General features: G+C 50.4%; 7 protein-coding genes across 15 annotated transcripts in view; 4 read left to right on the top strand and 3 right to left on the bottom strand.

Annotated features, from left to right (window-relative positions):
* Positions 1 to 3,232: 3,232 nt before the first annotated feature.
* Positions 3,233 to 5,917, top strand: Cox19 (cytochrome c oxidase assembly factor COX19). The gene is made up of 3 exons (XM_090324174.1): positions 3,233 to 3,344; positions 4,265 to 4,380; positions 5,758 to 5,917. The coding sequence occupies exons 1-3, from the start codon at positions 3,263 to 3,265 to the stop codon at positions 5,836 to 5,838; spliced, it is 279 nt and encodes a 92-aa protein (XP_090180300.1). The 5' UTR covers positions 3,233 to 3,262; the 3' UTR covers positions 5,839 to 5,917.
* A 10,674-nt stretch (positions 5,918 to 16,591) lies between these two features.
* Positions 16,592 to 43,522, top strand: Adap1 (ArfGAP with dual PH domains 1). Its single transcript, XM_090324051.1, has 11 exons — positions 16,592 to 16,842; positions 26,148 to 26,278; positions 29,516 to 29,607; positions 31,687 to 31,769; positions 37,425 to 37,537; positions 38,384 to 38,530; positions 41,039 to 41,122; positions 41,367 to 41,429; positions 41,862 to 41,933; positions 42,102 to 42,330; positions 42,449 to 43,522. Exons 1-11 carry the CDS (start codon positions 16,761 to 16,763, stop codon positions 42,475 to 42,477), a joined length of 1,125 nt encoding a protein of 374 aa, XP_090180177.1. The 5' UTR covers positions 16,592 to 16,760; the 3' UTR covers positions 42,478 to 43,522.
* Positions 43,523 to 45,173: 1,651 nt separating this feature from the next.
* Positions 45,174 to 56,612, bottom strand: Get4 (guided entry of tail-anchored proteins factor 4). 2 transcript variants are annotated; one of them, XM_090324059.1, is made up of 9 exons: positions 56,242 to 56,612; positions 50,874 to 50,952; positions 50,442 to 50,523; positions 49,805 to 49,954; positions 48,330 to 48,468; positions 47,354 to 47,494; positions 47,194 to 47,269; positions 47,029 to 47,101; positions 45,174 to 46,198 (listed from the first exon to the last, which is right to left on the bottom strand). In XM_090324059.1, the coding sequence occupies exons 1-9, from the start codon at positions 56,394 to 56,396 to the stop codon at positions 46,110 to 46,112; spliced, it is 984 nt and encodes a 327-aa protein (XP_090180185.1). In that variant the 5' UTR covers positions 56,397 to 56,612; the 3' UTR covers positions 45,174 to 46,109. The 2 variants fall into 2 exon arrangements, with proteins under 2 accessions (XP_090180185.1, XP_090180186.1); XM_090324060.1 differs by lacking the exon at positions 56,242 to 56,612 and adding an exon at positions 55,511 to 55,577.
* Positions 56,613 to 58,778: 2,166 nt separating this feature from the next.
* On the bottom strand, positions 58,779 to 110,614 carry Sun1 (Sad1 and UNC84 domain containing 1). Of its 7 annotated transcripts, none has more exons than XM_090324134.1 (23): positions 110,553 to 110,614; positions 94,056 to 94,152; positions 85,156 to 85,347; positions 83,326 to 83,510; positions 82,338 to 82,364; positions 82,062 to 82,238; positions 78,664 to 78,861; positions 77,345 to 77,428; positions 76,953 to 77,063; positions 75,211 to 75,309; positions 74,709 to 74,802; positions 74,184 to 74,242; positions 73,910 to 74,055; positions 73,347 to 73,586; positions 68,410 to 68,496; positions 67,581 to 67,624; positions 66,640 to 66,751; positions 64,897 to 65,151; positions 64,595 to 64,679; positions 63,043 to 63,158; positions 61,098 to 61,265; positions 59,481 to 59,573; positions 58,779 to 59,281 (listed from the first exon to the last, which is right to left on the bottom strand). In XM_090324134.1, the coding sequence occupies exons 2-23, from the start codon at positions 94,130 to 94,132 to the stop codon at positions 59,168 to 59,170; spliced, it is 2,763 nt and encodes a 920-aa protein (XP_090180260.1). In that variant the 5' UTR covers positions 94,133 to 94,152; positions 110,553 to 110,614; the 3' UTR covers positions 58,779 to 59,167. The 7 variants fall into 7 exon arrangements, with proteins under 7 accessions (XP_090180260.1, XP_090180259.1, XP_090180262.1 ...); XM_090324133.1 differs by lacking the exon at positions 110,553 to 110,614 and adding an exon at positions 96,607 to 96,757; XM_090324136.1 differs by lacking the exons at positions 94,056 to 94,152; positions 110,553 to 110,614 and adding an exon at positions 96,607 to 96,757.
* A 22,550-nt stretch (positions 110,615 to 133,164) lies between these two features.
* Dnaaf5 (dynein axonemal assembly factor 5) lies at positions 133,165 to 171,322 on the bottom strand. Its single transcript, XM_090324121.1, has 13 exons — positions 170,714 to 171,322; positions 169,412 to 169,596; positions 164,935 to 165,059; positions 164,406 to 164,524; positions 154,306 to 154,538; positions 152,435 to 152,647; positions 145,482 to 145,625; positions 143,093 to 143,261; positions 139,469 to 139,616; positions 137,093 to 137,243; positions 135,131 to 135,287; positions 134,459 to 134,650; positions 133,165 to 133,709 (listed from the first exon to the last, which is right to left on the bottom strand). Exons 1-13 carry the CDS (start codon positions 171,294 to 171,296, stop codon positions 133,570 to 133,572), a joined length of 2,559 nt encoding a protein of 852 aa, XP_090180247.1. The 5' UTR covers positions 171,297 to 171,322; the 3' UTR covers positions 133,165 to 133,569.
* Positions 171,323 to 177,590: 6,268 nt separating this feature from the next.
* On the top strand, positions 177,591 to 263,668 carry Prkar1b (protein kinase cAMP-dependent type I regulatory subunit beta). The gene is made up of 11 exons (XM_090324103.1): positions 177,591 to 177,674; positions 179,151 to 179,349; positions 186,191 to 186,361; positions 187,390 to 187,481; positions 233,620 to 233,681; positions 234,990 to 235,036; positions 244,280 to 244,438; positions 249,636 to 249,696; positions 253,082 to 253,203; positions 261,190 to 261,271; positions 262,403 to 263,668. The coding sequence occupies exons 2-11, from the start codon at positions 179,173 to 179,175 to the stop codon at positions 262,573 to 262,575; spliced, it is 1,146 nt and encodes a 381-aa protein (XP_090180229.1). The 5' UTR covers positions 177,591 to 177,674; positions 179,151 to 179,172; the 3' UTR covers positions 262,576 to 263,668.
* Positions 263,669 to 281,537: 17,869 nt separating this feature from the next.
* Pdgfa (platelet derived growth factor subunit A) overlaps positions 281,538 to 282,123 on the top strand; it is a 21,199-nt gene continuing 20,613 nt past the window's right edge. Inside the window, exon 1 of one of the 2 annotated variants that reach the window (XM_090324097.1) lies at positions 281,538 to 281,960. In XM_090324097.1, coding sequence (XP_090180223.1) covers positions 281,898 to 281,960 — 63 coding nt within the window. In that variant the 5' untranslated portion in view covers positions 281,538 to 281,897. The remainder of the gene's footprint in view (positions 281,961 to 282,123) is intronic. The other variant, XM_090324098.1, reaches the window with a different exon arrangement.

Raw genomic sequence — 282,123 nt, 5'->3', positions numbered from 1 at the left:
TAATTTGGGGATAAACATTGGGTGGACTTTCCAGCCCAGCTGATTTCCAACTTCAAACTTCAGATCTCCACCTCCTGAGTAGCTAGGATTTACCAGCATGAGTTAGCAGCATCCGGTTCTTTAAGATGTTTTTGCTCCGTTCCCCACAGCATAATCATTTGGGCCAGTGTTCAAGGTCAGAGGAGAGAGTTGCTCGTTTTTCTATGAGTTGCAGCTCAGGAAAGGAGTATGAAGCTGTATACTACGCTACCAAGGGAGAACTACGTGTGTTACGACACCAGTGCAGTATTGAGCTGTGAATTCTTGGCTCCTAACCTCTCCTTTCCCACTTCTTGTACCTCTGAGCTGTAAATAAAAATCCCCTAACCCAAGCTGTGTGCCGGTGGTTCATATCTGTAATCCCAGCTACTCAAGAGCCTGAGATCTGAGGATCAAGGTTCCAATCTCAACCTGAGCAGGAAAGACCATGAGGCTCTTACCTCCAATTAACCACCAAAAAACCAGAAGTGGGTAGAGTGAGAGAAAAGGCTAAGGACACTTCCAAGCCCTGAGTTCAAGCCCCATTACACATTATACACTCTCTCTCTCTCTCTTTCTCTCTCTCTCTCTCTCTCACACACACACACACACACAAGCACACACACAGAGCTGTAGAGCTCTATAGAGCTAATATAGAACAATAATCATTTGTCAAGCTACAGGCAATTAAAAATGGCTGTCATCTCCCTACGGTTGTCCTCTGCTGCCCTTTGGGTCTCACGGAGCTGTGAGACAAAGACAGAGGCACACAGCAATCTCAGGGGACAAGACTGTGGTTGAATAGCTGATGTGATCAAGTGGAAAGGTTTTTTGTTTGTTTGTTTTTGGCCAGTCCTGGGGCTTGAACTCAGGCCCTGGACACTCTCCCTAAGCTTCCTTTGCTCGAGGCTAGCTTAACTCTACCACTTGAGCCACAGCACCACTTTCAGCTTTTATATATGGTGCCCAGGAATCGAACCCAGGGCTTTCTACATGCTAGGCAACCTCTCTACCCATTAGGCCAGACTCTTGGCCAAGAAAGTGGTTTTTTTGTTTGTTTGCTTGTTTGTTTTGTTTTTGCCAGTTCTGGGGCTTGAACTCAGGGCCTGAGCACTGTCCCTGGGCTTTTCTTCAAGGCTAGTGCTCTACCACTTGAGTCACAGCACTACTTCTTGCTTTTCTATGTATGTGGTACCATATCACATACATAGCAATACCAAGGACTTGAACCCAGGTCTTCGTGCATGCTAGCACTCTACCAGTAGGCCAAACTCCTGGCTCATGAGAACATTCTTTTGCTGGGAAGTAAACGCTTCTACTGCCAGGGGCGGTGGCTCACACCTATAATCCTAAATTCTAAGGATCCCAGTAATCTTAGTTCTAAGGATCGCAGTTCAAAGCCAGCTCGGGCACTAAAGTCTGTGAGACTCTTATCTCCAGTTAACCATTAGGAAAATAAAACGGAAGTTGCACTGTAGCACAAGGAGCAGGGTGGTCGCTTTGAGCTGAAGATCCCAGGGACAATGCCCAGGCCCAGAGTTCAAGCCCTACACCGACCAAAAAAAGGGAAAAGAAAAAAAAGAAAAAAAGCTTCCATAGCCCAGAACACATTAATGAATAACCCAGTGTGTGGCCTCTGCTTCTGTGTGCAAGGTGGTTCTTTATACAGAAAGTGGGCCCAGAGTCCCAGACCAAACACACACACACACCAAAACAAGAATGGACTTCTGGACTTTCCAGTGGGCCCTTCCCATGGGCCTCAGGGGTGGGGTCCTCTCTGATGGGCTGTCCCCAAATATTTGGTACTAGCTTTGGGTACACAGAGCCGAGTTCAGCCTTTGGCCCTGGAATCCAGCTGCAGGGTCTAGCAGAGGGAGTTTGTGGAGGAGGAGCACGCTGCCAAGTTACAAGAGGGGCAGATTCTGGCAAGGGGGACTGACTCCCCTAGACGAACCGGGAAGGGAGTGGGGTTCACAGCAGAATTCCCGTGCTTTTGACTCCTCTGGGGAAGCCAAGGATCTGTCTCCTCTAACTCCAAGCTGAAAGTTAGTGTCTGACGGCACAGAACTTGGCTCTACCTCTGGCCTCTGCTGTTGTTGTCATAGCAACAGTCATGTGAATGCCAGACTTTACAATACAAACTTTACTAAAAAAAAACCCATAGAATATACCCCCCCCCCCAATCCAGTACCTAAGAATATAATCCTTTGAAATCCAGAGCCAGGTGTGACGGGACACAGCTATCATCTCAGCATTTAGGAGGCCGAGAGGCAGGACTGAGAAGTCCAGGCCAGCCAGGAATACAGAGAGAGAACTAATCTAAAAACAACAACAAAAACAAAGCCAGGTGATGGGGGCTCAGTCAGGCTTGCTATCCTATTGACTCAGGAGGGTAAGATCTGAGGATCGCAGTTCAAAGCCAGCCCAGACATTAAAGTCCATGAGACTCATCTCTAATTAACCACTTGTCTCCATGGCAGGGTTTTTTTTTTTAATAAAATAAACACTCAGGGGCCGGAAGTTTGGCCTAGTGGTAGAGTGCTTGCCTAGCATGCATGAAGACCAGGGTTGGATTCCTCCATACCACATATATATAGAAAAAAGCCAGAAGTGGTGCTGAGGCTCAAGTGGTAGAGCTCTAGCCTTGAGAAAGTCCAAGGACAGTGCTCAGGCCCAGAGCTCAAGCCCAGGACTGGCAAAAAAAAATAAAAATTAAATTAAATAAACGCTCAGATATACAGTCCACATGGCAATGGTGTTGGTGTCTTCACTTCTCCCAGCCAAGGAGGGACCAAACCTCAGCGGCCGGGAGACAGGCCTGGGTCAGGCTCCCTGCAGCCACAGCTGAAGCTGAGACTCCTCAACCCCTTTGGTGGTCCTGGGGTTTGAACTCAGCACCTTGTATGGGCCTGGCAGTCCCTCCGTCACTGGGCCCCAGCTCCAGGCCTCGAACTCAAGCTTCTACTGAGCCATGGGAGAATGCATTGCACGTGCGACGGTAGCCCGGGATGCCCTGGCACTGGCACTCAAGAATGGAAGACCCGGCCTTGCATCAGGAACCGGGCGCCCGGATCAGCAGCTTTCCCGACGCGGGGGGGCGGGGCCAGGGCGGGGGGCGGGGCCTGTGGGGCGGACGTACGGCGGCGCCGCTCGACGTGATCGGCACTCCCCAAAGTCGACTCGGCATTCGGCCGACCGCCCTGCGTCCGTAGCTCGTTGAGCTGGCTTCTCAGAAGTCGCAGTCATGTCGACCGCCATGAACTTCGGCACCAAAAGTTTTCAGCCGCGGCCCCCGGATAAGGGCAGCTTCCCGCTGGATCACTTCGGTGAGGACAGGACCCCGGTGGGCAGAGTCGCTTTCTGCGGCTCGCGGGACAGGTGTCTGGGCGAGGCTAGCACTGGGGCGTGGGATGCGGGGTGGGTCTAGCGCGTGGGGGCGTGTCCGGGGCTGGAGGGGCGGGGTTAGCACCTGAGGGGCGTGTCCAGGGCTGGAGGGGCGGGGTTAGCACCTGAGGGGCGTGTCTGGGGTTGGAGGGGTGGGGTTGGCACCTGGGGGCGTGTCCGGGGCTGGAGGGGCGGGGTTAGCACCTGGGGGCGTGTCCAGGGCTGGGGGCGGGGTTATCACCTGAGGGGCGTGTCCGGGGCGGGGGGCGGGGCTAGCACCTGAGGGGCGTGTCCAGGGCTGGAGGGGCGCGGTTAGCACCTGAGGGGCGTGTCCGGGGCTGGGGGCGGGGTTAGCACCTGAGGGGCGTGTCCATGGCTGGGGGCAGGGTTAGCACCTGAGGGGCGTGTCCAGGGCTGGAGGGGCGGGGTTAGCACCTGAGGGGCGTGTCCGGGGCTGGAGGGGTGGGGTTAGCACCTGAGGGGCGTGTCCGGGGCTGGAGGGGCGGGGTTAACACCCGAGGGGCGTGTCCAGGGCTGGGGGCGGGGCTATCACCTGAGGGGCGTGTCCAGGGCTGGAGAGGGGTTCGATTCCTTGGTACCACATACATAGAAAAGCCAAAAATGGTGCTGTGGCTCAGATGGTAGAGCGCCAGCATTGAGAAAGCCCAAGGACAGTGCTCAGTTCCTGAGTTCAAACCCCAGAACTGGCAAAACAAAAACAAAAAAACTAAGAAGCAGTGCCTAGGTCCTAAGTTCAAGCCTCAGTACTGACACCAAAGAGGAACCATGGTGCTATTCTTGGGGCTGCTATGATTATAGGTCCCATTTTCTCCTTAGAAACAAGATTCTGTTCCCATTCTAGGTGAATGTAAACGCTTTAAGGAGAAATTCATGAAGTGTCTCTATGACAATAATTTTGAAAATGCTTCGTGCAGAAATGAATCAAAAGAATACTTAGAGTGCAGAATGGAAAGGCAAGTACAAGCTAACCATTATGACTTCAGCTTTCCAGAGTCTCTTTTTTTTCCCCTCTCCAAAAGAAAAGAAAAAAAAAAGGTCATTATGGCACGTGTTATTCAGCTTTGGGGTTAGCTTGTATTTTTCAGAAACTGTAGATGTTCTGAAATTAGGAAATTTTAGACGTTGATTGTCAGCCTTGGAAACCCTTCTGTTGCACCTGCTTTCCAAACTGGGTGCTGCTAATCTATCATTAAGGTTTCAAAGTCCTAGTCAAAAAACTGCTGAGTGGAGAGATATGGAGACCGGCTGGATTTCTTTCATGTTCTCAAACCATAAAACTATACACTGTGTTGTCTGGTTCTCCTGGGAGCTCCTGGAATGTGGCAGTGATGACAGATGAATGGTTCTGTGTGCCTTGCCCATAGTTTACTGTTAAACGAGAGCCTTTGCTGAAAATAAGAACTATGCTAATCCTCGGCGTAAAGAAGCCCATAACCCGGAAGTGCTTCGTGAGAGAGTTTGCTTTTGATTTCTCTTTTTTTGAGGCTGTGATCGGTTCATGAAGGAATTTAGTCTCCACACAACTGTCTGTTAAGACAGTTTTTTTCTTTTGTGTGTGTGCGTGTGTTCTTTTATGCCAGTATTAGGGCTTGAATTCAGGGATCGGATGCTGTCCCTTAGCTTTTTGCTCAAGACTGGTGCTCTTCCACTTGAACCACACCTCCACTTTTGCCTTGTTGCTGGTTAATTGGCGATTAGAGTAACAGGGCCTTTCTTGCCCTGGCTGGCTTTAAACTGTGGTCCTCAGATGTCAGCCTCCTGAGCAGGATGACAGGTGTGAGCCCCCCAGGTTGCTGCTGTGGGGGTGGACATCTTTGCAGATCATTTTCCTTTTCTTAATCAAACCTAAGGGGCTGATAGGAAGCAGCATTGGCTGGCAGGATTCCAAGCCTCGGGTCCCCATACTCAGCCCCCTTCCCCCTGTGCCTGTCAGCGGGCCAGGTATGGCACCAAACCCGTGCTGGGCTCTCCTGTTTATGGTCTGACCTAAGCCAGGGCAGGGAGGTGGGCACCATGGGGTAGGGAGAGGTTGATTGCCACCTAGGGTGTGATGGGGGGCCAGGAGTGGCCCTGGCGGGTTTGACTAGGCAGGATGGAGCGGGGACCACCCCAGCTCCTCCTCCACAGTTACTAAGGGGACATCTTTGAAAAGGTCTTTTGAGCAGAGGTACGGTTGTGAACTCCTCCTGGGTCTGCCCCAAAATTTAGGGTGCTAGGTGTCCTGGCTCTGTCCCTTTCTCTGTGCAGCTTGGTCCCTCTTGGCCCCAATGTGGCCGGTGCCCCTTGCTCTGCCCTGCCCTCCCTGGTGATGGCTTCCATGTCTCTTTCAGGCAGCTCATGGCGCAGGAACCATTGGAAAAGCTGGGCTTTGGAGACTTGAAGGACAGGAAGACAGAGTCCAAGAGTGAATTTTAATGAGGATGGATTGTGTTGGTGTCCATGGCACCCTAGGAGGAGCACGTGGCTCTGAGGCCTGCCGCCACTCCCTAGGGAGCTAGCCCTATGAACTCCCTATGAACTCTTTCAGATAGCTGTCCCTTCACACCTGCATTGTCCTCCAGTGGCTGCTCTTTGTATCGTGTATATCACAAGATCCTGGGTCTCATGGCGGAGTCAGGAACCCTAGAGGGGTGTCACATTCATCATGGCTGTCACAGCACACAGAGAGTCCCTGTCTCCCTTGTGCTTCCACACTTGCCTGTCACCCTCTCCCTAGCCGGGTGCCCTCTCCTGGGCCAGCCAACTTTATACTACTGGGATTTGAACTCGGCCTCCTGCTTGTTAGGCTGGCATTGAACTATCCCACAGCCCTTCCCCTCCCCTCCCTTCCCCCTCCCAGGCAACTCAGGGCCTGGATACTGTCCTTGGGCTTTCTCAGGGCTAGAGCTCTACCATTTGAGCCACAGCTCCACTTCCAGTTTTCTGATAGTTAATTGGAGGTAAGAGTCTCACAGACTGTCCTGCCTGGGCTAGCTTTGAACAGTGATCTTCAGATCTCAGCCTTGTGAATAGCTAGGATTACAGGGTGTGACCCACCAGCAAGCAGGCTGATGTATGGGTATAATCCAAGGGTCATTTTCTAACCTGTATCAGTCCATTTTTATAAAATGACTACATACATACTTGGTTCCTAAGTTGTTAGTATGTGCAAGTCCCCACATGGGCCTGCGCACCCTCAGACCTACTCCTCCCCTGGCCCTGCAAGGCCCCATCTCGACTTCTGATTGGCTGATGGAGAAGGTAACTGGCCAGGAGGGAGGGAGCAGGCTGGTGGCCTGTCCTGATCTGGGAACTCTCCCTTTCACACAAGCCTGAGAGGCTTAGCAGGCCTCTGCTGCCTGTGGACCCAGGCCCTTTCTGTGATAGGTGGGCTTTGTTAAGCCCCTCAAGTACTTTCTGAAGCTGGATCTGTTTCCTTGTGTCCATTAAGGGTTTACTCAAGTGGCTGGCCCAGTGTCTGATCTGCGCCTCCCAGTGTACTCCAGATTGGGCATGCTATTGATTAATGGTGTCATTAGTTTCCAGCCAACCAACCATTGGTAAGAGCTGGATGTAATCCATAGCCAGCTCTAATCCCAGCTCTCTGGAGGTGACTGCAGATTACCAATTCAAGACTGTAAACAAGACAGTGGTGCAAACAAAAGACCATGGTGCAAGTGGAAACAACTGAATGGCTTGTGTAGAATGGCCTTGTGTAGAAGACCCCTGGGGCAGAATGTCCAGTATGACAGCCACTATAGAGCATCATGTGACCACCGTGGTGGCTGCCGACAGGTCAGATGCACTGAATTGTCACAGAGCCACACAAGGAATGCTGAAGAGCTTCTGACGCGCATGGCCACTGCCAGGAAAGCTTTGCTAAGGTGTGCCCACACCACCTGGCGGACAGGAGCTTTAGTGGGGAAATGGCAGCCTGAGCAATGCACAGCAGACACCTGACTCCTCAGCTGCCAGGCCCCAGGGACCAGGGCCCAGTCTTGGGTGCCTGCAGGTCAGCCTGGTGTGGCCAGAAGCCAGGTGGGCCGCCTCTGCCCTCCATGGGCCAACATTCTGTCCTGCAAAGCTGTTTTGAAATAAAATGTTGCAAGTTTTTTGTACGGAAGGCTGTGTAGTTGAAGGTTGTGCACACACAGACACCTCTCATTTCAGAATAGCTGGCATGGCTCTCAGCAGTCCCAAGATGGAGGCACAGCGCCACTGCCTGGCCATGTGTGTCCCTGCGCTGGAGCACAGCTGGTATGGGCGGAGCCTAGCCTGGACACCCCCCCCCCCAACCTCTGGGAGGCACAGGCAGGAAGCCAGCCTGGGCTGTGGATAAATAAGACATCACAGAGCCCACCTATCTCTGTGTTCTCAGGGTGCACGGGGAGAAGCCATGGTTGCCCACAGTCCCCTTCCCAGAAGGGTGTGAGTGAGCAGAGGTCGCCGTGCCCCTGTCCCAGGCATGTGGATGAGCTGGGGACTGGTGCATGCGAGTAACACTGAGAGAGACGCTGCTCCTCTTGACTCTGTCTGCCATGGCCAGTGGAGGGCAGGCAGCATGGGACCCAGAGACCTTGGTCCCCTCAGGAGCCCCCTCCCACCTTTATCAGCTGCAGAGGCACTGTACCCCAAGTGGCAATTCCATGTTTTCCTCCAAACCAGCAGCAACTTCACACCCTGCTTTGTTCCCCAGTCCCCCTGCCCTGGGCGACCCCGCCCACTCATCTGTAGACACTGAGGGTTGGAGGGTTACAGCCTTGGATACACTGCTCTGCCCTGTGCACCCCCAGATGTGGGGAGCTGCACACATTCTCAAACTCACCTGGGAGGGTACCTGGGGTCTAAGGGCCTTGAGGTCCCCTGCAGGGGTCCCCTTCCTGATCCTGGGCTGCAGGTGGCCTCTTCATTGTCTCCGCCCCACCCCCCAGCAAAGTCACAGGCAGTTTCTCAGGACTGAGCTTTGGTTTTGCCAAACTCACTTTGCAGGCTTGGCAAGTGCTTTGTCACTGGAGCTACAGTCCGGTGGGGGCCCCCCACCCCTTTTGTTTCTAGCTCCGCTCAGGCTGAACTTGATCATCCTACCTTTGCTTCCTATAATTGGGCACCACTACAATTGGCTCAGGGTCAATTGTTGGTTCTGGAGCTTGGGCTCTGGGCCTGGGCATTGTCCCTGAGCTCTTCAGCTCAAAGCTACCACTCTGCCCCTTGAGCCACAGCACCACTTGTGGTTTTCTGGTGGTTAATTGGAGATCAGAGTCTCATGTACTTTAATGCCTGGGCTGGCTTTGAACCAGGATCCTAAGATCTCAGCCTCCTGAGTAGCTAGGATTACAGCTATGAGCCAATGTACGGCTTTCTCAAGGCTAGAGCTCTACCACTTGAGCCACAGCACCACTTCTGGCTTTTTCTATGCATGTGATACCGAGGAATCAAACCTGGGTCTTCATGCATGCCAAACTCCCTGCCCTCTAGTATTTTTAAAATTTTATTTATTTATTTATGGTTGGTTTTCCTTGGGCTTTCTCAAGGCTAGTCTGTACCACTTGAGCCACAGCACCACTTCTGGCTTTTTCTGGGTATGTGGACCAAAGAATTGAACCCAGGGCTAGGCAAGCACTCTACCAGTAGGCCATGCTCCTGGCCCCACTGTTTTCTACTCCTTGGTGCTGCAGCTTGCTAGCAAATGATGAGAGCGAGAGACAGAGACAGACACAGACACAGAGAGAGGTGCTTAGAAGCAGGGGACAGGAAATGTAAGCCATCCACCACAGTGTGCCAATCCCCAAAGCATTCATGTATCTGGTGATCCACGCAGAGGAGAGACGCTGGCTACTGTTCAGCAATTGTTGGTACAGAATAATGTGGCTCCTTCTCCCTTGTAGTTTATGGCTCTCGTTTATAACTAGCATGTATCATTTTTATGGAAACAATAAAGTCCTTCGTTTAAAGAAGCTCATTGTGTTGAGCTGTACTTTTATAACCTTCTGAGTTAGATGCCTGTGGTAATATCATATTGCATCTGAAACCCGTTGCATGTGCTGTTGTGGGCGTAGACAGACATGTGGACACCACTGGTTGGGTCTGGAGTTTGGGACATACACAGTGGTGCCCGGATGTACCACAGTGGTGCTTGGCCCGCCAGGCCTCTGTCCACCACAGGCTTCCTTCTGTCTCCCGTCTTGAAAACAGAATCTTAGCACCAGTTCTCGTATAAAATCTGTTATGGAGATTAATGTCGTTATGGGTGAGAAGACAGAGATTTTATTATTGCCAGACATGACCGCCACCAAGCAAATGTCTGTCACAATCCTGCCAGTCTCATGCCTCTTCTAGGGGGGACCAATCAAATGCCACAGCTCTGGGCTCACAGAGTTATGAAGTTGAGTACCTGGAGGGCAGAGGTGGCTCCCCGGGCAGGAGGGCTGAGCCGGCACTGGCACCCGCAATCTCAATCGGCCTCTTCTACAGGCACCCCTCTTGCTACAGAGCCCGGGCATGTTCCCCACCAAGTTTCATTAGGGAAGAGGGGTGTGAGGGGTATTCCAGACCACCAGCTTTTTTTTTTTTTTTTTGCCAGTCCTGGGGCTCGAACTCAGGTCCTGGGCACTGTTCCTGAGCTTCTCTTTCTCAAAATTAGTGCTCTACCACTTGAGCCACAGCGCCACTTCCAGCCTTTTCTATTTATGTGGTACTGAGGAATTGAACCCAGGACTTCATGCATGCTAAGTGAGTACTCTACCACTAAGCCATTTTCCCAGCCCCATCACCAGCTTTTTGCAGTCTCCCAGATTTCTCTGTCCAGGCTGGCCACAAACTGAAGTTCTCTAGATCTTGGCCTCCTGACCTAGGCATGAGCTCCTGGCTCTGTTTTTTTTTTTTCCTTCCCTTTGTCCCCTCAGGGTTGTTTTTCTGGCCTTTCCCAGGGGCTGTGGCTGCCATATCAGGCCTCCTCCACCTTTCCCTGGCTGGCACACCCCAGATGGGTCCCACCCCAGGACAAAGAACAAAGGGGGGCATTGCATTGCAGCAGGCCAAAGGCTTATGGTGCTGGTGGTTGAGATAAAGAGGTGGTGGGGGTAGCCGGGCTCAGGTACTTTTCCTGCCAGACTCCGTGACAGTGGGAGAGAAACCTCCAAGACCCACCCTAGACAGCCTGCACCAGGCAATGTGGAGACCTGGGCATGCGCAGTGCTGCTGAGCCATGAGGCCCAGCCTGGAGGAGCTGGTACACTGTGCATATCATGGCCCAGGGAAGCCTCAGCTCTACCAGGAACCCCTGAGAACTCCAGCCCCTGGGGTCTGAGTGGGGAGCAGAGGGAGGGGCTAGGCTACCAGTAGCTATGGAGGGGACAAGACGACGTCTCCCCTGACCTGGGCATGGGAAACGCCTAATGCCATCTGTCCCCTTTCCCGCAGCCCCCATGAAAGCCGGTCCAGAGCTTTCTGTCACTCCTGGTCATGGATTTACATGACTAGCAGAAACTGGGTTCCATGGGGCTATTGCCCCAAACAGCCTGGGGTGCAGGTAGTCACAGAGCAGAGTGTCCAGGAGGGGACAAGACATGGTGGAGTGAGGTGTCCCCTCATGCAGCTGGCAACTAGTAAACTTCCCCAAGGGACGGAGGAGCAGTGACAGTTTTGGTACTTAGTGGGGTTCCTTCTGGAGAATTCTGGAAGACAAGTCTGGAGCCCCAAAGGGAATTACAATCAGAATGTGGCCCCCTCACCTGCCTGGCACACCTGGATAAGCAGAGCCGCTGTGTTCTGTTGCCCCCTTCTGGACAGTGGTGGCACTGCAGGTCCCAGGTGCTGCACATATTGGAGGTATGTGTATGGAGGAGTTGTCTTTATTTTTTAAATAATTTAATTTCTTTTGTGCCAGTCTTGGGGTTTAAACATCACAGGCCCTGGGCACTATCCTTTAACTTTTTACTCAAGACAGGTGCTCTACCCCTTAAGCCACAGCTTCACCTTCAGCTGTTTTGGTGTTTAATTGGAGATAAAAGTCTCACTGGTTTTGTTTCTGACTGGCACTCAAGGCTAGCACTCTACCACTTGAGCCACAGCTCCACATCTGGCTTAAGCAGACATACGAGTCTCATTAGGGCCTCCCAGGAGTTTGGTCTAGTGGTAGAGTGCTTGCCTAGATGTACATAGACCCAGGTTCGATTCCTCAGTACCACATATACAGTAGTGTTGTGGCTCAAGTGGTAGAGTGCTGGACTTGAGAAAGCCCAAGGACAGTGCTCAGACCCTGAGTCCAAGCCCCAGGACTGGCAAAAAAAAATAAGAGTCTCACTGATTTGTGGGGGGGTACCTGGGCTGAACAATAAACTGCAATCCTCAGATCACAGCCTCCTGAGTATCTAGGATTACAGGCACCAGCCACCAGTGCCTTGCTCACCCCAGTTTTTTTTTTGATGGTTAGAGAAAGAGTCCTTTAGATTATTCTCCCTGGACTGGCTTTGAACTGTGATCCTCAGATTTTGGACCCCTGAAGAGCTAGGATTACTGGTTTAATAGTTGTTAAAGTGACCCATGTCCCCTGCAGCCAGGGGCCCTCAACCCCACCTGTCACCCCATGTCCCTTGTATGGCTTGAGGAAAAGATGCCCAAGCCATCTTGGCCCCGAGGAGGCAGCTTTGCCCCTCTCCCTGCTCCACACACGTCCTGGGCCTCTGGGCAGCAGACTGTGGCACCAACAGCTGTCCTGGGGACTCTGCCACTCTGCCGGATTTGCACTTCTCCTGAGCAAAACTCCTTGAAAACACTGTGCTACAGATGTATCTTGCCATTCTGTTTTTTTGTCCCTGAGTGAGAAGCAAGTCCTTTGGCTGGGGGCAGGCCAGGGGCCCCACTCAGAGCAGGTAGAGCTTAAACCAGGAGCTGCGGCCCCTCACGAAGGCCCTGCCTTGCATGCTAATGATCATTGTCATCTAAGCCTGACTCTTGCAGGGCAAGACTGACTCTGGCACCTCTGGGAGGGCTTGGATCTGGCCTGAAGATACTTGGCAGAGGGGCGTGGCCATAGTCACAGCAACCCAGTCCTTCTGGCGAGCCCAGGAGAGGGATGGAGGCCCTAGGATGCCAGCATAGCTGGTGTCCTCAGGCCTGGTCCTGGCTCTGTGCTCTTCAGCCCACTGTGGGGAAGACAGAAAAGGTCAGGCAATTCCCTCCCTGCTCCTCCACTCCCTAGGATGGAGCTGGGGCGAGGTCAATTCCTAAGTTAGTGATTTTGTGCTCCCAAGTACCCCAAAGATAGGGCACCTGGGAGCTGGCCTGCCCTATTCCCAGGACCCCAGGACCTAAGTTCAGGAACCCTCCAGCCGCAGAATCCTCCATCTAAGTGAGACCCCATGCCAGTCCAGGATTCCGCCTGCAGGTGGCCTGTGCAGACCTGTCCAATGGCTGGTCCCACTGTGTCTGTCCTGAGTCGTGTCCTGTACTGTCCCCTAGTGGGCAGGCACAGCCCTGTTGGGCTCCCAGTAGCTCTTGGGCAAGCAGCTGGCGTTTGGGTAGATCTGGGATGAGCAGACATGTTTTTGCCCCCACCCTCCCCCCGGTGGGACCGGCAGGAGGATGGTGGGATGGTGAGGCTGGGAAGAGTGGGAGGGAAACTGGAGGCTAGGCCCACAGGCTGGTCTTTGCCTGGCTCTCCTGGGTATCAATGATTCAGACAGCTGAGACACGCCCCCCCCCTTGTAGCAGTAGCTCCAGAAAACCAGCTGTGGACAGGTGTTGCCCTCAGAGCTGCAGGCAGGGCAGAGAGGCACCTTGGACAGTGGCGGTGGCTCCAGGCTCTTTCCATTTCTGATGTTGCCTGCAGTTATGATTCCTAGGTTGCAGACACACCCTGCTCTCTGTCCACCTGCCTGAGGTCCTGCTGGCCTAGGGACACACTAATCAAGTGTCACCTCAACTTAATGACATCCTCAAGATCCCCCACTAAGATCACATCCGTAAGTACCTGAGTGGAGACCACTGAGCCAAGGCTTGAGCTAGCACAAACATGGAGCCCACCCCATGTGCAGTTGCTCCGGGAGGGCTGGGGTCCCTCTGAGTCGTGGGCCATGTCCTCCAGGGCCCCATAACTGACAAAAAAATAAAAAACAAACAATACATTAAAAATTTTAGTCTGTGAACTGTCAGCTCCTGATAACAAGAAAGGGACTGTTTGAAGGAGTCTGTTTTCCACACTGCCCTTCCTGGCACTGGTCACCAACACACTAGACCTTGTCAGCCGAGTTGCTCAGCTGGGTACCTGGTGCTATGAAGCTTTGTGCTTCAGCAGGAGGTCATCTTTCCTCATCTGAGAGGCTCTGCCTTACCTGACAGGGGGTTTCAGGGAGGTGGGCGGCAGGAAGGGGCTTAGGGTTTCCCTCTCATTGACCTTAGAACATGGCTGTTCTGCAGGCCAAGATCCAGGCCCATCTCCAACTGGGCATCTGTAGGAGCTCAGTTTGCAATCAAAGCTGCCTGAAGTCCTACTATGTGCAGCCTCCTATGGACCCACTATGCCCTCTCCTGTTGACGATGTACAGTCCCCTTTGGCCCTACAGTGTGCAGCTTCCTGCTGACCTACTGTGTACAGTCTCCTGTATTTGAGGCCTATGTGAGGCCCCCTTCTGACTTACTGTGGGCAGGCTACTTTCAGCTCTACTTACATGAATTCCTACACACCTACTGTGTGCAGCTCCTGAGCTCAGGGGACAAGCCCTGTCTCCAATGATTCCCCTGCCCACAATCTGCCCAGAGTGGCTAGTCTTGCCAGGCTCCTGCTCAGCTCTGGGAAATTCCTAGGGAACTGGGGGTGGGGGGGCAGGGGGAGATTGTAATTGAGACAGACCTGGGACAACAGATAAGTGAGGCCCCCAGGGAGCAGGACAGGGACCCCTGGCAGGTGAGCTGCAATGGGCATGCTGCCATCCCCAAGATGCTCTTGGCCAGGGCTGGTCTGGGTTTGGCCACCCAGGAAGCCGGCGTGCTCCCTCCCCTGCTCCCCAATCCTCACCCCTCCCTGTCCCAGAGAAGGTTCAGGGCCTGGAATCTTGCCCCTGATGCCCTTTTAGGCTGCAGCCTGGCCCAAGGTCTACCTTCTTGTCACACCCAGCCTCCACCCCTCCACAGGCCTGGGCTCACCGCTCTGCAGGGTGCACATCTCTGTTGTATATTATTCACCCCAGTCCTGCCAGGAATACGTGAGCTGCAAGGGGCCTTGGGCAAGTGCATGAACCTCTCCAGGCCTCTCCTTTTCCTGCCTGTGAGGCTGAACGGAGAAAAACGTATAAGCAGGACGTGGAAGCCAGGCCATGATGAATGTGCCTGTGTGTCATCCTCCGAGCTCATACTGGGTGGCAGGTTCCCAGCCTGGCACGAGGCCCAGAGATGGAAATGCCACCTGTCTGTACTCAAAAAGGCTCCAGTGGGATGCAGGAGGCAGACACAGGACCAGTTAAAGGGAGAGAGCGCCAATTCCACAGGGCTGGAGAATGAGGATATGTATTCTCCCTGTGGTGGGTGGCTGCGTGCTGCCTGCAGCTGGCAGAACCAGCTTCCATTTGGTGTTGGCCAGGGAGTGGGGGACAGAAGCTACCATGGGCACATAGGTGTGGCCTCAGCCAAGGGTCACTGGGTAAGGATTGTGGGTAGCTGTTTCCATATGTAACTCCACCTGAAACACTTGCAAAGACTTTGGTACATTCCGGAAGGTGCTAAGGGGTTGTTAACAGGATGCATTAACATCCAAGCCAGTGGCAGGGTGAGCAAATTACTGTCCACGTGAGTATTTTGTATGTGTGTGTGTGTGTGTGCTGGAACTGGGCCTTGAACTCAGGACCTGGACATTGTCCCCGAAAACCAGTGTTCTGCTCTACTACTTGAGCCACAGTTCCATTTCCAGATTTTGGGCCTGGGCACTGTCTCTGAGCTATTCAGCTCAAGGCTACCACTACTCATCCACAGCACCACTTCTGGTTTTCTGGTGGTTAATTGGAGATAACAGTCTCACAGACTTTAGTGGCTGGGCTGGCTTTGAAACACGATTCTCAAGTCTCAGCCTCCTGAGACATGAAGGATTACAGGCATGAGCCACCTCGCCTGGCCCAGGCTGGGTTTGAACTGCAGTCCTCAGACCACAGCCTTCTGAATAGCTAGGATTATAGGTGTGAGCCACTGGTGCCTAGCCAGATGCAAAAGTCAGGAGCTGCTCACTCCTTCAATCCTAGCTACTCAAGATGCTGAAATCTGAAGAACTGTTTTTCTTTCTTTCTTTTTTTTGCCAGTCCTGGGGTTTGAACTCAGGATCTGAGCACTGTCCTTGCACTTTACTCAAGGCTAGAGCTCTACCACTTGAGCCACAACACCACCTCCAGCTTTTTGCTACTGAGGAATCGAACCCAGGTCTTGGTGCATGCCAGGCAAGCACTCTACCACTAAGTTAAACTCCCGGCCCAGGACTGTTTTTCAAGACAAACCCAGAGAGAAAAGTCTGTGCAATATAACCAGCAAAAAGCTGCACTGGAGGCATGGCTCAGATGGTAGAGCACTAGCCAAGCAGGCAGAGCTGCTTGTGTGAGGCCCCGAGTTCAAGCCCTGGTGCTGTCTGTCACCCCACTCCCCAACAAAAGTGAAGAAAGCAGAGGCCACATGCTGGTGCAGGCATGAAATCCCAGCACTCTGGGGGGGGGGGGGACCATGAATTCGATGCCAGAGAGGGACCTTGTCTCAAAAATTAAACGTTCAAAAAGGAAAGACTTGGAAAGGCTGCTCAGGCTTGCTAAGGAGGGCGGGCACTGCCCCAGCACCTTTCCTCCAGGGCCCCCCAGTCTGCTTTATCAGGAGCGTGAGTTCTGTGGGCATCGCTGCGGGTGCGCGCGCGCGCGCGTGGCGAGGGGGCCGGGGCGTGTGCGCCATCTAGGGTGAGGTCTCCCCCTTCCCCCCCCGCACCGCGTCCCTGACACCCCCCGGCTCAGGGCGGGGACGCTGGCACGGACCGGCGCGGCCCCAGGCGCGGTCCAGGGCGGTGGCCGGGCGCCCCGCGCACGCACGGTGGTGGGGCCGGCGGGGTGCGGCCGGGCGCGGGGGGCGAGGCGGCCGCTCCCAGGCCGCGCCGCTGGGGGCCGCCCGCGGGCCGGGCCGGCGGAGGCTCGGAGCCGGGGCCCGCGCCGCACAGCTCGGCGCGGCGGCGATTCGGACGGCGGCGGCCGCGGGCGGCAGGAATGCGGAACCGGCGCGCGGGCTGAGCCGCTCGGGGATGGCGCAGGGGCGGCGGCGGCGGCGGCGCGCGGCCGGCGCGGGGCCCTAGCGGAGCGGAGCACGTCGCCGCCCGGGCCCGGCGTCGCGGGCTGCGGGGAGCCATGGCCAAGGAGCGGCGCCGCGCGGCGCTGGAGCTGCTGCGGCGGCCGGGGAACGCGCGCTGCGCCGACTGCGGCGCCCCGGGTAGGTGCGCGCGGGGCCGGTGGGGCCGGGCGGGGCCGGGGGTCGGCGGCGGGGGCGCGGGCGGGGGGTGGGAGCCCTCCCTTCTCCTTCCCCTCCCCTCCCCCGTCGAGACGCGCGGCTCGCTGTCACCCGCGTCCCGCCCGCCGCCTTCTCCTTGCGAAACCTCGGGTTCCGCAGAGAAAGAGGAAACCGGGGTGGGGAGGGGGGGGCGCCGGCCGGGGCCGCGGCGCGGGGTCCACCTGGGCGCGGGGTCCACCTGGGCCCCGGCTACCTGGAGGTGACGTCATGGCGTCCCCGCGGCCAGCGGCGAGCTCGGGTCTCCAGCCCTCCACCCAGCTGCCCGGGGCAGGTGGCCCGGCCTCCGGGATGGGGGACAGGTGGAGCCCAGCGTCGGCTCCCGGCGGGCGGGCATCTCCCAGACTGGCGCGGCCTGGGGGATTTCCAGGCGCCTGTGGGTCCCCCCAACGGTGTCCACTGGCCGGCAAGGGCAGGACTCAGAGCTCCCCACCAGCCCCAGCCCCGTGCTTGCTTCCCACTCGCAGAGGGGAGCCCTCCCCCACCAATTCCCAGCAGTCAGCTGCCACCCAGGCACTCCAGAAATCTGGGGGGACACTCATCTGAGCCCCTTAGATTTAAAAAAAAAAACTCTCCATGGGGTGGCACAGCTCCCCCCGGGGGCGGAAATTGGCTCCCACACTTGCTGGCTGGAGACCTACAGCAGACAGTCTGAAAATAGGACGGGAGGGGGGGGCCCCTAGCCTCTCTGATTCCTCTGACAGCACCACAGCCCAGCCCCAGGACCCACAGTGTGGCCTGGAGAAACCCGTCCCTCAGGGAGGCAGTGATCCGTGTGTTTGTATGTGTGTGTGTGGGGGCGGGGGGGGGGGGGGGGGGGGGAGTCCCTGGCCTCCTGGAGCCACTGCATGGCCCCAGTACCCACGTTTGCACTGCTCCTACTTGGGGGTCCCATTGTCCCTTCCATGCCTAGAGACCCACCTGCTCTGGTCCAGGAGCCTCCGAGCTCAGGCCTGTCCGTGGGGAGGCACCCGGGGGAGGCCAGCTGGCCTTTCCCTGTTCCCAGCCTCCCTGGTCACTCTGTCCAGGAGCAGCTTATCTGCACACAGACTCCATCTCCAGCCCTCCACACTGTGGGGCTCCCAGGGGAAAGAGCCAGCGGGAGTTGTCCCTCCCTTACCCCTGCCACCCACCCAACACCCAGCCAGCCCTGGCTGTCTTGATGGCACAAAGCCAGGCCACCAGTTTTCAGAACTGCCTGTGACATCAGCATGTACCTTATGGGACCGGCAGCCCGGTAGGGCCAGCAAGAAGAGGCCTCCACAACTTGGGCTGTCTTAGGGGACATGGTGACCCCACGTGGGGCAGACCCGATGTGTGCACTCATTGCCTGGGTCAAGCTCGTGTCTCTGCCAAGCCCCAGGCTACAGGCACAGCCCTGCTGTCCACCTTGTGACCTGGTGGCATGCCCACACAGGCGCTGCCTATTGGCTGGAGCCAGGACTGCTCTGAGTGCAGTGGGGGTCTCCTGTCCCACTGGGTCTGTGTGCTCCTTGTCATGTGGATAACTACTTCCCGACCACACCGGGGGAGCGAGGCAGCCAGAGGGGAGCCCACCTGCCACGCCAATGTTGTGGAAAGCAGGACAAGCCCAGCTCACCTTGGCCACCAGGCCTGGGTGCTGAGGTGGCCTGGGCGGACCCCACCTGGCTGTGTGGTCAGGGAGGTAGGCTGGAGGTCGCCACAGCACCCACTGGTGCAAACTCCTTCCTAGCCCACCTTTCATCTGCCCTTCAGGGTGGGCTCCCCAATCTTGAACTCGGGGTCCATAGAGCAGCTGCTAGAGATAATCTCCATCCCAGGCTAAGCTGGGAAGGGGGAGATCTCTGTCCTGGCAGGGCTGGGGCCTCCCCAGATCTGTACACTGAATTAGAGCAGCTCAGGCCTGGGATACTGGGAGGCTGGATGGGAGGTGAGTGACCACAACTCTGTCACTCTCAGGGGTCTGGCCTTCCGGCTCTGAGGTGTGGCTCAGAGAGGAAGTCTTTGCCGCTGCAGCTACTGCTGCGGCAACAACTCCTCCTCCTCTTCTCTCCCTCTCCTCCTCCTCCTCCTCCTCTTCCTCCTCCTCTTCTCTCCCTCTCCTTCTCCCTCTCCTTCTCCCTCTCCTCCTCCTCCCTCCTCCTCCTCCTTTTTGGCAGTGCTGGCCTTTGAACTCAAGGCCTCATGATTGCGAGTCAGGCACACTACCACTTTGTGCTATCTCGCAGCTCTTTTTGAGTTATTTTTCAGGTAGGGCCTCACATTTTTTTGCCTAGGGCTACCCTCCTCCCCACAACCTCCCATGTAGCCGGAATTACAGGTGTATCATACCATGCCCTGCTTTAACTGGTTGAGAGAAGGCTTCACTTAGCTTTTTGTCTAGGCTGACATCAAACAGATATTCCCAATCTGCATCCCTCAAGAGGCTGAGATTCCAGCAGGAGCCGCTGCGCTCAGCAGCAGATGTTTGGGACCTTATGTGGAGATGCATTGGGTCAGGGACTGCTTATTCTGCTTCCCCTGGGCCTGGGGCCCCAGCCAGATCTGAATTCCTGGTGTCCTGAGACACAGGGGCTGGGGAAGAACAATTGGACCAGAAGAGCGGACCCAGTACAAGCCCCAGGTTCATCTCCTGAGTTTGGGGCAAGAAGTGATGACTCAGAAATCGCTGGTCATTAGTTGGAATCCCTGGGGGAAAGTTCTAGGAATTCGGCATCCTTTGGGAGAGGAGCTGTGTGTGGGTGTGTGGATGGGAGCTGGGGGCTACTCCCCCAGAGATGGGCCTGGAAGATTCTTCCTCAGGTAGCATTCCACCCGATTTTCTTTTTTGTGAGGGTGTGAGTGCCTCTCTACTGGGGATCAAGCTCAGAGCCTGGCATATGCTTTAGGCTTTTGGGGCATTTGTTTGGTTTGGGTTAGTCATAGACTCTAAACTCAGGGCCTGGGCCCTATCCTTGTGTTTCTGTGTGCAGGACTAGTGCTCTACCACTTGAGCCACAGTACTATTTCTGTGTTTTTGAGTGGAGGTAAGAGTTTCAGGTGAGTTTTCTGCCTGGACTGCCTTCAAATCCAGATCCTCAGGTCTCAGCCCTCTGAGTAGCTAGGTGTGAGCCACTGGTGCCTGGCATGCTTTATTTTTTTTTAATTTTTATTTTTGCTGGTTAACTGGAGATAAGGATCTCTTGGACTTTGCCACCTGGACTGGCTTCAAACCCTGATCCTCAGATCTCAGTCTCTTAAGTAGGATTGCAGGTATGAGCTACCAGCTCAGCAGTGATCAGCCAATCCCTGGGTTAGGGCTCAGGCCAGAGCCCCCACCTCAGCCAGGCTTGGCAGCCAGTTCTGGCCAGCCAGCCCATGCTCAGGGCTGGGGGGGCTACTGTTTGCCTCTGTATGGGACACTGACCAACCAGCTTCCTCCCCCCCCCTTACACAGCACCCCTCTGCCTCATAGCCTCTGTGACCCAGAAGGGGCTCTGGGCTTCGGGGATTGGCTGTGGTGGTCAATGGCATCTCTCAATGGGGTCCAACCATGCCCTCCTCATGCACCGCCCCATCCCAGGCCTCACCCCGTCATAGTCCCACCCCCACCAGGCTCCTCCCTCCCTCCTGAGCTCCACATGCTCCACCATTTACTAAACCCAGTGGAGGTCCAGGTGCCTGCCAGGTACACCTGGTGGGGACTTGTGCTGGGGGTGGGAGGGACAAGGGATCATAGTGCAAAGTCTTCTTCCCTTCTATACCTAGACTGGCAGGCTAGGGCTCCACAGAATGAAGGCAGAAGACGGTGCTTCAGTAGGCAGTAGGACGCTGTGGCCGTGGGGTGTGGTTGGGAACGAGGACACCGGGAATGGCCTGCAAAGGGAGTTGGGAGGAATGACAGTGCTATGGACAGAAGGTCCAGAGCCCCATCTGGCTTGGACAGGTGGAGACACAGGAGGAAGGCGAGATGATTGCAAAAGATTCTGGAATACCAGGGTAGAAGCTTCGTGCCTTGCAATGCAGTCTGGATTGATGGTGGTGGTGGAGGGCCTGATCTCCTAGACTGGGACCACCACAGCTGGTGGCAGCCCCTGGACGTGCATCCTGGGTGTTGCTCATGGCTCAGAGCTTTGCCAGGAAGACACACAACTTCAGTGGCCACTCTGGGGCTTTGCTCTGGGTCAGGTGGGAAGCACCATGAAACTTGGGGTCACTGGGCATGTGGCAGGCTTGGGGGCAGGGAGGTGGGGTGGCAGAGAGGCCATGGTGTGGTCTGGTGGAGGCAGCAGTACACAGTGCTGTCATCAGCCAGTGGGTCACCTGGAAGACAGAGATAGGCAAGGAGCCCTGTGGTCCTGAGGTTCCACTGGGGACGGGGCAAAGGCGTTGGGAGACACGAGGGACCAGCTCTTCTCCTGAGAGGCAGTGAGGAGACCTGAGCCTACAGGCAGACATTTTAATATTTCCATTTTTCTTAAAGCCAGGAGCTAAATGGCTCAGGGCTGTAATTCTAGCTCTCTGTGTCAGAAGCTGAGATCTGAGGTTTGAGGTTCAAAGCCAGGCCAGGAAGGAAAGTCTGTGTGAGACTCTTATCTCCAAGTACCAGAAACCTGGAAGTGGGGCTGTACCTCAAAGGGTAGAACACTAGCCTTGAGCAAAAAAGCTCAGGGACAGCATGGAGGCTCTGAGTTCAAGCCCCAGTACCAACACAAAGTCAGGGGATGGGAAGTATGGGGAGTGTTTGATGGGAAGAAAGGGGACAGGAAAGGCACCCCTGTGCCCGGTGAGGGGACAGCACCAGCGTCCCCTGAGCTGGGTTTCCTAGCCAGCCATCTCCTTAGGTGAGGGGCTGGGGGGCATCTAGAACCCCAGTAACCACTGAGCTCTGATTACATGTGAGGATCTGCCTTGGCCTGGGGGTCACCCCATGTCTCCAATCCATACGGCCCCTATCTTTGTCTCCTAGTACACCTGGGGACAGGCAGAAGCAGAATGACCAGTGGGGTGTGTCAGGGGCAGAGTCAGCATGGCAGACTGGAGGGTGGGGCAGGTGATCTGGAGTTCAGGGCTGTGGGCTCTGGAACCTCACCCCCAAGGGAACTCGTCTTTTCCCTGGGGGACCCCACCCTTCACCAAAGCTACCACCTGCTGTTGGCTGGAATGGCAGACCTGCCATCACGCCAGGATCTCAGCTGTGCACCAACCTTGGGAAGAGTAGAGGTGACTGGTATGGGGCCCAGGACACTGCCTGAGCCACAGAGCCAATCAGGGGCCAGCGAGCCCTCCCCCAGGGGAGACACACCTGCTGGCCTGGCTCTGACCCAGAGTACCTTAGCTGCTCAGGTGCCTCAGAACTACTCCCGGAAGCAGCCAGGGGCTGAGTCACCTTGGAGCTAGCCAGGGCCGGGAGTAGGACAGGGCAGAGCCTGGCAGAGGGAGGGCAGACAGGGAGACATAGGAGAAGCTGGGGCTTGGGAGGGTACTGGACAGCATCCTTCCATGCCCTCCACCATGCCTGCCTCTGTCCCTGGCCACTGCTTAGCTAGGTTTCACACCTTCTCTTGGATGCTGTGGGTCCTGGAGGCTGACCCCAAACTGTTGGGCAGGGAATCCTGAGGTCCTGCATGGCCAAGTGGCCCAAAAGGGTACAGGCAGGTTCTGCACAGGCAGGTCTGCTTGCCCTGTGGGAAGGGTGGCTGGGGTGGGACTGGACTGGACACTTAGAGTTTTGGGGTCCTGGTAGTAGGCCTGGCCAGTGGTGCCTCTGGACCCTGTCTTTCCCCCCCTGGCAGCCTGGGTGTTTGCCAGGTGTAGGATTTCCAGTGACAGTGTACAAGGAACAGGGAGAGACCCGCTTAAAACCATGATTTTAACTTTGTGGGGTGTGTGTGTGTGTGTTTTAATGATGTTTGAACTCAAGGCTTTAGTTAAAGCAGGCACTCTCCTGCCAGTCCCTTTTTTTGCTTTAGTTATTTTTCAGATAAAATCTCATGTCTATTGCTTGAACTGGCCTTGGACTGAGATTCTCCTACTTCTGCCGCCAGCATTGCAGGCGGGTGCTGCCATGCCTGGCTTCTTGGCTAAGATGGAGTCTTGTGGCTCTCAATTTCCTGATCAACTAACAGTCCCAGGCGGGAGCCACTGGCACTTGCTATCCCCATGGTTGTGAAGCAGCTGGTGGGGTGAGGTACGGTGTGTGCACAGCTTTCTGTGGACCTACTGTGGGTCTGGGGCAGGAGCTGGCCGGGGTCCGTGGACCTAGCCAATCCTACAGACGATGAGGTTTCTTCTCAAGGTCAAAGCGGGGTCCCAGGTCTGAGGTTTGGGGAAAAGTGGGGTCTGCCCTTGGCCTAACCAAGGTTCTTTTGTGCTACCACTGCTAGCCCCCCCTGGACTCCAGCTCTCCCTAGCCCTTGTGTCCTGTCCTCGTGGGACGCTGCCCGGCTTCCTGCCCTCTGCGCTTCCTGCTGTTAGGTTCCAGCCACATCTGCCTCTTCTTTGGTGCAAAAAGAAAAAGGAAAAGAAAGCTAGGCACTGGTGGTTCACACCTGTAATCCTAGCTACTCAGAAAGCTGAGATCTGGGGATCATGGTTGGAAGCCAGCTCAGGCATGGAGGTCCGTGAGACTCCGATGTCCAATTAACTACCAGAAAACTGGAAGTGGCACTGTCGCCCAAAGTAGTAGAGCACTAGCCTTGAGCATAAAAACACAAGGACAGGACCCAGGCCCTGAGTTCACGTCCTGTGACCAACAAAAGAAAACAACTGTTCGCAAGACTGGGGTAAAGCCTGTTTGGGCGCCAGTTGTGACCCCACGCTGGAAACAACTGGAACGCTGGATCCGGGAGGCATTGGGGCTCCACTTTGGCTAGATGACCTCCCTCCAGTTCTTTTTGCCTCTTCCTACTTGATGCAAGGGTGCCAGGGAGCCCAAGGAAGGAGGAGCCTGGCACCTCCAAGGGCTGGAAGAGCTGGGGCTCCTGGACCCCAGGCTGGCACACCCATGTGTGGTGCTGGAGCCAGGAATCCCAGGCTGTAGCCTGGAGGCTGTTGCCTCCCTAAGTCTAAAAGCCCTGTGAACATCCCTGGGCCTTGGCCTCCCTCCTCAGGCCTTCCAGGGCAAGGCGAGCCATGAAGGAGACCCTGAAGCCCCAGGGCCCTCACATAAGCACAGGTCTTGCTGGCTGGCCAGGTGGCAGGGCCTGGCTTGGGGCCACCTCCCCCCCCGTCTCTCCCTCCCTCATCTGCCCTGTCTAACTAGGGCCAACACCTCCCAGCACTTGTGTGTGTAGCTCTGGAAGGCGGCTGGGGGCAGGGCGGGCTCCGGGAGGCACAGCTCTGCTGCTGGCACCATACACCTAGAAGGCCTGGGCGCAGTCTTTCAACTTACTTTACTCGAAGCTGGTATCATTTGAGCCATACCTCCATTTCTAGCTTTTTTTTTTTTTTTTGCTAGTTAATTGCACATACAAATCTCATGGGCTTTCTTGCCCAGGCTGGCTTCAAAACTTGATCCTCAGGTCTCAGCCTCTTGAGTAGCAGGGTTTACAAGTGTGAGCCCCTGGCTCCTGGCTTTTTGGGCTTCTTCACCTCATTCTGTAGTGACACACGGGGGTGGGGAGGGGCCTGCAGGCCTGGCTGAGGGTGAGACAGCAGCATCACACTTGTTGGATTGGACAGACCCATCTGGTGGGTTCCTCCCCCAGAGCCTGACCCTGGGCTTTTCCTCAGGGTTCAACACCTGGGTCTGAGAGGACCTGCCATCTGCATTCCATTTTTCCCTGAGAGAATAACTCAGGCAGCTGCATGTACATGCCCCGAGCCGTCTTGGAGGAAATGACCACACACAGCTCATGGTCATCTTAGGGCCCTGAGCCTTCCGCCAAGGAGTATGGGGCTCCACCCACGAAAAGACAGCATCAGGCTGGGAGGTGGCTCACGCCTGTCATCCGAGCAACTCAGGAGGATGAGATCTGAGGGTCACGGGTGAAAGCCAGCCCGGGCACTAAAAAGTCCATGCAACTGTTATCTCCAATTACCCACCAGAAAATTAGAAGTGGTGCTGTGGCTCGAAGTGAAGTGATAGAGTACTATCCTTGAACAAAAGAGCTAGGAGACAGCACCCAGGCCATGAGTTCGAGCCCCATGACTAACAAAAACAATGTCACAAGAAGTGGTACTGTGGCTCAATTGGTAGAGTGCTGGCCTTCAGCTGAAGAGCTCAGGGACAGTGCCCAGGCCCAGAGTTCAAGCCCCACAACTGACCAAAACAAAAATGTCACAGTTGGACTGAGAGCATGGCCTGTTGGTAGAGTGCTTGCCTAGCATGCACGAAGCCCTGGGTTTGATTCCCCAGAACCACATACACAGAAAAAGCTGGGAGTGGCACTGTGGCTCAAGTGGCAAAGCACTAGCCTTGAGCAAAAAGTGTCCAAGGACAGTGCCCAGGCCCTGAGTTCATCCCCTGGAACTGGCAGGAAAAAAACAATGTCACAGCATCCTATCCACTCTGCTGTCACCCATGGAATTTCTCTGAGTATCTGTTCAGATTGTCTGCCTGTTTTGGTTTTTTTTTTTTTTTTTTTGGTGGTACTGGGAATTGAACTCAGGGCCTCATAGTGGCAGACTGACTTTGAATTGCAATCCTCAGATCTTAACCTCTTGAGCAGCTGGGATTACAGGTGTGAGCCAGCAGTGCAATAAAGTACACATCAAGGTTTATAATTCCTAAGCACATCCACATACAAGGGCAGGTGGCAAAGTTGTCATTGTCCCTGACAATATTGGTGCTGGCTGAGATTTGACCCATTGGCGTTCTGCCCCTCTCACCACTGTGTCTAGACCCTGGGACACACACCATCTAGCCAGGAGGTGCCACAGGCTCAGGATCCTCTCAGACATTTCTCTTCCAAATTTGGCCCATTTGTCCTGGGACAGATCCCTCACGATGTCTGGGGCAGCAACCCCTGAAAGCCACATGTCAGCCCTGCTGGGGGTTTCTGGGACACTGGTGACGTGATCCAGATACCCTCAAGGGTTGTCTCCTGGTGTCAGCCGCTGTCTGGAGCTTGCACAGTGTCTGCGTCAGGATGGCTGGCAGCAGGGACTCCTTGGGGGGAGGGGGGCGGTGCAGGGACCCTGGCTGAGGGCCCACACAGCCAGGAGAGCCCTGGGGACCATCCTTGCACCTCTCCTCTGACCTGATGCTGGGTCTACGTCTGGGGTCTCAAGGTGGGTCCCCCTAATGTCCAGCCTTCCCTTTGCAGATCCTCAATGGGCTTCCTACACGCTGGGGGTCTTCATCTGCCTGAGCTGCTCCGGGATTCACCGCAACATCCCCCAGGTCAGCAAGGTGAAGTCCGTGCGCCTCGATGCCTGGGATGATGCCCAAGTGGAGGTACAGCCGGGGACAACAGAGGGCACAGGGGGCCAGGGCGTGCGCGCATGCGCGTGTGTGCGTGTGTGTGTTGTTCTCCCATTATACAAAGTCCGTCTGTGTTATGGATACTGTGCAGTCCCTGCAGCGCAGGGCTGTGGCCTGATGGATTCTTGCGGCTCTCAGAGGCTTGGGCCAGCTTGGGGCTGGTGGCTTAATTACAGACTCTTGAGGAGAGCCATGGGGGATCACGAAAGATAAGCCACTGATCCATCCATGTTCCCACCCACCCACCCACCTGTCTGTCCACTCATCCATCCATTCATCTATCCCTCTACCCATTATCCATCTATCCACCATCCCATCCATCATCCATTCATCTACCCATCTGTCTACCCACCGTCCATCATCCACCCATCCATCCATCTTCCCATCATCCATCTGCCCAGTATCCATTCTTCCATTCATTCATCACCCATATATTTACCCATGTGTGCGCTCATTCTTCCACCCACCCACCCACCCACCTATGCACTCACTCATCTGTCCATCTGGCACAGTCATATGAGCACCCACTGCACCAGAGACCCCCAGCAAGACAGACGAGTGGCCATTCCCTGGAAAGGCCAGGTGGAGGCTGGGAGAAAGCAGAGGGCATAGTTCATGTCAGGTGGTGCTCGCAAGGAACGGACCCCATGTGGGGTGGACAGAGGACATGGCTAGGGCTGGCAGGATGAGGGGCTCTGTGGCAGAGGGGCTGTGAGCCCTGTGGCAGGCTTGTAGGGAGGCAGTAGGTGCCCATGGTTCCAGTTAGAGCAGGTGGCCAGTGGCTCTGTGGGGTGGCACAACTGTGACACAAGGCATGTGTTTGTTGTGGATGTAAGTGCCCGTAGGGGAAATGGGGCCATGGCCACAGCCCGAGGGAGTATGCAAGGTAACCTGGCCGTGCCACAGGGTGTGCCCTCCCTCTCCTCCTCCTCGTCTGTGCCCTCCCCTTCCCCCTCCCCCGTGTCCTCCCCTTCTCCACGTCCTCCCCTTTTGTCAGTCCTGGGCTTGAGCTCAGGGCCTGAGCACTGTCCTTGGGATTTCTCAAGGCTAGAGCTCTACCACTGGAGCCTCAGCACTACTTCCGGCTTTTTTCTATATACGTGGTACCGAGGAATCGAACCCAGGTCTTTGTGCATGCTAGGCAGGCACTCTACCACTAGGCCAAATTCCCGGCCCGATGCCCCACGTCTTTCTAAATTCTTATTTTTTTGTGACTAGGCTTCCCTATGTAGCTCAGGCTGGCCTTCAATTCTGGGTCTTCCTCCCAGGCCTCCAAGTTCTGGGATCACAGGGTCTTCATACCCTGCTTGTCCTGTGTCCTTTTGTGTTCTTGTATGTGCTGGGGTTTGAACTAGGCCCTGGGTCTAAGCTTTTTATTCAAGTCTACTACTTGAGCCACAGCTCTACTTTTGGCCTTTTGGTGGTTAGAGATAAAAGTCCCATAGGCTTTCCTACCCAGACTGGCTTTGAACCAGGATCCTCAGATCTTAGCCTCCTCAGCAGTTAGGATTTCAAGTGTGAGTCACTGGGGTCTGGCTTCTTCCTTCCCTTGACCTTGGCCTCCTGTGTATCCCATTCCCAGGTGGGGGGGTTGTACTGTCCTTTGTCTGAAAAGCTTTAATCTACCCCAAGGACTGCCTTCCCCCGCCTGTGTCATGCCACTGCCTCTTGAGAAAACGGATCACAATGTCTTTGCCCAGTCCCCTCTGGGTGGATGCTTGGGTCACTGCCATTTTGTGTTTTTTGATGGTTCTGGGATTTGAACTCATGTCCTCACACATGCTACTCTGCAGCTAGATCTTCAGCTTTGGCTCAGGGCTTGCCTTAAACCGTGATCTTCCTGTCCCTTCTCCTGAGATTACAAGTATGCACTACCAGATGGGGGCTTGGTTTCTGATCATTTACTGCTGGGCCAGTGAACCACCCTCATTGGGTTCTATTTGTGCATGTGAGAGCTTGGGGCAGCCTGCATTCCTGGAGATGGATGCGGAGGGTCATAGGCTCTGCAGCTTGGCAGCGGCTGGTATAACTGCATACCCCCCCCCACTCTGCCCTTCACCTTTGCAGATCTGATAATAGGGGGTTTTCTTGATCTGAATTTGGAATTTCCTGCTCTCTGGTCTGTGTGTGACAGATATTAGACTCAGAATACCTACTTCTTCCAGACCCTTTGTTGTTTTTCTGTTGAGAGTTCTGGGTTGTCTTTATCTGATTTCTTGTCATGTTGGGGAAATTCACTCTCTGAGAAGTTCCTGGAAAAGGGTTTTTCTAAGCCGACTTTTGGCTTTGCTCATTCATGATGGGTTTTACTATGAAATCTTTTTTTCTTTTACGTTTGACTAGTCAAGCCAATCAAGCCTTTCTTTTGTGGTTTCAGCACTTGTAGAATACTTAGACCAACACAGAAATGGTTTTTTTTTTTTTCTTTTGTCAGTCATGGGACTTGAACCCTGGACTTGGGCACTGTCCCTGAGCTCTTCAGCTCAAGGCTACCACCCTACCCTTGAGCCATAGCCTCACTTCTCATTTGCTAGAGATTCATTGGAGATAAGAGTCTCTCTGCTTTGTGGTTGTGTAGTAACTGGGCTGGCTTTTAACTGCAATCCTCAGATCTCAGCCTCCTGGCATGAGCCACCACCACACCCCGCTGTCTTTGAGACTCTCATCTCCAGTTAACCACCAGAAGACTGGAAGTGATGCGGTGGCCCAAAGTGGTAGAATACTAGCCTTGAACAAAGACATCTTCAGGGACAGAGCCCGTGCCCTGAGTTCAAGACCCACAACCACCACCACCAACATAAAAGGGCAAGTGTTGGGTAGATCTGTATGCCTAGCAGCCAACCTTGCAGGCTCTTTTTCCTTCTTCCTTCCCTCTCTCCCTCCCTCCCTTGCTCCCTTTCCTTTCCTCCTTCCTACCCCCCTCTCTCTCTTGTCTATCTCACTCCTTCCTTTCTGCTTTAGTCTTCCCCTCCCTCCTTCACTCCTTCCTGCCTTACTTCCTAAGTTGCCCAGGTTGGCTTCAAATGCTGGGATTACAAGCAGTGCCACCATGTTTGGATCAGGACTTTCTTTAGTGTGTTTCTGTCCCTTCCCCAATCACTTGGGGCTAGTGTGCTGGGATATGGCGGGGGAGGGCTGGGTCAGCTAGCTCCAGCCCTGACCCTAGACTGGGGCTCCCGGCATTCTCACCCTGTCCCCCCTTCTCTGCAGTTCATGGCCTCCCATGGGAATGAAGCTGCCAAAGCTACGTTCGAGTCCAAAGTGCCGCCCTTCTACTACCGGCCCACGCTGTCCGACTGCCCGTGAGTGGAGGGGCTGTCAGGGGTACTGGGGGGGACAGGGCAGTGGATGGGAGCCTCAGGAGCTTGGGGGCAAGGCCCGTGTGCTGGTGTTGGTCCCTGGAGCCTTCAGGAAGGCCCATGTTGCCTCTGCTGTGTTGTCCCTCTGGTTCCCTGTAGGGTGGGCAGCTGGATGGCCAGAGGGCACGCAGCACTCCAGTGGCATGGCTGTGTGGGGGCAGCACCCATCTTTGGGGGGGTCTTTAATGGCCCTGGGTCCTCCCAGAGGCCTCCAGTGGCCAGGAGAAGCTGCTGGGCTGGGAGGGAAGGTTCCTGAGGGAGCACTGACCACTCAGCTGCCCTCCAAGCCTCAGCTTCTCTCTCTTCCCAGCCCATGGGCTTAGTGAGCTCCTTCTAACTCGGGAGGCTGGACATGGGATGAAGCCCAGTCTTCCCCCAGGACCCCCACACTCAGGGCTGGACCCCAGCCCTGCCTCAGTTCCCATGTCCCTGGGCTCTACCCAGCCTCTTATTTACTTAGCAGTGACTCCTTTTGTGAACCCAAACTCCTCTGGACCCCACCGAGGAGCTCCTGCCACATGTGGCCCAGGTTCTGAGACTCTCTGGAGCCAGGGGCTAGGTTACTGGCCCACGTGACCGGCAAGGCCTGTGCCCCACCAGAGCTAGGGGCGTGGGGTCAAAGTATGTGGATGCTGTGGGGAGGGTGACAGGGAAGGGAGGAGAAAGAGGGAAGAGGTAGGGAGAGGGAAGGGGAGAAGAAAGAAGAAAGGGGGGAGGGAGGAGGGGGAGGAAGAAGAGAGAAGAGGAGGAAGAGGAGAGAGAGAAAGAGACGGGGAGGAGGGGAAGGGGAAAGAAGAGTAGGAGGGGGAGAGGAGAGGAGAAGGAGAAGGGGAGAAGAGGAGAAGAGGAAGAGGAGCAGCAGGAGGAGAGGGTGTGTAGCCTGGGGGCGGGTGGGGTAGGCAGGTGTCATGGTTTCTACTGCTCGTGTGAACCTGCCTCCCTCACTGGTGCCTGGTGCCAGGCTCCCAGCTCCAGGTGGGGGTTTCGGGCCCTCGTTAGAGCCTGGATGAGACCAGAGGCTGCGCCTGCGCTGCTCGATTCTTCAGAGGCCCCCGGCACCCACACTCACCACTCTCACTATGAGTCAGGGCCCAGCACAGCTATTTTGAGGCACACTTGGTCCCTGGCCAGCCCTGCGCTGTGATTGGGCCATTTTGCATAAGAACTATGGCTGCTTCCCCACCTGAGCGGCCACCTTGGAGGGAGGAGCCGGGTCCCCTGGCACTGACACCCCCAGGCAATCCAATGACAGGGGTGTGTGTGTGTGAGTGTGCGCAGTACTGGGGAATGCTTGTGAGGCGACACTAAGACCCTGCAGAGGCAAGTGCAAGGCAAGGAGCCGAGGGGGCTGCTAGCTGCCTGGCAAGTAAATGTCACCCCTTGGGTCCCCCACCATAGCCTGTGGGGCCAGTGTCCAGGGCAGGACAGATATGTCGGGCGTGGCTCTGCTATGTCCAGGGTCTGCATGGAGCAGATGGCACAGGGCAGCTGGGACTGTATGACCCTGGGGTGGGCCCCAGTCAGCGCTGTCCTCTTCTGTGAAGGGCTGTACCACGCAGCTCCCTGGAGGCCCTGGAGGGGAAGCTGAGGCATGAGGAGCCAGTCCAGGTCTCCCATCTGGAAAATCCACTCAGCCCGAGCCAGTGGCTCATTCCTGTAATCCTAGCTATTCAGGAGGCTGCGATCTGAGCATTGCAGTTCCGAAGAAAGATCGTGAAGCTCTCCAGTCAACCACTCAAAAGCCAGAAGTGGAGCTGTAGCTCTAGCCTTGAGTACAAAAACTTCTAGGTCAATGGGCTTGGTGCCCACTCATTCACCTGGCTGCTTCGGGGCTGGGCCTGAGTGAGGGGGTGAAGGGGGCATAGTGGGGTACCTTGATGGGGTAGAGGACAAGGAGCAGAGGGTCATGTGCCTACATGCCAGCTGGGAGCTGGGCAGCCCCCCGTGCTCAGTGACAAGTGTCTGTGCTCCGGGGACGGGGGCTGTGTGGGGGACGCCCTCCTGAGTCTCCCCTTTTCCCAGACTCCTCCGGGAGCAGTGGATCCGCGCCAAGTATGAACGACAGGAGTTCATCCAGCCTGAGAAGCAGGAGCCATACTCTGCAGGTGAGCTGCCCACCCACTGCACACCCAGCCCAACCCAGCCTGGGCCTCTGCCCACTGCTCCAAGCTCTCGGCCATGGCCTCATCTGTGTTCTAAGTTTCTTGGGGGTATTTGGGGTCCCTGGAGACCCCAAGGTGAAGCTAACCCCTAGCTGCAGAAACGTTCCAGGGCCGGGGTCCTGTACCCATGTCGGGGAGAGGGCGGCCAGGCCGTGCCCCACCTCCTCTGGGCCAGTCAGGTGCCATCAAGTGCCCATGGGTGCTGAAGCTTTGTGGATCTGCCTGGGGTCCCAGAAATTCACCCCATCTCAGGGGCGAGATCTAGAGCCTTACGATTGCAGGCCATCCTGGTCAGAAAAGTCTGGGAGACTCTTATCTTCCTGCTAGCCATAAAAGGGAGACTGGCTGGCTTACATGGCAGAGCCAGCCGATCAAGCCAAGTTGAATGAACAAGCATGAGGCTCTGAGTTTGAACTCTGGTATTGGGGAGCGGGGTGGCGTAAGGAGTTAGGGATGGATTGTGTGCTCTCAGCATGTGAGGTCCTGGGTTCACCTGGGACACCACCTGGGTCAGGACCCCAGCTCAGTGCAGGGCCACCCAGCCACCAGGGAGGCAGTATGGTCCCTGATCAGCCAGGGTGCCCTACATCACCATCTCCTTAGCAGTGGGGTCCCGGGTCTCCTGCCTCCTGCAGCCCCCCTCCTATACAGCACCCCAAGGCTAAGTGGGGCCGGGTGTGTGTGTTAGGGAGCCCATTGGGTACCCCCAGAGCGGGGGCTGTCCCTGCTGCCAGTCCTGGAGGGCCTGGGTTGGCTAAGGCACAGCACATCCTATGCCAGCGCTAGGTGGAACCCAGGGCACCCCCAGCCCCTTGAGGACAGACAGAGGGATGAGTGCCCTGGGGGTTCCTGGAACTTCCCGCCACCTTCCTCACCACTTTCTCAGGCGCTCCACCCCTCCTGTCCCTGCAAGCACAGAAATGCAGAAGTCCTGGGCGGGAGAAAGGGGAAATCGGTGGTTTGGGAAAGACCCCACTGCCTGTGCCTGCGCCTGCCTGCGGAAAGGAGGTGTGGCCCCAGCCCTGCAGTACCCCCAACTGAGGCGGAACTGCAGGTCCCCACCCTGGGCTGCCGGGCCCTGGGACTAGAGGAGAGAGCCCTGCCACCCCAGGCTGAGTGCTTAGCTCTGAATCAATGGCTGACGACACCTGCTCGGAGTCAAGCCTGTGGCCTAGTGCAGACATGGGAGCGGGACTCCAGGTAGCCCTGCTGGCCCACCAGGGACACTTGGGGACAGGTTGGGTGGGGCTGTAACCGCAGTGCGGCAAAGCTCCGGGCTGTGAGCTGTAATCCCCGAGGCTCAGGAGGGGAGGTGGCCAGCTGGGGGTAGCTCAATGGCAGGGCCCTGGCCTGGCATGTGTGTGGCCCTGCGTGCCAGCCCCAGAACCGCCAAAACCAAAGCCCCTGAGGAAGGTAGAGAGAGGAGGGCCGTGCCGGAGACACTGGGGCCACACTTCCTGTCAAGGTGGACACCATGGTGGCACACGGAGAGCCACGCTGCATGGCCTCACGGCTGGGTAGTCAGACCCTCGTCCCCACATAGGCTGTGGACATGGCAGGAGGTAACTGATGCAGGCGTAAGGTAGGGCAGGGTGGGGAGACCCTCCTGGAGCATCCGGTCCCCCACAGGGGACCCTGTGGGGGAAATAGGCACAGGACTTGGGGCTGCCATCCCCCACACTGGGGTTGGAGTAGGCTCAGTTTCTGGAGAACCAGCATGGCTGGGGGTGGGGGTGGGGAGCCCTTGGCTCAGGATCAGGTGCTGGGAACCCTGATTCAGAGCTCCCACCACATTGCTGCTCTGCCTGCTGCAAGGAGCTGCTGGGAATAGGACCCCACACCCAGGGCCTGGCCTCCACTCCAGGGTCCCCCCGCCCAGGCTTCCTGAGGGGGACGGGCCTAGGAATCTAGAAGCTTGCAACCTCCCATCCTGGTGCCACATACATCTCCCGGGGCACCCAGCACCCCGTTAACATCTCGATGCCCTGGGGCAGGGCTATATCATGTGGTGACTCGGGACCCCGTATGCCTCATCTCTGCCGTGTCACAGGTAGGCAGGTGGTACCTGGGCCCCTCCCTCAGACTTGAAGATACAGGGTACCGTGGGTGCATCCTTGTACTTGTCCCCTGTGACCTTGCTGTTGGGGTGACCTTGTGAGAGCGGCCCAGGCTCCGCCCCCAGGCACCAGCCTGCCCAGTCAGTGCTCAATAGCTGCCTTTCATGGGGGTCCAGACAATGGTCCCTGTTGTCCAGGGACCCATGGCTCAACACCAGGGTCCCTCTGGAGTGGGCCCCTGTCTCTGCCTCTCCTTCCAGGACAAGGCCCTCCTGGGGTGCCTGGTTGTGCCAGGCAGGGATGTCCAGAGGCTACTGCCTCTCCTGACCTTTGTCCTGGCTGCCACATGGCAGTTAGGGAGGGAGGGCTGGACTCCTTGAGTGGCAGAGCCCTGTCCCCTCCTTAGTTTTCCTGTCTTAGGGGGTGGAGTCAACATGGGGTCTAGCACAGGCACCAACTGGAGAGAATCAAATGATAGGTGCCAATCTCTAGGAGACTGTGGGGCTTGTGGAGGGTGGGTGTGGCTTTGGGGGATGAGTGGTACTCAGTGGGTGTGGCCTGGGAAGGGTGGGGCTTGTTGGGGAAGGGTGGGGCTGGCAGGCTGCCTCCTAAGGTAGGGCCTTACTTTCAGGCTGTGTGAGAGGAGAGGTGGAAGCTGTTTCCACAGTGGCCTGGGAGTGGGCAGGAAAGAGGACTAAAGAGATGAGGTCTCCTCTAAGGAGGGTCTTCCCGTCTGAAGTTTGCCTCTCTCCTCTCTGGCCTATCACTGTGGGACCCTGGCTTCCTATCAACCTCAGACGAGGCCGCAGAGTCACCTGCCCTGATTTTTTTGTTTTTAAAGCACAATTTGCATACATGCTGCAACATTTACATAAACTTTGCATGTCCTATTTTGAGTATAGAGCTATGACAAATGTAGAAACATGATATCACTTGAAGATTCTGCTGTGTGCACTGGGGACCCAGCTTCTCTCTGTCAGCATGTCTGGGGGCCTTGCAGCCTTGTGCTGGGTCCTGAGCTGTCTGCAGGGGCCGAGTGATCTCCTTGGCAAAGGGTGTCATGATTTGTTGCCTGTCCCCAGATGAGGCAGGTCAGATTGTAGACTGTGCACCACTCATGCAAATGGGGGTCCCTTCCAGATCACCCCTCCTTTCTGGTCACAGTAAGTGTGAGTGTAACTTGATAAGAAACCAGCAGTAAAAACACCACCAGTGGCCTCTGCCAGCTCCTCAGGTGGCTGAGATCTGAGGATCAAGGTTCAGAGCCAGCTGGGGTAGGAATGTCCATAAGCCTCTTATCTTCAGTTTGCCAGCAAAAGTGGAGCTTGTGGTTCAAGTGGTAGAGCACTCACCATGCCTAAAGCCCAAACCAACCAAACCAGATAAAACACCAAAAAAACCCAAAAACCACCACCAACAAAAAAAAACACTAAGCATGAGCTCTAGACTCTTGAGTGTAATCCCCAGACCCCCAGTATCACCAGAAGCAAACTGCAATATCAATACCCACCAGCTTGTATTGTGCCCATGCAGCGGCCGGCCCCTCTCTATGTAGCTCTGCAGTTGGTTCTAGGCTGGACTGGGGACCAAAGGACACCCATTTTCCTAAGGATTGTTTTTCAACCTCAGGAAGAGGATACCCCAGGCCTTGCATACCAGAAGTGTTCAATGAGTGCAAAGTCCAACACTGGGGGGATGGGGTGGGGAAGATGGAGGCTCTGTAGGCTGTGCTGCTGGTTGAGCCTCAGGTTATGACAGGTGACCTCCTTCCTGGGTCACCAAATATCGTTTGGGTGGCTGTCATGTGGCTGAAATTAGGCTTGGAGAAGGCCTGGTGCCTGAGAAGCCAGACAGGGGACTGGCATTTGCCCTGTGCCCTGCACCCTCTGCCCGGGGCCTTGCATCTGGCCCGGAGTACCTAGTAACCTGGGCAGAGCCCAGACACCCACAGGGAGCGTCGGGGAGGCAACCACGCCCAAGCAGCCTGGCTCATGAACCTCTGCTGCCCCATGCTGGATGTTGCTGGAACTGCAGAGTGTGAGGTGCTTTTCTGCCTGGGTACCTGCTGGTCCAGCTCTTCCTCCCCGCAGCCCTGCTCCTCTTTCATTTCATCTGTGGGCTGTTTTTCTGTAGGATGTATATTAATCTTTTTTTTTTCTGTCAGCTGTGGGGCTTGAACTCTGGGTCTGGGTGCTAACCCTTGAGAAACAGTGCCACTTCCTGTTTTTCTGTAGTTAACTGGAGATAAGAGTCTCAGGGACTTCTGTGCCCAGGCTGGCTTTGAACTGGGATCCTCAGATCTCGGCCTCCTGAGTAGTTAGGATTACAGGCATGAGCCATCATCTCTTGGCTGGGCTTTTTTTTTTTTTTTTTTTGGTTGGCATTGGAGCTTGAACTCAGGGCCTGAGAACTGTCCATGAGCTCTTTTGCTCAAGGCTAATACTCTACCATTTTGAACCAAAGTATCACTTTTGGTTTTCTGGTGGTTAATTGGAGATGAATCTTATAGGTTTTCCTGCTTAGGCTGGCTTTGAACCGCAATCCTCCAATCTCAGCCTCCTGAGTAGCTAGAGTTACAGGCCTGAGCCACTGCCACCCAGCTGTGTTTTGGGATATTTTGGTCTGGGGCATAAATGAATGTCTGTAATGCATTCACGGGCACTGTGATTGGAAGGATGGTCATTGCCAGGCTGCCACTGGAATGTGATCACTCCCTGGCCTGCTGCTCTGCCCCTGGCATGTCTAGATGTCCACACTTATCTGTCCAAGTACCCAGCCTGGAAAACCTGGGCCATGATCTTGAAAGCAGGAACCAAGAAGACTTGCCAGCTTTGCCAGGCTATATGCTTAGTCAACAAACATCCCCAGTGAAATTGCTTGGGCTGTGTAGCCCCAGTCCTGCCATGTTGGAAACATGGCACCTCATCCACTCCATAGGCCTCATGAAAGGGGCACAGCCTGGCCTGGCTGGCCCTGAGACAGGCTGATGGATGGGCCCCCACGGTGGCAGGCCCCTTTTTGTTTTTTAATGCCCATGTAACTCAGAGAAAGGAGAAAACCGTTTCTTGTCTCTTGCCTCCTGGGACTGCTGTGCATCTGGTGGTGATGGGGAGCTTGGTAGTCAGGGATGGGCAGCAGCAGGTGAAATCTGAGCTAGCTAGACCACAGGTCCCGCCTGGTGCTGCCCTGCCAGCTGTGTTTCCAAATCCCTCCTGACACCCCACGGGCCGCAGGCCTCTGCTCCCCAAAGGAGGAAACTCAACCATGAGACAGATAACCATGTCCACAAGCCACAGCTCTGTCCACCAAAGGGGACCTGGATGTGGGTGACCGCTGGTAGGTCGTGAGGGACCAGCATGCCACTGTACAGAGCTCCCAGCACAGGGGCAGCAGCCTGGCTAGTGAGGACCCACTGTGTGATTCTATAAAGTCCAAAGCCAGGCACCAGAGCACACATCTGTAACCCTAACTACTCAGGATGCTGCGATCCAAGGGTCAAAACCAGCCTGGGCTCAGGCAGACCTGCGCCCTCTCTCCCCAGGGTACCGTGAGGGATTTCTCTGGAAGCGTGGCCGAGACAACGGGCAGTTTTTGAGCCGGAAGTTTGTGCTGACGGAGCGAGAGGGGGCCCTGAAGTATTTCAACAAGAATGATGTAAGCGGGGCAGGGGTGAGGGGGGTGGGGGGAGGAGGGTCAGCTCCTGCCAGCCCTGGTTCCCGGAAGCGTGGTCAATGAGGACGCCAGGCGTGTGGCCGGGTGGGGTAGGTGGACACTGAGGGAGAGTTTGGCTCAGCACCAAGGCCTCCTCTGGCCTGTTATGAGACACAGGCTTGGGGTTCCAGAAGCCTCCTTGGGACCATGCAACTTGGGGGCAGCATTGTTTCCCCCCGGGCTGGAACCCCTGGGAAGTGCTGGCACCGACCAGCCCTTTAGCCTGGTCACTCTTTCCGCTGTATTGTTCTTTTTTTTTTTGTGGGTCGTGGGGCTTGAACTCTGGGCCTGGGTGCTGTCCCTGAGCTCTTCAGCTCAAGGCTACTGCCCTACCCCTTGAGCCACAGCCCCACGTCCAGATTTCTAGTGATTAATTGGACATGACTCTCTCAGACGTTAGCGCCCAGGCTGGCTTTGAACTGTGATCCTCAGGTCTCAGCCTCTTGAGTAGCTAGGAATATAGGCATGAGCCGCTGCACTCAGCTCCTTATTATTATTATTATTATTATTTGATGCTGGTGCTGGGACTTGAAGTCAGGGCCTGGGTGCTATTCCTGAGCATTTTTGCTGAAGACTGGCTCTCTACCACTTGAGCCGTAGCTCCAGTCCTGGTTTTCTGAAGAAAAGTTTCCTGATGGGGCTAACTCCTAGGAAGTGGAAGCTCAGAGAGGTTGAGTCACTTGTTGGAGCCCACACAGCGCAGCAAGTGTGTGTGCCACCAGCCTCTAGAGTGCACAGTAGCCCCTAGGAGTCCCCCCCACGCCACTCCCACCCGGCCTTGCTTCACAGGCCAAGGAGCCTAAGGCCATCATGAAGATTGAGCACTTGAACGCGACCTTCCAGCCGGCCAAGATCGGCCACCCCCATGGCCTGCAGGTCACCTACCTGAAGGACAACAGCACCCGGAACATATTCATTTACCACGAGGATGGGAAGGTGCGTGCTGGGGGGTCACCGCGCGCTCTTGGCAAGAGAGGGGAGGGAGGTCTGGCCTGGCTCAGTCGACAGCACCCGCGCCTGCCCCGCGCACCAAGTTGGTTCCACCCAGAGGCTCAGGGGCAGTGGTGGGCCCAGGGGCGTGAGCAGGTCCATGGCCTCATAGGCCCTGCTTGAGGGCACAGCACTGCCCTTGGTGCCCGCTTCATTATGGGGCTTGAACTTGGGGTTCAACCCTGTTCCCAAGCGCTTTTGCTTGTCTAATACTTTACCACTTGAGCCGCAGCTTCTCTTCCAGTTTACTGGGGGTTAATCGGAGATAAGTCTCAGGAACTTTCCTGCCCAGGCTGGCTTTGAACTGCAAACCTCAGATCTCAGTCTCCTGAATAGCTGGGATGAGCCTATTTCTGCTGTTTCTGCTCTGGATTTCTAACCTCACAGAGCTCCATCTTGGAGCTTTCCAAGTAGGAAATTTTGTTTCAAGACGCATGACGTCGTGTGTGTGTGTGTGTGTGTGTGTGTGAGAATGCACGTGCGTGTGGTGTGTGTGAACAATGGGACTGGATTCAGGACTGCTGTGTGCTGAGCATTCCTGCCCCCCCTGCCCCCCCCCACCATCCTCTGATCATCCCCACTCACCTCTGTGCCCTGGAAGGTGCCTTAGGTAGACTTGCTTTCCTCCTGTCACATCTCTAGCACTCTGCCCAGTACAGATACACCTGCCCAGAGCTGTGGGTGTGGTTCCTCTTGCCCTCCTGGGGAGGGCAGGCCGGACACTGCCACTGGAGCTATGCTTCTCGCTGTGCAGCTCAGCCCTCCCCCTGCCACGGGGTCTCCTGCCCACTTGTGGGTCCACTCATTAGCCACTTTCCCATCCCAGCTCCCTTCACGCCTCCTGGGCCCTCAATGAATCCCTCGGAGGCCAGGACCAGTGGCTCAGGACTGTTGTAGCCACTTGGGAGGCAGAGTGTGGAGACCAGCTAGGCAGAAGGGAGTTCCATGCATACCCTTGGTCTCTGCGGGGGAGGAAGCACAGAGGCTGTGTGTGGTGGCTCGTAATGTCAACCCCAGCGACTGGAAGACTGAAGGTCAGGCCCTCCTGGGCATAAAGGGAGGTCTTACCTTGCAAACAGCTAGCGCCTAGCAAGCATAGCCCCCAAGTTCAAACTCCAGAACTGACCCTCCCTGCAAACCCCAAAACTCTCTGGTCATAGCAATGTGTCCTGGCTTACCCACATTCCTGGAGGGGTGGCTGCAAGCTGGGGACAGAAGGGACTTGCTGAAGTGTGGCACAGCGCTCTTTGGTACACAGTGCTTTTTGGTACCCACGCCCCACTCTCCAAGGCTGTGTTGGGGCCTTGCTTACTTGGGGCAGGGAGTGGGAGGGGAGGCCCCTCTCCTAACTTTGATGAGTCAGAGAGACCACTCGAGAGCCTTGGGGACCATGCAAAGGGCCTGGGCAAGTGGAATGTGTTTGGGAAGCAGAACAAGACTAGAGGGTCAGGCAAGGAAGGGGCATTCCCACCAAGACCCAGGGTGTCCTGGTCGGGGGTGCTGGCTGAGGAGGGGACAGTGAGGGCCTGATGGGGGGAGGGGGAGGAGGAGGGCTGGTAAAAACAGGACTCCCCCCCCCAGGCCTGAATGTCAAGCTCCACCAACAAATATGAACATGGGGTTCCCCTAGAATAAGAAAGGCTGAGCTGGGCACAGTGGCTCACACCTGGCATCTTGGCTACTTAGAAGGCCGAAATCTGAGGACCAGAGTTCAAAGTCAGTCTTGGCAGGAAAGTCTGTGAGACTCTTATGAACAATAACCGCCAATAAATCAGAAGTGGAGCTGGGCATGGTGGCTCTTGCCTGTAATCCTAGCTACTCAGGAAGCTGAGATCCGAGGATTGCAGTTCAAAGCCAGCCCAGGCACTAAAGTCCATGAGACTTTTTTTTTTTTTTGGTCCATCATGGGGCTTGAACTCTGGACCTGGGCACTGTCCCTGAGCTCTTCAGCTCAAGGCTACTGCCCTACCCCTGGAGCCACAGCACCACTTCCGGTTTTCTGGTGGTTAATTGGAGAGAAAAGTCTGATGGTCTTTAGTGTCTGGACTGGCTTTAAACCTTGATCCTTAGATCTCAGCCTCCTGAGTAGCTAGTATTATAGGTATGAGCCACAACCCCCTTCTCTGAGAGGCTGTGGCTCCAGGGATAGGGCAGTAGTAGCCTTGAGCTAAAGAGCTCAGGGATAATGCCCAGGCCCAGAGTTGAAGCCCCATGACAAAATAAATAAATAAAATCAGACATGGAGCTGGGACTCAAGTGGTAGAGTGCCAGGCTTGAGTGAAAGAGCTCCAGCCAGAGGCCCTGGATATCACCCTGCCCTGGCTACAAGGCCACCTCTGGTTTCTGTCCAGCAGCTGGCTCTCTGGGGGGGCCACAGGGGCGAAGAGGGGGATGGGACAGGGACCACCCAGGCTGCCCCACCCCTGGTGGGGCTCATTGAACTTCGGTTTCCAGGAGATCGTGGACTGGTTCAACGCACTTCGGGCGGCCCGCTTCCACTACTTACAGGTGGCCTTTCCAGGGGCCAGCAATGCTGATGTGAGTAGGGCTGGGTGGGCTGCAGGGGACAGCCACGGAAGGGGGTTGCTGCAGTGGGTAGGGACTGACCAGAGTCATACAGGGACCCAGAAGAGACTGTAGCTGGCCAGCCTGAGCCTGAGGCTCCACTACGTCTGGGAGTTTGGGGCCCCACCTGATGGGGGAGCCAGGCCAGGAGGGGGACAGGCCTGAGGGTGGAGGGGCTTGAGGGCAGAGCCAGGCCTAACTCTGCTGTTCTGCTCAGCTGGTGCCCAAACTGTCCCGGAACTACCTGAAGGAAGGCTACATGGAGAAAACGGGGCCCAAGGTGGGTCTGCAGGCATGTGGATGGGCGTCTCCCTTGCCCCCAGCTTAGCTGCCTTCTTGACACCTGGGGCCTAGGGAGGGCCAGGTTGGAGTTGTCAGTCATGGCCCAGGGCAAGCTGGACTCAGGTTGGGCGCTGGCCCCCTTCCCAGTGTGGCCAGAGTGCCATTGGACCTCATATCGTTCTGGTGACCTGGGCCTGGCGCCCCCCTGTCTGTGCTATCCTGAGCTCTGCCTGGGGCCAGGCCAAGGAACTGGGCTCAGGCACAGCCTCTGCCAAGGCCCCTTTTGCAGCTGGTTGGTGGGCAGGGCAGGGCCCAGTGGGGTTGAGGAAAACATGATCAAGTGATGGTGAGGCCCTGCCTTCTTGGGGCTGAGCAGTGGTCATGGGCCACCTGGATGGTCACTGCCACCCCCCCATCCCCCGGCCCATAGCAAACAGAAGGCTTCCGGAAGCGCTGGTTCACCATGGACGATCGGAGGCTCATGTACTTCAAAGACCCGCTGGTAAGAGGGTCTGGCTGGCACCACCGGTGGGGACCATGGCTCAGTAGCTTCTGGCCTCTGCCACCTCTAAGCAGACTGGCTGGTCCTCTTCCTGCAGCGGTGAGGTGGGCTGGATGGCTGGGGAGGGAAAAGGCACCCCTGCCTGGCTGCAGCCTGCCTGTCCTGCAGGATGCCTTCGCCCGTGGGGAGGTCTTCATTGGCAGCAAGGAGAGTGGATACACAGTGCTGGAGGGGCTCCCGCCATCCACGCAGGGCCACCACTGGCCACATGGCATCACCATCGTCACACCTGATCGCAAGTTCCTGTTCACCTGTGAGACTGAGTCAGACCAGAAGGAGTGGGTGGAGGCCTTCCAGAAAGTGGTGGACCGGCCCATGCTGCCCCAGGAGTATGCAGGTGAGCTTGGGAGGGGCCGGACACACATCCAGGCCATGCCCTGTGCTGGCCACACCCTGGGGGGAGGTGTGGCTGCGCAGCCAGCGGGACCAGGCGGAACATTCCTTCCTGTTTCTAGTGGAAGCCCACTTCAAGCATAAACCGTAGCACAAGACAGCTGAGGCCCGAGGGTACTGGACTCACGGTGATGTAGCTGGTGAGGCCGCTCCTGACCGCAGGGGACAGCAGCCCCCCATCTCCTGGCCCCGGCCCCCAGCCTTGCTCCTCCAGGCAGCCTGGGCATGGCCAAAGGTAGCCGGGCTTCAGCCACTGGGACGTGATGCTCTGGAACCTTCCCAGGCAGACCCAGTCCTCAGTCTGGCCTGACTCTACTCCCCTCATGCTGCTGCTGACCACACCCAGCTGTCCCGCACCCTCCCCGCCTGCTCCCACAGCTCAGGGGCAGCTCCATTAACTCTCCATGCCCAGTCCAGCCTGAAGGGACTTCAGGTCTCCAGACAGGACCATGTGCTGGGCCATGGACAGCGGTGGCTATGGGCCAAGGTCTCACCTGGGGCCTGCCGCATGTCTCCCCCCTCCACCCCCCCAGTATTTATTGAGCACCTACTGTATGTTGGTCATGGGTCAGGGGCTGGAAAACAGCCTCGGTTATCCTCTGCCTAACCAGCCAGGACTGCTGGGGCAGGTTCCACAACAATGAACTGCTGGGTCCCGTTGGCCCAGTGCTCCCAAGACACCCGAGGGGAGGCCTGTGCATGGGGACCCGGCTGCCCTGTTCTGGGAGGCTGGTGTGGCCACTCCCTCTGCTGTGGGCATCTGTGTGCCCAGCTTGGTGCTCAGCTGTTCCCGGTGACCTCTGCCCTGGCCCTGCATTTTCACACCCTTTGGGCCAGAGCCCCCAAGAGGTCACCACAGTTAGGGGTGACCCTGCAGCCTAGCCTCCCCTTCTAATTCCCTTCCCTGGGCCCCTGCTTGCTGCTGGCAGGCCAGTAGTGAGAGCCACCTGTATTTATTTCTTACCTGACCTCCTTCCTGGGCCGGGCTTCCCTTTCTTGGGACCCTGCAGGGCAGGTCTCTGGCTGGCTGGACAGGGTGGGGGGTGCACCTGTGATAGTCCAGGGGGCTGGGAGGAGGCCGAGGCCAGGGGTCTTGCTGCCCTGTGTCACGTACTGGAATAAAGTGTGGCTCTGGATTGGCCTGTCTGTGTGGTGCTAGCTGGGGAGGTGGGGCCTGGGCTACCCCATGGCTTCCTTCTGGACAGAAGACACAGGAGCAGCCATGGTGCTTTTCAGGGCAGCCCAGGGTAGCACTGGGCCCTAGCTTTACCCTGCACACTAACCTGACCCTACAGCCTCAGCACCCTTTAGTACCTGTCACCACGGGGCAGGAACTAGAGCCAGGCTTGGGGAGGGTGCATCTTCTAGGGCCCCCATGTCTAATGGGTCCTGTACCTTCCACTTCTGCATGCCAGGCTAGGGCTCCACCACACCACCCCTCCTCTTGCCTCTCAGCCGAAGAAACAGGTGACAACTCCACCCAAGTGTCCCTAAGGTGGGTGGACCTGGGTAGGAGCTGTGCTCCATTTGTCCATAAGAGGACAGATGGGTTATCCTGGGCTGCCTCAGTCCTCCAAGCTGAGAGCCCCAAGCCACAGCCTTCCTGGGCACATCTGGAGCATTTCCCTGGACATGTAACCACACTGCTGTGTTCCAAGTACAGGACATGACGTGCATGTGCTCACACACACACCTATTCTGCTGCCTTGGCCACCTTAAACCTTTAAAAGAATCCAGAGAGCTGGGTGCTGGTGGCTTATGCCTGTAATCATAGCTACTCCAGGAGGCCGAGATCTGAGGATTCAGGTTCAAAGCCAGCCCACAGTAGGAAAGTCCATGAGATTCTTATCTCCAATGAACCACCAGAAACTACAAGTGGTGCTGTGGCTCAAAGTGGTAAAGTGCTAGCTATCCTTGAGCAGAAACTCAGAAACAGTGCTCAGGCCGAGTTCAAGCACGAGTGACCAAAAAGAAAAAAGAATCCATAGAACAATTATTCCACAATTGGAGGCCAGCAGCATGGCCTACTAAAAAAGTGATTGCTTAGCATGCATGAAGCCCTGGGTTCGATTCCCTGGTACCACATAGAAAAAAGCCAGAAGTGGTGCTGTGGCTCAAGTGGTACAGCACTAGCCTTGAGAAAGCCTAAGGACAGTGCTCAGGCCCTGAGTTCAAGCCCCAAGACTGGCAAAACCAAATCAAACCAGACCAAAGAAGTCCACAATTGGGGAGGAATTACACAAGACAAAACTAGGGTGCCATAAAGAGTCCTTGGTGGTACAGGGTGACAGTGCTGTCTGCCCCCTGGTGGCCACACCTGGCACTGCACAGAAGGAACAAGGGCATGGCCTGTACAGGCCAGGTATGTGTGTGGCCCACACAGGTCCCACATGGCTCAACCACCTGTCTTTTCTGTGCCTAGTGTTAATCCTAAGAAAAACCACAAACAAAACTCGTGCCCAGATGTCCTGCAACACATCACATAGACCCAAGTGTAATGTCTGAACAGGTGTTTCCGCAGCCCCAGCACGGACCAGGGCCTCATGTAGGCCTTTCCCACCCAGTGGGCTGGGCTCTGGTAAACTGATAAATCGTGTCTAAAAAGCCTAATGAGGGGGTCTTGACACTCCAACACTGGCCACTGGGTCCACCCAGGAAAACATTCAGGACTCCACCTCCAGAGCCCCCAAGGCTCCACAGGATGGAGCAGGGCCAAATGGCAGACCCCTCTGCCCACAGCTGCCCCCCACCCTGCCTGAGACCCATTGAGAAAGGAGCTGCGCAGAGCCCGGTACAAAGGATTTATTCAGTCACCATCTGACAGCCTTTGTGAGTTGCGTTTACAGTAAAGCACGCACGCCCGCTGGATTCACTCACAACTCTCATTTTAATTGTGAAAAAATAAAGTGTTTCCCTTTATAGTTCTAGTACCATGGGATAGAATTAGTGACAGAGGGCAGATCTGCTCATTCCTGGTTATTTGGTAAAATCTTAAAATATCAGGCCAAAGAAACCCATAACTCAATAAAAATAAATACTGCATCATCAAGGATGGCATCTCCAGTCCCTTGAGAAGTGGCTGCGGGTTAAGGGCGAGGCAGGTGATAGCCAGGGTGGCCCGCAGGGCTTGTGCACATCGAATGGTAGGGCCTGCGTGCATCTAGCCGCCGCCACCACCCCGGGAGCCCACAGACATGGCCTGCGTGCCCAGCAGAGACGGGAAGGAACCATGATTGCAAACAGCCCATGGGTGAACAAGATACACAAAACCCCACTGTGTGCGGGAGCCAGAGGACCCAGCTTGCCAACAGTGGTGGCCACAGCTCCCCTGGTGCACTAAGTTGCACTGGACACCAGTAAGTGGACACCGGGCAAATGGGGTACAACTTGTCCAGTCCCTGGCGCCAGGCTGCCGTGTCACCCCGCAGCCCTCCCCAAGGAACCAGAGACAGGACGGCAGCGGGGTGTCGCAGCAAGCTCTGCGCTTTATTGTGGGTGATCTGAAAGGACACGGGCGGCCCGCAGGAGCCCGGCCCTTGCTCTCGGTCCTGGCCATGGGGCAGCAGGCAGGCCATGCAGCCCTCAGCCACCATACATAAATAGGGACAGGCTCCACACAGTGGCGCCCGCGCATTGCGGGCAGACACAGGGCCTGCGTCTAGGCCTTGCACGGAAACTGTCCCGGCGGTGCCGGCCGTGGGCGTCTCCACGCAGGCCGGCAGCTCAGTCCAGCTCGATGGGGCTGCTGTCATCCTGGCTCTCCTCCCCCTCCTCCTGCTCTGAGGAGCCCATGAGACTGCTGAGCAGGTTGCCTGCAAGGACAAAGGCCATGTAGGAGAGCGGTCAGCATGCAGCAGCTGGCCGGGGACCTCCCTCTCCCCGCACAGGGCCACGCCATGTCCTGGCTCTCCACCACATAAGGCTGCAGCGCTGCTGGGAAGAGTGGCCACAAGCGAGGGGTGTGCAGCCAAAGGACCCCCATAGCACAGGGTGGATGACTGCCCACATGGGTGTCAGAGGCCACCTAACAGTGCACCGCGACTCCTGATATGACCAAGCTCAGAACCACCCCAGGAACACTACCATATATCCGTGCCTGTGTGCGTCACCTGGCTTGTCGAGGACTGCTATAACTAAGAGGCAAACTCCAAGCCTAAGAGTCACACGCAGAGTGGGCACAGACAGTGGGAGCCCACAGGGACCCCACATGCACAGGGCACAGCCCAAGACACAACTGGGAGCCACTCTCACTTGGAAGCAGCCAGACGTGTGTGTCAGGAGCAAGGGGCTCCCCACCCCTCTAGGGTGCAATGTGTGAGCCATTATTCAACATGAAATCAGGAGGCCCAAGGGGTGGGACAGCGAGGAGGAAGAAAGAACATTTAAAGAATTAGTCAGTCTAGAAGGGTAGCTCAAATAGGAGAAGGCCTAGGAAGCACGAAACCCCAATTCCAACTTTAGCCTTGCCCCTTCCCAAACAACTGCAAGCTTCCAAGCCACTTCTACACGGGGATGGCTGAGAGGGCCTGCTGTGTGTGTGTGTGTGGGGGGGACGCCTGGGCTCCCTGCTGTGTGTGTGGGGGGGGACGCCTGGGCTCCCTGCATAGAGTACAGAGGCAGGAGCGGGTGTGCACGAGCTCACCGAGCAAGCCTCCATAGGAAGACGTCTGCTTGGGTGGCACTCCGAAGAAGAGTTGTCCTATCCTGTCGAGGTACTGTAGGAAATAAGAGCCTAGGTCAGAGTTTCCTGCCCCCTTACCCGCCCCCCCCCAGGCCAGGCCCAGATTGTACCACAGTGGGAGCTCACCTCGTTGTACATCGGGTCCCTGCGGAGGGAGGGCTGGTATTGCTCACACAGTACCGTGAACACAGTCAGCTTGCCACTGCAATGACAGGTGGGCACAGTCTCAGAATAGACAGTCCACCAACCCACCTCCTGACAATGGGCGGACAGACGCAAGACTCACCCATCCACAGCCAGCAGCAGAAACCAGATGAAGTTGAGCAGGGGCTGGACAAAGGGTGGCCCATCCTCGATGGATGGGTGCTTCTGTGTGTACGTGGTGAAGACCACCAACGCACTGCTTTTGTTTTTCAAACAGAGAAACCTGTGGGCGAGAAGCCCCCATGGGCAGAGTTGAGCGGGAGAAAGGCTTCCAGGGGACCCCCATACGGCCAGGACTGCTCTATGTAACTCACAGGTGGAGAGTGAATCTTGGGAAGGGGACATGTGTGCTGGCCGCATGGGTGGGCCCGAGGCCTTTGCCTTCTCCACCCGTGTCTGCATCTGTGCCTGAGGCCCTGGCTTCTGCTGGGAGGTTGCTGCCCAGCCAGGATGCTGGGCCACACGGGTTAAACAACTTCTCATATTTAAAATCAGAGGTTAGAGCCGGGCATCAGTGTCTCATACCTGTCATCCTAGCTACTCAGGAGGGTGAGATATGAGGATCACAGTTCAAAGCCAGCTGGGCACGAAAGTCTGTGAGAATTATCTCCTATTAACCACCAGAAAACCAGAAGTGGCTCTGTGACTCAAAGTGGTAGAATTGGCAGTCATGAGCTGAAGGGCTCAGGGACTGTGAACATGCCCAGAGGTCAAGTCCCATGACTAAAAAAGACAAGCAAAAACCACCAAAACACAAAACCAAATCAAAAGTGAAAGTGTGGCTCAAATAGTAGACACCAGGCTTGAGTGAAAAAGCTAAAAGACAGTGCCCAGACCCTGAGCCCAAGCTCTAGTGCTGGCATACAAAATAAATAAAACCTAAAGACCAACAACAAATGCCACTCTAGGTTCACGGTGGAGTGTGAGGGTGCACTTGGGGTCCTGGCGGACACCCCTAAAAGAAGGTGAGGTTCACGCTCTCAGTTCATGAGCCTGAGCTCATCCTTGTGGTGGGCAAGTCGTGGGCACCAGGAGCCCACAGCCTCCCGAGGACCTACTGTAGCACTGCCTGGGCCACGAACATGTCCACCTCACTGCGGAAGCCACGGGCCGTGGAGTACTCCACCAGCATGTTGGCACAGCCCTCGCCGTCCGTGGAGTGCAGGAAGTGGAATCGAGACTCGCAGTAGTTCTGCTCTGGAGAGGCAAAGGGGGGACTGCAGACAATCTCCGGGGCATCCCACTTCCAGCCCCCTCCTATGCCAACCAGGCCCTAGGGTTGAGCTAGCACCTGTTCCCACCGGCCCAGCTCAACACCCAAAAGCTGTGCAGGGAAGGCCACCTAGTCACAAAGGTGTTTGTGTATGCCAGGTACTCACGTGCTTGCACGTATGTACACACACACCCAATGTATGTGTTCACAGTGTAGAAACTCACACCCCACCTTAACACAAACCTTCAACCATAGGCCTTCCTGGACAGTGCCCTGCATCTCAGGTTAGCAGTACAGATCTGCCTGAGCCTCTCTCCAAGACACTGGGGCATGACAGGGATGGTTATCTCCTGGTCCAGGACCCCTCCTCCTACACTGTCCTCCCACCCCAGGTCCCCAGAGATCTTTCCACCCAGGAATTCCTGGGAGAGATCATAGGCAAGATGTGGGCAAGGATGGGGCTGAATCAGAGAGGCTTGAACAGCTCCGGGTCTCAGGGAAGCTGGGGAGGATGTGACGCCCTGCTCCCAGCAGGACAGGGGGTATGGGCCTCCAGAGGAGACAGGCTGAGTGACAGATCCAGCTCAGGGAGAATGGGGTGCAGAGGGAACAGCTACAGTGCTGACTCCAGGCAGGGCCCAGGGAAGGAGCTGGGCCCCTGTCACAGACTGGCCTTTCAATCAGAGACCGACCCACAAGGAGGCTTGGGGTGAAGTCAGAATGTGCCAGGCCCCCGGCCTCCCTCAGCACAGCTGCTACCCATGGCAGCTACTGTCACAGGCTGAGGGAGGGCCGAGTGGACCGGGTAAACTGCCCTGTCAGAGCACAGAGCCTACGGCCTGAAGCCTTGCCATGACACAGGCCTGTGCCCATTCCTACCTACAACTTCCGATTTCTGGGGTGCCCCATGCACCTTGACTCTGCACACTCCTAGCATTGCCTCCTGCAGGTACAGCTGCCCACGCCCACAGCAAACCCACTGGGAGGATACTCAGTACCCTATCTCCACCAGTTCAACCCCAAACTTCTCAAGCACAGGGGACAGAGCCCCAAACCCCAGGTCATCAGGCTGTTCCAGTCAGAATGAACTCAGATGTGTACTCAGATTCAGCAGGAGCACGGAGCGTAGCCACAACCACTTAGAGAGGAGAGGCAAACACAAGGGGCGGGGATGGAGTGACAGCTTTGAGAGGAGGCACCTGAGCTAGGGCCACATGCCAGGGCTGCGGGGCAGTTCAACAGCTCTGTAGAGGTCGGGTAGCCAGTAAGAGCCAGGTGATCATGTCACCTACAGACCCGTGCCCAGGGCCCCAGGCCTACCTTTCCACAGAGTCAGGGCCAGCAGCTGATGGAGCCGGGGGTGGCCCAGTTTTCCGGAACCCCCACTGGACCACTTCAGGGCTCTGGATACAAAGGCTGCTCGCTCTGGGGAATTGGGGTCCATCAAACTGAACACCCTCGCCAGACTTTCTGGAAACATCACAGACACAGCTCATCCAGGGAAGGCTCCCTGTGGCACCCATGCCACAAGCATGAGCCACTCAATCACCATGCAACCACTAAGGAAAACACAAGGCTGCTGGGTGCACCTGTGGCATTACATGTGTCCCAGGGGCTTAGGGCTGTTCAGAGCCCCGCTCTGGCTAGTCTCCCCTCTGCCGATCCAGGGCGGTGTGCCCGAGTGCCCAGGAAACAATGACACCTTTCTGCCCTCCCTGCCAACCCTGGAAAGGGGCCCTGGCATGAGAGTCTGGATGGGCAGCCAGGTACCAGGCAGCCAGAGCCTCATCTACTGTGCAGGACTCTGCCCTGGGCACTCACCCTATAGGCTTGGCCAGCCAGCAGGCATCACCTCTGGTGCCAGTCCCACCACATCCCGAGTGCAACCACCCACTCTCCTAGCTCTGGAGCCCTGGCAGAGGCCCCATGTGGAGCACACACAGCGAGGACTCCTCACCCAGCAACTCGTCAGCTACGTCCACTTCTGCCTTCTCCAGAGACTCCAACACCAGCATGGACAAGTCTGCGGCACTGTTTTGCTACGAAATGTGCACATGGCCTTGGTTAGAAACGAAGCAGCAGCAGCTGAGTGAAAAGAATGCTGGTGGCAACTCCACAGTCAGCGGCCCTGGAGCGCTGTGAGGGACGCCATCTCTGCAGTGCCACTGGCCACAAATAAAATCAACACCATCCATGCAGCACGCAGTCCTACAACCAGCACTGCAGGCCTGGCCACCAAGGGTCTGGGATGAGACCTTGAGGACAAAGCATCCACAGCAGATGCACAAGGACCCTCTGAGCCTTGTGCTTCCACCCGCCACTCCCCAGCCATTCCCATCTCCTTTCCTGCCCAGAACAGTACGGGCGTCAGACGGGCGCAGAGCCTTACCTGGCCATGACTGAAGAACAGCAGCGCTCCTGAGTACATGAGCTCCCGGGCCTCGGCGTGCTTGCTCTGGGACATGTACCTGCAGGGAGGTGCACATGAGGCTGGGCCAGCAGGCCACAACCAGGACTGCAGAAGGCACTCGCAGGCAGGCTCAGCACAGAGATAGACTTTGTATTAACCCTTCAAGAACTGAGGTGAAGGGCCAGGTGTGTGGCCTAGTGGTAGAGTGTTTGCCTAGAATGCATGAAGTCCTGGATTTGATTCTTCTTTTTTTTTGCCCGTCGTGGGGCTTGAACTCAGGGTCTGAGCACTGTCCTTGGGCTTTTTTTTTTGCCAGTCCTGGGCTTGGGCTCAGGGCTTAAGCACTGTCCTTGGACTTTCTCAAGGCTAGCATTCTACCACTTGAGCCTCAGCACCACTTCCGGCTTTTTGCTATGTATGTGCGGTACCGAGGAATCGAACCTAGGTCTTCGTGCATGCCAGGCAAGCACTCTACCACTAGGCCAAACTCCCGGCCCCCTCCTTGGGCTTTCTTAAGGCTAGAGTTCTACCACTTGAGCCACAGCACCAAGTGGTAGTGCGGTGGTAATGAGGAATTGAACCCGGGTCTTTGTGCATGATAGGCAAGCACTCTACCACTAGGCCAAACTCTCAGCCCTGGATTTGTTTCTTTGGTACCATATACACAAAGTGGTGCTGTGGCTCAAGTGGTAGAGTGCTAGCCTTGAGAAAGCTCAAGGACAGTGCTCAGACCCTGAGTTAAAGCCCCAGAACAAGAAAACAAAACCCCCACAAGCCAGACTCCAGTGGCTCATGCCTGTAATCCTAGCTACTCAGGAGGCTGAGATCTGAGGATCGTGGTTCAAAGCCAGGCCAGGAACGAAAGTCTGTGAGACTCTTATCTCCAATGAATCACAAGAAAACCAAAAGTGGCACTCTGACACAAGGGGTAGGACGGTAGCCTTGAGCTGAAGAGCTCAAGGAGAAAGCTCAGGCTCAGAGTTCAAGCCCCACGACTGACAAAAACCAAACCAAACCAAACCAAAATGAACAAACAAAAAAAAACCCCGGTGTAATAGGAGTCACTGGGCCATCCATCTGAGAAGAGCCAGTCTATATGCCATGGACAAGGGATGCAGGTTCCAGGGTAGGGACCTGGGACAAGGATGCCAATATATGTGGCAGGCCAGCACAAGGCCGCCCCAACAAGCTGCACCCTCGCTGCCTCACCTCACCAGGTCAGAAGACACAGTCATCAGTGAACTCAGTCTCCCAGCACGGCCCCCTCAAACAGGCCATGGAGAAAGAAAACCAACCATAGTGAAACTTAGGCAACACATGCTGTCTTCTGCCTCCAGTGTTGGCAGAAGCAGAGCCCACAGGTGCCCAGAAGCACCCACGGCACCCTGGCCCTGTGTGCCTGCTGCATAGCTGGACTCAGGCCTTGGCACCACTTTTTTTTTGTGTGTGTGTGTGTGTGTATGTGGTTGGGTCATGGGCTTGAACTCAGCCTGGGCACTGTCCCTGAGCTCTTCAGTTCAAGGCTACCACCCTACCCTTGAGCCAAGCCCCACTTCCCATTTTCTAGAGGTTAGAAATAAGGGTCTCAGGGCCTCGGCTGGAGCTCAAGACTTGAGCACTGTCCTTGGACTTTCTCAAGGCTAGAGCTCTACCACTTAAGCCTCAGCATCATTTCTGGCTTTTTTCTATGTATGTGGTTCCAAGGAATCAAACCTGGGTCTTTGGGCATGCTAGGCAAGCACTCTACCACTAGGCCAAACTCCCAGCCCACCTCCCCTTTTTTGCTAGTCTTGGGACTTGAAACCTGGGCCAAGGCACTGGTTTTTTTTGGTTTGTTTTTTGCCAGTCCTGGGGCTTGAACTCAGGGCCTGAGCACTGTCCTTGAGCTTTCTCAAGGCTAGAGCTCTACCACTTGAGCCACAGCACCACTTCTGGCTTTTTCTGTATATGTGGTACCAAGGAAATGAACCCAGAGCTTTGTGCATACTAGGCAAGCACTCTACTACTAGGTCAAACTCAAGGTTAACCCTCTACCACTTCAGCCATAGCTCTACTTCCAGCTTTTTTTTTGGCCAGTTCTGGGTCTTGAACTCAGGGCTTGGATCCTGTCCCTAATCTTTCGCTTAAGAGTAACACACTACACTTAAACCACAGCACTACTTCAGTTTTTTTTCTATTTATGTGGCACTGAGGAATCAAACCCAGTGCTTCATGCATGCTAGGCAAGTACCTTATCACTAAGCCACCTTCCCAGCCATCCACTTCCACTTTCTTTGGTAGTTAATTGGAGACAGTCTTACAGACTTTTCTGACCAGGATAGTTCTGAACTGCAATCCTCAGATCTCAGCCTCCTGAGTAGCTAGGATTACAGGTATGAACCAGCTTCTCTGTACTACTCCCGAGAGTGGCCTGCACTGGGGATGCCAGAGGCAGAGCAGCCAGCAACTCTCCTGCACTCAGGCCAGACACTGCTGAGTATTCTGGAATGACACACAGCAAAAAAAAAAAAAAAAAAGAAGCTCCCAGAGAGAACAGCTCCTGACTGTAGAGAAGCACACTTGGGGACCTCACTTCTTGGCTGAACAACTCAGCTCTAAGTGCTCGGAACCTGAAGAGCAGGGGGGATTGCTGTGACTAAGCCCATGGCACATCCAGGAGTACTGGTCATGCAGGCTGAGGACGGCAGGTCCTCCCCACATGGCGAGGCGCGTGGTGAGGGCTCTCATGCACCACACAATCTCAACTGCTGGCCTTGACCACCCAAAGCTGGCCCACCAGGCACCAGAACTCAGCCCTCGGGTGACACCAAGGCTCCTGAGGATGCAAACCCTCCACAGCCACAGAGGCTGTCACAGCCCAGGCACGGACACTTTCTGTCTAAATGTCTTCTTATATGTACATTGAGTAAAGTAAGGCTACAGATCTTATTTAATCACATTAAGTATACCAAAAACAGCTATCCATACAATTGTCAGAAAGAGCCATGCGGGACACCCACTTTGCATGCAGCAGGTGCTCTGGACCACACCAAGCTGCTAAAACCACCCTGCAAATGCTACGGCCAGTATGGCGGCCAGGGTCACTCTGGTGAAGCTGTCCTCAGAACCATGGAATTTTTGACTCATCTAAATGGTCTCCAGACCTGCAGAACAGACTCCCTGTTTGCCCTCTCTGACTGTGGCTGCGACAGAGGCCAGACAGTTCCTAGGTGACCAGTTACACCAGAGCCACACAGCCAACCTGTGTGGGACACACCCCTGGACAGCCCCACTCTAAAACATCATAGTGAGCCATTCAAGGTGGAGTACCACACAGCACTAAAAAATGACCCACAGAGTCAGCATCTCAGAGTAATTATACAGAACAATTAAGTAGTCAACACACAGAGAGAAAAGTACAGCTGCATCCTTCCACAGTCTAGCTCAGAAGACCCTCACTAGGCTGCTCCCAGGGCGGAGGAGCAATTTTCCTCTGGGGAATTTGTGTCCAAGTCCACCAAACAGAGCACCTACGTCAACACTCATGTCTAAGTAGACAAATCAGCACCTTTTGATAGACGTAGAAAAGTGAGTTCTCCCTGAACTGCCTGCAAGGACACATGGGGCCTTGAGGTGACTCTACATTGACTTGGTCTACTTCACTTCCTAGGTTCTGGAAAGTGCCCCAGGAGCTCCATGGTGGGCAGCCTGCTCACACTGAACAACACTGCAGACCGACAGACTTACTGAAGCTTGAAGCTGACGAATAAGCAGTCACAGAAGGACTAGAGTGAAACATTTCCCAGTGATTTTACTGGGCAAATATCTACTGACTCCAGTGCCACATGAGGGGGCAGACAGACACTGGCCAGCAACAGGGACTGCTGCTATGGGTTACAACTGTCCCCGATGCCTTTAGTTTATTTCTTCCAGTCATATCTGTGGGGCTATCATAACTCAGGCCACATGAAGTTCCCGTCTAGTGACAGCTCCACTCGCATTAAACACCAATAATGGTGGTTAGGTACATGTAACCTTAGCTATTCAGGATGTGGACATGGGAAAGGCTGTGGTTTGAGGCTAGCTGGGACAAAGTGTTAGTGAGACTTCCATTTCAACAAACAAACTGGCACACACCTGAAATCCCAACTCCAAGGAAGGACTAAAGCCCAACACCTGTCCTCTACCTCCTCCCCCAAAATCACTAAAGCCAAAAGAGCTGGCTGTGTGGTTCAGATGTCGAGCACCTGCCTGGCACATGAAAAGCTCTGAATTCAAATCCAAGTACTATCTTCCTCTCCCCACCAGTACCGAGGACCGTCTTCTGCTGGAGAGGACATTGAACAATTTGTAACTTAAAAAGGTTAGCCAGCCTCTTCCTACACCAGTCAACCGGGTTTCCAAACAAGAAACTCATTCAGAACGCAATCACAAAACCAGACACAGCCCCAGCTTGTATTTACAGTGTGGAGATTAGAACCCAGAAATTCCGGAACGAGACACTGCCCCATAGGTCACCTAAGAACAAGAACTAATTTCGCCTAAGCCTACATCAGCACCTCTAACCCCAGGGCTCCTGATCTTGGCCAGAGCAGGTCTGCAGAGATAAACAGGAGGGCTCTGAAAACAGGCCTCACCAGCTGGCACCTGCCAAGCTCTTAACAACAGGTCAAGCTTTAAAAAACTTGAGTGTAGCAGCTGTCCTGATGGGGACTTGGTGAATGAGCTGGGCAGCCCATGCAGGGTGCAAACGGCTTCCTCCAAAGACCCTGCCTTGAGCACACAGCCCATTAAGATGGAAGAGGCCTTGGTGGTGCGGTGGCCAGCTCCACGGCCCACGCGGGGATTCAGGGGCACTTAGGAATCAAGGTTGACCTGAGACCTCCCCTTCCAGGCCCAGGGTGCCCGGCCCCTGGGGGCGCAGGCGCAGCGAGCAGGCGGTGGGCGCTACAGACGGGTCGCTGGGCACGGAATCAGCGTGACCCAGAGCCACCCGTCGTAAAGGGAGACCAGGGAAGGCGAGGCTGGGGGAGGCCGGGCGGGGAGACGCCAGGGGGAGGGGAGGCTGGGGAAGGAGGCGTCCAGGCGGGGAGAGGCGGGCTGGGGAGGAGGAGGAGGCTGAGGAAGGAGGGCTGAGAACGGCAGGCCGGCCAAGAGGGACGCCCGGGAAAGCCCTCCTGGGGACAGAGGGGAAGGGGAGCCCGAGGCTGAGGAGAGGTGAGGCGGCCCAGGCTGAGCGGGCCCCCGAGCAGTGCGGAGCCCGCCGCCCGCCGCCCCCGCTCGGGCCTCGCCGACGGACAGCGGCGCGGGCCAATGGGGGCGCGGGGCGCCGCGGCGCGGGCCAATGGGCAGGGCGCCCCGCGCCCACCTGAAGAAGAGGGTCCGGTACATCTGGTGCGCCTCGTAGTAGTCGCCCTTCTCCACGCTGGCGCGCAGCTTGCCCTCCACGCGCTGGACGCCGCCGCGGTTGCGGGCGCCGTTGCGGGCGCCCTCCTGCTCCGCCATCGCCGCCGACGCCGCCATTGGCCGGCGCTCCGCGCAGAGACTGACGCTGTCGCAGGCGCGGTCGACAGCGCCTCCCGGCTTCCGTCCCCGCGGCCGCCCGACGCCCTCTACGGTGGCCCGGAGAGCCCGCGCGCAGGCTGTGGGCGGGCACGCCGCGGGCGGCACGTGACCAGGGGCGGAGCCTTCGCGGAGCCCGCGGGCGGCCGCGTGCGCGGGGCGGGGCCTCTAGCCCTGGGCCGGGCTGCGGGCGGCCCCGTGAGCGCGGATGGAACCCTCGTGCCGAGGGAGCCCGAGGGAGGTCACGTGAGCGGGGCCGGGACGACGTCAGCGAGGGAGGGCACGCCCCGGGGCGGGGCCCTGCTCACTCCACAATGAGGGCGCACGCGATCGCGGGGCTCGCCGGGAGACGGCGCCGCGCCCCGCCCCTCCGCTCCCGGGCACCGCCCTCCCCCGGGAGAACCCCCTCCCCGGAAGCTCCCACCAAACTTCCGGGAAGGGCGGGGCACGGGGCTGGGACCCTGAACCGGTGAGAACGCCCTGGCTTGGCGGCAGCTGGGAATCCCGTGGCAATAGCCGGCGCCGCGGGAACGACTGTCCAGGCCACTGGTAAAGCAGGCGACGGAAGGGACAGGGCCGTCTGGCCGTGGGTCAGAGCGGGAGGCCTAGGGGACTGGAGGCATGGGTGGAGCTGAGCGTGGGCGCCCTGCCGGATGGGGTCTGAGGCTCGGGTTCCGAGTGGCATGGAAGCTCGGGGGGAGGACGGACTGACACACAGGAATCCAGGCTCAGAAAGGGACTCGCGGGTGAGCGATGTCACCGTTAGTTTGAACTGTCACCTTGTGATGGCCTGGCAGGGACAGGCTTCACTACTGAGCAGTGCTATGATGCTAGCTAGCTAGGACAGCCCCCCAATAACCAGCGTGGACACTGGTGGCAGGCGGGCCAGGAGTGCACACAGATTGGGCACTTGCTCAGAGAGCTGGAATGGTAACAGGTGGACTGGGGCAGGGAACAGGGAGGGCCTTGGATAAGGGGTCTCCTGTAGTTACACCAGATTGTGAAACCACTGGAACAGGAACACTTAGGATTGAAGATGTCAACATGGACAAGGAGTTAAACCACCATCACTCAATTTATTTTTTCTTTTTTGATCAGTTGTGGGTCTTGAACTCTGGACCTGGTGCTGTCCCTGAGCTCTGCAGCTCAAGGTTACCGCCATACCCCTTGAGCCACAGCAACACTTCTGGTTTTCTGGTGGTTGGAGATAAAAAGAGTCTCATGGACTCCAGTGCCTGGGCTGCCTTTGAACGTGATCCTCAGATCTCAACCTCCTGAGTAGCTAGGATTATTCCTGGCTTCAATTCTTTAGAGTATTTACAAACATTTAAAAACTGGGCAGCTATGCTGCGTAGAAACCAGAGATTCACAGGAAGCTCAGGAACAGCCAGGGGCATCCCCCACATGAGGACCAGGCCTCTATAAGCCAGGCTCTGGGGACCCTTCCCTTATTCCTAATGGCTCTTCAAGTTAGGTGCTGGGGATGGAACCGCACATGTCTGCAGGATTCGACCCACAGAGACTCATCCCAGCTGGGAGCACCTAGTCAGCTACTCTTAGAAGGGGCAGTGTCTCTGGATGTCAGAGGATGCAAACCCAAGTCCCTCCCCACCCCATGGGCAGAGATAAGACTAAATGAGAAAAGAAATACACTTTATTATTCCTTTGAAATACCACATGCACTTTTAAAAATTAAAACTCTTTATTTAAACATCTCAAATAGCATCAATTTGGTGGCAGTAGAGGCACTACCAAAGACAAATATTCTGAAAAGCATTTACAAAAATACATTGCACAAAGTCCTATCTCGCATCTTTAAAAATAAATATTCAAAATATCTCCACCCCCAACCGCAAAATTGTGTTTTATCTAGGAAATTCTGCCTTATATGCAACCTGCGGCCCATGAAGGTCTGTGAAGGCCAGCATCCCATAGCCTGAACCCCCACAACTGGCAGGCACAGCGAGGTGTCCACTGTGGACCTGCTGCATGAACCAGTGAAGCTTAAGAACTCTTAAGGTAAAACTAAGTGCCTTGCAGGTATCTCAGTTATATAAAGTCTGCTCATAAAATTGCCCAAACATTAAAAATTATAACCACACTGAGTCTCAGTAGTGTTCACCAGGTAACCCAGTGCGCAGGGCTGGTAGAAGGTGGCCACAGAGTGCTGGGCACCTTGGTGTCCAGTGGCCCCTCAGCAAACCTACCAGAGGGTGACATGTCTTGGTTTGTGTTTGAACTGTGCGTGGATGTGGGGGGGGGGGGGAGCCTGATGGTCACTGTCCCCTTTAGGGTCACACTCACTCCAACTTTCACCAAAACCTGCTAGGGGCCCTGTGGTACACCTCAGCCCCTTCCTATCTGGCTTGCTGTGAGGAGGGAAAGCTCTGAAGGAGGGGCTCAGACTAAAGATTTGGTGACAGTTTTCCCTGAAAGAATATGGTTTAGCAGACAGATATCTGCATCCTGAAGTGCTTGGAGCTGGGCAGAGCTAGGGCTCTGCCAGCTTTACCCAGTGCTGCTCCCCGGGGTTGGGAGACAACAGCTCCATGCTCGGAAACAAATCCCCAAAACAGTGAGTGTGAGTGAAAGCCATACATTCAAAAGAGTCTGCAGAGACCTGCACTGGGGCCCTGCAGACACTCGCTACCACCTAGGCATTTATTGACAAGGAGCTGTGTTCCTGTCCCATGAGGCGGCCTGCTATATATACACAGGTATAAAGCAGATCTCTACTTGGCAGGCTCTCCATGGACTCGGAACCGGTACAGGCAGGTATACTCCGGGTGGCCCCAGTTGGACAGGATCCGGAGTTCTACAATCTGGAATGTTCTGTCCAGCCTCTTCTGAAATTGAGGGAGGTCTGTTCACTTCTGCTCACCAGTCCCATGTCTTCTCCCCGCCCTCCCAGGTGTGGTACTTGACAGCCTGGCTACCTCACAGGCAATGAGGGTGTAGAGAACTCAGGGAACCCCAGGCAATCCAGGCAGTCCTGTACCCCATGAGTGTGGTCCTCACCCTTCCTGTTGGTCCATGCCCACTTACCGGTGTATGGAACATCTGCAGCGACTCCCCATCTTGGTCATAGGTGAACTGGCCTAGTAGCTGCCCCTCTTCCTCATACTCACTCTCCAAGCCCTGAGACAACACCAGCCAGTCAGTCTGCAATACTTTCACTACCCACCCCACCCCAAGGACAGCCATGCTACCCAGTACTGCCCAAAGAGTGAGATAAGCAAAGAGGACTAGAGGTATGGCAAAAGTGGAAAAGCACTTCCCTGGCAAACACTAGGCCCTGAATTCTAATCCCAGCACAAAGACAAGACAAGCCACCAAACCAAAATAGCATTATCTCAACTATACTTAAAAACAAAACAAAACAAAACAAAACAAAAAAAAACAAAACAGGGGGCTGGGAGCATAGCCTAGTGGTAAGAATGCATGACTAGCATGCACAAAGCCCTGGGTTCCATTCCTCAGTACCACATACACAGAAAAAGCCAGAAGTAGTGCTGTGGCTCAAGTGGCAGAGTACTAGCCTTGTGCAAAAAGTGTCCGAGGACAGTGCCCATGCCCTGAGTTTAAGCCCCAGGACTGGCAAAAAAAGAAAAAAAAATAGGATCTTGCTATATTGTGGTCCAGGCTGGGCTCAAAATCCTTCGACCTTAACCTTCCCTGAGCTCTTCAGCTCAAGGCTACCACCCTACCCTTGAGCCAAGCCCCACTTCCTGTTTTCTAGTGGTTAACTGGAGATAAGAATTTCAGGTCCTCTTGTGCTGGGGTTGGCTTTGAACCTTGATCCTCAGATCTCAGCCTCCTGAGTACTAAGATTACAGGCGTGAGCCACCGAACCCACCCAGCTTCAATTACTTTTGTAAAGGGAAAAAAAGAGAGACTAAAAACTAAACCTAATGGTGGCTTTCCACAGGTCCTGGGATTATGGGTGATCTATTTCAAATTCTTCTATAAATTTTAAAAGAAAATGGATGAAGCTGGGCACGGTGCTCACGCCTTTAATCCTAGCTACTCAAGAGGCTGAGTTCTGAGGATCATGAGGTTCAAAGCTGGCCTGGGCACTAAAAAGTCCATGAGACTTATCTCTAAGTGGTGCTATGGCTCAAGGGGTAGGGTGGTAGCCTTGAGCTGAAGAGCTCAGAGCCAGTGCCCAGGCCCAGAGTTCAAGTCCCATGACAGAAGAAAAAAAAAAGGCTGAAGATTATCAATTGCCAGATGTGAGGGTCACACCTGCCATCCTAGCTCCTTGAGATGAGCACTGTGGCAGGCACCCATCATCACAAGCTATAGAAGAAGTACAATGGATAAATCAGGAGGCACACCTGTCATCCTGGTGACACAGGGAAGCACAAACAGGAGGATCACAGTCCAAAGCATAAAACAAGGCCCCAAATAGAGCATGTTCAGAAAGCGTGGGGCTCTGATGACTTAAGCCTCAGTACCACCAAGAAAAAAGGATGTAACTTGCAGGCATTCTGTCATTACATGAAGTTCCTGCCTCTTTGCCCAGGTGATCACCATGTACCTGTAGGTGGCTTCATGAGAAAATCGGGTGTCTTCCAATTACCAAGTGGCCAGGGCAGAAGGAAGCAGGGATGCGGGGAAGTTCCCAGAGGAAGAAGAGGATTGAGTGAGGGGTGCACTCACGTAGACCGCGAAGTCCTTGGGGGCACTGGAGATGCTGCCCGTGGGAGACAGTGTCTTGGGTATGTGCTCCACAGTGAACGTAGTTGGGTGAATCAGCATGGAGAGCCGTACTACCAGGAACCCCTGGGAACCTTTGAATGCCCAGCAGTTCCCTGGGTAAATGTCAGGCTAGGGAAAAGAAAAACACAGACCCTCACAACTGGGACAGGCCCGCAGACACTGAATCAACAGAATCGTAACAACCAAGGCCTGGTAATGCTGAAATAAAGACATTTTGAATGGTAAAAGCTCATGAAGCCAGGCAGGGTGGTACACCCCTGTAATCCTAGCACACTTGGCAGGCTGAGGCCAGCCTGGGCTACAAAAAGATTCTCAAAACAGCAAAAGAAACTGAAAACCAAACACGTCATGCAGGCTGGGAAAGACTTTTGCTGTGTGCAGGTCCAAGTCTGTGTTAAGGGTGAAGAAGCGTACTTTAGACACAGGACTCTGTGTACGCAGAAATGGAAAGTAAAATCACTTGGTGTCCACTCCTTCCCCTTGGACCGCCAGCCCAGGAAACTTGTCTTATCTGCTAGCAAGCCAGCTGATGGCTGGGAGCCCCAGGTAGCATCAGAATGAGGCTGATTACCAGGACCTGGGCCTGTGTCATGCTGCCTCCACCAAGCACCAAGGCTCAGAGGATGGAAGAAAGGGAGGAACTCGGGGCAGCTACTGGAGGAGTGGAGGGGGCAGGAATACACGCTGCCTCCTTCAGGTGGATCTGATGCTCCCCTCCCCCGTCAAGTCCAATCTTCCTATATGTGAGCATGAGGTAAGAGCTGAAAATCTGGAGTTTGAAATGTGGCTCATGTGGTAGCCCGCCAGCCAGTGGACAAAAGTGTCAAATGCTGGGTTTGCATCCTGGTCTCAGATTTTTTAAAAAAAAAAGCCTGGGTCGGGAGTTTTAGCTTAGTGGTAGAGTGCTTGCCTAGCATGCACGAAGACCGGGGTTTGATTCCTTGGTACCACATACATAGAAAAAATCCAGAAGTGGTGCTGAGGCTCAAGTGGTAGAGCTCCAGCCTTGAGAAAGTCCAAGGACAGTGCTCAGGCCCTGAGCTCAAGGCCCAGGACTGACAAAAAAGAAAAAAAAAAAAAAGCCTGAAAATCAGCAGTCCCATTTCTCAGGTCTGAGGGGACAAATCTGTATTAAGTCACAATTAGCAGGCAAAAGCCTATTCACTGGTCCACTTTCGAAACCCCAGATTTGATAAAGGAAATTTTCCGACTCAAGTGCAGGACAGACGCTGGAAAAAGCAGCTGTCAAAATAACTACCACTGCCTGCTATACATACTGACATTTGGAAAAGATGGATTTTTTTTCTTTCTTTTTAGTTTTTTCAAAATTACAAATCCTGGGTATAAAGTTCTTTCCTGACAATAACAATAAATCACTTTATGTTGTGGAATCTTCCATGTAACACTTCAAGCATGGATGATCTAGGTAGCCAAGCTGAACAATAGTGTTCCCCTTCTAGAGTTCCCTCAAGTTGGACTGCGTTTACCCACGGACAGCTAGCCTGTGGTGTTCACATGAAAGGGATTCCTGGAAGCTCCTTCAAGACAGCATTTAGCCCTGAAACACAATGCATATGCCCAGTGATTTCAGTTCTTCCTTTTAACTTAAACAGGATGAAGCCACGGTGTGTCTGAGGGCAGATCCCATGAGGCAGACTGTACCACAGAGACCTTTGTGCCAGGGGTCCAGTGCTCTGTGCTACATGCTCTGTGCTGGACCACCTGAGAGTGCCAGGCAGTGGAGGCTCTGCTTCCCATTGTGGGGCTGTCTTCCAGCCTGTTCAGGACTCCTACATGTCCTGGTACATGAAGGGCCGGCACGGAGGTGCATGCAACCTGCATCCCCACCCCCGGGGGACAGGGCAGGAGGGTGAACGTCACCCACCTGGATTACCACGCGGGGTGACTGGGAGAAGTACCACAGCGGGATTCCAAACAGGCTCAGCAGTGCTGTCTTGGTCTCGTAGGTCTCCGAACAGCGGGTGCTCAGGATGCTGCCACCTGGGGCGCAGGGACATGGTCTGTCCATGTGTGGAACTGTGCCAGTGTTCACTGTCACACCAGCCACACTCCCATAAGGGAGAGCCTGGTATGTGTGGTGTGCTGTGGAGGGGCTGCGGGTGAGGTACTCACTGTAGCTGCCTATAAGTGCAAGGCCCTAGGTTCAAATCCTAGTACTGCCTAAAAAAAAAAAAAAAATCTCCTGCCAATAATGTCAACTGCTAGGGACAGCTGCTCCAAATGACTGTTTGCTGCTTTCTCTGAATGAGGATTCCAGTCCCAGAGTGCTGGTGCTAGCTGACAGGCAAGTTTTCCAGGGCCTACCCCAAATGATAAGCCACTCGGACAGCTCCCACAGCAAGGAAAATGCCAGGAGTAGGAATAAGTTGGCAGTGATGGCGCCCCCAGTGTCGCACGCTAGCCACCTCTAAGCTGCATCTAAAGATGGTGACCTTTACAGAAACAAGTCTTGTCCACCCTCCACAGGAGCAGCAAATAACAAGTGGCAGCTCCTCAGAGCCTGTATTTTAAGAAGCAATGGTGGCTGCAGGTGTTGTGTAGAGTGATGCCTCAGCACGCCACCTTCCTCGTCTCTGAGAAGGGGCAGGAGGAGCTTCTTTCTAAAGAAAACAAGGTGGTCTTGATATAGATGACTGGTGTCTGGATTTGTGAACCACTGACTTCCCTCGTGCTCAGAAGCGTCTCTGGCTTTCTTGGACCTGACAGTATTCGGGAACAGCTGTGGGCCAGCCTCATTGGTCACTGGGGTTCTTGAAGAGTGACACAGAAATCTGACAAGACCAACATGTCCTTGGTAGCAAATGACTGTCCCAAACCACTGGGTTCAAATGTTATTAAATGCCTCTAAGCTGAAAACAACTTCCTAAGTTTATGAATTTCAAAATAGGCAGCCAAAAAGACATTTTAGATGAAACATACGCTGGCCCCTATTGGCATTCAGAGGAACACGGCTGATCCCGGTCCCACCCTGGGCAGGGAGGCAGAGGTGGCCCACCCCAACCATGATCTTTGGAGGTAGAAAAGGACTGGGCTCTAATGGGGCCAGACTTCCTGGGACACCACATCAAATAGACTGTCCCTCAATTTTCTGTGCCACCTCTGGTGGCAGTGTCTTCACTGTGCTGGCCTTCCCACATTTCTGTAGAGTGCTCCGGGGGCGGGGGAGGGGGTGCAGCTCTAAACCCACCGTCAGTGTTCAGAACCTCAGGGTGTACCCTGTGAACATAGGGCTGGCACACCCAGGCTACTCAGGCCTCTGTCCAACAGACAACTGGCCAGAAGAGAACATTAGGGACTCACATTATGCAGAACAAATCTGCCCACAGGCTGGTAAACATTCCAGAAGGTTCTTCAGGACTTTGCAGTTCCCCCCTCCTGCCAGCAGGGGATCACCCCCTCTGGTTGTTCTTACTCACCACCAGATTCCAGAGCGAAGTCCACCATCCCGGTCTTATCTTGGGAGTAGAGCTTGAGAGCATTATTCACAATGACACGGGCTTGCTGGACAGGGGACCGGAGGCCCAGCCATCAGGTGGAGAGAGAGATCCCGGGTTAGTGCTGTGAGCAGAGGCCAGGAACCTCACCCACGGAGGGGGCATGCATGGACCACTCTAAACACGCACCCTTCAGCTCAAACATGTCACACCAGGCCTATGGGCCGGAAGCACCTTTGGATGGTGAGTGTGGAAGCTGGCTGGTGTCTTGTGTCTCCACTTACCGCTTCTGTGATGCCTGAAATCCCTGCCTCAATCACGGCTGACACAATGGCTTCAGACGTCGGCGCCTGTCCTGTCACTGTGATGTGGTGGCTGATGTTCCTCAGCACCTGCAACTCCAGGTCTTGTAATAACACCCGCAACTCATCCTTGCTTACGAACTGAGAAGAAAACTTCTGTAGCAGCCACTCGAGGGAGCCACCATGTTGGCTCTCTGAAAACATGAGCTGGATGGTTTCTCTGACCCGGGCATCGACCTGGGGGATGGATGTCAGAGGATGGCAGGTGAGTGACTGCCCCTGGACCACCTCACCACAGCATCTCACTTTTGTGAATAGGTCTGTGCCAGTGCAATACAACTTTTCCTTTGTGTTAAACCTAGGAACACCTTCAAAATGCCAGCACACGAAAGCCATTGCAGAGAAGCTAAAGCAAGAGGGCGAGTGCTCCTTCTAAGCCACTGCTGCTGCTTTGTGCTCCCCACCACACATCCCCACAGGCCAGGCAGAGGGGAGTGGCAGAGGCCCTGCTCTTCAATACACCTGACCTGATAAAAATAACCTGTCAGCTCAGTGCTGGTGGCACTATCCTAGCTACTTAGGAGGCCAAGATCCAGAGAATCAGGGGTTGAATCCAACTCAGGCAGAAAAAAAACCCAAAGATTTCATCTCCAAAATAACCAGCAAAAAGACAGGCTCTAAGTGGCAGTCTACATGCCTGGCTAACAAGCCCAACAAGAGCATGAGGCCCTGAGTTCAAACCTCAGTACTGGCACAAACGAACAAGCTTAAGATGAAACATGGATGCTGACCAGGTCTGCATGCACAATGGTTCAGTGTCAATACTTGTATTGACACTTCTACAGTGCCACCCTGGCCAGCAGCATTCCCCGCGGGCATCATTCCTCCCTCATGTGGACGGGGGTGGGGGGTAGGTGTGCTTAGCAGCTGGAGGTTCTTGCCAGCAAACTGCAGGGCCCAGCTGAGTCTGCTTCAGGAAGAAGAGACCCAAACACCAAACACCCTCTCCTTCCCCGCCCCCCCTCACCCCACCATCCTTTTGTGTCAAGTCTGTGGTTTGGTGCATGGAAGCATGGGAAGATGTGCACCAAGGGTTGCCTGTGGCACACAGTCCAAGTGGGGAAAACTCAAGGAACAAAGAACTGGCTATTTTGAAACTTTAAGAACGTGGTTGTGTGCTTGAAGGATTAAGGATCCAGTACTTGTACTTTGGGGGGGAGGTCAGGCAAGGAGGGATGGGAAGGAGGTGTTCTTGAGGAACCCCACTGGCAGTGTCTGCCTGGCATGTGAAAGGCCATGAGTTTAATCCCTAACACCACAAAAACAAAAAACCAAAAAGGCCTTTCAAATTCAGGTTAAAAAAGTTTTGAGGGGCTGGAAGTTTGGCCTAGTGGTACAGTGCTTACCTAGCATGTATGTTCCATTCCTCCGTACCACATACATAGAAAAAAAAAAAAGCCGGAAGTGGTGCTATGTCTAAAGTGAGAGCTCTAGCCTTGAGAAAGCCCAAGGACAATGCCCAGGCCCTGAGTTCAAGCTCCAGGACTGGCAAGAAAGGAGAAGGGGGGAGGGGGAGAGAGAGAAACAGAGAGAGAGAAAGAAGGGGAGAGACGGGGAGGGAGAGAGAGAGGAGGAGAAAAGAAAACAAATTGAACACCTTGACAGACCCAGGTCAGACACTGAGACAGGTAGCCTGTCACTCAAAGGCTGCCCTCAGGATCCTACCTGCTCACAGCTGGCCTTCAGACTCTGCCAGTCCGACAACTGTGATCTCAACATGCTGAGCTCCAGCTCCAGACGCTGCACACGGGACAGTAAAGGCTGCTCCCCTGCCTCACTGGAAACCAGCATCAGAAAGGGAAAGTGCGTCAGTGCCCAGTATGCTCAAAGGACCCCCAGAAATCAGCACAGCTAATTCCTTTACATTACACTCAAGGCCTCAGAAATGAGACACACTTAGGAGTCACGTGAGCCAATCTAAAAGCCTCTGGGCATGACATAGACAGCTGTGCTGTACACATGGCAGTTTGTTTGCTAATTCTACTTTATGGGACCCCCCCGCCCCCCGCAAACAATGAATGCCCTCCACATCTACACTTGGGGATCCACACACTGGCTCACTGAATCCAGTTTCATGGAGCATGGCTGTGGGAAGTGTGAGCCCACATCACTCTGGCAGACACCCAGGGTGCCAGGTTCCCTTTCGTCACAGCACTGTAGCCAGCCACCAGGATAACAGGAAACTAAGAGGCAGAGGCTGGTACACCCCGGGGGAGCGGGGTTGCGGGGAAGGCAGGCACGGGAAGAGAGGACCTCAGCAAGCAGGCAAGCTGACAGCGAGACATGCGCATAAGGCCTGGTCACAGCTGAGGGCCCAGGGCTATGCAGATGCAGCGATGGGCTCAGTGTGGCTTCTAGTGGAGAGGCTGGCAACAAGAGGAGCCCTGCCCACATGAGGGCCAATGGGCCCTCATACCTAACATGAGCAGCTCCCCAAGGACATGTTGCTTGTGTGTGTGTGGGGGGGGGGGGCTGTCTGGCCTTGCCTGGTCCCAGGGGCCCAAGAAATTCACACAAAGCCAGTGACTTGCATGACTTCAATGCAGTGAGGCAAACACCTTGTCAGAAACAGACACAACAGAGCGCATGACCTGAAGTCATCTTACCCGACTACCGTCAGCTTAGTCTCTTCCAGTTCCTTCTGGAGGGCCTGGGGAGGAAGAAGCAGTTGACACAGCATGTCTGACTATCTTATACTATCTTACACTTCAAATTCTGATCTTCCTAGGGGCAGGCAAATGAGGGAGTTTACTTCAGCTTTGGTCACTGATTCAGAGAGGGACAGAAAGTCACTGACATGGAAGGACAAGGATGTGATTTCTCAACATGTCTGCACTGAAGAGTCAGTACACATGGAACCATGTGCCCACATGAGATGCCTTTGGAATCCCACTGGCTGAAACTGCCTGAGCAGAACAGTGTCAGTGACACAAGAGCCCAGTACCCCCACTCTGCTGGATCCTAGGCAAATCATGTTTAATTCATCTCTGTGAACACATGGGTACCTTCTATGCCTGACTCCATGCTAAGCTCTGACGCCATGTAAACACTCTAGCTTCACCAGTCTCCAAGTGATCCAAATTAATTCTGCCCCAAATATATGCAGTCTTTCATTCCCCTTCGAGACATGATCTGGTGGAGGCTGTGTGATGCTGAGACACAAGGGAGCTCTGGAATGGGACTGGCTGAATTTGAATTCAGAGCTCCTACAAAATGTCTTCTCACCCACAGTCCAGCCCACTGCCCAAGCACAACAAACAGCGTGTACCTCTGGGAAAGGGAACATCAGAAACCACTTCTCTAGTTTTAAGAAACATACCAGCAGATACTACTCTGAAAGATGGCCTGCTGGTGGCTAAGATACTTCCCAAGTCATTAATCACAGTGCATTTTTCTTTTATTGTTTGGGGTTATCATAAGGCCAAGAATGAGTACCTCAGATTTTCCTGTCAGTTTTCTAAGGACATCTTCCAGGTTGGAGAGACGTACTTCATGTTCATGATACAAAGTCATAAAGTCAGTCTGAGGAAGAAAATGAAAGAACAAATGTAGACAAAAGTATGCTACAAAGAGCCCTCAGGCATCAGCACCTATATCTCAAACTCCTGACCCTGAAAATCTTTGTTTTTTCCTACTAACTAGGTTTGCTTGGCTGGTACTCTATCACTTTAGCCATGGTAAGAGTCTCACAGACTTTTTTTTTTTGGTTGTTTGTGGCACTTGAACTCTGAGCCTGGCACAGCACCACTTCCAGTTAAGTCTCACAGAGCCGGGTGTGGTAGGTCACTCCTGTAATCCTAGCTACTTAGCAGGCTGAGATCTGAGGATCCAAGTTCAAAGTCAGCCTGGCACAAAAGGACCCGAGACTCCAGTTAACCACTAGAAAACAGGAAGTGGGGCTTGGCTCAAGGGTAGGATGGTACCCTAAGCTATGACAAAGTCCATGCCTAGGGTAGGGTGGAAGCCTTGAGCTAAAGAGCTCAAGGACAGCGCCCAAGTCAAGTTCAAACCCCATGACCCACAAAAAAAACAAACAAACAAACAAACAAAAATCTCACAGACTTTCATGCCCAGGCTGGCTTTGAATCATGATCCTCAGATCTCAGCCTCCCAAGTAGCTAGAATAGCTAGGATTATAGGCATGACTCCCCAGCACCCAGCATCTCACATACTTTTCTATGAACTGGCTTTGAACAGGATGCTCTAGATCTCACCCTCCTGAGTAGTTACAATTATAGGTGTGAGCCACCAGTATCCAGCAAGCAATTACAAAAAAACTTTCCCCTGCCACAGAACTGGGGTTTGAACTCAGGGCCACTCAATAGACAGGCACCCAACCATTTGAGCTAAATCTTCAAATGGAAGTCTGAAACTCAGGTAAAACTGCATAAATAGCTTTTCTGGTGGCATAGACTATTAATAAATGCCAGGAAGTGGAGCCGGGAGTTTGGCCTAATGGTAGAATGCTTGCCTCGCATGCACAAAGACCAGCGTTCGATTCCTCAATACCATACACATAGAAAAAAGCCGGAAATGTGCGGAGGCTCAAGTGGTACAGCTCGCCTGGAAGAAATGACTTTTTCCCTTGGCTCTCTCCCCCTGTACCCTGGAAATCCCCGCCCAGCACCTGTAACCCTGGCAACTGGCATTCCTGGGGGCACTGGGAGGTCCCCCAGTCTGAGGTATTTCCCCATCCTCTGAGATCACGTCCACTTCCGCTATACCCCTCCTCCTATTTAATCTTTTACTTCCTGCCATTAGCTCTTTTGCTCACTCAACTTGATCTTGGGTGGCAGGAGTCTGCTCTTTCCTCACACAATAAACTCTCTTCTCCTGAACTGCGTGGAATTTCCTTTCGGCAGACCTTACAGTCTTAAGGACAGATGTCAGGCCCTGAGTTCAAGCCCAGAGCTGGCCAAAAAAAACTGCCAGGAAGCCCTAATGGAAAGGTAGTCTGTCAGTACTGCAATCATTAAAGTATAACTACCATGGAGACCCATGACCCAGCTACTCCCCCTCTGTATGACATGGGTATACAAAACGAGACACAGACATGACCAGTCGGGATGGACCATTAGGACACTTCCCCAGAGCACCAGGGAGCATGGCTCAGAGTTGAGCTCTCCTCAGGTAAGTAAGTTGCTCACGAGATGGCCAGGTCTTAGGAGCAGCCACACCAGCCATACCTGCACTTGGGAGGCTAAGGCCGGCCTGGGCTACACAGCAAAATCCTACCTTAAAAAAAAAAAAAAAAAAATCATGGCTGGGAGTTTGGCCTAGTGGTAGAGTGCTTGCCTAGCACACACAAAAACCCGGTTCAATTCCTTGGTATCGCATGCATAGGAAAAAGCTGGAAGTAGTGCTGTGGCTCAAGTGGCAGACTACTAGCCTTGAGAAAAAAAAGCCCAAGGACAGTGCTCAGGCCTTGAGTTCAAGCCCCAGGACTGGCCAAAAAAAAAAAAAAAAATTGCCAGCATGGTGGCTCATGCCTGTAATCCTAGCTACGCAGGAGGTTGAGATCCGAGGTTCGCAGTTCAAAGCCAGCCTGGGCACTAAAGTCCGTGAGACTCTTATCTCCAATTTACCACCAGAGAACTGGGGCTGTGGCTCAAGGGATAGGGTGGTAACTTTGGACTCAAAAGCTCAGGGACAATGCTCAGGCCCAGACTTGAAGTCCCATGACCGACTTAAAAAAAAAAAAAAAGATGATTAGCAAAAGGGGGCGTTTTGTACTCAGTGAGAAATATGATCAATAAAAGCATTAAATGAGCAGAATGAACACAGTGTTTGGAACATTAGCTAAATGAAAAAAAAAAAAAGCAAACTCCTGATTTCCAGGTGGGTGGTTTAAGGCCCCTTTAAAGTGGGGTGGCAGCAGCTACACTGCACGAGGGCACCGTGCACAGCACAGCACAGCACAGCACAACACAGCACAGCACAGCACAGCAGTGGAGGAAGGAAGTGACCTACAAAGTAAGACTGGGAGTAAGCTACAGCAGAGGGAAGGAGGGCAGCTAGAGAGATGACTAGTGCACCAGCACACAGTGACTGGCCCTATGTTTTTCCGGTGGCTTCCCTGCCTGGGCTGTCCAGTACCTAGCTACCAGGCTCATGTGGCTACTGGGCTCTTGAAATGTGCCAAGTGCCCCAAGATATTCAACTGGTAGAAGCCAATTTATTATTTTTGCCAGCCCTGGGGCTTCAACTCAGAATCTGAGCACTGTCCTTGGGCTTTCTTAAGGCTAGTGCTCTACCACTTGAGCCACAGCACCATTTCTGGCTTTTTCTATGTATATGGTAACCAAGGAATCAAACCCAGGGCTTTGTGCATCCTAAGTCAAACCTCTACCAGTAAGCCACACTCCTGGCCCCTATGAACTTAAAATTTATACAGCAATAGCAATGTGCAGCTAGTAAAGTACTTTATTAGTTCTGGTAGACATAGGTGCTTTACCCCTGGGGTAAAGACCACGCACTACCTATGACAGTCATCAGGCCAAAAACTGAGTACCTAGGGGGGCCAGGGATCATCCTCACTATCCAGGCACCAGTGGATGGGCCAATGCTGGAGAAGGCTATGCACAGACTACCTCTGTTGGGCAACAGGACAGGGAAAAGTCCAGGCTGCACAAACCTTAGACAATAAGACACTAGACAAGTCCATTCTTGTCTCCATGCTTTTTGTGCAACCCATGACAGAAAGCCGGCAGATTGCCAGCCAGTGCCATCCCTGCATAGTGGGGACCTTTGAATGCCCTGTAAGCAATGCTGCTGAGAGGTGAACCGTGCAAGCACTGTCCTGTCTACATGAGTGGAGCTCAGTTACAGCCTCCAGAGGTTTCCCCTGCTGCTTGCCACCTTTGCAGAAGCAGCAGAGCGCCAGCAACTGAACTGCACCTTTCATCTTTGAGGCTGACAAACTAAAAACAATCCCCTGATCCCTGGGTCCCCCAGGTGCTCAGCTGTGAAGGAAGCATGGTATGGCACCAAAGGGCTCTGAGGATGGATACCCCAGCATGGTATCCCAAGACACACTGGCTGTCAACTAGTGAGGAATATTCATTTGTTCTCTGGCCTGGTGGGCAACTTTCGACTTAAACAAATACAGTGACCTACTGACACCCATTGAGTGAAGTCTGAGGTGGCAGAGTCCAGGCTGGGGCACCTCCAGGGTGGGTGGTGCCAGTCACAGGCACAGCCCAGGTAGGAAAGTGGCAGAGGATGGGCTGTATTAGGTAGTAGGGCAGCTTGACAATTCAAGAGGGAGCCTGAGGAAAGATGCTCCACCATGCAGGCAATGAGGACCCTAGAAAGGGCCACACCTAGCTGTGTCCAGCCATTGGCTCATACATATGGCACCACCAGAACTCAACCACCTGCCTGAGTGAGGGCACTTACAGATGGGTCTTGACAGTGAGGGAGTAGGGCTTCTCACCACCTCACTGCCCTAGGGGAGGCCTGGTCCTGAGACAAGCTGCAATACATGTAAATGGATTTCCTTGCACAAGATGGAAAGGGAGCCAGGTGTTGGTGGTTCATGCCTGTATTCCTAGCTACTCGGGAAGCTGAGATCTGAGCACTGCTGAGATCTGAGCACTGCGGTTCAGAGCCAACTTGGGCAAGAAAGTCTGTGAGATTCTTGTCTCCAATTAGCCACCAAAAAAACCAGAAGCAGTACTGTGGCTCTAAGCAATAGAGCACTAGCCTTGAGTAAAAAAGCTAAGGTACAGTGCCCAGGCCCAGAGTTCAAGCCCTATGACCAACCCCCCCCCCCCAAAAAAAAAAAAGATGAAAAGGGAGCCATTATTGGGAGCTGAGTGAACATTGTGGAGGGGGAGGCGGGAGGGAAGAGATGCAAACCACATGTGCATATCAGCTGCTCCACTGTGAGACGATTACCAACCAGCCACACATCTACACTTTTCAAGTTAACCTTGCTAGAGAACAAACCAGCACTGCAGCACAAGTAGAGGTACAAGCAAGGTTTGCTTTTGCTAATGGAGTTGCATTATGATTACGGTATGAGTATCTTCCCAAAAGGCTTGTGGGGGAAAGGAAGCCTGGAGGAGGAGTGGCTAGCTGCATGACCCACAGAGAATGGATTCATAATTTGGTGACACTACTGGGAGGTGGTGGGTGGGAACCAGGTGGCAGGTCTAACTGGAGGAAGTGGGCTACTAGAGGGGGTGTCCTTAGAGGGCACAGGTAGTCCCCAGTCCCTCCTTCCCCTCTCTGTCTCCTGTCATGAGAACCTTTGTCACCTAGATGAGATCTGATATGGTATGTTTACAAAAGTTAACATGCAGTCTGGAGGAAATTCACAAGACAGGATGCAGAAAGCAACACCTGTCCTGGGAACCACTGGGACTTACCTTAGTTCCTGGCGGCTCAGCAGCCTCCAAGTTCTGCAGGTGCTGCTTGACCACGTCCTGAACCCAGGACAACAGCTCCTCCCTGCCATCGCCCGTCTGGTCCACCTGCACCTGCAGTTTCTGGAGTAAGACTGTCAGTTCCCTGAGCTTCTCATCATGGCTGTGGCACTGTGCAGACAAAGAGGCCACCTGCTGCCCCATGTCACTCTCCCAACGCCACCGTGCAGCCTGGTCTTCAACCTGAAGAAAAGCAGGAGATCTCAGTGAAAACAAAGGCAACATTATAGCAGGGTGCTGACTGCAGAGACAGATGCTGGACCGAGTGGCACAAAATTTTGCATAGAAGATAGCCTTATTTGACTTCATCTTCATACTTTCTGCATTTTGCAGTCATAAATGCTGTTAAGTTAAAAGTAGCCAAATAATGAGATTATTTACTAATTCCTTATTAGAGCTATTCTAGTCACATGGAGAGCTGCAAACCCTGCTTCATGGCATTCCAGAGAGCTGATGGTTCACACACCCTTAAGGCTACTGAAAGCTTGGGCACCAGTTGGGGTTACCTGCAGGGGCTGGCCTGGAAGAGAAGGCCCAGGCTTAAGCACATCTGTGGGATCATCCACCCTCTGTACTGGGAGCATGGCCGTCCAGTTCAGCACAGGCAAGAGAGAGAGGAAGTCATCTTGGCCCCATAGGAAGAGGCCAGCACCTACACAAAAAAGAACCACTTTTCATGCCGTGTGCCAGGCTCCCCGAAATTCCTGAAACATTTGACAACCCCCAGCCACCAACATGCTCAGTCTGATCATCTAAGTGTCCCAGGCAAATTCTCCTCACCTAGTAGGAGTAATAGTGGGAGGAGCAAGAGGAAAATCTTGCAAATATTTCGAAGGCACCTAGGGACAAAAAGAAAGTTTAATTTGGGAAAAGTGAAAGGCAGGGTTCACCATCCTATTTCCCTTTCTGATAATTTTATGAAAGGTACCAGAATCCCAAATTAGACATGCAGTTATAGTTTGTTTCCAAGGAGGGTCTCACACACACAGAGGACCCTGCCCCAAAAAGTACATGATGCACCAAGCAGGAGCCACGGGACAGCCAGGCCCTGCCCCATGCCCAGGGCTGCTGCCCACTGCCAGGAGTGGTGTCCAGAGAACTGACCAGAGGGAACATAGAACTTCTGTGGACCCGGCAGCTGGGTCCCAGAGACAGCTGTCTTTTCCATTTTGTAAAATATAAAACAGCATGTTAACGAGTATTAATACACCAAATGAAATACTATGAAAATCTAGTAATAACTCCAATGACAGCATAAAATTGGTTCTTTTGAACACCATGCTGACAAGGTATTGGGTTCCTTACCTTGTAAGAAGAAACACATTCAGCCAAGAAATCAAAGTAACGAACTGGTACCATCCAACCCCTAGCCACCAGAATGTTCTGGAGGCTGCCTTCCCTAAGAAAGAGAGAACAGAGTGAGCACTGTGGAGTGTGCCAAGAGAAACACACTCCTTAGGCCACCTGGGTGAAGGCCGCACAAGTAGCACTGAGGAGCTTGAAGTCATAGTTGGGTAAAGGGAGAGAGAGAAGATTCGAGTAACCAGCAAGCCCAATCATACACCTCATCTACGTGAGTCCACCCATCAGACCAGCACCTAACCTGCCCAGACTACATTGGGTGTTCATGCAGCCTGGAGAGAAGTAGATTAGCATTTCTAGTAAAGAACAAAGCATGTTATAGCAAGGTCAAAGTGCAGGAACCTAAAGTGAAAGTTTTATTTGGTTAGGTAAGAGATTTATTGTAGGTGCTTGAGCTGCCAAAAGCATTGAAGCAAATGTTAACACAGAGACCCAAAATATCCACCTGGAGCGGCAATGGCCAGCAATAGGGCTGACCACAGTGTCTGGGACACAAACCAGCCTGCAGCTCTGATCCTTCGCAGCATCTGCATCACGTGGTGACCTGTGGTAAAAAGACGTGTCTAGAGGATGCTCATGCCAAAGCACCAGTGCTAGCAGCCCAGCAGCACATGCCCCCTGCACTGTACCAACTCTCTTTGGCTAAGGTAAGGGGCCGCCTTCAAGACTCAATGAAATTAGCTTCTGAAACCCTTGCTTCTTGAAGAGGTTGCACTCTCCTGCCTATAGACTTCACAGGTACAATCCAGTTACCCCTTAAGAGCCTGGGGGTGCTGGGAGCTGCCCAAAAACATTGGGAGTCGGTGCTGGCAGAATTCATGGTGGAAAGATGATGTGATCTTTTAGGGAAAGCTGAAATTCCATGGGACTCTTCAGTCATGTGCTACGTGAGAAAATGATTAGTAACAAACTTAAGCAAAATTGATTCTAATGTTCTCCACGTGTGGAGAATGATGAGGACTATGGGGTAACAGACCTAGAGCACCCTACAGTCAGTACCCAACATCAGCACATAAAGGGAAAGACTGTTCTGCTTTCCTTTTCATTTCTTCCTTTTTCTGAGCAAGGCCTAACTATATATAGCCCACGCTGGCCTTGAGCTCCAGGACTCAAGTGATCCTGCCCTTAGCCGCTCAAATGCTGGGTCTACAGGCATGCTACCTCTACCTGGCAAACTGCTTTTCAAATGAATTTTGTTTCACGTTGTCAAGAGCAATTGCTGACAGTCTTATCCATGCATAGCTACATGTTGATTCTCAAGTTATGAAGCCATTTCAACATGACAGATATGCATAGAAATACTAGTTGAGAAGATTTTTAACAAATCAATTGCTAGGGGCCGGGAGTTTGGCTTCGTGGTAGAGTGCTTGCCTAGCATGCAAGAAGACCCGGGTTCGATTCCTCGGTACCACATACATAGAAAAAAGCCAAAAATGGTGCTGAGACTCAAGTGGTAGAGCTCTAACTTTGAGAAAGTCCAAGGACAGTGCTCAAGCCCTGAGCTCAAGCCCAGGACTGGCAAAAAAAAAAAAAAAATCAATTGCTAGCTGGGCATGGTGGCTCATGCCTGTAATCCTATCTACTCAAGAGGCTGAGATCTGAGGATTGAGGTTCAAAGCCAGGCTGGCACTAAAGTCCATGAGAGTCTTCTCTCCAACTAACTACTAGAAAACTGAAAGTGGCATTAAGGCTCCAAGGGTAGGGCGGTAGCCTAGAGCTGAAGAGCTCAAGTACAGACCCAGGCCTAGAGTTCAAGCTCCATGACTGACCAAAAAAAAAAAAACCAAAATCAATTGCTTTGTAGTTATGAGACAATTACTTCTGAAGGTTAGCTTGTGTGGGAAGCTGATAAAATAGGTTCCTTCACAAGGAAGGTAACCAGTGGGACCTGGAAAGTGCTACCTCCTTATGCAGCCATCCTGGACCAGTGTTGCCACCACAGAACAAGGATATGAGCAACTCTGTGGAGAGCAGTGAGTGCTGAGCCTTTTCGCAGCCTGTGACCTCATTTACCCCAGAGAAATGGCTTTTCATCCATTCAGTCTAGATCAACTTAAGACCATGGGTATTAAAGCACAGCTGACAGCTCCTGAGTATTTACAACATGAGAACGGCAAACACAAACTAAATGAGGCCAGCAGCGCTGGTAACACAGTAAGAACAAACAAATGAGGAATAAAGCACAACCTGCAGAGGCGCCGAGGCGCCCCCCCAGCCCAGCCATCAGAGGTGGCCTGGCCAGCTGCGAGTAGGCGGCTGCCTGCATCCCAAGGAGCTTCTTCCCTTTACCGTCGCTGCCTGTGGGTGTGGTGACAAGGGGCAGAGTGACAGATCAATATGTAAGCCATATCAATCAGTTGTGCACAAGATGTAGTTATAACAAACTAGCAAACTCTGTTGCCCAGCATCACAGCCAATGCATCGGGTGGTGACTGGCTTCTATGAGGACCAATTAAGGCAAGGCACTGCCAGCCCATGTCAGTTAGTGAAGCCCCTGAGCAAAATGGCCTACCCATTCCCGGTGGTTAGTGGAGCATTTCACAGGTGGGGAAACTCCCAGAGAAACACCAGGTACTCACACAGGGCCACCCTGTCCACATTGGGGTGGCTGTCCTCTCTGGAAAGCTCATTGCCAGACATCCTCCCACAGTAACTGTGATGCACTGTAATACACGGAGAGAGGCTTGGGTAGCACACTGTGGCGAGGTGAGCTCAGTCTCCCCTTAGTCTCATAGGGGCCGGCCAGTGGCTCCCAGACCAGGATGCAGAGCCAGGACTTGGTATGACCAACATCTCAAAGCCTGACCCTGGCTAAGAATGGGCAATGTAAAGAGGAAAAGGGTCTGAGAAACAACAGGATTCTAAATATTCTAATATTCTAAATTGAAAACTGGTTTCATTTTCAAAAGACAATAAACAAAGATCAGAAGTGGAGTTTATCCAAAAAGAAATGTACTTGTTACCTTACATATGTAACTTAACCCCTTTGTGCATCACCTTTATAGCAATAAAAAGTTAACAACAAAAAAGAAATCTTTCCAACTTCCTGCCTGCTATTTTGTATGCCTCAGTCCAGACAACTCAGGCACAAGGAAGTGTGGAGAAATTTTAAAGTGGAGTTCAGAGCCGGGCGCAATGGCTCACACCTGTAATCCTAGCTACTCAGGAGACTGAGATCTGAGGATCAAGTTTCAAAGCCATACCAAGCACAAAACGACCTGAGACTCTTATCTCCAATTAACCTCTAGAAAAGAGGAAGTGGGGCTTGGCTCAAGAGTTCAGGGACAGCACCCAGGCCCGTGGATAGGGTGGTAGCCTTGAGCTGAAGAGCTCAGGGACCACATCCAGGCCAAGTTCAAGCCCCATGACCCCCCCCCCACACACACACACAAAATGTGGAGTTTACCAGGTCACTTGGTGGTCCATGCCTGTAATCCTAGCTGACATCTGAGGATCGTAGTTCAAAACCAACCCAGGCAGGAAAGTCTGTGAGACTCTTAGTTCCAACTAACCACCAAAAAGCCAAAAGTAGAGCTGCAGCTCTACTAGCTTCAGTACAAGAGCTCAGAAACAGTGCTCAGGCCCAGAGTTTAAGCCCCATGACTGATACACCCCAAAAAGTGGGCTTTATTCAATCATCTTTCCAAAACATTCAAAGTGTCTATTGATCCACTTTCTAAGAACTCGAATGCACACACAACAAGCCCACTAACACTTCACAGGCTCCCCTTATAGAAGACCCAAGGAAAGCAGGCAAGAGAGAAGAGTACTGAGTCCCTGGCTGCCCAGCCATGGGAGTGCAGAGCCATGTGAGGAAAAGGAAGCAGCTTTCTCCACCTTGAAAGCATATTTTGGTGGAGAAAGGAAGGAAAAAAAAACAAAAACAAATTTTAAATACCTGTTGATTCATGGCTTTTTGACTCATAGCTTTCTGATTCACAATCTTTTGACTGATAACTTTTCAATTTGTAATTTTCTGGTTCATAACTGAGCTTCAGGAAAATCACATGAAAAAGTTGCACTAAGATTGATGAGAAGGATGATGACGTGTACTTGGCCAGCCACAAAATCCTATCCATGTAGAACAATGTACCGCCTATTAAAAACGGTGGATACACGTTACTCTTCACAAAGCCCACATTTCTCCCAATTACTCATTTCAAGAAAAGCCCAATGGCAAAGCACTTTATGAATGGTTTTGAGAAAGGATCACTGGAGAAGAACATCTTGATGAACAACTAGGCTGGAGCTCAAAGGAAGTCCACACCTCCTTCTCCAAGGTGCTGGACAAAGCCATTCACCTTCACTTTCTAACCACACTTCAAGATATGCAGATGGAGCCAGTGAGCAGACGTGTGGACTGAGGAGGGCTCTGTGACTATCAGTGCCTGTGGGATCTCTGGTGCTTTTTCCTGTTAAGCTAATGTTAAGGATAGGGAATTTATAAACCAGGGTCATCAATATCATTTTTCTTGAAGAAATATTCCTTGCGGAGTGGAGCAGAAAGAAGGGGGCCTGTGTGTTCACTGTGTATCCAGTACTCTGAGAAGTACTGGGAATATAAGGGCCCAAGAGGCACTAGATGGCACCAAAAGGAAGGACCTTAATCTAAATTTGCACTTCAAGGCTGGTAAGCTAAGGAATCACATGTGCACTTAGGTAGCATATAAGGACTTGTTTTTGTTGTCTGTTATTTAGGTGGGGGGAGGAATGGGGACAAAAACATGAGAAGAGGTATCAATGTATGAGAAGTAATGCACCTACTACCTGATGATTGTTAACTGTAATCCCCCTATATATTATCCTGATCAAAAAAAAAAAAGAATAAGTTTTCTAAGTATTCTTCAATGGTCTTCTGGATTATTGGTACTAGTTGTGACGCTGTCTTTTTTTTTATCTCTAATTTTATTCATTGGGTCTTTTTCCTTCTTTTGGTCAGTCTGACTAAAGGTTTGTCAATCCTATATCTTTTTAAAGAATCAGAATCACATTATTTTGTTCATTGATTTTTGTATGGCTTCTGAATTTCCTTCAGTCCTAACTTGTATTATTTCTTTCTAATTTGGGGTTGGCTTGTTCTTATTTTTCTAGGGGTTGGAGGGGGACTATTAGGTACCATTAATTTCCTTCTCAGCACAGCCTTTGCTGGATCCCAGAAGTTCTGGTACCTTGTGCTTTCATTTTCATTAGATTCCTGGAATTTCATTATCCCTTTTATTTTTTTATGACTCACTGGTCACATAGCATAGTCATATGTATAGTCCATTCTCCATGTGTCTGAGTATTTCCTGTTTCTTTTGCTGTTGATGTTTAGTTTCACTGTACTGCAGTCTGAAATACAGGGTTTTCTGTTGTTTTGAGTCTTTCATCCATGTTGGCCTTGAATTTGCAATCCTCCTGCCCAGCCTCCTGTATGCTAGAGTTATAAGTGTGAACCACCAAGCCTGCATCTGATGGTATTTAAGTAAAGCACAAAGGTTGGTTCGTTCGTTCCTTCCTTCCTTCCTGCTGGTCATGGGACTTGAACTCTGAGCCTGGGCGCTGTTCCTGAGCTCTTCAGCTTAAGGCTACCACTCTACCACTTGAGCCACAGCACCACTTCTGGTTTTCTAGTGGTTAACTGGAGATAAGAATCTCAATGGACTCATGGATTTTTCATGCCCAGGCTGGCTTTAAAAGGGGATCCTTAGATCTCTGCCTCCTGAGTAGTTAGGATTACAGGTGTGAGCCATCAGTGCCTGGCAAAAGTACCTTTCTCTACAGGTCAACAGAGGCAGAATTCAGGTGACAGCCACACAACTCTGTGCATACACTAAATCCCACTAGACTATGATCTGAAGACTGATGATGGTTAATTTTATGAATTTTAGCTCATTAAAAAAAAAAGGATGGGGGCCAGAGTTTGGCCTAGTAGTAGAGTGCTTACCTAGCATGCTCAAAGACTGGGGTTCAATTCCTCAGTACCACATACATTTTTTTTTTAAAAGCCAGAAATGGTGCTGTGGCTCAAGTGGTAGAGCTCTAGAATTGAGAAAACCAAGGACAGTGCCCAGGCCCTGAGTTCAAACCCTAGGACCGACCAAAAAACAAAAAAAAGATGAATCCTCTCAGGAAAAGGTATCTTTTCAGTACCATGCCTACCACTGAGGCAACCAACATACACGAAGTACTCCTGTGGCCCTGGGGGGACACCTGGTTCGGGTCCAAGCCCCAGGCTTCCCAGTAGGCTTGTGACACTAACTAAACCTGAGTTTGCTCAACAGTAAAACAGCAAAGGCCTGAGCCCAGAGAGGCACCTGAGTGCTTTGTGGTCCTCCAAGCCTGGGGAGGAAACGCATGCCACCTCTCTTCCCTTGTGCGTCTTAATGCTAATAATAACAATAATGCTAATAATGTCAATAACACCACAGGCAGAAAAAACCAGGAGCTCTGGCCACAAAGGCCATAAAAATACAGTAAAAGCAGTTAAAAATCAGCAATAAAGAAGGACTAGCTGCTCTGCCCTTGTTATGCCCCACAGTTCTTTGACAACTATGAGCCAATTATGGGCTAGGTACAGCCAGGACACAACATGAGTCAGACCCAGCACAGCAGGGGCACAGACTCAGAACAGGCAGAGTGTTGCCTGATGTGTGTGTAGGCAAGCAGCCATGAACAGCAGGTGTCTCCACCCCAAGCCTCCTGGGATGTCACAGCAATGCCTGGCGCAGGAAGTGGGTTAGAACACCTCTCTCTCTAGGAAGCCAGAGAGCCCTGACCATGCCCACTCAGGTCATCTATTAGGATTTCCGTGTCAGCCAACAGGTACCTGGGCACAGAAGGCGCCTCTACTGAGTACAGTGACAGCTGCCAGCCCAGACAGTGCCGGGACTCCACATGTGTTCAAGTGTTCTCCACTCCACCACTAGTAACCTCAGAAAACATTCCTCCCTCGGAGACCAGTCCAGAGGTGGAGGTTCCATTCTGGGGGACTGACAGGTATCTGAGCTGCTTTGTAAAAGCGTGCCTACATCTATCTGAGTGACTGTACTCTCTCCTTACCATTTGGGCCACAATTTGTGTTGCTCACTTTAAAGTCCAAATTGGTAGGATTTCAAATACTTCTAGTTACAACAATGCTAGCTCCAGAAAATGTAAGCTCAAAAAGGTTGAGTAAGGTAAAGCTACTTTGAGATGTATTTCTCTCAGCTTCTACAGACTCATTCTGAGTTTATTTCCATAACAGAAACAGTGCAGATGCTGTGGCTTATCTTTTACACTAGAGTCCTTCTCTAATTGGAAAGGTTGGCAACTTACGTTTCAGGTTCTTTTCCCTGGAGTACACCCTGGAAGTGGGCCCGGGGGTGGCAGCACAGGCGGTGAGCACATCTGTGCGTGCAGAGAGCATGCTGCAGTCTGGGCAGGTATACCCATTGCGGGCTGCCGCATCTATGGCCAGGTCGCCGTTTCCCTGAGTGGCAGCCTTATTTCCACCTGACGTTTTCAAAAGGAAAAAGGAAATCTATTTAGCATCAAGTCCACATACGTAACTACAGCACAAAAGCATGCAGAAAAGAGGTCAAAAACAATTACCTTTAAGATCACCATCATCATCAAGACCTGAAACACAGAAGTTTTGCTGTTGGACAGAGTAAAACCTGGCTGTGTTTGTTGCTAAGATGCCTAAAACTGGTGAGATTTTTTTTTCCAGACATAGGTAGACACTACCTGTGGACTTGAGATGGAGACATGCCAGGGGAGAAGCTCACATAGCACACACAGAGGCAGGCAGGAGGGCAGGGAGAGCCCATAGGTAAATCTGCTCTCCTACGCCAGCCAGCAGGCACAGCTCCTAACTAGCAATGTGTGCATCTGTTGCCTAGCAACCGCTAAGCAAAACAACACTAAGGTTTCCCAAAATGAACACACAGAATTTCTGGAACTAATCTGGGTCTTCTAATTGCTTCAGAAGGGCAAGTAAAACATCAACTGAACTCAACAAGCAGCTGGGTCCCTCATCGAAGAGGCCTTCCCTGTGCTGAACCTTGGGGACATTTTTGGTCAGACCACAGACACTGCTTCTCAGTTAGGTCCACACAAAGCTCTTTAGTGACTCAGAAAAAACACTGGCTGCTATGTTGCTTAGAGCTCTCCAGGAATACACTGGCCAGTTTTTATAATATCTTTAAACATGTCACAAAAAGCCATGCATTTAGGAAACAATCATCACAATCTTTTTTTTTTTTTTTTTTTTTGCCAGTCCTGGGCTTGAGCTCAGGGCCTGAGCACTGTCCTTGGACTTTCTCAAGGCTAGAGCTCTACCACTTGAGCTTCAGCACCACTTCCGGCTTTTTTCTATGTATGTGGTACCGAGGAATCGAACCCGGGTCTTCATGCATGCTAGGCAAACACTTTAACCACTAGGCCAAACTCCCGGCCCCAATCATCACAATCTTTCACATGGAAGTAAGCAATGCAACTTGGCCAGGCAGACAACGCAGCACACGGAGGTAGTACCCACAGTCTTCATGGGAAAGTAACTGTGCTGGAGATGAGGCCATTCACATCATCAATGACTAACCCCAGAAGTGGTCCACTTTGGTTTGCTCACGGATCAGAGACTCGTCTAGCACAGGAGGTCGCAGAACTGAAGTGGCCTGTAGGCTACAAGAGCTGTCCTGGCTGATGCCAGAGGACGCAGACTTCCCGGACAGGTGGTTGATACTGAAAGCAGGCTTGCTTGTGCTTCGGCGCTGCCTCACTGATCTAAGAAGAAAAGGAATAAGAAACAAACTTATAGACTGGGTGCTGGTGGCTCATGCCTACAATCCTAGCTACTCAGGAGGCTGAGATCTGAGGATCTTTTTGTGCCAGCCCAGGCACAAAAAGTCTGAGACTCATCTCCAATTAACCACCAGAAAACCAGACGTGGCACTGTGGCTCAAGTGGTAAAGCACTAGCTTTAAGCTGAAGAACTCAGGGACCTCACCCAGGCTCAGAGTTCAAGTCCCATGACTGACAAAAAAATAAATTACAGACATTTTCTAGTAATTGCAAAACAATTGAGTTTTACCAACACCAACCTGTGGCAGAGAATAATGCACATTTTGCAGCAAACTATCTCTCCTGCTTTCATAAAATAATGCTTTATCTACACAAGGAATGCTTAGGCTGTTGTTGTTTATTTTTATTTTTTTGTGGCTTGAACTCTGGGGGCCTGGGCGTTATCCCTGAACTCTTCAGCTCAAGGCTATTGCCCTACCCCTGGGTGTGCTCTGTGTTCCTGAGCTCTTCAGCTCCAGGCTACCACCCTACCCCCTGAGCCACAGCCCCACTTTCCCTTTTCTAGAAATTAACTAGAGATAAGAGTCTCGTGGTCTTTAGTGCCAGGGCTGGCTTTGAATTGGGATCCTCAGATCTTAGCCTCCTGAGTAGCCACTGTGTCCAGCTTTTTTTTTTTTAAACTAGTCCTGGGGCTTGAACTTAGGGTCTGGGTTCTGTCCCTGAGCCTCTTTGTGCTCAAGGTTAGCACTCTAGGTTTTTTATTTTTTTGTTTTGCTTTTTTTTTTCCTGTTTATGTGGTACTGAGGAATCAAATCCAGTGCTTCATGCATTCTAGGGAAGCACCCTACCATTAAATCACATTCTCAGCCCTTAGGTTTTTAACTCAAGGCTGGCACTCTATCAATAGAGAACCACTGCTCTTAAAAGAGCAACATAATGTTGATCTTTTTTATTTTTAGATTATGCTTTGATTCTCTGTCCAGATTGTGTGAGCTTTGGCTTTTTCTTGGAATAGCAGTGGTAGAGGGACACAGACATTCAGAGATCAAATTCACAGCTCAGTGTTAACATATCCAAAGAATATACTCAAGGGCGGGCTGGGAATGTAGCTTAGGGGCAGAGTGCTGGCCTAGCACGCTGAAGCCCTAGGTTCAATTCCTCAGAAAAAACTGAAAGTGGCTCAAATAGCAGAGTGTTAGCTTTTAGCCAAAAAAAAAAAAAAAAAAGCTCAGGGACTGTGCCTACCTAGGTCCTGAGTTCAAGCCCCAGGACTGTCAAAGAAAAAGAATACATAAAACCACTAAGGTCAGGTCATCTGTGCTACAGGTAGTCAGGACCCTTTCCCCCTCCAGCACTCAGTAGTAGGACTCTTGAGATACAGGCCATCACCAGGGTGAGGTGGCTTTGCCTGTAAGCACGTGGAGCTCAGCACCCCAGCTATACACTGTGACAGTCCCCGGCACCCACGTGTCTCCAGAATTAGTGTCAGTCTTTGCTCGTCATGAAGCCGTGACTCTGGAGGGTGGATGTGTGCACTCACGCATGTACACACACTTACATTCTAGAGTACCAGGAGAGTGTGAAAGATTTCTGGCTTGGCTTCAGCACCAAGTTGTGCAGTGCTCACCTGGTTGATCTCTCCTTGAGTGTCACAGCCCTGCTGCTGCTGCTTGGGTTTGCGTCCACGGCCTGGCCACTGTCAGTACTGTAGGCGGTCGTGACCAGACGAAGACTTCGGCGGGACATTCTTGGAGAATCAAACACAGGATCCAGTTTGTGCTCAGTCTCAAAATCGAGTGCATCAGAAGAATAACTTGAACTGGAAGGAAAAAATGTGGGAGAGAGATAAATGATACTTGCTGCTCCAAGTCTGAACCAAACTGAATAAACCACAAGCAAAGGTAACCTGCTTTTAAAGAGAACCTGAGTTTTAAAACAGAGCTGTTGCTGGATGATGCCTTTACAGTAAAAGTAAGGCAGCACAAAAAATGGGTGAACAGGAGCCTGTAGTGTAAGTCTTGCTACCCCGTCAGTCACACTGGCAGACACCCTTCAGCCCCCAGCTCGCCCTGAGAACAGGAGATGGATCCCCATCTCTGGGCAACTCCGTCAGAGTACACTTGGTTGACACTGTGAGGAGGAGAGAGAAAGTTAAGCTCCAGAGATCCATGTGCTCCAGAGATCCATGTGCTTAACATGTTAAAGCTAGACAGATTCAAATATGAGTCCCTGATTTCTAATACCGTCCATGGAACTAGAAAATCAATACAAAGATACATCACTCCAATATTCCTGGATATAAAAGAAATGCAAATTAAAACAGCTCTGAGAGCCCATCTCACCCAGGTAAGATTGATCAACATGGTAAATATGAATAACTAATGCTGGGGGGGATGTGGGGAAATAAGGACTCTGTAGCACTGTTACAGCACTGCTGGTGGGAATATAAAATAGTACAACTACACTGGGCAGTAAACTCAAAAAACTAAACATAGGCCCAGAGTTTGGCGTAGTGGTAGAGTGCTTGCCTAGCATGCACAGAGACTGGGATTCCACATACATGGAAAAAAGCTGGAAGTGGTGCTGAGACTCAAGTGGTAGAGCTCTAACCTTGAGAAAAACCAAGGACAGTGTTCAGGCCCTGAGCTCAAGCCCAGGACTGGGGGGAAAAAAAAAATCAAAAAACTAAACATAGATCTTCCCTACAACCCAGCCACATCACTCCTGAGCATCTACCATGAACACCACAAGCCAGGTAAAGACACCTGCTATCTCTCTGTTCATTACTGCATTATTCACAATAGCTAAGTTTTGGAAATAGCCCAGATACCCTACAGTAGATGAGTGGGTCCAAAAATATGGTGCCTAAACACAACAGAACTTTACACAGTCGTTAGGAAGAATAACATCATGTCATTTGCAGGGAAATAGACAGACCTAGAAAACTCATGTTAAGTGAGGCAAGCCAAGCTCAGAAACATAGTGTATGTTTTCTCTCTTATGTACCAAGACACGATAAATTACTCTAGGCATTTGCACGCAGTGAGACCAAAGGAAGATACTCTTAAGAAAGGAACACAAAGGCACAATGCCTATATGCTTTTGATCACATAAAATACTGTATATAACTTGTGGATAGGGGATGGGAAGGGAAAGGAAAGGGGTGCCCAAAAAGAAATGTACTCATTCCCAAAAAGAAATGTACTCATTACCTGACTTATGAAGCTGAAACCCCTCTGTACATCCTCTTCATAATAATAATTAAAAATAAACTATAGGGGCTGGGAGAGTGGCCTAGTGGTAGAGTACTTGCCTAGCATGCATGGAGCTCTGGGTTTGATTCCTCTGTACCACATAAACAGAAATGGCTGGAAGTGGTGCTGTGGCTCAAGTGGTAGAGCACTACCCTTGAGAAAGCTCAAGCCCCAGGACTGGCAAAAAAATAAATTAAAAAAAAAAAAAAAAAAAGACTGAAAGCTGGATCCAGTGGCTCACACCTGTAAACCTACTCAGGAGACTGAGGATCGAGGAGGAGATCTGAGGATCGAGGTTCAAAGTCAGCCCAGGCACAAAAGACCCTGAGACTCTTATCTCCAATTAACCACCAGAAAACTGGAAGTGGTGCTGTGGCTCAAGGGGTAGGACGGTAGCCTGAAGCTGAAGAGCTCAGGGACAACACTCAAGTCCAGAGTTTCAAGCCCCATGAAGAAAGAAAGAAAGAAAGAAAGAAAGAAAGAAAGGAAGGAAGGAAGGAAGGAAGGAAGGAAGGAAGGAAGGAAGGAAGGAAGGAAGGAAGGGAGGGCAAAAAAGACAGATGGTTCTGTGTGGCTACCAAGTTTCTTATGGGTCAAAATCCACTGTGCAGCACACAGATGGTGCAGGCAGTGGGCTGCCTGACCACCAAGGCTGTCAACCAACAGCACTTCTTTCAGTCCAGATGTGCTGGGACAGGTGGGGGAGGAAGCTGCAGAAGTCAGGGTGTCAGGGAAGAGGAATGGAGAAAAGAGCTGGGCAGGGATCAGCGGTGGGAACCTACCTTGGGGGCACACATCTGGTGGTAGACACTGAGTGGAAGGAGAGAGCAAAAGCTAGTTGGAGCCTTCACGCCATGCTAGAGCAACTGCACCGTGGGAGCAGCTGGCCATGGGACCAGCTCAAGTTGGGAAATCAGGTTAGGATCTGGAAATCAGCAGTAGCCAGGAACACATTTAGGAAGTAAGGACATAAGAACACATTTGTATCACGTATTTCTCAGAAAGACAGCAGTTCCAGAAAACTGGGTGCTTATGGTTCACACCAGTAATCCTCACTACTCATTAGGCTGAGAACTCAAGATCAGTTTGAAGCCAACCGAAGCAGAATCCATGAGACTTTTACTCCAACTGATGACCAAAAAAGCCAGAAGTAGCACTTTAGCTAAAGTGGTAGGACGCTGGTCTGAGCAGAAAAGCTCAGAGATTGTGCTTAGGCCCAGAGTTCAAACTCCAGTACTGGCACCACAGGCTTAGGAGACGTAAGGCCCGACACTCTTCCACACAGAACCTTGAGTAGGCAAGCCAGGTACTGCCTGACTTGGGCTGGATATGGAGGCAGGTCAGTTTTAATGCAATCTAAAATAGGAAGTCTTTGTCCAGTAAAACATCATGCACAATTACAGTTTTAGCCTGCAGATATTGTGTTATTTCGCATCAGAATTGATTGACATGAACCAGCACAAAGGCAATTTTAGATCACTAAGTCATATGGCCACCCCACCCTCACCATGGACATGCAGGTGCTGGACGGTCCTCCTGACACAGGGCGCCCCAACACTCCGGGTCTGTTTGGAAGTCTGCACTGTGTGTAGATGGGGTTGTCCTGGCCCAGGGATTGGTCATACGGGACACATCCCCACCACAGCATGGGCCATACATCTTCCAAGAAAACAGAAAACACCCACCTCATCCCACGCTCAGGTCTGAGTATGAGGTGCTCTCCTCAGGCTCATGGGTTTCAATGCCTGGTCCCCAGCTGGTGGTGGCATTTGGAAAGTTCTTGCAAGTTGAGGAAGCAGAGCCTGACTGGAGGAAGGGCATGCCTTTGGAGGGTTACCCACCTTTTGGGAGGAACAAATAGCTCTGCTCTGCCTCTGGCCCACCACACACTCCCCACCAGAAACAACAGAGCCACAACTACAGATGGAAGCCTCTGAAGCCAAGAGCCACGCATCCGCACACAATGACAGAAGCCTGACACATTACCTATGCTAAGCAAACCTTGTATCTCTGACCACCAGCTAGGAAGCACTGAGCTCCTAATTAAAGTAACACAGTAGTGTCAGGACTGAGGGACAGGTGGAAAAGGAGGAGTTGATCAGTGATTCCAAGCTGAACACCCCAGCCTCTTGTCCCGGTCCCCCTAGGACCCATCTGACATACCCCCCCACCCCTGCTTCTGCTGGGATGGGAGTTCAGACATGTCACAAGCTACTCTCACATTGCAGGTCCAGCGATCAATCCCTCGCCAGGTGGCTCCCTGAGTGAGGGCACCAGAGGTGGATGCTGGGCACCTGCTTTCAGCACCACCACCCCACCAAGAATTACTCATTTTTCTGTCATGTTGAGGGAGACAAAATTAGGAGATGGTAATCCTCACAATGTGGGCCTCATCTAATCCAGTGAAGGCTGGATAGAACAGAGGCATATCATCCCCTGGAGTTAGGAGGCGTTCCTCCTGCCAGTCAGACTTTACCTGGCACACCTGCAGTCACACACACACACACTTACATGAGAGCTCAGCTCCTAAGGGAGACCTACAGTAGCCAACAAGCAAGCGAGCTTCAAGACTCTTCCAGTTCTCCAGGGACCTTCCCTTCCTCATCACTGCCAGCCTCATCAACTCTCTGTGGCTCTCCTCACCACTGGCAGCCCCATATTCACAGCGGGCCATGTGGCAAAAAAAAAAAAAAAAATTAGCAGCCTCACCTGATGCTTCCCACCTTCCATTTCCACCCATGCTCTGCACAGCTGGCTCCATGGGGCTGGCTCACTGGCAATGTCCAGAGCTCACTGCACTTGGCCTTCCAGTTGGCACCTGATCTGCCTGGGAAGCTTCAAAACAGATTTTCCTCCCACTAGAGGTTGCAAAAGCCAGAGACCGGCTGTTCCAGGGTCATGTGCCCAGAAAATCAGTACCAACAGGCAAGGGCCAGTGGGTTCCTGGGAGAGGCCTCTTCTCCTTCAGCAGTAATGGGTAGGCAGTGGCCATCAAAGACACAGCGGTATGTGAGCACTTACAATGGGCTTACGATGGACGGACTGAGCTGACAGCATGGGGAACCAACACTACAAGACGAGTACAACCAGAACCACAGGCCTCCTGGAGATCATGGCTGGAAGCTACACACCCAGCATTCCACCAGTCATAACCACACCAATACAGAAACAAATGAGCCAGCACAGATGTCTCACACCAGTAATCCTAACTATTCATTGTAAGACGCTGTCTCAAACATAAAAAGTGGTCAAACTTGGCGCCGGTAGTTTGGCCTAGTGGTAAAAGTGCTTGCCTAGCATGCACGAACACCCGGGTTCGATTCCTCGGTACCACATACATAGAAAAAAAAAAAAAAAAAAAGCCAGAAGTGGTGCTGAGGCTCAAATGGTAGAGCTCTAGCCTTGAGAAAGCCCAAGGACAGTGCTCAGGCCCTGAGCTCAAGCCCAGGACTGGCAAAAAAAAAAAAGTGGTCAAACTATTTAACACCACTTCACAGGAAATACGAGTCAAGATTCAAAAAAGAAATTGCACAAATACAAGGCAAGGACACTGATTTAAAAGCTCACTCTAGCTGGGCAAGGTGGCTCATGTCTGTAATCCTAGCCACTCAGGAGGCTCAGATCTGAGGATCTAGGTTCAAACCCAGCTCTGGCACTAAAGAATATGAGAATCTTATCTCCAATTAACCACTAGAAAATGTGAACTGTGGCTATTGGTCAAGGGGTAAGGTGGTAGCCTTGAGCTGAAGAGCTCAGGGACAGTGCCCAGGCTCAGAGTTCAAGCCCCATGATAAAAACAAAACAAAACAAAAAAATTCGGTGTAAAGTGACCTCAAGGATCTGAAAGGCAGGAATGGGCTGGCTAGGACACGATGTGCAGTGTGAGCCATGGGTTTTAGTGAAACACTCACTGTGGTGTGACTGAGATGCTGACAAGAGCAATGCATTGTGGTAAGACCCCCAATGTCATCAGACAGGAGAAGGGACAGAAAAGACTGGAAATACAGACAGCCCAGCACAGGGAAAAGGAGCTCAGTGTCTCAGAAATAACCTCTCCAGTTCACCATGCTACACTACACCCTGGCTTACAACCTCTGGGGCAGCCTCATTCCCACTCAGACTTGTGGATCTCACCACTTTACCAAACTGTCCATTTTCTGTTGTTCAAGTCTCCTAGCCCTGTCTCTGAGCTCAAACCCTGACAGAGTTATCAGGAATGTGAGTAGCACCCTCCCAGCCTCCCCCTCCCAAGCCTCTCCCCAGCACAGCTGTGCAGGCTACCACTTGCTCTCACCTCACAGGGTTGGCCATGCTGTCCAATATTTTTTTTTCTTGGCCAGTACTGGGGCTTGAACTTGGGGCTTGAGTGCTGTCTCTGAGCCTCTTACTTGAGCCATAGTGCCACTTCTGGCCTGCTTGCTTGCTTTTCTTTTTTGGTTGGTTCTAGGGCTTGAACTGTGGGCTTGGGCGCTGTCCCTGAGTTTTTCAGCTCAAGGCTAGAGCTACTTGCCACTTGAGCCACAGGGCCACTTGTCATTTTCTGGTGGTTAATTGGAGATAAGAGTCTCATGGAGGCCTAGGAGTTTGGCCTAGTGGTAGAGTGCTTGCCTAGCATGCACGAAGATGGGGTTCGATTCCTTGGTACCACATGTATAGAAAAGCTGGAAGTGGTACTGTGGCTCAAGTGGTAGAGCACTAGCCTTGAGGAAAGCCCAAGGGCAGTGCTCAGGCCCTGAGTTCAGTCCCCAGAATTGGCAAAAAAAAAAAAAAAAGAGTCTCATGGACTTTCATGCCCAGGCTGGCTTTGAACCTTGATCCTCAGATCTCAGCCTCTTGAGTAGCTAGGACTACAGGCATGAACCACCTCACCTGTGAGCTACCTTGCCTGTCTCCCCAGGAGACTCTTATCTCCAATAAGCTACCATGGCTCACATCTGTAATGCTAGGGATAGGGCCAAACTCCTAGCCCTGTCCCTAGCATTTTTTGTTCAAGGCTAGCATACCATTTAAGCCATGGCTCCACTTCTGGCTTTTTGGTGGTTAATTGGGGATAAAGAGTCTCACAGATTTTCTCAGATCTCCTCCTTCTGAATAGTTAGGATTACAGGCACAAGCCACCAGCTCCCAGCTTCTCCTATACGTTAAACCTAGCTCTATGAATTCAAATTCTTGAATGTTTTCTTTTTTTTTTTGCCAGTCCTGGGCTTGAGCTCAGGGCCTGAGCACTGTCCTTGGACTTTCTCAAGGCTAGAGCTCTACCACTTGAGCCCCAGAACCACTTCTGGCTTTTTTCTATGTATGTGGTACTGAGGAATCGAACCCAGGTCTTCATGCATGCTAGGCAAACACTCAACCACTAGGCCAAACTCCCAGCCCCTCTTGAATGTTTTCTACTTCCCTTAAATAGTGTTCATCCTTAGCCTAGCTTACAAATACCTGGTCATGCTTTTTCCATTCTCACCTTACAAAACAAAACAAAACCATGTCATTTGAAATATGATGTAAAAATCAATGTTAATTAATTCTTTAATAAAAAAAACCCTTACTAAGAGTAACTATGAACAGGGAAGAGTTCTGTTGACCCAGTAAAAGTCTCCTAACATAAAGTACCAGCCAGATGTGAAGCCTAAAATATCAGCACCAAGGAATCTAAAGTCTAAAAGGATTGTAGGTTTGAGGCTAGCCTGGTTATAAAATGAGATCCTGAATCAATCAATCAAACAAACCCCAAACCTGAGTACACTCTTGAACACAGGAAACATATCTGGGTCATACAGAGGCTCAATCATCAAACGTGGAACCTGAGCAATGCATTGAAAAGCATTTTCTTAAAATGCTTCCTACTTTTCTCCAGGTTTCCACTCATTTTCCCCTTTAGAAGCCAAGCAGATGAAAACTGACATGAGTCTCCCTGGTCCTTGTGCATCTTGTTCAAGTTTCCTTCCAACCGTTAAGTCCTGACCAACCTAGCAACTTAATCCTTTTTGGCACCACCTCATAGCTAAGGAAAGTTCAGGTACCCATTGCCTATTGGCAAAGAAGAAAGGCACCAGGTAGTCAGCAATCCCCCCCCCCCCCCCAGTCCTGGGGCTTAAACTCAGGCCCTGGGTTTCTTTTGCTCAAGGTTAGCACTCTATCACTTGAGCCACAGTGCCACGTCCAACTTTTCTGTGTATGTGGTACTGATGAATCCAATCCAGGGCTTCATGCATGTAAGGCAAGCACTCTACTACTAAGCCACATTCCGAGCACTAAGGTCAGAACCTTCTTTTCTTTTTCTTTTTGTGGGTCATGGGGCTTGAACTTTGGGCCTGGGCGCTGTCCCTGAGCTCTTCAGTGCAAGGTTACCACTCTACCCCTTGAGCCTCAACCCCACTTCTCCCTTCTTTCTAGTGGTTAACTGAAGATAAAGAGTCTCTCAGTCTTTAGTGCCCAGGCTGGCTTTGAACCTAGATCCTCAGATCTCAGCCTCCTGAGTAGCTAGCTAGGATTACAGTGAAGTGCCACCACATCACTTTTTTAAAGACTCAAATGTCAAGATTTTGGATCTCAGACCACAAATAAGAACACAACAGCACCCGATCAAACTCAAAATCATGTTCTCAAAACCATGGCCTCCAAAAAGGTAAATACTTTTCCTTTTTACATTATTTCTACCAGCAGAGAAATACCAAGCCAGTCAGGTGCCAATGGTCACACCTATAATTTTACCTACTCAGGAGACAGAGATCTAAAAATCACAGCTCAAAGCCAGCCTAGGCAGGAAAGTCCATCAGACTCTCATCTCTAACTGGCAAAAAACTGGAAGTGGTATTGTGGCTCAAAATGAGAGTGCTAGCCTCAAGCACAAAAGCCCAGGGACAGAGCCTGGGAGCTGAGTTCAAGCCCCAGGACCAGCAAGCACCAAAACAAAATCAAACAAATAAAAACAAAAAAAACCACCAAGCTATCAATAGAAACAACACACTAGCTGACACCCAGAAACAATCACAGGCAGATAACCAGTTCACATCCACTGCAATTGGGTGTGGTCCCAACAGCTAGTCACTTTTGATGACTAACAACAGGAGTCACCGGATAAACTGACTCAGAGGTGCAGGGCTCTAGGGGCCACCTTACCGGCTCCATACCAACTTGCCAGAACTAAATGCAACAGGAAGGTTGCAGGCTGCATGCCCAAACAGCATGCGGCTAGAGGTACCGCAAGGCCCTGGCAGCATCATGCACCGGGAAGGTGCAGGGCATCCATGGGCCAGGCAGCACCGCAGCTCACCTGAGTGCGTAGGTGTAGCCGGTGTTCTCCGGCACACACTGGGGCGGGGTGTACGTGTGCAGCCGAGAAAAGTCCATGTTCACCGTCTCAGACCATGCTGCAGAGGGGAGAGAGAGGACTGCGTTAAGAGTTACCAGAACTCTAGTGACACAGACAGCAGCCACCACGTTTGACTTTTGTTTTTTAAAAAAGGAGGCAAGTTTTCTCAGCCCCCAATCCAGGACTGCTTCTGTATAGTTAATAAGAGAGCGCACACCTATAATCCAAGCACTGGGAAAACTGAAGCACACAGTGAGACCCACCTCAAAAACAAAACACCAAACCAAACAAAAACAAGAGAAACCCTAGCCAAGCCTTGGAATTAGAAAAATGGGGGTGCGGGCCGGGAGTTTGGCCTAGTGGTACAGTGCTTGCCTAGCATGCATGAAGACCCGGGTTTGATTCCTTGGTACCACATACATAGAAAAAAAAGCCGGAAGTGGTGCTGAGGCTCAAGTGGTAGAGCTCTAGCCTTGAGAAAGTCCAAGGACAGTGCTTAGGCCCTGAGCTCAAGCCCAGGACTGGCAAAAAAAAAAAAAAAAAAAAAAGAAAAATGGGGGTGCTTTCAAAGAAATAACAAAAGTAACTGAGAGCCCTTTTGGAAGTATAGTTTTTAAACACATGATGATGTTTATCTTTGGAAATAAGGTTTTTATTGTTAGGATAAAAATAGAAGTTATTCCTATTTTCAGATCAAAAGACAGCAGAGTAGTTCTTTCCTGGCTCGCACCTCAGCCAGAAAACTAGCCAGACATGAACAGATGAATAATGAAAAAGCTCAGAGCACTGTTTACACTTCTCCCCATGCCCAGCCAACACACACTGTTTTTAAATTAAAGAACGGGATGTGAGCACACTGCTTCCCATGCTGTCATCTTAGTTTCTTTGGAATGACTTAACTTTGCTCTGGCTAAAAATACCATACACAGTCTCTCTCTCTCTCTCTCTCTCTCTCTCTCTCTCTCTCTCTCTCTCTCTCTCTCTCTCTCTCTCACACACACACACACACACACAAACTCACACACACACTTTTGACTTTTTTGAAATCCTTATAATAGTAATATGAATCATAACCTATTGTTGAAAATTCCACAGACGATAAACTAATAATAACATCTTAGAATTTATATAAATACATAGATAAAATGTAAATGTATAATACATATATATGATGAGACAGATCTACAATCCCATATACATACATATATATATATATATATATAAATATATTTATTTATTGCCAGTCCTGGGTCTTGGACTGAGAACCTGGGCACTGCCCCTGACCTTTTGCTCAAGACTAGTGCTCTACTACTTGCACCACAGTACCACTTTTGGCTTTTTCTGTGTATATGGTACTGAGGAAACAAACCCAGGGCTTCATGCACACTGGGAAAGCCATATTCCCAGATATATATATATATATATATATATATATGCATACAGATAGATAAATAAAATGGGTAAGTGGCTGAACTCCAGGAACTAAGAAGTACTTGACCTCATTTTCTTGAAAATAGCCCAGGTTGGGCCAGGAGTTTGGCCTAGTGGTAGAGTGCTTGCCTAGAATGCATAAAAATCTAGGCTCAATTCCTTGGTACCACAGACACAGAAAAAAGCCAGAAATGCTGCTGAGGCTCAAATGGTAGAGCACTAACCTTGAGAAAGTCCAAGGACAGTGCTCAGGCCCTGAGTTCAAGCCCAGGACTGGCAAAAAATAAAAAATAAATAAAAATAAAAATAAAATAGCCCAAGTTGTTTTAAAATTAAATACTCATAATGACCACAGTGTATTTCAAAAATTCTTGCCAGGTGTAGTGGTACATACTTGTAATGTCAATACTTGGGATACAGAGGCAGGAGAATTACAAATTTAAAGCCAGTCTTAGAGACCCTGCTTCAGAAAAAAAATTTTTTGAGAGCTAAGAATGTGTGGCTTGGTGGGGGCTGGGAGTTTGGCCTAGTGGTAGAGTGCTTGCCTAGCATGCACGAAGACCAGGGTTCAATTCCTCAAGACTCCACATACATAGAAAAAGCCAGAAGTGGTGCTGTGGCTCAAGTGGTAGAGCTCTAGCCTTGAGAAAGTCCAAGGACAGTGCTCAGGCCCTGAGCTCAAGCCACAGGACTGGCCAAAAAAAAAAAAAAAGAATGTGGCTTAGTGATAGAGTGCCTGCCTAGCATGCATAAAGCCTTGGATTCAATTCCTCTGTACCACATACACAGAAACAGCTGGAAGTGGCACTGTGGCTCAAGTAGTAGAGTGCTAGCCTTGAGACAAAACAGCTCAGGGACAGTGCCCAGGCAAAATTCAAGCCCCAGGACTGGGAAAAAAAAAAAATTTAACCTGCATCTACTGATTTCTCTTATTTCTGAGTAGCCAGGACTACAAGTCTGCAGCATCATACCTAGCAACTTTACTAACAACATGCATCACAGAACCCCACACATGGAGACCACCTGGAAGGCTGTCACCCTTTTGCAGGCCCTCAGCCCACCAGTCTTGCCAACAGCATACCTCCATGGGTACTGTTCATTCCTCTACATGTCCATGTGGTCAGCCATGTGAAATGAACTACGTTCAGATGTGACCTTGGCACTAGCCCCTCCCTCTTTCTACCTGGACACCTAAACCAGCACAGGAGAGAACGCAGGAGCGTTCAGCCTCCACCCAGGTCCTGCGGGCGGGTATCAGTGGAACCAGGCCCCGCCCCAGGTGCACGGTAATAAAGGTTCTGCCTGCCCTGTGTTTGGCAATAATTTACTGAGCAACCTTGAAGTTCTGGGTGTGAGTAACTGTGGCGCTCTCCAGGGATATCCACAGCATTTTCTTGTTCCCATCACTTACTCACAATCCAGAGCAAACTTGCCAGCTTTACTCTCCCATAACTTCCCTTACCACATGACAATACCAGCCCTGTTCACTATGATGGTGCTTGAGCTTGGCAGTTCTGGGACGGGCAGACACCGCCCTGATAGGCAGAACAACATCAAACAAGTGACAGATGCCCCACAAGCCAGGGAAACCATAAGGGGGAGGGTGGCAATGTGGAAAGGGGCTGTCTGTCCCCAAACTGCCTGTCCTGAGATCCATCAGCTCTGGAACAGGCAAAGAAGGCACAAGCCTCTGCCACCTGAAAAGCTGAAGAAGACAGTGGGTAGGAGACCCAGCCTAGGGCTCACACAGCCCAGAGGACAGCAGGGCATGCAACATACAACGTGCTGGCTGTTCCCTCAGCCAACACCAGCACACACACGAGAGATCCAGCATGACAGGGATCCAAGCACCAGAAGCAGACAGTGCAGCTGCCACCATGACTCAGCCTGGCTCCTCCAGAGACCCCCGACCCACCTGTGCTGCCATCCCTGGAGACCCAGGCAGTGTAACAAGAAAGTGAGTAGGATTCTGCCAGAAAACCGACAGCCACCTGTGTCAAATTTCCACTCTCAGCACAGCTGGACTGCAGGAAGGGACCCAGAAAGATCTCCGCTGAATGAGCAGAGGCATGTGCCCCCAGCACCTTGAACAGGCACTGTGGATGTGTGCTGGACCCCAGACAGCCAGGCCGAGGGTGGGAAAATGCCCATGAAGGAGACTTGGCGTCCATGGCAAAGCACCCATTGCTCAGCAGCACAATGGTAAGTCTCACCATGGACATGATCCCAACCTGACTCAGCACAGGTCCCAGTTCTCCAGTGAACTGCAGAACCCACCATTTCCCCAAGTCCCAACATTTCAAACAAGGGCACAGAGAGAACACACACACGCACCACAAGTCTGAACTTGTGTAAAAGCGATGGTGCTGACACAGGGGCCGAGACTGACTTACAGGATGACACAGTCAAGGCTGTCAGAATTTATTTACTCTTGTGGCACATACCTCAAATGCAAGTTACTTCAAAGGTCTTAGCAGCAGGAGCTTGAGGCCAAGAAAGCAATCACATTGTCCCTAAGCCCTTAGCCAGGACCCTTGTCCTTGGCCACTCAGCTCTACCCACCCTTACCCTGTCTTCTTTGCTTTCCTCTCTTTTTTCTCCCTGAATGGGTCTTGATAGGAACTCAGACTATTTTAATTTTTAGTGCTCTACAAAACTGCATATTAAATACAATTATAGGATAAAATTAAATGAAGGTTTTTAGTTTAGGGGTGTGTGTGTGTAAACTCAGTCTAGGAGTCTAAGAGTTGTCCCTTAACTTTTTTGCTCAAGGCTGTTTTTGCTATTTTCCTACTTGAGCCACAGCACCACTTCCAGCTTTTTCTATGTACGTGGTACTGAGGAATTGAATCCAGGTATTCATGCATGATAGGCAAGCACTCTACCACTAGGCCAAACTCCTGGCCCCCAAATGAAATTTTTCAAAAGGAACTAAATGACATAAAGCATGTAAGATGGACAAGATGGCTATGAACAGGCAATTTATGAGCTGTAATTATTTTGTGGAATAAAGTTATAAAATCTAGTCTTTTTTTTTGGGGGGGGGGGGTCTTGGGACTTGAACTCTGGGTCTAGGATATGTCCCTGATCTCTTCAGCTCATGGCTACTGCCCTACTCCTAGAGCAACAGCCCTACTTCCCATTTTCTAGGGGTTAACTGGAGATAAGAGTCTCACATTTTTTAGTGCCCGGCTTGGCTTTGAAATCCGATCCTCAGATCTCAGCCTCCTGAGTAGCTAGGATTACAGGAGTAAGCCACTGTGCCCTGCTAATCTAGCATTTAAATTAAAAAAAAAAAAAAAAAAAAAGGAAAAAGCCAGGTACCATTGGCAGACACCTATAATCCTAGTTACTCAGGAGGCTGAGACCTGAAAAGGTTCAGAGCCAGCTCTGGCAAATATCTGTTCTTCAAATAACTGGTCTAGGACACATGGTCTGCATTTATCAGAACAGGAATAAAAATTATCCACCCGGGGGAAGGGAAAGTGGAAGAAAAGCATGGGAAGGGCTATTAATGTTCAGGAAGTAATAAGGTACCTGACAAATGTACCTGTAACCCCAATAGCAAAATACAATTAAAAAATAAAAAAAAAAATTCAACCCAGGCTGTCCATAGATGTTTTGATACACAGGTGGCATGACTATAAGTCTGTCTTCTACCCTTGCTCTCCAGACTCCACAGCCCCTCCACTGCCTGCCCAGGCCTCACAACTCATATGATCTTGTTTACAACCCACCCCTCCTGAATGTCCTAGGCTCCAGGAAGGTAACTAGCTTGAGCACAACTTGGTGCAGGATACAGAAACCAGAGCTGGCTTGCCTCAACTTGATGCACCCTTGTGGCCCAAGTTCTCAGGTGTCAGCTGAGTGCTTGAGACATGAGCCAAGATAAATGTCTGCAGGTGGAAAAGTAGCTCTGCCTTCCAAGTAAGGGAGATAGCACTGACCACTGGCCAAGAAAACACAGGATTAATGACAGGGACGTAGAGGTAACCTGTTCAGGTACAAACTTTCTTCTAGATATGAGGAGGTATCTTTCAAACTTAGATGTCAAGGGGGCTGGGAAGGTGGCCTAGTGGTAGAATGACTGCCTGTCATACCACATAAACATAAAATTAATAAAATGGAAAATAACTATTCAAAAAAACAAAAGCTTAAATGTCAAGAGTCTTCTTAAAAGATTCTGGGTGTCTCTCGTATTTCTACATTCTAGGGTGGGAGTGAAAACATAAAAACCAGTCCAGCCAAGGTGCTGGAGGCTCAAGCCTGTAATTCTAGCTACTGTGGAGAATAAGGCCTAAAAATCACAGTTCAAAGCCAGCCCAGGTAGAAAGTCCCTATGAGACTTATCACCAATTAACCACTCAAAACATGAAAGTGTACAGGACCAGGAGTTTAGCCTAGTGGTAAAGTTCTTGCTTAGCAGGCACAAAGACCCCGGGTTCTTATATATAGAAAAAGCCAGAAGTGGTACTGTGGTTCAAGTGGTAGAGCTCTAGCCTTGAGAAAGTCCAAGGAGAGTGCTCAGACCTGGAGTTCAAGCCCCATGACTGGCAAAAACAAACAAACATGGAAGTGGCTCTGTGGCTCAAGTGGTAGACCACTAGCCTTGAACACAAAGAAGTTAAGGGACAAGCACCACCCAGTCCTTGAGTTCAAGCCCCATAACCACCACTAACAACAAAAAGTTCAGTCTGTGAAAACTTTGGTCAAAACACCATCTGCAGGGCTGGGAGTTTGGCCTAGTGGTTAAAGTGCTTGCCTAGGATGCATGAAGACCCGGGTTCGATTCCTCGGTACCATATACATAGAAAAAAGCCGGAAGTGGTACTGAGGCTCAAGTGGTAGAGCTCTAGCCTTGAGAAAGCCCAAGGACAGCGCTCAGGCCCTGAGCTCAAGCCCAGGACTGGCAAAAAAAAAAAAAATATATCAACTGCAAAAAGCTGGGCGTGGTGGCTCACATCTATAACCAGAGGCTGATATCTGAGGATCAAGGCCAGCCCAGGCACTCAAGACCATGGGCCTCTCATCTCCAACTAATCACTACAAAAGGGGAAGTGGGGCTGTGGCTCCAGGGGTAGGTCTTGAACTGAAGAGCTCAAGACAGTTCAAGCCCCATGAACCACAAAAAAAAAAAAAGAAAAAGAAAAGAAAAGAAAGAAAAAAGAAAAGGAAAAGCACCATCTGCAGCCAGGTGCCAGTGGCTCACTCCTATAATTTTCACTACACAGGAGGCTAAGATAGGAGAGTACTGGTTCAAAGCCAGCCAGGGCAAAAAAAAAAAGTCCTTTTATCTCCAGTTAGCTCATCTCTAACCACAAAAAGCCAGAAGTGGAGCTATGACTTGAGTGGTAGAGTGCAAGCCTTGAGCACACAAAAAGCTCAGGGACAGCATGAAGGTCCAGAGTTCAAGCCCGAGGACTGGCAAACTCACTGCTCAGAATGTCCCCAGTTGCCTTCTAGCAATCTAGACAATGTTTGGAAAAAAATCTCAATACACATAAGCTATATAAGGTTGAAAATAGCTTCAAGCAAATGGCACAAAGCTAAGGTATAGAATGAGGACTTTGAAATAAAAACATTACACAATCTATTGCCCAGGGAAGGCTGAAAAAGGTAGGCTTTAAAATTGGGGTAGGTAGCACTTAGCTGGGCGGCAGTGGCTCACACCTGTAATCCTACTCAGGAGGCTGAGATCTGAGGATCATGGTTCAAAGCCAGCCCAGGCACAGAACTTCCTGCAATTCTTATCTCCAATTAACCACCAGAAAAATGGAAGTGGTGCTGTGGCTTAAGTGGTAGAGGGACAGCCTTGAGCTGAAGAGTTCAGGGACAGTTCCCGGGCCTAGAGTTCAAGCCCCATGACCAAAAAAATAGAAAAAAGAAGAAAAAATTGGGGTAGCACCCCACTTTCTTTCCATCCCCAGAACAGAGCATGTGGGGCCCTGTGGCTGGTGCAGTCATCAAAGTGGGTGCTGCCATTGCAGGTAGGCCAGGCACCTTTCACAGGGAGAAAACAGTATGCCCCCCCTTAAAACTACTCAGCACAAGACCAAACCCCTGGGATGGTGATGGTCTGAAAGTGGGGTACTCCAGGCTTCCTCTAGCTCTCCAGCAAGCACCTTATCACAGGCCTTATCCCTCAGAGCACGCTGAGCTTTTACTCCACATCAGAACCACACCGGGGAGGTGGGCTCTACCTTCCAGGCAGACACCTAACTAGATCTTGACCTCTGGGGCAGGGACAATGGAACCTCTTCTGTGCCAAGGGCTGCTGCATATCTTGTAACATCATACATATGCCATAGAAATGATTGGTGCCATGGAGGAGCTGCTAGAAGCCATCAACAATGGTCTATCCCAGCTTTGATAGACAGTATTTTTCTTTTTCTTTTTTATTTTTGTTGGGGGGTTGTGGGGCTTGAACTCAGGGTCTAGGCACTGTCCCTGAGCTTTTGCACAAGTTTAGCACTCTACCACTTTTTTTTTTTTTTGGGGGGGGATATGGGCCTTGGACTCTGGGCCTGAGGCTCTTCGGCTCAAGGCTACTGCCCTACTCCTGGGCCTGGGTATTGTCCCTGAAGTCAACAGCTCAAGCTTACCACCCACCACTAGAGCCACAGCCCTATTTCCCATTTTCTAGTGATTAATTGGAGATGAGTCTCTCGTTCTTTAGTGCCCTCTTTAGTGCCCAAGCTGGCTTTGAATCTCAATCCTCAGACCTCAGCCTGAGTAGTTTGTATTATGGGCGTGAGCAACTGCGTCCATCTCACTCTATACTTTGAGTGGCTTGTTGGAAATAAGAGTCTTATGGGGGCCGGGAGTTTGGCCTAGTGGTAGAGTGCTTGCCTAGCATGCACAAAGACCCGGGTTCGATTCCTTGGTACCACATACTTAGAAAAAGCCAGAAGCGGTGCTGAGGCTCAAGTGGTAGAGCTCTAGCCTTAAGAAAAATCCAAGAACAGTGCTCAGGCCCTGAGCTTAAGACCAGGACTGGCAAAAAAAAAAAAAAGCAGGAAGTGGTGCTGTGCCTTAAGTGGTACTACTTTAGCCTTGAGAAAGTCCAAGGACAGTGCTCAGTTCAAGCCCCAGGACAGATGGACAGAGAATGAGAGAGGGGGTGGGTGAGTGGGTGTGTGATGGACAAAGAATGAGAGAGAGAGAGAGAGAGAGAGAGAGAGAGAGAGAGAGAGAGAGAGAGAGAGAGAGTGTGTGTGTGTGTGTGTGTGTGTGTGTGTGTGTGTGTGTGTGTGTGTGTGTCTTACAGACTTTCCTGACTGGACTGGCTTTGAATCATGATCCTCAGGTCCCAGCTTCCTGAGTAGCAAGGTTTACAGGCATGAGCCACTAGTGCCTGGCTTCAGCTTGGTTTTCAACAGCAGCCAGGCTGCTATCAGGCAGTTCCTTAAATATATGCCCAAAATTGCAAAATCAGAGCTATAAAACACTTTGGGCTTGGCACAGTGGCACTGCCTGTAATCCCAGAACTTCGGAATCTGATGTAGGAGAATAGAAAATGAGACCAGCCCAGGCTAGTAATGTTTACATAAGTACTAAGCTTAAGAACTGTTAAAACTTGTGCCAGGAGCGTAGCCTAGTGGTAGAGTGCTTGCCTAATATCCATGAAGCCCTGGGTTCGATTCCTTGGTACCACATACACAGAAAAGGCTGGAAGTTGTGCTGTGTCTCAAGTGGCAGAGCTCTACTAGCCTTGAGCAAAACGTGTCTAAGGACAGTGATTAAAGTCCCAGGACTTGGGGGGAGGAGGGGAAGAACTTTTAAAATTAAATAACCTAGAGACTATTTTTCTTGCAGACTAAAATGAAATAAATAAGCCTGGTACCAGTAGCTCACAACTATAAGTCCTAGCTATTTAGGAGTCTGGGATCTAAGAAACATGGTTTAAAGCCAGCCCAAGTAAACAAATCCATTATCTCTAAACAGCAAATTGCTGGACTTGAATTCAGTTCCAGAAGCTCTTCCTTGGCTTGCTCCCTAATATCTGGCACTGTACCACTTGAGCCACCCCTTCAAATAGCCCAGGCTGCAAGCTTCAAACCAGAATTCTCAGGTCCCAGACTCCTGAGCACTAACATAAACTACTACACCTAGCTGAGAAAAGTCCTGTTGTTGTTTTTTTTTTTCTTTTGATGCCAGGACTTGAACTCAGAGCCTCTCACTCTTGCTCAACTTGTTCCCTTTTGGCTGGCACTTTATTGTTTGAGCCACACCTCCAGTACCATATTATAATTCTTTATGTTTTCAGAGGCTTCATCTCTTCCTGTTGCCCTAAAGAGCCATGTAAAATATTGGCCTGATTCACATTCACCAGGCATACCCTTATTGCTCACATGACCTAGGACAGCTGGCTACCCGAGACTGCAGTTAACAGGCTCATCCTGCTTCTAGAAAAGTACAATTTAACCAAGACCAGGAATTGTCCATACTGGTCCCCTACTTGTTGTTAAGGCTTTTAGATGTCACACCATTTATAACTTAACCCAGCTGCAATTCAAGTGGTTTTACTTTGTAGTGGGCATTTCTGCTACTGATCCACCCACAAACTAGACATTCCCCCATCTAAGTAAACCCAGCAGTCTGTGTCCCCTACATGCCCAGTTCCCAGTGTGTATTCGCCCTCAAGCCAATCCTTCAGAACTGGATCTGAAAGCTCAGCCTGATACATACCCGCTGCCTCACCTCAGACTCCCTCATCACCTTCGTCCTCACCCTGGCCCCCCCTCCTCACATTCTACCCGCCCCTATACATCTCTTCAACTCTAGCCTTGCACTGCATGTCCTCTCATCTGGGCTGTCACCTTCTTCCTGTCCTCTGGCTTCCATTATGTCAAGATCAGCTGCCCCCACCTCCATGTGTCCCCAGCTGGGGAAGGACTCAGCTATTGCTCCTCCTCAGGCATCTTTCTCTGGGTGAATCACCGGGATGGGGGCATGTGCAGTCATGTATGGTGTGCTATGCTGTTATGCTGAAATTACCTGCACCCCCCCCCCCCTCATGTGACGGGAAACACTACATCTAAAGCGCTCTAAGATCAGAGAAAAAAGCAGGGATGGTATACTCAAGTCCTGTTTTCTCTTCTTCCTATTGGTTCAGCTAGCTAGAAGCAGTGGGCCAGCTGCTTTCTTGGAGCTACAACCCCGATGGGAGCAGGGCAACTATACAGCACAACTCACCCACACCTTCTCCAGATTAGCCTTGTACCGCTGTCATTGTCATCCCTCCCAGTTGGCTCCTGGTTAAAGGTGAGCAGTCTAACACTGAAGTGGCATGCTTCAAAGAAATAATTAACTCATGTTTTTTTATATGCTAGGTATAGCCATCTTCCTTTTACAATTAAAAGTCGCAAAATAAGCTGGGTGCTAGTGGCTCATGTGTATAATCCTAGCTAGTCAGGAGACTGAGCTCTTAGAATCAAGGTTCAAAGCTAGCCTGGGCAGGAAAGTCTGAAAGACTCTTATCTCCAATTTAGCACAGCGATTCAAAGTGGTAGAGCCCTAGCCTTGAACACAAAAGCCCAGGGACAGTGCCCAGGCTCTGAGTTCAACCCCAGAATAGCCCCCCCCCCCATTCCCCACCAATCAAAATAAGCCAGGTTCTGGTGGCTCACATCTGTAATGGCAGGTTGAGATCTGGGGATCTCATTTGAAGTTAACCCAGGCAGAAATGTCCATAAGACTCCATCTTCAAACTAACCAGAACAGCACATGGGATACCTGGCTCAATCAGTACAGGGCCACCCAGATGAGCTGAGCACTCAAAGCCAAGTCCTGGTACTGGGGAAAAATAATAAAAATATGCTCAAGGCACTCAGTGCAAACCCCAGCACCTCCAAAATAAATGGCTACACGAAGACTAGGCAGCCAGACAAGGGGCTGTTTTGTCTCTGGGGTCCTCTCACTGCCTGCAGGGAACCACTGGGGTAGTAGGTACACTCTGTCTCTGGCCTGTAGTTTGACTCCGCACAAAGGTCAAAGTGACTGTCACAGAGGTCTTGTCTCCAACACTAAAATTCCAAACAGCAGCCATTCCTTATACAGTGGGTCTCAGAGAGCCCACCAGTCTGCTGACTAAGGGACAAATGCAAGATGGGGAAGCTGGCCAGTTATGCAAGTTGTTTACTGAAGTAGAGCCAATTATAACATTAATTACAAATACAGACTACTATAAGCTGCAACATCAGGTGCTGTAATTTCTCATCTGTAACCTCCTGGTTTAGTTTGGCCCTGTGGGAATGATCTGCTTCAAACACAGAGCCAGCGCACATAGATTCTGGGAAATCATCTAAGCACTCCTCAACTTCGGCAAGGGGAGAAGAGAATGAGGAGGGCACGTGCTCACCATTAACCCAACTCAAGAGGCAGAGGCCAAAGAGCAGGAGGACCTGGGAGTCAGGGGACAGCTCAAGCAGAAAGGGCTAGGGCATGGCTCTGGAGGGAGTCTCTGGGTTCAATGCTCAGCAGGTAAACAAAGGGCAGCAGGTAGCAGAATCATCCTCCCTACTCTGCTCCTTGCTCAGCACTAGGTAGCTTGGAGGGAGCTTCAGCCTAACTCCAGGCTGCGTGATTTGATGCTGCAGTGGCCTAGGACCATGCCCTTCCGCCTTCAGGGCTGGTCAAGGTGTGAGACCAGAGAAACAAGCACCCTTACCATAGTTAGATTGGCTTTGTTTACAGAATCTGAAAATGCTAAGAATGAGTGCCATTACTCAAGAGGTCTTACCATTTTTTTCTTCACACGTGTAAACTCCAGGCCTTTTATCTTTTTCTTGGCATTCCCCTGCCCACCCAAGGCTGGTGCACTAACACTTGAGCCACACTCTTCCAGAGTTTGCTTGTTAATTGAAGTTAAGTCTCTCAGATGCATTGGCTTAGTCTGACTTTAAACCATGTTCCTCAGATCTCAGCCTCCAGATAAGCTAGGATTAACAGACATGAGCCACTGGTGCCTGGCTAGGAAATCCTTTTGATTGTCATAAATTCAGGACTAGGAGACAGCAGTTACGGGATGAAAACATGCTCCATTAAATAATGGCATTCTCTGAAAATAGGTCACCCAGGAATTTCCAGTTTAAAATGCCGTGCTAAACAAGGACCTCAGATTCTAGTATCTTCCAGATGGCCCTTTGAAAAAAATACTTTCTTTAAGGCATAAATCCATGAGAACAAAAAGAAAAGAAAGCCAAAGCAAGAAAATTTTAGAAATTAGTTGAGAGAAAACGGAATGAAAGCCAGAAAATGCTCACAATCAGCTTGCAGCGGGGTATGCTGACAGGCATCTAGTTTTCACCAGAGGATTCCCAAGAGAACTGGTGGTATCTACTGACCCCAGGGAAGGGAGGGTATCAGAGGCTCCTTGAAATACAGGAAGAATCAGGCCTCATTGTTTGGTGAAAATGCATTTAAGCAAAACCACACATGCCTGATTGCCTCCATGGGTGCAAAAAACACACTGGAGAATGTCCACATCCCATTATGACAAAATATTCAACCAAACATCAGTGGGAGGATCCCAAGTTCCAGATCAGCTTGGGCTACTTGGGCTAAGACCTTGCCTCAAACAACAACAAAAATGAACTGGCTTAGTGGTAGAGTGCTTGCCTAGCATGCATCAAGTCCTGGGTTCGAGGCCTCTATACCATATAAACTGAAAGAGCCAAAAGTGGCACCGTGGCTCAAGTGGCAGAGAGCTTAAGACTTGATCAAAGGAAGCTCAGTGACAGTGCCCAGGCCCTGAGTCCAAGACCCAGGACTGGCCAAAATAATAATAATAATAATAATAAATAAAAGAAGGGAGAGAGAGAGGATAGCTAACAAGAACAACAAAAGCCAATAAACAAAACTCCAAGAAGAGAAGGGAACTTTGGCAACATGACAGGGCAACCATGCCAAACCTATGGATAATACCAACCTTGCACTCAAAGAGACTGTAAGTTTCCCCTAAGATCCAAGACAAGACGAGGATGTCCAGTCACCACCGTTCTGAAAGGTTGAGCTATAGCAATTATTTACAAAAAAGGATAAAAAGGCATAGAAATCAGAAAGAAGAAATAGGGGCTGGGATGTATATCTCAGTGGTAAAGCGCTTGGCTAGCAAGTACAATGTCCTGGGTTCACTCCCCAGTACAAAAAAAAAGAAAGAAAGAAAACCACCACCTTGAATGACATGACCACACATGCAGAAAACGTAAAACCCCACAGATACTAAACAAAAGCAGCAAAGTTAGAGCACAAGGCCAACACACAAAAGCCAGTTGTTCCTCTGAACAGGACCCAGTGAATGTGAAAGTGAATTAAGAATTATAATCCCTCATACATTCACATCAAGGAATAAAAAGCCTTAAGAATAAAGCAAGTACACAAAGCTTATACACTGAAAAATCACAAAACTATTGCAAGAAGTTTGAAAAAGGCAAACTTCCATGAATTCCAAGATTAAGTATACCTCAATGGCCAAAATGACCTACAGATTCACCATGCCCTCCCCCTCCCATATCAAAATCCCAATAGCTGTTCTCATAGCTTTGGAATAAAGCCCATCTTCAAATTCATATGCACTGAAAACAATGTGGAAAAACCAAAGTGATGGGAGTCATACCGATTTCAAACCCTAAGGACCAACATGCCAGAGAATGCCCTATAGCATACCCAAGTGAACTCTACAATAAACACTTACTTTTAACGCTATAACCACTTTTGGGCTTTCTATCTGGCTGCCTCTGCTCAGACTAAACCTTAGCTTCTTCTCTGGCCTCCTTCACTGGGAAGTAACAATTACTTCACATCTCTCTGGAGCCTTTATTTCATTTTGACAGGGTCTCACTATGTAACTAAGATTGGCCTTGAACTCATCATGTAGCCAGGCTGGTCTCAAACTTGTGATGTCCCATCTCACCTCCCTAATGTTGGGAATGATGAGTGTCAAGGCTCTTCTTCTATCTATACATAAGAGAAGGTGGAAGAGCCAGCTTGTTTTCCACAGCTTTTCTGAGGCCCTAACACATCCACTGCTCAGCTACCTCATGTCTCAGTACTAGCATGCCGAGTTTGAGAGGTTATTTAGGCCATGACAATGAAATTACAAGACTTTAAAACATATAAATAAGTGCATAACATTGAACTTCGATAAAGATCCTTTTGTGTGGCAACGAAAGCATGAGCTTGTTATTTAATTTGGGGGAGCAGGAGTATGGTCTAGGTGATCAAACACTTGCACCAAAACCCATGGACAGATGTCTGCACCAGCAAAGTCTGGCACATAAACACCACACTAAGGAACAAGTAGAGGCACTATATGTATAGGCTACCACATGAACTAGAGGGCATTGTATTAAATGAAAGCAGCCAGACCCAGAGCTACCTATCTATGAATATGAAATGTCTAGAGAAGGAAAAGCTCAGGGGCAGGAAAAAGATGAGGGGCTAAACCTTTTGTGGGGAAGGAAAACGGGGAGGACCTGATGAGTGGGTGTGGGTTTCTGTTCTGAGTGATGAAGAGTTCTGGAACTAGATCATGATAGTTGCACAACACCACACAAGTCTGAATGCCAACCCAACTCAACAGCTGAAAATGGTCTCAATGGTCAATTTTCTCTATATTTTATCACACGTGCAAAAAAATCCACCATTGCCGGGTGCAGGGCCTGGTGGCTCTTGGTGGCTCTCGTCTGTAATCCTAGCTACTCAGGAGGCTGAGATCTGAGCATCAAGGTTCAAAGCCAGCTCAGGCACAAAAGGACCAGAGACTCTTATCTCCAATTAATTAACGTCTAGAAAACGGGAAGTGGGGCTTGGCTCAAGAGTTGGGTGGTAGCCTTGGGCTGAAGAGCTCAGGGACAACACCCAGGCCCAGGGGTAGGGTTGTAACCTTGCTTGAGCTGAAGAGCTCTGGGATATGGCCCAGGCTGTGTTCAAGCCCCATGACCTACAAAAACCAAAACCAAAAACAACAACAACAACAACAACATCTCAAAAAAGCAACAGTCAGGTGCCTCGCCTCTATCATCCTAAATACTCAGGAGGCCGGGATCTGAGGATGGGAGGTCAATGACAACCTGGTTAGAAAGAGTTCTATCTGATTAACCCCCAAAATGCTGCTGCACGTGGATGCTCAACTGTTAAGAGCATCAGTGTTGATGAAAAAGCCGAGGGGCACGGCACAGATCCTGAGTGCACACGTACACACACACACACCAGTGGCTCTTCAAGACAGGTGGTGTACGTGGGCACCAGGCAGGCAGAGCAGCACCCCAACTCGAGTACCTACATGGCTCGCCCCACGGCAGCCCCAGGTGCTGCAGGACCGACAAGCCACCAGACGGCAGCAACACGTGGAAAAAAATCAGCAAACTGCAGCAAGGACTTGTCGACTAATGTCAAAGAAGGGGCAGTGGGGGGGTGGGGGGGGAAGAACACCTGGGGGGGGGGATTTAAAATACGACGCAACGCTGGCACCCAGGGGGGGGGGGGGAAGAAAAAGCGTGTCACCTCCCTAGCAGAATGCAAATGAGATGGGACCCTGCCCAAATCCTACTGGGGCATTCCAAGACGGCCAGACGCCCCGCGGCCCCGCGCCTGCACCCCGGCCAGTGCCTCCCGCACCTGGGCGCGGGCCGGGAGCGCCCGCGGGGCCGTCTGCGCCTGCGCACTGGGCTCGGGGGGGGGGGTCTGGGACGGGCGTTAGGAGACGTGGGGCACCAGGGGGCGGTACTGGGGGGCGCTGGCGGGGGGGGGGGGTCCTGGACATAGGAGTATTGATTGGGGCACTGGTGGGCGTCGCGGCCTGGCTGCCAAAGGGGTGCCAGGCGTGTCGGGGGGGCGGCGGGGGCCTCGGGCAGCTTGGGCGGCCTCGGAGCGCGGCACGTCCCCGCCACCTCCACTAGGCACGTCGTCCGGGCAGTACCTGGTCCCCAGGGACGACCCCAGTGTTCCCCCCTCCTCCCCACCCCCCCCCCCCCCCCCCCCCGCCCAGCTCCCGTCCCTGGCCACAGTACGCCCGCCGGTGCTCACCTGCCTCGCGCCGCCGCCTCAGGCCTTAACCGCGCTGCCCAGGCCGTGTACGGAGGCCTCAGGCCACCAGCCAATCACAAGCAGCTCCGGAGCCGGGGGCGGAAACGATACAGACGTTCGCCAATACCAAGCGAGATACCGAAAGCTCTCGACCAATAAGGAGGCGGATTTCCTCCGCGGGCGCAAGAGGGAGCGGGGCGCGGAGGAGGGAGAGGGCGGGGCCGGGATTGCGTCACGAGGTGTGGCGGCCGCGCCCAGCGGACGGCGGACATCGCGCCCGGGGCGGCAGGGTCGCCTCCACCGGGCCGCCCTCCGCTCGTCCTGGGAGGTGTCGCGTCTCCCAGTATGATCTCGGCTCTGGGAGGGGTGGCATCTCGGACTGGGGTCCCGTCTGGAGAGGGGCCACGTCCCGGGGAGGGGTCACCCGCGGGAGAGGTCGCGTCTAGGTCGGGTGGCTTTGGGGACTAGGATCAGACCTGGGGAGGGGTGGCATCTCGTTTTGCTAGTTGATTGAAGACTGTCACACACTTCTCTGCCCAGGCTAGCTTCGAACCAAGATCTTCAACCTCCTGACTACGTAGAAGTATATGCATTAGCCGCTGATGGTCTGGCTGGCTGCAACCTTTGGGTTTCATTCTGTTGCTTGTAGTTGCCCCCCCCACCATATGGGGTGAGTGTGTCACAAGCTGTTAATCTGTTCAGCTCACTCATCTGCAAACGTTTTATTTATTTACGTATTTAGTCGGTCATGGGGCTTGAACTCTGGGACTGGGTACTGTCCCTGAGCTGTAGGATTACAGGTGTGAGCCACTGGCACCCGACTTTGTGTTGTTTTTAATAAGGACTGGAGAGTAAGAACTTAAGGCTTCTTAGTCAGTGCGGTCTCTGTGGCAGATGCCCAAGTCCACTGTCAGAGAACGTGGGCGTGTCCGTGTCTGTGAAACCACAGGGCCACTGTCTGGCACTGCAGGCACAAGGGCCCTGGTTTGCTGAGCAGAGGAACAGCTGAAGGACTGCAGGTTGTTTTTATTTGAACTGTTCTGAATGAAGCCTCTTATAAATGGAAAGGCAGATGTCGGATTTTTTTTTTTCCTGAATTGTCATTTGTATACACAAACTTTGGCTTTTTTTTTTTTTTTGTCGGTCCTGGGGCCTGAACTCAGGGCCTGAGCACTGTCCTTAGGCATTTTCAAGGGTAGCACTCTAGGGGCCAGGAACATAGCCTAGTGGTAGAGTAGTCACCTAGTATGCCCGAAGCCCTGGGTTCAATTCCTCAGTACCACATACAAGAGAAAAAAGCCAGAAGTGGCATTGTGGCTCAAGTGGCAGAGTGCTAGCCTTGAGCAAAAATGTGTCCAAGGGCAATGCCCAAGCCCTGAGTTCAAGCCCCAGGACTGGCAAAAAATAAAAAGGTTAGCACTCTACCACTTGAATCATAGCACCATTTCCAGCTTTTTCTGTGTATGTGGTACTGAGGAATCGAACGCAGAACCTCATGCATGCTAGGCAAAAATTCTACCACTAGGGCCATACCCCCAGCCCCAACTTTGGCTTTTTTTTTTTTTTTAATGCGAGTTCTGGAGCTTGAAAGTCAGGGCCTGAGCACTGTCTTTGAGGCTTTCTTAAGGCCAGAGCTCTATTACTTGAGCCACAGCACCACTTCTGGCTTTTTGTATGTATGTGGTACCGAGGAATGGAACCTGGGTCTGTATACATGCTAGGCAAACACTCTACGACTAGGCCAAACTCCCCATCCCTCCAACTTTGGCTTTTTAAAATAATGCACTTGTGGGGCCGGGAGTTTGGCCTAATGGTAAGAGTGCTTGCCTAGTATGCATGAAGACCCAGGTTTGATTCCTTGGTACCACATACATAGCAAAAAGCCGGAAGTGGTGTGGCTCAAGTGGTAGAGTTCTAGCCTTGAGAAAGCCCAAGAACAGTGCTCAGGCCCTGAGTTCTGTCCCCACAACTGGCAAAAAAAAAAAAAGTGCATTTGCTTAGCGTTTCCATCTATTGCAGACCATTAGCAGGAGATATGGAGATTTTTGTTGTTTGTTTAAAGCCATGTGCTATCTCAAAGCAGATCCTTGAGAAAAACGTATTTTATTTCCATAAGTGTATGACAGCAGTTTTTATCATTTAATAAAATGAGTACATTGCATTAAAAAAATGAGAACAAGAAGCAAATAGAGGTTGGATGCAGTGGCTTACACCTGTAAGTCCTAACTACTCAGAAAGCTGAGATTTAAGGATCATGGTGTAAAGGAAGAAAAGCTCTTGAGAGTCTTATCTCCAATTAACCAGCAAAATGCTGGACTGGAGGCACAAGTGGTGGAGCACCTGCCTTAACCAACAGAGCTGAGTAGGAGCATGAGGCTTTGAATTCAAGTCCTAGTACTGGCACTAAAAAGCTACGTAATGTATACCAAGTCCCTGAGCCCTTTCCACCTTCCCTACACGGCTAACAATCCAGGCAGCCTTGCCACTGCTGACTCTTCAACAAGGGAAACTGAGGGGGTCAGGCTGGAATCCTGGCTAGAGTAAGATAAGGCATGTGGCCTGGGATTGGAGACAGCTGGACACTGTTCTAGCTCCCAGGAGAGAGGCCTAAGTGGGATTCTCTGGGAACTCACACCTCAAATTAGGCAGCAGGTTTGGTCTTTCAGTTGTAAACTCCAGCCAGGGGTTGGAGGACTGGCTAAGAAACCTGAGTCAAATTGAAGGCTTGTAGTGCAGCGGATATGTCAGGACAATCAAAAGGCAGGGAAGGCAGAAAGCTATGGAAGGAAAATATCTATGGAAAATTCCTGGGGGCCATCTCCAACCTCAGGAAATCCCTTTCTCTTAAGGAAATGATTTGACTTCTTCATGGGCAGGGTTTAAGTCTCCAACTGGCTGGCTTCTGGGTCCTGTTGTGGGCAGGGAAAGTACTAGAAGGAAAGTGGTTTCCACCCAGCCTGTGGCAATGCCTTGAAGGAAGAGGGGGATGGTGGTAGAAACAAATCACAGAGCTGAGCCAAGCTCTACCTTATCTGCCTTCCCAACAACCCATACCATACTCCCCACTTTGTCACGGCTGGTTGCTAAGTCTTTCTTCCTCTTCCTCTTCCTGTCTTTCTTCCTTCTTCCTTTTCCTAGCTTTCCTTATTTTTTTCTTTTATTCTCCTCCTCCTTTTTTTTTTTTTTTTTTTGTCTTGTCAGTCATGGGTTTTGAACTCTGGGCCTGGGCGCTGTCCCTGAGCTCTTCAGTTCAAGGTACTGCCCTACCCCTGGGCTTGGGCACTGACCCCGAGCTCTTCGACTCTAGGCTACCTCCCACCTTACTCCTTGAGCACAATACCACTTCCGGTTTTCTAATGATTAATTGGAAATAAGAGCCTCTGAGATGTTAGTGCTGGAGATGGCTTTGAGCCATCATGCCAAGCTCTGTGTTTTTGTGGTTGTGGGGCTTGAACTGTGGGCCTGGACACTGTCCTGAGCTATTGAGCACAAAACTAGTGCTCTACCACTGAGCCACAGTACCACTTCTGGTTTTCTGGTGTTTAATTGGAGATAAAAGTCTCACACTCTTTTGTGCCCAGGCTGGCTTTGAACTATGATCCTCAGATCTCAGCCTCCTGAGTAGCTAGGATTACAGGTGTGAGCCACTGCCACCCAGCTTCTCCTTTCTTCTTCCCTTTCCTCTTCCTCCTCCTCCTTTAGTGCCAGTACTGGGGCTTGAACTCCGGTCCTGGGCACTGTCCCTTTAGCTTTTTAAATCAAGGCTGACACTCTACCACTTGGCCCACAGTTCCATCTGTGGCTTTTTACTGGTTAATCAGAGATAAGAATGTCCAGGACATTCTTCCTCAGGCTAGATTCAAACCAAGATACTGTGGCTTCAGCCTCTAGAATATCTAGCTATTGGTGTGAGCCACCAATGCCCAGATACCTTATTTTTAAAATAAGTTTTTGCCTGGGGCTAGCCTCAAACCACAGCCTTTCTCCTGTGACCACCTGCGGAGCAGGGACTACAGGTAAAGATCACCTTGCTAGATCACCGAGTTAGTTGTCAGGGCCTGGGCACTGTCTTTCTTAGCTTTTTCCACTCAAGGATGGTGTTCTACCACTTGAGCCAGAGCTCCATTTTTAGTTTTTTGCTGGTTAATTGGAGATAAGAGTCTCCCAAGCTTTCCTGCCTGGCTGGCTTCCAACTGCAATCCTCAAATCTCAGCCTCCTGAGTAATTAGGATTACAAGTGTGAGCCATTGCTTATGTTCAGGCTGGCACTGGACCTCAGTTTTGACCTAGTAGCTGAGATTAGATTACAAGCCTGTACTACCTCATTAAAGTGGATCTCTCATTTGACAAGATTTCTTGCAAATGCTTCCAATATGCTGGTTAATAGCTGAGTCATTTTCTAATGGAAGAGACTTAACAAGGAGAATAATGCAATGGGTTCTATTCAACAACATGGCTTATATTTCATTTTTAAAAGCCACAGCAATTAGAAGGCTAGGGATTAGTGTTCACAGCTCATACATGTAATCCTAATGGTTCAAAAAACTGAGTTCTAGAGGGAAAGTGGGAGAAAAACATGGGAAGGGGTATCAGTGCGCAAGATGTACCCCCGCCGGGTGCAGTGGCTCACGCCTATAATCCTAGCTACTCAGGAGGCTGAGATCTGAGGAACAGGGTTCAAAGCCAGCCCAGGCACAAAAGGACCTAAGACTCTTCAATTAACCTCTAGAAAACAGGAAGTGGGAATTGGCTCAAGGGTAGGGTGGTAGCCTTGAGCTGAAGAGCTCAGGGACAGCACCCAGGCCTACATAAAGTCCCATGACCCACATTAAAAAAAAAAAAAGCTCAGTTCTGAAGATTGCCCCAGGTTTTTTTTGTTGTTTTTTGTGGGACTTTAACTCTGGGCCTGGGCATTGTTCCTGAGCTTTTCAGCTCAAGGCTACTGCCCTACCCCTTGAGCTACAGTGCCACTTCCAGTTTTCTGATGGTTAACTGGAGACAAGAGTCTTCCATACTTTTTAGTGCCTGGCCTGACTTTGAAATGAAATCCTCAGTCCTCAGCCCCCTGAGTAGCTAGGATTGCAGGCATGAGCCATCCCAGCCAGCAGGATTGTCCTTTTTTTTTTTTTTTTTTTTTTGCCAGTCCTGGTATTGAGCTCAGGGCCTGAGCACTGTCCTTACACTTTCTCAAGGCTAGAGCTCTACCACTTGAGCCTCAGCACCACTTCCGGCTTTTTTCTATGTATGTGGTACCAAGGAATTGAATCCGGGTCTTCGTGCATGCTAGGCAAGCACTCTACTACTAGGCTGACTCCCAGCCCCACCAATAAAGTCTGAGAGACTCTTATCTCCAATTAACCTCAAAAAGCTGGAAGAACTGTAACTTGAAGCGGTAAAGCACTAGCCTTGAACAGAGAAGCCAAGGGAGTATGACAGGCCCTGAGTTCAAGTACTTGCACCTGCATACACATAAAATTAAAACCAAAAAACGCACAATGACATGCTTCTTTCTGGCTAACAATGTAGCAGGACATTTTCACACTGTTGCTGTTGGGAGCCAAGTGCAGGGTCAGGCTGGCCCATGCATCTGCATCATTGAATAAGATAACCACACAAAGAAATGAGCTGTCATGTATGAATGCCATGCCTAACTTTGAGCTACATCATCAGTATTGTGAATCACTTTCTGCTGAGACGTGATTACCATTGGGTACGAATGCGTTATTGCTTTATCACTCTCTGCTGAGACCTATAGTGAGAGTAAACACGTGGACCTCCTCCGCCCTGCCCACCTTTGTGTTGATTGGCTCCTGCATCCTATATTAGCTAAATGTACTTCCTCAATAAACAAGTTCCTGCCTTGACGGGTCTCCCTGACACGTCTGATTGTCCTCCAGCGAGGGAGGGCTGGGTGCGGGCGGTCAGTCGGCCCTCTTCTTTCTCGACTCGTCCTGGCCGGGGCATCTTCTCTCTATCCCTCCTGTGGGACGGGAGGGACCAAGGACTAAACACCCTGACATGTTGCCTTTGAAAACTGTCCCTGGCCTTTTGCATATGGTCTTCCTCATATAGAGTAAGGCGACACAGCCAAATGTGCCACCCACTCTTGGTGACCCAGCTTCACTCCTGCAAGGCACCCACGCTTACTAGCAGCTCTGGGCTTTTAGACGTGGGAATAAGTTTCCGGCTCTCAAAAAATGTCCGACCACTTGTGTCTACAGCTTATTTTGGCTGACCAACTGTTTGATAATCAGGCCCTTTGCATCTATAAATGCATCCTGTGGGCTATCCTTGTCCAGAATGGCTGGCTTTAAACATTCAGAAGCATATTGGAGGTCATCCTGCGCTAAATGTTCATGGAAATCTATTAAAGCACAGAGAAAATGGGAAGTTTGAATCACTTGCTGTGGCTCAGGAAGGCTGAGATTAGAGGAGCCAGCTAGGCAGGAAAAACTGTGAGATTCCTATTACCAATTAACCAGCAAAAGAGCCAGAAGTGGCCATGAGAAAAGCCAAGAAAGAGTGAAGCCATGTCTCGTGTGTGTGTGTGTGTGTGTGTGTGTGTGTGTGTGTGTACATGTGTGTAACAGTCCTGTAGCTTGAACTCAGAGCCTGGCACTATCCCTGAGCCTGCTTACTCTAGGCTGGTGGCCCCATCACTTGAGCCATTTCTCTACTTCTGATTTTTTTTTTTTTGCCAGTCCAGGGCTTCAGCTCAGGGCCTGGGCACTGTCCTTGGGTTTTCTTGTGACTCTACCACTTGAGCCACAGCACCATTTCTGGCTTTTTTCTATGTATGTGATACATACATAGAAGCATACATACAAGCACTCTACCACTAGGCCAAACTCCCGGCCCCCTACTTCTGATTTTTTTGATGGTTCATTGAACATCAGAATGTCATGGCCTTTTCCTACACAGGCAGGCTTCAAATCACAATCTTCAGATCTCAACCTCCTGAGTAGCCAGGATTACAGGCATGAGTCACCAGTGTCTGGCTTTATTTTATTATTTTTATTTTTTATTTTTTATTTTTTTGGCTTGAGCTCAGGGCCTGAGCACTGTCCTTGGACTTTTGCAAGGTTAGAGCTCTAGCACTTGAGCCTCAACACCACTTCCGGCTTTTTTCTACGTATGTGGTACCGAGGAATCGAACCCAGGTCTTCGTGCATGCTAGGCAAGCACTCTACCACTAGGCCAAACTCCCGGCCTCTCTGGCTTTTTTTAAAAAAAAATTTTTAGTGATCATCCTACTGCTTTTACAAGAACACAAGTGTATGTGTCTTTTATTCCAGTGCATACTGTAGACATGACTGTTAGAACCTGCTTTTCTTTCTGTGGGTCATGGGGCTTGAACTCTAGGCCTGGGCATTGTCCCTGAGCTCTTCAGCTCAAGACTACCACCCTACCCCTTGAGCTATAGCCCCACTTCCCCTTTTCTAGTGATTAATTGGAGATAAGAGTCTCATGGTCTTTAATGCCAGGGCTGGCTTTGAACCTCAATCCTCAGATCTCAGCCTCCTGAGTAGCTAGGATTACAGGCATGAGCCACCATGCCCAGGTAGAATCTGCTTTTCTTCCTTACAGCATCTGAACAACCTCACCTTTCTATAGACCAAAGTCAGAGCTCAGCCCAAGAGTAGCCCAGGTTCCAGGGTCTGAGGCCCAGGATGGATATAGAAGACCAGAAATTCAGTGAGCCAAGGCTGGAGCAACTGCACTGTCCCATACACCCCCAGGAAAGCAACTGGCAGCTGGCATGTCGCCTTGGCCTAAGAGCCAGAACCTTGTACTCCAGAAAAAAAGGCCTTTGCCAGAGGCTATTCAATCCCTTCTGGGTCTGATGCAAAATGTTTTCTTCCCCAGCACCCTACCTGGTCCACAGCTTTCAAATCTGGAAGCCTGGGAGACTGCTGGGACCTGGAGCTAGCTCCCTGTCAGCCTCTGCTCGTAACAGGCTGTGCAAGAATCAGAGTCACCTAGAAGATCCAAGCAAATCTCTTGTCCCTAAGTAAGGAGACACATTAGGTGTTAGAAGTGGTTTGGAACATTAGGGTGTCCCGTAGGAATATGGAATCCAATTTAATAGGATAGGAACTTGACAAGGCAAAATTTACTTCTGCGGAAAGGTGCCCACAAAAATCTGGCAAGCAAGCACATATGCAGTAGTCCCCACCCCTCTGCTTGGATTGGCCCTTTTCAGGTTCACCATCTGTTTAAGACTGGCTAGTTTGGCAGGATGTGTTTATATAAAGTGTCCATTAAAAGATTTTGAGAGCTCACAACTGTAACCCTACCTACTCAGGAGGCTACAATCTGAGGATCATGATTCAAAGCATGGAAGTCCACAAGACTATCTCCAATTAACTGGAAATGGAGCTGCGGCGGGAAGTGGTAGAAGGCTAGCCTTGAGCAAAAGAGCTCAGGGGCAGTACTTAGGCCCAGAATTCAAGCCCTATAACAACAAAAAAAAAGTAAAAAGAAAAAAACTTTTTTTTTTGCCTGGGTACTGTCTCTGAGCTTTTTGTCCTCAAGACTAGAGCTCTACCACTTGAGCCACAACTTCATTTCTGGCTTTTTTGGGTGATTAACTGGAGATAGGAGTCTTGTGGATTTTCCTGCCCCGGCTGGCTTTGAACCACAACCCTCAGATCTCAGCTGAGTAGCTAGGATTATGTCTGAGCCGCAGACACTTGACTAAAGCAGGAACTTCACCCACTAGGCTTGTTTCTAGGGAACACTGTCATTGAGATATAAAGGGAGCTTTTAAATATTCCTATTGGCCAGGCCAAGTGAGTATTCCTATAACCTCAGCACTGAGGTGGACCACTGCCCATGGCCAGATTGGGGAAAGTTAGCTAAGAACATATCTGAAAAACAAACTAAAATTAAATGGACTAGGAATGTGGCTCAGGTCATAAGAGTATCTGCCTCACAAGTGCAAAACCTTGAGTACAGAATCAATTGTTAGACACATACCCATTAAAAGTTGAAGACCGGGGCCGGGAGTTTGGCCTAGTGGTAGAGTGCTTGCCTAGCATGCACGAAGACCCGGGTTCAATTCCTTGGTACCACATACTTAGAAAAAGCTGGAAGTGGTGCTGAGGCTCAAGTGGTAGAGCTCTAGCCTTGAGAAAAATCCAAGGACAGTGCTCAGGCCCTGAGCTTAAGCCCAGGACTGGCAAAAAAAAAAAAAAAAAAAAAAAAAACCATTATACCCATCAAAATGGCTGAAGTTTAAAACTTCATTGTTAGAAATAGCTCCGGATGTTGGATGTCACATAAGAAAAAGGACACCAACTCAAAAGGAGTAAGACAAGGCAGAGTTTACTTATGTAGAAGGATGATCCATGGGACAAAACTGGCAAGAAAGCATAAGACAATAAGTTGCTCCCTTTTTATCCCTAACCCAGCAGGCCCCATCCCTCTGCTCATATTGGCTGAGCTTAAGTTCACAATCTGCAAAAGGGACTTAACAGGATGTAATTCAAATTCACAGAGCTCAACAGGATGTTTTAAAGTGCTCAGAAAAAGGATATAAGCAAGTAAGTTGTAATTAACCAGGGTCAAGCTACTTAGCCAAAGCAGGAACCCTTCAGAAAACAGTTCTCTCAAGATTAACAGAAAGGAAGCAGACTACTTCAACAGAAAAGTAATAAAAATGTAGCAGTCTAGAAAAAGCAGGAAACAATGGTTGGTAAGACTCAGGAAGAAGAAAGGTTTCTATGAAAGGCAGGCTAAATATGAGGACATGAAAAAGTTACAAGGTTGGTGTGTGTGTGTGTGTGTGTGTGTGTGTGTGTGTGTGTGTCCTTTTAGCATAGAAGTATCCATCACACAAGCTCATCACAGCTAATAGAAGGGAACTGTAATCATGTAATACAGCCTTATTAATCACAATTCTTCTTGGAGTTTACTTCACAATTTTACCAACTTCAGGTCTGCCTGAAAGAAATGACTTCTTCCCTTGGCTCTTTTCCCCTACACCCTGGACATCCCTGCCCAGCACCCTGGCACCTGGCATGCCTGGGGGCAGTGAAAGGTCCCCTAGTCTAAGGTATTTCCGCATCCTCTGAGATCACATCCACTTCTGCTGTGGCCACACCCTCCTCCTATTTAATCTCTCACTTGCTGCTAGAAGCTCTCTTGCTCTGCCCCACTCCATCTTGGGCGGCTGGAGTCTGCTCTCTCCTCTCCCAATAAACCCTCTTCTCCAGAACTGTATGGAGTTTCCATTTGGCAGACCTTACATTTGGTGCTATGACTCAGATAGGGGAAAGGGTCAGGAGTCGCTGGATCCCTTCCGTTTCTCCGAGGGTCCAATCCATCTTCTGCCCTGGCCTTGAACCAGAGAAAGGAAACTCCATCTCCAGACTTCTGCCTTTCCTATTGCTGGCCATGCATTCACTACAATGTTTCCTGTGTGCACCTGGTGAGTGACTCCTGTCTGCGGTCCCTACTAGGGCTCTCTTGGAGTGTCGAGTTTAAGACATATACCAGGGTTAAGACACACCAATCTGCTCTGGTGAGACTGGATTCTCCCACCGCCACACATTCTACTTTCCTGCTCTACATCCTTACTGACTCCACCCCCTGCCCTCACTGATTCCACCCCCCCATGTCTTCACTAATTCCTCCCCTACCTCCTCACTGTCCACCCCCCACCCTCACAGACTTCACTTTCTCTTAGTGTTTCTTACTACAATGGGGTTTCATCAGTCTCACCCAAGCCAGGACACCCCCTTGGGATATCTTTTTCATTCTTTAGATGTTCTTTGACTCAGGGATTCCATAAAGCCAAACTGGCTCATCTTTTATTGCAATTGAGTCTGGCCAAAGTATAGGCTAGACAATTGGTCTCAATGGCCCCAAAATTGGACTTTCAATTATAATATACTCAAGAATTTAGACAGTTTCTGCTGATGCAATGGTAAATGGCCAGTTTCTTAGGTTCAGGCTTTCTTTGTTCTCCATTCTTGCTCTTCTCCCTACTAATCCTCCTCAACTTTCCCTATCCTCCTGACACAGGGGCATCCTGTCCCTGCCATATCACCTAAGAGCCTGGAGCCTCTTCCTAAACCTAAAGTGCCTGATCCCCTATTCAACATTAAAGATTCCTCTCTTCCTCCCCAAGCTGAATCTTCTGTGCCTTCTCCTCCCCCTTCATATCCTTTTTCCTCACCTCCCAAAGCTCACACCTAATTCTGCACTGGTGGCTCACAGTCTCTAGCAGCCCCCTATTTCCTCTGCGAGAGGTGGCAGGGGTGGACGGAGTTTTTCTTGCGCAGGCCCCCTTTTCAATGACCCATCTTTCCCAGATAGAGAAGCGCCTGGGATCTTACTCCCAAGACCCTAGAAATTATACCAAAGAGATTAAATACCTGTTCAGACCTATGACCTCACCTGGCATGACTTATATACAGTCCTGTCCTCTACCCTTATCTCTGAGGAAAAGGAAAGGGTTTGGGTTGCAGCCCAGGCACATGCTGATGAAACCCACCGCCTAGACAATACTTTCTCCATTGGGGCAATGGCTGTGCCCAGGGAAGAGCCCAAATGGGATTATGAAAATAATGCTGTGGAAGGGTTATCAGAAATAGGATGGTAACCTGCCTGGTAGCTGGTCTCCAGAAGGCAGCCTACCATGCAGTCAACTATGCTAAAATAAAGAAGGTTACACAGAGACCCATTGAAAACCCAGCCGAATTTCTCAGTTGCCTCACAGTGGCACTCCAGTGTTTTACTAAGCTGGACCCAGAGTCAAAGGGAGGTATACCCATTTTATCTCCCAATCAGCTCCCGATATTAAAAAAAAAAAATTGAAAAAAGACTGAAGATGGCCCTCAAACAACCTTCACAACCGGGAGGAACAGAAAAATGCTGATAAGGCTGCCTGTAATAGGGAAAATTGCAAGCTCCTGGCTGCTGCCCTTTGGGCTCCTCAAAGAAGAGGCACCCGATGTACGCCACCCAGACCATGCTTTAAGTGTGGCAAGGAAGGCCACAGTTGCTTTACTCTGCAACCACCGTCTAGACTCTGCTGGTGTGGACAGCCGGGACGCTGGGGAGCAGAGTTGGCTCCCCAGTGTCCCGGCTATCCCTCCTGTCTCTACAAGGTGGGCCAGTCCCTCCCATGTCCCCCACACAGGGGGAGGAGCCAAACTTATCCAAGATACTTAGCTTGCCAACAAAGTCTGATAGTGCCCAGGGCCGCTGGATCCCACAAACCTCACAATGGAGGCGCCCAGGGTATGTCTCCAGGTTTCAGATACGCTACTTGTATCTTTCTTTTGGATATGGAAGCCAGTTATTGGGTGTTGCCTGAGTATTCCAGCCTGTCTTTTCCCTCCCAGATCTGTGGTTGGTGTAGATGGCCTTCTTACTTGCTCTGCCACTACTCATGTAGAATAACTTTCCTTTTTCACATTCCTTTCTAATCTTATCCCATATCTAAGGCTCCCTCAGCCCCTCAAGGCCCCTTTCCTTCTCCACCAATTTTGCCTGAGGATCAAATCTTTCTCAAGACCTTTAATCTGTCTGGTTTACATCCTAAGTGGACAGGCCCTCAGGTCCTGCTGACCAGTCCCACTGCAGTTTAGCTCACTGGACAGCCAGTGGTTTCTTCTGTCAAGAGTGAAAAAGGCTCCTGCTCTTGCCCCTTCTATACCAATGATGACTACAAGGTATGTCTGCTCTTCTCTTGGACCTATCAAGGTAACGCTGTGTCACGTCCCTGAAGATGAGACCCCTGCCTCTTAAGACTTCTTTTAGATTTCCTCCAAGGATGCATATGCATGCTCACTACCATGGAACTGTGACTGCTGCCTTCTTCTGGACAGACAGCATTCCTGCCTCCTACCCCCAATGTTGATGCCCCTTGTCAACAGGAAATAGCCAGAAAAAAATCAGTGCCCCTTTACAACTATCAGAAGTTGGGATTGTTAGGTCTACCTGGAAACAATGACTTCTTCCCTTGGCTCTCTCCCCATGTACCCTGGAAATCCCTGATCAGCATCTGTAACCCTGGCAACTGGCATGCCTGGGGGCAGTGGAAGGTCCCCCAGCCTGAGGTATTTCCTCGTCCTCTGAGATCACATCTGCTTCTGCTGTGGCCACACCCTCCATAAGCTCTCTTGTTCCACCTGACTCCATCTTGGGCGGCAGGAGACTGCTCTCTCCTCACACAGTAAACGCTCTTCTCTTGAACTGCATGGGGTTTTCCTTTCGGCAGAACTTACAATAGAAACACCATTCTGGGGCTTGAACTTGGGGTCTGGGTGCTGTACCTGAGCCTCTTTTGCTTAAAACTAGTGCTCTACCACTGGAGCCAGGGCTCCACATCCAGATTTTTATTTTTATTTATATTATTATTATTATTATTTTGTGGGTTGTGGGGCTTGAACTCTGGGCCTGGGAGCTGTCCCTGAGCTCTTCAGCTTAAGGCTACCACCCTACCCTTGAGCCAAACCCCACTTCCCATTTTTCTTAGAGATAAGAGTCTCAGGTCCTTTTGTGTCGGGCTGGCTTTGAACCTTGATCCTCAGATCTCAGCCTCCTGAGTAAATCATAGTGGATTACAGGTGTGAGCCACTGCAGTTGGCCAGACTTTTTTTTTTTTTTTTTTTTTTTGCCAGTCCTAGGGCTTAAACACAGGGCTTGAGCATTGTCCTTAGGCACTTTTTGCTCAAATCTAACACTCTGCCACTTGAGCCACAACACCACTTTCAGCTTCTTCTATGTATATAGTACTGAGGAATTGAACCCAGGTCTTTGTGCATCCGAGGCAAGCACTGTACCACTAGGTCATGCTCCTAGCCCCCACATCCAGATTTTTATGGTAGTTAATTGGAGGTAAGAGTCTTATGGACTTTTCTGCCCTGCAGGCCTCAAATACAAACCACCATCCTCAGATCCCAGCCTCTAGAGTAGCTAAGATGACAGGTTTAAGCTACTGCTTTATGGTTTGCCCTGAGGTAGGGCTGAGGGTAGGAAGAGATAAAACCAAAAAACCTTCCAGGTTGATTGTATAACTATATGTATTTCCCCAAAATAAGCAAAATGTATATTTAAAGTGAATCTATTTCATTGTATGGGAATTAAAATCTGAATAGAGGGATCTAAAGAAAGAGATTTGCCAGACACTGGTGGCTTACACTTGTAATCCTAGCTACTCAGGAGGCTGTGATCTAAGGATCACCATTCCAAGACAGCTCAGGAAGACAAACCCCAAAGATCCAGTGAACCAGCAAAAAGCTGAAAAGTGTGACTCCACTGGTAGCATTGAGCACAAAAGCTAAGAAGCAGCACTAAGGTCATACACATTTTTTTTTCCCAGTCCTGGGGCTGAACTCAGGGCCTACGCACTGTCCTTGGGCTTTCCCAAGATTGGAGCTCTACCACTTGAGCCACAGTACCACTTCCGGCTTTTTCTACGTATATGGTACTGAGGAATCGAACCGGGGTCTTCGTGCAAGCACTGTCTACCACTAGGCCAAATTCCCATGTGCTTCCCTCCCCTCCCCCCTGCCATTTTAAAAGCTAAAATTAGGCAAGCTGGCACATACCTGTAACCCAGCTATTTAAGAGGCAAAGTCAGAAGGACTGCAAATTCAAAGCCAGCTGAATAAGACCACATCTTACAGGTGTGAGCCTAGGTACTCAGGAAGCTGAGATATGAGGATCACGATTGGGAGACAGGCCAAGCAGGGAAGTCTGGATAACTTCTATCTTTAATAAACTGCTAAAAAAGCTGCAAGTGTTATTAGATCCAAACAGTACAGGAGCAATGATTCAATACTCAGGTACTCAAGTCACTGACATGAACTTGGAGATATAACTTACATAGACATGTAAATCTATGATGGGATATATATTCTACAGACATAATGGCATATTATATAGATCAATATGTATCTATGACATATAAACTCTCAGCTTAATTTTAATTTTGTTCTTAAATTTATGTACCAGTGATTGCATAGAGATTCTATTCTTGAATACTTATTTGTTAAAGTTAGTATTTGAAATATGGTGTAAAAAAATCAGTATTAATAAAATATTTTAATAAAAAAAGCAAAAAAAAAAAAAAAGAAAAAGCTGAAAGTGAAGGCATTTACCCAAACAAGGCCACACTAAAGCTACCAGCACAACTATGTTTATTACAGCATTATTTATCATAGCTAAGATATGGAATCAACGCAGATGTCCTTCAGTAGATGAATGGATCAAGAAAATGTGGTATATATATACACAATGAAATTCTATGCTTCCATAGAATATTGCATATTTGTAAGGTAATAGAAAGACTTGGAAAAAAATGTATTAAGTAAGCCAGATCTAAAGAAAGGTAAAGTTGGTGGTTCCCACATTTGTAATAATTAGTACATGTCTAGGGTAGTCCTAGCAGAGGATCACAATAACTCAATAGCTATGTACATATGACCATATAAAATGATGTTAGTTTGTGAAGTAATGCACCTTCTATCTGGCAAATATAACCCTTCTATTAATTACAATAAAACTATTGTAATTGGCAGGGCATGGTGGCTCACGCCTGGAATCCTGCTACTCAGGAGGCTGAGATCTGAGGATCGCAGTTCAAGGGAGCCAGGGCATGAGGCTCTTATCTCCAATTGACCATTAGAAAACCAGAAGTGGTGCTGTAGCTCAAGAGGTAGGGAGGTAGCCTTGAGCTTAAGAGCTCAGTGGCAATGCCCAGGTCCAGGGGTAGCAGGGGTAGGGAGTAAAAGGGGTAGGGCAGTAGCCTTGAGCTGAAGAGCTCAGGGACAGAGCCCAGGCCCAGAGTTCAAGCCCCTTGATGATGCTAATTGAAATGAACTCCAAGATACAGAAATGAGGATTTTTGTTTTTTTTTGGTACTGTCTTAAGTTCTTTTTTTCTTTTCTTTGGTTTATCCCACTGTCAGTGCTTTGGTTTTTGCAACCTATATCTTCTATATTCATTTATCTGATTTGAGGAAGGGAGAGGGCGTAACAAAATGGTGAGACAAAGAACCAAGGATGAACCAATACAACAGCAATACTCACAAGGCACTGTGTTGGAAATGAACTTTACAATTTGGGTGGGGAGGGAAGGGGGAGAAAACAAAGGAGGGGATAACAATGTTCAACAAGAAATGTAATCACCAGGCCGGAAACTGGCCTAGTGGTAGTGTGCTCGCATAGCATGCACGAAGCCCTGGGTTTGATTCCCTGGAACGACCTACCCAGAAAAAGCCAGAAGTGGTTCTATGGCTCAAGTGACAGAGTGCTAGTAGCATTGAGCAAAGAGTATCCAAGGACAGTACCTAGGCCCTGAGTTCAGGCCCCAGGACCGGGGGGGGGGGGGGGGGGAATGTATTCATAGCCAGATGCTGGTGGTTCACGCTGGTAATCCTAGCTACGCAGGAGGCTGAGATAGGAGGATCATGGTTCAAAGCCATCCCAGGCATGAAAGTTCATGAGACTCATCTCCAATTAACCACCAGAAAACTGGAAGTGGTGCTGTGGCTCAAAGTGGTAGAGCTCTAAGAGCTCAGGGACAGGGCCCAGGCAAGAGTTGATGGACCACGACTCAAAACAAAACAAACTGGAAGTGGAGCTGTGGTTCAAGTGGGAGTGCTAGCTTTGAGCAAAAAAGCGCAAGGACTGTGCTCAAACCCTGATTTCAAGTCCCCAGGACTAAAACAAAAATTAATGGGCTATGAAGGGTATTAAAAGTCATAATTCTAGCTATTAAGAAAACAGTAAGAATGCTTGCCTAGCATGCATGCAGACTTGGGTTTGATTCCTTGGTACCACATACATAGAAAAAAGCTGGAAGTGGTGCTGTGGTTCAAGTGGTAGATCTCTAGCCTTGAGGAAAAAAAGTCCAAGGACAGTGCTCAGGCTCAGGGCTGGCCAAAAAAAAAAGAAAACATGGTGTGTGTGTGTGGGGGGGGAGGTGGAAGTTTGGCCTAGTAGTAGAGCGCTTGCCTAGCATGCACGAAGGCCCAGGTTAGATTCTTTGATGCCATATACATAGAAAAGCCAGAAGTGGTGCTGTGGCTCAAGTGGTAGGGCACTAGTCTTGAGAAAAAAGGCTCCAGGAATGGCCAAACAAAAAAACATTGGGGGGCGGGGAGGCGTGGGAGTTTGACCTAGTGGTAGAGTGCTTGCCTAGCATGCATGAAGACCAGGGTTCTATTCCTTGATACCGCATACATAGAAAAAGCTGGAAGTGACACTGTGGCTCAAGTAGTAGAGCTCTAGCCTTGGCAGTGTTCAGGCCCTGAGTTCAAGTTCCAGAACTGGGAAAAAAACATAGTGGGGCTGGGAGCGTAGCCTAGTGGTAGAGTGCTCCCCTAGCATGCCCTGGCTTCAATTTCTTGGTATCACATACTCAGGAAAAAGCTAGAAGTGATGCTGAGGCACAAGTGGTAGAGTGTTGGCCTTGAGCGAAGAGTCCAAGGACAGTACTCCAGGCCCCGAGTTCGAACCCCAGGATTGGCAAAAAAGAAAAAAGATGTAAAGATCAGCCTAGATCTTTAATCTAAAGATCAAGATTAGAAATGAAGAGACTTCAGAACAGAGAAATAGAGAGATAACCCTGAAATATTGGAACTAATCTTTCCAATCGAAAGGCAGAGCCCACCGAGATTCACTTGAGAAATTTTAGCAGCGTTGATAGCTCACGCTTATAATTCTAGCTACCCAAGAGGGCTAAGTTCTAAGGATGGTGGCTCAAAGCCATCCTGGTCAGGAAAAAAACGTAAAAAAAAAAATCTATCACCAATTAATCAGCAAAAAGCTGGGATTGGCTGGGAATGTGGCTTAGTGGCTAAATGCTCGCCTAGCATGCATGAAGCCCCAGGTTCAATTCCTCAGTACCATATACACAGAAAAAGCGGGAAGTGGCACTGTGGCTCAAGTGGTAGAGTGCTAGCCTTGAGCAAAATAAACTCAGAGGCCAGGAGTGTAGCCTAGGGGTAGAGTGCATACTTAGTATGTACAAAGCCCTGGGTTTGATTCCTTGGTACCACATACACAGAAAAGGCCAAAAGTGGTGCTGTGGATCAAATGGCAGAGCACCAGTGTCTAAAGATAATACCCAGGCTCTGAGTTCAAGCCCCAGGACTGGGAAGAGAAAAAAAGAGGAAAAATAAATAAATAAAAAGCTGGGCTCAAGTAGCAGAGCATCATATCTGAGTGAACAAGTCAAACAAGGGCTTTACGATTCGAGTTCAAGTTTCAAAGAAAAGAGTGAAAGCACAGAGACTCCTATGAAACTACAACTATTAAACTTCCTAAAGCAGTACAACACAGCTGTGTGTCTTCATAATTCCAAGGGAAATTTCTGCGTTGAAGAATATCTAGTTATGACACATTAAAAATAAAAATAAGCCAGGTGAGATGGCTCATGCCTGTAATCCTAGCTACTCAGGAGGCTGAGATCCAAGAATGAAGGTTCAAAGCCAGCCAGAACAAAAGGACCAGAGACTGTTAGCTCAAATTAACCTCTAGAAAACAGGAAGTGGGGCTTGGCTCAAGGGTAGGGTGGTAGCTTTGAGCTGAAGAACTCAAGGATTCAAGGACAGGGCCCAGGCCAAGTTCAAGTTCCAGGACCCACTAAAATAAATAAATAAATAAAAATAAAAGCACTTGGGCCAAAAGTGGAGTCTCATTCCTATTACTCCTGGCTACTTGGGTGCTATAAATTGGAAAGACTGAGATTCTCAGCCCAAGGCAAAAATGTTATCAAATTCCCATCTCAACTAATGTTTTGTGTGAGCTAGCAATCCCTCTTAAGAAGCCCATAAAAGGATTTGGCTTCAAGAATGGCCTTGGGCAAAAATCAAGTTATCTACAAAATAACCTATCTATAAGACCTAACTGAAAAAGTTAAAAGGCTGGAGGCATGGCTCAAGTAGTGAAGCATTGGCCTAACAAGCACAATGTCCAGTACTGAGAGTCCAGTAATGCCAAAAATAAAAAAAATTATGAGTATTTTTAGCCAGGCACTGGTAGCTCATTCTGGCTTTTGAGAACACCCCCGGAAGCTGCACTGACACTGCACCACAGCTGAAGGGTTACAGACATGTCCCAGCTACAGACATGTTCCCCTCCCCCCACTCTGTAGCCATTTCCAGCCAGGCCAGAGGGGGTGTACTTTGCCTATTAGCCTAGAAGTTCTGTGACTGATGCAAATGCAGTACTTCATTTGCATGAGGGGTTTGCTATCATGATTGCAAATGTTTTCTTTACATGAAGTGTTATACTGTATAAAAACACAATTCTTCACACCATGCTCACAATTTCTTTTTTTGTGGGTTGTAGGGCTTGAACTCCGCCTGGACGCTGTCTCTGAGCTCTTCAGCTTAAGGCTACCACCCTACCCTTGAGCCAAGCCCCACTTCCAATTTTCTAGAGGTTAATTGAAGAGTCTCAGGTCCTTTTGTTCTGGGCTGGCTTTGAACCTTGATCCTCAGATCTCAGCCTCCTGAGTAGCTAGGATTACAGGCATGAGCCACTGTACCCAGCTAATGTTTACAATGTCTAACTAGAGCAAAAGCCCACAGCCCACTGCGGGGTAACAATAAACAGTATCTTCATGTAAGCTGGGCATCTGTGGCTCATGCCATGCTCCCCAGGAGGCTGAGATCTGAGGATCTCAGTTCAAAGCCAGCTTGGGCACATAAGTCTGTGAGACTCTTATCTCCAGTTAATCACCAGAAAACTAGAAGTGGTGCTGTGGCTCAAATGGTAGAGTACTAGCCTTGAGCTGAAGAACTACGGGGCAACATCCAGAGTTCAAGCCCCAGGACCAACCCAAAAAGAAAAAAAGTCTTGTGTGGCAGCTGTCCATAGTGAGCAGGCAGATCTGAAGCACACTGTTCCAGTGTTGTCCCCTATCCTTGTTAAGGGCGGCTGCTCCAGTGGAGGGACAGCTGGGCAAGCTCGGTCAGTGTCGCTGTGACTCACACACTGATTTGTTTGTGGTCTGTGGAGAGGCCAGAGAAGTCACTGTTATGCAGTCCCCCACAGAATGGGGAGTCGCCATACCCCTAGTGAAGGTCATCCAGATTCCAGGTGAGGACCAATGTGTGGGAAGCATGAATTGAAGGGAGATGCCAACCTGATGTTCTTCAATTCCCTTTTCTTTTTCTCAGTCTCCTGAGTAGCTAGGTTTACAGGCAGGAACAACTCCCTTTCCTATTTTTTTTTTTTTTTTTTGCCTGTCTTTGGGCTTGAACACAGGACCTGGGCAATCTCCATAAGCACTTTTGCTCATAGCTAGAGCTCTGCCACTTGAGCCACAGCATCACTCCTAGCTTTTTCTGGGTATGTGGTACCAAGGAATTGAACCCAAGGCTTCATGCTAGGCAAACACTCAATCACTAAGCTACATTCATAGCCCCTCTTGATGACTGGCTTCAACTAAGGATCTCATGCATTTTTTTTTTGTCATGCCTGGGGCTTGAACTCAGGGATTGGGCACTTGGACATTTTTTTTTTTTTTTTTTTTGGTTCAAGGCTGGCACTCTTCTATCTGAGCCTCAGCACCACTTCTGGCTTTTTCTGTGTACGTGGTTCCAAGGAATTGAACCCAGGGCTTTGTGCATATGAGGCGAGCACTCTACCACTAGGCTTCGCTCCCAGCCCAGGGATCTCATACTTTTTCAGTCAAGGATGGCACACTATCACTTAAGCCATGCCTCTACTTCCAGCTTTTTGGTTGCTAACTGGAGAAAAGAGTCTCACATTTTTTTTTTTTTTTTTTTTTGCCAGTCCTGGGCTTGAGCTCAGGGTCTGAGCACTGTCCTTGGACTTTCTCAAGGCTAGAGCTCTACCACTTGAGCCTCAGCACCACTTCCGGCTTTTTGATATGTATGTGGTACCGAGGAATCGAACCCGGGTCTTCATGCATGCTAGGCAAGCACTTTAACCACTAGGCCAAACTCCCGGCCCGAGTCTCACATTTTTTTTTTTCCTGCTAATGCTGATTTCCAACTGTGATCCTCAGATCTCACTTAGTCTCCTGAGTAGCTAGGGTTACAGGCATGAGCCATCAGTACCTGGCCATTCGTTTACTTTTTTGCATCAGAATTTGGACACAGAACCTCAACCTCACAGACAAGTACTCTTCCATTTAGCCACACCCCCAGCTCTTTGGGGCTTTACTTTTTAGATGGTGTCTTGTTTTTTCACCCCCCAGGGCTAGCCTCAGACCACAATGCTCTTATGTCTGGCTCTAGTTGTGCTAGGATCACAAGCATGCAGAACCAAATCTGGCCTAACAGGTATCAGGTCCTGAATGTAAATTCAGCAACAATCAAAGAGGTGAATGGTTGGAGGTGAATATACCTGACAGATGGTATGATTCACTGGGCTGTGTAGAAAGACCACTGACACTGGGCCAATGGATGGACTGACTCTATGCTAATTAAGAAGTCAGACAGGGGCTGGAAGTTTGGCCTAGTGATAAGAGTGCTTGCCTAGCATGCATGAAGACCTGGGTTCGATTCCCTAGTACCACATACATAGAAAAGCCAGTAGTGCTGTGGCTCAAGTGGTAAAGTGAGAAAACCCAAGAACAGTGCTCAGACTCTGAGTTCAGTCCCCAGAATTGGAGAAAAAAAACCAAAAGAAGTCAAGATGCATGAGGCCACAGGTGGCACCACTCCAGTTGGACAAGACACATGTGGAAAGTGACCTAGATGGGGTGACTTAGAAGGGAATGGGTACCTGGGGCTGGAGCTGGAGAGGGGTTGAATGGGTTTAAGTGGACTATGTGTGGGTGATGGGTGGGTAAAGCCATTACAACTCATCCACGTGTATGCTTGGGACAGCCTGGAGCCACCATTCATGTGGGCTTCAGGAGCAGTGTTTACAGGTTTTCTCCTCACACCTGGCACCAGGCACAGAAGGCTCCATCAACATTTGCTAATGATTCCACGGATTCCAAAGAATCTGCAGAGATCCCTAGTGTGTGGACTGACCCTGTGCAGGCTAAGTGAGGTTTTCCTTGGCACAGTGCAAAGCCAGGCCAGTACCTCTCAGCAAGACCTGGATGAAACAGGACATCCCTCTTCCCAGGTTGCCCCCTGCACATGGCTAGACAGCCAAAATGCCTCTGGGTCCCTTGGCGTGGGTCATTCTCTCAGCCAACAGGTCCGTTTGTTGAGGGGGTAAGGTGCCCACTCCAGCCCTCTGCAGGCCTTGGAAACACTGGTCACTGACTGCCCTTGGGTGCAGGCAGATGACCTACTATTCATATTGCCACCAAGTTTCTTGGTGGTACTGCTGCTGCTGGCTGTGTCATGGCGCTGGGGCATCTCTGAAGAGCTGCAGGAGGGGGGAAGGCACTCATGCAGGTGTTCTGAATCCCTGCAGAGCTTTAGGCATTTGGGCAAAGGCAGAGGAAAGGAGACTTCAGAAAGCAGGGGCTATGTTCATTTTTCCCTACCCAGTGACCCTACAAGCCATGGGGCCAGGCTGTGTGATAGGCCGCTCCTGCCACCTGGTGTCCAGTGAGAACACTACAGCAAGCAGTGATGCAGAGAGCACAGCCTGGCGTCCCAGGGGTGGACACTGTGAAGCTAATTCACAATGCCCATTCATGAGTAAGGTCTGTATCAAGTAACTATAATAAATAGTTTAATTCTGTAAAGACAAAAAAATACATGTTAGTATCTGCTGGCAATTCAGCTTTTCCCATGGTGATGGCATCGACAGTGGCTCAGTGTCACTCTCACTCCACTTAGAGATGTCTTAGGCACTTAGGTGTGGAAGAGAGCGGGGCCAAACATCTACTGTCACTTGTGCATCGCTCCGATGATGGCACATGTGCCCAGCTTTGTTGTCCTGAGCTGGGAACATTTCACCTTCCATGTGGGTGGCAGCCAGCAGCAAGATGCAGACGCTTACCCCCTGGCACCATCTGCGAGGGGCACAGATTTTGTCCCACGATGTGCTTCCGCAGCTTTGGTGAAGCAGGGCTCACAGGCTCCCCACAGATGGCCAGTGCACCTCGAGTGTGATCACAGGGCCACTGCAGCTGTGGCCTGCACATGCTGTAGGAGCTGCTCGCAGTAAGCTGCCGAGCGGTGCTTGTGGACCACAGCTTCTGTCTCCCGCACCAGGAGTTCCGGGAACAGGACGCTGCCCTCTTTGAGGACCTCTACAAAACAGGAAAGCCTGGAAGTGGCAGGAGCCAATGGCAGCCCCATGAGTAGCTGGCATCATGGGGAGAAACCCTCAGGGCTGAGGACGGGGCAGTTGAAGATTTGTCTGGGAATCAGTTTTACTATAGATTGTTTGCTTGAGAACAAGCCATGTCACACTCCTCTACTCCAGCAGAGCTGGAGCAACGATGCACCCAGGCAGACGTCTTCACCTCACGACCTCCGGTGACCGCCTCTGACCACGCCACATTCTTGGAGTCCTCCCCCCTTGCTCAGGTCCTGCCACACTGCACTAACACAGGTACAGTGGCTCACACTTGTCATCTCAGCACTTGGGAAGTAGAAATCAATCAGGAGGATCGCGGTTTGAAGCCAGTGAGGCAAACACTTAGCACGATGCCCATCTTAATCACTGAAGTGCATGTAGTACTGCACACCTGGCACCCCAGCTACTAGGGAATGTGGGGACAAGATGGGAGGTCTGAGGTCAGCCCTGGCATTACCAGGAGAACCAAAGTGGGGGGGGAGGAACTAAGCAAAAAGGGCTAGAGAGGTAGCTCAAGTGGCAGAATGCCTGCCTAGCAAACACGAGGCCTTGAATTCAAGTCCAACATTGTTAACTATTCCTCCCACCCCGAGAAATTTCATTTTAATTTTTGCTACAGTAAAATTCAGCAGAAGTACCCAAGCAGATCCTCCCCAGGCAATCTCCCAGGCTGGTGAGCTTTAGTGTTATGAGACTCACCTAGAATGGCATCCTGGATGGCACTCTCAGGGTCGTCCAGGTGCACGAGCAGCTCCCGGTACAGGTACTGGATGTTGCTCTGATAGTAGGCCTTCCCTTCAGAGTTCTGCACACACTTCAGCCAGGTGAGCAAGGTGGAAGCGGCTGCTATCCTCACATCATTGGAGACATCGTCCAGGCGCTTTAGGAGCTCTGGACGATGAGGCCAGGCCAGGGGTGAGAAGCAGGACAAGTATCTCACACGTAAGCATTCACTAGTGGGATGGAGCCCACACATGGGAGAGTTCTTGCCCTGGGGCCCCAGGGGCCACTAAGGGCTCAGCAGCTGTCCCTGTGGGCTGGATGGCCTGCCATCTCCAAGTAGAGCTGTGGTCAAGTGGTAGAGGGTGGGGCTTGGAGCGTGGCATAGTGGTAAGTGCTCATCTAGCATGCACGAAGCCCTGGGTTCAATTCCCTGGAACCACATACACAGAAAAAGCTGGAAGTGGCAGCTTCCAAGTGGCAGAGCACTGGCCTTAAGCAAAAGTGTCTAAGGACAATGCCCAGGCCCTGAGTTTAAACCCCCAGGACTGGCAAAAAACAAAACAAAAACAAGCTTTGAGCAAAAGAGCTCAGGAACAGCACCCAGGACACATGCACACGAGAGCACACACATACCCACAAGTGTCCTACCAGGATAGACCTTGAGGGATTTATCCGGATCCATGGCATCCCCAGAGGTCTCTAGAAAGGTGTTAATGATGCGGCAGGACATCAGCCGGGTCACCGTGGAGTCTTCCTCCAGTGTGCTCAGCACGTGTGCCATCAGAGCCTCCTGTGCCTCCTGCACCTGCAATCGGCAAGCTTGCATGAGACTGGCATGGCTGGGTCCACACTGGTCATCCCAGCCACGACAACACTGATAGTGATTCCATCTCAGTCAACCAACAGGGCATGGTGGTTCACGTTGCCATCCCAGCTTCATGGGATGCACTAAAATGGTTCATAGTCCAGACTAGCCATGGGGAAAAACACTGGGCCCTACTATGTCATAAGGCTAGGGTGTGTGTGGCTTAGGGGTAGAAAGCTCTCCTAGCAATTGCAAGGCTCTACAGTAATGCAAAAAACAGAAGAATAGAAAGAAAGAAAAAAAAAAGAGGTTAACAGCACACTACAGCCTACAAATCCAAAACAGCATTTTATGTCTTGGACTTGCATTCCTCAGAGCCCAAGCTTCTTTTGGTCAAAGGTAGTGTTCCTCCACTTGGGCCAGTGTCGCTTCCAGCTTTTTTGATAGGTTAATTGGAAACAAGAGTCTCAGACTTTCTTACACAGGCTGGCTTTGGATTGTGATCTAGCGCTCAGCCTTCTCAGTAGCTAGGATTACAGGCATGGGCCACTAGTGCCCAGATGAATCTTTTTTTTTTTTTGGCCAGTCCTGGGGCTTAAACTCAGGGCCTGGGCACTGTCCTTCAGCTTTCTCAAGGCTAGCACTTTACCACTGAGTCACAGCATCACTTTCAGCTTTTTCTGTGTATGTGTTACCAAAGAATCAAACCCAGGGCTTCATGTATGTTAGGCAAGCACTCTATCATTAGGTTACACTCCAGGCTCCCAGCCTTTTCTATTTGTGTGGTACTGAGGAATTGAACCGGGCTTCCTTCATGCTAGACAAACACTCTACCACTAAGCCATATTCCCAGGCCTGAATTCTCTCTCTCTCTCTCTCTCTCTCTCTCTCTCTTTTTTTTTTTTTTTTGCCAGCCCCGGCCTTGAGCTCAGGGCCTGAGTCTCAAAAGTCCTTGGACTTTCTCAAGGCTAGCGTTCTACCACTTGAGCCTCTGCACCACTTCCGGCTTTTTCCTATGTATAAGGGACTGAGGAATCAAACCCGGGTCTTCGTGCATGATAGGCAAGCACTCTACCACTAGGCCAAATTCCCAGCCCCCTGAATTCTCTTTTAAAGTCTAATAATTCGAACAATTTGCACTTCCAACTCAAAAAATCCTTTATTTAGGCTAGGGATCTGGCTCAGTAGTATATTATTTAAGGCCCTGAATTACATCCCCAAAACACCACAAACATACACATATAAATACTCTATCTCTCAGTCTCCTTTCTTGCTCTCTCTTTCCCTCTTTTTCCCTCCTCCAGCTTCTTAGCAAGGCCCAAATGCTACCTACCCAAAGTGCACTTTATATGTCCTGCAGCATTTGGTTTCAGTTGGAGTAACAACCATCGCTGCCAACAGGGGGCGCTTACACCCCCAGGGTCCTCACTGAAAAGCTGATTTGTGTGTGGGAGGGGGGACTCTCATGTAAGGTGCACGGGAGACAGAAGTACAAAGTCTGCCTTATAGCAACCTGTGCTACATGATCCATTACTACCAGCAGTGAACCACCTAGGCTAGGCCTCTGTGGACTTGGTGACTTAAGGTTTTTAGCAGACAATGAACACAAATGTCCTAGACCCAGGGCCTGAGTCCTGCCAGATACTCTCCAGACCCCAGTCATCTCAGGGCCAAACCGGAGATCACAGAGGGGCAGTCAGGTCCTGTCTACCCCACAGGCTGTGGTGCCCTCAGTTCTCTCCCCATGCGGCCACCTGTGCAGTTATGAGCAGGTGACATCCAGGGTGAGCAAGGTCTGTCCCTACCTGCGTGGCTGACAGGACACTGCTGTTGACGAGTGCCCACAGGCAGGACACGGCGGCTGTGCGGATGGCTGCAGCTGTCCTCCCTGCTTGCCACTGCAGATTGGGGACCAAGATATCCTTCAGCACCGTCTCAAGGTGGCCGTGGAACTGCCTGGAGCGAGGGCACAGGGCAGGTGAGAAGGATATGGGGCAGACTCTCGCACAGAAAATGGGCTGGAAGAAGATGGGTAAGTTCCCCTGCATGGCTTTCACTGTCCATCAAAACCTTTCTTCTGTACCATAAAAGCCAGGAGGCTGGGCAGGGCATGGTGGTTCCGCCTGTAATCTGAGCTACTCAGAATGCCAAGATAAGGAAGGTGGTTTGAGAGCAAATTGGGTAAAAGGCTAACCAGACCCCATCCTAACAAAAATTTAGGAGCAGTGGCTCACACCTATAATTATAGATACACAGGAGGCACAGGTAGGAGAATGTGGTCCAAGGTCCACCTAGGCAAAAATGTGAAACAATCTGAAAGGCACTAGGGGCATGGCGGAGCATCTGTCTAGAAAGGGGGAGGCTCTGGGTTCAAACCACAGTGCCACAAGAGTTACGTCCAGGACAAGATTCTCCCTGTACAGAAAGTGCACAGCAGGCCCTGTAATGAGAGGAAAGTCAAGGACTTGCCCTAGACCCTCCACGTAGGTGGCGGAGTCCTGGCCCCTTCCTCATTAAGTGCACCTCAACAGCAGAGAGCTGAGAGCTAAGTGCTCCATCTGCTGTCCTCTCTACCTCTAGACTACAGCCGTCAGTCACTGCTTGCACAGTGAGGGCGTGTAGGCAGAAAGCAGCCAGCAATGGCCCTCGCCCTGTAGGGTCAATTCGGTACCTTACGATTCTACTAAACGATGTTATTTTCTAAAACTCTTCCTACTATAAACTTACTAATTATTTCTCAGAGCACGGACTACAACAACCTATTTTTAAATCCACTTCCTTCAACAGAAGCTTTTAAGGGTGCTCTTCACAAATCTGACTCAAACACAACAGTGATGTTGGTAGTCAGCTGTTGGTAAGATTGGCTGAGCCTAAGAAGATGGTCACACCACACAGCAGACCAGTGGAGTGTGTGTGTACAGAAGGCCATGTAACCATACTGCCCTGGGAAGCTTCTCCTCAGGTAAATGGCTGCCCCACGGCACTGACAGCTCTGGAGTTAATACTTCCTCACAGTGTCTCCTAAGCCTAAGGATCAGCTACTCGAGGAGCAGGAAACATTTTGTGGGACCAACGAGGCTGCAGTCAAAAGGAAAAGCCTAAGCTGGACACGATGGCTCCCAGTTGAAATCCTAGCTACTCAGGAGGCTGAGGTTCTGAGGATCATAGTTTAAACCCAGCCTGGGCAGGGAAGTCTGAGACTCTCATCTCCAATTAATTACCAAAAGCCACAAGTGGAGCTGTGGCTCAAAGTGGTAGGGTGCTAGATTTGATCATAAAAGCTAGGGACAGGGCCCAGGCACTGAGTTCAGGCCCCAGTAGTGGCATGCACATGGATGGGTAAGCACATACACACAAAAATAAAAGTCTGACAACTGAGTTATCGACTGAAGAAACATAACAGCTGTCTATTACATGTGTTTCCATAGACTTGCTCCCGGGGAGGAAAGTAAGAGCAGGGGGTCCTGGGAGCTGACAGCCAAACCACCTAAGTTCCCAACCAGGGCACCCAGGTCTACGGCCCAGGCATGCTCTGGTGTGCCCTGGCAGGCTGGGACTCAGTGCCATTGATAGTTTGCAAGCTTTCACAAAGAAAACAGTGGCCTAAGGGCCAGGCTCATCCTTCTAGGAGTTTTGGATTTTTCTGCATTCTCTAAATCCAGACATAGCTTATAAACCACTCCATGCCCTCTGTCTGTTCTTTTCTTTCACTACAGTAACAATAGAGGCCCTGAGTGCGTTAATGCTGCTACAAGTTCCTTTAGCTTCCAGAAGCTTGACTAGCTTTCACCATCAATGCAATTCACTCAGTTCATTGTGAGCTCTGAAAAGCCAAAAGGCTTTTAAACTGAGAACACACAGTAGATAGCCATTAATAGTTAATGTGCCCTAAAACTCTTTTGCTTGGTGGAATTTTAATGACCCTACTAAAACGACTTTGATTTATGGTTTAGAGTCTCTCTGAGGTGCACCCACCTTCCCGATCTTGCTGTTACCCAGAAAGGGGGGGGGGGGAGTGGGGAGGAATGTCCAGTCCAGACATGAAGGGCAATGGGGTCTTCCTGTGGTGTGGGGTCTGTCCCCCAGTATGTGGGGAACAGGTGGTGGCCAGCACTGCCATGCAGAAGGTAGAATCTAGCCCAGCACCTGGGAGCTCTGCCCAGCCCTGAGGACCCACCTACCCCTGGGAGTTGACGGTGTCATCTGGTCTCAGCAGCACTGTGGACAAGACTGAGAAGAGCTTCAGGCGCATGTGTGGGTCTGTGGTGGGCTGGAGGCAGGTTCTGAGGGTGGGGATCACGTACTGCAGGTTTTCTCCTATGACTGAGCCTGGAAAAAGAGGGTCAGGTCTGCAGAGGACCACCCCCTACCCAGAATTCCCTTGGCAGGAGGAGGAAGCAGGAGCACGTCCTTGGGAATGGGCTTTGTGATGGGCCTGTTCTATCACACCAACTTTCTGATCCCTGCCTGGGGTCATAAAAAGGATGGGACAGAGGGACAGGAGTGTGGCCTAGTGGTAGAATGCTCACCTAGCATACATGAAGCCCTGGGTTTGATACCTCAGTGCCACATACACAGAAGAAAAAAAAAAGAAAGTCAAGCAGCATTTTAAAGATCAACAAAAATCAATCATTCAGAATATGTACATTGAAGCTGGGCATGGTGGCTCACACCTATAATCCTAGTTACTCAGTAGGCTGACTCCCGAGGATTGCAGTTCAAAGCCAGCTCCGCACTAAAGTTCGTGAGACTCTCATCTCCAACTAGCCACCAGAAAACTGGAAGTGGAGCTGTGGCTCAAGGAGTAGGGTGGTAGCCTCAAGAGACAATGCCCGGGCCCAAAGTTCAAGTCCCATGACTGACCAAAATAAATAAATAAATAAATAAATAAATAAATAAATAAATAAATAAAAGAAAGTACATTGATAGCCAGGAGGTAAACTCAAGTGACAGGGAGGCAACCTAGCAACCTCAGAGCTCTAAGTTCAAACCCTAGTATACTACTCCCCTTCCCCAATTGAAAACAAAAACAAAACAAAAAAAACTTTGGCCAGTGCCACTGGCTCATGCCTGTAATCCTAGCTACTCAGGATGCTAAGATCTGACAGACTACGGCTTGAAGCCAGCCAAAATAAGCATCAAAAAGCTGGGCTGAGGGCTGGGAATATGGCTTAGCGGTGGAGTGCTTGCCTAGCATGCACAAAGCCCTGGATTCAATTTTTTTTTCTTTTTCGCCAGTCCTAAGACTTGAACTCGGGGCCTAGGCACTGTCCTTCAGCTTTCTCAAGGCTAGCACTCTACCACTTGAGTCACAGCACCACTTTCAGCTTTTTCTTTTTCTGTGTATGTGTTACCAAGGAATCAAACCCAGGGCTTTGTGCATGCTAAGGCAAGCACTGTACCACTAGGCACCCTGGGTTCGATTTCTAAGTACCACATAAACAGAAAAGCCAGAATTAGGGTTATGGCTCAAGTGGTAGAGTGCCAGCAAGCCAAGTGAGTGGTCCTGAGCTGGATCTTAGCTACTGACAACAATGTACATTGTTGCTGTCCAGTATTTACCTTTAGCTCTGCAACCACCATTTTTTTTTTTTTTTTTTGCCAGTCCTGGGCTTGAGCTCAGGGCCTGAGCACTGTCCTTGGACTTTCTCAAGGCTAGAGCTCTTCCACTTGAGCCTCAGCACCACTTCTGGCATTTTTCTAAGTATGTGGTACCAAGGAATCGAACCCGGGTCTTCGTGCATGCTAGGCAAGCACTCTACCACTAGGCCAAACTCCTGGTCCCCCACCATCTCTTTTAAGTGGCAGAAGGGGAGAAATGGACAATGCTTCCTTTACCAAGACTACGGAGCCAAGCAGTACTTGGTCTGTTATGAACACATGGCAGGGGCTGTGGCAGCCTGTGGTATCTGCAGTGTCTACATAGGCACAGGGGTCATAGGAACACAGTTCCAAACATGGCTATACTTAACTCTGGGCCAACAAACAGAGACTTCTACCTCAGCATGTGGCCAGGATATCAAGCCAGGCAACTCTGCAACATGTTTGCTAATTTTGTAGAAGTTGAGAATAAGCCCACAATTCGAACCCTCTGGCTCACCTTTTGGTACCTGATAGTTTCTCACTGGTTGGTACTCTAGCAACTGAGCCACACCTCCAACATTTTCTTTTAAGATCCAGCATCTCACTGGAAATGTGGCTTAGTGGTACAGTGCTTGCCTAGCATGCATAAAGCCCTGGGTTCAATTCCTCAGTACTATATACATAGAAAAAGCCAGAAGTGGCACTGTGGCTCAAGTGGTAGCATGCTAGCCTTAAGCAAAATAAGCTCAGGGACAGTGCACAGCCCCAGGACTGGCAGAAAAAAAAAAAAAGACCCAGCATTTCAAATGCCATTGTCCAATGCCTGCAAAATGCCAACAGAAGGCCACAGGACGAGGGGCACCTTTTTTCTACATATACTGACAAGTGGGGGACTCTCCCCAGCATGGAACAGGTAAGCCTCAGGGGTATGCTCAGACTATCAACACAGAACCAGCAGAGGCCTGGACAGGCCTGGATGAGAGCAGAGAGAACATTCGGATAGCAATGGAGTTGGGGGGGGGGCAATGTTGGGGTTTGAGCTCAAGGCTTTTACTTGCCAAGCAGGCACTCTACATCCTGAGCTCTGCACCCAAAGTACTTCATTTACAGAGGGAAAAAGCTGCCTGCTGGCTTCCTTCTCTTTGCTTTCCTTGCAGTAGTTTTAATGTGGGCACTTTACTGACTATACCTCATAAGCTGAGATTAAATCAATAATTTTTTTTTTTTTTTGGTAATACTTAAAGCTTTGTCAATAATCTCGAATAAGAAAATGTCTGTGAGACTCTTATCTCCAATTAACCATCAAACAGCCAGAAGTGGAGCTGTGGTTCAAATAGTAGAGCACCAACCAGCACAAAAGTTCAGGGGTGTTCAGGCCTGTGTTCAGGCCTGAGTTCAAGCCTGCAAGCAGACACAGAAAATTGCAGGGAAATGGCCTCAGGCACCATGAACACAAATCCAGGTTTTATTGCTGTTTGGAAATCAAGCCTCCCAGGTTTTCTGATCTGTGGAGATAAGAATTCTTTGATTCATGAGATTGTTGTGCTAACATTCAGTAAAGGTGGAAAACAAATAAGCCAGGCCCTCCCCAGGCCTGGGCTGGAGGGATGGAGGCCCTACTAGGCTGTTTTAGCTCCCTGTGCCCTCTGTCTTCCCAGCTGGGACAATGGCTCCTGCCCACAGGACAGCATGAGAGCTCAACACAGCTCACAGTCCTCACCCTGAGTCTGGTACTCTGCAAACAGTTCTGCAGATGCCAGTGATTGCCTATCATCCTGGTGACTCCTTGTTATATTGTCCAGAAGTGACACAGGAGAGGGCCTGTTGCCACGATCTTGGGTACAGCAGTAGGGAAACGCTGAGAGTTGGGGGATGGAAAGAGAAAGGCCCGTTGAGGCTTCAGGTTCACTGGTGGGTCTACAGTCACTTGGGAAAGGTATAAATTACTGTCAGGGGTTATAAAGCAACACCTCATGCCAAGGAAGGGCCTGAATTTCTCGACTCCAGGAGAATGGACAGAAATGCATTTCCATACATCTGAAGAACATGGGCCACCCCATTCCCACAGCTCACAGAGCGATGTGGCTTCACATCACAAGCCTCCACAGAGCACCCTCGGCATTTCTAACCATGAAGAGTGCCAGTCCTCGGGCCTAAAGACCTTCACCATGCTAAAGTGGATCTTGGTGCACACGCGATGAGGCTGGGCAAGGAATCCTCACCTGACTGCGTAAGGAGGACGATGAACTGCAGCAGCTCAGTGGAGTGGATGGTCCAGTCACCCTGCAAGGCAGTCAGCTGCTCTAGGAGAGCGCCCATGTGCTTACGGTACAGGTCCTGGCTGCTGGGGACATTCTCTACCACAGCCAGAGCATCCAAGGTCTTCTGAGCCTGAAAGACACAAGACTAAGGTCAGGACCATTCCAGGTTTTTTGTTTTGTTTTTGCCAGTCCTGAGCTTGGGCTCAGGGCGTGAGCACTGTCCTTGGGCTTTCTCAAGGCTAGAGCTCTACTTGAGCCACAGCACTAATTCTGGCTTTTTTTCTATGTATGTGGTACCGAGGAATCGAACCTGGGTCTTTGTGCATGCTAGGCAAGCACTCTACCACTAGGCCAAACTCCCTGCTCACCATTCCAGGTTTTCAGGCTGGGAACCCTAGAGGCTGCCTTATTGCGTGGGGGTCACACCCACAGGTAAGGCTGAGTTAAATGGAATCGGTCAGGAGGGAAGCACTGCAAGAATGGATGCCAGCCAGGTGTGAACTGGCCCATGCTAACCACAGCAAACAATGATAGACATGAACACCTCTGCTCCACAACTCTGCCCCTGCAGTTCCTGAGTTCTGCAAGATCTGGGGACAACCCACAGAAAAGCGAGGGGACCTTGGCCATGTGTAGAATTAAAGGATTAGTTGGGCAGGCCTATAATCACAGCTATTCAGGAGGCTCAGTCTGAGGGTTGTGGTTTGAAGCCAACTGGGGCAGGAAAGTCTGAGAGATTCTTTTTTTTTTTTATTTTTGCCAGTCCTGGGCTTGAGCTCAGGGCCTGAGCACTGTCCTTAGACTTTCTGAAGGCTAGAACTCTACCACTTGAGCCTCAGCACCACCACTTCTGGCCTTTTTTTTTTTTTAACCGAGGAATCGAACCCGGGTCTTCGTGCATGCTAGGCAAGCACTCTACCACTAGGCCAAACTCCTGGCCAGGTCTGAGAGATTCTTATCTCCAGTTAACCACCAGAAATCTAGAAGTGGCACTATGGCTCGAAGTGGTAGAGCACTAGCCCTGAGTGAAAGAGCTCAGGAATAGCGCCCAGGCTCTGAGTTCAAGCCCCATGACTGACAAAAAGAAAAAAAAAAAAGAATTAAATGAGACTGGACTGGTAAAAAAAAAGAATTAAATGAGACTGGATTGGTGGGGTATGCATCTGAGGTAGACTGCTTGGTGTGTAATATGTACAAGATCCTGGGTTTCATGATGGGAAGTACAAATGTACCATGCCAAACCAAACCAAACCAAATCCAAACCCATGTTTCCCTAAGACCATCCTTGCCCATCTTTTTCTTCCTTTAATAGTACCGGACGTTGAACATATTGCTGTGCTTACTAGACAGTGCTCTACCACTTGAACCACATCCCCAGCCCCATCAGCTCCTGGGTAAACACTCCCTGGACAGCTCTGGAGGGAAGCCAGGAAGCGGGGAGGGGGGAGGTCCGGGGGGGGGGGGGGCGGCAGGCTGGCCAGCTGCCTCTCCACCTGTGCCTTCCTTTTGGTTAATCACAGCCACACCCACTAGTTGGTGTTGAGCAGTGTGTGAAGGAACAAGCCCCCTTGCAAAGATGGTTTTCTAAGAGGAAGGCCAGAGCCTCTTGCAGGCCAGGATTCCTTGGATGGAACCCCACAGGGCACTAAGTCCCAAAGCTGCCCAAGAACAGGAAGGGAGGAGATCCAGGTTCCTGAACCAGTGACACACAGAGGGTCCTCGAAGCCCATGGAGCCTGATGTTAGGAGATTTGTGTGTATGTGTGTGTGTCGGTCCTGGAGCTTGAACTCAGGCCCTGGGCACTGTCCCTTAGCTTTTTCCCTCAAGGCTGGGACTATTCCACTAGAGCCATAGCTCACTGATGTTACTGCCTGGGCTGGCTTTAAACTTTGAGCCTCAAATCTCAGGCTCTTGAGTAGGCAAGGCAGGATTACAGGTATGAGCCACTGATGCCAAGGAGAGGCTAAGATTTTAAAGAAGAAGAAGAAAAAAGAACCGGAATAGGACAGAAATAACTGGGGGAAGCTGGAACTCAATGGACGCAGGACAGCCTGCGGCAGAGAGGGCAGAGCAGGCTGGGAGAACGCCAGGGGTCAGGCTCAAGGGTCATGAAGATCTGGTTTCTTTGCTGGAGGCACCAAGATTAAGCAGTCCTCACTTGTAGACACTAAGGCGCATCTGCAGGTGGAGGGCAACTCCCCCAAGGCCCCTCATGACTGACTCGTCTCAAGTGTCCTAAATTCTTTCATCAGTGCTAGCAAGGCATGCCTCAGGCCTGAAATCCAAGTGCAGAGGAGATTTATAGCCATACTTCCTGCAGAGAAAGGCAGGAAGCTCTCCTTCTCCTTACCTTGTCCCCAAGGCCCGTGCCACCTGACACAGCCATGACCGTAACCAGCACCTCCAGGAGCTTCAGGCTCGCAGCACCACAGTCCTCCTGACACACGGACACCAGAGCCTGGACACAGAGCAGCAGGTTCTCCAGGTAGAGGTCCTGGAAAAGAGCAGCACAGGCAGTCAGCAGTGATCACCCCAGCGCCCTTCAATATGTCGTCCATGTGCGCCATGAGACACTGAGGAGCCATGACAGTGTCAGGCCAGGCTTCCACCATGAAAACTGAACACCAACCGGGAGTTAAGGGCTCACACTTGACTGAAATCCTGGATAGTGTATTCAAAGTTCTGCTTGCAGAGTTCCTATAAGCCATGCTTCTTCACAAGTGACATAACATGGACTTTAGATTTACTTTGAAATACCTGGGGCGGGGAGTTTGGCCTAGTGGTTAAAGTGCTTGCCTAGCACGCACAAAGACCCGGGTTCGATTCCTTGGTACCATATACATAGAAAAAAAAAGCCAGAAGTGGTGCTGAGGCTCAAGTGGTAGAGCTCTAGCCTTGAGAGAGTCCAAGGACAGTGCTCAGGCCCTGAGCCCAAGCCCAGGACGGGCACAAAAACAAACAAACAAAAACAACCTACACTCTCTGCATGCCTCCCAAATTAAAAGGGGGAAAAAAGTGACGGTAAGATCAAGTTTGAAAGTAAATTTCTATGGTTCAAAGAATACACTGAAGAGACAGCTTGTGGAGAGGCGGTTGGCCCAGCCCATGGCAGAACTTATATTCAGCCCTAGTACTACAGACAAAATGAAAACAAAACAAATCCCCACCCCCACCCCCAGAAGCTTCCTGGCTGATGTGGGTGCCAAAAGACTGGTCAAGCACCTTCCTTCTTGGCTTAGGCAGGGGTTTAGCAGTACACCTGTGAAGCAGCCACATGCTGTCAAGGATCCAAGAATTTCTATTTGGGGTGGGGAGGGGAGGGCAAAAGTAGGGTTTGAAACCAGGGCCTTGTACTTGACTGAACCACATCTCCAGCCCTATTTTGTTTTTCTTGTCAGTTGTGGGGCTTGGATTCAGTTCATGGGAACCGTTCCTAATCTCTTTTGCTCAAGGCTAGCCCTCCACCACTTTGTGACATAGGTCACTTTCAGCTTTTGGGTGGTTTATTGGAGATAAAAGTCTCACAGGGACTTGTCTTCCCAGGCTGGCTTTGAACTGCAGTCCTCAGATCTCAGCCCTCTTGAGTAGCTAGGATTAGAGGCCTGAGCCACCAGCACCCCTGGCTCTCAAGCCTTACTTTGTTCTGGTTATTATTTTTTTATTAACACAGATTTTTTTACATCATATTTCAATTGTCAAGTTTAACAGACAAGCATTCAAGAATGGAATCTCTATATGCAATCACTGGCACATAAATTTAAGAACAAAACTAAAATTAAGCTGAGTCTTTTTGTGTCATAGATACATATCGATCTATGTCTATAGATCTATCAATGTCTATAGAATACATATCCCATCATAAAGTCATAAGTCTATATAGTTATATTTACTCTACATCCATCCACTTCTCTGTGAATGCCATTATTTTATCTTGTCTGGTGGCTAAGTAGAATTACATTGTATTACATTTTTTTGTTGTTGTTGTGGGTCATAGGGCTTAAAGTCTGGGTCGGGGTGCTGTCCCTGAGCTCGCCAAGACATGTGAAGGGGTATCAATGTATGTGAATTAATGTACCTTCTATCTGGCAAATATCATGTAACCCTTTTATTAATTACAATAAAAAAATATATATATATAAAAAAGCTCTGGCCCTACCCCTTGAGCCACAGCCCTACTTCCTATTTTCTAGTGGTTATTTGGAAATAATAATCTCATATTCTTTATTATTATTTTGTGTGTGGGGGGGGAGGTTATGAGGCTTGAACTCAGCCTGGGCACTGTCCCTGAATTCTTCTGCTCAAGGCTACTGCCCTACCCTTGAGCCAAGCTCTACTTCCTATTTTCTAGAGGTTAACTGGAGATAAGAGTCTCAGGGGTCAGGAGTTTTGACCTAGTGGTAAAGTGCTCGCCTAGCATGCTCAAAGACCTGAGTTCAATTCCTTGGTAAAACATACATAGAAAAAAGCTGGAAGTGGTGCTGAGGCTCAATTGGTAGAACTCTAGCCTTGAGAAAGTCTAAGGACAGTGCTCAGACCCTGAGCTCAAGCCCAGGACTGGCAAAAAAAAAAAAAAAAAAAAGGACAATCCTGCTGGCCAGGGTGGCTCATGCCTGCAATCCTAGCTACTCAGGGGGCTGAGGACTGAGGATTTCAGTTCAAAGTCAGCCCAGGCACTAAAAAGTATGGAAGACTCTTATTTGAACCGCAACCCTCAGATCTCAGCCTCCTGAGTAGCTAAGATTACAGGTATAAGCTATCACTCTCGGCAAGATTCTCACATTCTTTAGTGCCTGGGCTAGCTATGATTTGCAGATCTCACTCAGCCACTGTGTCCGGGCATTTTTTTTTCTAGTCCTGGGCCTTGAAGTCAGCACTGTCTTTGGGCTTTCCCAAGGCTGGCTGGAGCTCTACCACTTGAGCCACAGCACCATTTTTGTTGGTTTTTTTTTTTTTTTTTTCTATGTCTGTGGTTCTGAGGAATTGAATCCGGGTCTTCTTGCATGCTAAGCAAGAACTCTACCGCTAGGCCAAACTCCCACCATGTACCACATTTTTTGTATCCATCACTTAGCTATTATGAATACTACAGCAATAAACATGGCTGTGCAAGTGTCCTTTTGATGCTCAAGGTAGATGTCTAGGAGTGATATGGCTAGGTTGTAGGGAAGGTCTATTTTTTGCACTGGTTATTTTTATGGTAGTACATACCTGGGCCTCTACTTTAGACTATTATAGCTGGGACAACAGGTATGTATCATGATGCCCAGCTTCTTCTGTTGAGATGGGCGTCTCATAGACTTCTAAAATTGACCAGGTTGGTCTTGAACTAAGATCTGTTTGTGCTTGATCTCCCACACAGCTAGCATAACTAGCACATGCCACCACATCCAGCTATAGTGGCAGGTTTCTCTGTGTGAGCCTACACTGGCCTTGAACAGAAATCTTCTCTCTTAGCTTCCTGTGTGGTTAGGACGACAGGTCTAAGCCACCAGAGCCAGGTGTGCTTCTTACAGTTTCCTTCCACACGACCACTCCATGTAGGTTTTATAAAGTATAGAAGGAATCAGGGTCGTGGGCTGGTGTAATTTACAGCTTTAATTTATTTAAAAAAACAACAAACCCAGACCGAAGGGACATGCTGTAACTCTTTCTTTCTTTTTTTTTTTTTTAAACTAATGGGGGTCTAGTTCAAACAAGTCCTGTAACTGCATAGCCAGACAACAGAAGGTTCTCAACTTCTAAACTAGGTCTAAAGTTCATAAATCATGTCTCAAACAAAGGCCCCATTGCATCAGATCTGAGTTTACTTCCGATTCCAGACCCCTCCAGGCCAGCCACCCCGGTCTGCCAGCATTTGCAGGTGCTTTTACTCCTGGCCTCACTTTCCCCCGTCAGTCTTTTCTGACCAGAATCTCTGCTGACTTGAGGAAATGGTCTTGGCTGACATTAGAATGACCAAGAATGTAAATCTAAGGAGCTGCAATCTCAGTAAGAAGAGATAGACTTTTTTTTTGGTGGTACTAGAGTTTGAACTCAAGGCCTATGGCTTGCTATGCAGACTTTCTACCACTGAGTCATATCCTCAGCCATTTCTTTTTTTTTTGTCAGTTGTGGGTCTTGAACTCTGGGCCCGGGTGTCGCCCTACCTCTTGAGCCACAGCACCACTTCCTGTTTTCTAGTGGTTAACTGGAGATAAGAGTCTTGGCCTGGGCTGGCTTTCAGCCTGATCCTTAAGTGTCAGCCTCCTGAGTAGCTAGGATTACAGGCGAGAGCCACCATGCCCGGCTATTACTATTATTTTTTTTGTGCTGTTACTAGATAGAGCTTGAGCTCAGGGTCTAGCATTTTACTTTGGCCCACTCCCAGCCCCCATTTTGCTTCTAGCTTTTTGCTGGCTAACTGGAGATTAAATGTCTCAAATCTATCTGCTCAGCCTCTTGACTGACTAGGAATCCTAGGGGTAGCCAACAGTGCCCATCATTTTAGCTGCTCTTTGAATAGGGCCTCCCATTTTTGCCCAGGTTGGCCAGGACAGTAATCCTTCTACCCATACTTCCCAGGTAGAGGTGACAGCTGTGACCATCACAGCTGGATCACGGCCCAGACTGGCCTCCAATCAGGAACCTGACCTCTGAGGAAAGAACACCATGGCTTCCTACACTGACCAGAGCTGTCCAGTGGTCCCACACAGAGCAAAAAGAGATGGAGGGTAATGGCCAGTAGAAGGTCTAATTCATTTAAGCAAATGTTCCCAACTTTTCTATTTTGGTAAAGGCCAATGGCAACTCTGACTATCTCAGGTTCTCTTCAGACAGGCATGAATGAGTTGTTGAGTTCTCATTCTACTTACCTGTCACTACACACATCCCCAAACTGAGGATCAAGTTCTCTCCAGCTAAGCTCCAGGTGTAGCGCCTGGCCGCCCCCCACATCTGGGGAACTCCCTTCCTTACTAAGCAACCCTGACAACCATGGGACAGTGCCAGACACAGATCTGCACTGACTCTGGCTTTAGTCCAGGAGTAAAACAAAATGTTGAGCTCATTCTAGAAGGATGTTTTGAATCTGTTCTTAGGGCTACTGAGCAGCAGACCCAGGAAACAAAGGTGCTTCCCAAGTGATAGCACACAAAGGGTGTCCCCTCCCTCTCACATAGGGAACACTGAGACAACAGCCATAACTGACAGGGCAGTGTCAAGCTTGTCCTTACTTGCCAAACACTCAAGTCTATCAACAAAGAAGCATGAAGAAGCATGTCAGCCCAAAGATTTTACAGTGCCTGGTTCCTTGGCCTGAGGCTCTAGGCAGTGGAAGAGGACGGCAGGCAGGGAAAGGGTTATGCACCTCAGGCTCTGTCTGAATGATCCAGAAGGAACCAAACACAGACTGATCTCCCAGTCAGTAATTGATTACGAAATGGTTTCCTCTGATTTTAAGTTTGTAAGCTACATATTTAAACACCTGTACATACACACCTGCAAGTTGTACCCTTTTAGCAGGAGAATGTTCTGGTCTACAAGTCTATTCACTGTATCAAAATGTTATCAGAACTACCCACGATCAAAAGTACAGCTGGGGCCAGGAGTTTGGCCTAGTGTTAAGAGTGCTCACCTAGCACGCATGAAGACCTGGGTTCCACGCCTTGGAACCACATACATAGAAAACGCCACAAGTGGTGCTGTGTTGCAAGTGATACAGCTTTCAAGTGATAGAGTGCCAGCCTTGAGAAAGCCCAAGGACAATGCTCGGGCCCTGAGGTTAAGCCCCAGGACTGGCAAAAAAAGAAAAGAAAAAAAAAAAGTACAGAACTTTTGCAGAATGGATAGCATGTTCTGGGGAAGGTATGCAAGTATATGTGTCTAATCCCAGCTACTTTGGAAGTAGAGATCAGAAAGACCGAGGTTCAAGGCCAGTCTGGACAGTCTATGAGACTTCATCTTTTTTTCTTTTTTTGTGCCAGTCCTGGGCTTGAGCTCAGGGCTTGAGCACTGTCCTTGGTCTTTCTCAAGGCTAGAGCTCTACCACTTGAGCCTCAGCACCACTTCCGGCTTTTTTCTATGTATGTGGTACCAAGGAATCGAACCCGGGTCTTCGTGCATGCTAGGCAAGCACTTTAACCTCTAGGCCAAACGCCTGGCCCCGAGACTTCATCTTAATCAATAAAATGAAAGGTGCAGGGTGCCTGTTATCCCACCTCCTTGAGTAAGAGGATTGTAATCTAGGCAGGCCCATGCATAACTGTGAGACCCAATTCAAAAAATAAAGCAAAAGAGGACTGAGAGATGTTGCTCAAGTAGCTGAGTGCCTGCCTAGCAAGCAGAAGGCAGAGTTCAAACTCTAGTATCACCAAGGGGAAAACAAATCTAAAAACAAGTTCTGGGAAAAGCAAGGATTTCGCTGTAAATACAGTGATGAACTTTATGCCTCTCACTCTGAAGCAGAAGAAGGGCAGACAGAGATCCCAAAGTAGGCCCTCTCCCTTTCTCCCACCCAGCATGGCACCGGAGTAACTGCTGCTGAATATCAGAGGCTGTGCAGCTGTTGAACTCATGGAGACACTGGCCACTGAGGCAGAGTCATTTCCCCAGGTGCTGTCTGATGTATATGTGCAGAGGCAAGCCTAACACACCCTGACAGAACAGCCATAGGAGGCTGTGGTGAGTTATTGCATGAGACTAAGGCTAGATCTGCTACTCAATTTCAAACGAAGCCAGCCTGGTCAGTTGGTGGGTAGGCCGGGTTTTTTTTTTGTTTGTTTGCTTGTTTTTCCCCAGTCCTGGGCTTGAACTCAGAGCCTGAACACTGTCCTTGGACTTTCTCGAGGCTAGAGCTCTACCACTTGAGCCTCAGCACCACTTCTGGCTTTTTTCTATGTATGTGGTACCGAGGAATCAAACCCGGGTCTTTGTGCATGCTAGGCAAGCACTCTACCATTAGGGTAAACTCCCAGCCAGGACACTGTTTAGCACAGTCCAGCTGGACCTCCCTTAGCATCAGACATGTGTGCCACTGACCAGATAGCCACTGGATACACAGTGACTTGTGGCCAGTCCCAGTTACAGTAACATTCATTAATTGAAGTAGTCACCCAAGGCCAGTGGCTGCAGCACTGGCAGGGCACACAGAGGCCCCAAGATGCCAGAAGTTCTGAGTGTCGCTAATGAGACCCATGAGACATGCTGCTCTGTCACTATATTGTTGGCAGTTATACCACAGAGCTGGCAGGGACAGATACTCCACCAGTCTCTGACCCCAGGATACCCTCTACATGTCGTTATGGCCCTGTGACAGTACCAGCTTACATTTTCAGACCCCTGGCAGATGTGCGGCTGGGCCAGTTCCAAGGCGATGACCTTCACATGTGGCTGGAGGGCATCTCGTGGGCATCCTCGAATGACTGAAGCCAGGACTAGGAGGCCAGAGGAGGAAGGCGCCTTCTTCAGCATAGCCAAGATCAGCTTCAGAAACACTTCCGGGCTGACAAATGTCCCCACCAGCTCTGCGGACCTTGTACACTAAGAGACACATGAGAGCAAGAGGTTTGGGAACCACCTGACAGGTCTGTGAGTTCCTGTAGGCTTTTGTAGTCTTCCAGGCTTCATGGCAGAAGATTTAAGGCAAGTGAGAAGCAAGATTGAGGCATGTGTCCAGCTTGTGGGGGGTTGTAGCCCCATGGCTTTACACGACATCTGAGACCTAGATTTCCTTTTGTGACATGGTTAGACTCAGCTTCTCTAAACACGACTCCTGACTAACTCCTACCCAGCACTGAGGATGATGCAGAGATAGCAGCAGAGCTGCTCTGGGCAGTGTGATGGATGAAGACAGGCAATCCCAGAGGGCACTACTGCTCCCCAAATTGTGGACCACAAAGGGGAAGGGAGAGGTGAGCTCTGTGGAGGGGGTGGTCCCACAATGACGCTGAGACCTAAAGTCAACTTACTTTTTCCTGTGGGGAATACACCAGTTCAAAACATTTATAAGAAAATATCTAATGGGCCAGGAGCGTGGCCTAGTAGTAAGTGCTCACCTAGTATGCACAAAGCCCTGGGTTCGATTCCCTGGACCCATGTACACAGAAAAAGCCAGAAGTGGTGCTGTGGCTCAAGTGGTAGAGTGTTAGCCTTGAGCAAAAAGTTTCCAAGGGCAGTGCCCAGGCCCTGAGTTCAAGCCCCAGGACTTGCAAAAAAAAAAAAATTAACCACTAGAAAACCAGAAATGGTACTGTGGCTCAAGGGGTGGAGCAGTAGCTTAGAGCTGAAGAGCTCAGGGACAATGCCCAGGCTGAGTTCAAGCCTCATGACAAAATAAATAAATGAATGAATGAATGAATGAATGATCAAAGCCAGGTCCCGTACAAAAGGGTTCTAGACAAGCTGACCACTGGTGGAGCATATCTGTAATCCTAGATACTCAGGAGACAGATCTGAGAATCCAGGTTCAAAGCCAGCACAGGCAGAAAATTTTCACGAAGACTCTTGTCTCCAATTAATCACCAAAAATCTGGAAGTGGAGCAGATGCTTAAGTGGTAACCTTGAGCAAAAAGGCCAAGCAAGAGCTTGACAGCCCTGTTGTCAATTCCCAGAACTAGCACACATACAAAAGAGTCTAAACAACTGCAAATGGCAACGAGGACACAAGTGGGAAGTATCTGTTCTCCCAAGTGCAGGCTATGTCCCAGAGTGGGGTGGACCTGGTAGTGCTGTCGCTAGAAGAGTATGGTTTAACACCAAGACCCTGCTCCCATCCACTTGCATGTGGTGTGCTGATCACCTGCTGATAGCTAGAGTGGGGGAAAAGGTTAAGGACCCTGGACTCCAATGTACTCAAGCCACTCCCGAGCAGCCACCTTGGTCACACCCATCAGCCTATGTGGCAGGGAAGGATCCCAAGTGTCTGTGCTGGGGAAGCTAGGTTCTTAGGTCAGTTCTGCACTTCTGCAGACACAGGGGCACGGCTAGTAGTCCATGCCTGACCTGGGTACCCAAGTGCACTCAGGGACACAGGGATGGTTCTCCCTGAATATGCTGCAAGTCAGTGGTCACCAGGAACATTAGACAATAGTACTGACATCCTCACTGCAGTGGTCATGACCTACACTGCCCACCCAGAAAGCTCAACTCCTGTACCTGAACCAGTTCAGAACTCCTGAACCAGGGGTAGGACACTCACGCTGCTGACCACAGCCTTTTCCTCATCGGCAGAGGCCCGCTGCAGGGTTCGAAGGATGATCTCCAAGTGCTGAGTGATGTGGTCTTCCGCATGCAGCAGCAGCACGGGCAGGAGTTGTGCAGCCTTCACCCTAGTCCCTACCACCCAGTCAGTGATGTCATGACAGATGGCAGGAAGGATCTTGGAGAGGTTCCTGAAGACCAGCTCCCGACAGCCCAGCCCAGGGCGGCTCTCTAGGAGGGAAGAGAGACCCATAGACTTAGCCTCAGGAGCCTAAGATCTGAGGACTGAGGTTCAAAGCCAGCTGGGGCACTAAAGTCCATGAGACTCTTATCTCGAATTAACCACCAGAAAACTGGAAGTGGCCCTGTGGCCTAAGGGGTAGGGCAGTAGCCTTGAGCTGAAGAGTTCAGGGACAACGCTCAAGCCCCATGATCCACAAAAAAAGAAAAAGAAAAAGCAAGCAAGCAAGCAAGCTGAGATCTGATGATCACAATTCGAAGCCAGCCTTGGCAAAAAAAAAAGTCCGTGAGACTCCAAATCTTTAATTCACCAGCAAATGCCAGGGGCATAGCTCAAGTGGTAGAGCGCCAAAGCTATGAGCAAGAAAACTCCACTGATCCAAGTTCAAGCCCAATACCACCAAGACAACAGTCCTGCTGGAATGGGCTGAGCCAACTGCAGGACCCACCTATCTGTAGCTCGAGGTGGCTGTGTCTCACTTTCTAGCCAGAAGAGGGCGATCCTGCTCTGCTCAGTTTATCCAACAAGGTTGAGTCCCACAAGTGTGTACCAGTGGCTTCCTACCTTCATTTCCCTAATATTAACACTATTCTGAACATATTTGCTGTTCTCATTACCTTACTCAGTGACATGTCTATTCAAATAGATTTTCCCGATTAAAAAACCACATTCTTATTCTTGAGTCCTAAGAGATCTTTGTGAACTCTGGATACAAGTACCAGCATAAATAACTTTCCGTTATTTTCTCAATCTTTAGCCCATTCATTCTCTTACAATGTCTTTGTAAGGGCAGAGGGGTTTTTTTTGGTAAATTTTGGTGAAGCTCCACTTCTGACGATGTAAGATTTAGGTCAAGTCACAGTTAAGCCTATACGTCGTGGGTGCATATACTGACGTGTGGATCACAAATATGATACACAGACGCTGAAATCCTATCCCTTCCTCCCTCTTATTGGAACCAAGTGTGTGTCTGTAGTGAATCTCAAGGACAGGCAGAGAGTTCAGGCAGCACTGGGATTTATTTGATCACTTCTAAGGTTTGGCTGTCACAGAGCCTTTTCATTTTCACCCCTACTTTAGGACCAGTTTTTGAATTTCTGCCCAAAAGGCTTTGAGGACTGTTTAAAAATTCATAATGAGTCAAATTTTGATTGTGTGTGTGTGTGTGTGTCCCTGGGGTTTTCAACTCAGAGTCTCTCCTGCTCACTATGTAGAGCTCTACTTGAAGCCTTGCCCCCAGCTCTTTTTTGCTTTATTTTACAAGTAGGGTCTTAGGGTTTTTTTGGCTTTTTTTTTTCTTGCTAGTTCTGGGACTTGAACTCAGGGCTTGGGCACTGTCCTTGGGCTTTCCCAAAGCTAGAGCTCTACCACTTTGAGCCATAGCACCACTTCTGGCTTTTTCTATGTATGTGGTACTGAGGACTGGAGCCCAGGCCTTCATACATGCTAGGCGAGCACTGTACCACTAGGCCAAATCCCGGCCCGGGCTTAAGTTTTTACCTGAGACTGGCTTCAGACTGCAATCCTCCTACATATAACTTTCCTTCTAACTGACGTGGTCATTACCATGCCCAACCATATCTGTAAAGAATGGTCTTGCTAACTTTTGAGCTGGCCTTGAACCATGATTTTTCCAATCATCTCTCCCTATCAGATTACAGGCATGTGCAACCTGCTGGCTTAACTAGCTTCTCAAAATTTAAAAACAAAACAAAAATATTCCTGACATACCTATCATACATGTTTGTGCAATGAAGAACAGTAGCGCCTACAGAGGCATTTTCTAAAGAAATAATGAACTAACCAGTGGCTCATGCCTGTAATCCTACTTAGGAGGCTTAGACGGTTTGAAGCCAGCCCAGACCGTAAAAAGTCTGTGACAATTTTAGCTTCAATTACTGGACCAAAAGCCAGAAGTGATGCTGAGGCTCAAGTGGTAGTGCGCTATCCTTGAGGGAAATGTTAGGGGAGAGTAACCAAGTCTCCTTCAACCCATAATACCAGAAACAAAACAACAAACAAAAGACCCCAAATTGTGCTATGTATTTGGGTCCAGTGCCTGTTTTTCTGTAACCACAGCAGGTTGTCGTAACATTCCTGTGGACCAGGTAGCAGTACAGTGGCTCAGGAGACCAATCTGTCCCACTGACCGTTTATAAATAATATTTTATTAGGACCCAGCCAATGCCCACCCACTCACTACTGTCTAGGCTGCTTTCATGCTGCAAGGGAGGACCCTGCTGGGACCACAAAATGGAAACATTCTTCAGTGCCTGTCAGCTCCCTCTTTGCTCTTGGCCTGAGCTTTCTAGCACAGCAACTGCCAGTGCATACGGCAGTCCAAACTTCAGTTCATCACACTTAAGATACGATAAACAATCCGGTGCTCAGCCATGCTGACTGCATGGTCCCCTGGTGGCCAATGACCTCCTTCTAGTACCTGTGGATTTTTCTAAAAACATCTACAGAGTGGGCTTCCTGCACAGCCCTTACAAGGTATTGGCACATGCTGGTCTCCTTTCTCGTTCTGCCTGTGCACCCCTCACCCACTGGAACACACACAATGTCTGAATTCAGATGCTCCAATGAGGGCTTAGCAAAATGTCCGGTTTCCACTGCTGGGGAAGAGGGGGTGGAGGTCATGATAGTGCAGATATGGGTGCTTCTGTGCAGACAACTCCCTCGCCAGAGCTGACCGGAAGGGCCACGAGGAACCCACGCTACAGTTGACTTCCAGGAGACAGGGGTCAGGATTAACTGGCCCAGTTGTTTCCAACTTTTAAAGTAACTATCACTATGATGGACATCTTGTCACATAAACTTTTTATACGTCTGATTGCTTAGTTTGGATAAATGCTAACAATGGAATCTTTTGGTTCACGGGCTATGACCATTACCATCCTTGAGTGCAGCGCTGAGTAGTACCAACCTATTCTCCTACAAACAAAGGATGAGGTCAGGAGTTGGAGAGGGCTTTATATGTGGGGTGACACATACCTGAAATTCCAGTACTCCAAATGCTGAACCAGGAAGATTGTAGCCTGGGCTACACAGAAGGACACTTGTCTCATTGAAAACAAACACACACATCAACAAAAACAGCCATAACCACTAGCCATTGGTGGTTCACATCTAGAATCCTAGCTACTCAGGAAACTGAGACCTGAGGATGGCAGTTCAAAGTTAGCAAGTTCATGAGATTTTCACCTCTAATTGTGACTACTGTAATAAAGCACTAAGTGGCCTTGAGAAAGCTCAGGGATGGTGGAATCCAGGACCCAAGTTCAAGCCTCAGGACCAGCACACAAAAAAAGGCAATTCGGATAGAACAAGAGACAGGAGAATTTCTGGGTCAAAGGGCAGATTCCATTTTCTATCTATACTCTACTGACTCCAAGCAAAGGGTGTGCTGTACTCCACACTGAATTCAATGCTTGGCTTCTAAGGGTGAATTTAAACAATGGACACCGGAAAGTTCCAAAGTGGTAATTTCCAAAATTACCAGTTTGACAATGAAACCTTAGCAGTCCCCTCCATGTCTCCAAGTGGCTTCCAGGTGAAGCTATATACAAAGGAGACAGAACAGAAGACTCAGTCAGGCTGTGGAGAGGCAGGACCTGGCAATGGTGTGGCTCTGCAAAGGACACTCCAGATTCCCCCCCCACACTCATCTCAGGCTCCACACTGCAGTTTTCTGGCCATCTGCTCCTTGTGTGACTTCCAGTGACAGTCGGCCTCACTGCACCTGCACCCCTGTGCAGGGCGGGGGGGGGGGGGGGGGGCGCAGCTCCTGGTAAGCCATCACAGGAATCAAGGCAACAGGGCAGATAAGAGTCTAGCCTCTTGGTAGGGAGTCCCCCACACAGACTTTGAGCATAAGCAGATTGGGAATGAACCCCAGCTTCAGTGGTGCTTCCAAGCCTACTATACCGTTGGCCCTTTTTGTTACTAGATGCACTTATCTTCAGCTGGGAGAGCAGGGCACACAGTTGTGCAGCCATAGCCCCACTGAAAAGCCTTTCGGATGACTACATGGTCCCCTGGTGGCCAATGACCTCCTTCTAGTACCTGTGGATTTTTCTAAAAACATCTACAGAGTGGGCTTCCTGCACAGCCTTACAAGGTATTGGCACATGCTGGTCTCCTTTCTCGTTCTGCCTGTGCACCCCTCACCCACTGGAACACACACAATGTCTGAATTCAGATGCTCCAATGAGGGCTTAGCAAAATGTCCGGTTTCCACTGCTGGGGAAGAGGTGTGGACGGCACCATAAGAAACTGCCACTGTTGTGCAAGGCGGCCCACCATTTGCCCTCAACCAGCGGTGCATGAGGACTTCAGATCCTTCACATCCAAATTCCTTCCTAGATTTGATTATTTGTGTTTTGATTTATGAGCTTGCTGGAGGCTGCAGCTCTATCAGGCTGCAAGTCTGCACAGGTAAACAGTACAGTCTGAACAAATCATTAACCAAAGTCCAGAGTCCAGAGCTGCCAGGTCAGGGGCCCGGGAAGCTCGGCCATCTATTCATCTTCTCTTTGAAAACATAATTGCAGCACTTCAGCCAGCAAAAACCTTGAAGAGACAACTTAAATGACAGGCACCCCGCCCAGGACTGACCGAGGCATATGGGTCCAGCTTCCAGCAGAACACAAACCGACAACCGCCAATTAAAAGACTTATTTATTAACCTCAAAAAGGGATGCAAATATTTGCAAAGCAACCTTATCTTCATAGTTGAAACATAATTGAAGGCAATTATCTAACTCTGCCAAAAGCCACCAGCAGAGGGGAGGAGTGCAAGGATTCCACTGTTAAGCAGAAGGGAATGCAGACAGCAGGACAGCTGAGAGAAGGAGGTGGGGGTGGGAGAGTTTAGGTTTAAAGTTTGTAGTTTCTAGGCTGAGGGCCAAAGTGTGACGCTCTGGGGCTCGGTCTCAGGTGGGGTCCCTTCTCTGCTGATGGCATGCTCTAGACTCTAAAGCCCTCGTTGGCCAGCAGGATGGCATCATAAGATCTGAGGGTACTTGGTGAGTGCTCCGCTCACAACAATCAGAGTCAATATATGGTCCAGCAAACAGCCATGGGATGCATGCATGGCCTCTGCTCTGGATCAGTGACTACCCTGGCTTTTTCTTCCCCCGTTTGGACATAACTTTTCCCAGGAGATGAGACTGGAGAGTTAAAAAAAAAAAAAAGAACGGGTATGCAGTTGAGATGGGCACAGCCATACAGAGCGACCGCAGGACATGCTCATGGCATGTGCTACAGGGCTGCAACACGCCTGCCTGTTACAGGTGAAGAGCCTGTCAGTATGTACAGAGTCCTATCAGCACGGGTGATGGAAAGAATGCAGGCAGAGGGCGGAGAAGCCCTGGAGCACTGCATGCCTTCCACTGCAGTGACCAACCCATGTGAGGACATGTAGCCTGAACTTTTCCTACCACCTGATTCCTTTCTATACCAAGGCAATTTTGTGGCAAGCTGAGCCACAGCTCTATTACAGATCCCTGTGAGCCCCTGGTAGGCTAGAAGCAGGCACTCCAAACACATTCAGTTCCCGGTAGCAACCAACATCTTGGGGACCTGCCAAGATCTGCCCTGTGCCTCCAGAGGCCATCAGTGCAAAGTCTTGAGGAACTGGGTGGGAGCATATGGGACATCATTTTCTTGTGCAATTATACAAAGCATAAGTTAACTGCAGACAGCCAGACAGGTCATGAGTTTCTTAGCTTGTTTATCCAAGACTGGTGGCAGGCCTGACCCACCATCTCCTAAAAACTATTGCAAGGGGCCAGGAGTTTGGCCTAGTGGTAGAGTGCTCGCCTAGCGTGCACGAAGACCCAGGTTCAATTCCTTGTTACCACATACATAGAAAAGCCACAAGTGGTGCTATGGCTCAAATAGTAGAGCTCTAGCCTTGAGAAAAACCCAAGGATAGTGCTCAGGCCCTGAATCAAAGCCCAGGACTGGAAAAAATAAATAAATAATAATAATAAAATAAAAACTACTGTAAACACACAGGAAGGACTCAGGTGTGGGGAATGTGTTAGCTGACTGCCAGAGAACACAAGAGGTAACTGCAGACTGTTCTTCCAGAAGCAGTGGAGACATTTCAGTGTAGAGTGTGGTATGGCATGGATGCTAACCCTCAGATCACTCCACTCTCAGGCCACTCCTCCTCCAGAGCTGGTGTTCTGCATGCAAACCCATGTATAGCCATTTCTCCTCTGCACAATGCAACCAGACCAGGTTTACCAGGTTGAACTGGAGGGCAAGTATGCAGAGTGGGCAGGACCAATCACATAGAGGCAGGCCAAGCATGCTCCATCATGGAGAGGCATTTCAGAGAAAATCCTGCTTACTTCTAAGAACAGATTTTTATTTTATTTTATTTATTTTTTGCCAGTCCTGGGCCCTATCTCTGAGCTTCTCTGGCTCAAGGCTGGCGTGCTACTACCTGAGCCACAGTGCCACTTCCAGCTTTTACCGTTTATGTGGTGCTGACGAATCGAACCCAGGGCTTCATGCATGATAGGAAAGCACTCTACCCCAAAGTCATATCCCAAACCCTAGAACACAATCCTTTTTTGATTAAAAAGACCTGGCAGGGGGCCGGGAGTTTGGTCTAGTGGTAGAGTGCTTGCCTAGCATGCACGAAGACCTGGGTTCGATTCCTCAGCATCACATACATAGAAAAAAAAGCCGGAAGTGGTGCTGAAGCTCAAGTGGTAGAGCTCTGTCCTTCAGAAAGTCCAAGGATAGTGCTCAAGCAAAAAAAAAAAAAGGCCTGGCAGCCATTCGTCAGGCAGAAGACACTCCTCCTCTGACATCCAGGCCTCAGAAGGAAACATGCAACAGATGGCGCAAAGGAAGAAGCTCATAGAAGACAGTCTGCAATGATGACCCTCCTGAGGACTTCAGGCTGCACAATGAGCAAACGAGTCCAGTATGAACCCGAGGCTGTCATGAAGGTGGTACTGTTCTGGGGAAAATGACAATAAAAGATGTCCTTCCTGTCACCCCATCTGTTACATTGTTTTAAAGAGGGACGTTGGTAACAGGGAACTGACATTGTGACTCCTTCATGCTAAGGACAGGCTGGGGCGGGGGGGGGGGGTCAGGGAAGAGCTCTGCCTCTACCTCTTTTATTTTGGTAGCATTAGAGGCTGAACCAGAGCCCCACACTCTAAGGTCTTTCTTACTTCCTTGGGCAGGGAAGTCTGAGCTGGAGAACCCATACTAGGCCCACCCTTTGTGCATGGTGGGCCTGGGGGGGTGTGGGACCAGTTGTGATCAGTTATGTGACTCCATGTCACACATGTCATCTGTCCATCCTTTCAGGCTAAAAACCCACCACAGTCCAAGGGTCTGCTCCCACAGGAGGAGGACACAGCAGCCTCAGGACGGGCTGTAGGTGTGGGACACCCAGGTGACAGGCCTGCTTCAGGAGATCTGCACAGGGTCAGCTCAGTGGGAAAGGAGGTGGGTGTCAGGAGGGTGGCAGCAAGGAAAAGCTCTCTGCGAGGGACACAAAAGTAGAGACCTGAGAAGAAGTGTGGGTGCCAGGGCCTAAGGGAGGAGTAGGGTGCTCTAAGGCAGGTGTCCAGAGAAGAGATGCAGAACACTGATCTAAGATGTCCTCAAAACTCCACAATAAGAAAACATCGTCAATCCAACAGGTTACAAATACCTGAACCATTACATAACCAAAGATGATGAAGCAAGCATCAAAGAGCACTTGTCACATGTCATCAGGAACCACAAAGTGTCTGCGTGACCACTGCACCCCAGCACCTCCAAGATATCAAGCACAGGGCACCTGACACCCTCAGCTGAGGGCAGACATGAAACAATGCAGACAAGCAGTGTGGTCAGCTTAGAAAGTGACATGTATAGTTCTACAACATTTACCCAAAGGCTAGGACACTCCCACACCTGCCCTACTGCAATCACCTAGAAAGAGTCAAGGGTCTCTGGCTGGCTACCAGAGCACTGCTTCTCCCAAACACCTGAAAACTGGGATAGGTGGATGCCAGGAAACTCAGATGTCAGGAACAGCATGACCCCCAACCCACGTCCATCTTAGTTTCAGGGGTGGCGCTGGTTGAAGTCACAGGCCACAGAGCAAGCTTCAGGGACGTAAAGTATGCCATTACAGAAAGGAAGCTGTGACATGGCCACCTGGGGAAGACAGGGTAGAGCCCGGGGCTGCAGGCAGCAAGAGGAAGCTGGTGTGCCGGGGACATGGCTTGACATTTGAGATAGTATCAAAGTCAATGTGAAAAATCACATTTAAAATTCCCTACACATTGAAGTAATTTCAGAGGAAAAATGCCAAAAATCTAATGAAATCTAGTGCCTATGTCACCAACTACTGAAATTAAATTCTAAATTATTCTGTTCTAGTTCAAACAAAAATACTGTGAATAATTACACCGCGTAAACCCCAGAATGTAGAAGAAACCAGACTTCAGTGAAAAGTCAGAAATACCCCACAGCCTTAGCCTCACTTAAAAACAGACAACCCGAAACCTCTGTCCCAAGAAAGGGGATGAGGGCCCTCAACAGGGGCGGATGTACAAAGAAGGTGTGTGTATGTGTATGCACTCACAGGTGCCATGTATATGCACACACATACACACACCGTGTGCTGTGTAAGCGCATTCACATGTGCTGAGATGACCTAGTGTCTACCAGCAAGGACAACAACTCCCTGTCCCATAAGACTAGACTGTTCCAATAGGCATGACTGGACTCCCGGTGGACTGAGAAACCTCTCAGTAAGTAGATGGCTAGTCTCACACCTGTGAAGGACTGCATGGATCGATGCCTAGAGCCCAGCTGAGATGTGCAGTGAAGACAGGAGGTGTCAACAGAGAGAGATGAGAAAAATCTCAGCATCCTACTGCATCCTTGGTCCTTTCAAAACAGATCTTGATTCTGAAACTAAATCAGTATCGGCTGCCAACATGGGTTTATACCTAGGCCCAAACAGAAGGGCTTCCTTTCACACCAGCTTCACAGCGTGGGCAAAGCTGCCTGAGCAAAATGACACTGGTCAGAGGAAAGGGCAGTGTGGACTGCAGAGGCCAGCACCTTCATGGCCCCAAATTTAGTATCACAGCAAACACAGAACAAAACAAGTAATTTCACCATGTGCAATGCCATCCCAGGCCAGGAGGAGGGTGCATGGGGGTGCACCCCTGCCTGACTTCCATTACTGTTGTTACTTTCTGTCCCTGCAGTATAAAATGTACAGTTACCAGACATGCTATATGAGAATGAGAGAGCAAGCCAGAGGGGGGCCAGGCCATGGTGGCAGAGAAGTGGGCCTTGCTCGGGGACACAGGGTTGACCCAGCCCAGGAGGCTGGGAATACCAGTCCACACATGACTCAGGTTGTGACTGGGACAAGGCCAGGCCCTGGCAGGTGGGATGCTGGATGTGGGAAGTGCAGGGAAAGGCAATGACTTCACTTTGTCTGGAACCTACATGCTCTTGGCTCAGCTCCCTTTTGCTGAGCGGATAGAATTCTATCCCTCCATGTCCCAAACTTCTGCCAATACTTCCCAGGAACTAGCTTAACACATCCCTGAACTTACTCTAAGGGGGCTTCCCAGAGCCCCAGGAGACAATGGGGACAGTGCCTGTCGAGGAAGCAGGTGGCACTATCAATCCCAGGCGGGGGGGAAGGCACCCTCTCTCTGGGACCTGCACACTAGGTTCCTGCCACCTTCAGGATGCAGGAGCTGGCCTGATCTGGGCAGGGACCCAGAGTCAGAGGTTTCCCTGTGAATACAAACCAGAAGGTCTGGGAGGAATCTCAGCCCTTTCCAATACCACCCAGCACTCACCTTGCGGAGGGTAGTGGGGTGGGGGTGGCGAGGCGAAGTCCAGCTTGTCCTTCAGGTCCTCCTCATTCTCCTTTTGCCACTGCAGCCCAACCTTCTCCCATAGGCTGGCAGCCGACTGCCTTTTAGCAACAGCAGGAAAGGGCCGGCAGTAAGACTGGTGCACTGGGTGGAAATCCATTACCAACACCAAGCCCGCTGTGTGGAGGCCTCAGGACAGCACCTGCTAAGCTAGGGGCAATGGGGTGTGGGGGAGAGTATGTAAGTTCCACCCCCATGTTCTGACCATAAACTGACCACACAGATGTCCAACCAAGGGCCCAAGAATATAAGAAATGCACACTGTCTTAGAGATCAGAGCCCATCTGTGTGCCCTGGTCTTTACTTCTACAAGAGATCCTGAAGCTAAGACACAGCTGCTATAAATGGCAACATTGGTCAGGTACCTGCCTCCCAGCGAAGCAGAAAGCCAAGGTGTACCTCCTGGGTCCCCAAGGGAAGACCTGTCCATCTGGCCTCCAACACCACCTACCGGATTTCAGGCATCTCGTCACTAAAGCTGCTCAGCAGTAGAGGGATAAGCTTGTGGAAGAAGGAGTAGCGGTCCCGCAGACTCAGGAGCCAACCCCCGACCACAGACGTCACTGCCTGCCGGACCTGAGGCAAAGAGAAGGAGCTGTGTATAAATGGCCAGAGAGGAGATGGTAGCCCCCGAACAAATGAATGCTCAGGGGTCATCAAGCCCAAGGTCCCAGGGTACCGCAGCTCCTTCACCCATATGGATCCCACAGGGGCTTTGGCCATGTGGCCTGTGTGCTGACTGCCCTGTCAACATCTCCAAGTGAGGCTGGGCCCTGTTCCACCCTGGGCTTTTTAGAGGCTTCAGTGACAATCAAAGGGTAAAGCTACTGGTCCCTAAGCTCCAAGGGGAAGCCACAGGGCCCCCAGTGTTGCAGCCAGCTGGCCAAGGGAAGAGCTTGTGTATAGGCCTCACCTAACAAGGGGAAAAGCCCACATCCACACCAGGTGCCTCACACTCTGGGAGCAGAGTCTAGAGAGGGAATTATGGTGAGACCAGGAAGAAGCCAATACAGAATGGCTTGGAAAATGCTATTCCAGGAGGGCGCCGACACGCCTGTAATCGTAGTTACCCAGGAGGCTGAGATCTGAGAATCAAGGTTCAAAGCCAGCCCCGGCACAAAAGGACCTGAGACTCTTATCTCCAATGAACCTTTAGAAAATGGGAAGTGAGGCTTGGCTCAAGGGTAGGGCCAAGGCAGCCTTGAGCTGAAGAGCTCAGGGACAGCACCCAGGCTGAGTTCAAGCCCCATGACCCACAAAAAAGAAAGAAAGAAAAAAAAAAAGAAAATGTCATCCCAGCCTGATCCTGGGGAGCTCTATAATGAGGAAGCCCACGCTGACCAGGCAGGGACCACCCTGTACAATGCCCTTGCTGGAGTATATTGGGGGTGTGCATTATTCATGAATAATACTTGGGCATCAGCAGCATCCACTCAACATCTTTCCTTTCTCTCCTCCCCACTTCTTGTGACAGTACTAGGCCTTGAACACTGCTTGATTATTCTCCCTTGGCTATTTTGCTCAAGGTTGGCATTCTACCACTTGAGCCACAGCTCCATTTCCAGCTTTTTGCTAGTTAACTGGAGCTAAGAGTCTCACAGACTTTTCTACTAGGGTTGATTTCAAACCTTGATCCTCAGATCTCAGCCTTCTGAGTAGTTTAGGACAACACTACCCTTCCTCCTTCCCCTAGTTTCAAGAGGACCAATTGGGGACCAATCATTCCCCAGTCCCACTCTGCTAGCCTCGGGCTAAGGCCAGTGCTTTGACCCACCTGAAGCTCAAGTCGTCTGCAACATGAGAAAGAGGGCAGGTCCCTGGGCTCTTGAGGAGGATATGTGCTAGGGAACCAGAGCCTAGAGCCCTTGACCCTGTCTTTGCCCATGTACTGGAACCCAGGGCAAACAGCCACGGACACAGGGCCCAGGAACCTCCCGTGAGTCTTAAACTATTACAAATGCTTTTTGTTATCATCACTTATCACCTGCTAACACCAGGGCATTATTAATGATAACATACAAAGATCTGAAAGAGTAGGTAACCTCTCCCAATAAATGGTCAGGATAACAGCCACCAGCCTAAGAGTCACACCAACCTTGCCTCTGGTGGACATGGAGCTGGGGCTTACACTGTCTGAACAAACTTTTACTGCTCATGAAACAAAGTAAACTATGGACGCACAGTGTAACTTTCAGACAGCTACTGATAGAGGTGCTCTAGATACAATTATGGTAATTACAGTTAGCTAGCTACAGCCAGCTACAGTGTTTACAGTCACACCATTTACACAGCTCACCATACACAGTTATGGCATATTGTGAGCAATGACTTAGCTTTAACACAGGAAACTCACTTCCTTGTTGTTCCTCACTGTCCCCTTGCTTCCAGGACTGCACTCTGCAGTCCCGGTCTTCTTTTACTAGAGGTGCTGACCAATACCTCTGCCCCCCGTGCCACTGTAGAGGACCCACGGAGAGACTGAAAGGCCCCTGGAGCAAAGCTTCACTTGGATGAAGTGGAGCTCCCTCTCTTGGAGGTACAGCCTGCACAAGCCTCCTCCTTCCAGCTGCCCTCAGGACAGAAGCTCAGAGCTAGTGCTCCCAGCCCTCAGGTCCCCGGAGTTGCCTGTGCACCTCAATGGAACACAAGCTTCCTGGGAATCACACACTAGATGCTACAGTATGCAAATTCTGAGGCAAACGGAGGGGAAAAGGCCAATGTTACACATGGTAAGCAGTGTGGCATCGAGCACGCCATTTATCATAAGGGAAATAGAAGCCACGCCCCCTCAGATGACTGTCATCTTAGCAGCAGTACGAGTATGGAAGGGCTGGTGGAAACAGGAAAGGGCCAGCCTTTACGGGCAATCATGTGGTGATTGACTGGGAATCTATGGCCTGACCCAGCAATTGCTCTCCTAAGCGTTACCCCAAAGAATAGAAAGTAAGACACACACGCATGAGCATGGCTTTACTTACACAGCATTACAACAGCCCTAAAGGTGGAAACAAGTGGCCATCTACAAGTGAGAACAATGTGGCCGATACAGCAAAATACTACTCAGACATAAAAAGAAGCAAAAAATTGACACACACCACAATGTGGATAAATATGGAAAGCACACAAATGACACAAGGCTATAAGATCCCGGGTCAGGAGAAAGATGCAAGTAAGTAGTTACGATAGAGATCCTAACAGTCTCACTCATAAGGTGGCCAAGTTTACAGCCAGCTAGCAGGAGCTTCAGGACATAAACAATATATGACCAGTGTTTAAAAAGTCCTGGGGCTTGAACTCAAGGCATGAGCACTGTCCTTTGGGCTTTCCTCAAGGTTAGCACTTTACTTTAAGCCACAGCACTAATTTTTCTATGTATGTGGTACCAAGGAATTGAACCCAGGTCTTCATGCATTCTAGGCAACCACTAGGCCAAACTCCCAGCCATGACCAGTATTTTTGTTTTTTGTTAAATTGTGGGTCATGGGGCTTGAACTCAGCCTGGGCACTGTCCCTGAGCTCCTCGGCTCCAGGCTACCGCTCTACCCTAGAGCCAAACCCCACTTTCCTTTTTAGAAGTAAATTGGAGATAAGAGTCTCGGGTCTTTTCGTGTCTGGGCTGGCTTTGAACCTTGACCCTCAGATCTCAGCCTCCTGAGTAGTTAGGATTACAGACATGACGAGTGTTTTGATGTGGTAAAAATATACATTTCTTAAGCCAACAGGGGTTTAAGGACAGTATAAAGTGAGGGAAGTTGATGATGGCTCCCCACACGGATAGATGCACAGATACCTACACTTGGTATATGACACAGACAGATGCCAACCTTGTCCTACTGGGAACTGACCAATCATCAAAAAGTGCAAGAAGCTGGGAGCATTAGCCTGCCTGTAATCCTAGCTATTCAGGAGGCTGAGATCTGAGGATCTCAGTTTGAAGCCAGCCCAGGAAAGTCTATAAGACTCTTTAAGTACCTAAAACATCGAAGTGAAGCTGTGGCTCAAGGGATAAGGCAGTAGCCTTGAGCTGAAGAGCCCAGGGACAGTGCCCAGGCCCAGAGTTCTAGTCCCACGACAGACCAAAAAAAAGGTTCAGGAATAGGCTATTGCCCAGGCCCTGGGTTTAAGCCCTGATCACCCCCATCCTCTCCATCCCCCTCCCTAAGAAAAATCCCTTTGAAAAGACAATAATTATAGGAAGAATCCTGCTCTGGGAATCTTCCCTGGGAAGATGACTGACAGATTTGCTAAAGCTAAAACAACTCATTTTGAAGGGTGCTGGAATCATGCCTGGAATCCTAGTTACTCCTAGAATTGTGGCTCAAGCCAACCCATGCAATAAATTCTGTAAGACTTTTTTGGGAGGTAGGTTGTGAGACTTGTAAACTTGGCCTGGGCACTGTCCCTGAGCTCTTCAGCTCAAGGCTACTATCCTATCCTTGAGCCAAGCCCCACTTCCTGTTTTCTAGAGGTTAACTGGAGATAAGAGTCTCAGGTCCTTTTGTGCCTGGGCTGGCTTTGAACCTTGATTCTCAGATCTCAGCCTCCTGAGTAGCTAGGATTACAGACGAGAGCCCACCTTGCCACCTTAAATTCTATATAAGACTCTTATCTCCAATTACCCAGCAAAATGCTAGACTGAAGGCATGGCTCAAGTGGTCGAATGAAAAAGCCAAGTGAGAGTACATGGCCCTGAGTTTAAGCACTAGTATCACCCCCTATTACAGCCAATCCAATTTCTCAAGATATGAGACAAAGAAAGAAGGGAAAAGAGGGGGGGGGGGAGAAGAAGAAGAAGAAGGGGGGGGAAAGGGAGTGTGATACCCATGATATCTTTGAGAAGAAGAGACAAGTGACTCAGGTTACAACTAGACAATCAACAGGTTCCTGGTGGAAATGGGATCTACTGTCTGGCAGGGAAAGCCTGTTACCTGGGTGACGTCATCAAAGAGTCGCTGAGCAAAATGGGAAAGAATGTCGTCTACAGACTTCGCGTTGCCAAACTGGATCACAGTCCCTGTGGCTTCAATAACAGCCACCCTGACCTTCCAGTGCTGGTGGGAGATGGTCTGCATCAGGGGGCCAATCAGAGATTCCGACTGCATGTGGAAGTGGTCTGCAGGATAGGAAGGCTACTGGTTACCAGGGTATCCCCCCATGAGCCTCGCCACAGCCCAGCTCTGCAGCCACCACCACAGGGCTGTCTTCCTCTGACCATTCAACATAAACAAACAAACAAACCCAACTGGGCACTGTAATTCTTACTCATGAGGCTGAGATCTGAGGATTGCAGTTTGAAGCCCGTTAGGGTAGAAGAGGCAGTGAGGGATTCTTATCTTCAATTAACCAGCAAAAGGGTTAAAAGTGGAGGACTAGCTCAAGTGGCAGTGTGTCATTCTTGAGTGGAAAAAGCCAAGTAAGAGTATAAAGCCCAGTTCAAGTCCCAGAACTGACACAAAACAAAACAAAACAACCCACTCATGATCAAGAGGCCTTTCTGCTGGTTGACTTTCACATTTTTCAAGGCTGGCTTTCCTTTGGCCATCGATTTTCAGCTTTAATGGGGGGTTCATTCCACACTAGTCAAGGTCCTACATCTCTGCAATCCTAGACTCAGACAAAGGGGCTGTCCTCATCAGATGGAGCTTTTGGAAACATGGAGTTTGGACTAAAACGGAAGAGAAAGGCTGCCTCCTTCCACTTAAGGACGACAGTGGCCCAAGCCACATGTGGATGAAATAGAGGGCTGGGGACAAAGCGGAGGGTCTTCAAGCCAGTTCCATAATCTTTTCCAACAAAGTCACAGAATTGGGCTGGGAGTTTGGCCTAGTGGTTAAAGTGCTTGCCTAGCATGCACGAAGACCCGGGTTCGATTCCTCGGTACCACATACATAGAAAAAAGCCGGAAGTGGTGCTGAGGCTCAAGTGGTAGAGTTCTAGCTTTGAGAAACCTCAAGGATAAGTGGTCAGGCCCTGGGCCCAAGCCCGAATAAATCCCATTAAAAAGTATGTCTTCACTTCCTGGGAATCGGGGCGGGACCTACAGGTGAGAGCGCTCAGGAGAAGAACTCCTCCTGCAGGTCATGAACATGGGCAGGGAGCCAAGGTCCCCCGGGATTTCATCTGGCCTGGGTTGGAGTTTGCCAGGAGAGGTCGCCAGAGTGGATTGAACGGACTGAACCGGAGCAGGCTCATCAGGTAGGGAGCTCACCGGCGTGGATCGCGGGGCTTACCCGGCGTGGCGCGCGCCAGGGCGGCCGCACACTCGCAGCTCTCCCGGCGGACGGCGGCGAAGGGGTCCAGCAGCGTGCTGCGCAGCGCCCGCACCGTGTCCTCCAGGTAGGGCGCGAGCGCGGCGCCGCCCAGGCTCACCGCCAGGCCGAGGAGCTGCACGAGAGCCAGGCGCAGCTCCTCGCAGCCCTCGGGAGGCGGCCGCGTGGGCTCCAGCCGGACCAGGCGCGCGGCCAGCGCCGGCAGCAGGCGCGGCAGGGCGTCGTGAGGCCGCGCGGCGCGGCGCAAGCCCAGGTCCAACAGGTGCACGGCCAGCGCGCGGCAGCCCTCGGCGGGGTCGGCCAGGAGGCGCAGCAGACGCGGAAGCAGCAGGCCGGCCCAGGGGCCCTGAAAGGTGACGGGGTCGGAGCCGGGCCCCGCCGCAGTGTCCAGCGCGCGTTCTAGGGCCTCTAGCGCGCGCCGCCGCCCCATCTTGCTGTCAGCTTCCAGCCCTGGCAGCAGGCGGCCCAGGGCGCGGCTTAGTTCGCTCGCTGCGGTCGCCTCCGCGGGGCCCGCAGCCATCCCTACGTCCGCCGGCGCCGCCATCTTCCCGCGCGTGGCGTTGTCACCAAGGGAACCAGCGCACTTCACGACTGCTGCGGCCGCGGATTACGGCAGGATTTCCGGCAGGCGTGACTGGATCGGTCGCTCGCGACAGCGCACGGGCCTCGGCCCGGGAGCCGGTGAGAGGGAGGGCAAAGGGCCTGGGAGCTTGGGGCGTGGCTGTGGGCGGGGCGTGGGCGGGGCGCTGAGTCCGCGCTCGGCGGAGGGGCGGGGCGAGCTGGCTCCCTGGACGGGTCTGGGGCTCTTTTGGAGGCGCCCTCTGGTCCTTCCACTCCAGCCCCGCCTCCCAGTCCCGCAAGCTGTGGCTCACCAGTCCTCAGGGGGCTAAGGAGGCTGTAGCTACAGCGTTTAAGTTCAGCTTCTCCAGGGACAGACGGTTCACTTCAAGATCAGCCCAGGCAGAGGTGACCAGACCCTGACTTTTTTCTTTTCTTTTCTTTTTTGGTGGGTCTTGGGGCTTGAACTCTGGGCCTGGGCGCTGTCCCTGAGCTCTTCAGCTCCAGGTTACCGCCCTACCCTTGAGCCAGGCCCTATTTCCTGTTTTGTAGAGGTGAATTGGAGATAAGAGTCTCAGGTCCTTTTGTGCCAGGGCTGGCTTTGAACCTTGATGCTCAGATCTCAGCCTCCTGAGTAGCTAAGATTACAGGCGTGAGCCACCGAGCTCAGCTGACCCCGTCTTATAAACAAACTAAAGACAACAGTACAGGACACTGATGGCTGTAGCCTATAATCCTACTCACACAGGCCAGGGGACCATAGAGAGTACTAATGCTAAGGGATCATGAGCCTTCTGAGCCAGACTGGGGCTGGGATGACCCCAGTAATTGGCTGGATCCCCAAATATGGGCAACCCAAGCAGCTCCCAATCCTATACTTGATTTTAGGGACTGGACTTCACTTTGAATGACACCCTTCTCTTTTAGTGGTTGATATTTGTTTTGCCAAATGCTGCTGTTAAGAGGTGATGGCTGTGTTTTAAAATATGAGTAGGAAGCCCTCCAAAGCCTTGGTTCTTTCTTTCCTCAATTTCCTCAAGTACTGGTTTGGAGGGATCCCAGTAGCAGATCAATCCTCGCAGTTTCCCTGGAGATGTATCAGCAGCTAACCAGATAACATGGACTATAGGTAACCAAGAAGCTGCTGAGAGAAGAAATTGCCTGGGCAAAGGCCCTATGGTAGGTGTCAAGGACACACAAATTGATAATCCCAGTGTTTTAGAATGTGAGCTTCTTTGGATCTTGTTTGGAGGATTGTGGGGCACGTCACATCAGGGAAATGGGCTCATTTCCTGTTTTGGTACTCAACCTGCCTGTTCACCTGGTTGGAAGGCTTGGCTGTGGTTTGTGATGTAAAGTAAGGCTACCTCTGGGATTGGCCCCAACGGATCTCGGACAGCACCTACCTCCCCCTGCCCTGCCCACCTTTATGCTGATAGGCTCCTGCTTCCTATACTAACCCATTGTATTTTCCCAATAAATGAGTCTTTGCCTTGACGAGTCTCCCTGGAGCATCTGATTGTCCTCCCTCCCGTGAGGGAGTGCTGGGTGCAGGCGACCAGTCTGCCCTTTCCTTTCTCAGCCTCATCTTAGTCAGGGCGTGTTCTCTCTATCCCTCTTGCCAGTCAGGTGGCAAGAAGGACTAAAAACCCCGACAGAGGATCTTTGTGTTGAGGTCATAAGAGAGGTCCCTAATCCAGGAAGACTCCCACTCTCAGGAGAAGAGGAATGGGTGACCGATGTGCACACTGGGAGAAGGTCTTGTGAATATGAACACAGCCATTAACAGGCCCAGGAGGGAGGCTGATATTGTCCCTTGAAGGAAAGAGAAGTCTCTTGTGAGCAGCAAGGGGTTGCAGGGCCTTTGTCTCATAGCAGTAGGGCTGAGGAAGGGTCTAGGTGGTTTAAGGGATCAGGTTTTACATCAGGTATTTTTTTTTTCTTAGTATTTTTTGGGGGAGGTAGTGGGGATCGAATCAGGGACATTGCACTTGCTAAGCAAGTGCTTTGCCACTGAGCTCCATCCAGCCCCAGGTTTTTATTGTCAAAGGCCCTCATAGCGCCTATCAAGGGACAGATTGAGATGGGCCAGAGAAGATGGCCAGGGAGGCTCCTAGAAAGTTCAAGTGGTAGAATGCATGCCTGACAACTACAAGCCTCTGATTTTAAACCCCAGGAAGAGAGGGAGAGGGAGAGAGGGAGAAGAATGGCAAGGGAGAGAAAGAAAGGGAAGGGGAGGAAGAGTGCAGGAATAGGAGCAAGGAACATGAGTGTGGTAGGTGCCAACTTTTCCCAGCCTTTCCCAAATAAAAACCCCAAAGGTAGCTCCATAACTAATAAGGAGAGGAGCTATACCCACACTCCACCATTTCCCCCCTGTGACGCCATCTTCCCTTCTCCCCCCACAGGCTCACCTGACCTTGTCACACACTGGAATTCCTGTAAGCTGTCCAGCCTACAAAGCCGATGTCCTGAGCCTCCTGACCCCAGTGGTGTCACCCATTGGCAGCAGCAGCAGGGATTGAGTGCCCCCCAGCTCCAGAGAACAAAGCCTACCAGGAAGGCACAGCAAGGTCCCCAAAGACAAGTCCAGCTTTAGAAAGCCAGACCCCAAAAGTAGACCAGAATCTAAATGTCATAGCTGAATAGAGCAGCTGCCCCATAGTGCAAAGGGTTTTTAAGAATTGGGACTCTTCAAGTATAGGAACCCAGAAATTCAGAGGACATTTGAAAATCCCTGTTGTATCAAGAACAGGCGAATTTGAAGACCAACAACTGACATAAAAGACAAGATGACTCTGTCATTGGTATTAGTGTTAGAAGTGGGAGACTTGGGAGAGGCCAAGATTGTCAGGTAGAGCCCCCATGGCTGAGCCCTGTGGCTTTACAAGAAGAGGAAAACCAGCAGACACAGTGCGCACGTGCAGATGCACATATAAGCACACGTATGCACACACACATTCCCAGTTTCACCATGTGATTTCCTGTGCTTATAGGAAGATAATCACCACAAGTCACTGCTGTATCTTAGATCTCCAGATCTAAAACAGAAATGATTCTCTTTTCAAGGGGTGTGTGTGTGTGTGTGTAGCTGCATGTGCACAACACTTGTAACACTAGATCGTGACCTCCAGGCCTGGGCACTGTCCCTTAGCATTCTCACTCAAGGCTGGCATTTGACAGCTTGGAGATGGAATCTCACAGATTTTTCTGTCCTAGTTGTCTTCAAACCTCAATCCCACTGAATCTCAGCCTTTTGAATAGCTAGGATTACAGGTGTGAGACACTGGTACCTCACCAGTCTTCCTTAACTGTGGAACTTTAAATATATATATATTTTTTGGGGGGGGGCGGGAGTTTGGCCTAGTGGTAGAGTGCTTGCCTAGCATGCACGAAGACCTGGGTTCGATTCCTCAGTACCCCACATACATAGCAAAAAGCCAGAAGTGGTGCTGAGGCTGAAGTGGTGGAGTGCTAGCCTTGAGAAAGTCCAAGGACAGTGTTCAAGCCCTGAGCTCAAGCCCAGGACTGGCAAAAAAAAAAAAAAAAAAATATATATATATATATATATATATATGTATATATATATATATTGGGCTGAGAGTTTGCCCTAGTGGTAGAGTGCTTGCCTAGCATGCACAAAGACCTGGGTTTGATTCCTGCCGGGGCCTACCGGCAGCAAATTGGGGTTCCTGAAATAGGGGGCAGGGACTGGAAAAATTAGAAGACAGACAAACACATCGGGTCCGGGAGGTCTGCAGCCCAGGCAAAAACTGCAGCGCCCCGTTTATTCTCAACTCAAAGTTTTTATCCCTTCTCGAGACCAGGGCACTGCCAGGTGTTACATCCAGATGGTTAATCAGGGAACTGTTGGGGGTTACATTCATATGGTAAATCTCAGATCAATTGAACAGGAGAAGGCCAAAAAACAATGAGACAATCAAGCAATTATCTGATGCAAATCAAAGTACAGTTTGATTCCACTCTTGCTCCCGACAGATTCCTCAGTACCACATACATAGAAAAAACTGGAAGTAGTGCTATGGCTCAAGTGGCAGAGCTTTAGCCTTGAGAAAGCCCAAGGACATTGTTCAGGTGTTGAGTTCAAGCCCCAGGACTAGCAAAAAATAAAGAATAAAAAATAAATTGTGTTTAGGCTGGCACCAGTGGCTCACGCCTGTAATCCTAGCTACTCAGGAGGCTGAGATCTGAGGATCACAGTTCAAACCCAGTCTGGGCAAAAAAGTCCATGAGACTCTTATCTCAAGTTAACCATCAGAAAATGAGAAGTGGTGCTGTGGTTCAAGTGGTAGAAAGCTAACCTTGAACTGAAGAGCTCAGGGAGAATGCCCAGGCCCAGAGTTCAAGCCCTACAACCGACCCTCCAAAAAATTATGTTTAGGGCCTGGAATGGGACCTAGTGGTCGAGTGCTTACTTAGCAAGAATGAAGTATTTCTTGGTACCACATACACAGAAACACCTGGAAGTGGAGCTATGGCTCAACTGGGCAGAGCACTAACCTGGAGCAAAAACTGCTCAAGATCAAGCCCCAGGACTGGCAAAAAAAAAAAAATGTTTAGCCAGGCACTGAAGACTCATGTCTATAATCCTACCTACTCAGGAGGCTGAGATGTGATGACTGTGGTTCAAAGCCACCCTGGGCAGGAAAGTCTATGAGACTCTTGTTTCCAGTTAACCACCAGAAAACCGGAAGAGGTGCTATGGCTCAAAGTGATAGAGCACTAGCCTTGAGTAAAAGAGCTCAGAGACTGCGCCAGGCCTTCAGTTCAAGCCCTACAATTAAAAAAATCTATGTTTGAACTAAAAATATGACCAAACCTGTCTAAATTTCTATGTGTTTAATTTCCTTCACTATATATGTCTTAAAGGAAATGAGTGGCCAGTCTCCATAGATACTGTATATTTTAATATGTCACCAGTGTAAAGAAACTGATTTTAACAATGCTTGGTTTGCACGTTCATTCTTCCAACTTGACAAATATTTATCTGATGTGTGACATTTCCAGGTGTTGGGCAAGGCCCCAGGAGAGTAGAAAGATGAGCCCAGAGGGCCAGGAATGTGACCTAGCAGTTCCTCTTTCTTGGGAGCAGGGAATTGGTTGGTGGTCAGTGATACCTACAGGAATACCTGTGAGCTGGGAGCAGGTGACTGCCAGAGGTTTGCCTTGGGATGCAAGTTGAAACGGGATTTCCTTTAAAAGGATCTTATTCAATGGGTGTGCCCGTGGTGTGGCCCAGGGCAAGGGAGCCACATGGAAGGAAGGCTTCTGTAATCCTGAGCACAGCCTCCACTTGTAAGCATAGGCCAGGAAGTGGCCAGCACTGCTGGGGCTCATAGGCAAGGCTGGTGCCCTGTGGCAGGAACTGGTAATGTGGACAGGTGAGTATGACATGTGAGTTGGAGGATAGCTTTGGGGACAGGTGTGTGAAGACTTAGGGTGGATGTTTTTCCTCTATACCTGGGCCCCACACCCTCTTTTCTGGTATGGAGACACTTCCAGGAAAGAAAGAGCAAGCCTATGTCCCCACACTGGCAAATGGAGACAAAATAAGGTTCTGGGCAATAGAAAATGAAGGGGGGAAAGGCTCACACCAGCACACCTGTAATCCTAGCTACTCTAGAGGCTGAGATCTGAGAATTGTGGTTTGAAGCCAGCTGGGGCAGGAAAGGCCATGCGACTCTTACCTCCAATTAACCACCAAAAAGCTGGAAGTGGAATTGTGGTTTAAGTGGTAGCGCGCCAAACCTGGAGTGAAACAAAAAACATCAGGAAAACAAACAACAACAACAACAACAAAACTACAGGATAAGCATTCAGGCTCCAAGTTCAAGCCCTTAGTTCTGGCACAAACAAAAACAAATAAAAACAGAAACTTAAGAACATTCCTTTTCCTATTGCTACTGGTCTTGTGGATGTCCAAGCTACTGGGGGCCACACCTCCAAGTGACCACAGCCCAGACCAGCAAGGAGGAGGAGGGTGTTCCCTTGGGGGGCAGGATGGGGGTCCCCTGGAGCCTCCCCCGGCCCCAACAATGCTGGGTTCACCCGTGGTGACTCCTTCACCCCCAATCCACGGCAGAAGTGGAGGGGGTGGGGGGCCGGGTGCGGTGGAAGGCCAAGCGGAAGGGTGACAAGGGGGAGAGGAAGGCCAGCCAAGAGCAAGGGGACCTGGGGGTCGGAGGGGAGACGCGGGCGGAGGGGGGGGGGACAGGCGGGGCGGGGCGGGCGCAGGGCGGCGCCGCGTGGTTGCGGGGGGGACCCGCGGCCGCCGCCTTCGCCATCCCAGCGTCCCTGCGCCCCGCCGTCCCTGCGCAGCCGCCTCGGACCCCGGAGTCTCCAGGTACTGGGGTGGGGCGTCCGGGTTGGGGGGTCTGCGTGTGGATCCCCCCCCCTCCCGTCCTGCCTGGAGCTGGAGGAGGTCCCCGGCGGGCCGCGGCACACCTGGGGAGGAGGGAGGCCCGCAGCCTGGGCGCAGAGCGCGGGCCTGGCAGGACACCCGCTCGCCCAGCGCCCCCGACTCGGGCTGGGGGCGGCGCCATCGGCTCCTCTCTTGGGCCTGGGGCTCTGGGGCTCCCGGGAGCGCTGTCTTGGGAGGGTCCCCACCACACAGAGGCCAGGCCGAGCTGGGGGACTGGGGAAGGTGGGGTTGGGCATCTTGTGAAAGCTCCGGAGCTTCTGGGCCTTCGGGGTCCCAGCCCCCTGCACACACACACACACACACACACACACACACACATGCACACACACACGCACGCACACACACACACACATGCACACACACACACATGCAGGGACACACGCGCGCGCGCACACACACAGGGACATACGCGCACACACACGCGCGCACACAGGCGGTGACCAGGGCCATTGTGACTGGACCTGCTATTCCAGGTCCACCCCCAGCTGCTTTCCATTCTTTTTTTTTTTTTCCTGCCAGGCAGGCCTTCCTAACCTTTGACAACATCTCAAGCACCCCCATCTCTGGCCCCTCCCCTCCCTAGGTCGTGACAACATTTTCATTTCACATCTGTGTTTAGGAGGCGTGTGTGGGGTGTGTGTGTGTGTGTGTGTGTGTAAGAAAATGAAATCATATAAAGGCCAGAGAAACCAATATGACACCTTGGGGTGCAGTGTCCCACACTCCTCTCATCACAGACTCCTCAGAAGCAGAATAAGGGTTCCAGATCAGATCACCAAGAATGTCCATTTGAACATTTTACATCCCCACAAATGTCTATTCCATGGTTAAGGTGTTTGGGCGTTGTTTATTAAACTAGAGATTTAGCTCCCTCAAATACAAGCTCTTAAATAACTGTGTGTGTGTGTGTGTGTGTGTGTGTGTGTGTGTGTGTGTGTGTGTGCGCGCGCGCTTACTGGGGTTTGGGCTTGAACTCAGGGCCTTATATTCTTTTTTTTTTTTTTTTGCCAGTCCTGGGCTTGAGCTCAGGGCCTGAGCACTGTCCTTGGACTTTCTCAAGGCTAGAGCTCTACCACTTGAGCCTCAGCACCACTTCTGGCTTTTTTCTATGCATGTGGTGCCGAGGAATCGAACCCGGGTCTTCATGCATGCTAGGCAAGCGCTCTACCACTAAGCCAAACTCCCGGCCCCAGGGCCTTGTATTCTTGCTTAGCCTTTTCACCCAAGGCTGCCTTTGAACAGAGATCCTCCGTTCTTAGCCTCCTGAGTAGCTAAGATCACAGGTATGATCTACCAGCACCTCCCTTATACCCGCTTAATACCACATATTTCTCAGCCCCAACAGTGCACTCCCCAGGTTCCTACTAAGGCCTATGTGGTTTTCCTTTCTCTCCACAGGAAGGAAGATTTCCTATTCATCATGGCCTCTCCCTCCTCTTTCCACTTGGAGGAGGAGGACAGTCTGAAGGGATGCGAGCTCTACGTTCAGAAGCACAGTATTCAGCAGGTGCTCAAAGATTGCATTGTGCACTTATGCATCGCCAAGCCAGACCGCCCCATGAGGTTCCTCCGGGAGCACTTTGAGACGCTTGAAAAGGTCAGTAGCTCTCTCCACCTCCTGATGTTGTCTTGTTATTGCTGTTCTACTACTGGGTTTGAATTCAGTGTCTCTCCACCTCCCTTGGCTTTTCCATTCAAGGCTAATACTCTAACCACTTGGGCCACAACTCCACTTCCTGCCTTTTGCTGGTTATGAATTTTTCTGCCTGGGCTGGCTACAAACTGTGATCCTCAAAGCCTCCTGGGTGCTAGGATTACAGATGTGAGCCACCAGCACCTGGCCCCCTGTATTATTTTGCAAGTCCTGGGGCAGTGGTTGCCAGCTTCCCTTCTTAGATACCCTCTGACAGTGGAAAATCTTTTTAGAAGATGAAATCAAAGCATACTTGGAGCTGGCACTGCTTTGTGTAGCCTTGGGTTCCTTGGGTCTCTCTTGGGGTATGGGCGTCTCAGCCATCAAGGAAGCCCTGCCTCTGCTTCAGGGGTTCAGGACCTTACCAGCTCTCATGGGAGGTGATCCACCTGTTTGGGTAGCTTGTGAGTCTTGCTGGCAGTTTTCAACCTGATGGGACACCCGCTTAGACCTATTAGGTATGTGTGGGTATCCTGGGGAGGAGCTCACATATTCATTCTAGTTCTTAAGAGAAAACCTCCTATAACTCATTCCTCCTTAAATGAAGCCCGACCCACTCCATCTGCCCTGACTCCTGTATCTGGGGCCCCAAGCTGCTTCCCTCTTCCAGGTTGACTCTGCAGTTTCTCCCTATACAGATGATTTTTTTTTTTTTTTTTTTTTTTTTTTTTGCCATTCCTGGGGTTGAGCTCAGGGTCTGAGCATTGTACTATCCTTGGGTTTTCTCAATATCAGAGCTCTACCACTTGAGCCGCAGCACCACTTCCAGCTTTTTCTATGTATGTGGTACCGAGGAATCGAACCCAGGTCTTTATGCATGCTAGGCAAGCACTCTATCACTAGGCCAAACTCCCAGTCCTTTTCTTCTTTTGTTTTTTGCTCTCCCTTAGCTTTTTCACTCAAGCTGATGCTCTAGCATTTGGTTCACAGCTCAACTTCCATTGTTTTGCTGGTTAACTGACAGTAAGAATCTCACAGACATTTCTGCCAAGGCTGGCTTAAAACCAAGACTCTCAGATATCAGCTTCCTGAGAAGCTGGGATTATAGGTGTAAGCCGTCAATATCTAACTTAAAAAAGAAAAAATTGGGGCCGGGAGTTTGGCCTAGTGGTTAAAGTGCTTGCCTAGCATGCATGAAGACCCGGGTTCGATTCCTCAGTACCACATACATAGAAAAAAGCCGGAAGTGGTGCTAAGGCTCAAGCGGTAGAGCTCTAGCCTTGAGAAAGTCAAGGACAGTGCTCAGGCCCTGAGCTCAAGCCCAGGACTGGCAAAAAAAAAAAAAAAAAAAAAAATTGCCAGGCATGTGTGGTGGCTCGCATCTGTAATCCTAGCTACTCAGGAGGTTGACATCTGAATGATTACAGTTTAAAGCCAGTCCAGGCACTAAAACCTATGAGACTCTCATCTCCCATTAACCACTAGAAAATAGGAAGTGATGCTGTGGCTCAAGGGGTAGAGTGGTAGCCTTGAGCTGAAGAGCTCAGGGACAACACCCAGGCCCAGGGGTAGGGTGGTAGTCTTGAACTGAAGAGCTCAAGGACAGTACCCAGGCCCAGAGTTCAAGCCCCATGATCCACGACGAAGAAGAAGAAGAAGAAGAAGAAGGAGGAGGAGGAGGAGGAGGAGGAGGAGGAGGAAGAATAGTGCTGTGGCTCAAATGGCAGAGCGTTAGCCTTGAGCAAAAAGTATCCAAGGACAGTGCCCAGGCCCTGAGTTCAAACCCCAGGACTGGCAAAAAAAAAAAAAAAAAAAGAAATCTCCTTAGACTCCAGCCCTGCCTGAATGTTTTCTCCTTCCTTGGGTAGATAACAACAACAATAACATCAACAACATTGTCAGGGGAGGGTGTGCATACCATTCATAGGCAGGAAGTTGACAGCCTCCTGCTCAGTTTGGCACTTGCCAAAGCTGGAAAAACCATTCTTGTGCCAGGGCAGGTAAAGCCCAGATCACCTCAAAGAGTGAGGCTCCATCTGCAGGTGGCATCTTTGGTTCCCACAGAGAGCTGTCCTCACCAGCCTGAGGCAGTCAGACCTGACTCCTGTCAACTTAACATGAGTCCCTTATGGGAACAGACCATCACAGCTTAGGACATTTTAAAGTGGTTGCAGGGGTGACGGGAGGTGTCTGTGACATTCCAAGCCACATTGTCCCAAGCCACATTGTTAGCAGAATCACATGATCTCATTATAGTCTTTGGCTTACTAACCTAATAGTTCACATTGGCCATATGGAAAACAAAACAGAAGTCGGGTACAGTGACTCATGCCTGTAATACTAGCTACTTGGGAGTTGGATATTAAGAGGATTTGAGGTCTGGGCAAAAAAAGTTTACCAAATCCTACCTCAACAGTAAAAGCTGTGGGGGCCAGGAGTTTGGCCTAGCATGCACGAAGACCTGGGTTCGATTCCTCGGTACCACATACATAGAAAAAAGTCGGAAGTGGTGCTGAGGCTCAAGTGGTAGAGCTCTAGCCTTGAGAAAGTCCAAGGACAGTGCTCAGGCCCTGATCCCAAGCCCAGGAATGGCAAAATAAAAAAAAAAGCTGTGTGTGGCTGTCATCTGAGCTACCATGGGGAAGTAGACATAGGAGGGTCCTGTGTGAGCATTGATGGCTCATTCCTATCATCCTAGCTCCTCCTAAGTTTTCCCCCTTGGGGTGCACACCCAGTTATGTGTCTCTTATGCAGCCTGCCGATCTATCGATCGATCGATCGATCTATCTATCTATCTATCTATCTATCTGCCTGGTTATCTGTCTATCTGGCTATCTGTGTATATTTATTTTTGTATGTGTTTATGTATCCATCCATCCATCCCTCCACCCAGGCTGGCCCTCTATTACTTAAAACATTGAAACGTATCTCCAGCCTTGCTGTTTATTGCCAGTCCTAGGGCTTAAACTAGGCCTGGGTCTCATCCTTGAACTCTTTTGCTCAAGGCTGGTACTCAACTACTTGAGCCACAGCTCCACTTCCAGCTATTTTTAGTAGTTAACTGGAGATAACAGTCTCGAAGACTTCCCTACCTATGCTGGTTCTGAATCTCCACTCTCAGATCTCAGCCTCCTGAGTAGCTAGGATTATAGGTGTGAGCCACCAGCACCTATTCATTTGCTTGCATTGTTAGTGTGTTTTCTGTCTTTTTTTTTTGCCAGTCCTGGGCTTGAGCTCAGGGCCTGAGCATCGTCCTTAGACTTTCTCAGGGCTAGAGCTCTACCACTTGAGCCTCAGCACTACTTCTGGCTTTTTTTTCTATGTATGTGGTGCTGAGGAATCGAACCCAGGTCTTCGTGCATGCTAGGCAAGCACTCTACCACTAGGCCAAACTCCCGGCCCTGTGTTTTCTGTCTTTAGGTCCCTGGTTGACTATGAAGACTGTGAGTTCATGGTGTCTTTTGTTAGTTCAGGGAAAAAAATTTTATCATCTCAGTAAACATAGCTGTAACCCTATTTCTCTCTCTCCATCTGGAACTCTAATTTCATGTATATTTGAGCTTCTTATCCAGATTTCAGATCCTCTTCTGTGCTTTCCTCCTTTGTCTTTCCTGTTGTATCTTTGTACTTCAGCCCAGATGTTTTCTTTTGACTTGCATTCCAAGTTATTCGTTTTCTCAGCTGTACTTCTCATCTGCTATTAAGTCCATCACCGAGTTATGAGTTCCTGTTATTGTGGGTTTTTTTAAATACTTGATCTAGAATTTCCATTTAGCTTTCACTAATTTTTTCTTGTTTCTGTGCCAGCATTTACAACCTCACCTTTTATTTCCTCAAATATTTGAGCAAAGCTATTTGCAAGTCTGTATCTACTAGTGATATGATGTTTATTCACTGTAGGGTCTGTTTATATTGTCTGTTGTTTCTCTGAGTTTCTAGTCATATGACCTTGTTTCATTACATGTGAGGTTGTGTGTGTACATAGTGGGATCTGAACCGAGGGTTTCACATTCATTCAGCTTATTTGCCTGGATGGTTCTTTACCATTTGAACCACAGTTCTACTCCAAGATTTTTATTACTTAATCGGACCTGAGAGTCTCAGAGACTTTCTTGCTTGAGCTGGTTCTGAACTATGATTCTCAGATCTCAGTCTCCTGAGTAACTAGGATTACAGGTATGAGCTACCAGCGCTTGGCTATGGCTGGTGTATTTTGTCTGCCTTCCCACCTTCCTGCCTGCCTGTCTGCCTCCCTCCCTCCCTCCCTTCCTCTCCCCTCACTCTCTCCTTCTTTCTTCCTTCCTTCCTTTGTTTCTTTGTTTGTTTTTTTGTTTCTTTTGCCAGTCCTGGGGCTTGAACTCAGGGCATGGTCACTGTCCTTGAGCTTTCTCAAGGCTACCACTTGAGCCACAGCACCATTCTCAGCCTTTATTGTGTGTTCAGGGAATTGAACCCAGGGCTTTGTGCATGCTAGGTGAGCACTCTACCACTAGGCCGCACTCTCAGCCCCCCCCTTCCTTCCTCCTTCCTTTTTTCCCCCTCTGTCTTTCTTACTTTCTCCCTCTCTCCCTCCCTCCCTCCTTCCTTCTTTCCTTCCTTCCTCTCTCTCGCTCTCACTCTCCTTTCTGTCTGTCTGTCTGTCTCGGTACTTGAATTCAGGGCCTGAGTGCTGAGGTCTTAAGCTCAAGGCTAGCACTCTACCATTTTGAGTCTCAGCACCACTTCCGATTTTCTGGTGGCTAATTGGAGATAAGAGTCCCTCTTCTGCTATATTTTGTGTAGGATTTCACTTTTTCTCTAGGTCATTCTGGATGATGAGCCTCCTATTTGCACTTCCCAGGTAGCTGGAGTGACAGACCCAGCTTGTTTAAAAAGGAAACTCTCCGAAATTTTTATCTTTTGTATCTTTTTTTTTCTTCCCCATCATAGGGCTTCAACTCTGGGCCTGGGCATTGTCTCTGGGCTCTTCTGCTTAAGGCTAATCCTCTACCACTTTGAGCTACAACACCACTTCTTGTTTTCTGGTGGTTAATTGGAGATCAAAGTCTCATGGATTTTTGTAACCAGGCTGACTGCACCACGATCCTCAGCTCTCAGCCTCCTGAGTAGCTAGGATTACAGGTGTGAGCTACTTTTTTTTCTTAGGCTGGCTTCTATCTTTGATCCTTCCCATTTCTCCCTCCAAAGTAGCTAGGATTCAAGGCATGAGCCACCTCTCCCAGATTCATACTGAAATGTTTAGAACGCAGTTATATGACATCTGAGGTTTGCTGGATGCAGGCACCCAGCTAGGGTCCTGTTCTTAGTCACCTCTGATACCTTAGCCGATGGCTTCTGCAGGGCAAGTTGGTTGGTTCCTGGAGCCAAGAGCATACTCCATCTGCCCTAGGATGTCTGTTTTCTAGGAATCTTTTGCTTTCTTTCCTTGACATCTCTAACCTTATCCTCCCTGTCATTGTAGAGTTACATACGCACATATTTTAATGTTACTCTCATTTTAGTGGCGCGTCTGGGTGGAAGTCATATGCCACCTACCTGCTATCTTCTCTCTTGAAATCCCATCAAAGATTTTTTTTTTTAAAACAACTGTCTAGAACCTCATGGAACAGTTGCGGGTTTGGTTTTGCTGAGTATCCTATGACATATGAAGACACAGTTAAATGGAATGAGCCAGGGTACATGCAAAGCAGGTGCCACATGGGGTGAGTGAGCTCTGTTCCCAGCAACCCACAGGACCAAGATTGGCTGCTTATGAGCAGAATCTGTCACCTTGTATTGTCAGTTTGGATGGGGACAGGGGACAGACTGCCCCTTAGGTACCTGGATAGGTGCCAGCTGCCAGGCTAACGGGGAGCGAGGCTGTGGTGGGATCTCAAGCCCTTGCTCAACTTCTTCTGCCTTGATGGGACACCAAGTGATGCTTGTAGCAGAGAAGGCTGTTATCTGTGGGACTCTGGTATCTGTGGCTGCCTCTTCTCTGGCCACTGCAGGTGTCTGCAAAATTGAGGCTCAGGACAAGTAACACCCACAGCTAAGACCCCTCTCTGGAAGTGCAGGGGAAGGTACTCATCACCAATGGCGGAAACTCACATGGACAGAGGACAGATCTATATGACCTAAAGTATGAACCAGTCTCTCAGGTCCCATTGTTCTTCCAGAAACTGTATGGTAACATTTGCCCTCCGAATATAGCCCTTCATTTACTTGGATTGTGCTTGCACCAGCCATGGAACAGTCCTTTCCTTATGTATATAAAAGATTATGTTTGCACATCCATTTGTGCAAATAAAGAATTGCATTTGCACCAATCATAGTACAGCCCTCGGCAAATAAAGATTATGTATATATCAATCAGGACCCAGTTCTTTGTGCAAATGAAGGATTGTACTTGCACCAATTTTGGCACAGTCAGGAAAATGAGTAACTTTGTACCAATCAACTACATAGCTCTTCATGCAAATAAAGGGTTATAGTAGCACCAATCATGGTGTAGCCTCTATGCAAATGAAGGATTATGTATGCACCAACCATGACATAGTCCTTCAGGAGACACAGTCTTTCAGGTAAATAAAGGACTAAGTGTACACCAATCACAGCACAGACTTTCATGCAAATGAAGGATTGTGCTTTGACCAATCATAGACCTTCTGCTGGGCCACAGGGGAAGTGCTGGTCCACCAATGAGTCCTCCAGCTCCACCACACCTGTTGTGTAGGTTTTCTGCTTTCCTGGAAGAGTCACTGTGTGTTTGGCATCACCCTGACAGCTGTTTCTCTCCTTTCCATTCTTCCTTTGCTCCACCCAGGAAGAAAACCGGGAGATCTTGGCCCGGCAGAAGTCGAACTCCCAGTCAGACTCACATGATGAGGAAGTGTCCCCAACACCCCCAAATCCTGTGGTGAAAGCACGCCACAGGCGGGGAGGAGTGAGTGCCGAAGTCTACACAGAGGAGGATGCTGTCTCTTATGTCAGGAAGGTGAGCCCCTTCCCAACCCCTCCCTTAGTCCTGACAGTCCTGGGAACCTCAGTTTTCTTTCGATCCAGAGGTCAGAGCCACATGGCATAGGAGATGTGATTGTGACTAGGGTAGAATTCACTATCGTCTCTGCCAGTGAGAGTTTAACATGCCTTTGGGGTAGTCTTTGTGAGTTTAGGAATAGGGGTATATGCCTGTCATCCTGCCTCTTGAGAGGCTGGGGCAGGAGGATCATGAGCTTAAGGCCCAGCTATTTATTAAGGCCCAACTTAAGGCACGTTGCCTAGCTGTTATTGGTTGAGAAGGGGGTCTTAGTAACATTTGCTGGTGTAGACCTAAAACAGAAATTCTCTTGATTTCCATCTTCCAAGTAGCCAGAATTACAGGCAATGTGAGAATGGTTTTGATGCCCTGAGTTGAAACACCAGTACTTAAGATAAAAGCAAAACATAGCCCCAGGGACTGGCTGTCTTCTGGTACCTTCTAGGTGGTTGGGAATCCTAGCAGAGCCAGTTAACAATGATCCCAAATTTTAGATAATGTCCAGGCTGCCTCTTGAGCCAGGTTTCTCATCTTTTATTTATTAAGAAATATATATATATCATTTATATATATGTATATATACTATATATAGTATAGATACTATCTATATAGTATATGTAGATATCTATGTAGTATATTACCATATATGCCATATATACACTATATACTATATATTCTATATAGTATATATATGCTATATATACTATCTATAAAGTATATGTATATAATATATAGTATACAATATGTGTACACACATATACATATATATATATATGTATATATATAGTGAAATGTCTCTCACACTGGGTCTTTTTAGCATCACCTGAGCTCAGCACAACACCAAGGACAGAATCATTAGATTTCAAGTCATGGCGGGGGTTCCCAGGGCCAAACGGAATCTAGGAAGTGAACACTGGCCCAAGCCTTTTCCTTCTATGATGGACCAGGATTCTGACCCCATCCTGACCTCACTGGCTTCCCCACAGGTCATTCCCAAGGACTATAAGACCATGACTGCGCTGGCTAAAGCCATCTCCAGAAACGTGCTCTTTGCCCACCTTGATGACAATGAAAGAAGGTAGGTCACTGGTTGTCACTGGTTGACATTGGCCTCCCCTCTAAGCCTCCAGTGGAAGTCACCAGGCAAGTCATAGAGGTTTTTGGCTCCTGGAGAAGAGGGTCACCACTTTCTGGAACTAAAGCAGGTATGAAACACAATGCCTCCTGTATCCCTGACCCAGTTCAGGAGACACATTTGGACCCTGGCCAGGGTCAGAGTTCTTGAATCTCAGGTCTGGACCTCTCCTCTCTGATACTGAATCTGTCATATGAAGACATGGTCACTGGGCTGCATATTCCAGCATCTTCCATATGCCAGTCATGCCTGGCCTTTACTGAGACTACAGGATGCTGGGTCCCCTTCCTGTCCTCGGGGCCACCAAGTCTCAGCAATGGGCAGAAGCTATATTATTCGAGAGCAAGAGACGCTACAAGTCATGAAGTGTTCAAAGGTCATGCTCAGGAAGTAGAGCCAATAAATAATTAGAAACATTAAGCATGAACTCAGTCAAATGTGCTTCTTTAGTGTCACCTGGGGTGGCTTTTACACACGCCGAAGTCCCTGGGGTATATTGTATGATTGCTTGGTGTCATGTCTCTGGTTCCTGGGTATTTGGGGCCCACTCCCCCCTTTTTTTGTCAGGGACTTGAACTCAGGGACTGGGTGCTGTCCTTGAGCTCTTTTGTTGAAGGCTAGCTCTCTACCACTTTGAGCCACAGGGCCACTTCCAGTTTGCTGGTGGTTAGTTAGAGATAAAATTCTCACAGAGGGCCGGGAGTTTGGCCTAGTGGTTAAAGTGCTTGCCTAGCATGCACGAAGACCTGGGTTTGATTCCTTGGTACCACATATATAGAAAAAGCCTGAAGTGGTGCTGAGGCTCAAGTGGTAGAGCTCTAGTGTTGAGAAAGTCCAAGGATAGGGCTCAGGCCCTGAGCTCAAGCCCAGGACTGGCAAAAAAAAAAAAAAAAATTCTCACAGACTTTACTGCCCAGACTGGCTCTGAACTGCAATCTCAGATCACAGCCTCCTGAGTTTCTAGGATTACAGGCATGAGCCACCACACCCAGTTAGGACACTTTTTCCCAGTCATTTTCTTTTGGAAAGCTCTTCAGTCACCACTGATTTGAACTCAGATTTAAAATCAGTTTTTCAGCCAGACACTGTAGCTCATGCCTATCAACCTAACCACTCAAGAGGCTAGGATCTGAGGATCATGGTTCAAAGCCAGCTCAGGCAGGAAAGTTGATGAGACTCTTGTCTCAAGTTAACTAACAAAAAAGCTAGAAGTGGAGCTGTGACTGAACTAATAGATCATTAGCCTTGAAAAAAAAAAGCCAAGTGAGATTAGGAGGCCCTGAGTTCAAAGCCCCAGGGCTGATAAAAACAAATAAATAAAAAGTAAAATAGATTTTTCAGCTGGTGGCTCTGTAAATCCTAGCTACTCAGGAGGCTGAGATCTGATCATCAAGGTTCAAAGCTAGCCCTGAAACAAAAGGACCCGAGGCTTATTGTCAGTTAACCTCTAGAAAACTGAAAGTAGGGCTTGGCTCAAGGGTAGGGTGGTATCCTTGAGCTGAAGAGCTGAGGGACAGCGCCCAGGCTGAGTTCAAGCCCCATGACCCACCAAAAAAAATTTTTTTAAAAAGGGCTTTTCAGCCAGGGCCACCCAACACCCAACACCACTAGACATCAGGTGTTGACGAGGTGACTGCCAGTCTGGAGGGCATCTAAGTCCTATTGGGAGCAGTTGGTAGTAAACCTGCCCCCCCCCCCATATTCAGCCCAGCCCTCTTGAGCCATTTAGTACAGTTTTGACAATTCAAAGTAGAGGTAGGGAGCTCTGGGCCTGTAGGAGGAGGTGACCAGGGATAGACAAAACACAATGGCATCTGGCTGGGTCTCCCTGGCCCTGTCTGTCTGAGTGGGCATTTATGGCTAAGGCAGGTTCCCTGTAATACTCTAGAATTGTGTGACCGGGGAGGCAGGTGGACAGGCAGGAGAGGAAGCCAGGCCGGTGCGTCTGCTTCCTTGAATCTGTTGTTTTTAGCTTTCCATGGCCACATGATGGGCTCCTCCTCCTGGCTATAGTCTCTAAAGGAACTGGCAGAGGACTCAGGAAAGTTCCAGAAGGGAGTGGGCCAGGAGGCACTGTCTGCTGACCTTTCCCCCAATGTCTCCTCTGTGTGTCTTCTAGACACTCCTGTTTCCAGCTTTCTAGACACTAATTTCCAGCTTTCTGGAGGCTGTGGTTAGGGAAGGATGGCAAGATCCCTTCTCAGTCTGGGGGCACATGGGAATATTGCCCTCAGCTGCTCTTCCCTGCCCCCAGTCCTCTGAGTCCCCACAGGCAGATGGGACAAAGCAGAAAGATTCCTTGGCTAAGGACCCACTTGTGAGATGGGGGTGCTTTCTTGATAATGGACCCTTTTTCTATATTCTGGCTCAAGACTGACTGAAAAATATTTATTTTTGCCAGTACTGGGCTTGAACTCAGGGCCTGGGCACTGTCCCTGAGCTTCTTTTGCTCAAGGCTTCTACTTTTTCTGTTTATGTGGTACTTAGGAATCAAACCTGGGCTTCATGCATGCTGGCAATACTCTACCACTAAGCCACATTTTCAGCCCCACAAATCATATTTAATCCAACACTTTTATTCAAAGATAATGGTGCAGCCTCCATTTCCTCCTAGGTCCCTGGCACCATAAGCTGAACCAGTGTTCCAGCCTGGGGTCTCCCCTGGAGGTACCAGGTTTCTGGTATCTTGCCTATCCTTACCCACATAGAAACTAGGCATTCTGGGTATCGTCAGTGTGTGTGGTTGAGGGGAGGTTTTGGGGTGAACTGTAATGCTGGAAGCCAGCTGTGGCCTGGAAGATGTTAGGGGTAAAAGAGGATGTGGAGAGTCCTGTAGCAGAGTGCTGGGCTGGAATGGCCCTTGTGCATGCAGACACACACACACACACGCACACACGCACACGCATACACGCATACACGCATGCATGCATGTATACTCACTCTCACATACTACAATCTGAGGGGTTAAGATGTCCTTGAAAGGAGAGAGTTGGGTACTGGTACATACATATTGGGTCTCCATGGCCTCAGGGGTCAAGTAATGGTAATAAAATGGTCTTTGAGGGGTGTTATGAAGATGTAGTGCAGCAATGTCACGTGTGTCTTGTCTCTCACTGCTATCACTGCCACAATTGTTTCCACCATTGTCATCCTCATCTCATTATGGTCATCTGCTGGCTGTCCTTCACCTGTGAGGTCAGGTGACCTTTACCACTATGTGGCTTCTTCCTGGATGGCCCAACCACCACCTCTGCAACCAGTCCCCTGTATGCCTGGGTGTTGGTGTGACCTTGAGGCTGCTCCCTGGGGTCATTCTGAGGCCACTGCACTGGGTGGTTCCCTGCTCTGTCCTGTATCTGAGTTAGCAGGTGGGCTTGCTCCTGGTCTAGGACTCCTCCAAGTTGGAAGGATGGTCCGGGGCGGGGGGCACCTTGCCCCAGATGTGGGCTTGTACACATGAGAGCTCCGAGGCCCAGAGAGGGAAGATGGAGGCCCTGCAGGTTCCAGGCCAGGTAGCACATGTTTAAGTTGGGCTTGGAACAGGGCTTCCTCACCCCCAGAATCCCCCCCTCAGGTCCCTTCTACAGGATTCAGTTGTCCCTGGTGAGGGCTAGGGTGACAGCAGGGGCAGCATATTCTCACATCCACCCAGTGAGGTCCAGGAGCCACAGATTGGCCAGTACCCTGAGAAGCTTCAAGACCTAGGGCTCCTGAGCCCTAGGGTGTCCCAAGGAAAGCAGGGCCTGGCCTTGGGGAGGAAAGCAGAGGCTCCATCTGGTCCTTTTTTTTTTTTTTTTGCCAGTCCTGGGCTGGAGCTCAGGGCCTGAGCACTGTCCTTGGACTTTCTCAAGGCTAGAGCTCTACCATTTGAGCCTCAGCACCACTTCCGGCTTTTTTCTATGTATGTGGTACCGAGGAATCGAACCCGGGTCTTCATGCATGCTAGGCAAGCACTTTAACCACTAGGCCAAACTCCCGGCCCCTCATCTGGTCCTTTCTGACTTCCCGGTTAGGGTGCCTGGAGAGGGAGTATGGCAGAGCCCCCTGGGAGCTGAAACACAAGATAATTAGGAAACAGTGCCTGTTGGTGGCATATGCTGGCCCTGGCTGGGGCCTTGTTCTCTCTGCGGCTCTAATTAAAACTGAGGCTCCTGGCCTGGGCCAGGCCCCACTAGCTATCTGTGCCGTCTTTTCCTCCCACTCCACTGTCTCTGCAGTTTGTTTTTCCACGGTTTGGCTTTGGGCCTCAGGTGATGGGGAAAACATGCTGTCTGCCCAGTCACATGCAGAAGCCACTGGCTGCTAAGAGAATTTTCATCCCTGATTCTCTCTAGCTTGGCTCAGGCTTGGGACTTTCTGCTTCCCTTTGGGCAATACGGCGAAACAAAATTAACATTTTGGAAAAGTGCAAGGCCTCAATCTGAAGAGATATTTAAAGGCCTGAACATGAAGAGGATTTGTGTTTTTGTTTTTTTTTTTTTCTCTTGCACAAATGCCAGGCTTACTCTAGGGCAGAGACTAGAAGGACTGACAAGAACATTGTCATATTAGACCTTGCAAATAGCACTTTGAGGCTGGCATTACTACAAAGGCAATTGGGCAGATTAGGCTTCGAAAAGTTTTTGTTGGGGCCAGGAGTTTGGCTGAGTGGTAGAGTGCTTGCCTAGCATGCACCAAGACCCAGGTTTGATTTCTTGGTACCACATACATTCATAGAAAAGCCAGAAGTGGTGCTGTGATTCAAGTGGTAGAGCACTAGCCTTGAGGAAAGCCCAAGTACAGAGCTTAGGCCCTGAGCTCAAGTCATGGGATTGGCACACAAAAAAAGAAAAGTTGTTGATGTTGTTGTGATGGTGGTGGTGGTGGTGACATCAGGATTTGAACTTAGGGCCTTGCTTTGGCTTCCTTTACTTAGCTGTATTCTACTGTTTGAACTATGTTGCCAGACTAACTTTGCTAGAGATGGAGTCTCGAAGACTTTTCTTTCTGGGCTGTGATCCTCTGGATCTCAGCTTCCTGAGTAGCTAGGATTAGAGGCATGAGATACTGCTGCCTGGTTAAACTAGCTGTCTCCCAAGCTTGATGGGAGCAGAAGAGGCTAAATATTTGAACCCTGGCTGATCTTGGTTGACTTTTCTGACCACTATGATTGCATATGTACCTCATTACCTGGAGAGGTAATAACAATGTCAATAACCTTTTTCAGCAAGCAGTAGTTTTCCATAAGCCCAGAATTTTCCAGTACATTGGAAGAACTACAGTATGTTGACAGTTGCAATTGAGCTGTCTTCAGAGTCTTTGTCAGTAAGGGTCACCAGGGCTGCATTACCACAGAGTGTGAAAAATGACAACACATCTTAGCTGCTGGGCTCAGCTCCCAGAGTTTTGGGGGAGGGGTGAGCCTTGGGTTTGGGGGCATATAACCATCTCTGCCCAGAGTGGATTTGTTTCTTTGTGCTTTTTGTTTTACAGCTCTAGGATCTGGTGTGTGCGTGTATGCGTGTGTGTGTGTGTGTGTGTGTGTGTGTGTGTATGCGTGTGTGTGTGTGTGTGTGTGTGCGCGTGTGTGTGTGTGTGTGTGTGTGTGTGTGTATTGTTTCAGATCCCTCCCAAGCTTTTCACCTCACCAACAAGCCCCTTGTGGGCACATGGGTTAGGTGACAGAGGACCTTTCCTCCCAGCAAGCACCTGGTGTGAGGATGGGTCTACTGTGCCCAGAGAAAATGTGGGCCTGGCCGCCACTGCTCTGGTGCTCACCTGCCAGGGAGCAGAAAAGACTTCAGAGGGCCCATCCAGGTCTTTGGCTTCTGGGCCTGAACCCAGGGCCAGGTAGACCTCGGCAGGCGCCCCCTGGTGGCAAGCTAGGCCTCTGCCCTCTTCCAGCCTTTGGGAGATCTGATCCCAGGAGAGGGGTCATCAGGCATTTTTACCCATCTCTGGGCAACTTGGGTCTTGTCTCCAGGCTACAGAACCCTAATCCCTAAAAATAGTTGTTCCCAGTGGGGTACAAGGAATGGATTAGCTGTCTGGGGATAGAGAGGGCAGGGTAGTTGTGGGTGTGCCAGTTGTGGGGAGGGCCAGACATGTCCTATCTCCTTGGAAACCCCATGCTCTACATGACATCTCACCATCCTCTTGGATGACCCTCCTGCCACTTGTCTGATGGGGAAACCAAGGCTTAGGGAAGGCAGATGAGCGGTGTTCCCTGCACTCTGCATCTATATTGCAATGCTGAGCGGTAAAGTGGTATTCCCCTTGCTCCACATCTATACTGCGATGCTGGGCAGTGCTCCCTGTGCTCGGAGTCCATAATGCAATGGTGTGAGGTGCTCCCCATGCTTCGTGTCTGTGATGCAAGGCTGGGTGGTACTCCTTGTGCTGCCATCCATGTCACGGGTAAGTATCTCAGCATTATGTGCTCGTTTTCAGTCCAGGTTCTTGTCCTCACAATCACACTGCATTTGACACACCTGCATGGGCAGTGCAGCCAGCATGGGCACACTGCTAGGCTACGTGGAGAGTGCTGTGGTTCTGAACGACCTTTTCACTGTTTTAGAAGGGGGGGCTCCTCCTGTCCTCAGCCCTTTGAGCTGCTTTGCAGGAGTGGGTTTCTGGGGTCTCAGCCCCAGAGCAGGTAGTGACACAGAAAGACTGAAGGACCCCCCTGGAATCTAGACTTGGCTTCTGGGTCACCACTGCTCACTGAAGGCCAGCCTTCCCTGCTTTTCTTTTTGTGGGCTGACAGCTGGCTCCTGCTTGTCCTTCAGAAAAAGCAACAGTTGCTAAGAGTCAGGCAAACAAAGATGTGCTTTGACTCCCAGGACAGTGTAGGAGGTGCAGCCAAAGCCCTGGCAGCTGAATGTGAGTATTTGGGTGCCTGGGGTGCAGATTTAACCCTTCATTGTACTGGAGACTTCCTTGATAACTTCTTATTTTCTAGTGGTGAGGAAGGCTTCCTTACTTCTTAACAGCAGACACAGAGTCCTCTGACTTAAGCTTAACTCTGGATTATTGAGGGAAAGGTGGTTGGGAAGGACCAGTTACGTTCCTACCACTCATCTGTCCATCCATCCATCCATCCATCCATCCATCTACCCATCCATCCATCCATCCATCCGTCTGTCCATCCACCCATCTGTCTGTCTGTCCCTCATACATTTACTCATGTATTCATCCATACATTTACCCATCTATCTATTCCTTCTCCCATCCATCTATCCACTCATCCATCATCTACCCATCAATTCTGCAATCTATCTATCCACATCCCTCCACATTTATCCATGTACCCATCCATCTATCCATTTATCTACACGTTCATCTACCAAACCATCCATTTACCCACCCACCCATGCATTCTCCCATCCATCTGTCCATTCACCCATCCATTCTGCCGTCTATCTATCTGTCCCCTATACATTTACCCATGTATTTATGTATTTATTTATCCATCCAGTCTACCATCTATCCATTCATCCATCCACCCATGCTTTCTTTTTTTCTTTTTGTTGGTTATGGGGCTTGAAAGCTGGGTCCAAGTACTGCCCCTAAGCTCTTCAGCTCAAGGCTAGTGCTCTACCCCATAAGCCATAGTGCCACTTCTGGTTTTCTGGTGGTTAAACTTTCATGCCCAGGCTTTGAACCACAATCCTCAGATCTCAGTCCCCTGACTATCTAGGATTACAAATGTGAACCACTGGCACCCGGCCACCCACACTTTTTGCCACCCATTCTTCTATCCATCTACCCCCCCTCCCCAATCCATTTACTCATGTATCCATCCACTTTAGGTTTTCTATCCATCCACTCATCCATTCTCTCATCCATCCATCCATCCATCCATCCATCCATCCATCCATCCATCCAGTAAGTACTGGCTATGAGTTGTCTGGGCCATGCAGGCACTGAGTGGAAGGGGCAGGAAAAATGTTGCTTCTTATTGCCCTCCATGCAAGGATGTGGGGTATGCAGAAAGCATTGGGCTGACAGTGGGGTTCCACACAGAGCTTCCCTGATGGTGATAAGCTGAGCTTCTCATACTACAGCAGGCCATGTCATCCCATAGCCTTGTACACTTTTGTGTACTCCCAAGTTAGGAACAAAAGTAAGAGCGACATCCCTGGGGCTTGCTGTCCTCTTCCACTGTGCATCAACTCTGAACCACTGGTGGGGGAAGTGAACTAGTGAATCAGGAAGAGGGAAAGCAGTGAGTGTGTAAATGTAGTAGGACTGGGGCTTAAAATCAGGGCCTAATTTTCTTGCCTTTTCTTGGCTTTTTCTCTCAAGGCTGGTGTTCTGTCCCTTGAGTCATATTTCCACTTCTGACATTTTACTGGTTGATTGGAAATAAGAGCTTCTCAAGATTTGTCTTCTCAGGCTAGCTTCAAACCATAATCCTCCAATCTCAGCCTCCTGAGCAACTAGAGAGTTACCAGTGCCTGGCTTACATAAAAAAAATTATCAAAATGTTAACATATTTACATTTAGTGAACTGTATGCAATTACCAAAAAGACTCAGTCTTGAAAAAACTTAGAAGTTTCTGTTTACAGGGAAAAAAAAATCCAAAAATTCAGTATAATTTGTTTTTACAGTGAGGTGAAGTAGAGTGATCAATAAAATGCTTTAAAGCATAAATGTTTTTAACATTAGGATAAATTCCATGGGAAGATGGGTTTAAAATATCCACCCAAGGAAGAAGGAACACTGTCAAAAGTCCAAGTGTCAGGAGATTTCCTGTGCAGTGTCTGCTTGTAAATGGCTGTAAACTCATGTCTTCTTACCTGCATTTAAAAGAGGAGGCTGGCCGGGAGTTTGGCCTAGTGGTTAAAGTGCTTGCCTAGCATGCATGAAGACCTGGGTTCCATTCCTTGGTACCACATACATAGAAAAAAGCCAGAAGTGGTGCTGAGGCTCAAGTGGTAGAGCTCTAGCCTTGAGAAAGTCCAAGGTCAGTGCTCAGGCCCTGAGCTCAAGCCCACGACTGGCAAAAAAAAAAAAAAAGAGGAGGCTACAAGTCGGTGGTACACACCTGTAATCCTAGTTACAGACAAAGCTGAGAGCTGAGGATCACAGCTAGAAGCTAGCCTGGGCCGCAAAGTCTACGAAAACTCTTTCATCTCCAATTAAGCAACAAAAAGCTGGACGTAGGACGGTGGCTCAAGTGGTAGAGCACCAGCCTAGAGCAAAAATGCTCAGAGACAGCACTTAGGCCTTGGGTTCAAGCCCCAGACCTGACACATAAAACAAATAAAACAAAGGAAGAGCCACAGTACATGGAAAAGGATTTTTCCTATCAAGAAACCTGAAGGTCACAGTTTATAAAAATTCTAACATTTTCAGTTCATCTAATATTTTATATATAGATAAGCATGGTTTTGGTTGTTTTTGTTTTGTTTTTTTTTTGGGGGGGGGTTGTGGGTCATGGGGCTTGAACTCAGCCTGGGCACTGTCTCTGAGCTCTTCAGCTCAAGGCTAGCACCCTACCCTTGAGCCAAGCTCTATTTCCCATTTTCTAGAGGTTAATTAGAGATGAGAGACTTAGGTTCTTTTGTGCTGGGACTGGCTTTGAACCTTGATCCTCAGATCTCAGCCTCCTGAGTAGCTAGGATTACAGGCGTGAGCCACCAGTACTGGCTTTCCCCTTCCTGCCCCCCTCCCAGTCTTGGGGCTTGCTTGAACTCAGACTAGCATTCTGCCACTTGAGCCACAGTACCACTTCCACCTTTTCTATGTATGTGGTACCGAGTAATCAAACCGAGGTATTTGTGCATTCTAGGCGAGCACTCTACCACTAGGCCAAACTTCTGGCCCTGGCCCCTAGATAAGTATGTATACAGTCTTTCTTTTTGTTTTTGTTTTTTTCTTTCTTTCTTTCTTTCTTTCTTCCTTTCTTTTTTTCTTTCTTTCTTTCTTTCTTTCTTTCTTTCCTTCTTTCTTTTTTTTTTTTGGTTGGTCATGGGTCTTGGACTCTGGGCCTGGGTGTTGTCCCTGAGCTTCTCAGCTCAAGGCTAGTACACTACCACTTGAACCACAGTACTACTTTCTGCCTTTTTCTGGTTCATTGGAGGTAAGAATCTCATGGATTTTCCTGTCCAGGCCGACTTTGAACTGCAATCCTCAGACCTCAGCCTCTTGAGTAGTTAGGATTGACTATAGCGGCAAACTCCTGGTGCCTGGCTATTCCTGTTTCTGATCCAAAATTGTAAGGAAATAATTTGAAGGTGGCAATACACAAGGACAGAATATAGACCAGGAAGGTAAAGATAATAAACTGTTCCCTCCTCCTCCTGGGCCATAGAGTAGTGACCCCTCTGCTCCTGTGTGGTTAGTGAATTTGGTTAATGGATGCTTTGGAGTTGAACCCTCTACCTGTGGCCAACATCAGGATTTAAATTTTGCTTCTAGTCTAGCTTGTTTAATGTGGCTTATTCTTAATTGCCTCTGTTCTAATGACCTGGTGGTAGGAGGTACCTCTCAGAGCCATTTCCTAGCAATGCAGTTTTTTGAGTTGAGGAGGTGTGAGTGGGGTGGGGGAGGAGGTAGTGGCATTTCCAAGATGCTTGCATGAGAAGCAAGGTTTAATTTTGTGGAAAAAGTGAGCAGTTCCATGGACTTTTTGCAGTAATTTTTCTTTTTGTGTGTGCACAGGTCCTGGGGCTTGAACTCAAGGGCATGGATGCTTTCCCTGAGCTTTTATTTTGTTCAAGGCTGGCACTCTACCATTTGAAGCACACTTTTACGTCCAGCTTTTTACCAGAGACAAGAGTCTGGATTTTCCGCTCAGGTTGACTCCTAACTGAGACCTTCAAACTTCAGCCTCCTGAGTAGCTAGTATTGTAGATGTTATCTACTGACACCTAGATGTCTTCATTTTTTTTTTTTTTCTCACACCACTATTGTGGTTTGAGCTTAAGGCTTGGTGATTGCTAAGTGGATGCTCTACACTTGAGCCATGCCTCTAGCTCTTTTTTGCTTCAGGGCCTCACATTTTTGCCTGGAGCCAGCCTCAGATCACAATCCTTCTACCTATGCTTCCCATGTAGCTGGAAACACAAGTGTGTGCCACCACGCCCAATTTGTTAGTTGAGATAGAATCCCACTGAGTTTTTACCCAAGCTGACCTTGAACCTTGATCCTCCCTCCTCAGGAGTAACAGGGATTATAGGCATGAGCCAGCGCACTGGACTGAAATAATTCTCTCAAAAGGAACATGAGGTTGAGGCTGGAGGAAGCCAGGTTTCCAGGCCTCGTCTATGTCCCTCGGTGTGTCATGGCCTCTGACAGCTGTTCCGTCTCCAAACCTCACGCACACTCTGCTCTAAATCCTGTCAGGCATCTGATTCACAGAGGTGTTTACCTTGCACTATGTGGGATGCCCTTGAGAAGGCGGTGTGTCTGCTCCCCATCCTTTAAAGGAAACTGGTGGGAAACTCTCTGTCTCTGTCTCTGTCTCTGTCTCTGTCTCTCTCTCTCCCTTTCTCTCTCTCTCTCTCTCTCCTCTTCCTCCCCCCTTCCTTCCTTCCTTCCTTCCTTCCTTCCTTCCTTCCTTCCTTCCTTCCTCTCTTCCTCTCTTCCTTCTTTCATTCCTTCCTTCCTTCTCAGTACTGGGATTTTGAACTCGGCTTCACACGTTAGTCCAAGTGCTCTGCTGCTGAGTCACACTCCTAGTCCAGCTTTGCGTTTCAAAGGAGGAATTGGACAGAGGTGGCTGCATGAGTGAGACCCCAGAGGTACCCATGGCTTTTGCTCTGGCTCGGAAACTTCTGACCTCACCTGTCCTTGCTGTCCATGGCCTATATACCTGCCCTGTGGGTCTTTGGTTTGTGTTTGGTTTTTGGTTCCTCTGGGGTAGGGTAGCCTGAGGCCGGGACTGCAGGCCTGGCTCCTCCTGCTCACTCTGCTGCTTGCCAATGACCTTGTGCCAGCCTCCCTGGCCCCCTGAGGCACGTGCAGGGATGATTGGAGTGGAGGAGGAGCTGCCCAGATGAGATCCCTGCCAGATTCCTTATCTGCATTTCCAAATTAGGTCTCTGTGGCACCAGCCCTCCGGCCTCCTCACGCACGCTCTTATTTATAGACTGCTCTAAAGGCTCCTGTCCTTAGCCACCTCCATGGGGTCACAGGACCTCCCCGGTCCTCCCCTCGCCCTCTCCACAGCAGGCTCAGGCAGTTCATCAGCGCTCTTCAACTGGCTACATGGCCCATCCACCTGTTTGGAGATGGAGGCCCCAAAGGCTGCCCCCATGTTTGGAGACAGGGGCTGGCTCTGAAGGAGAATGGGGTTAGACCCTGGTCTCTGAGCCACACAGATCTAAGGGGTAGAGGTGAGGGTTGAAAAATCTCCGGAAGAACCCTTCTTTCTCCAATCTCCCCTCCAAATGCTCCAAATCTCTGCCTCCATAGCCTGGACCCCTGGGTATCAGTGCTGAGGGTGTAGTGAGGCCTGTATGCTGGGTGGGGCCTTGGCTTGCCCTGGTGCAAAGGGGGGCTCCTAGAAAGTTGGGGGAGCCATTTATAAGGAAATGGAAAGACTTGGAAAAAATCATATTAAGTGAAGTAAACCAGACCCAAAGGAACATAGGCTCAATGGTTTCCCTCATTTATAACAATTAGTACACATCTAGGACTCTCCTAGCAGAGGATTACAACAGCACAAAACGTAGATACATAAGGCCATATAGGATGAGGCTAAATGAAAGGATCTCTTGTGTGATTGTTGTTTTTAATGTACTTATGTTATTTCTCTTCTCTTTTGTTGCCCTTTGGTTAATCTCATATTGTTACAGTATCTGACATTGTTACCTGGCATATTGTATATATGTTTATATGTTTATTTGAAATAGGAAAGGGAAGAGGGGAAAACAAGATGATTGGGAGGGGTGGGAGAGGGAAATGGGGAAAAAACATGAGAAGGGGTATCAGTGTGTGAAAAGTAATGCACCTACTATCTGGCAAGTATAACTGTAACCCCTCTATATATTGCAATTAAAAAAAGAAAGTTGAGGGGGCCAGGAGTTTGGCCTAGTGGTAGAGTGCTTGCCTAGCATGCACAAAGACCCAGGTTCAATTCCTTGGTACCCCACATACATAGCAAAAAGCCGGAAGTGGTGCTGAGGCTCAAGTGGTAGAGCTCTAGCCTTGAGAAAGTCCAAGGACAGTGCTCAAGCCCTGAGCTCAAGCCCAGGACTGGCAAAAAAAAAAAAAAAAGAAAGTTGGGGGAGCTTCCTGTGGAACCCACTGGGCCTGGGAGATGGTGGTCTATATACCTCAGAATGTGTGCATCTTGATTTCCAGCCCCCAGTGTATACAGCAGTGGAGGAGGGGAGGAACCAATCCTGGGGCTTGAACTCAGGACCTGGGCAACCTTCCCTGAGCTTTTTTTTTTTTTTTTTTTTTGGTGGGTCATGGAGCTTGAACTCCTGGGCGCTGTCCCTGAGCTCTTCAGCTCTAGGCTACCGCCCTACCCTTGAGCCAAACCCCATTTGCCATTTTCTAGAGGTTGGAGATCAGAGTCTCAGGTTTTTTTGTGCCAGGGCTGGCTTTGAACTTTGATCCTCAGATCTCAGCCTCCTGAGTAGCTAGGATTACAGGACCTTCCCTGCTAGCCTTTTGTGCTCAAGGCTAGCACTCTACCAACTTGAGCCACAGTGCCACTTCCTGCTTTTTGCTGGCTCATTGGAGATAAGAGTCTCATGGAATTTCCTGTCCAGACTGACTTTGAACTGCAATCTTCAGACCTCAGCCTCCTGAGAAGCTAAGATAATAGGTGAACCCCTGATGCCTGGCTACGCCTGTTTTCTTCCTTTCTTAATTCTTCCTTTCTTTCTTCCTTTCTTTCTTCCTTCCTTCCTTCCTTCCTTTCTTTCTTTCTTTCTTTCTTTCTTTCTTTCTTTCTTTCTTTCTTTCTTTCTTTCTTTCTCTTTCCTTCTTTCGTGGGTCATAGGGCTTGAACTCGGCCAGGGCACTGTCCCTGAGCTCTTTAGCTCAAGGCTACTGCTCTACTCTAGAGCCAAGCCTCACTTCCCATTTTCTAGGGGTTAATTGGAGATAAGAGTCTTAGGTTTTTTTGTGCTGGGGCTGGCTTTGAACCTTGATTCTCAGATCGCAGCCTCCTGAATAGCTAGGATTACAGGCGTGAGCCACAACCAGCTGCTGCTACTGCTGCTGCCGCCACCTCTTCCCCCCCTCCTCTTCCCCCTCCTCCTCCTCCTCCTCTTCTTCTTCTTCTTAAACAACAACTTCTTCTTCTTCTTCTTCTTCTTCTTCTTCTTCTTCTTCTTCTTCTTCTTCTTCTTCTTCTTCTTCTTCTTCTTCTTCTTGTGGGTCATGGAGCTTGAACTTGGCCTGGGTGTTGTCCCTAAGCTCTTCAGCTCAAGGCTACAGCCCTACCTCCAAGACAGAGCCCCATTTCCCATTTTCTAGTGATTAATTGGAGTCTCATGTTCTTTAGTGCCTGGGATGGCTTTGAACCTGGACTTTCTCAGATCTCAGCCTCCTGAGTAGCTAGAATTACACTGCCCCAGGCTTGGCTATTCCTGTTTCTGATCCAAAGTTGTAAGCATATAATTTGAAGGTGACAGTAGACAAGGACAGAATATAGACCAGGAAGGTAAAGATAATAAACTGTTTCCTTCTTTCTGGTTTGCAACAGAGTGGTGCTATCGTTTCAAACTAATTATAATATTCCCACTAAGAGCCAAAGTAGTTTATGATGGGTGGTGTGCCCCACCCCCGAGCACCTGTGTACACATTACCTCATATAGCCCATTCCATGCTAAGGCTCTCAGCCTTCACCCTGTGCAAGAAGGGAAACTGAGGCTCAAGGTGGCCAAGTAACTGTTTCGAACTGAAGGCAACAGGAGTGGGATTTGAACTCAGAATTGCATAACTCATAAGGCATAGCCTTGTCATCTGTTGATGGGTCTCGGAGGCTTTGCTATTGGATGAACCATCTGGGGTTCAGCCCTTCACCAGATGGACAATTTGCTTCTTCACCTGAGTCACTGAGGTTTACTTCGTGTGTGACGTGCTCACCACCACACCTGAGTCAGTGATTTTTTATTTGTATTACTGGGGTTAGAGCTGAGGACCTCACAACTTGCTTGTCTGACACTCTACCACTTGAGCCATATCTCTAATTCAGCTTCTTGCTGACTATTTTGGAGATAGACTGTCAAAGACTTTTTTTTTGCCAAGGCTATTTGTGCACTGTGATCCATCCAAGTACCCAGGACTACAGGTGTGAGCCACTTGGCCTAGTGCCTTCAGGTGAATTTATAAAATTGTGACACTTTTACTATGATCTAATTTTAAGGTATATCCACAGCCTCAGAATGGCCCCTGGTCCTGTCCGTAGAAATCCTCACTCCTGCCCACTTCAGGGACATTTGAAATTCCTGGACAGTACAATGCACAGTCCTTTGTGTCTGGTTTGGTTCTCTGTCTGTGGTACTTGTGCTGAGTATCATACTTGCACATGCCTTTGCCCTTCATTGCTTTTTTTTTCTTTTTTTTTTTTGTTTTTAATTGACAAATAGTGCTCCGTTGGCTGAGTCTACATACTTGTTTATCTTTGCATCTGATAAACAGCTGGCTTATTCTTTGGGGGTCTTGTGGGTAATATTGCTGAAAACTAGTTTTCTTTTGGTAGTTTGAACCCAGAGCCTTGACCTTGCTGGGCAGACGCTCTACCACTTAAGCCATGCTACCAACATACTTTATCTAGCTTAGGTAGGACAGATGTGTGCCGCGATGTATGGCTTGTTGGTCTTACCTGGGCTGGCCTCCAACTGTGATCTAGATTTCTGCCTCTAGAGTGCTAGGCACAAACATGCTTGGCTCTGGGTTCATTTTCTTTTTTCTTTTTTTTTTTTTTTTTGCCAGTCCTGGGCTTGAGCTCAGGGCCTGAGCACTGTCCTTGGACTTTCTCAAGGCTAGAGCTCTACCACTTGAGCCTCAGCACCACTTCTGGCTTTTTTCTATGTATGTGGTACCGAGGAATTGAACCCGGGTCTTCATGCATGCTAGGCAAGCACTTTAACCACTAGGCCAAACTCCTGGCCCTGGGTTCATTTTCTTATATGAATCTCCAGCAGCTTTCAGCACCATTGTTGAAACCCTATTCTCTATTAATTGTCTATTAATTGAGTGTCCATGTAAGGGTTTCTTTCTGGACCCTTAGTTCAGTTCTTTTTTTTTTTTTTTTACAGGGATCTCATTGAACCCCCATATTGTCTTGATTACCATGGCTCTCTGTAGAATGAGTTTTGAGAAACTGGATGGTGAAAGCCCTCTGCTTCGTTCTTTTTCAAAAAGTTACCTTTCCATTTCTCTGTGGCTGCTAGCAGCTGCTGGGCAGTTTCTATTTTAAGCACCGGTGTGGAACTGTAGGTCAGTTAGGTGAGAAACCGCCACCTCCGTGCTGTCTAGACTTGTGAGTCATAAACGTGAAATTTCTCTCCACTTGATCAGGTCCTTCGTTGCTCCCTGTGGTGTTCTTGCATTTCATTTTTTCATATGTTCTGGTATGGACTTGAAATCAAATGGCTGTGTGTGTAGGAAAGGACTCTGGTGGGTCAGAGCTCTGGATGTGGCAAGGAGGGAACGCCTCTCCTGCCCTCCCCTCCCCATCTCAGAGCCCAGCCTGCTAGGCAGGTGGGCTACATGTAGACGAGCCAGCTTTGGCTGTTTCTCTTCTCCTACCCTTAGGGCAGACAATATGGGTCACCCTGAACAGACCATCTACTACTGGGGAGGACTATAAGCTCCATTTGAATGCCCTGAGGTATTTTTGGACTGCAGTAGCTGCCTCTGGGACCTGGGTAGGTGGGGAGAAGGGACTCCATCTAGCCACAGCTAAACCTTAGTCTCTGAGCTGCTCAGCTGAGGGCTGGGGAGGGGGGAGAGGAGAGAGGGGTTACAGAAGATATTTTAGGCTTTTATTCACAGGTTCATTCCATGGCGTTGATTAAGTGCCTGCTAGGTGCCAGAGCTATCCTGGCCCTGCCAAACAGCCAGTGTCCAGTGACTGGGAGAGACCCAGAGCAGAGGAGACTGGTAGAAACTGAATTTTAGAGATTTGCAGGAAACAGACCTTGAGTGTACTTCCTAACTTTACATACCTCTGCCCATAACTTATTCTTTATTTTTGGCAGTATTGGGGATTGAACACAGACAGAGCTTACAACATGCCATTCAGGCCCTCTACTGCTTGAGTGGTGCTCCCAGACCAGAATTGCCAGACCACGCCCAGATCCTATGACTGATGGCTGCTTGGGCCACACCCATGGCCATTAATTGAGGCGACATCCCCTCCCACACCATGATTACTGAGTCCTGCCAGGCCCCATCCTGTTCTGATTGGTTGAGCCAGGCCCCCATCTCACAACTGACTACTACCTGAACCTGTCCCAAACCCAGGAGTGCCAGGTCAGTCCCCCATCCTAGGACTGATGGCTGCTTGGGCCACATCCCATGATTAAGGAGACATCCCCCCCACCCCCAGATTACTGAGTTCCACCCCACCCCATCCTGTGCTATGGTTGGTTGAGCTATGCCCCATCTCACAACTCTCCAGGTCTTGAACCATGCCCCCAGCCCTCCATTGGATCTGTATAATTATTATTATTTTTTTTTGCCAGTCCTGGGCCTTGAGCTCAGGGCCTGAGCACTGTCCTTGGGCTTTCTCAAGGCTAGAGCTCTACCACTTGAGCCACAGCACCACTTCTGGCTTTTTTCTATGTATGTGGTACTGAGGAATCGAACCCGGGTCTTCCTGCATGCTAGGCAAGCACTTTAACCACTAGGCCAAACTCCTGGCCCCTATCATTATGTTTCCATCTCAGAGTAATCCTAACTTTGCATTTGGACTAGCTATGATGGTGTCATTTTGCAGGCCATGTGCATGTGGCCACAGACATGCACCCCCAAAACTTCACACATTAGCTATCTGGTCTTTCAGTAATCTGGGAAGCCTGGTACTTGTTACCTCATGGTACAGATCAGGAAGCTGACACCCACAGCCCTGAGGCAGCTCAGGGTGGGGATAACTCACACCTCTCCTCTGTGTGTGTGTGTGTGTGTGTGTGTGTGTGTGTGTGTGTGTGTGTGTGTGTTCCAAAATGGAGGAAGTGCTTGACAGCATGAAGGCCACCTTGTGGGGTAAGAGTGGAAGAGACATAGTTGGGCAGGGGTGGCAGAGTTGCCACCTGACTAGCAGGAAAGTAGAGTCTGGAGAGCAGAATCGGCAGGAACTCAGGGTTTAAAGCCTTGACCTTGGCAACACCTGTCAGGCCCTAGCTCACCTTCTGTAGGCCATGGGCTAGAAGGGTCTTGGCATGGCTAGGGATCAGACCTCCCTGCTTCTGATCTGTGGGTAATGGCACAGCCCTGGGGGTGAGTGAGCTCCCTCAGCGCTGGGACAGAAGTCCTGTGCTGCCTACCACACTTGGCTGAACCTGAGGAACTTTGTGCAAAATGAACAGATAAAATTTTCTTGGGTTTAGTAGTAAGAATGCTTGCCTAGCATGCACGAAGACCCGGGTTTGATTCCTTGGTATGCCATGTATATAAAAAAGCTGGAAGTGGTGCTGTGGCTTAAGTGGTAGAGCTGTAGCCTTGAGAAAGCCCAAGAACAGTGCTTGGGCCCTGAGTTCAAGACCTGGGACTGGCAAATAAAAAAAAAAATTTTTTTTCTTGGAGCACAGTGACTCATGCTTGTAATCCTAGCTACTCAGGAAGCTGAGATCTGAGGATTGAGGTTCATAGCCAGCCCGGACACTAAAGTTCATGAGACTCTTATCTCCAATTAACCACTAGAAAACCAGAAGTGGTACTGTGACTCCAGGGGGTGGGTGACAGCCTTGAGATAAAGAGCTCAGGGACAGCACCCTGGCCCAGAGGTCAAGCCCCACGACCACCCCCCCCAATTTGGGGGGGAGCACCTGGGGGAGGGAGCACCCTACCAAAGCATTAGAGTAGACCAGAGAGGTTGAGCTGAGGAGTAGTGTTGGTCTTACTGTCCTGGCTCTTTCCAGAACCCTCCTCCCAACAGCTGACTCCTCCCTCCTACTGCTGTCTGCACCCACTTGTCCCTCTGATATCACAGTTGCAGGGGGGAACCAGAGACTTGAGAGCTGCTCTGCTCTGTGTACTGGGAACTGAAGTTCAGGGCCTCTAGACCCCAATACCACTGATGGGTCTAAAGCCTGTCCACCCTCAGACCCCAGAACCCTAGAGGAGGGGCAGTGCCAGCCACCCAGGGTCACTGTGCCCGTTATTAAGGCTTCTCTGCCTGGGGCAGAAGGCCCCTGTGGGGGGTAGTAGGGGATGCTGTGTCCCTGTGGGTCAGGATGTGGTCAGGTTCACTAAGAAGGAAACTAAGGCTCAGACCTTGAGTAGAAATTGAACATTTGGGGCCGGGAGTCTGGCCTAGTGGTTAAAGTGCTTACCTACCATGCACAAAGACCCGGGTTCGATTCCTGGGTACCACATACATAGAAAAAAGCTGGAAGTGGTGCTGAGGCTCAAATGGTAGAGCTCTAGCCTTGAGAAAGTCCAAGGACAGTACTCAAGCCCTGAGTTCAAGCCCAGGACTGGCAAAAAAAAAAAAAGAATTGAACATTTGTGTGTGGGTGGGGGGGTGGGGGTGGAGGTGACCCTGACAACCCTAGCCTTCTCTCCCTGGGCTCAGAGCTGGCTTGGGTGAAGCAGATTCAGAGTGGGAATAGGGATACAGCTTCCTGGGACCAGAGTAGTGGCTGAAGAAAGGAAACACAGGAGCTTACAAGAATCTAAGTGCAGCCGGGTACTGGTGGCTCAGGACACTGAGATCTGAGGACTGAGATTTTTCTTTGCCAGAACTCAGGGCCTTGGCACTGTCCTTGGACAGTTTTTGCTCAAGTCTAGAGCTCTACCACTTGAGCCACAGCACCACTTCTGGCTTTTTCTCTATATGTGGTACTGAGGAATCGAACTCAGGGCTTCATGTATGCTAGGCAAGCTACTCTACTGCTAGGCTACGCTCTGGGCCCCTGAGGGCTGAGGTTTGAGGCCAGCCCAGGTGGAAAAGCAGTAGAGCACTAGCCTTGAGCAAAAGAACTCAGGATGGTACCCAGGCTCTGAGCCCAAGCCCCAGGGCCAAAAAAGAAAAACCTAAGTGCTGCTCGGGAAACTGGGGAAAGGAGGAGAATCCACCCCAAGTGGATGGAAGACTTCGGGGCCAGGACTGAAAATGTAGCTATCATAGAAGAAAATAGACAATGGCGCCTCCAAGCTGCTCTTGGCGGCCATCGTTGGCCATTGTGACCTGGAGAATCAGTTTCCACTGATGAATGCTCAAAATGTCCGGTTGATAAGGAAAACAGGTGCCACTTACAGACCTGGAAGTCAGCTGTCATCCAGTGTTCTGCACCCTTCCAGTGGAAGATGGTTTCTAGGCCAATTTGGGGCAAAGGGTACATGTCATTTGCATACAGAACTGGGGTCCCACCTCTCACTTTTTATTGACAATATTGCCTTACTCTTTTTTTTTTTTTTTTGCCAGTCCTGGGCTTGAGCTCAGGGCCTGAGCACTGTCCTTGGACTTTCTCAAGGCTAGAACTCTACTACTTGAGCCTCAGCACCATTTCTGGCTTTCTTTTTTCTTTCCATGTATGTGGTACTGAGGAATTGAATCCAGGTCTTCATGTATGTTAGGCATACATGTCTACCACTAGGCCACATTTCCAGCCCACACACTCCTGGCTTTTGGGAAGTTTATTGGATCCAAGAGTTTCATATGCCTTGCTTGCCTGGACTGGCTTTGAACTGTAGGATTATAGGCATGAGCTACAGGTGTTCAGTTCTTCAGGTCTTTAGGAGTTTTACTGAGTGGTCTTCTAGGCTACTAGAATTCTGAATCTGAATTCAGACACAGCTTAGGAAATGGACCCCAAGGCTGGGCATGCAGAACACAACATTCCACTTTTTTAAATTTTTGTTTTTTGGACAGACTTGGGATTTGAACTCGGGGTCTGTGGGCTGTCACATTTTTTTGTTGTTGTTGGTCATGGGGCTTAAACTCTGGGCCTGGGTATTGTCCCTGAGCTCTTCAGCTTAAGGCTACTGCCCTACACTTGAGACACAGCTCCACTTTCCATTTTCTAGTGGTTAACTAGAGATAAGAGTCTTATATTCGGGGCTGGGAGTTTGGCCTAGTGGTTAAAGTGCTTGCCTAGCATGCATGAAGGCCCGGGTTTGATTCCTTGGTACCACATACATAGAAAAAAGCTGGAAGTGGTGCTGAGGCTCAAGTGGTAGAGCTCTAGCCTTGAGAAAGTCCAAGGACAGTGCTCAGGCCCTGAGCTCAAGCCCATGACTGGCAAAAAAAAAAAAAAAAAAAAAGAGTCTTATATTCTTTATGTAATAGAAGTAGCATGCTGCTGCCAGATTACAAGCATTGCTTTTGGCAAATTAAAGTGCATGTCATTTCTTAATACACTAGAAAGGCAAAATAAAGTACACAAGTCCAAGTTTAAAACTTTAGTACTTTTCCATGCAGATTTGTGCACATATAAGAGGGTGCCAAGTTTGTCTTAGTGATTGTTCTTTAGAGAGTTGGACCACTATTGTGTGTTGCTAATCATTGACTGTAGTCCCAAGAAAGCCTTGTGAAAATGTTATGCTCTATGTAACAGCAGAGTAATATAAAAATAAAATTACATTTTATAAAACCATTTACTATGGCTTTGTAACAATTGCATACCCATATTTTAAGGGACAGGTGAATTTACTACTTTGTGAAGTTTATTGATACTTTTATGTAAAATGTAGTGACATATTTCTGCATTGTGGTCTGAGGATGCCTGGAAATGTGTAGAATCGGATTATGTTTCTTAGAGTATCTCCCTGTAGGTCAGTCTCATGGACCCTCCCTTGCTCAGATGTAAATGATAATCTGGCGAAGTGTCATATGGAATAAAGTGGACATTTTAAAACTAGAAAAAAAAAAGAGTCTTATATTCTTTAGTGCCTGGCTTTGAACCTCAATCCTCATATTGCAGCCTCTTGCGTAGCTAGGATTACAAACTTGAGCCACTTGCTCCCAGCTTTTGTTCCTAAGCTTTCACCCTCAAAGTTAATGCTCTACCACCCCAGTCACTGCTCCACCTCTGACTTTTAGAGCACTCATTGGAGAGAAGTGGCCGTAAACTCTCCTGCCCAGGCTGGCTTTGAACTACCACCTTCTGATCTGAGCCTCCCAAGAAGCTGACAGGTGTGAGCCATGGGCACCTGGTCAGCTTAGGTTTTCTGCTGGGAGGGTCTGCCTCTGTGAGGGTGGGTGGCCCCCACAGGGCAAGAACCACCCTGTCCTTTTAGCTAGGTTAGATCAGACTGGCCTAGCCTGGAGCCCAGGGCTCACAACTGTCATCCTAGGGCCCAGGACCTGAGTTCAAACCCCATGACAGACAAAAATAAAGAAACACAAACTGAGACTGACCTAGGTGTTGTGCAGGATGGCCCCTGTGATGGCCTTGGTGGCCATTCCTCTGCCCCTTTTCTGCAGGCTTGAGAAGCCAGTTTGGCTTTGGTTGGTTGTGGGGCTTGAACTCTGGGTCTGGGTACTGTCCCTGAGCTCTTCAGCTCGAGGCTACTGCCCTACTCCAGTTTTCTAGTGGTTAACTGGAGATAAGAGTCTCACAGTCTTCAGCGCCCTGGACTGGCTTTGAACTTCAATCCTCAGATCTTGGCCTCCTGAGTAGCTAGGATTACAGGTGTGAGCCGCCTCGCCCTGCCAACAGTGTAATTTAGATTTAATGTATTCAATAGTTCTGTTCAGATAAGGCCTCTCCCCTTCCTTCTATCCATCCATCCTTCTCTCCTTCCTTCCTTCCTTCCTTCCTTCCTTCCTTCCTTCCTTCCTTCCTTCCTTCCTGTCTTCTTTCCTCCCTCCCTCCCTTCCTTCTTCTTTCCTTTGATTTTTATTGTGCCACTCCTGGGGCTTTGGACTCAGTGCCTGAGCATTGTCCCTTTGCTTTGTTTGTTCAAGGCTAACACTCTACCACTTGAGCCACAGCACCACTTCTCCTTTTTTCTGCTTATGTGGTACTTAGGAATCAAACCCAGAGATTCATAAATGCTAGGCAAGCAGTCTACCACTAAGCCACATTCCCACACCAGTGTGTATGTTTATACATGTGTATCTACATTTGTGTGTGTGCACACATGTGTAGGCATGTGGTTTCCCAAGATATCCTGGGTATGCATGTGATTTCCTGAATATCAAAACAGGTATCTTTCCCCATTGTAGGTGTTTTTGAAAAAGCTAGGCTGTATGAAAGCAATTTAATTTTTTTTTTTTTTTTGCTAGTCCTGGGCTTGAGCTCAGGGCCTGAACACTGTCTTTGGACTTTCTCAAGGCTAGAACTCTACTATTGAGCCACAGCACCACTTCTGGCTTTTTTTTTTTCTGTGTATATGGTACCGAGGAATTGATCCCAGGTCTTGGTGCATGTTAGGCAAGCACTCTACCACTAGGCCAAACTCCCAGCCCGCAACTTAAAATTGTTTGTATAACAGTCCTGAGGCTTGAACTCATGCCTTAAATCCTCTCATCTAGCATTTTTGCTCCAGGCTAGTACTCTACCATTTGAGCTACAGGTCTACTTTGGATTTTTTGGTGACTAATTCGAGGTAAGACTCTTAGGGCCTTTTTTGCTTGAGCTGGCTTTGAACCACAGCCCTAAGGTCTCAACCTCCTCAGGAGCTAGGATGATTGGTCTGAGCCACCAGCTGTTGGCTAAAGGCACAATTTTTTTTATTAAAGAATTTATTAACATTGATTTTTACATTATATTTCAAATGACATGTTTAACAAGTATTCAAGAAGGGAATCGCTATATACAATCACTGGCACTTAGATTTTAGAACATAATTAAAATTAAGCTGAGAGTTTGTCGTAGATACATATTAATCTTGTAATAAAACATTATGTCTATAGAGTCATAAATTTTTATGTCTATGTAGTTATGTTTATATTTCCAATACCATGTCCATAGCTTTGGGTATGCAAATATTGAGTCATCGCTTTTGTACTGTTTGGATCTAATAGCCACATATTAAGGATACCATGCGCCTTTTGTTCCTTTAGCCTTGACTTATCTCACTCAACATGATTCTCTCTAATTTTATCCACTTCCCAGAGATTGCCATTATTTTATCTTGTCTGTTGGCTATGTAGAATTCCATTGTATGTATGTATGTATGTATATATATATGTATATATATATGTATATATATATCACATGTTTTGTATCCGTTCATCTGCAATAGGGCATCTGGATTGTTCCCATCTCCTGGCTGTTGTGAATAGTGCAGAGATGAACATAGCTGAGCAGGTGTCCTTATCATATCCTGGGTTATGATGTTCAGGATAGATGCCCAAAAGTGGTATGGCGGAATCATAGGGAAGGTCTAGTTTCAATTCTTTAAGAAACCTCCACACTGCTTTCCAGAGTGGCTGAACTAGTTTACATTCCCGCCAGCAGTGCAGTAGGGTTCCTTTTTCTCCACAACCCTGCCAGCATCTGTCATTGTCTGAGTGCAGAATCTTGGCCATTCTAATAGGGGTAAGGAGGTATTTTAGAGTTGTTTTTATTTTCATTTCCTTTATGACCATGGATAATGAGCATTTTCTCATGTGCTTTTCTGCCATTTTAACCTCTTCTTTTGGTAAGTCTCTCTGTAGTTCCCTTGCCCATTTAGTGATTCGTTTGTTGGGTTTGTGGGGGATTAGTTTCTTGAGTTCCCTGTAGATACTGGATATTAAGTATTTGTCTGATGTATTATTGGTAAATATCTTTTCCCAGTTGGTTGGCTGTCTTTCCACTTTAGTAGCTATGCTTTTATCTGTGCAGAAACTTTTTATTTTTAGGTAGTCCCATTTGGGGTCTCTCTCCAATCTATTATGACCCTGGGACTCTGTTCAGGAAGTTTTTGCCTGTGCCTGTGAATTCCAGTGTCTCTCCTACTCTATCATGTAGCAGTTTCAAGGTTTCAGCTCTGATATTGAGGTCTTTGATCCATTTTGAGTTAATGCTTGTGCATGGTGAAAGGCTAGGATCAATTTTTAGTTTTCTGCATATGGTTGCCCAGTTTTGCCAGCACCAATAATTGAATAGGTGGTGTTTGTTTCACTGTATATCTTTGGCTCCTTTGTCAAATATAAGTTGACTATAGATATGTGGTTTTATTTCTGGATCTTTTATTCTGTTCCACTGATCTTCTGTGTCTGTTTTTGTTATTATGGCTCTATAGTAGAGTTTGAAGTCTGGTATTGTAATACCACCTGCATTGCTCTTTTTGCCTAGAATTGTTTTGGCTATTTTAGGTCTTTTGTTGTTCCACACGAACCTTTGGGTTACACCTTCTATTTCAGTAAATAATGTCTTTGGGATTTTGATGGGGATTGCATTGAATTTTTTTTTTATCAATTTTGGCAGTGTGGCCATTTTCACTATATATATATGGGATGTCTTTCCATTTTCTGGTATCCTCTTTAATTTTGGATCCTGCCACTTTGCTAAAGTGGTTTGTAAGAGTTTGGGAATGGAGTTTATTGGGTCATTCGGGTATAGGATCATGTCATCTGCAAATAGGAATAGTTTAATTTCTTCTTTCCCTATGTGGATCCCTTTGATGTCTAATGGCACAATTTTTAACTTTATTCTTTTTTTTTTTTTTTTTTTTGCCAGTCTGGGGTTTGACTCAGGGCCTGGGCACTGTCCTTGGAAACTTTTTGCTCAAGGCTAGAGCTCTGCCACTTGATCCACAGTGTCATTTCCAACTTTTTCTGTGCATGTGGTACTGAGGAATTGAACCCAGGGCTTCACGCATGCTAGGCGACCACTCTACCACTAGGCCATGCTCCTGGCTAAAGCCTCAATTTTTAATTGGGCAGCTGGTCATACACTGCACTGATGCACATAACTTGGTAACACTGCTGCAGCCTTGGGCTCTGTCACCAGTGTGGGAAGAGGCACAGAAAATCTTTCCGAGTGGGGTTGCTTGCTCAGTGCCAGGGTACCTTCCTGCTTGAGTGGTCCCCATGGGATGGGGGTGCTGCAGGTGGTGGTGTGGCTCTTCTAGACTAAGCTGTATTCGTCTTCCTCCCTTGGCACCCGTGCCAGCTGTGTTTCCTCCCCCTGTTGGGTTGGGAACTTCACTACCCTGCAGGGCTGTGGTTTGGCATCAGTTCCAACAGCTGCTAATCCTGGCATTGGCCTGCTAGGATGGCTTGGGGCCAGTGGGTTGCCTGATGTGGGCCTCAGGCTCCATACCTGCAAGGTGAGCCATGTAACAAAAGGTTCTGGGTTTTGTCCACAAAGCTGGTCCCTTTAGTTTGACCAGCCAGCAGTCCTAACAAGTCCTATCAGTAGAATGTAATCTCTCTCCCCACCCCACCTCCAGTCCTGGGTATTGATCTCAGGGCCTGGGTGCTGCTGTCCCTTAGCTTTCGTGCTCAAGGTTAGCATTTTTCTTCTTCTTCTTCTTCTTCTTCTTCTTCTTCTTCTTCTTCTTCTTCTTCTTCTTCTCCTTCTCCTTCTCCTTCTCCTTCTCCTCCTCCTCCTCCTCTTCCTCCTCCTCCTCCTCCTCCTCCTCCTCCTCCTCCTCTTCTTCTTCTTCTTCTTCTTCTTCTTCTTCTTCTTCTTCTTCTTCTTCTTCTTCTTCTTCTCCTTCTCCTTCTCCTCCTCCTCCTCCTTCTCCTCCTCCTTCTCCTTCCTCTTCCTCCTCCTCCTTCTTCTCCTTCTTCTCCTTCTTCTTCCTCTTCTTCCTCTTCTTCCTCCTCCTCCTCCTCCTCCTCCTCCTCCTCCTCCTCCTCCTCCTCCTCCTCCTCCTCCTCCTCCTCCTTCTTCTTCTGCTTGGCTAATTAGAGTTAAGGGTTTCATGGACTTTCCTGTCTGGATTGGCGTTGAACCTCAATGCCCAGATCTTAGCCTCCTAAGTTGCAGGGATTATTACACGAGCTACCATTTTCTAGGCTGGCACTCTACCACTTGAGTCAAGCCTCTAGTCCTTTTTGCTTTAGATATTTTTGCCCCCAGGCTTGCTTCAGACTATGATCCTCCTTCCACCTCCCACAAGAGCTAGGACTGTAGGTGCTCACCAACACACCCAGCAAATGGAGATGGGGGTCTCAGGACCTTTTTGTCCAGATTGGTCTTAAAACTGTGATTCTCTTAACCTCTACCTCCTTCATAGCTGGGGTTACAGACATGAGTCACTGTTCTCAGCCTACACTCTAGCCTTTTAACAGCTGTGTGTGCCTATTTAGGACAAAGTTTCAGACCAAATGTAGTAGTCATAAGGTTTAAGTGAATCTGAGTTTGCCATGTTTCATAGAGAACCACAGAACCCTGCCTGCGTGCCCATGAGCCTTAATTACATACTTGCTAAACATCCCCTGCAAGGAGCTTGACAGTCTGTCGGTCCCCTGTCTACCTGTTACCAGGGCCCTTTGTGTCTCTCTTCTGTGGCCAGCGTGGCCACATGACTAAGGCCTCCCTGCAACCTGACCTTCTCAGCAGTGAGGTGGCCTGACAGTAGTGGGGAGATGGAGGGACTGTCTAGCTCATGTCCCCTTCTCCAAAGATGCCTGGGGGAGCCACTGATTGGTTTTGCAGGTGTGGAAAGAACGCACACATGAGCAGCCCACAGAACCAGGCAGTTTGTTCCAGGGCAGCTGTGGTTGCCATCTCCTAGCCCACGCGCTTGGAACTCAGTGGTCACCTTGGCTGCAGGAGTCTTCACAGTGTTTTCAACCTTCCTGAGCAGCCAGGGAATAGCAGAGGAGGCCTGGGGATGTTTCAGGATCTCTGATGTCCTCTGGCCTTGCAGGATTCCTGCCAGTGAGGGCTAGAGAGAGGGACTTCCTTTTGCCCCTGGCGACATTTTCAGTCAGTGCCGTACCTATTGCTTGTGTTGGGGTAGCGGCTGAGGGTGTCTCAGGATATTGAATCCCTTCTGGGTTGTCAAGATGGGGACCTGTCCTGGCTGGGACAGGCTCAAAGCTGGCATGTTGGGATGTTCCCACATCAGGTTTATACCTGTGGACAGCCTGCCAATGGAGAGACTGAACTCTCCCATGCCTAACTCCAGACCAGCCTTTGCTCTTCCTCATGTACCCAGTATGACTTCCAACACTCCTGTGGGAGCTGCAATGACATTTTGGAAGGGAAATCCTTGCCAAGTGACCCCATCTGATCCCTACTCAACCCTGGAGATGGCTGTTGGCGGCCTCCCACCTTGCTGGCCATGTGAGGCCTTTTCCCTTGGCTCTAAGCCCTGCTTCTCAGTCCTTCATGAGAAGAAATGATGAGAATGTCCAGCCCCATTTTCAGCTCCAGTGTGGGGGGTGCTGAGGCTCAGTTAGGTGCCTTCAGTTCCCTCCTCACCTCCGGAAGCCCAAGTGCTGAAATCAGGGGCACCCACAACTCCACTGTTAGGGTTGGGCATGGTCAACTACACCTGTAATCCCAGCTACTCAAGAGGCAGGAGGTAGAGAGGTTGGAGTTGGACCTAAAAAAGAAGGTAGAATACTAGCCCTGACTAGCAAGTAGAAAGCCCTGAGATCAAAACCCACCACTGAAAAAGTTCTTTTTCTCAAGACCGTGAAAACAGTAAATGTTACTTATAAGGGGGAAATAATGGGAATATGTCATTATCAGTCCATGAACACTAAAGGTATAAATCATTTCCATGGCTTTAATAGCCCTTGCCTGTCTCCACTACAAGCCACACCTGGCCCATGTCCTGGGTACAACCCTTGTGTATTTAGAAAGGAAAAAATTACACATGTTGATCAGCAAACTGTGCTTTCTTATGAATGTTGTATGTGTGCTGCAGAGTCTTGCACTTAACTTACACTTTCATGGCTGGCACTCTACCACTTAAGCCGTGTCTCCAGCTTAGCCTTTTCCTGGTTATTTTGGTGATGAAGTTTCAAGGACTTTTCTATCTGGCTGACTTTTGAACCATGATCTTCTAGATCACAGCCTAGGTTTGTGAGCCAGAATATCTGGCTTGACTTTCTTTGTTAGACCCAGGGTTTCGAACCAGTAAAGTGCTTGCTCACTAGGTGAGTGTTCTACCTCTTGGGCCACACACTAGCCTTTGATTTCTTTTTTTTTTTTTTTGCCAGTCCAGGGGCTGAGCACTGTCCTTGGACTTTCTCAAGGCTAGAGCTCTACCACTTGAGCCTCAGCACCACTTCCGGCTTTTTTCTATGTATGTGGTACCGAGGAATCGAACCCGGGTCTTCATGCATGCTAGGCAAGCACTTTAACCACTAGGCCAAACTCCCGGCCCCCTAGCCTTTGATTTCTTCTTCTTCTTGTGTTTGCCCACCGTGTAGATATATGATACTGCTCTGAGATCTTCTTTTATACTGTACATTTCCCTCTATGCAGAAAACCTGCCTTTTGATGAAGCTGTATTTTCATTTAGTTATAATTATTTTTCATTTTTTCTGGAACCTTCTTCTCTGACCTCTATGCTATCTAGAAACGTTATTGTTCAATGTCAAAATACTGTGGGGGTTTTCCTAAGCTGTCTTCCTGTTCCTGATTTAATCCTCCGGTGATCTGACAGCCCTGTTTGTGAGATCTCAGTGTGTCCTTTTAATTTGCTCAGGTGTGTTTTATGGCCTGGGATGTGGTCTTTCTTGGTGAAAGTTTCCTGGGACTTTGAGAAGGAGTATTTGCTATTGCTTGGTGAAGTCTCTTGTAAATGCCGACACAGCTCTGGGAGAGAGAGAGATTCAGCCCCTAGTGTCCTAACTGGCTTCCCGACTCTGCAACCTACGGCAGTCTAAGTCTTTAAAGGTGCACTTGTCAGGCTTACCTGAAGTCCTGTTATCTTTAATTAGTGGCCTTCATCCGCCTCCACAGACATCCCTGCAGCAGAACTTTATAAATGACCTTGCATTCTGTCTTGTATTCTGTATTTGGCTTGGCTCATGGTTTTAGAGGTTTGTGTCCATAGCTAGCCGGCACCATGGCTTTCAGGCCTGTGGTGAGGCAGAAGCATCATGGCAGCCAGGAAGCAGAGAAGGAAGGAGCTGGAATCCAGGTGTGTCTTTCCAGTACTTCTCCTCCTATCCCCTGTAATACATTCTTCCTCTAGTCCTCACCTCGCTATTTCCACTGTCTCTCAAAAATGCCCATCATATTTTACGCCCTTCAGTGGATAGATCCATTGATGGTGTCAAAGCCCTCAGGATCCAATCACCTCCCAAGGCTTCACCTTGAACCACTTTATTGGGAACCAAAGCGTCAATTCTTATTTTCTGTTGGTCGTGGGGCTTGAATTTAGGGCCTATCTAGGAACATTTCCTTCCTTCCTTCCTTCCTTCCCTCCCTCCTTCCCTCCTTCCTTTCCTCCTCCTCCTCCTCCTCTTTTTCCTCCTCCTCCTCCTCCTCCTTCTTTTTCTTCTTCTTTTTCTGTCAGTTGTGGGCTTTAAACGCAGGGCCTGGGCATTGCCCTGAGCCTCTTTGTTCTCAAATCTAATGTTCTACCACTTGAGCCACAGCACCACTTCTAGTTTTTGAGTGGTAAATTGGACATTTCTGCCTGGACTGGCTTTGAACCGTGATTCTCAGATCTCAGCCTCCTATAAGGGTGAGCCTTCTAGTGCCTGGTCTTCAACACTCTTATAGGGGAAAATGTCACTAAGACCATGATAGGGTTTTTGTTGTGCTGTGTTGTTTTGGTTTAAATTTCTATGAGTGTAGCAGCTCTGATCTAATGGACTTCAAAGGGCATCTATAGATGCTGAACCTCCAAGGTGAGCCTCTTCCTATGGGAAGCTGAGGAATGTACAAGAAGCATACCTGATCCTCCAGCCACTCCCTAGATTGACTGAGTGGCATAGACCCATATCTGGAACTGTGTAAGAGAAATAGATTCCTTTTCTCTACCCAGTAAAGAGTGAACAGACAGAGAAATGTTTAAGGTAAGCAGAGTACATTTATTTGAAAATAAATAATAACACATAATAGTGTTATATCAGGAGAGGGGCCCAAAGAGGAGTCCAGTGGAATTTCCTCTGGATGGAAATTTTCCTCCCCTGGGCTTTGTGCTGATTTTTGGATGGCTTGTGCATGCACGGCCCTGCCTCTTTTCACTGGTGAGTTCCAGTGGCCACCCAGAGTGCTATGGGATGAGGAAACATTTGAGCAGGAGCCTGAGGCGCTATGGGAATAAGAAATGCCATGATAGCTGGGCGCCAGTGGCTCCTACCTGTAGTCCTAGCTATTTAGGAGGTTGAGATCTAAGGATCATAGTTCAGAGCTAGCCTGGGCATGAAAGCTCATGAGCCTGTTATCTCCAATTAACCACCAGAAAAGCGGAACTGGCGCTGTGGCTCAAAATTCTTCAGCCTTGAGCTGGTTTGGAGTTGGGGCGGGGATGGAGGGTGGGGAGGGGTCGGTCTGATCCAGGATGCTCTCTGATTGGCTTCTGAGGTTCTCTGAGACACGCTCTAATTGGCTGGTGCCATCTCTGCAGCCTGGGGCACCTGGGTGTGCTAGGAACTGGCCAGACTTGTTTTCCCCACCCCCACCCAGCAGGGGTGAGTGTGCTGGGTGGGGTGGGGGTGGGACATTTACCATGTGGGCCCCTCCAGGAGCAATTCCGAGGGGGTATAAGGAATGTGAGTGATAAGAAGGAATAAAACAGCCAACTAGACTTGCTGGGGCTGGAGTGCTTTCTGCAGCATGCATTCTGGGCATTTTGGCAGGGTTGGGGTTCATGACTTTGCCTTCTGGCCTTGGCATCTCTGGTGATCTTCCCCTCGGATCCCCAGGAAGGCCTGTTATCAGCCTCTCTTGCAGAGAGGTGAACACTATGGAGATTTGCTTCCCTGGGGTTCCCAAAAGGAAGCATATGCCACAGGCCTGGCCACCCCTGGTGAACGACAACCCCAAGAAGTCACTTCTGGCCTTAGAATTCTAGCAGAGGCTGCAAACCCAGAGGGAGGGAGGGATGCTGGAGGGGGACCCCAGTCCCTGCAGACAAAGGGCACGTATACAGGGTGGAAGAGGGCTCAGTTCTTGCTTTGTGAACAATAAGATTCCACATTTCCAGCCCTTCCATTTTGTTTCAAAGAAAAGGGGCTGAGAATGTGGCTTAGTGGTAGAGAGCTTACCTAGTATGCATGGAGCAGTGGATTTGATTCCTCAGTACCACACACACAGAGAAAGTTAGAGGTGGCTCTGTGGCTCGAGTGGTAGAGTGCTAGCTAGCCTTGAGCAAAAGAAGCTCAGGGACAGTGCCCAGTCCGGAGTTCAAGCAAAAAAAGAAAGAGAGAAAGAGAGTCGGGGCGGGGGGGGGGGGCAGGCTGGGGGTTTACTTCCAGTTTTTCACTGGAGAAATGTGTGTGTGTGTTTGTGTGTGTGTAAATATTGAAGCTTGAACTCAGGGCCTCATGCTCTCGCTTAGCTTTTCTGTTCAAGATCAATGTTCTACCACTTGAGCTACTGTCCCACTTCCAGATTTTTGCTAGTTAATTGGAGTCTCACTGACCATTCTGGTCAGACTGGCTTCCAATTTTGGTCCTCAGAGCTCAACCTCCTGAGAGCTAGGATTACAGGCATGGGTCACAGTACCCACCCGGGAGCAAACTTGGAAAGCGGTGCCTTTGAAGGAAAGAAAACTTGTCACTGTGGATGGCACTATGTTGATACAAGGTGGAACCAGGTTTGAGGCCCCAGACCCTGACTCCTAGAGTAAAGAGATGGCCAAGATGAAAGCAGACAGGGGAGCTTATCTGTGTCCCGGAACACACAGGAACAAGAAGCAGAGTGATGTCCAGTCCATCTTCTCTTCTGTTTGTTTTTATTCTATTACGAAGGTGATCTACAGAGAGGTTACTATTACGTAAGTCTGGTAATGAGTGTGGTTGTTTTTTATTTTTATTTATTTATTTATTTATTTTGCCAGTCCTGGGCTTGAGCTCAGGGCCTGAGCACTGTCCTTGGACTTTCTCAAGGCTAGAGCTCTACAACTTGAGCCTCAGCACCACTTCCGGCTTTTTACTATGTATGTGGGGTACCGAGGAATCGAACCCGGGTCTTCATGCATGCTAGGCAAGCACTTTAACCACTAGGCCAAACTCCCGGCCCCATGAGTGTGTTTCTTTTTGGACAAGGTCACCTCTCCCTTGCTCTCTCCTAGTTATTCCCTTCTGTCCGCATCCACAGTTGTACAGTTCATTTTTAACATAGTGTCTAGTGAGTGCCACTGCTGAATTTGCCCATTGTCCCTCCATTTCTGTGCCCTGCCTTACAGATAAATGAATAAACAAGACAAAAAGAAAACAACAGCAAAGAAAAAAAAACCCTCTTGTTTCCATTTCCTGGTGTTCATTTCAATAAATATTCTTTTAGATGATCAGAGGCACAGAGGCATTGCACCTTTATGTTTCTCCTTTGGTCTCACTGCATGTGAATACCTAGAGTCCTGTATCATTTATCATGTCCTAGTGTAGTTTAGATCTAGCTTTCTCATATGACATAAAAGGCTGGCTTACCTGACTTGATATGATTCATTCTGGATCCAGCCATTTCCCTGCAAATTATATAATATTATTCTTCCAAATGGCTGTGTAAACGTCCATTGGGTTTGGGTATCACATTTTGGGGATCCAGTTCTCTATTGTAGACCCTAACCCATTTTTTTTTTATTTTTATTTTTTGCCAGTCCTGGGCTTGAGCTCAGGGCCTGAGCACTGTCCTTGGACTTTCTCAAGGCTAGAGCTCTACCACTTGAGCCTCAGCACCACTTCCAGCTTTTTTCTATGTATGTGGTACCGAGGAATTGAACCCGGGTCTTCATGCATGCTAGGCAAGCACTTTAACCACTAGGCCAAACTCCCGGCCCAGACCCTAACCCATTTTTAGGGATGTACATTCATGAATGCATTTTAGGTTTAAATAGAGGAAGTCTCCATAATTGAACTGTTCCTGGACAAAGCTGATCTGGTTGATAACTATCCATCTTATTGTGGTTCTGGTAGAGGTTTTGGAGAACAGCCTGGCTCCTGTGAGAAGATTCCACTTGCTCAGGGGTTCTGCTTCTTCATTAGAGGAAACTCTTTTCATCTGGGGGGTGATCTGGTCTGCCAGGCTCTGCCACCTCCTGAGGGTAGTTTCAGTCCCTTTGTCATAAAGATGTTATCCATCACTCCAGTCCTTCCTGGAGCCCAAGGTGACTGCAGAGAGAATGGCTTAGAGCAAAGCCTTATACAGAATAGAAGCAGAGCAGCCTGGCTTTTCTCCTGTTTTTAGCAAATTCATGTGTGAGCACAAGCTAGGAACTTTAAAACAAAAGCAGTTTAGGTGCCTGCTGCAGGGAAGGCCTGAAGCCAGGTCGTGGAGACTGCTTTAGAGGGTTGTCAGACAGCTTTAACAACTTGTTCCCCCACCCCCCCCCAGTCTGTTCAGAAAACAGAAACTAGAGAAAATTGACAGCTCACAATAGGAGACCCATAGGATCCTGACTGCAGAGCTCTGTAAGGCCAGAACAAACAAAGAAAATAAATGATAGGCCCAGTTTGCTACAAATGTCAATGCAAAAATTCTAAAGAATTAAGAAAATACAACAGATGAGAGACAGAGAGACAGAGACAGAGACACAGAGAGAGAGAGAGACAGACAGACAGAGAGAGAGACAGACAGAGAGAGACAGACTCACTCACTGGGGGGGTAGGGGGGTGTTCACTAGCTATCTCAACCTTCCCTCTCCTTTGAAATGGTAAAAACTGTGGCAAGGACAGAGTTTGGCCTAGTGGTACAGTGCTTGTCTAGCATGCACGAAGACCCAGGTTTGATTCCTCGGTACCACATACATAGAAAAAAGCCAAAAGTGCTGCTGTGACTCAAGTAGTAGAGCTCTATCCTTGAGAAAGCCCAAGGGCAGTGCTCAGGCCCTGAGTTCAAGACACAAGACTGGCCGAACAAAACAAAATAAAACAAAAAACTGCAGCAACTTGGGGCCCGGAGTTTGGCCTAGTGGTAGAGTGCTTGCCTAGCATGCACGAAGACCCGGGTTCGATTCCTTGGTACCACATACTTAGAAAAAAAAAAGCCAGACGTGGTGCTGAGGCTCAAGTGGTAGAGCTCTAGACTTGAGAAAAATCCAAGGACAGTGCTCAGGCCCTGAGCTTAAGCCCAGGACTGGCAAAAAAAAAAAAAAAAAGAAAAGAGAGAGAGAGAGAAGAGTAAATTACAAAAATTATAATTTAAAAAAATGGAAAAGGAAAAACAATGTCACATACTGTGATCAAGTAATATTATCTAGAATTCAAGGATGGTTTCACAACCTTAAATCTATAGAAAAATGATCATGTAACACCCTGTAACATGATAGGGGGAAAATCATATGATGTGTTATATAGATTTTTAAAAATTGTATTCTTTCAGTGTGTGTGTGTGTGTGTGTGTGTGTGTGTGTGTGTGTGTGTGTGTGTGTGTGTGTGCTGGTCCTGGAGCTTTGAGCTTTTGTGCTGGAAGCTAACACTCTCCTACTTGAGCTACAGATCCACTTCTGGCTTTTTGCAGGTTATTTGGAGAGCAGAGTCTCATAGACTTTTTCCTGCCCAGGCTGGCTTTGAACCACAACCCTCAACTCTCAGCCTCCTCAGGAGTTAAGATGACAGGCAGGAGCCACTGAGCCCAGCTTTCAGGCGGCCCTTCTCCCCCCCACCCCTCCTCCTCCTCCTCCTCCTCCTCTTCCTCCTCCTCCTCCTCCTCCTCCTCCTCCTTGTCCTGGGGCTTGAACTCAGGGCCTGAGCACTGTCCTTGGGCTTTCTCAAGGCTAGAGCTCTACCACTTGAGCCATAGGATCATTTCTAGCCTTTTTCTATGTATGTGGTACTGAGGAATCGAACCATAGTCTTTGTGCGTGCTAGGCAGGCACTCTACCACTAGGCCAAACTCCCTGCTGTGATTCTTAGACCCCCCCCCCCCCCCCCGCCCCCAGGGACCTTATCCAGTTTTGTGCTATCTATGCCTGTGCTGAGCTGTATGGCAGGATGAGCTGAATTCAAGAGCAAGGCCTATCTGCTCCCTGCGCCTTTCCTTTGAGGATGTTTTGGAGTTCTATGCCCTTGTCTGTGCAGAGAGGCAGGGCCCATTCCCCAACTACGCAGCCCTGACCCCAGTCTGACACAATGGTGTTCTTGGGCATGTGTTACTACTGTCCTTGGCTGCATGCTCACGTGGCTAGTCCCCTTCTCACACCCCATAAGGAGTTATTTCCCTGATATTCCCATCACAGAGCTTGGGAAGGTCATTGATGGCACAGGTAGAGAAGGGAGGGAGCTTTAGGCTTTGGGAACATTCTCATCCTGTGCCCATTCCTGGCCAGTAACTATGGCAGGGCCCTGCGTGTGAAGGAATGGAAATGTGGATTTATGAGAAGGCAGATCCTGGCCTTGAGAACCATGTTGATGGTGGCCCCTAATTTGGTGAACCTGCACCACCTCTGAACATAGTAAGAGCATTTTGATCTGTTGAAGATACAAGAGTTTCACTGAGAACTGTGACTCATGCCTACAAGTCTGGCTATTCAGGAAGCTGAGATCTGGAGGATTAAGGTTCTAAGCCATCCAAGAAGAAAAGTTTATCAAACTCCATCTCAACCAAAGGCTGGATTGTTATTATATTCCTGCTATCCCAGCAATATAGGGACGCTCAGTGGCTGTGCAGTGTCACATACCCAGTGACTCAGAAGTAAAAGGAGGATGGCTGTCCAGCCAGGCCAGAAGTGAGACATTACCTTGAAAATAACCATTGTAAAAAGGGACAAGTACATAGCTTAAGTGGTAGAGGCTAGCCTAACCAATGTGAAGCCCTGAGTTTAATCCCCAGTACTCCCTAGAAAAACAAATATAAAAATAAAAGAAATGGGACCATTTTGCCAAGTTGTTCATAAGAGCAGTTGGAACAGCAGCAACCTGGCTGTGTGCGTGTAGTTGTAAAGGAAGAGTTTGCAAGTGTGTTTGGCTGTGACAGAGCTGAAGCTTTCCACACAGGGAAGCAAAGGGTTTGGAGCCAGGCCCCCGCGCTAAAACAAGCAGGTTTTACCATTCGAAAGTCTAGATTTGGCCTTTTTTTGGGGGCTGTAGAAATGTTAAGACTCTCAAGTAAGCCCCCTAAAACGTGAGGGGTGGTATTTCCCCCAATGAGGAGCTGCCAGCATTTAGAAACTATGGAATATGTAAATTAAATGTACAGTGTAGAGAATGCAAGCATTTTCACATCACCCAACTGCAGGAGAAACAGCATGCCATGAGCGACGTAGGCTCCTCTCCCCACTCATGTTAGAATAGTGGCAAGCCACCTCCAGGTGAATTATGTTATTCTTTCTTCAGGGGTGTGTGTGTGTGTGTGTGTGTATGTATGTTTGTATATGTTAGTACTGGAGCTTGAACTCAGGGCCTGGGTGCAATCCCCGTGTTTTTTTGCTCAAGGCTAGCACTCTAAAATGTTTTTCCAGTCACAGCTCCACGTCTAAGCTTTTGGGTGGTTAATTGCAAATATGAGTCTCCCAGACATTTCTGCCCAGGCTGGCTTCAAACTTCAACTTTCAGATCCCAGCCCAGACTCCTGAGTAGCTAGGATAACAAACCTGAGCCACCATGTCCTTCTCTCCTCTTTCCTTCTCATCCATCTCTCTTCCTACCTATTAATCCATCATCCATTCACCTATCTATCCACCCATACTTTTGTATATTATTCATCTATCCATCATCCACCATCCACCCATCTATCTTTCCTGTGCATTTATCCATCCATCCAAATTCATCCATTTATGCAGCATCTATTCATCTATCCATTTATCCATCCACTCATCCACTTATCCATCCTCATCTTCCATCCCTCAACCCATCTATCATCCATCCATCCACTCATCCATCCATCTACCCATGTACCTGTCCATCCACTCCCCAATTCTTCTTCACTTCATCCATGCTGTAAATGAGGCCCTCTCTGGACACAGCAGATGGCAGTGGCATGTGGTCTCTATTCTCAGAAGACAGCCAGCTGGAGAGGGAAGGAGGGAAATGAGAGACCCACTGTCCTCAGGTGAGAAGTAACAGGAAGGAAGAATGCATCTAGAGCATGGCTGGGCATCCACCTGCCCACAGAGCTTTCATTTCTGGCCAGAACAGAGAATGGCAGAACCCATGGTGGTCCCTCAAGTTATCTTGACCCAGCACTGTTTTCTGGAGAAAATATCCATCCTAGGACTGGGAGTTTGGCCTAGTGGTTAAAGTGCTTGCCTAGCATGCACGAAGACCTGGGTTCGATTCCTCGGTACCACATACATAGAAAAAAGCCGGAAATGGTGCTGAGGCTCAAGTGGTAGAGCTCTAGCCTTGAGAAAGTCCAAGGACAGTGCTCAGGCCCTGAGCTCAAGCACAGGACTGGCAAAAAAAAAAGAAAAGAAAAAGAAAAAGAAAGAAAAAGAAAATATCCATCCTATTACCCAGCAAAGAGGCCAGTACCTGGACAGGGAGAAGTGGGGGTGGGGATACTGAACACTGCTTGGGAAGATCCTTGGGAAACCCAGACCATAAGGGGTCAGTACTGCTGGCCTACCTCATCTCTTCCCAGCTGCTCAATCTCGGGAAAAACTTACCATGGGTCCCCTGGGAAATGGAGGTGACCGCAAGGGTCACCTGCAGGTTACTACAGGAATGGGTGAGCATTGAACAAGGTCTCAGGACAGTGTCCAGTCTTGGATGCGCCCAGTGAGTGACTGTGATCTTTGCATTCTGCTTCCCCTACAGTGAGCAAATGCTAGGCCGGCTTTGTTGATGGACAGCCCGGGGAGGGCTGGGGGCAAACATGAGAGGGGTTATGGTCTGAGCCAGGGACTCCAGTTAAGCCTTCCAAGGTTGGCTTCCAGATGGGGATTAGAAAACTGTTTTTCTTTTTAAGGATGACGGAGCTGGGTGCCTTTTAATGCCATTAGGTGTGGGAGGGCGGGGAGGGGGGAGTGGGGGGGCGCTGAGTTTGTCTGAAAGGGTAAGGAAGGCCAGCCTTGGGCAGGGGGAGGAGACGGAGACGACAGAGCTGCAGAGCCCAGGCCTGAAGACCCCAGGGCCTCTGGATTGGGAACTCTGGTGTCAAGTTTCTATCTGGAGCAAACAGAGCCCCCCCACCCCGGGGTAAACAAGCCTCAGCTTTCCTGGTCTCCCTGCACCAGCCAGCTTCTGACTCTTCTCTGTGGTCACACACCTGGGGCTGAGGGGAGGTGACCCCCGCTGTGGTCATTTGTGAGCTCCCCAGGACACCAGAGGGGCCATGCAGAGGGCTAATCTGGGCAGGTCCAAGGCAAACCCACCTGGGGGTGGTTGAGGCCAAGGGCCTAAACTCTCTTTTTTTTGGGGGGGGGGACTCTAAGCCCCCACCAAAAGCTTTCAGCCACAAAGTGGACATATGACTCAAGTGGTAGAGTGTGCTAGCCTTGAGTAGAAAAGTAAGGGAGAGCCGGAGGTCCTAGGTTCAAGTACCAGTGTGTGTGCACGCACGTGTGCCCATGCGTACACATGCACACACACCCAGCCCCTGAGAATGCACAAGTGGTCCTGGTGTGGTGGCTCACGCCTCTTACGTCCCATCTAATGTGGAAGTAGAGGTAGAATCATGGTCCGAGGTTGGTCCCAGGTCACAAACAGAAGACCCTATCCACAAAATAAGTAAAAGCAAAAAGGGCTGGGTCTGGTGCCCAAGTGCTAGAGTACCTGCCTAGTAAATAGGAGGCCCCAAGTTCAAATCCTACTTCCCAAAAAAAAAAAAAAAGGAAGAAAGTAAAGAAAGCAGATGTTGATTAAACAACATCTTGCCCCCAAGATGGGGGCACAGTTGTACCTAACACCTTCCCTCTGGGTTGGGAAGATCTGGGATGTTTGGTGTGTTTGAGTTTGTGACTGCAGAAACTTTGTGACATCCTTCGGGCAGGGGACAGGTGGATGACCAAGGCTGGGTAGGGGTGTGTTCCTATGCCAGGTAGGAGAATAGAATTACCAAAACTACCTAGATATAAAATGCTAAAGGTCAAATGGTAAAGGTCAAAGAATCCTGCTTCACTGTGGTGCATTTGAGAGGTAACAACCCCAGACTGGAGCCAGGGCCCCTGTGTCTGGAAGGTGGAGAAGCCCTGTTGGAAGCCCAAGAGCATCCAATTACTTACAGCATTTTGGGAAATATTCTACTATTATGAGTTGAGCCTATTATTATTTTTCAAAGGAGGAATTGTGAATTTTTTTAAGGGCTAAAAAATTACTGGGATTTGAACTCAGCACCTTTTATTTGGTAGGTGTTCTACCATTTGAACCACACCTCCAAACCCTTTTTTTGTTGGTTGTTTCCTTATTGCTTTTTTCCTAAGGTATGTGCCTGGACTGTGATCCTCCTTATTTGTTTTTAACTCCCTGGTATAGCTGAGATGACAGAGAGATGAGCTACAATGTCTATCTTCTATCTATTGAGATGCGATCTCTCTACTTTTCTGCTGGCCTGGGACCACAATCCTCCCATGTAGTTAGGATGATAGGCAATAATCCACCAGGCCTGGCTAAATAATTTCTTACAGATATGTTCCTTCTAAGGGATCTTATTTTCTGGTTTTGAGGAAAATTAGGTTGGATGGTTCCTACAGATGGACCAAGGATATAGTGGCCAAAGATAACCTTGCCAGGGATTGGCCCACAGCCCCCTCCTGGGGGCCTGCCTTTCTTCTCCCGGAGAAGAACCAAAACCAAGATTTTAGTGGAGTTAGAAAGCAGAACTTAAGAGGCATTTCCTTACACAGAAGAAAAACAGGCAGCATTGGTGATTTATTATTTTTTTTCAGTCATGGGGCTTGAACTCTGGGCTTGGGCATTGTTCCTAAGCTCTTTAGCTCAAGGCTTCCGCCCTATCCCTTGAGGCACAGTGCCACTTCTGGTTTTCTGATTAATTGGAGATAACAGTCTCACAGTCTTCAATTCCCTGGCTGGCTTTGAACCATAATCCTCATATCTTAGCCTCCTGACTAGCTAAGATTACAGTCATGAGCCACTGTGTCCGGCTGGCATTGATGATTTTTAAATGTTACTTCACTTTTATTTTATTGTGGCTGCTTTGGGGTTGGAACTCAAGGCTTCATGTTTGCTCAGCAGGCACTCTGTCACTTGAACCTCATCCTTAGCTCTTTATGCTTTAGTTATTTTTCACGTAAGATCTGTTTTGCCCAGGACTGGCCTTTGACCATAATCCTCCTTATCTCTATCTTGGGCATAGCTGGGGTTATGGGTGTGTACCACTGTGTCCAGACAAGAAACATTTTATTTTTTCTTTTTTTGTTGGTGGTGGGGCTTTGGACTCTGGGCCTGGGCATTGTCCCTGAGCTCTTCAGCTCAAGGCTACCACCCTAACCCTTGAGTCTCAGCACCACTTCTGGTTTTCTAGTGATTAATTGGAGATAAAGAGTCTCATGGACTTTAGTGCCCAGGTTGCTTTGAACCACAATCCTCAGATCTCAGCCTCCTGAGTTGCTAGGATTACAGGCCACACCCAGTGGCCAAGAAACATTTCTTTTTCTTTTTTTTTCTTTCTTTCTTCCTTTTTCTTTTTCTTTCTTTTTTACTTTGTGGGTCCTGGGGTTTGAATTTGGCCTAGTCGCTGCCCCTGAGCTCTTCAGCTCAAGGCTACCACCCTACCCTTGAGCCAAGCCCTACTTCCCATTTTCTAGAGGTTAATTGGAGATAAAAGTCTCAGGCCCTTTTGTGCCTGGGCTGTCTTTGAACCTTGATCCTCAGATCTCAGCCTCCTGAGTAGCTAGGCCACTGCTCTGGCTCCAAGAAACATTTCTTATCAGAAAAGCAATCACCAATATTTTAAGAATTACTTATTTGGGGGGCTGGGAGTTTGGCCTAGTGGTAGAGTGTTTGCCTAGCATGCACAAAGACCCGGGTTCGATTCCTCGGTACCACATATATAGAAAAAAGCTGGAAGTGGTGCTGAGGCTCAAGTGGTAGAGCTCTAGCCTTGAGAAAGTCCAAGGACAGTGCTCAGGGCCCGAGCTTAAGCCCATGACTGGCCAAAAAAAAAAAAAAAAAGAATTACCTATTTGGGCCAGGAGTATGGCCTAGTGGTAGAGTGCTTGCCTCCTATGCATAAAACCCTGGGTTTGATTTCTCAGTACCATATACACAGAAAAAGCCGGAAGTGGTGCTATGGTAGACTTGAGAAAGTTCAAGGAAGTGCCCAGGCCCTGAGTTCAAGCCCTAGGACTAGAGGAAAAAAAATTATTATTTATGTTTTGTGGACTCTGGAACCAGAGGCTATCTGGATCTTTGACTTTATGTTCATTTAGTGTGGCTCAGACCATTCAAGCACCAACGAGGATTTTTCAAGTTCCTCTGAGACTCAGTTTTCAACTTACCCCCTCCTACACATTTTTCTGTTTTGCGGTCATTACTGGGATTTGAAGTCAAGGCCTGGGTTTGGCAGGGCAAGTGCTTTACCACCTGAGTCAAGCCCCCAGACCTTAAAGGTCTGTGTTTGAGATAGCATCTTTTTTTTTTTTTTTTTTTTTTTGCCAGTCCTGGGCTTGAGCTCAGGGCCTGAGCACTGTCCTTGGACTTTCTCAAGGCTAGAGCTCTACCACTTGAGCCTCAGCACCACTTCTGGCTTTTTTCTATATATATGTGGTACCGAGGAATCGAACCCGGGTCTTCGTGCATGCTAGGCAAGCACTTTAACCACTAGGCCAAACTCCCGGCCCTGAGATAGCATCTTCTACTAAGTTTTGCCTGGCTGGCTTGGCATTTCAATACTCCGTACCTCCTGATTAGCTGAGATTAAAGGTGCATAAAGTCATTCTGGGCCCTGGCTTATCTTTCTCTATATTCAAGGCATCCTCGCAGTTCCCAGTGTAGTACACTGAGTGGGGCCTCCTGCATTCCCACCCTTTGCGTCCAGTTCTTCACATCTTCTCACGTGCCCAGCTCTTTTTTGTTTTAAACTTGAGGGTCTTTGTTGTTGTTGTTTATTTTGTTGGTTTGGGGCTTAAACTCATGGCCTGGCCACTGTCCCTGAGCTCTTTTGCTCAAGTCTAGCGCTCTACCACTTTGATCCACAGCTCCTTCTGGTGGTTCATTGGGGATAAGAATCTTACACGGGGGTGAGGGGAGGGAAATAGGGACGGACACATGAGAAAGGGTATCAATGTTTGTGAAGTAATGCACCTTCTATCTGGTGAATATAATATAACCCTTCTATTAATTACAATAAAAAATTTAAAAAAAGAATCTCACAGAGGACATGGTGCTGTGGCTCAAGTGGCAGAGGACTAGCCTTGAGCAAAAGTAATCAAGAGCAGCACCCAGGCCTTGATTTCAAGCCCCAGGACTGGCAAAAGAAAAATAGGCTGGGAATATGGCTTAGTGGTGGAGTGCTTGCCTAGCAATCATGAAGCCCTGGGTTCGATTCCTCAGTGCCACATAAACAGAAAAAGCCAGTAGTGCTGTCGCTCGAATGGTAGAATGCTAGCTTTGAAGCTCAGGGACAGTGCCTAGGCCCTGCATTCAAGCCCCATGACTGCCCCCCCCCCAAAAAAAAAAAGAGTCTCATAGATCTTTCTGCCTGGGCAGGCTTTGAACTGCCATCCTCAGATCTCATCAGCCTTCTGAGTAGCTAGGATGGCAGGTTGGGCCACTGTTACCGGGCTTCAAGCTATTTTTGAGATAGGGTCTTTCCCAGGGCTAGGCTAAACAGTGCTCCTCTTACTCGTGCCCCCTATGTACTGAGAAGGGTACGTGTGAATCTACATGCCCAGCTTTTATTGGTTGAAATGGGGGAAATCTCACTGCCTTTCGTTCTGCTGGCACCGAATCAAATTCCTTTTAATCTCTCCCTCGTGCAGTAGCTGGGAGTAGAGAAGTTAGCCACCTTGCCCAACCCACTGTAACACTGATGTATCCCACCATGTTTTACTTACAGTCCTGGTAAGATGAGGGTTCTGAGAACAGGAGTGACAGTCCTCTCAAGGTTGCCCTGGTTCCCCCCATGGGATGCCCTGCTGTCTCTGCCAACAGACCCCTTCCTCAGGCCCTGGGCATCTGTTTGCAAGGTCCATTTCACACACGTTTAGAAAAATTAAATGGCCAGGCTGCTGAGTTGGCACAGATCCTGCACCAGCCTGGATGGCTTGGTGGATGTGTATATTTTAGGGGTTCCTGTGCGTAGAGAACCCCCCCCACACACACCACATTCCTGCACCCTAAACCTAGAGTACTCCTATAACAGGAAATGATTTTTCTTGAAGGAAAAATAACATAAAACTCATCATTAAGAAGGAGGATGGGGGCCGGGAGTTTGGCCTAGTGGTTAAAATGCTTGCCTAGCATGCACGAAGACCCGGGTTCGATTCCTCTGTACCACATACATAGAAAAAAGCCGGAAGTGGTGCTGAGGCTCAAGTGGTAGAGCTCTAGCCTTAAGAAAGTCCAAGGACAGTGCTCAGGCCCAAGACTGGCAAAAAAAAAATTAAAAAAAAATAAAGAAGGAGGATGGGGGCCAGGAGTTTGGTCTAGTGGTAGGCAAGCACTGCGTAGCATGCATGAAGACCCAGGTTCGATTCCTTTGGTACCACATAATTAAAAAAAAAACTGGAAGTGGTGCTGTGGCTCAAGTGGTAGAGTATGCTGGCCTTGAGAAAGCCCAAGGATAGTGCCCAAGCCCTGAGATCAAGGCCCAGGACTGGCAAAAAAAAAAGGGCTTGAACTCAGGGTCTAGGTTCTGTACCTGAGCTTTTTTGCTCAAGTCTAGCACTCTACCACTTGAGCCATAGCTCCACTTCCAGCTTTTAGTGGTTAATTGGAAATAAGAGTTTCACAGATTTTCCTGCCCAGATTGGCTTTGAACTGTGAATTTCAGATTTCAGCCTCCTGAATAGTGAGGATTACAGGCATGGGCCATCAATGTTAGTGGCTCTGGCATTTTGAAGTGGAGGCCAAAACAGTGCATAGAATATGATCCTGCTTTTCTAACAAACTGACCCTGACTGGTCAGAGATGGACAGGGAAGCTCATAACCTTGGTCTCTGGAGAGCAGGGAGTGAGTACATTATCTCCTTTGCCTGAAGACTTCAGTTTAACAAGACCTGGACTTGGCAGAGCACGGTGGCTCATGACTATAATCCCAGCTACTCAAGAGACACAGACTGACAGGATGGCAGTTGAATTCTAACCCCAGGCAAAGCATTATTGAATCCCCATCTCAGCAACAAAAAGTTGGGTGTAATGGTGCCTCCTTGTCTTTTCAGCTACTTTGGAAGCATAAATAGCTCAGACAAAACCAGGAGACCCTTTTTTAGCCAACAGCTGGCTGTAGTGGCACTTGTCTGTCCTAGCTACTTGGGGAGCGTGAATAGGATTTCAGTCCAGGATAGCCTGAACATAAATGTAAAACTCAATCTCAAAAATACTAAAAAGAGGCCTGGGAATGTGGCTTTGTGGTAGAGTGCTTGCCTACCATGCATGGATCCCTGGGTTCAATTCCTCAGTACCACATACACAGAAAAATCCAGAAGTGGCATTGTGGCTCAAGTGGTAAAGCACTAGCCTTGAGCAAAAGAAGCTCAGAGACAGTGCCTGAGTTCAAGCCCCAGGCCTGGCCAAACAAACAAACAAAAAAAGCAAAACAAAACCTGCTGAAGGCATATCTCAAGTGTTTTTATGTCTGCAAGTGTGAGGCCCTGATTTCAAACCCAGTATTGCCCCAGACAAACAAACAGACAAACAAAAAGATGAAATGTCAATTATTTGGCAAGATCCATGACTCCAGATCAGCATTGTGCTGGCTAATTGGAGATAGACTTTTGTGGATTGTTCTGCCTAAGCTGGCCTTGCACCGTGATCCTCCAGCTTAGCCTCTTGAGTGACTGAGTTGTGGCATGAGCCACTGGCATTGTGCTGAGTGCCAAAGCGAGCAGGATTTATGCCACCCACTGTTGCCTGCAGCTGTCAATGTAGTGCGTTTTGTTTTTCAGTGACATATTTGATGCCATGTTTCCGGTCACGCACATTGCGGGGGAGACGGTCATACAGCAAGGTATGTTCAGAGCCAATGCCTTAGAAATACATCTCACCAGGCCAGGCACCCAGTGGCTCACGCCTGTAACCCCAGCTACTCAGGAAGCTGAGTTCGGAGGATCACATTTCAAAGCCAGCCCGAGCACGAATGAGACTCATCTCCAAATAACCACCAGAAAACCAGAAGTGGTTCTGTGTGGCTCAGGTGGTAGCGCCTTAGCCATGAGCTGAAGAGCTTAAGGACAATGCCTGTGCCCAGAATTCAACCCCCATGACTGCCAACAACAAAACAAAACAAAAATAATAAAGAAAGAAATATATCTCACCAGCTAGGCAGCAGTGGTTCATAACTGTAATCCTAGCTACTCAGGAGGCTAGGGTCCAAGGACTGAAGTTTGAAGCAAGCTTAGGCAGGAAAGCCTATGAGATTCTTTATTTTTGCCAGTCCTGGGGCTTGAACTCAGGGCTTTGGCACTGCCCTTGGGCTTTCTGAAGTTAGCACTCACCACTTGAGCCACAGTGCCACTTCTGGCTTTTTCTGTGTATGTGGTTGCTGGGAATTGAATCCAAGGCTTTGTGCATGCTAGGCAAATATGCTACCACTAGGTGAAGTTCTGACCCTCCATAAATTTCCTTATCATGAAAAAGAAATTTTTAAAAAAAAAGTGAAATTTGCAAGATTCCTATCCCAAAAAGCAAGCGAGGAGAGGTGACTCATGCCTGTAATCTTAGCTACTGATATCTGAGAATCAAGATTCATAGCCAGCCTGGACAGAGACTCTTACCTCCAATTAACTACCAAAAAAGCTTGAAGAAGCAGGACTGGGAGTTTGGCCTAGTGGTTAAAGTGCTTGCCTAGCAGGCACAAAAACCCGGGTTCGATTCCTTGGTACCACATATATAAAAAAAAAGCTGGAGGCTCAAGTGGTAGAGCTGTAGCCTTGAGAAAGTCCAAGGACAGTGCTCAGGCCCTGAGCTCAAGCCCAGGACTGGCAAAAAAAAAAAGCTTGAAGCAGAACTGTGGCTCAGATGGTAGAGCACCTGTCTTGAGCACAAAAGTCAAACAAGAGCATGAGGCCCTGAGTTCAAGCCCCAGTCCATAAAAATGAAAGAGGTAGGAAGTGGCACTGTGGCTCAAGGAGTAGGGCCGTAGCCTTGGGCTGAAGAGCTCAGGGACAACGCCCAGGCCTGGAGTTCAAGTCTCAGGCTGACAAAAAAAAAAAAAGAAAAGAAAGAAAGAAAGAAGTAGTTGAGAGGAAAAAACAAGAATTGTGTAACTCAGAGCATCTTAATACGTCTGCCCTCTTTTCTTTGGTTTTGGTTCCAGGGAATGAAGGAGATAATTTCTATGTCATCGACCAGGGAGAAGCAGATGTGAGTATTGAAATGGGGAAATGGTTTCTCTCCCACACCCAAAGGCTTCTCACTGTTCAGGACGTGGTTTTCACAGAGAGACTTATGTTCCTAGTTCTATGTCTACTGGGGTAGAGCCACACCCTTGAGCACAGGAGGTGGTCTCTCTCCTGCTGAGCCTGTGCCCCAGACCTCATCAGCAAAAGCACACCTAGGGTGACACCTATGTCATTGCCAGCTGTGACCAGGTTCTTTGTTGCCTCTAGATTTGAAGGGTTAGACACCCTATCTTATGATTAACCTGGGTGTGTGTGTGCATGTGCCCGGGAACTTGCCAATACTAGGGCTTGAACTCAAGGACTGGTACTCTATTACTTGAGTCACAGATCTGCTTCTGGATTTTGGCTGGTTAACTGGAGACAGGAGTCTCATAGACTTTACGTCCCCAGGCTGGCTTTGAACCTGAATCCTCAGATGTCAGTAGCTAGGATTAGTAGATCCTGCTAGCAGGTGTGAGGCAGTAGTGCCTGGCCTGGGAACATTTCTTTAAAGTCTGTGGCAGACTGGAAGCCACCTGGAGTCAAGGGCCAAGTTTCTGCTAAGCCCTGAGATTCCAGACACTGGCCCATTGCCCCTTAGCTCTGTTGTGCTCTCCTTTGCCCCACAGACTTGGTGCCATTTGCCCAGGGGCCCCACCCTGCTCTAGGTGGCCCCTGTGGTGTCCAGGCCATGCCGTGCCTAGCTGCCCTGTGTGGCTATTTCAAGCTTGGCATTGGCCCCTGCGCCTCCGTCCAGCCGGGTTGTGTCTGGACAGGGAGTTTTGTCATTTCCTCAGTGGCAGGGCTGTGTCCCTTGCCTGCCTGGGTTTTCTGGGAATCTCACAGAGCCATCTCCTTCCGGAGCTGTGGCACAGGAAGTGAGTCACCCTACCATCCTGCCGGGAGCTCCCACTTTGTCACAACCCTGGCTCCCTGGCTCAGCTACAGCTCAGCTCCTCTACCCAACAGTGGGGATCTAGGTCGTCTTCTTTCCCCAAACAGGGAAACTGAGGCAGGAGCTAAATGCCCCCTGGGTTAAGGGCTGCCATGAGGGGAAAGTGTATGGAGGACTGTGACACTGGGTTGAGTTTGGTTTGAACACCAGTGGCTCATACCTGTAAGACAAGCTAATCTGGAGCCTGAGATCTGAGGATAAAAACTTGAGGCCAGCTTGCACAAAAAAAGTTAATGAGACTCTTATCTCCAATTAGGCACCAAAAAGCCAGGGTAGCTGGAGGTGTAGCTCAGATAGTAGAGTGCTGTTTCGGCAAGCTCAAGGTTCTGAGTTCAAACTATGGTACTGGCAAAAAATAAAAAAAGAAGAAAGGGAGGGAGGGAGGGTGGAAGGAAGGAAGGAGGGAAGGAGAGAAAAAAGTGTTATCACAGAGGCAGGAAGTTTTGACCACATGTCCATCTACAGCCTCTCCGGGTACAGGGGTCAAAACTCTGATGTGGCCTTTCTAGACTTGTCCACCCTCCTTAGAACTGCCTCCTGTCCTCTTGGACATGCCCCCAAACCTTCCACTTGCAAGGTTTCCCCTCAAGGGCAAACCTCTACCTCTGCTCTTACTTGTGGGGGGGGGCACCCCCATCAGACCCAGCCAACACCTGGGCTGCAGAGATAACAGGAAGTGAGCTAGTCTTGTCCCTATGTTGCCCTGGGCTGAGGACAACTGGGAGGAGGGGGACCGGATTTTTCTAGACTCCTCCCAGCAGGCGCCCCTTCCCTCCCCCTCCCTTGCCCAGGGGCAGCATCCAGCATGCTCTGTCTACCTGACTCTGTCATTCTTACTATCTCTGTCTCTCTGACTTTGTCTCTGTCTCTCTGCCTCTGTCTCTCTGACTTTGTCTCTGTGACTCTCTGTCTCTGTCTCTCTCTGTGTCTCTGTCTCTGTCTCTCTGACTTTGTCTCTCCCTGTCTCTCTCTGAGCTGACTTCCTGCAGGTCCAGAGGCCCAGAAACACAGAAGAGACCTTTCCCCACCCCCCACCCCCCCAGTCCTGGAGCTGGAAGTCAGGGACTGGGAGCTATCTCTGAGCCTCTTCATGCTCAAGGCTAGCACTCTATCTCTTGAGCCATAGCACCACTACCAGCATTTTCTGAGTAATTTACTGGAAATAAGAGTCTCATGGAGTGGGCCGGGAGTTTGGCCTAGTGGTTAAAGTGCTTGCCTAGCATGCACGAAGACCCGGGTTCGATTCCTCAGTACCACATATATAGAAAAAGCCAGAAGTGGTGCTGAGGCTCAAGTGGTAGAGCTCTAGCCTTGAGAAAGTCCAAGGACAGCGCTCAGGCCCTGAGCTCAAGCCCAGGACTGTTAGGGCTGGCTTCTAACCATGATCCACAGACCTAAGCTTTCTGAGTAGGTAGGATTATAGGCGCTCAGAAGACAATGAGCTTACTTGCCCCTGATTCGAGTAGCCCCAAGCCCTCTTTTCCTTCCTCTAGCAGGTGCCCCTCTCAGGGTCAAAGACAGCTTCAAGGATCTCTCTGGACCCACCTGGCCCAAGCATGGATGTGGGGGCACCATGAGTAGATGCCTGGTTTGTGGCATCTGGCACTGGAATCACCCAGGGACCACATGGCACAAGGCTGTGATTGATGGGTTAGCCCATGAGTAGGCTAATCTGCCCATCACTTTGATGGCTGTGGCCAGACTTTCCAGTGGGACGGGATGGGACAGGACAGGATAGGACAGGACAGGGAGTGCCTGTGGGACAGTCAGGCTGTGCTGGAGGGGGCATCTGGTGTGCAGAAAACCACGCAGGGCCCTGGAAAGGTGCCTGTGAGGAGTCGGTGAGGGGTTGGCCTGATGGGGAGCTGGGCTGAGTTATGGGGCTGAAATGACCATAATTACTGTCTTTACAGCTTTGAGGCGCCGCAGGGTCCAGCCTGCAGCCCTGCTCGGGCTATGTTTTGTTTATGCAGCCCCTTAAATAACTGCCCCGGGGCTGGGACCCAGGCTGGCCTGGCCCCTGCACTGCCTAGAGATGCTCTGCAGGGATAGGCTGGGTCCTGCTTGTGCCCCACCCCGCCCCAGCATGGACAGGATCTTCCATCCCTACTCTAGCAACACCCCAAATGGACCAGCTGACCAAGTGTTGGTTTGGTTTAAATTATATATATATATATATATATATATATATATATATATATATATGTATATTTTTTTTTTACAGAGATGGGGTTGGGAGGGGATGCTAACATGGTGTGTGTGTGTGTGTGTGTGTGTGTGTGTGTGTGTGTGTGTGTGTGTGTGTTGCCAAGAGCTCTAATCCATTTCTAAGTTTAAAAATACCTTCCAATTTATTTTATTCATGGAACAGAGCATTTCTACTTAAAAGGATATGCCACTGCTTTTTAAACTTTTTATTCTTTTTTTGTGTGGTAATGTGGTGTGTGTGTGTGTGTGTGTGTGTGTGTGTGTGTGTGTCATGGGGCTTAAACTCAAGGTTTGAGTGCTATCTCTGAAATTTTTTGTTCAAGGTCAGTGTTCTATCAGTTGAACCACAGCTCTACTTCTGGCTTTTTTTTTTTTTTTTTTTTTGCCAGTCCTGGGCTTGAGCTCAGGGCCTGAGCACTGTCCTTGGACTTTCTCAAAGCTAGAGCTCTACCACTTGAGCCTCAGTACCACTTCCAGCTTTTTTCTATGTAAGTGGTACCGAGGAATCGAACCCGGGTCTTCGTGCATGCTAGGCAAGCACTCTACCACTAGGCCAAACTCCCGGCTTTTTAAGTAATGAATTAGAGCTAAGAATCTCATGGACTTTACTGCCCAGGCTGGCTTTGAACTGTGATTCTTAGATCTCAGCCTCCTCAGTAATGAGGATAAAAGATGTAAGCCACTGGTCCCCTGTGGTACTGTAATTTTGAAGCTTCCTACTTGTTAGGCAGGCTCTCTTCCACTTGAGCCATGCTCCCTAGCCCCCCTTTACTTTTGCTTTATTTATTTTTTTCAAATAGGTCCTTACCTTTGCCTAGGGCCAGCCTGAACTTTGATTTGTTCCTCCTAATCTCCCTCTGAGCTGACATTACAGATGTCCACCTTGGATCTGAGTTATTTGTTGGGATAGGGAAGTCTTGTTCATTTTCTGCCTAGACTGACTTTGAATTTTCATCCTCTTGAGTAGGTAGGATTACGGGTATGAGCTGCTGATAGAAGCCCTGCTGCTGGTTTTACAGGTTTATGGTTGTATAGTTCCATCTTGTGTCTCCCTGAGCTCTGACCCTTTCCTAATAGTTATGGGCCTCTTGTTAGGTTAGGACTCCTGGCTCTATGTTTCTTTCCAGGTTTCCAATGTCCTTGTGGTTTGTAGGGCTCCAGGCTTTTCTCTAGCTTTGGAAGAAAAGTGGGTTCTACCCCTCAAAGGCAGAGAGAGAGTCCTTCCCCTGACAGCTCTGTGCCTCACCCTTCCTCATCAGGAGAGGGGTGGGGGAAGGAGAGAGAGAGAGAGAGAGCAAGAGAGACAGAGACAGAGACAGAGAATATGTTTAAATTGGTAAAACACAGAAACATGATTTTTTTTTTTTGGTTGGTTGTGGGGCTTGAATTCTAGGTCTGGTCACTGTCCCTGAGCTCTTCAGCTCAAGGCTAGCACTCTACCACTTTGAGTCACAGAGCCACTTCTAATTTTCTGGCAGTTCATTGGAGATAAAAGTCTCAAAGAAAGCCAGGCGCAATGGCTCACGCCTATAATCCTAGCTATTCAGGAGGCTGAGATCTGAGGATCATGGTTCAAAGCCAGCCCGGCCACTAAAGTCCGTGAGATTCTTATCTCCAATGAACCACCAGAAAACTGGAAGTGGCTTGTGGCTTAAGGGGTAGGGGGGTAGCCTTGAGCTGAAGAGCTCAGAAACAGTGCCCAGGCCCAGAATTCAAGTCCCGTGACCAACCAAAACAAAACAAAAAGTCTCAAAGACTTTTGTGCCCAGGAGAAACACGAATTTTTATCACGGTTAGGGGCATAGTTCAGTGTTGTATAACTAGCTGTCCACAAAATTTTCTCACTGTCCCAGATTAAAACTCTGTCCCCATTAAATACTGAATCTGATTTGCAGGTAGGGGTGGGGGGGGGCTCTCACAGAAGTGTCTGTCTGCATCCAGTTTATGTCACCCAGTATGACACCCTCAAGTTCCATGCCTCAGGTGACAGAATGTCCTTCTGGTTCAAGGCTGAGTAATAAATACTCTGCTGTGTGTCTTGACCACATTTTGCTTGTCCCTCATCTGTCCATTGGCAGTCACACGGTCAGCTTCTGCCTTTAAATTGGCTGTGATTGTGGGGTGTTAGTTTTTAATTGGTCATTTATTGAACTGGGCATCGGTGGCTCACACCTGTAATTCTAGCTACTCACGAGGCTGAGATCTGAGGATGATGGTTCAAAGCCAGCCTAGGCATGGAAATCTGTGAGTCCACAGGTGTTGTGGCCAGGGCCTCTTTCTTGTCCCTCTTCTGGCTGTCTCTGCCTGCTCTGTGGAGGTAGAGCCCACCGTTTCCTCTGGGAACCCAGAACCGGGGGGCTTCCTGTGGCTTCTGGAATTCACAGCCAACCTTTCCTCTTCTCCATCATACCCTAATACCTCTTCGGCCCTTCCTGATCCAATTAGGCCTCAGGACCTTGGCATGGCTGGTCTTCCCCCTTGAGCACTCTCTCTCTCTTCCTGTCTGTCTGTCTGTCTATCTCTGTCTATCTCCATCTGTTTCTCTCTCTCTCTCCCTCCCCTCCTCCCACAGGGCTGGTATTCTCTGCTCATGACTGGCTCAAGGTCATGTCCATGGAACAGTCCTCCATGTAGCTCCCCTCCTCCAAATATCACCTTCCATCTTCTCTGTGGCCTTGGAGGAATGGGTTTGTCTATTTGCCTGTAGCCCCATCTCAGTGCTGGTTGGAAAGTAGTTGAGAGGCACAGGGAGCCAGGGGTGCCTGTGACAGGGTGGGAGTTAGGGTAGGTGACCAAAAAAATGGAATCCGGCATTGTGGCTCATGCCTGTCAGCTACTCAGGAGGCTGAGATCTGAGGATGGTGGTTCAAAGCCGACCTGGGTAGAAAAGTTCCTGAGACTCTTTATCTCTAGTCAGCCAGCAAAAAGTTGAAAGTGGAACTGTGGCTCAAGTGCTAGAACACCAGCTTAGAGCAAAAACAACCTCAAGGACAGCATCCAGGACAGAGGTGGAGTCCTAGCATTGGCATGCACATGCATGTGCACACACACATGCACACAGAAAGGCAGGTGGGCTTGCACGGCTCACAGATCTGTGTCCACCAGGAGACACTGCTGCTCTTTGTGGAGAATACATAATTGCAGTCCAGTGGGGCTTCCCACTATTTTTCTTTCTAAAGAAGCAGCAGCGGGGCGGGGCAGGGCGGGGGTGGGGTGGGGTGGGGCAGTACCAACACAAGAGTAGTCCCTTTGCGTACCAGCTGGGTGGGGTCCTCGCTGTGCCGGGAGCGAGACAGAGAGCAGTGTCCTGAGAAAGATGGCCCCTTTGTCCTCCGAGGCGGCGCTGGCCGGTCCCTGGATGCACAATGCTTTCCTCTAATGCCTTTGGGGGGCTGCGGGGCTTCCTGATGAGGAGGGGGCTTCCTGTAGCAGGTCCTGGCTGCCCCCGCTCATATCCCAAGACAGTGTATGGATGGGCCTCAGGAAAGATGAGGGTGTGGCTGCCACCCTAGCTGGACAGGGCATATCCAGGGGCCCTGGGTTTTGTCCTGGGAGACCCCATGTCCTGTGCTGAGGCAGGCTGCTGCAGGGCCTTTCTTGTCCTACACCTTGCAAAGGGAGACTGGCTCAGCCACCCTGGGTTCCCACTGCTTCCCCCTGGCAGGACTCTGGTACTGAGGCAATGCCACCCTCAGATTCATGAGCGCCCAAACTACTCCACACTCCTAATTTGGCACCTGGTACAGGGCCACCCACAAGGGCCAAAGCTTGGTGGGTAGTGGGGGAGAGCGATGTCTGGAGACTGGCATTCAGCCACAGCTGGTGAAGCCAAACAAAGGTGGCCCTGGGCTGCACAGCGAATGGTACCCCACAAACCAGGGCAGAGCAGCCTATTCCAGCCCAGCAAGTGGCAGAGGGAGGGTAGCATGGGAAGGGGCGCCCATGAGCTGTGCCAGGCATGCCAGAGCAGTGCACTTCACTGAGCTGTACACATGGGCACACACACACATGCTCAGATTCACACAGCCATGTTTGTGCTTGCGTGACACATTTGCACACTCACGCACACAACTGTCTTTGCACAATACCGACATGCTCACTTCTGTTTCACACCCACATGTACACAGTCGTACACAGCCACGTGTCATATTCATTTTCCAGTTATACACGCACACACATTTGCAAAAAACACATCTGCATGCTCATACTCACACACACCTTGAACCTTCATTCACACACATGCTCGTACTTTGTACTTATATATTTATGTACATTTCTACCCACACGTGAACACCCATCTCCACTTGTTTGCTTTGGCAGTCACGCTTGTGCATATCCACACATTTCTAGCACATGTCTTTGCATACGCCTGCGTCATGGGGCTTGATCTCGGGGCCTGGGCATTGTCTCTGAGCTCTGTTTGTTCAAGGCTAGTGCTCTACCACTTGGAGTCACAGCTCCTCTTCCAGTTGTCTAGTGGTTAATTGGAGAGAAGACTCTCATGGACTTTCCTGGTTTTGAACCGTGATCCCCAGATCACAGCCTCCTGAGTAGCTAGGATTCCAGACACCTGGTTTACAAGTTAGATTTCTTTGAGGACAATTGTGCTGGCTCAGAGGGACAGGGAGCTGCAGGCACTCTGTGATTGCTGCCCCGCCCCAAGCTCCGAGTCCCCTTTGTGGAAACAAGATGCAGAGGCCCTAGGGCTGTCTGTGAGCCCCCCCCAGATTCACCCCTAGAATGCTGGCCTTGCCAGTCCCCCCTCCACAGCCCCTCCTGTCCAGCTCACTCCCCTGCGTGTCTATCAGGAGAAATCTGTCTTGAGATTTCTCCAGGGCCTACTGTGGGTCCCCCCCTATACTCTGAACCCCCCTTAGGAAGTGGGGCACCGCAAAGCCAGGATGGGCACAGCCCGAGCCAGGGCCACCCCCCACCCCGCTCCCTAGCCTCTGGGAACGGCCATCTCCTGATTAACCATGGGATTGCCCATGGCCGCCTGAGAGGAGCTGCAGACAGAAAATTCTGTGGTCCGGTTACTGTCAGCTCATAATGAGTCATTGATTTCCAGAAGAATCCCTCGGTGATTCAGCGCCATCCATTCTCCCCGCGCACACCCATTCCTGCTTAGGGAAGTCTTGTGTGCGCTCATTGACACGCGGTTGGAGAAGGGAGACATTGTGGCACTGGGTCTGTGTTGGGCTGCACAGTGCTGAGCAGAATGAACAGTCCAGACCATTCTTGCCGGGCGTGGACTGCGCCATCAGTGCTTATCATGCGTGGAGGGCTGAAAAAGAACCTTGTCCCGGCCCCTTCTTGGCACAGCTCGGCAGCCGTGCTAGGCCCAGGGGTTGCATTCAGGCTCTAATAAGCCAGAGGGCTTTGGTGGGGTCCATGATGGAGATGGCGTGGGCACTGGTGCCCCTGGGGGGAGGGCTGGCAATGTGGACAGTCGGTGGGGGGGGACACACTGGGGACCCTTGAATGGAAAGGGCAAGGGCAGCATGTCTGCCTGGCCTGTCAGTCCTTGCATGGTGGCAGGTTAGTATTCAGCTGGGGAAACTGAGGCCCAGGGAGTGTCGATGAGCAGTGTACTGAATCAGAGATCGGAGATGACTGGGCTTCTGGTCAGACCCCAGGGCATTCCTGTCTAGCTTTGATCCATCCTTTGGGGGTTTGATGTCTCTGACCAGGTTGGTAGCTGGCCCACCACAGTCCCCCCACCAGCCTGAGGCCACCTCCCAGCTTATGTGGGGTTGGGGAGCATAGTCTATTGACATCTCAATCAAGAGAGCACCCGTGGCTCACGTCTGTAACCCTGGCTACTTGGGGGCTGAGCTGGAAGATTACAATTTGGAGTCAGTCTGGGCAGAAGGGGCTGCAGAGACTCCCATCTCTAATACACTAGCAAAAAGCCAGGCTAGAGGCATGTTGAGGGCCAGCCTTGAGTAAGAAAGCCGAGTGACAGTGTGAGAATCTGAATTCAAGACCCAGCATGGGGGGCAGGGGGAGAGAGAGAGAGCACACACCTATCAATTCCTCTTCTCGTCCCTCATGTCCCCGCAGGTGTATGTGAACGGGGAGTGGGTGACTAACATCAGCGAAGGCGGCAGTTTCGGAGAGCTCGCACTCATCTATGGCACCCCCAGAGCTGCCACGGTGAAAGCCAAGACTGACCTCAAGCTTTGGGGCATTGACCGAGACAGCTACCGGCGCATTCTCATGGTGAGTGGCACTCTGACCAGAGAGACTGAGCCAGGGAAGAAACAGCAGTAGATGAGTCTGCTGTCTCCTCCCCTCTTGGCCAAGCACCCCATAGGAACCCTGGCACAAGGTAGAGACATTTTCTACCCTCCCTGATGCAGACAATGAGAAGAATGGTAACACATTGGGAGGGAAGAAAGAAAACAGTCAGATGGTCTGGGAGGGCCTTTTTGCCTTTCTTTCCTCTCTCCTGTGCTGACTGTTTGGAACATGGTTGTAATGGCTGGAGCTCCAGCTGCCATCTTTGATCATGAGGTAGATTTGGGAATGAAAATCAATTCACCAAAGCCTTGGGGTGGAACTGTGTGGAGGATCCTGTGCAGCCTGTTTAGGGTAGATATGGTTGCTCAGCTGGTGTTCACCTTCCTTACCCTTCATAAAGCTCATACGGTGTTGATGTAGGAAATCCGAGGTGGTTAATAAATAGATCTCCCATCAGACAGGGACTGGTCCCTGCTGAGGACAGGAAAGGGGACTGAGTGAGGAAAGGGGCTGCTGGCTTTATTATTACAGGTACACGCCTGTCATCCTAACTACTCAGGAGGCTGAGATTTGAGGATCAGGGTGCAAAGCCGGCTTGGGCAAGAAAGTCCATGAGACTCTCGGTCATGGGACTTGAACTCTGGGCCTGGGTGTTGTCCCTGAGCTCTTGGAAGCTCAAGGTTACTGCCCTAACCCCTTGAACCACAGCCCCACTTCCGGTTTTCTGGTGATTAATTGGAGATAAGGATCTCTTGGACCTTTTTAGTGCCCGAGCTGGCTTTGAACCTTGATCCTCAGATCTCAGCCTCCTGAGTAGCTAAGCTTACAGGTATGAGCCACTGTACCTGGCTAAGTCCATGAGACTAAGTCCATGAGATTCTTATTTCCAATTAGCCACCAGTAAACCAGAAGTGAGTTGTGGCTCAAAGTGTCAGAATGCTAGCCTTGAGCATAAAGAGCCTTAGGGGCAATGCCCAGGCCCTGAGTTCAAGCCCCATGACCGAAGAAAAGAAAAAAGAAAGAAAGAGAAAAGGTAGGTTTCCTCCCTACCCCTTAGGCAACATAGGGACAGAGTCCTGGGATAGGAACTCTGGGGCAAAAGACTGCAAAAGACTGTTCTACAGAAGCCAGTGCAAAGGCCCGGGGGTGGGAGCTGTCTGGAGTGCTGTGGGCCAGTAAGGAAGCCTGGAGAGGGGTATAAAGGACTCTGTTCCAAGGATGGCAGCCTCCATCAGGGCCTGTCTGCCTAGACTCTGACCCAGAGCCATACTGGAGTATTTGAGCTGACTTGAGTCAAGACATCTCTGAGCTAGACCAAGCCATACCTGGGGATCAGTGCCATCTCAGACCCTGGATCCCCTTATATCCATCCAACTGCTTCCTCTGGCCCTCGGTCTCCCGAAGGCCAGCTTGTGCTGTGACTTTCAGGGGAGGGAAGGCTGAGGTGAACCCTGGGGTGGAGGGAGACCCTGAGATGGTCCAGGGTGGGGGGGCAGAAGCCTCCAGATGCTCAGGATCATTCAGCCCTGGGGCTGAGACACAGAGGCCAAGAACGGACTCCTGGCCTATCCCTCCCTCCCCCACCATGGTGCCAACTCCTTTGTGTGGCACTCACACATTCTTCTGGCTGGTACCAGGCAGGGCTCCTGGGGCACTGTGGGTTCAAGGCCAGAGGGCATAAGCATGGTCCTGCAGCGGGTTCTGCTCAGCTCTGCCCTGTGCCTCACATGTCTGATGGGAGGCCACGGGCTTCCTCCCTCTGAGGGCACCCCCCCCCCAGTGCCTGCCCTGCACACCTGGCCAAGGCCTCTCCCCCGCCATGATGCTGTGTATTCCTGGCTAGGTTTGGGAAATTGCTGAACCACAGGCGGCCGGCGCCTCCGCTCTGCTCAATTTGGATCCCTGAGCCCTAAGAATAGTGCATGGGCCTGGAGGCCAGCTCATGTCCCCGGGAAGAAAATGACAGGGCCTGGCACCCTGGCCGTACGCCTGTTATACTGCAGGAGGAAGAGAATCCGGGCAGGAGAGGAGGGGGCACCTCTCCAGCCAGCAGTGGGGATTCCACGCCTGGCCTGGAAATTCCTCATTATGCCAAGGACACCAGTGCTCCTCTTTCCCTTCTGTTATGTTAGGGACTGGGGCTTAAACTCACAGCCACATGCCCGCTAGACTTGCTTGCTCAAAGGCTGCTCTACTACTTGAGCCACACTTCTACTGCTTTTTGCTGGTGCGTTGGAATTGCAGTCTTTTTTGCTGGGACGGGTTTCAAACCATAATCCTCAGATCGCAGCCCACGGGACAGGGTTACACTTAGATCTGTCAGTGCTTGGCTTTCTTCCTGTCTTCCCTCTCTCTCCCTCTCCCTCTCCTTTCTTCTCCCATCCCCTCCCCTACTCTCCTCTCCTCCTCTTCTTTCCTGTCCTCCCCTCCTCTCTTCCTCTTCTTCTTCTTCTTCTTCTTCTCCTCCTCCTCCTCCTCCTCCTCCTCCTCCTCCTCCTCGTCTTCTTCTTCTTCTTCTTCTTCTTCTTCTTCTTCTTCTTCTTCTTCTTCTTCTTCTTCTTCCTCTCCTCCTCCTCCTCCTCCTCCTCCTCCTCCTCCTCCTCCTCCTCCTCCTCCTCCTCCTCTTCTTCTTCTTCTTCATCCTGGGCTTGAGCTCAGGGCCTGAGCACTGTCCTTGGACTTTCTCAAGGCTAGAGCTCTACCACTTGAGCCTCAGCACCACTTCCGGCTTTTTTCTATGTCTCTAGTACCGAGGAATCGAACCCGGGTCTTTGTGCTGCTAGGCAAGCACTCTACCATTATGCCAAACTCCCGGCCCCCTGTCTTTTAGCTTTTCACTTCAGTCTGGTGCTCTATCATTTGAGCCGCAGCTCCATTTCTGGCTTTTTGCTGGTTTGTTGGAGGTGATAAGAGTCACATGAACTTTTCTGCCCCAGCTCAGCTGGCTCTGACTAGTGACCCTAGATCTCAGCCTCATGAGTAGCTAGGATTATACAGGCCTGAGCCACCAGCGCCTGGTAGCAATGGCTTTCTTGTGGCTGGTGGAGATCTGCCGTGGCTTGGGCTGAGTTCCTGGACCCATGTCTGCCACCTCGGCCATCCTGACCTGCTCTAATGGGCCTGAAGCTCACTCTACCTCCTGAGAGCCTAGAGACACATTTCTAGTTGCCATGGAAACCCATGGGTTCCTTCCCCATCAACACATTCGAGTGCCAGCTTGGCACTGGAATGTGGTATGGTCTCTGGAACCTGCCAGGCTATGAATCCTCTTGCCCTGTTGGGCCTTTTGCTGGGAAGAAGGGAGGCTGGGGAGGGGTTGTGTTGGAGCTACATAAGTCGGAAGTGACAACCTTTTGAGCCATGGGGGCCCAGAGCCAGAAATTGCTAGGAAACTGAGGAGCTGGGATGCAGCTGGAGTCCTGTCATTGTATCCCATGCCACGTGCTCCAAGGCCTCCACAGGAATGCTTGGGGCAGGTATTAATATTCTCACTGGTCAGGTGCAGTGCACTGAACTGTTCACTTGGTCTCCTTCCACCATCACCACCAACACCGTCACCATCACCACCACCGTCCACAGCAGCAGCAATGTGACCATGAGTTGAGACGCGGTCGTACAGCACCCCAAAGAGTCAGTAATCTTAAGTCTCATTCCACCAAGGCTCAGGGGTGTGGATGACCCCTCCTCTTGTCCTTGTCCAGTGGGGTGGAACGGTTGCCCTCAGGTCTGCAGGTAGTTGTTGCTACACAAGCACAAGGCCCAGGGAAAATGGGGAGGCTGGGTGTGGGCTGAGGGGTGCGGCCCCTCCCCTGGGCCGGGTGTCCTGGCTGGGAGTGTGCAAGCTTGGCTGTGTTTCAGGACGCTGAGGGGTTCAGGTGGCCGGTGGTGGCCAAGGTTGGCAGGAATGACAAACACTGGCCACCATCAGCTGTGGAGAAGGCCCTGGGCCGGCAAGGGAAGCCCTGCCATCGTCACTTTATTGCCATTTGGACCTTTGTTTTTGCTTTCCAGAACAGGCATCCGTGTCACATGCCCCTTGTGGTCCTGAGAGCCCTTCCCTTCCACTACAGCCCACCTCCCTCCCCTGACCTGCAACGGCCCTTTAGGGGACTCCCAGTGTGCCCTCCATTTTTTTTCTTCCTTTTTCTTTGGGTGGTACTGGGGCTTGAACTCAGAGCCCCAGTGCTGTCCTTAGCATTTTTATTTAAGGCTGGTGCTTTACCACTGAGCCACACCTTCTCTTCTGGTTTTTTTTGGGGGGTGGTGGTGGTAATTTATTAGCGATAAGAGGCCCACTGACTTTCCTGACCAGGCTGGTTTTGAAACCAGATCCTCAGATCTCAGCCTCCTGAATAGTTTGGATTTCAGGTGTGAGCCATCCCTGGCTTCCATTTCCCCATTGCCTTCTGATGTGGTCTTAGCAAGCTGGCAGCCAGAAGCCACAGGGCCCTGACTGCTTTGTTATGTAGGGACCAGGAATGCCCAGCTCCATGAAAGTACACAGTACAGGTCCTTGGGGATGTTCAGGGCATCCCATAATTGGCAGCTATCAGAAGCAGATAGAAAGCCTCTAGCATGTATTCTCCCAGTCTATGAACCTTAGAAGAGTGAATGTCAAGCCAGACTGGGTGTGGTGAGGCATACCTCTAATCCCAGCTATCTGGGAGAGGCAGGCAAACAAAAGGATGGGAGGTGTGAGGCCAGTCTGAGCTAAGAGTAAAATCTACCAAAAATGGCTGGAGTGGGGTTTGGTACATTGCTTACATGATCAAGCATCTGTGTAGAAGCTCAAGGCACTGGGTTCAATCAAGATCCAGTAACAGAACGAAGAAGAGGAGGAGGAAGAGGAGGAGGAGGAGATTGATTTACAGTAGTAGGTAAGATCAAAGTTAGCTAGATACATTAGCTCTTGCTATAGCAAACTTGCCCTAAATTTAGTGGCATGAGGTGACAATGTAACAGTGGTTAAGAGTTTCTGTGGGAGCCAGGCACTAGCAGCTCACACCTGAGGAGGCTGAGTTCTGAGGATTGCAGGCTGGTCCTGTTTAGATGGGAGGTGGGTATGCATACGGTCCTCACTGAGGGTGGTGGAGGAAGCAGAGGGCTGGGTGTGGATGTGGTGGGCCCAGGGCCTTGTGGGAATCTGATGCCTCTCTTCTGTTCTTCTTACCAACAGGGCAGCACATTGAGAAAGCGCAAGATGTACGAGGAATTCCTCAGCAAGGTGTCCATCCTAGGTCAGTGCACTGTGTGTCCTGTGGTCTCCGTGGCCCCCTCATGGCTTCCTCTGTAGCCTTATTTGCATGCCTGCCCACCAGCCCCATACATGTACCTTGCCTCTCCTCTGTACCAGTCACCTGTTCTGGAAACTTGTGTGGAACGTGCATGCTCAGCACAGACGCAGGTCCACAGAGGCCTGCGTTGATGCATGGTTGCGTACAAGCACACACATATGTAATACAGTCACCCCCACACAGGCACCAGTCGCATGCATGTGGCATGCACACACATGTGCAATGCACAACACACATGTACACAGAGCACACACACACATGTATGTGTGTGCACACTTGAATCTTGCATGCACGTGGATGCACACGGGTGATGCAAACACTCATGCATGTGCACATGCTCTGTGCCCGAGGGTCCTCTCAGTGCACCTTCCCCATCCCCCACGTGCTGCTGGTTCAAATCTCCCCCTTTCCTCAGTGTCTCCCAGCCTCTGGCCTGCTCTCCTGGGCCTTAGCCCTGCCGTGGTGGCTCATCAGAAGAATGGCTCTCCTAGTGACATATCATCCTCCAGATGGTACCTTCATACGCTGTCCCTCTGGGGTGCTAGGGGTCAGCTGGGGGCCATGGGCGCACCTGGTTTCTTGCACATGGGTCAGATGTGGGAGGATGATGGGAAATTCATTCTGGATGTGAGGGGCCCCACCCCACTCTATGCCTGTCATACTCTGCTCCACCTGCGTCACACGTAGAGAGCCAGAGAGGGGTGTGTGTGTGTGTGTGTGTGTGTGTGTGTGTGTGTGTGTGTCCATATCCGCTTTGAATCCTGTTGTGAAATGTAGAAGTAAAAATGTAAGCTTTTTTTTTTCCCCTATATGATGAGACAACTCATAATGTGAATCTGGCCCTACAACCACGGTTTAGAGCTTGCCATAGTGGTGTACACCTGTAGTTCCAGCATTGGGGAGGCTGAGACAGGAGGACCTGGGAGGAGACCTGCTGGCTACAAGTAAGACTCTGACTGGTCCCACCTGCAATCCTAGCTTTCCAGCAGGCTGAGAGCTGAGCACTGAACTTCAAAGCCAGCCCAGTCAAGAAAGTCGGTGAGACTCTTTTTTTTTTTTTTTTTCCAGTCCTGGGCTTGAGCTCAGGGCCTGAGCACTGTCCTTGGACTTTCTCAAGGCTAGAGCTCTACCCCTTGAGCCTCAGCACCACTTCCGGCTTTTTCCTATGTATGTGGTACCAAGGAATCGAACCCTGGTCTTCATGCATGCTAGGCAAGCACTTTAACCACTAGGCCAAACTCCCGGCCCATCGGTGAGACTCTTATCTCCAATTAACTGTCAAACTCCAAGTGGAGCCGCAGCCCAAATAGTAGAGTGCCAGCCTTGATCAAAGAAGCAAGGACAGCACTAAGTCTCAGGACTGGCCCAAAACAACAGCCAAAACAAAACAACAGCAGGGAACTGGTCCCCAGGTGTAGCTGGAGCAGCATGCTGTCTGCTGACATCTGGGGTCAACAGGAAGTGTGAAATTTTTTTTCCCAGATTTTAGGGACAGACCCCCCCCCACCGCCCCCCTGCTAACCTAGATCTAAAATAGATGACTTTTCTATTTTTAGCAACTGGCCTACTTAGGTAGTATCCTAAACATAGGCTAGAAAGGTTTCTCTGAGAAAAAAAAAAAAGGAAAGAAAGAAAGAATAAAAGAAAGAATGAGTGAATGAATTAGGCAGGGGACTGGGAGTTTGGTCCAGTAGTAGAGTGCTTGCCTAGCATGCATGAAGACCTGGGTTCGATTCCTCAGTACCTCCAGTGGTAAGGAAAGCCCAAAGACAGTGCTCAGGGCCGAGGAAAGAGTCGCATTCTGGTTTTGTCCTTGACTTTCTTCCAGAGGGCTAGGGGTAGAAAATGTTGGGGGGGGGGGGGAGTTTTGAAAGGCTGCAAATAATTGGTGCATTTGCAAGCAGTTCAAGACCAACTTGGCATCAGAAAGAAGCTCAAGACAATCATTACAATCATTACCCTGGCAGCACATCTCCCTGGTGTTTTTGTTTTTGTTTTTGTCTATCATGGGGCTTGAACTCTGGGCCTGGGTATTGTCCCTGAGCTCTTCAGCTCAAGGTTACCAACCTACCCTTGAGCCAAGCCTCAATTCCCCTTTTCTAGAGTTTAATTGGAGATAAGAGTCTCAGGTCCTTTGTGTCCAGGCTGGCTTTGAACCTTGATCCTCAGATCTCAGCCTCCTGAGTAGCTAGGATTACAGATGTGAGCCACTGGGCTTTGCCTCCCTGTTTTTTTGTTTTTGCTTTTGTTTTTGTTTTTTTGCCAGTCCTGGGCTTGAGCTCAGGGCCTGAGTACTGTCCTGGGACTTTCTCAAGGCTAGGGCTCTACCACTTGAGCCTCAGCACCACTTCTGGCTTTTTTCTATATATGTGGTACCAAGGAATCGAACCCGGGTCTTCGTGCATGCTAGGTAAGCACTTTAACCACTAGGCCAAACTCCCGGCCCTGCCTCCCTGGTTTTTGATTGGTGCATGAGGAGCCACTTCTGAATGCATGGGTCATTCTGAATTGTGTGTGTGTACACATGTGTGCATACATGTATTATATGTGTGTGCCCATACTGGGATTTGAACTCAGATCCTGGTAGCTGTCCTTTGGCTTTTTTGCTCAAGGCTGTCATTTTACCACTAGAGCCACAGCTCTTTGTCTCAATTGTGCAAGTGTGTGTGTGTGTGTGTGTGTGTGTGTGTGTGTGTGTGTGTGTGTGTGCCATTCCTGGGGCTTGAACTCAGGACCTGCGTGCTATCTCTGAGCTTCTTTTGCACAAGGCTAGTGCTTTACCACTTGAGCCCCAGCTTCATTTCTTTTTAGTGGTTAATTGGACAGAAGACTCTCATAAAACTCCTCTGCTCAGGCTGGCTTTGAACCACAATCCTCAGATCCTAGACTCCTGAGTAGCTAGAATTACAGGCCTGAGCCACTAGTGCCTGGCTTACTTCCCAATTTTTGTTGGTTAAGTGGAGATAAGAAAATCTTGGGCTTTCCTGCCTGGACTGGCTTTGAATGAAGATCTTCATATCTCTGCCTCCTGATGACATTTACAGTCTTTCTTTCCTCTTTCGTCCTCCCTCTCTCCCTCGTTCTCTTTTTTTTCCTTCTCTCCCTTTCTCCCTCCTTCCATCCCTCCCTCCCTGTTCTAGCCTCTTCCTTTCTTTGGATGGGACCTAACGTGTGCTAGTCAAGGCCTCTACCTCTGAGCTACATTCCTAGCCCAGGACTGAGGGTTTTCTGAGGCTGCCTTGGAGCAGCGTGGAGTGGCAGACTCTCTCCCTAACTGTGTCTTACAACAGTGACGCATTGTCCCATGAACCCCTGTCCTCTTCCGCAGAGTCCCTGGAGAAGTGGGAGCGGCTGACGGTGGCCGATGCCCTGGAGCCTGTGCAGTTTGAAGATGGTGAGAAGATCGTGGTCCAGGGGGAGGCAGGTGACGATTTCTATATCATCACGGAGGTGAGTCCAGACCAGAACGAGGTACTCGGGGCTCTCCAGAGCCCATGGGGGCAGTGCCACAGAGGTCCTCTTCCCTGACCCCCTGCCTGGCACCTCCATCTCACCTCCAGGGGGTGGGCAGGATGAGAGCCTCACACCTCTGATGTAACACCTCCCCCCTCCTTGAGATCAAACATAATGACAGGAGCACAGATCTGCTGTGTGACAGCCTACACACACACACACACATACACACACACACACACACACACACACACACACACACACACACGGAAATGGTGTGGACCTGGGGTGCCACACACTGGGCTATGACAACCCCCCCTCCCCCAAGCCAGACAGCTTAAGAGGAGGAATGGTTACCTTGGCTCCCGATTGTAGTCATGTGCAGTTGCTAGGCTGGGTGCTCATAGCTGGCACCTATAAATCCCAGCTAATGAGGGTGCTGAGATCTGAGGATCACGGTTTAAAGCCAGTCCCAGCAGGAAAGTCCATGAGACGCTTACCTCCAATTAACTCCTCTCCCTCCTCCTCCCTCTGCCTCCCCCAAAAGCTGGAAATGGAGTTGTGGCTCAAGTGATAGAATTTAAGTGAAAATAAAACACACAAAAAAACTAAGGCTGAGGCTCTCAGTTCAAGTCCCAGTACCCTCCCACCATACACACACAAGAATGCAGAAACCAAGGAAAGACCCTCACAACCCCCTGCAGAACTCAGCCCAGGCTAATCGCTCAGGTCTCCCAGGTCTCTGGATTTGACCTGCTGTGCCACATGCTGCAGCCACACTGCCGGGAGAGCAGCATTGGCTGATGTATGCCCCAGGCCACAGGACAGATTCCAGTGCAGCCTTTGGGGCAAGGGCATCTGTGAGTATGAGGGACTCCTCCCACCCTAGCTCCCATCTGAGACCACCCCTTCCTGTGTTTCTCCCTGGCCCTTCTTGTCTCCCCCTGAGTGAGGTGTGAGAGCTGACCTCATGCGCTCCGTGACCTCTGGAGCCCAAGGGACTGACCAACGCTTCCCACCCTCCCCTTCATGATGGGTGGTTGCCCTCACCTCTGTGGGACTCCCAGGAGCTGGGGCGAGGCTGGAACCATCCCCTCCGGAGCTTAGGCTGCATAGAGACATTTCTAAAAGGTCATGAATGATGGGGTTCATTTAGCTTTGGAGCATGACGTCAGCATTGTCAGGATTGTACCCTCCTTGTCCCTTGTGGTGGGGTGAAGGGACAAGGTTTTCAAGGTTGGGACTTGATCTCATAAATTACCTACTGTCCAGGCCTGTGGCATGTAACGTAATTCTAGAATAAATATGGGCTTGTTTTTTAGACTTAAGATGCGTTTGTCTGTCCTGGGGATTTGAACTCAGAGCTTCACACTTGCCAGGCAGGGAGTACTACCCCTTATGCCACGCCTCAGTCCTGCAAGTCCTGTGTTTGAAGCTGTCCCCTTAACAATGTGAATTCTAGGGGCTGGGAGTTTGGCCTAGTGGTAGAGTGCTTGCCTAGCGTGCACAAAGACCTGGGTTTGATTCCTTGGTATCATGTACATAGAAAAAAACCAAAAGTGGTGCTTGTAGGTCAAATGGTAGAGCTCTAGCCTTGAGAAAGCCCAAGGACAGTGCCTAGGCCCTGAGTTCAAGCCTCAGGACTAGCAAAAAACAACATCTCACACACACACACACACACACACACACACACACACACACACACACACACATTCTCCCCATGTTCAGCCAAACCTAAGTCACCAGTGTCCGGGCACTGTAGGCTGCATGGCCTGTGAGCCAACCAGGCCATAGCTCAGGTGCGGGTGGAAGTACCCAGCGCCCACCCCCAGTGCCCAGCTGAGCTCTCTGAGCCCGTCTCACGCCTGCCTCCTTCCAGCCTGCCCTTGAAGCCTGTTTGTTTTCTCACTGTTGAGCCACCCTATCCCCCTCTGTCTGGCAACCCTGCCTCACACTTGTTTAGTTGTGACATTTCCCCCCTGGTGTGGATTTCTTTAGATGTTTTGTACCCTTAACAGGTTGCAAACACTTAACCTAGAGATCCAAAATGCACAGCTAGGACCTCTCACGTCCTCTGCACGGGTCTCTCCGGCCCCCACTCCTTCCCCAACGCCACAGGATTTGGGGGTGATCTCATGCTTAGGTTTTACTGGAAATTTTTTTTCAGAGCTGATTTCCAGCACATGTGAAAAAATCCACCAAAACTTCACACTATAGGCCCAGGAGCCAAACCCCGAGGCATTCCAGAAGGCAGACCAGCAACTCTTATTTAAGTGTCACCCCAGGAGACCTCTGCAGGCTGGACCCTCCTGCCCCGGACACCAGCCTGGCTCCCCTCTCCAGGGGAGGTACAGGGGCCCTAGTAGGGACAAGGCAGCCCCTGTGCTGGGCTGTTCAGGACCCAGAAGCTGGGGCTGCCAGCTGTTCCAAGACCTCACCAGCCTTAACATCTCCTGATGCAGGCTCTGTCTAGGAAAATGGAGAAGGGTTTGGGCAGGGGCTGGGTGGGGAGTTGGGGGCTGAGGACTCGTGTTCCACTGCACATTCCTCCATTCGAGTCGGCACATGCACATTTCCAGGCCTTGCCTGAGCCCTCCAGGCAGCCTGCAGGCAGCTGGACCCCTGAGAACCAGTTCCCCATAAAATCCCCGGCTCAGCCAGGAGGCCTGGGAGGCGTTGCCATGGGAACATGGGAGTGGATTATCTCCTTGCTTAGGAAATTAATTTTATGAATGTCCGCAACATCCATAGCCACCCTGGGGCCTGAGAATGCTCTCGCCCACTCTCAGAAATCACTCAAAGCCAGAGAGAGGGATGGTACTACATACACAGAAAACTCCGGAGGTGGTGCTGTGGTTCAAGTGGTAGAATGTTAGCCTTGAGAAAGCTCAGGGACAGTGCCCAGGTCCTGAGTTCAAGTCCCAAGACTGGCAGAAAAAAAAAGCAAGCAAGCAAGCAAGCCAGGCATGGTGGCTCAGGCCTGTAATCCTAGCTATTCAGGAGGCTGAGGTCTGAGGGTCGAGGTTCAAAGCCAGCCTAGGCTCAGTCCATGAGACTTGTATCTCCAATTAACAACTAGAAAACTGGAAGTGGCGCTGTGGCTCAAGGGGTAGGGTGGTAGTCTTGAGCTGAAGAGCTCAGGGACAACACCCAGGCCCAGAGTTCAAGCCCTATGACGGAAGGAAGGAAGGGTTGGAGGGAGGGAGGGAGAAAAGCAAAAAGAAACCCCCCAAAACAAAACAACAGTGTTACAGTCTCCCACAAACAAGTATGGAAATCACAGTCTTCCTCATTCCCTGACTCTTCAGGACCCTTTGGCCTGGGATCCTGTTTCTCACCCATCTTGCCATGCTGTGCACACGTTCCAGAGGAGACATGTGGAAAGTGTTTGCTGTATTCCAGGAGCCCAGATTCCCCAGCAGTGACTCCTGGCTCTGCAGAGAGGAACTTTAAATACCGTGCAGGGGCCATTGCCCTTGGGACAGATGTGGAGGGAACACCCTGACAGATGCACAGTTCCGGGCAAATCAATTTGCAGGACTGCTAATCTTGCTGACCCCCGCGCTGGGCTGTCCAAGGGGACCATGGGCGCAGGCAATGGGTTAAGGGCTTCATGTTGGTGTGCAGCCCCTCTATGGCTCTCTCTACAGGGGTTCTGGGGAGGGAGTCTATTCAAGGTCAGCAGAGTGCTTGCTGTTGGCTCTGTCTACAATCCTATTTACACGGGAGGCTGAAACTTGAGGACTAGTTTGAAGCCAGCCTGGGCAAGAAAGTTTGTGACACTGAAGGCAGAAGTGGTGGTATGGCACTAGCCTTAAGCAAAAGAGCTCAAGGTCCTGAGTTCAAACCCTAGTACCAGTACAAAAAAGAGAGGAAAAAGTAAAAGAAAAAGCCAAGCTGGAGGTAAGGCAGCCAGGTCAAGTTCAAACTCATAAAACAAAACAAAAACAAAAAAACCTTCAAGGCACTGGGCTAGATAGTAAGACATCACTTTAACATATTTTTTTTCCTTTTTGGAAGTGCTGGTATTTGAACTCAGGGCTTTGTGCTTCCTAGACAGGTGCTCTAGCATTGGTCTTTAGTTACTTTTTGGACCAAGTCTTGTGTGTTTGCCTGGATCTGGACCTCATTCTTCTGTGGATGTCCCCAAGTAGCTGGGATGACAGGTCATCATAAGCTGTGCCCAGCTTATTAGTAGGGATGGAGTCTTGCTTTTTGCCTAGGCTGGCCTGGAACTCTGAGTTTTCCAGTCTGCACCTCCTGGCCATGATTGGGCTCCAGGGGACGTGGGTATGAGGGCTGTGGAGCTGGTTTTAAGCTGTGTTTCCTGAGATACTTAGATGGAGGGGACATATACCCATGGGCTCCTCCTGATAATTTTGTGTGTTAATTCTGGAAGCTTCTGACCGTGTCTGGCAGAGCCACTCACCCTGGCCCCTGTGCTGGCACTGAGGACTTTGGGTTGAGAGTGTGTGCAGGCAGAGACCCAGGCATGGCCCTGCAAGCCGGAGAGAGTGTGTGGCCAGAAGGGGCTTTGTCAGTGGAGGAGCTCTCATCTAATGGGGGTCCATCTTTGGGGTACAGGGGACCCTTGGTAGGACATCATCAGCCAGGATGGGGTTCTCACTGACAGTCTGTCAATCAGTCAACGATTGAGTTTTGATGTCTGTCCAGTTGCTAGAGCCCCACTCCAGACCTGAGGCCCCGGGGACATGGGGAGCCAACGATAAGCAGGCAGCTGAGATGAGTCCCCAACCCACCTGTAGAGCAGAGCCACAGGGCTGACGTCCTGTCTGGGCTCCAGGGGCTCTGCCTGGGGTTCCTAGGTGGCCAGCTTGCCCCAGCAAATGACAGGAAAAGAACTGAACCTCGGGGAGGAACAGTGACCATAGCAGGGTGTGGCCTTCAGGCTCTCTACACTCCTTCCCTCAATGGCATGTGCCAGGTTCCTGAGGGCTGGATCCCCTCACTCCCAGCTGCTGTATGTCCACTGAGGGCAGGCTGGTCTGAGGGAGCTCCTGTTGCAGGGGTTGTCCCTGGCGTCTTAGGCAGGGACTGACAGCTCTAGACTGGCACCGTAGGCCTCCTGGGAGCCCTGGCAGGGAGGGGAATCCATAGGAATGCCCTACTTTCTCACAAAGCCACTGGGCCATGCCTCCCCCAGGGCCCAGAACTCACGGACTAGCCATTAAAATTGACCTTGGCCAACCTGGGGTGGGGGGGCTGTGCAGGTGTAGTGAGGACTCTGCAGCCAGGCTGTGAGCAGCTGGGAAGAGCTGGGCACCATGGCAGACAGGAACTCCTCCCCCTTCAACAAAAAGGAGAAGCCATTTCTCTACCCCACCCAAGACATTTCCAGTATGTCCTTAGTTAGGAAGCTCAGGGAAGAGGTGCCAACCTAGGGGGTGGAAATGGAATTTACATGGATGAAACTAGAGTTGAAATTGCCTTGCGTGTACAGATTAGTTTTAGTTGTAATGATGGCTTTCTTCAAAGCTTCAGAAAGAGTCAACAAGCAAGGCTAGACATGTGGCTTAAAGGTCAAACTCCTTTATTTATTCCTGGGGTTTAAACTCAGGATGTCATGCCTGCTCAGCTGGCACTTTACCATCTGAGCCATATCTTCAGCCTGGCTTTTAGCTGGTTATTTTAGAAATGGAATCTCTCAGACATTTTGGCTCCGGTTGGCTTTGAATGGCAGGCCTTTGGAGCTTAGCATTCTGAGTTAGCTAGGATTCAGGTTTGACCCACTGGTGCTTGACTCACGTAGAAAAAAAATTTTTTAAATCATAACAAATGAGAGGCAATGGTCACCTGGGGGTGACATGTGCCAGGCATCTTCTGGGCTGTCTCAGTGAGCTGTGGCCTGCTTTACTTGAGACTCAAGTTTGGGCTTGGTGGTGAGAAATGTGGAGAACAGGAACCAGATCTTTTTATTTATTTATTTATTTATTTTTGCCAGTCCTGGGCTTGAGCTCAGGGCCTGAGCACTATCCTTGGACTTTCTCAAGGCTAGAGCTCTACCACTTGAGCCTCAGCACCACTTCCAGCTTTTTTTTCTATGCATGTGGTACCGAGGAATCGAACCCGGGTCTTCATGCATGCGAGGCAAGCACTTTAACCACTAGGCCAAACTCCCGGCCCCAACCAGATCTTTTGCAAGTGTGTTTTACTAGTCCTGAGCATGAGCTCCACAATTCCCTGGGTTCTGGCTGTTTCCTTGGCACTGGAGATAGGAAGCTTGGACAGGAGCATTTTCCCAGCTCGCTTGCAGTGGGAGGCACTGGCCAGTCTTTAGTTGGGGCTTCCTGGGGGTTGGGACCACATGGTGGGGGTCCCGGAAATGGAAATGCCAACTCTGGATGGTCTGATCCAGGATGGGGACAGCCACTGTCTGCCTTTACAGCCTGGCGTTCGAGTGGACGGCTGAGCCCAGTTCTAGTGGCTTATGCCGGACATCCTAACTACTCAGAAGGCTGAGATCCAAGGATCGTGGCTCCAAACCAGTCTGGGTAGGAAAAATACTTAGAAGTGCAGCCGTGCCTCAAGTGGTAGAGTGTTAGCTCTGAGTAATAAAACTCAGAGCCAGAGCCCAGACCAAAGTTCAAGTCCCGGGACCAACACCACAAATCAATCCAAGTTCACAACATCTCCTGGAGCCTCTTGTCAGGGAGCACCGAGGTCAGCCCTCCCCAAAGGCCAGAGAGCTCAGGGCTGTACACAGGACCCGCCTCAACCCAAGATGTGTTGGAGAGGGAGCCGTGGGGGGGGCATTCCCCCCCCTCTCCTGGTGCTCTGGGGGTGAAGGCCCCCCTTGTCTCCCTCCCTGCTACCCTTGGCGACATGGTGGAGTGCCCGATGTTTACACACTTCCTGGTCCATCTATCAGCTGAATTCATAAACACGCAAAGGCCTGGGAGCCTTGTAGCCTGAGGGGACCTGGGTGAGGGCTGCACCCCAAGATCAACCCATCTCTTCCAGACTGTGAAGAGACGAGAGTTACTCATTAAGCTGGGCACAGCCTGGCATGGTGCTGACGAGGCTGGTCTGGGAGCAGGGTGAAGAACCCACCTTGTAATGAATTACTGCTCACGCCCTGCTAGTGGGGCTCAAGTGGTGTCTGGGCATGTGCAGATGACTGGGGAACTGAGCTCTTGGGGGCGGGGGGGGGGGGGGCTCGACGTCTCCTGCTTCCCAGGCTGTGTGATGGGACAGATGATTCTCTGGATGGGCCTTGTCTTGGGGACTGGAAACTTGGCAGACCTTGAGGGGGGCCCCCCTAAGATTGACCTCATACACTGGTGGGGTTCCATGTCAAAAGCACCATAGAAAGTCAATCTCTCAATTTTCCCTAGCCTGAAGCTGACATGTAGGCAGAACTCTGGATCAGACAGGAAGGCAGTGATCTGGGGGGAACCCTGTGGGCTGGAACCCAAACTCTCCTCAGAGCAATGGAGAGGTGAGCGTGAGAGGCATTTAGCCTCCCAGACAGCCCCAAGTGTCTGTAATATTTGTCCATTCGCGGCAGCCTGTGATATTCTGCCCAGGGCCTCTCTGCTAATCATTGACTCAAGCGTCGTCTGCAGACCCTGCACCCCTGTTGGGGAGTCAGGAGGGGCCACGGCTGAGCAGGTGTGTGACCCTGAGACTGAGCTCCTCTCCCTCCCCCACTCCCTGACCTTGAGCCTTATTCAAGGTCAACCAAAAGCACTGTGACCATTTGTGGCATTCCCCCCCCCACACATCCTGAGTTCAGACTGCCACCTCAGCACATGTGCCGAGTGAACCCTGTTACTGGGGCTGCTCTGTGTGTGGAAATGGGGTGCTTGGCAGGTTGGGGTCTCTGGGAGAGCTTGTTGGTCAGGTGGTTAGACTTGGAGGCCCAGGGCAGCTTAGGGGAAAGAAGCCTCTCCCCATGCAGAGCGCCCCCCCCCACCCCGACCTCTGCCCTGCCACACTGATTCTCGTGTCCCCACCCCGCAGGGCACTGCCTCCGTCCTCCAGCGCCGGTCCCCCAGCGAGGAGTATGTGGAGGTAGGCCGCCTCGGGCCATCCGATTACTTCGGTAAGTCGGCCTTCTTTGGCTGCTTCTCTTTCAGGCTCTGGGTGGTTAACTATGGGGGTTCCTTAGGCCTTGGGGCGAGCCCCCGGGTCAGATGAGCCAAGGGGAAGACTTTCCATGAGGCCACCTCCAATTGAGATCCAGGACAGGGCCACTGTCCCTTGCAGGACATGCCTGGCTGTCATTTTAGCTACTCAGGAGGCAGAGATCTGAGGATCGTGGGTCAAAGCTGGCCCAGGCATGAAAGTCCATGAGACTTCATTTTCTTTTGGTTGTGGGACTTGAACTCAGGGCTTGGGCGCTGTCCCCTGAGCTCTTCAGCTCAAGGCTAGCACTCTATTACATTGAGCTACAGCACCACTTCTGGTTTTCTAGTGGTTATCTGGAGGTAAGAGTCTCATGGACTTTCTTGCTGGGCTGGCTTTGATGCTCGATCCTCAGATCTCAGCCTCCTGAGTAGCCAGGATTGCAGGTATAAGCCACTGGTGCCTGTCTGTCTGTGAGACTTTTTTTTTTTTGCCAGTCCTGGGCTTGAGCTCAGGGCCTGAGCACTGTCCTTGGACTTTCTCAAGGCTAGAGCTCTACCACTTGAGCCTCAGCACCACTTCCAGCTTTTTGCTATGCATGTGGTACCGAGGAATCGAACCCGGGTCTTCGTGCATGCTAGGCAAGCATTCTACCACTAGGCCAAACTCCCGGCCCAGGAAGACTCTTTAAATGTATATAAATATTGCACAGAATGTACTTGTATTAATTTTGGGTGGGGAGCTTTTTTAAATGTATGTACCAATTCCAGGGCTTGAACCTAGGGCCTCTCATTCTCACTGGGCTTTTTCATTCAAGGCTGGTGCTTTACCATTTGAACCATGCTTCCAGCTAGACTTTTCTGCTGGTTAATTGGATAGGTAAGAGCCTGGGGAATTTTCCTGTAAAGGCTGGCTTTGAATCGTGATTCTGAGATCTTGGCCTGTTGAGTAGGTGGGGTTACAGGGCCTCAGCCGCCAGCATCCCGTTTTCTTGTGTGTGTGGATTTGAAATCTAGATTTCCCTGGTACCCTTCCGTGGTGAATTTTGTCCATCCTGAGCACCCGGCCTCTCCAGCTGGCCCCTGACCCATTTTGGCTTTTCTTGCAGGCGAGATTGCTCTGCTGCTGAATCGGCCACGTGCAGCCACTGTGGTGGCCCGAGGACCCCTGAAGTGTGTAAAGCTGGACAGACCACGCTTCGAGCGTGTACTGGGCCCCTGCTCAGAGATTCTCAAAAGAAATATTCAACGCTACAACAGCTTCATCTCCCTCACTGTCTGAGCTGTACTGGCACCTGAACGCCCTCCCTGCATCCCTGGGCCTAGCAGTTGCTCTGGGAGGCCATTGGGTGGGGCTGGCACCCTGGCATGGACCCTTTCCTTCCTTGGGACTCAGCCATTACCTGCGCATTGCAAAAACAAGCAGCAGATGTACCCCCAAACTGAGAGGGGCCAGCTTCCCCTCCCTCATGTCCTTCTGCCCCATCCCTTCCTCTTTCCCTCCCTCCCTTCTCCCTTCCCTCCCTTTTAGCTGAGCCCTGGAGCTATTCTTGAGGCTGTGTGGGATGGTTGTGGAATGGGAGTGTCCCCAAAAGGACATTCAAGAAGAGAGGGGCTTCCCCTTCCATCCCCCAGGGGTCCCCAAAGAAGCCAGATGGGTTCTAACTCCCAACTTCAAGACTGGTGTCATGTGTGCAGGGTGAAGGATGGGGGAGGCAGCGAGTTAATATGGCGGCTGGTCCTTACCTCTGGTGGAAAGTGGGTCCCCAGCCTGGTTGAGACAGTTGTTGGGGTCCCCCCTGGTCCCCTCAAAGATGGGGTTGGGACCTGCTGAGATCTGGCTTGCACAGAGCTGGGTTCCCTGTTCTTGGAACTTGAGGGCAAGGGACAATGTCAGGTTCCATTTCTCTGCCAGTGGCCTGTAGGAGCCCTTGAAGGGAAAAGAGGGATTTTGAGAAGGTCCTGGATAAAGATGGAGAACCCATAGGCCCTTATGCCGCTCCTCATAGTAAGCTGTGCAAACCCCAGATCCTAGCCCCAGTGAAGCCTGATGGGAAGAGAATCCATCTTTGCGCCCCACATGGCTTGGCACCTATGCACCAGCTAGAACCTCAAGTGTGCCCCCAGTTTTGTGCAGAGAGGAGTGGCCTAGACCTGAGAGGCCTTGTGGGTATTCGGAGCTGCCCAGCGCTGCCTCTGGGTAATAGACACACAATGAAACAACTTAACCCATGCACCCTCATCCCCGACACATGCCTGTCCAGAAAGGTGTCTGTCCCTCCATGTCTTGCCTGCACCTGTGGACTCCAGGGCCTGTGGATCTGCTCGCCTTACTCTTATTTATGTGCTGCATGAACCATAAAATGTGCAACGAAGAGCTCTTTGCCATTATCTTTTATTGGGGGTGGGGTGGGGGGAGCGTGTCTTGGTCTGAAATCTGTTGTGAATTGGGTTTTCTTTTTCTTTTGGGCTGGTATTAGAACCCAAATTCAGAGCCTCATGCTCTTTTTACTCATGCATCACACTCCATGACTTGAGTTATGTCTCCAGTCCAGAGTTTTGACGGTTAACAGGAGATTGGAATCTTCAGGAATTGTCTTCATGATCTGGCTTCCAACCCAGATTGTCAGATCTCAACCTCCTGAATAGCTGACAAGTGTGAGCCATGGGTGCCACCTATTATCTAGGTTCTGTGTGATGCAGCCATGGTTTCTTCCACCTGAGGATGACCCCCTTGCTCCCACTGGAGGGAACACAGATATCCAAAACCTTATTTCAATTTCTTTGTGTGTGCCAGGACTGGGACTTGAACTCAGGGCCTAGGGGCTCTGACCCTTCACTTTTTCATTCAAGGCTGGTCCGCTACCAATTGAGCACAGCTTCACTTGTAGCTAGCTTTTTGCTGGTTAATTTGGAGATAAGAATCTCCTGGACTTTCCTGTCCAGGCTGAACCTTGCTCCTCAGATCTCAGCCTTCTGTGTGGGTAAGATTATAGGCTTGAGCTACTGGCACCTGGCTTCATCTTTGATTGCCTTTTTCAAGTTTTTATAGTCTTCACTGCAGGATCCTGTGGGCTTCTCGGGGCACAAGGGCTTTCCCTGGGGCTGTGTCATGGGCCGTGGTTGGAGTGTGCTCAGTCTGCCTCCCAGGTCAACCATGAATGTAAGGACCCTAGCAAAATGAGGTCATCCTTGGCAAGTGCCTGGGCTGGACCCCACCCACAAGCCCGGCTGGCACGATGGCTTTGGCTGCCTCTCTAGACGGTGGACAGTCCTTGCCTCCCCCTCCTCCTGGCTCTGCTGAATCAGCCTTGTGAGTCACTTTGAGGTCAGGCAATTCCCTGCTTTGCTGGGGAGACAGGAAGCCCCCCAATTGCGTAGGCCCAGATCCCCCACTCCGGAGAGGATGATTTCATGTCTGGTACCCAGAGGGTACCATGAGGAGTCCTAGGGCCATCGAGGTACCTAGACATCGGATCCAGACAGTGGTCCTACATTCTAAGGCTGATGGTTCTCAGTGCTCCTGATTCTTGTAATCAGAGACAGCCCTCACCCCAGTGTCTGACTCTTCGAGCAGCTCTAGCCCCAGCTTGATCTACAGGTTTTCTTCAAGAATCTGACCTGTAGCCGGGTGCCAGTGGTTCATGCTTGTAATCCTAGCAACTCAGGAGGCTGAGATCTGAGGATTGAGGTTCAAAGTCAGCCTGGACAGGAAAGTCCAGGAGATTCTTATCTCCAGTTAATCATCAGAAAACCAGAGATGGAACTGTGGCTCAGAGTAGTAGAGTGCTAGCCTTGAGTGAAAGAGCTCAAGGACAGCACCCAGGCCCTGAGTTCAAGCCCCATAACTGAGCCCTGAGCCCCGCCTCCCTCCACAACAGAGCATGGGTTCTTGCTCTGTAGACTTCCCCTTAGACCCACAGCCTCCCTGTCAGCCCCCACAAACCAACCTCCTTTCTACTCCTGCAGTTGGACAAATTAGGTTGGTGCCTTTCAGGAAATCTTCTTTTTAGATCCTAGGCTGGGACTCAAGGTCAGTACCTGCCACTTTTGCTCATTGGCTTTTGTTCAACCAACGGAACCATGTATCCAACCCCTCAGGAATTCTCTTTTTTTTTTCTTCTTCTTCTTTTTAAATGCCAGTCCTGGGGCTTGAACTCAGGGCCTGGGAGCACTGTCCTGGAGCACTTTTGCTCAAGGCTAATGTTCAGCCACTTGAGCCATAGCACCACTTCCAATGTTTCTGTGTATGTGGTTCTGAGTAATCAAACTGCCACCATGCCTTGTTTCTGATCTTAGTTCTTTTTAGCTGTGTGGCATCAGACAAGTTCACTAACTTTTCTGAGCCCCACCAGCCTTATCTATGAAGCACAATTGAGATTGTACAAAGTAGAAGTCAAAGTGAAATATATATCCTACTTACAGCTAAGCCCTCCTGCTTTACCCAAATATGTGAATTAAGCCAAGTGCCTATGGCTCATTCCTGTAATGGTAGCTACTCAGAACGCTAAAATCTGAGGACCGCAGTAGAAAGCCAACCTGGGCAGGAAAGTTCTTGAGACTTCTATTGCCAATTACCCACCAAGAAGCTGGAAGTAGAGCTGAGGCACAAAAATGAATGACAGCCTTGAGAAAAAAAAAAATCCCATGAACAGTACTCAGGCCCTGAGTTCAAGTTCCAGTCCTAGCACAAAACAAAACGAAAACATGTAAAGATGGGCCCAGGCTGCCACCATCCTTGGGCTCAAAGTGTTGTCTTCTTCCAGGCTTGTGGCCTTCACTGCACAGCCTGGATACTGCTCTGTGGCCCCAATCAAGGCCACTGTCTGGCACATCCAGCCTGGGAGGAGCCATGCAGCTCCCCACCTCTGCCTGGAGCCCTGGCCTGGTTTGTGATTGCATGATGTCATTGCACCACCTCATGGCACAAACACCCAGATCACATGACCATATGGCCTTTGCAATGAAGACTTCCCGCTGTGCTGTAAGGCGCGAGGGTCAGGGGACCCCTGAAGTCTGCCTCACTGGGCTCTCTGAACGGCCTACTCTAGGCCCTTGGGGCACAGGCTGACCACAGAGTGGCAACTGCGGTGGTCACACATTTCAGTGGCTCTGGTAACCAGGGGTGGACTGTGAGCCTTTTGTGATGGAATTTCAATGAGCTATGGAGAATCACTCGTAGGGCTGACCTGGGATCTAGAAAGGGCAGATACGAGGGCCTGCCATGGAGAGAGGGCTCACCTAGGGCCGCCAGGCTTTTGAGGGACCTGAGATCTACCAAGGTCTCTTCCTTCATTCAGCAATAATGCCACCAGGAACCCCAGCCCTCGGCTTGAACTCAGGACCTTGTGCTCTTGCTTAGCTTTTTCCACTCAAGGCTGGTGCTCTACCACTTGAGCCACAGCTCCACTTGCAGCTTTTTGGCGGAGGAGGCTATGATGTATCCCAAGGAATTGATATCGGTCTCTCTCCCTTTCTGCCCACCTGCCTACCTGTTTGCCTGGCTGGCTGGCTGGCTGTGGTACTCTTTTGAGCTCTAACATTCACACATAGCAATAGCTGGAGGACATGCCAGCCCCTATTGAATACCAATTTTTCCCTGTGGCTTTTTGGGGTGCATTTTTATACCCAGAGATGCTGAGCTGGGAGCTGGAAGGGAAATCAGCTAACTGGGCCTCCCAGTCTAGCCTGAGCCTGCCCTGCCCCGCCCTGCCAGCTCTGCCTGCCTGTGGGCTATAAAACTGTTTATGGGCCTGGCACTGCCCTCTGGGCCTTGGCCAGGGCTCTCCCCGTCCCAGATGGCCACACCTCCGTGGGAGCCTCTGGGAAGTAGAGGCCCAGGAAGACACCCCATTGGGTACCACCAGGGAGGGGGAGATGATGCACTGATCACGTGGGCTGGACAGTGGCTTGGATCCCCACCCCCACCCCGCTCTCTGCATGAGCTGGGCATGGGAAGGGGCTGTCCCTCTGCAGCCCCTTAACCTCCTGGTTGTATTTCCTGAGGCGTGGCAGTGGCATGACACTTCCTCTTGTCATCTAGGGTCTGAACAGCGGAGGAAGAGAGCCCTGCTGTGGGGACCCCCATTTTGGGGATACAGGGGGGCTCAAGGAAACAGCCTAGATGTCACCTGCGCCCCACCCCCAGCTCATAAATCAAGAAGGGGGCTGGGACTGCACTTGGAGGGTCAGAAGGCTAGGTAAATGCGTGACCAGGATGGTGGGCACTCAGTGTCCTTTGGAGGGGGGTCCTGAACCACTGTCATCCCCACCCTCTGGGACCCCTGCTGGCACGGTCAGGGACAATGGAGTCTGGCTTCTCTGGGGCCATCCTGAGCAATTTTCTGGCTGGCTACTTCTGGGAAACCATCTGAGCTGTTGGAAGGAAGAGGGTGATGGGGCTGCTGAACCCCCACAACTCTGGTAGATTGTCTCTTGCCACACCCATTCCTCCAGCCCAGGAATGGGAGGTGGGCAACTGTCAACTGTCCCCCCCCCTCCCGCCTCCCTCGTGTGGCCCAGGTGACAGTGGCAGGAATGTCAGCAGCAAGGATCTGAAGACCTCAGCACTCTCTCCTGCAGGAAGGCCACTGGCACAGCAAGGACACAAATCATACCCTTGAGGATGCCTGGACCTGTTGCCTGTCTGTCCCTGTCCCCTGGTCACGTCCCTCCTGTCCCTGACTGTCTCTAGCAGAGGTCACCCTTTCTGGAATCCAGGCCCATTAAGGAAGGTGCCCCTTCGGTGGGCACAGCCCATCTGGAGTCTCATACCCCCATTCCCGGGCCTGGCCTCCCCACTCAGGAAGTGATGGGCGGGCTGGCAGGGGAAGAAGGGGGAGGGGCGGCCAGGGGAATTGAAAGTGCATTCCAGACTGGTGACATAGCCCTGCGGCCAGAGGGCAGGGAGGGTTCAGCGGGTGGCAAAGTTGCCTGTCCGGAAGGTCCCCAGGGGGAAGGTGGGATGGGTGGGGCCTAGCTAAGAAGGAAGAGAAGAGTCTGCCCTGGGGAGAGCTCCGGGCTGCATTTCTGTAAGATTGGGCTCCAAGCCACCTCTGCCAGGAAGCCCTCTCAGATTTTTTTTTTTTCCTGGCTCTGGACCAGGCTCTGTTTAGGCCTGAGCAGAGCTGGTTGGTACACTTGAGTCTCATGGTTCCACTTCAGAAGATTTCCTGTGCTGTGCACGGATCTCCAGGCAAGATGGGGGGCTTGGTTGGCCACATTGGCTGCTTGGATTTTCTAAAGCCCTTCCTCCCCTGGCAGGTAGAGGTGTGCATTGGGTTCTTGGGCTCGGGATGAGAGGTATGGAATCGATTGATGTGCAGGTGGTTTGACCTACGGTGAAGAGGAGGTCCAAGAGAGTAAGACCCCGAAAAAGAGTGGTGAGGGAGGACCCAACGAGAAGAAAGTGGTTGTTTGGGGAGCTACCGAGCAGTTGCGGAGAAGGAGGCTTTCCCCAACTTTGTGCTCAACATGAATGAGGGGACTACCATGAAGGAATCAGAGAACACAGCTGGACCCTTGATCTGACCTTTCCTGAAACCTGTCCTCTGGGTTCCTAAGTGAGGAGCGTGGTTGGGTATCTCAGTGTGGGTTGAGCTTTCCTTGCATGAAGGTGAAAGCATTCAGTGGAGGTAAGTCCTGGAGCTTGATTACAGGGCCCTGAGCAATTCGGCTCAAGGCCGGTGCTCTATCACTTGAGCCACAGCTCCATGTCTGACTTTTTGCTGGTTAATGGGAGATAAGAGTCTCTAGGACTTTCTTGCCTGAGCTGACTTGGAACTGTGGTCCTCAGCTCTCAGCCTCCATGAGCTACCAGTTGTGAGTTCTGCTCTAGGCTGGTAGAAGAAGGGTAGAGATGCTTGGCATTCAGATCTGGGTCCTTAAGTGCTACTGTACTGCCCTGTAATTGGAGAAATCATTTCTCCAAGGTGAGCTAGCAGACCAGAGTCTTTGGACTAGGTCTGGGCAATGGTGCATTATGTCCCTAATTCCTGGCAGTAGAGCTTGGGTGCACTGTAGTCCAAATGGAGCTGGTAAGGTGTGGCTTTGGGTTTGGCTGTGGTGGGGAAGGATTCTGATGAAGCCAGAGGTGGATTCTGTAGTCTTCGCTGGAATGCCTTGATCAAGCCATCCCTGAACTCCACATTATGTGGATCCAGTACGCTCTTCTGCTGTCTTTGGCTGTTTTGAATTGGGCTCCAGTGTCCCAATGCCCATAGACCCCACGAACCCTGTGCCCACCTAGTCTATAGACACCAGGATTCTGGAACCCACCTAGTGGGCTGTGGCTTTTTCCTCTTACAGCTGAAAAGAGGAGGAATGACAAGATGTGGGGTGCTAGGTTTCTTTTTGTCCTTTATTCTACGCTGCTCTCTCATTTCTGCTCTCCTGTGTCCTCTTCCCATCCCATGAAAGGGTCTCAAGACACCCCACTTCCACCTTTCCATTTGAAGCCTAGGCCCTCTGGCCTTAGGGAAGTCCCCCCTGTCCACATACGCCGTGTGTGGATGCCAGCTCGGCTCCAGGCACAGCCACAGATAGCTGGCCCCTTTCCCTGTCCTTTGGTGTCACACCGGTCTGGATGCAGCAGGGCAGTGGCAGACGACTGGAGTGGAAGAATCACCACTTCCTAGATGGGGACACTGAGGCACTGAGGCCCAGCATGCATTGCTCAAGGCCTCAGGGTCAGCAAGGGCTGGCTCTCTGGGAAGCCACAGCGTGGAGCTGTCCTTGGTGAGCAGAAAGTCTGTATGAAAGGCACCCTGTGCCTACACCTTCACTTTGAATGGCAGAAACGTGAGGAAAACAGGCCCCAAACGCGCCCTGAAGCAAGGCTGTCTCACTCGTTGCTATTAAATGAATGACGTGAAGTTGGAGTTGCTGGGATCTGAATTCAGAGTCTTTCTTCTGCTTGCTAGGTAGGCACGATCCATTTTTCTTTTTTTTTTTTTTGTCAGTCCTGGGCTTGAGCTCAGGGCCTGAGCACTGTCCTTGGACTTTCTCAAGGCTAGAGCTCTACCACTTGAGCCTCAGCACCACTTCCGGCTTCTTTTTTTCTATGTATGTGGTACCGAGGAATCGAACCCGGGTCTTCATGCATGCTAGGCATGCACTTTAACCGCTAGGCCAAACTCCCGGCCCTATTTTTTTTTTTTTTTAAATAAGGGCTCGACTGTGTTTTGTTTTGATTTTCTTTTTGGTGTGGAGCCAGCCTGGGACTTCAGTATTCCTACCTACACGTCTGGAGTAGTTAGGATCACAGACATGAACCATCACACTTGGCATGTATGTAGAGAGGGGAGAATACCTAACGTTTTGTTCAGGCTGATCTTGAACAGAGATCCTTTTGCTCTTTACCTCGTAAGTATCTGTGATTATAGGCAAAACTCACTAGGCCTGGCTCCTTGCTGTCTTTGGCTCACTTTCCTAGACTGGTGCCCAGATACAGGATGGCAGGGTCAGGGCCCGTGGGACTGATGGTCCCACTGAGTCATGGTGGTGGGTTCTCACTGCCTGCTGCTTCCCACAGCTTCCTCTCGGCTCTGTGGCCATGGGGGTGATATGTCCCCCACCTGCTGTCCCCCAGCTGTGACTGTCCTTCCATATGAGTTCCTGGACAAGGGTATTTTCAAATATTATGCAATACTGTGCTCCTGAGATCAAGGGAATGTCCAGCTTTGACAAGCGGAACTACTGCCCACAGATGTTTCCAGTTCATCAATGCCTTAGCTTCTGCTCTGTGGAGTCATCTTTAAACTTAAACAATGTAGGCCGGGAGTTTGGCCTAGTGGTTAAAGTGCGTGCCTAGCATGCATGAAGACCCGGGTTCGATTCCTCAGTACCACATACATAGAAAAAAGCCGGAAGTGGTGCTGAGGCTCAAGTGGTAGAGCTCTAGCCTTGAGAAAGTCCAAGGACAGTGCTCAGGCCCTGAGCTCAAGCCCAGGACTGGCAAAAAAACAAAACAAAACAACAAAAAAAAAAAACTTAAACAGTGTGAACTGGGAGCTCCCATTTAATCTCTCATTGGTGGCTTGCTCCGTGTCTCCTACTTTCTTGTCATTTATTAGTCTGGAAAGGGAAAGAAAATTAGGAAGTGGGAAGCATTATTTGATCCGTTTTTTTTTTATTATTTGAAAAAATGTGCAACTTTACAGAAGGCAATAATGGCTATTCATTCACGGGTGTCCCTCCCTCCCTTCCTCCCTCCCTCCCTTCCTCCCTCCCTCCCTCCCTCCCCCCATCCAATTCATCATCTAGTTATCATGCATTGAAATCTACCTGCCATCATCTATCAATTTTTTTTTTTTGCCAGTCCTGGGGCTTGAATTCAGGACCTGGACACTGTCCTTGAGCTTTTCTAAGGCTAGCACTCTACCACTTGAGCCACAGTACCACTTCTAGCTTTTTCAGTGTATTGTGGTACTGAGGGCTTTGTGCATGCTAGGTGAGCACTCTACCACTAGCCCATACTCCTGGCTTCATTTTTCAATTTTTGTTTTGTGGGCATGTATTGCAACTAGAACTTGAACTCAGGGCCTCATGCTCTTGCTTGGCGTTTTCCCCCCTCAGGGCTAGCACTCTGCCATTTGAGTCACAAGCTCCATTTCTGGCTTTTTGCTGCTTAGAAATAAAAGTCTTCCAGTTTCCTGTCTAGGCTGGCTTTGAATTGTGCTTCTCAGACTTCTGAGTAGTAAGGACTACTTCACTATAATCCATTTATCTCTAAAACTATCAACTGAAACATCTGTGGGTTTCATCCATCTCTGTATTTGCCTTCTGCATGATCTATGTCCATATTTATGTAATGTTACCTGTTTATGTGAATGTATGCATTATGTGTCTATTACTCATCTATCTACCTATCTCCCTGTGTGTCTGTCTGTCTAGGAATCCATCATTGGTATGTCATCCATCTGTCCCTCTCTTACAATGCAGGCTCTGAATATCATGCCCACCTTTCCAGGTCCCCAAGACCATTTTTCTTTTTTTTTTTTTTGCCAGTCCTGGGCTTGAGCTCAGGGCCTGAGCACTGTCCTTGGACTTTCTCAAGGCTAGAGCTCTACCACTTGAGCCTCAGCACCACTTCCGGCTTTTTTCTACGTATGTGGTACCCAGGAATCGAACCCGCGTCTTCGTGCATGCTAGGCAAGCACTTTAACCACTAAGCCAAACTCCTGGCCCGCAATGAAACTTTCTGGCATCCCTCCAGTCCTGCAAGCCGCTGTCATCTGCTCGTGTGGATAAGGGTCTCATGCCTGAATCACACCAGAATCATACCTGTGGCCTGACGTGACTCTGAGTTGCTCTCATTACTTTAAGGGTCAGACCCTGCTGGGTACCTAAAGCTCAGGCCTGTCTTTCTAGCTACTCCGAAGGCTGACATCTGAGGACAGCAGTTCAAAGCTAGCACCTGCAGGAAAATTCATGAGACTCTTAGCTCTAATTAACTAGCAATAAGCTGGAAGTGGAGCTGTGGTTCAAGGGGTAGATGATAGCTTTCAGTGAAAAAGCGAAAAGACAGTGCCCAGGCGCTGATTTTAAGCCCTAGTCCTGGTACCAATAAATAAATAAAATAAAAATGGGCCAGGCCCTGAGGTGGCTTGGAGATTCTTCCCATTGCAAATCTCATCCTGACATATTTCCCTGCCATAGGCACATGCTTATGACCAGGAGTGTGGCCTAGTTGTACGCTGCTTGCTTAGCAATGCATGAAGCCCTGGGTTCCATTGCTCAGTATCACATACACAGAAAAGGCCAGAAGTGGTGCTGTGGCTCAGGTGGTAGAGTGCTAGCCTTGAGCAAGAGAAATAAGGGACAGTGACCAGGCCCTGAATTCAAGTCCCAAGATTGGGGAGGGGTTGAGGAGGTGCTAAGAGCATGGAACTCTGTGGTACCCCAGGGGTTCAGGGCACTTTTTAGTTCTTTCGTTCTTCCTATGTCTCTAGTGGTCTCCTACGGCAGCTATGCCTGCTCTTTTGTGGTCTGTTCCCCCATACTAAGCACTGAGACACCAGTGAAACTTCTGTCCCCTCCTCTGAAGTCTAGGTAGGCTGGAGTCAGCTTAGAGGAGGGGAGAGGCTGGGGCTTCTGTTTTGCACTCTGGGGGTACACAGGAAGCCGTCAGCTATGCAGATTTTGCTAGCAGAGGAGACAGTGTGCAAGAAAGCCCACACAGGCCATGGGCAGAGCTGTTGTCTGCTAGAGGATCGTGATACCCAGCTCTTCCAGGCTGGGACCGTGAGTCCCACCCCGCTCCCTGAGCCCTTCCTCATACGTGGTGTGCAGGAATCAGAGCTGTCCAATGGCTTCAAAGTAGAATAAAATACAAAGCAGCTGGGGCAAGACCTGTAATCTCAACACTTAGGAAGCTGGGTAGGGGGTTGAGAGTTTGAGGCTGGCCTGGGAGTCACGTAGTCAGATCCTGTTTCCACAAAACAAAACACAATTCCCAATTCCTTCCTTCATTTTTAGGCCCCCGTGGTCAGCCTGGCAGCCTACTACCCCTGAGTCTCTGTACCCTTCTCCCTGTGTCCTTAAACACACCAGGCCAGTTCTTGCCCCAGGGCCTTCTCACCTGCTCTTTATCTCCACCTGGAATGCTCAGGTCTAGGGCCTTGCTCTTCTCCAGATTGCCTCAGTCTCCAGTCAGCTCCCACCATCCATTCCCAGCCACATTCAAAATGGACCAAAATGAGCTGTTAGGAAGGCTTGTCACCTGTTTATTGTCTCCTGGAGATATTGCAGGCACCACACAGTTCTTGTATCTGTGTTACTTGTCTGGTGCTTTAAGCACAGTAGGTTAACTCAGGGCCACATGCTCTTGCTTGGAGTTTTTACTCAAGGTTGGTGCTCTACTACTTGGGCTCTACTACAGCTCCATTTCCAGCTTTTTGCTGTTTAATTGGAATTTAGAGTCTCTTGGATTTTTCTGCCTGGCTGGTTTTGAACTGAGATCCTCTAGGTCTCAGTTTCCTGAGTAATGAGGCTTGAGCCCCTGTGCTTGGCCTGGTGCTGTCCTGGAAATCAAGGCTCCACCACCTTGAGCCATAGATTGACTTCTGTTTTTTTTGTTTGTTTGTTTGTTTGTTTTGAGATAAGAACCTTTGGAGATAAGAACCTTATGGGGGCTTTTCTGCCCTGGCTGGCTTCAAACCATGATCCTCGGATCTCAGCTTTCTGAACAGGTAGGTGTATAGGCAGGAGCCTCTGGTGCCCAGCTTATTTTATTTTTTGAGATAGTGTCTTCACGATGTAGCCCAGGTTGTTATCAAACTCACCATCCTTTTATTTCTGCCTCCCTAAATACTCATTTTATTTTTATTATATTTTTAGTTGATTGTGGGGCTTGAACTCAGGACCTGGGTACTATCCCTGAACTCTTTTGCTCAAGGCTAGCATTCTACTACTTTTGAGCTACAGCTCCACTTCTGATTTTTGAGTGAGTAATTGGAGATAAAAGTGTCAGTTTCACTGACTTTTCTTGCCTGGCTGAATTTGAACCATGACCTTCAGATTTCAGCCTCTTGAGTAGGATTACAGGCATGAGCCACAGTGTTTGGCTTTCAATATTCTTTTTTAAAAATGTGTTAGTAGAGGCCTGGAGTTTAGCCTAGTGGTAGAGTGCTTGCCTAGCATGCACGAGGACCCTGGTTCAATTCCTTGGTACTACATACATAGAAAAAAGCCAGAAGTGGTGCTGAGGCTCAAGTGGTAGAGCCTTGAGAATTTCCAAGGGCTGTGCTCAGGCCCTGAGTTCATGGCCCAGGACTGGCAAAATAAATAAATAAATAAATAAAACAAAAAATAAAAATAAAAATGTGTTAGTAGCTCTGTTAAAGGGGGAAAAAAATCCAAAAAAAAAAAATCCAAAACAAAAGATCAACAAAACATTTACTTATATAACCTCATGCTTCCAAAATGTTACCATTTAAATCTATAAATCAGTATAAAAGCTACTAGTGATTCAGAAGTGGTATTCACTGGACACTAGGTTGAAAATGAAGTGTATAAAGTGTGGGTGGGGATAAGTGGGAAAAACTGGGAATGAGGGAAGTGGTGCTTTGGTCCAAAAAGAAGTGTACTCATTATCTGTAACCCCTCTGACATGACCTTTATAATACTGTATATGTATATGTATATATATATGTATATGTATATATAGCCAGTCCTAGGGCACTATCCTTGGACTTTCTCAAGGCTAGCACTCTACCACTTGAGCCACAACACGACTTCCAGTTTTTTCTGTGTATGTGGTAACAAGGAATCAAACCCAGGGCTTCATGCATGCTAGGCAAGCACTCTACCACTAGGCCACACTCCCTGCCCAGCAATATTTTTTTTTTTTTTTTTTGCCAGTCCTGGGCTTGAGCTCAGGGCCTGAGCACTGTCCTTGGGCTTTCTCAAGGCTAGAGCTCTACCACTTGAGCCTCAGCACCATTTCTGGCTTTTTTCTATGTATGTGGTACCGAGGAATCGAACCCGGGTCTTCATGCATGCTAGGCAAGCACTTTAACCACTAGGCCAAACTCCCGGCCCCCCCAGCAATATTTTTTTTTAAGCTACTAGTGAGAAATTCTGTCTCCCTTCTCTTTCCCTCACCTCCCCCCCACCCCCCGCCCTGCCCCGTCTCTCTCCTGTGGGTGTTCTAGGGACGGGGTACTCAACTGGAAGAGCCCCTGTCTAGCAAGCACAAGGCCCTGAATTCACATCTCAGGACCAGTAGGTTGCGAGTGATTCAGGCTTGTAATCCTGGCTTGTAATCCTCGTTATTCAAGAAGTAGAGATCTGAGGATCAAGGCTTTGGAGCCAGTTGGGGCAGACAAACCCGAGAGACTTATCTCCAAGAAATCAACAAAAAGCCAGAAGTAGAGCTGTGGTTCAAGGGATAGAACACTAGCCTTACTGGAAAAAACTGAGGCCTTGAATTCAAGCCCCAGGACCAGCACAAACCAAACCAAAAACTTGACCCAAATCCACTAAAGCCAATGCCTTTTTTTTTTTTTTTTTTTTTGCATTGTATTAACCCAGCTCTTACTAGCCATGTTTAAATGTTCCATGGCTCATGGAACATGGGCTCTGGCCCTGGGCAGAGTCTAGATTTTAATCTGTTACTTCCTGAAGCCACCAAATATTTGGAATATCTTATTCATCAAATACAATTGTGGGCCCATAGTGGATTTCAAACCTCATTTCTGCTTGTGTATTTAAAAGTGAAAATGATATTTACCAGGGGGTTAGAGGTCTATTTTCTACCTGGCCCGACCTCTTATCTCCCTTTCTGGGAAGCCCCAAACTGGAAGGGCCTGATACTTAGCCTAGGGGCCTTGAATAATGACTTAATTAACGCCTGCACTCAGCACTTTTGATCTTCAAGGGGCCACGCCCACATGGCTGAAGCTACTTCTGGTTAATTGCCCCAAACCAAGAAAGCTTTGCCCAGAGATAAAGGGAGGCTGGTGTTTCTCCTTATGACAAATTGTTCTGGGATCAGCTCTGGAACGGAGGCAGGGAGCCCAGCTGTGCTACCTGCCTGGATTGGCAGCCTCTTGCCCTCTTTTTATAGGGATTGATGGAATCCCTATTAGGCTAGAGACCATTGGGGATGAGGTGGGCTACTGGCTCAGTTTCTAGATGGGGAACTGAATTTCACACAGACAAATCACACCAACAAGGTAGATGTATGGTAGAGCGGTTGAGGCCTGTAATTGTAGCTAGCTACCCCGGAGGCTGAGATCTGAGGATCACTGTTAAAGCCTTGCCAAGTCTGTGGGGCTCTTATTTCCAATTAATCACAAAAATGCTGGAAGTGGAGGTGTGGTTTAAGCACCAGTTTGGATTTAAAAAAGAGGGTGGGCAGGAGTGTGGCCTAGTGGTAGAGTGCTTGCCTAGCATGCACAAAGCCTTGGGTTTGATTCCTTGGAACCACATACCTAGAAAAATCCAGAAGTGGTGCTGAGGCTCAAGTGGTCGCCTTGAGCTGTCAAGAACAGTACCCAGGTGCTAAGATCAAGCCCCAGGACTGGCAAAGAAAAAAAAAAAAAAGCTAAGGGACAGTGCTCAAGCACTGAGTTCAAGCCCTACTACTAGGTACAAAACAAAAGATATAAAACCAAACTGACCCAACAGAATAAACAAAGGGGGAGTAAGAGACAGACAACAAGGGGTGTTCACATCAACAGGTACTTTCTTAGGAAAAACGTCACAGAGCCATCATGGAGATCTCACGGGCAGGGAAAAGATCTTGGCATCAGGCAAAAATTATCCTTACCAATAATTATCAATTAAGGCAGCAATAATCGAGCACCTGAGGGCCAGGCAGGGAAGGGAGCTGATTGGTTGTGTAGCTGAGTGGGTGGGGCAGGTCTTCTCTGAAACTGGAGGGTTCTAGGGACTGAATTCCAGTCTTGGCTCTCTGCACTGGAGCTGTACTTCCAGTCCCCCTTTTGCCTTGGTTATTTTCCACACAGGGTCTTGCTTTTTGCCCAGGAGGCCTCTTTGTATTCCCCACTTTCCACCCATGGTGCTTCTCCAGATCCCAACATTCTGAGCAGCTAGGATTACAGGTGTGGCTAACCCCCAAGCAGTATCCTGGCTAACAACTTCTTAATATAGGTTGTGTGGGCGCCCTCCGGTCCCACCTTGCTCAGGGCCCTCACCCCTCCCTGGCTACTCTGGATCTTGGGTGGTGTCAGGAGTAAGCCAGCCAGGGGCAGATCAGCCAGTCACCTCCCTTGGGTCTATTTGGAGCATCTGACACCTTAATTATGGGCCCTGGAGTTCCTTGGGGATGTGTGCCAGGGAGGCTCAAAACCCTGCCGGAAACTCCGGGGGCGACCGGACATCCAGGACCGCCCCCCTGGTGCACCTGGTCGCCAAGGCATTTTCGCCCCTTGTCCCCCCCCCCCCCCCCCCCCCCCGACCTCCGCAATGCTCTGGCTTCTTCCTTCGAGGGATGGGGGACAGACGCGTCGTCCTCCGGCTGGCCTGGCTGGCCCACAGGCTCCCAGGCAGGCCGGATGGTTTGGGGGGCGGCTGCCTGGGTCTCCCAGGCCCGGCGAGGGCGGGGATGCCCCGGGGAGCCCGCAGCGCCGCGCCCACGCGCTCGGGCAGAGGCCGCCCACGCCTCCTCTGTCTCCTAAGTATATTTAGACTCATTATGAAATGTTTGCAGTGAACCGTGTGAACCGCCTAATAGCGGCTGGATGTGAAACTCGATTCCCAGCCAGGAAAAAAAAAAAAGAAAGCAAGCATGTGACACTCTCAGCAGCCTGGGCATCGCCGCCGCCGGACGCTCGGGCAGGGGGCGGGATGCGCGGGGAACAGGTGCCCCGGGGCTCGCGCTGCCCCTCCACCACGCGCTCCTGGGCGCGGCGGGGCAGAGTCTGGTCTCTGAACCTCATCTCCTCCCGTATTCTCCTCCTCTCAAGGGATTGAAATAAGCACTAAGATATTAAGCGGCTGATCCGTGTCCAAACCAGTGGCCGCTGGGCTAAGTCTGTCCTGCTGAGGTCTCAGTTTCCAGTTCTCAGAAAGGTGGAGTCCTGGGGGCGCCTCTCTCTCTCTTTTCCCCCCTCCCCCCAGGACCTGAGAATATGCTCAGGGAGAGGGGAGGTGGTGGTCTTTGTCCCAAGCCAGGGCTCCTGGGAACCCCAGGCTGCTGGCACTCCGTGGCAGAAGTTACCACTGCTGCTCGGCTGTTGTTGTGGTCGCTATGACGACAGATCGTGGTTTTATTTTTAATAGCGGCCGGTGGTGAGGTGAGGGGTAGAGGGAGAATAAGGGAGGGAGGGAGAAGGAGGGAGAGGGAGAGCGAACGAGGGAGCGCCAGGCCTGCGCCCCGCGGCTGCGTTTGGGAGGACGCGGCCAGGCCCCGCCTCGCAGGCACCTCCCCCCCCACCAATCCATCCGGGCACCTCCTCCCGTGTGGTCCCCAGATAACCTCTAACTCTGCCCTGCACTCCTGTAGTCCCGGATCAGGAAGGGGAGCGGAAAGAAGCATCCATGGGGTCCCCAGGAACCAGCGGCCTCTGTGGGTGGGGTGGGTGGAGGGCGCGGATCCCCTCAACAACGCTGGGCCACCACTCACTCCGGGTCCTCGAGCCTCCTCCTCCTTTCTGCCCGCGAGGTGCCCCAGGGCTCAGCGGGACCAGATGCACCCAACTCACGACTGAAGGTGAGGGTTGAACCCGGGTCCGGCTGGATGTGACCTGGCTGTGTGCGCCAGGCCACCTTCCAGAAACCATCCTGTGTTTCTCCCTCCGCCTCTGAACAGACACGGCGGGGCTTCCAGGTGTTTCTTAACATTTCCCAAGTTTTCCCTTTACGGTTTTGGTCCCATTGACCACCCGGAGGGAGGGAGGCAGGGATGTGGGGGTGGGGCGCCGAGGGTAGGAAGCCCCGCCCTAGAAGTTGGGGGTGGGGCGGTCCCCCCAGCATCCCCTCAACCCAGCCTTTGAAATGCAGAACCCGCCCAGCAGGGGATGAAAAGTCCCCTCCAGGTTGCAGTTCGGTTTGCGGATGGGGGTGGGGACAGGACAGGGTTAAACCACTGGGGGTGGTGGCTGGGATGGGTGATATTTTCCTTGGAGGTCTACTCACCATTGAGTGTCCCTTGTCTCCAAGAGCCCAGGCTTTTCTAGCTTTGAGGTCCGCAAGGCCCGAATCCCCAGCGGTGTTCCCGTCGAGGGGGAGGCACTGGCAGGCATCCGTCCGTTAATCAGGGTCCAATCTTCCAGCGTCTTGGCTCACGCACTCGGTGGCTGCGTAGGAGCCGTCCAGCCCGGCCCAGCCCACGGTCGGCGAGCGTCGCTCCCCCGCAGAGCGCCCGGTGCAGCACCTCGGCCAGAGGTGGCGCTCTGTGCGCCCCCGATCCTGACGGAACTCAGGGGTTCACCACTGGCTCATTTCTCTTCCTTCCCTTCCACCTTCTCAATCCCGATCTTAGGGTGCTGCCCTCTTTCAGAAAGGGAGTGGGAGATTGGGGGAGGAAGGGGGGGGCACCTTAGAGGGTCAAGGTCAAGGATAAAACAGGTTGCTGCAATATCTTTCCCAACTTTGTTCCCACCTCGAAATATGGGTGGAGGTTCCTCATTCAGGTGCCCCAGGCATCGGACCCTGGGCAGGGGCACGTGGCAGCCGCCAGGTGAGTGCCCCAGACGCGCCCCTAACCCGCCCCACCTTTCTCCAGAGACTCACTCCCCCTCCTTTTATGGAGAAGGGAAAGCCCTAGCCTGGGATCCAAACTGTGGAAAGGAGCCCGAGCTCCCGGGCGGGGGCCGGTGGCGGCTCTAATGCCCTTTTTGGCGCAGTAGCTCTGGGCGCTGCCCTCGGCTGCCGCTGGGGCCCGACAGAAGCGAGCCAGCGACGGCGCAGCTCGTGCGGCGGCGGCCTCCTCCCCTCCCCGCCCGGTGCCGCAGGATTGCAGCTGGCACCGGAGGGTGGGCAAGCTCGAGGGAGGGGCGCACGGGAAGCCCCTGCATCTGGGAGATTGGAGCCAGGCGCGAGGTTTTGATGGATGTAGCTGCCTGCGTGAGCGCGTGTGTCCTCACTGCAGTGGCAGTGGTCGCCTGGCCCTGCCCGGCTCGCACGATTCCCGCGCGCTTCCGAGGTGCGGGTCCGGGCCCCGGAATCCGAGGGAGGCGGGAGGGGCGGGGGCGGGGGAGGGGCGCGGCGGCGGCGGCGGCGGCGCTATAACCCCCTCCCTCCCGCCGGCCGGCTTCACACGCGCGCCCCGCGGAGCCCGCTCAACTCCTGCGAGCCAGGCCTGCCTGCACCACCTCCTCCTTCTCCTCCTCTCTCCCTGCGGCTGCTGCTGTAGAGGCGGCGGCGGCTCGGCCCTGCGCCCGCGCGGGCGGAGCAACGAGGCCCCGGGGCAGGAGGTGGCTGCCAGGCGGCGCGGCCGCGGGCGCTGCCCGGCCCCGGCCGGCGGAGGGCGGAGCGCGCGGCGCCGTAGCCGAGGGCGCGCCGCGGAGGGGCGCACGCAGGCCGCCGGGCCTCCGGCGTGCTGGGCCGCGCTGGTGCCCGATCGGACATCGGCGGCGAGAGGAGGCCGGAGACGAACGCTGGGCGGCGGCGATAGGCGCGTAGGGTTTCTCGCAGCCCCCGCAGGGAGAACGAACGGCGAGCTGGCAGCCGGGGCTCGGCTGGGTGTCCAGACAGGTGATCGTTGGTGCAGCAGCGGCTCCAGACTCGCTCTGGGGTCCCTCCCGAGGCTGATACCCACAAATATGCGGAATTACCGGCCGGGTCGCTCCTAAAGCCAGCTCCGGGGAGCGAGCGCGGCAGCGGCCAGCACGGGGAACGCACCAAGGAAGCCCAGCCCCCGCCCTCCGCCCCTTCCGTCCCCACCCCCTACCCGGCGGCCCAGGAGGCTCCCGGCGCGGCGGGCGCGCACTCCCTGTTCCTCCTCGCCGTCGTCGCCGGCGCTGCACTCTCAGCTCGCGCCTGGCGCGCTCCGCCGGCTCCCTGCTCTCCGCGCCACCCTCCTCCGGGCCGCGTTCCCTGAGGGATGGTACTGAATTTCGCCGCCACAGGAGCCCGGCTGGAGCGCCCGCCCCGCGGCCTCGCCTCCCTGCCGAGCCGACAGCGCCTCGGGACGCGATGAGGACCTGGGCTTGCCTGCTGCTCCTCGGCTGCGGATACCTCGCCCATGCCCTGGCCGAGGTGGGTGCCACCCCCGCGCCTCGTCGTCCCCTCTGATCACCCCCTAGCCCGCCCCCTCCCCGCGCACGCCCCCCTCGACCACCCGCGGGGCCGGAGCGCTCCTGGCTCTGCGGAGAGCGTTTTGATTTTGTTGAGGGGGGCTGATTTTTTTTTTCCCCCAAAA

The sequence above is a fragment of the Megascapheus bottae genome, chromosome 34 (genome assembly GCF_031878675.1).
Source record: "Megascapheus bottae isolate mThoBot1 chromosome 34, mThoBot2.hap1, whole genome shotgun sequence".
In the NCBI taxonomy this organism is placed as follows: domain Eukaryota; kingdom Metazoa; phylum Chordata; class Mammalia; order Rodentia; family Geomyidae; genus Megascapheus; species Megascapheus bottae.
Note: the sequence above shows the minus strand (reverse complement) of the source record. Positions and strands in the feature narration are given on the sequence as shown.

Bases quoted from the DNA above. Each gene is read 5' to 3' on its own strand.
- Cox19 (XM_090324174.1), top strand. From the start codon at position 3,263: ATGTCGACCGCCATGAACTTCGGCACCAAAAGTTTTCAGCCGCGGCCC. The intron at 3,345-4,264 runs GTGAGGACAGGA...TTCCCATTCTAG, and splicing joins CTTCCCGCTGGATCACTTCG to GTGAATGTAAACGCTTTAAG. The intron at 4,381-5,757 runs GTACAAGCTAAC...TCTTTCAGGCAG, and splicing joins AGTGCAGAATGGAAAGGCAA to CTCATGGCGCAGGAACCATT.
- Adap1 (XM_090324051.1), top strand. From the start codon at position 16,761: ATGGCCAAGGAGCGGCGCCGCGCGGCGCTGGAGCTGCTGCGGCGGCCG. The intron at 26,279-29,515 runs GTACAGCCGGGG...CCTTCTCTGCAG, and splicing joins GGGATGATGCCCAAGTGGAG to TTCATGGCCTCCCATGGGAA. The intron at 41,123-41,366 runs GTGAGTAGGGCT...TGTTCTGCTCAG, and splicing joins CAGGGGCCAGCAATGCTGAT to CTGGTGCCCAAACTGTCCCG.
- Get4 (XM_090324059.1), bottom strand. From the start codon at position 56,396: ATGGCGGCGTCGGCGGCGATGGCGGAGCAGGAGGGCGCCCGCAACGGC. The intron at 50,953-56,241 runs GTGGGCGCGGGG...ACCTCCCTGCAG, and splicing joins TACCGGACCCTCTTCTTCAG to GTACATGTCCCAGAGCAAGC. The intron at 47,495-48,329 runs GTAGGTCCTCGG...TCTCGCCCACAG, and splicing joins GTGGCCCAGGCAGTGCTACA to GTTTCTCTGTTTGAAAAACA.
- Sun1 (XM_090324133.1), bottom strand. The intron at 83,511-85,155 runs GTGAGCACTGCA...TTTTCTTCTTAG, and splicing joins CTCAAGGAGAGATCAACCAG to ATCAGTGAGGCAGCGCCGAA. The intron at 73,587-73,909 runs GTAACCCCAACT...GCTTTTCTTCAG, and splicing joins TTCCAGGCCAGCCCCTGCAG to GTTGAAGACCAGGCTGCACG.
- Dnaaf5 (XM_090324121.1), bottom strand. From the start codon at position 171,296: ATGGCGGCGCCGGCGGACGTAGGGATGGCTGCGGGCCCCGCGGAGGCG. The intron at 165,060-169,411 runs GTAACAGGCTTT...TCTTTGCCTCAG, and splicing joins TCTTTGATGACGTCACCCAG to GTCCGGCAGGCAGTGACGTC. The intron at 134,651-135,130 runs GTAGGACACTTG...CTCATCGTCCAG, and splicing joins ATCCCTCAAGGTCTATCCTG to AGCTCCTAAAGCGCCTGGAC.
- Prkar1b (XM_090324103.1), top strand. From the start codon at position 179,173: ATGGCCTCTCCCTCCTCTTTCCACTTGGAGGAGGAGGACAGTCTGAAG. The intron at 233,682-234,989 runs GTATGTTCAGAG...TTTTGGTTCCAG, and splicing joins GGAGACGGTCATACAGCAAG to GGAATGAAGGAGATAATTTC. The intron at 261,272-262,402 runs GTAAGTCGGCCT...CTTTTCTTGCAG, and splicing joins CGGGCCATCCGATTACTTCG to GCGAGATTGCTCTGCTGCTG.